Source organism: Hoplias malabaricus, chromosome 14 (assembly GCF_029633855.1).
Source record: "Hoplias malabaricus isolate fHopMal1 chromosome 14, fHopMal1.hap1, whole genome shotgun sequence".
In the NCBI taxonomy this organism is placed as follows: domain Eukaryota; kingdom Metazoa; phylum Chordata; class Actinopteri; order Characiformes; family Erythrinidae; genus Hoplias; species Hoplias malabaricus.
In genome coordinates, this window is record NC_089813.1 from 27,342,973 (window position 1) to 27,631,330 (window position 288,358).

The following is a 288,358-nucleotide window of genomic DNA, read 5'->3' on the forward strand; positions in this document are numbered from 1 at the left end:
TATTTTATTCTATCAAAAAAGGTTATACATATCTCTGAACGGTTATCATGTGCTAATCAGAACCATCTTTCTTAAGGGTTCTTCAGAGAGCTGTTTACAACAGCTTTTCCATTTGACCAGGCTAAGAACCATTTCTGCATTCAAATAGTTCTTTAAGTGTTTTTTAAGGTGTCTATGGAAATTCACAGAACTCCTGCCGGTACTAAATAAGCTCTATTTTGGGGTGCAATGATGCAATTTTGTTTACATTTTGCATAAACGTATTAAAAATACAGCCATTTCGGAGTTGAATTCACCTCCATACAGGTGGAAGCAGAGAGAAGCAGGTTGGGAGAGTGAGACAGAAAGAGACAGAGAGAGACGGAGAAACAGCAGGGGTCCATTTTAGACGGGCTCTGACAGGTGCAGTCACTCAAACAGCCGTCGCTGCACACACCCTGCAGTTAGGAGGGTGGAGAGCGGATCTGATGTGATTGCTGAATGACAGGTTGCCTCATATGAAAGATTTGAGGTGAAGAAAGGAGAAGTGGATCATACCCCCCCCCCCCCCTTTTTTTTTTAAACAGGGGAAGGGAGACTGTGATTTGATTAGTGAAGCATATCTTACTTAAAAGACGACTAACGGTAATATTGTCATTATTATATCTAAATGCTGAGCATAATACGATGTTTAAGTAGAAAAAAAAAGTAACTGGGCTAGTTTGATTTAGTACATGTTGTAATGTGAAGATAAGAAAGGACAGGGAGGGTCATATGTGATTAGCATGGATATCCTGAATAAACACGGTATGTTTTTATATCCTTTGCCAACACATCAAGACTAAGCAATATTACGTATGTTTAGTGCAAGTTTCTAGTCTATCCTTCCCATCATAATAACGACAATGTGATGAAGCTAACATGACTATTCTTAAATCAACATACACCCAAAAGCAGCTAACACGCCTGCTAGCTTTGTTTGGAAAAGACTCTTCTAGAGCAATGGGCCTGTACTCAACAGGTCTACAGCTTTTCCTCTGAGAGTTTGCACAGAATCAACCTGTGACAGGCTGCTATATAATGACATGGAGCATACATTTGCTAAAGAAACACAGCACACAACATACATGGGAGGGGAAAACACTTTCTAAGAATAGCACAATGACACTGAGAGCACAGGCAGTCATCTCACTGGGGAATCCACAAAACTGGGTGGTAAACATAGAATATATTAAAGCCTGTCTGGATGCGCCTCTCTTTTAATTAAAGTGTTTGAATATGAAGCCCCGCGGGCGAGTCAATACACCAGGGGCATTAAATGCAGGCACACAAAATATATAAGCACAGTCTCATTTGGAAGAAAATATCACTCAAAGAAAAAAACTTCATTTCAAAACCAGTTCTTTCCCATCTGCCATTCACTCACTTCCACCGCTGTCCTGATGGAGAGATAAGCAATAACTCTTGATTAAAAAAAGATGCAAAAATGCAAATAAATAATAACAGCCCAACAGTTTGGAGCACACACTACACTTTGCGCTTCTGGAATTTCTGAAGGCCTCTTTGAACTTTAGGCTTTGAAAAAATCAGCTTTTCTCTCTGTAGAGGAGGAACGTTCAGAGGACAGAATTTTTTTTAAGTCCTTTCATGGAGAAAGTCAAAACCTTTGACTGTAGGGAGGGACCTCTCTAACCGGACAGAGCTGTAACTGGCCTCGGTGGCCACTTTATATCAGAACATCACATAGCGGAGAGGCATATCTCGAGCCAGAGCCAAGATGGGCTGCAACATGTGTGTGGTGAACCGGCCGGAGGAACAGTACCGGATCATGTTCCAGGTGAGAGCAAACATGGTTCTCTATACCTCTTCATTGTTTTATTGTCTTCAGCCAGATTTTGCCAAATATATAATACATAATCAGAAACTATGTATGTCAGACTGAGGCTCATAAAAACGGCAGACAGTTTGAGGTGAGTGTGTGACAATTATACATGCCTCGAGTACAATGGCTTATTATTGCCATAAGCTTTATTTTTTTGTTCTAGTAAAAACTTGAGACACAAGTCATGTCTTAGCTGACTGATGGCATTCCCAGAGATTGAAGGAATTTTCACATGTTTCTCTTCACTGAAATCTTTCTTTAAAATGTTTCTTACTTAATAATGTGCAGGGAAATTAATATGAAATAATTTTACAATGTTGCCATTGCTGTTTCCATTTCCTCACCTATCATCAAACAAAAAATGATCAGTTTTTTTTATATTGAGTGTATGGAATCAGTTCAATTCAACACATACTTAACAAATGTAGCATATGATAAACAGATTCTCTAACTAAATCTACTTGGGTTATTTGGCTTTACTGTTTTGGGATATGAGATATGATACTCTTCCAGCTGTGACATGATTAAAAACACTCACTGCAAGCTCCACAATTTAGTGGAATGTTAAATGGAAAGGAATATGTTAAGAGGAATGTTAATGAGGTCAGTTAGGCAGGTGATACGTTGGTTGAAAATAAAAATTCCAGGAGTTCTGCCTAGACATGACATAGTGTCTAATATGGGAGTTCACATATGAGCCAGTCCATGGCCATAGTTCCTTTGAACAGTTGTATTTTTTCCCCTGAGTTTCTGACTAACATCTGCACTGATATTGGAAGCAAACAACATTCACTTATATTCAGTTCCCCTCCAGGATCTGTGTCTGGTGCCCCCCCACACCAAAAAAAAGAAAAACCTGTCTTTGTGGTAATATTACTATCATTCATTTTTGATCGCCATATGTCCCATGACGTCCCTGAATACCCATTGTACTCTTTATATCTTCTCAAGGATGATATGATAGCTAGGCTATAAATGGTATCACAATTTTAAGCATATATCCAGGCAATAAATGGGGCCACATTATATTACACAAGACATAATTCAAAACATTTATTTGAGTTTATATAAAAAAGTGATATTAATAGACAGCAGGGGATGGCAGAGGGATAGAGTGAGATAACAAGTTGTCTGCAATTCACACGGGGATGCCATCACTTCTGATTTACTGCCATGGCAGAGCTCACTGTGGGTAGACTTAGCAGAGGGCTAAAGCTGATATTTCTGGGTGGATAAAGCCTCGGCTTTTGTGCCAAAACAGGAGAAGCCATTGGTTTTAGTTGCTGACAAAGCAGCTTCAAAGTCCCATACAGATTGAGAGGGAAAAAAAATAAACCCTACATTTGAATATTTGAGATTTAAAACTATTCGGACACTCCGTGGCATCTTCTGTCAGTGAATTGTACGCTCTCATTTTTTTCTTTTCCCCCGAAAACTATCTACAGAAATCTACAAAGAGCAGAGCTCAGTCTGGAGCCACACCCTAATTCATGATTAAAAATAAAAATGTTGCAATAAGTGGGTGTGGCTCACACCCACAAACTGTGGAAATAGCTCAAATTATAAAAATTCATTTTTTGAACATCATGCAAATTATGTGTGATTCATCATTACTTAGGCCTATGAAAACTGTTCATGTTCAGCATACAACTAGTGAGTATGATTATGATTATTATTTATTATCCATGTTTTTTTCTTCAAGCTTATATGTCTATCATATACAATAACAACAATAATACTTCCTGTAAGTCCACATCAAATTGAACACATCTGGCAATTGTGCTTCACATGCCTTTAGGTCGACCTGAAATCAAAACTGGCCTTTTGTAGGTTCATGAATTTGCTCCTATTCAACATGACCCATGACATCATTCTAAAGACAACATTTTTATTTTGTTTTCTGTCTCTGAGACACATCAACTTGTACAACTGGTGGGTTACTATTTTAACCAAACACTTACTACTAATAAGCCCAAGCCTCGTCAAATTTGACACAAGATTTCGTTCTATGCATTGTTTATCTCCTGTGAAAGCCATTCGGACAATACTGTCACTGCTGGTGCTCAGAGATAGGACAAAAAGAGTTTCAAACACTTATTTATTGACATCCACCAATTACATCATTCATAATTTGGTGTAGGGCATAAAAACCCCAAACATAATTTATTTTAGCAAAAAGAAATAAACCCTGATATTTTCTAATATTACGAGTTTATGTTGTAAAAAGTGTCTTTGGAAAGGGTGTTGCTCGTGATTTAGTCGACCCGATAAGTCACAATTACAACCAGACTCATTTGTCCCCTTCAGGCAGAAACAGGGTCCTACTGCGGTGGTAATTATGAAGTTGTGTGTGGGTGTGATCATTTGCATGGATTTTTTTTAGCAGATAATCCATTAAACTGGCAACTTTTACCAGAGGAAACTATCTGTAATTAGTGCCACTTTTAGTAAATCTGATCCAAAAATTAAGAACTGAGAGGGACAATGTACAATAAATACAGCAGGCTTCAGTAAATAATGAACATGCTTGAATCCAGGCTTTCTTCTTTCTTTCTTTTATTTTAAGCAAAGGCCTTTTTCTTTTCCTCTTACCCACATAAAGTCTCTTTCCTTGAAGAGGCTCAAACTCTGCACATCCTCTCTCGTCTAAAATGTGCATTTTGAAAAGCTTACTGGAAGCAGGCTTTCTCACGTCACTTAAACAAATATTTCAGCAAGGCTCGAGTCGGCAGAGTTTTGTTCGGAGGGCGGCTTTGCTCTGATGTCACGGTAGAAGAGATCGAGCTGTATCTAATTTGAGAGGGATCTGCCTCTTGATCTCGCCAATCTCAGCGCAATTTCAAGGGTTTTTTTTTTACTTCTCCAGCTTCCCTCTCACTGCTTGAGGTGGCTTGGGCGATTTCAGCTCCCTAACTAGTTCTTAGACCCTGAAACACAAGCCCTCAGCATGGGAGCCCACTTAAAATGCTGCACACCGATGAGGGGAAAGAGCTTGGAGACCCCTTAACTCATGCCAACCGAGCGTCAAAAAGCACTTGGAGGCATCTCTGAGAAGCAAGAGGAACAGAGTTAACTACTGCATGTGGAACTACTTCATGTGTATGATATATATGGCTCTACGCTCTCTGAGGCGTGGTGGGGAATGATGAATGTTCTGAAGCTGCTATAGCCGAGAGCCAGTGTGTGTCTTTATCATGTGGGCTCCTTTCTTCCGTATTCCGTTGTGTGTCCAGTCACATTTCCGTTCCACTCCCAACGAGCACTAGGATAGTCGCATCAATTCCGTATGCATGTTCCTTCCACTTGATCAAGCATGAAGTGCAAATGCGAAGCCCAGAGCGACAAACCCAAAGTCCTTTTTCATGCGATAAATGCTGTAATCAATCAGTTTCATTGTATTCAAGTGGTAGACAGCAGAATCCGTCAACATACAACTGCACACTTCTCCATTTAGAATGGATGCAGACACCATGACAGTTCCTCTGTGAACAAGGAGACAGAGACATTTCTGCCTTTGCACTTTTTCATTTCCTTTCCTGGTATCCATCAATCACCCACACACACACACACACACAGACACACACTCCACTACATCACTCAGCCCTCTCCGCATCTTCTTCCTGTCTCTCTCTCTCTGTACACTTTGTAGAACCACTGCTTTGCTTGCCATGGCCTGCTACACAGTAATGAAGAACTCCACAAAAAGACATGTGAGTCTACTGGGAATCAGGCTTCTCTGTCAGTAGCATGGACCTCAGCATTAGAAATCCATGGCATAACATGACCTCACAGAGAAAGCTGACAAGTCGCAGTGGCCACATCTGAGCTCCGATCTCGTTCATTTCGCTGAGCCATTTCTTCACACTGATAAGCTAAGCTAATTGGTGCTAAGCTCAGAAGGCTTGTGATGAGGTTTAAACGAGCTCATCTGAGCTCAAATCCCTCCGAATGATGCAGAACACTGAGCTGGCTCCAAAATGCACCTCTAAACACACTGCTACTCTGCTAATCCGTCCTAGGGCCCACCCTTTCCATGTCTGCTGGGTTTCCCTGTGTCTCTTTTTCTCCTCTGTTCTCTTTCTCTCACGCTCACTCTCTCTTTTCCCCTCCCCAACAACAAATCCTGTCAAACGCGTCTCTATGGGATATGGTTGCCACGGCAACAGAGGTAATTAAACAAGACTTATACGCTTTCTCACCGTAGAGCTCAGAGAGAGAGAGGCACAGTAGAGAGGATCCATGCACTGCACACACACACACACACACATTTCCAGAATACTGATGGAAATGAGGACGTTCCACCCATGCGGAGAAATATTTACACTTGACTCCGCAGGAGGCCTTCCTCGAATGTTCCTCGACATGAAAGAAGCCGAAGATAAAACAGTCTGCCCCTACCTCACCCCCGTGAACCACAAAATAATAGAGAAACGGATTGGCACTGACATTTCGGTCACCAGTAACCTTTCCTTGTCTTCCCTCCTCTGTTTCCACCGCAACCTCCGACTGGCCCCTTGCAGCCAAGCTTCAAGTCCAGAACCACAGCCTTCAGCAGGTTCACGGCTCTCCAGTTCAGACTCGTTCCAAGAAACCACGGCATTAATGGAGGTTAAGGTTCAGTCCAGGCTAGGCCGAGACAGAGAGAGCGATAGAGAGAGGTAAAGACAAGATACAGAGAGATGATTGAAGCCACCAGGCAAGAGTAGAATTGGGTTCCTGTCCTCCCCAGCAAAGAAAGTGAAAAAGACAAATGGAAAAATGGAAAGATGAGTCACACCAAGAACAACAACAACAACAACAACAAAGAGAATTGAGTTACAAAAGAGAAAAATGACCTACTTAACCAAAGTGTGCCCAACCTTTATAAAAAGACATGCTTGACATTTCCAGTGCCACATTTAATTGGGTCAAGAAGACTGGAATGAGAGTGATAATAAAAATAGGGAGAATAAAATGGAGCAGCATTAGCTTTGATCACTAGAAAGCCAGTGTAAAAGCTGTCCAACAATTTTCTCTAAACAACCATCTGTCTATGTGATAACATAGCAACTAGTGTCTGCATTGACAAAGCCATTAAGGCATTAGCGCTGTGTCTCACAAATAAAGGTGTGCAGATGCTACTGGAAAGCCTTTAATTGGCACAGAACCTTTCTGTTGTGAGAATCCCAGAGGAAATTTATGTCACTGAATAGTTGCTCGCTATTCCTCAGGAGAATTAACAACAATGCTCCTAACATTTCTTAAAAGAAAAGGCATCAGATGAAGAAGGAAACATTACACACTTGTGGCCCAGATAAAAATGACTTATTAACATCATGAAAACTGAGAAGGGTCTTAGTGTTTGATGAGAAATAGTTGAGTTTGTGTCTGTTTGAGAGAAAACATGTTATTATCTTAGCACATCTGAGCCCTGAGATCTCAACTAAACCACAAGAGGAGCCACCGGTGCAATTCCTGGGTTCCTTTAATGAGTTGAAGGATCTACAGCGAATGTCTCATTTGTCTTTACATTTGATCTCATATACAACGAATTACAGAGATATAAAAGGAGACATAATATGTGAGGCATCTAGGAGTGAGGAGTGAAGAGCATAAATGCTGGTTTTTAGTCACTTTTGCATTCTTATGTTATTTCTCAGTTTTTATTTTCACTATATTTGCTTGGATTTTGTTTTGTTCTGTTAACCTAATCATTGTAAAGAACGGGTCCAGTGATAGACTGTCAGGATCACGGGGCGGACTGATGGAGGCGGACGCACTCGCTAAAACACAGTACTTTATTAACTAAATATAACAAAACAAAGATACTTTAACAGAAACAGAGCCAAGCAGGCTAAATTGGACACGGGGAGCTAAACAGGGCAAACGGGACAGACAGACTAAAGAGATAAGCAGACTACAAAACGAAACAACGACAGAGGAAATGAAACGACGACGTGGAAAACAATGACGGAGAAACTGCAGAGACAGGCAGACTTGATAACAGGGACCGAAACAGTACAAATGACCGACAAGAGGAAGTGATACAAGGGGACTTAAATACTTAACACAGTCGAGACGCACCTGAGACAGATAACGAGGTGGAGGAGGAAAGGCGGGACATAGGCGGAGACATGGACAACAACAAACAGAGCCATGTGCTGAGAGAGCACATGGCGGGGAAAACAGACCTGACAGGACGAGGGAGTGACAGAGACTCAGGTGAAGAGGCGGGACACTTGTTAACTATATAAGATGAAAAAATACTAGTTTAATCCCATGTTTTTAGAATTGAAGCAGATCACAGATAAAAAAAAAAAAAACGAAAAAAGACATGCCTGGGCTGGTAGGAACTCCAGATGCCCAAATTAATTTGCTAATGGACTGAATTTTTTTTTCCCATGATATGTCCAAGGAGCTCTCTCTCTCATACCTATATATTTATATATACCTATATATTTTGCATAGGGATAAGGCAAAAATGTAAACCATCTCTTTACCTGAATTTTCAGGGGACTATAAATACTAATGAAATAGTCCAAGAAACCCTATATTTTTTAACAATTTGTGTACTTCCACATAGCAATCAAGATTCCTGCACATATAGGCATAACAGTTATTTGGGTATAAAGCGCTTACAAACATTGTGAAAGACTCACTGTTCATGTTCAACCCACAACATTTATATTTTAATGAATATTTACATTTCTCATTACATTCATTGGTGTCTTTAGTGCACAGTTGGTATAGCCCACTTCTACACATCACACTCATTATTTTAAGTTTCTATTTCCGCTTATATATTTATTCAATATAAAATTAGGATCTCATTAAACAGTGTCACAGAAGAGTATACTGTGTATATGACAATAGAAGAAATGAATTATATTATTCTCCAGTGTGGATAGTGGGTGGGCTTCAGAGAGCCCACCTGAATGACAATGTTTATACGCGACAGAGGCTGCTTCATTAGAAATGCAATTATTCCACCGGGGCAAATACAAAGGCTGAAGGTTAACTGAGGTGTATTAGGAGATAAAGAGACATTCTTGATGTCTCCTGGTTCTGTGTTGATAAGCTGCCTTGTGTCACAGAACACTTTGGCCCTTTAATGCTAAGAATTTAAAATGAGTACCAACACAGTAAATGCATGTAGGAATCACAGCTCTACCCCGGTCATGTATATAATAACGTATAAAGCCGACTTCATATGAATGAGTCAAAGCCATATGAAACAGAACAAACACTTTCATTTTCTTGAGAACCTTTCTATTTATTAATGTGTTCTCTGGAGTAATGAAGCGCAATCCAATTCCACTTGGATGAGCTGGAGTGGTGTTTGTGATTCAAAGCAAATTAAATCAAATCTTCACAGAAATATTGGAAGCCAAGACAGAAGAGTAGATGTAATTAATACAACAAAGAGGGAAAGACTCCCTACTGATACCCTTAATTCAGAAGAAATGCTGCGACTATTTATTAACATACACGGATCGACCAAAACTTTAAAATGACCTCAATTTTTAAACATTGTCTATTTTATCAGCTCTACCCAAAAAAATATTATATATATATTATATACACACACACACATAACACACACATAACATTGATATGATGGTGGTGAATTGGTGCATGCGGCACTACTATGGAGTGGATCAGACACAGCAGTGCTCATGGAGATTTTAAACAACTTAGTGTTACTGTCGGACTGAGAATACTCCACCAACCAAAAATATCCAGCAAAACAATGTCCTGTGACCACTAATGACAACTAGGATGAGTTGGAGTGGTGTTTGTGGTCTAGAACTAATCAATCAACATAAGTAACTGACCTCACTAATGTTTCTGAAGATGAATGCATGCAAATCCTCAATGCGATGTTCAGTAATCTAGTGCAGAGAAGTCTCCACACAACCGAAGAAGCTGCTACTGCAGCAAATAGCAAAATACATATTAATACCTTTCATTTCAGAAGAAATGTTGGATTAATAAGTAAGAACAAGTGTAATATTATTTTTTTAAATGTGAATTAATATAACATTCTATTAACACTAAATTTATTGGTTATTTGAAATGTAGCATGACACATAAGTATTGCCTGGTGGAAGCTCATTTTTGAGCATAGAAAAGCACAAATGTTATATATTTCTCTGTATACATCCAACTGCTCCCACATTCCCAGACACAGAACTGCTGCAGTCTCCACAGAAACTAATGAGCGATATTAATCGCCCCACTTTGCTGTAATGTAAATGCAGCGTAACGTTCCAAAATCAATGTCCTGAATCACTCTCCAGATATATTTTAATAGACTTTTTCCTTATGGTAAAATAAGCATTTGCTACCAGCGCTGCCTATGGAGCCCTTCCTTCCTGAATACTATGCATTTAAAATTGTTCAGACATTTTCAGGTGCACCCATTACTTGCACCAATGTATAACTGTGAACAGCTTGAATGAACACCAAAGAAAAGCATTTACCAACAGAGTGCGATTCTCTCAACCAGCTGCATACAAGCATAAATCCATCATGCTCAATGCCAAGTGTTAGCTAGAGTGGTATAAACCCACTAAGCACTGAGCTGTGAAGAGTGAGAACCATCCCACCTCTGGGATAAGCTGGAGCTGGGGCTGGAGTGGTGATTCAGAGCTAATTATGTATTACCAGTGCCTGAATGCCATCAAAGCCAGACAGCAAGATCCATGTTCCACTGGTTCTAAGACCTAGTGTAAAATCTTGCCAGAAGTGTAGTTATCAGTGCAGGAAAGGGGAAAGACTCCCTATTAATACCTTTACTTTCCAAAGAAGTGATGCTATTTTTGGACATGCAGAGTACAAACCTTCCGGAAAAGTTGGAACATTGTGGAAAAAAGTCAATAAAAACAACAATCTAATATTTTAATATTCTTGATCTCTTAAAAGGCAGAAAGTGCGTATAAACACAGATTCTTGTCTGTACAATTAACAAAATGTCTGGAAACAGGGCTGGTTCATTAGAAATCTATACTGTGTCAATCCCTATGTCCTTCAGTGTATTTTTCTGCTTCAACAGAGCACCTGTGTACAAACCAGCTATTTCTAATCAAACCCACCCACCGGATCGATGATCCTCCATATATACAGTGGAAATAAATGGATTACCACCTCGTTTGGACAGTGAAAGGCACAGAGTCAAACTCGATGTGGGACTCAGATGAGCCCTGGTCTCTAGGGGTCAGTTATATTGAGGCTGAGCGGGTCCATAGGAATGAGGCCGAGGTCATGGCGGGCGTACACAGGATTAAGCTGTTATTGATTGAGTACTGCATTCCTGCAGTATAAATCGCCTGTTCATCTGAGCTATCTTCATCAGAGCCCCACAGGGCCATGGAGATGGGGGGCTGGTGGGCTGTAAGGTGGGGGTGGGGCTCTATCAACTGATGTGTATTCTATTCGTGCTCTTCTGCAGAAATCTAATGACTTGGCAGAAGGTCAATGTAGTGGAAAATTAAAGCCCAAAAATTAAATCATTATGAGAGTTGGGAGAGCCCGAGGATGTTTGGAACAATGCTGAAGACACTGCAGCTGCATTACAGCATTATGCTCAGTTCAGGCTTTAATCATGATCCGTTCAGCAGCAATTTCTGTTCAAGCAATCAAGACCCCGTATAATAATACTGCACCTTGTTGTACAAATGCTTCACAGATTTATTTATATCTGAAACATTAACACTGCTATCTCTCTATTTTTTTTAAACAGAAAGGCAACACAATGCGTCCAATTGATGCAGAAATAAAGGTTGAAGTATAAAATAATTTCCTTACTATGCTTTTAAATAGACAGGCTTTCAGTTATTCTAATCTGTTCTTGCTGTGAAAACTCATAACTCCATTTTCTCATCGTTACATTTATTTAAATATAATTATTATTTGTATTGGTTTTTTTTGCAATTTTCAAACACAGCCATAGCCATTTACATGGTGTGAAGACTTCATGACTAATGGATCAATAAAAATGCACCAAAATTATTACAGAAATTGACTGCTTGATCCCCATCAATGCCTCACTCATCTGAGACGGAGTCCAACAGAACACAATTTACTTTGCGCTCTTTGGGTGGCTAGGACAGCCCTACCTCTCCCCATCACTCAGCATCATATTAAACAATGTTGACATCTGTTAGCTGACATGACAGCAGTTAGTGTTCTCCTCACAGGTGTGTTGAGACATCCAGTGGCATTGCATTATTGACAGCTAGCGATGGCTAGCTCCTTGGCAGAGGAAGCATGTGCCGGTTATACAATTGGTGGAATAGGCAATATCTAAAATTAAAAAAAAGTCATGAACTTATTACCATGTTCCAGTTATGAGTTGTTGTACACCTGTTTTATGCATGTTTTAAAGCCTAATTTAGCCATATACTGAAACCAGAGCATGTCTTGTCTACTCAGTCCTTAGCATCTGTATCTCAATATAACTCTCCTACAACTCCAACAACTCATACCTTTTTCTTCCTTTTGCTTTTTCCCTTCCATAGCTTAAAGGCAGAAGAACATCTCCTCTATCCCAAGATAAGGACGGGCATCCTCACGATCCTTTGCTGCTGCAGGTGGTACGTAAGGGGCACAGGAGGAGAGCAGGCACTAGCACAGGCACCGCTAGGATCATGGCCATCACCGACTGTGTCGACAACTCCACACAAACAGACATCAGCTTCCAGAACTTTCTGGGTGTGGGCCGAGGGTCTGGCGCTGGCGGGAGCTCTCCAAAACATCCTCCATCTCCTCCACTGCCTCCTTTGGTAGAGCCATACCTACTGAATGAACTGTGAGTATCTCAGCTCAATACCAATAAATGCTTCTTTACTTGCCAACACTGCAGAGAAACTGTAGATTGATATTGATGTTATAGGAACTGTTCAGAAACTAAGCTCATTCTCAGAGTTTTCCTCTAAATGAAGTCGATAAGCTTAGACATTAACTAAAACACTAATGCAGCTAACAATAGACAGGACCAAGTCAGTGCAAATTACCCGCCTACAATAGAACACACTCGTCTCAAACTGCAACAAACATGCTCTGAATGTCTGCTGACTCTGCTGCGTGGAATAACAAAACCATTTAAAGCCCACGTTCACAACTGATATGAAAAACACTTTTTTTTTATAAAATTCACAAGATTCCTCGTCATTTGCTAGTTCTCCTGTTTGTTTGGATGCTCAAACCAGTCTAATGGTTACGAAGCCACTGTGTCAGTAAACGAGTAAAAAAACAAGCTAGCTCGGACCAGTATGCTAGGTTCTCTCTCTCTCTGCTCATGGCACCAAAAAGGCATCTGTCGTTCTTTTAGACAATGTAGAGAACTCCAAACATTCAAAAGCATGAACCGAGATATGGCTCTATTCCTGCTCCATAGGTGTGTAATTAAGGTGATTACTTAAGGTGGAAAAACCTCCAAATTTGGGAAACTGTATTGCCAAAATTGTTACAAAACTAAACAACTCAAGTTATAAATGAGGTTCTATGGCAGTTCAAACAGTGAATAAACACTTAAAGAAAATTTAAACACCAGTCTTATTGAAACAACTGTTTTCAAATTTACACCTTCCACCTTGTGGAGATCACAATTATAGACATCCTCTAAGTAGAATACTTTTTTTTGTGGAATTAAGTATATATCCAAAGTTCAAAAAAACCATTCAAAAAGATTAATAGCCATTAAAATAATTGTGTTCCAGGTCATGTTTGGGAATTATTGCTGTATAGCATACTGGTATCTACAGAAAAAAGTACAACAAAGTGGGATTTAATATGGCCGTCATTATCGTTTTCATTTATGTAAATGTTGTTTTATTATTTGTCCACTAGTGTGGAGCCACACCCAGGAGAATATAGGCACAGCAGATGTGTAATAATTCTGGAGGGAAAATGTTGTTCTGTGAATGCCTAATTCTGCTACTTATCCATTTTTTGGACAGTGTGAGCAACAAATGACATTATGTGGACTCAGGAGCTGTTCCTGTCACTTATCAGAAATTAGGCATCACAGCTTGCTGTCAGGTTTTCTACTGGCTCACATTTCCAAAGTTCATGTATCTGCAGAGTTAAAGTTCACCTTCACAAATCTGGCACAAATCAAAACTGACCTTACCAGAAATTAATTCCTTTTTGTGTTCATTCCTCCTTTGCCTTTCAAATCAACTGACTCCTCTAGAGGCAAATTTCACTTTCCATCTGTTTGTGGTGTATATAAGTATATTTGAGAAATAAGAGGTGTGTGATCATACACTTATGCAGGTTACAGGACACCAAATAAAATGAAGTTCCCTCCTAGATTACCCGCTGCACATAAGAACATACCTTTGGAGAGCGAGAGAGAGAGAGAGAGAGATTTGTTTTTCTATAATGTTAATTTACAATCAGAGTAGAAAACAGAACATTATATCAAACCATATTCTGATATTCACCTCTAAAAGTCCAAGCTATCTCTTCACAGCTGCACTCTGGATCATGACTGTGATGATCTTAATGACTACCTTGACGTTGCAAACCATGAGGTGGATCGACAGGATGAGCTGGAATATGAGGTTTGGATCCCAGCCCATGATTACAATTTCCAGCACACAAGCATCAGCTACACTATATATGTCAAAATGTCCATAACCTCCTTCTAAATAGTAAAAAACAGCCACCTTAAAGTGCCTCTATTGCTAACTGCACACATATAAACACACTGTTGGTGTAACAAAAATCAATTACCAAGAGAACGGGACATAATTGGACATTCAGGAACATCCAAAAGTACATTTCCCGATTCCAAGTATTGGCTAGAGGAGTATGTAGCCCCTAGTGTTTGGATGAGGAGCTGGAGTGACTCAGCTCTGTCCAACATGCCTGGGATCAGTTAAAGAATTAATCATTAAGTATCGGTACCTTACAGTACCTAAATTCTTTACTGCAGTCTTCCATGTCGAGTGTGCAGCCTCTGTTGAAAGGTTGTGGATGTTACTGTGGTTATCTCTACTCAATTTCAGAAAAGATGCTGGACATGGCTGTATACTCTTGGACTCTGTATCAGAGCTGCACACTTAGTTTGCTCTTTCCTCACTTGTATACAAGTATCAGCCAAACAAATAACCGTAAATTATAACTCTCACTAAAGCTTCCAACACTGCACCACACCGTAACGCCCCGTGTTCTATCAGCACGTGAGATTTAATTGCTTTTTCAGAAGTCCCCCTGCGGCAGTGTGTTTGATCTGTGCCCCGTGTGAGCTCCCTGTCTCTCTGTGTTAGGAAGTGGAGCTCTACAAGTCCAGTCAGCAGGACAAGCTGGGACTGACCGTGTGTTACCGCACCGATGAAGAGGACGACCAGGGGATATATGTAGGGGAGGTTAGTCAAAGTCTTCTGTAAGCATTTTGCATCAAAATGTAAATTGCAGGCATGTAATTATTTGACTGACACGTCAATTTATTTTGTAATCCCAGGTCAATCCCAACAGTATAGCAGCCAAAGATGGACGCATCCGAAAGGGAGACAGAATACTGCAGGTACAGGCTCTTTAAATACTGCCATAAAAAGGTGTCAAATGGGAGCATTTGATAATAAAATCAAATAAAAACAACAAATAAGGTTCATTTTTATGAACTTTCTATTAATTAAGTGCTTGAGTGTGAAGAACCTACAAAGTAAGTAGTAAAGCTCTATATCAACTATTTAAGAACTAAAACCTGTCCAAGGCTGGAAACCTTTAATAAAAAGACTGTGAAAATAAGTAAATAAATTAAACTTTTACAAAATGATCATTATATAGTTTATAATATGTTTTTTTTACTATATTAAATCACAAATATGCTTCAGTTAAGTGTATTCAGTTTGCACAAGAACGGCTGTAAATCCATAGCCTTTTCAGTATCTCTCAGTAGATCTCATGATCAGTTAGTTAGACTAGATGTTATCTTAGGAACAAAGCTCTTCATCAAGGTTTTTTATGGAAAAACTTTCCAAGTCCACTGTCCTTCCCATGTTTCCCAGATAAATGGAGTGGATGTCCAGAACAGGGAGGAGGCAGTGGCTATTCTTACCCGAGAAGACAGCATCAACTTCTCCCTTCTACTGGCCAGACCAGAGATAGAGGTGAATACAAGTACAAAGCTTAGATTTTGATGTTGATTAGATTAGCACACATACGTAAACATTGACACTCAAAATTTACACACATACAAACGCTCTTTCAAAGACACATGCATAGCTAATGCATCTAGTCCATCCCTAGTGACAACAGATCCTGAAATTAATGGCTTATTTTGCTGATGGAAGGGAAATGGACGGTTCACATCAGTCATGGCTGAATCATGTGATCACTCTTAGTGATGCCCGTCCAGGATTTGCGGCAGTTCCATTAACGCAATTCCACAAGGAGAGGAGGAAGAAAATCAGCGAGAGAGAGGGGGGAAAAAGCAGGTTTAGAAAACACTAGAGAGAGTACCATTAAAAAGGCATGAGAGGAGCACCAGCAGGGAGGGGAGGAGAGATTGATGGAGAGCAGATACAAAAAGATGCAATGGTAGGACACAATGAGGGAGAAAAAGGACTGAGGATTTATCCTCAGTCAGCCTTTTCCTGCAGTTTCAAGGGCACAAACGAGCATTCGTAAGGTTTAACATCAGAACATTTCTTTAAAATATGGTAGCACTGGGAACTAAAGCTAGTATAAAGGGCTCGGTTTCTAACACTAAATCCTTCAGGATATACTCATTCTAGAGGATTTATCATACACATAAAACTAACATGCTGTTCACTGTTAAAGCAAGCCATTTACAAAGAAAAAATGTTGTCAGTTACCATCGTCTTAGGACCACCCCAAGGCCATGGTAGAAAAACGGGTGTTAAAGTCAAAATCACATACGCTAGCAGCTCAATGAGTCCTCAGTGAAACACCCATAAAACAGAAACACAGCTATACCCTAATGAATAATACAGGGAACTTATTTGAAGTGAGGTGCTACATTACGAAAATCAGAAGAGCAAGCCTGTATCTCCAGTTTTTTTATCATCTTTGCCAAGACAAAAGAACAAGCGCCTAATGATGGGACAGGAGGGGGGCATAATGAAGGGAGTTGCCATTTCTGGAGAGGGAACAGGGCAGAGAGAGAGAGAGGGAAGGGAGACCGATAGAAAGAAAGTGGAAGAGAGGGAGGAGAAGGACACTGGGATTAAAGACTTACTAAATCAAGAGGAGTGGGAAAGGGGACACGGTGGGGTGGGTGAGTGAGTGGGTGGTTGGAGTTGCTAAGACATGTCACAGCCAGATAATGAAGATAATCAATGCTGCTTTCAATTCAGAAAAACTCGGGAAGGTACTGCAATCGATCCCCAGCTTAGCTGTCTCTCAATAGATATAATTCAACCAAATCCATGTTCGAGCGCTGGCATGCAAAGTGATGAACGCATGACAGCTAGATGATGTTAAGATTGGAAGAGATAATGTTGGATTGATAGTAAAATCCTCGTGATTCTACTTTGCAAGAAATGTAATATACAACACTATTCATGTCATTTTTTTTTACCTTCAGAGGACATGACTCCGCACATGCAGCACTGTATATTTACATTGCCATCTAGTGTTAAAATGTGTTAGAGCATGCACTCTCTCAAATACTGATGGTTTCTGATCTGTTGCCTGGAAACTGCCTTATAATCAGCTCTCTCTCTCTCTCTCACTCTCTCTCTCTCTCTCCTTTTGAAAACTATGGGACTACAAGACGGATACTCATATAGATCCTGAGGACCTGGATTGTGAGTTGCCTGTAGGCATGAGTGTGGACAGTCTGAACACCTCTCACTTGCCCAGTTTGTACCGTCTTCAACAGCAAAGAACCCATGAGAGCACACTACAGCGGGAGACCCCCAGGCTTAGCCTGGCCACCTTAAGTAACAGTCAGGAGCTGGACAGTGGCGTAGGCCGCACGGACGAAAGCACCAAGAATGAAGAATCATCAGAGCATGATTTACTCCTGGGTGATGAACAGACCAGTGCCTCCAACACTAACACCACCAACACCCCGCACAGCCTCCGCAAATTCAGGCCTGGCAGGAGCGGTGGAAATGGGGGAGATATACCATCTCCTCTGTTACACATCAGAGAGATCCACCTCAGCACGGATTCTCTGGACTGTGGGACTGCAGGGGCAGGATACCTACATGACCATGTGAGCTCCATGATGATGCCTGGCTTGACCGAGGAGGAGTGTGAGAGGTACCGGGAGCTGCTGGAGATCAAATGTCGTTATGAACGAAACATGAAGAATGGCACACTGGGCCAAAAGACTGAGGAAACAGAGAAGAAGAACGAAGAGGCGGAGGTGGAGAAGGATGGAGAGCAAGAGGCAGGTCTGGATGAGAACTGCAACGAGAGCCTGACTCCTCATGAGATGGCTCTTTTGGAGGAGGAGCTGCGACACCTCGAGTTCAAGTGCCGCAACATTCTGCGGGCACAGAAAATGCAGCAACTGAGAGAGCGCTGCTTGAAAGCATGGCTTCTGGAGGAGGAGGCTTCGGGGAGGGGGTCCTCGGACCTGCAGGTGTCTCCACTCCATGAGCTCTCGGATATCAAAGAACTCCCAGAGAGAGAGCGATCTGACAAGGACACCAGCAGTGCTTACAACACGGGGGGAGAGAGCTGCAGGAGCACACCCCTGGTGAGCGACCATCTCTCTCCTGTCACCCAGATGGAAGAGTCTTGTTCTCCTCTGCAAGTAAGGCACAGAGACCGACCCAGCTGGACTGAGAGGGGACGCGCCTGTCTCAGCTCCTCCTACTCACCCAATAGCTACAAGAAATTCCAGATGAACCCTAACATGAACCCTAAGTTTCGCTCTTTGTCTCGGGAAGGTACAGCTCATCCTCTGGCAGAAGGCGGAGCACAGTGCAGGAGCTCAAGAACCAACAGCATCCATGAAAGGACCGGAGGCCGCAGCGCAGAGTCAAGTCCTTACTTCACTCGACGGCATCATTCTAACCGACCCCAGCCTGAGCGCTATCACAGCTGCATGCAACTGGGCTCTTCCTTCTCAGAGAGTCATATGGACAGAATGGCAGAAGGAGAAAGTGAGGCACCTGTGGCCAGCAGTGGCCGCGCAAGCCCCATGAGCTTAGGGAGCAGCAGCCTCGGACCTGTACTTCACCCCAGCCCGGTGAAACACCCCCTTGACTTGCCTTTGCCGCTTCCTCCTGCCTCGCCACGCATGGAGTGGAAGGTGAAGATCCGCAGTGACGGTACCCGCTACGTGGCGAAGCGACCAGTCCGCGACCGCTTGCTGAAGGCCAGAGCTATGAAGATCCGAGAGGAACGCAGTGGCATGACCACAGACGATGACGCAGTGAGCGAAATGAAAATGGGCCGGTACTGGAGCAAAGAGGAGCGTAAACAGCAGCTGCTAAAGGCCCGTGAGCAACGCAGACGCCGCGAGTTTATGATGCAGTGCCGACTTGATTATCTCCGCGAACGGGGCCAGGACTCAGGGAAGGAAGGCCAACAGGAGATAGGACAAGCCCCAGGCAACATTCTGGAGCTGAGTCAGAAGAAAAGCTCAAGGAAGCGCAACCGGCGCATCTTGGACAACTGGATCACCATCCAAGAGTTACTAGCCCATGGATCCCGCTCTCCAGATGGGACCAGGGTATACAACCCTCTTCTCTCCGTCACTACAGTGTAAGAGACAGAAGCACAGAAAAATGAGAGAGGACAAATGAGAGAGTAACACTGAGAGAATGAGTAAACAGTGATGAAGGGTTTTTTCATCACTTAAAAAACGCTCAAACTCTACATAGCACATCATAAATACGTTTACAGCTTTCTTTACCGAGATTTTGATGGAACCTGAAGCACAATATACAATTACTGCAGCACAAAAAGGAGTACGCAAACAGAATGCACAAGTACAACAACAAAAAAAAAAAACCAGAAGACACCATCTACATTTTTCCCACATTATCCAAAGCGAACTCTAGAAATAAAGGAAACTCTGCTTTGACAAGTATCTCTGACACACATGAAGAGAACTGTAAAAAAGGGTCAACATACAAAGTCCAGCAACATCTATGAAGTCAATGTGCTCCACGCTTTACGTGTTGACCTCGATATAACCACATATTCATGTTATAATCATTTGAAAACACAACGCTAATACAATCAAGACACTGTTTAATGTTTAGCACAATTTTCCCACAACGGCACAGAAGGAAGTCTATGGACAGTGAGTGCACATTTAAGACATAGTGAGACTGATGAGATAACATGGTGCTAAATGTGCAAGGTGCTTCTCCACGATGGGCTTTTACCTGCTTCATATGTGTCTACTGTGCAACACAGTTTGAGAAAATAGGATCTGTACATTATGGACTATGTGAAGTAATGAAGAAAAAACCTTACCAAGGATGCCCATACACTGTTGTCATCGACTGCATACAGTACGTGTTACATGGAGCTGGAGTATGAGTTTGAAGAGGACGTGGAGGGTATTGACGGTGCTTGTCTGTGATCACTGAGTGATACACTGTATGGCCAAACAGTTGCAGACTGTTGATCCAACATTTCTTCTGATATGAAAGGAATAAATAAGGGAGTCAATGCCTCTTTGCTGTAGTAAAAGCTTCTGCTATTCTGGGAAGGCTTTACACGAAAATGCTTGAAAATTGCTGTAAGCCTGTGACTGCATTCAGCCACAAGAACATTAGTGATGTCAGCTACAGACACTGGGCGTTGTCTCTTGGTCACAAAAGCCTCTCGAACTCTATCTACTCTGCAATGAATTATATCCATCTAAATGACACTTGGCATTTTGCATAGTGACCTCATGGCAAACAATATTGAAACATTGCTGTGACGATTTGATGGTATTAACCCCAAATGAATTTGTGAGGCCAGGTACTGTTTTTGAATGTATCACATACACTACCCCAACTCATCTCAGTGTTATTTGATGGTGCTCGATCACAACTGAAAGCAGTTCACCTGCTCCACAGCCGAACGCCTGGGCCTTTAAACCATCCAGCGGACAGTTAGCATTGGTCACAGTGGCTTTAGGCTCATGTGCAGCTGCTCCACAATGCATTATTCTATTAGAAATATGTATTAATGAACATTAAATAAGGTGTGTGCATAATGTAATGCTCTTTGCAACGACAACAGGTGCAGTGTTTGCCTTTTGAATATTCTTCAGGATCAGATGCTAAAGGTGACAGAATTATAAAACAGACAATTCCTCGACAAACTGTAATGAATGAAAAAGCCTAATTTGTAAATGAATGTGAGTCTATGGAAAAAGTAACAGCTACTCTCTCATTCCTTTAAACCGCTCTTGCTCCACTGCTGTATACTTCCAAGACGACTTCTCCATCTTGTGGACACTTTTTCTGCATGATTTAAACAGCAAGAGCTATCACACATGAACAGAAATATTCTATGGTTTATATGGTTGTATATCCATTGCTCAGTATACGATGTATGTGATCAGAGTTTTGCTGTTTTTCATTGCTATTTATTTGTCGGTGTGTTAGTCATAAAGTAATTTCTATGGTTAAATTGTTGATTGATATCAGTGGTCCTATTTAAACAAGGCATAACCTGCATTAGATCTTACATGGTAATTTCAATGTACTGCTGAAACGGTTTCAACCTGAGACATTTTAGGGAAATAAAACCATTTTGTATGCTTAGTATAAACCAATGCGTCACTCTGCTTTTCCTCAGCATTGCACATCTGGCAGCTCATATCCGATGTAGAACCAAAATTGCCATTGTCTGTAAACGGACAAGTTTATGCACCCTAGACTGGGTCCCCAACACGAAGGCAATCTAGTTTAACAGACCAGTAGGTGTCAGTGTAATGCATGTTTCATAGCGAGAAGAAAACATACTGGAGAAAATAATGGATTGCTCCTTTAAGGTAAAAGAAGACACATTTGGCATTTAGTCACAGTAGGAAAACAAGAGCCTTTCCAACAGCAAGAACATATTTTTATAGAATAAGAGCAATAAATAATCACATATAATTTCTCAGAAGGAGGTTTTCATTGAAACCACATACATATATACAAATAAAACTTCATACAATTTCATCTCTTTAAATATAGTTACTGCTCTGACACACACACATACTGATACAACTTTACAGGTACATTTTGTTTCCCAAGGCCCTAAATTGTAAACAATAGCTGGTTCCCCCACCCCACCCCAGTGCCCAGCCAGTTATAGACACGTATAACACAGCCCATTCCAGAGTATTTATAATCAGCTAATATGTACATTCAGATTTATACAGCGTCATTCAGTTAAGTGCAGTAGAACATGCAACACATGGCACAGTGGCGCAAGACATCAGCATAGCCAATCAGAAGTAAGGATGCACACTTTCCAGAACTGCTAATTCTACGTTGATAAGTGTTGTTAGTCCTCTGTCCAGGCAATTTTTTTTGTGAGCTCTGTATCTTTCAAGCCTCATAACACTTAATGCAAGCACAAGAATGAAGCTTTTAGAGTCTGAGAAAGCAATCAAGCTCATTAGAGGACAAAGAGAGACAGGAGGAGCATTTTGTTTTGTGCTCGAAATTTAGATCACATGATGATGTCAAAAAAAAAAAGAAAATCATTAATTTCCCTTTTTTGTATGCACCTTTTTGAACTTTCCTCAGCCTTTGCTTATTTATCTTAACAGTCCTATAAAAGTAACTAACTGTACTGCATCCTGCATTAGGCAAATCCCACAGCGAATACTACATGTTGTAATATTTTAAATATGAAAATATCTCATTTATCTGAAGGTGTACTTGCTCTTTGTTGGTCCTAGTATTATTCAAATACATTTTAAAAGAAGGTAACAGTGTCTGGATGCAGGTGGAAGTGGTGACGAGGAGTTGAGGTTGGTCTGGGAGTGGTGATGAGGAGTTTGGGTGGGTCTGTGAGGAGTGTACAGTACTATACAAAAATCTTTCAAAATTTCATTTACTTCATTTCAGTCAAAACTACCATTAATGACCAGCAGGTCCTTCTTCAATGTGAGGAAAACCACATTCAAAAACTAAATAAATGATCACATGTTTTATATTTGACTTGCACACTATTTGTATTGGAAAGTAATGTGCAAGAATATTTTTCAACAACTGCAAGGTTATTGCAGAAGTTGAAAGGATTTCAGCTTTTCGTGGTCAAAGTAAACCTTATATAATTCAATGATGTTGACCCTATAGCTAATGTAAATACAACAAATCTTTCTTTAAAATCTTTCTTTAAAGAAAGATGACTGTAGACCTGGACGATAGCCAAAATTTATATCACAATATATTTCTTAATTTTGGTCAATACATTTTAATATCGATATGAACAATAAAAAAGCCACCAAAAAACTACCAAAAACTGAAAGCAATTTGACAACACCATCACAAACAAAAATTTCTTGGCTTTGTCAATATTAATATTAATATTTTTAAACTTATTTTAAGATTGAGGGCAGTGAACTGATGACAGCACCCTGTACTGAACGTCAGTCAGTGACAGATGCTGTAAATAATATAAATATTGAAATCATATCATTGTTATTGAAACATTTTATACAGTAATATACATTACTGTTGAATTATTGTCCAGCTGAGATTGTTCTAGTCTGTCATGATTTGCATGGTCGTTATGGCTGCCATTTTCCCTATATTTTTGAATACGTTTTTTTGTGCTCCAGTTTTGGAATATTTCTGGTTCACCGAATGGCTACGTCGACTGCAGATGAATAAATGAAAGGTACTTCGGCACAGTACTGTATTTGAACAAGCATATGTGTGGAAAATTAAAGGGGTGGGACATAATCTTGTATCGAGGCACTGCGCTGACTCTTTTTGTGCAAAAACCTATAAAACTTAAGCAGAAAAGTAAAAGCATCATACAAAAAAGATTCCACTGACAGCTTTCAAGTGCGAAATTTCTGAGCATGAGTGCACGGACGTACCGGCCATATTAGCATGCGTTCATACAGAAACAGGAGGGCACATATGCAGCTTGATGGAATAATTTCACATTCTTAAAAAGTGTGACTTGCTCAAGTAAGAGTGTATGGCTTCTGGCAATGAGTTTGGTGTGAAATACATCATTGTTTGTGTGTGTGTGTTTTTTTTTGTTTGTTTTTTTTTCAAGCTTACTGCAAAACAAGTTCCTGAAGTAGGTAGCCCAGGTAAAAGTCCTCAAAATTTGTCCATTTGTAATTTGCCCATGAAATCACACCATGTTAGTCTGGAAAAAAAAAAACCTCTTAGAAAACAAACCAGCACAGAAACGATATCCACTCGTATTAGTAGTAACGTTTACACCAAAAATATTAAGGATAATATCAGTAGTATTTGACATCATAATAGTAATAATGAAAATAAAAGACATTTAAACCATACCATGACTCGAACTGTACAATCAATGTTAAAGAGATGTCAGTAGAGATGTCAGTAGCTGTTCATGTTTTCATACATTTTATCCAACTGTATTCTGAAATTTTACATGAAAAAAGTCAGTGCCAATACAATAAACTCTGCAAGATTTTAACATTTTTAAACTCCCCTATAATTCTCTGAAGTATGTCCCTATATTAATTGTGTTATTAAGCTAAAATACAAAGGCGCTGCACTTCACCCAGTGCCACTGCGCCTTCACTGATCCTTAAACCTGACACTGGGCACTAAGGCTATGTTATTAATTGACAAATACATGTAATTAACTGTTCAGATGAACTTGTTAGAGCAGGTACTGCTTGAAAGAGTGCCAAAATTATAAATGATACATTTCTCTATTAAATCAAATTTACAAGACAATTTTTAAGTGTTAATCAAACCATAAAACAATTAATTCATCATTTTGTTTAGAATGAGAAAAATATTCTGTTTTTTACATCCTCATAAAGCTCAAACTCAGTCCAAAAGGCAGAGCAAAACATCTGTCTTTAAACTGTTGATATGAATCCACTGCATCTCCAATAAAAACAATCTGAGAATTCTACACTTCTGACAATTGAAAATCATCTATGGCTGGCTTATTGCAGATTTGAAACTATTGGATACAACTGCATTTTGTGTGTATGCTGTTCAATTCCTAAATATGTCCCCGTTTTAAATGCCACGTTAGACCCAAATACTGAAATACTGATGCCTCCTAAATGGCTCTCTCCTATAGTTTCTTTCCACAAAAAAAGTCTTATCATAAAAAAATGCTTTCAAATGAGTAGAAGTATGCAGTAAGATTCAAAGTGCATGACTGGCTTCTTTAAAGCTGTAGTCCAAGGTTGAGAGCCTTTTTGAATGTGGAGGAATGTGTCAGAATTGCCTAGACCTGGAATGATTGTCATTTGAGAACCAAAAAAAAAATAAAATAAATAAAGATCTACAAAAATGAAGTGAATAGGATTTCACTGAAATCTCAGTCCTCAGGTGAAGTTCAAGCTTTTTCAAAACCCCTGCTCCACCTACAAGTTCTGCTCTCCTGTCCTCAGCCCAGCTAAAGAGCAGGGAGCAGCTCCACAGCACAGGCTTGCACTGCACTGGTAGTGCTGGGTGAGCTAAATTTGCGAGTCTGTGTCTCACATTGTTTTGTACCAACCTTTCACATATCTCCACCTTTGGCAACACACTGCTTGCAGCTAGCTCATATTAACACACCCAGCTTCAGTCAGCCTCTCAGAAAAGGGCCGTATCGGCTCGGCTTGCAACACCAATCTATTTGATTCGTGTTGATGAATTTGATTTCAAAACTTTTGAGTACTGGTATGGATCAACAATGTTGTATGCGTTGAGCATCCTGGGTGTAGACTGACCACTCTGATTGATGGCCAGCTGCTCTACATATGAGGGAAGCGGATGTGGAAGTAGCAGAGTCGGAGCACAGTGTGCTTCCGCTTGCGTGGGATTTGGCGCCTGCAGCTCCTTCGAGGCCCCCTGGCCCTCACACCACCGTGCTGATGCGGTTGATGGGCTTGGATTTGGAGCTGCCGATCGTGCTGGTGTTGGCCCCGCCCCCTGCGCCTCCTCCCCCTCCTCCTACCGTCCCTGGGACGCTCACTTGCGGGGGTGCAGGGGCCGGGTGTGGTGGGGGTGGCAGCAGAGGTGAGAGCGGTGTAAGAGGGGTGAGGGGGGAGGTAGGCGGGGGTAAAGGCGAGTGCGGCGGCGGTGGCGGGATGGACGATAGGGGCGGGTAGAGCGGGGGGCCGTAGAGCATCCCGGTCGCGGCCTGAGACACGTGTCGGGCCGTGATGGCTGAGGGGGCCTGTGGGGGTGGGGCGAAAATGAAGTGCTGGGGCTGGACTTGCTGGTGGTGGTGGTGGTGGTGGTGCAACAGCGGATGGGCGTGCATAGGATGGCTGTGGATATGAGAGTGAACGTGGGAGTGGCCGTGAGGGTGTGGCTGTGAGTGTGAGAGAGTGAGCGGGAGTTTGCCGGTGGGGCCGGGCACGCGAGCGAGGTTGGGGTGGGGGTGGTAGAAGCTGAAAGAAGGCGTCACGGGGGAGTGAGGAGAGTGAGGGGACAGAGGCGGAGGGGTACAGCCCATGCTGGAATGGCGGCCTTGGGACAGCTGCTGGGAGAGCTGGACGTGTGAGGGTCCGGAGGGGCCGCGGCGGGGCAGGGAGCCACGATGGATGGTGTGCTGATGGTGCACTGGGGGCTGGTGAGCGGGTGGTAAAGGCTGCACTTGGTAGCGGTGGTGGTGGTACGGAGGTGGAGGCTGGCTGATGCTGTGCCCAACGCTGTTGTGGCAGTACTGGGCGTGCAGTGCTTGGATCTTGGACGGCCCTCCGTCTGACTGGCTGAGAGCGGAGGGGGAGGGTGGAGGTGGACCCCCAGTAGTGGGTGGGGGCACCGGGGCAGGGTAGGGTGGCCCTGGGGGGACGAGGGGAGCGGGAGGCTGCTTGGCTCTCTTGCTGCCGAACAGCGAGCCTAGGAATGAGCCGGAGCTGCTCCCTCCAGAACCGCTCCCCGTCCCCCCACCTCCGCCTGCGGGGAGCGGGACCGACCCGACTCCCATCCCACCCCCACCCCCGACTCCCATCCCACCCCCACCCCCGACCACCATCCCACCCCCACCCCCGACCCCCATCCCAACTCCCACGTTCCCAGAAGTGTTGTGAAACTGCCCCGGCCCACCCCCCACCCCTACTCCGGGGCTCAGGATGGGGCGGTGAGGCCGGTAATCCTCCAGCCCATAGCAGCCGGGGAGAGCGCCCCCCATGGGCAGACGCTGATGAGGCCGTGGGCTGTTAATGATGGAGCCCTGAACAACACACAAAGGCAGACCAGGAAAAAATGGTCACTTAAATGCAGTCACATTTTTGAAATTGTAGTAGAAGTTGAAAGGAACAAGGACAAAGTATGTACGCATGCTTACAACTGCTTTTCAAAAGTTTGGAATTATTGTGTGTTAAATAATAATTCATACAAATCTGTTGAATAAATTAAAGGATCTGATTTCATAATAAGTGAAAAGGAATTTGACTTATTATGAATTAAGAATCTATAAAGGCTTCTGTGGTCTAGTTTAGAATATATCCATCAATATGGTGACTCCAAACCTTTGAGGAATAGCATGTTATTGTATATACAACTTCTTTTTAAAATCAATATCTAGAAAAACAACTTACAATGCAATAACCTTAACAGCCTCAGCACTAATCACATTATGAAGAGGGTTTGAAAATGGCTTCAGGACGGTGGGCATGCCGTGGAGCTCAAGTTTCTTTGTATATACAACAAGGACATCTGTGAGTGGCAACACTGAGAGAAAGATGACTTCATAGCAGGATGGACACATATTTAGTGAGGGCACACTGATGAGGCATGCAGGGGCATGACACAGCATTCAATTTGAATGGAGAAACTGGTGGAATAATAATAATAATAAAAAATTGTTTGGGACCCTGTATAAAACTTACTTCAATGGTACTGTCCAAAGAGCCGACGCTGTTTCTGCGGCCACGCTTCCCTGCACCCAACCAAGCACAGTGAATATTCAAAAAGGCCCATAAATTACATGTATTCATGTCTACTGACACTGGAAGTCATCAGCATCTGTCCTGTTGCATATGTTGTTATATCAGGTTCTTCCCGTGATGGTAAAGGTGTTAATAGGATAAAAAACGTAGGTAGTATAAATCTATAAATATTTTATATAAATATAATTTTATATATAAATGATAAATATAAAAATGTCAATATTTTATTTGTATCCACATTGTTTTAAACGACTCCTGCCATTTACAGGCCATTGTGTCATTTTAATTAAACTGTGCACACATTGTTTCATTTAATTTCATTTGTCCCAATAATTTACAAACTATTCTCATCTCTTCTTTAAAGTGAATGCATACAATATATTCCAAGAAGTCCATCTAAAAAATACTAGTTCAATTTAAAAATGGAAATGCTTACGTTATACTCAAGTTCTTTTTTATACTATTTCACAACAGTGTCCTAAAAGTAAAATATATTTACTTGAGTACAAATACTGGGTCTAGGCTACGCTATTCCCGTGTGGTTAAAACCAGCAACTAGGGGAATCATTTGTTTTATAAACAACTAGAGCTGTTGATGTTGTTTCATTTTTCAGCTGCTCTCAGTAGATTCTGAACATTTTTTTTATAACTTTTCTTCCTTTTTTTTAATCCAGAGGATGCTCTCATAATCCAACTCTCCCATTTTACTCAGGAATGAGACCCACACCAGGAGCAAACAAGCGCAACACCAGTGGCTGGCAAACCAACATGGGGCGAGCACACTGAATTCAACAGAGACAGTGAAGCTTGTACCAAGGCCCTTATGGTCCTGGATCTTTGAGGCAGTGAAGCCTTTACACAACTAGTGTGCTGCCTTATTTACCCCTTAACAGCTGAGAGTTATAACTCTCATTTTTGCTGAGAAATGCTACATGTAATATTATAGTGTAGTTATGTTATTGTTATTGTGTATTAAATAAAAATATGTATTGGTCATTACCAGGTATGACACCCATGATTTTCTCTCCTCCTAGTTCTCAGTACAGTAAACAGATTAACAAAGTAGGCATCTTCTGAGACTCCTCAATGCTCTGGTCAAAAGTGAACCACTAGGGGGCAGAGCAGGGCATACTTTCACTCTGCAGCACCTGAAAAGGCTCAGACTACTAGCTGCATTTTATGCAGAAAACTGTCAAAGAGTTTCAGGAAGCACTGCATTTCCTTTCATTTCTTAAACTTTAAACACGCAAACTCATTCAAACATCTGACTGTGTGTGTGTATGAGAGAGAGAGAGAGAGAGAGAGAGAGAGAGAGAGAGAGAGAGTGTGAGTGAGTGAGTGTGTGTCTGGGGGCTTTTGTCTCTCCCTGAGAAGCTTGTTTCTCTTTATTAAAACCAATTGTTGCTTATTCTCATATGTTAAGGATACCTCTGGTCCAGGTACACAGCTTGTCTGATTTCTAAGTGCAAATAATTTAAAACACTCACCGGAAGCAACAAACACGAATATGTGCAAATGTTTGTGCACAATTTTGTTACATTTGCTATATGCTGTTTGTTTACCAATGCATTTTAAAATGTATTAAATGAAGCAAATAAGCAGAAATAGTGAATTAAATTGTGTAGACGTGTGTCCTCTGTGGACGATTTATATTGTTTATTGCTTAGAAAATCAGAACATGTCACGTGGCCGGGGACAGCTACAATGCAATATTTGTTTTGCATCAAAAATGTCAGGTATAAATGTGCAGAAGTGTGTGTGATGTTTTTTGAGCGTACTTTTGTGTGTGTGAGGGTGTACATTACCTGTCTCTGAGAGGTCTCTGAGTGATGAGCTGAGCGCTGTGCGCTTGAGCCCCTCACTCGTGGCGTATGTGTCATCGAGGCTGGTTCTACTCAGAGTTCCATTCACAGCTTCACTCTTCATGCCATCTACACCACCACTACCATCTCCACTCAGCAAACCAGGACGCATCACTCCTTTCTGCTTCTCCAGTTCCGCTACACACAAAGAGAGAGAGAGAGAGAGAGAGAAAGAGAGAGAGAGAGAGAGAGATCCATTATTTCAAAAGTTTGTGGACAACTGCTCTTCCAACATGTCTTTTGGAATGAAAGGAATAATATGTAGTTTGTAACACTTTGCTGCAGTAATCTGTTGAAATGTATCTGTGGGAATTTGATGAACTTCAGCAGGAGCATTACTGAGTAGGGTTGTCACGATACCAGGAATTTGGTAGTCAGTACCATTACCAATAAAACTGTAGGATTCTTGATACCAATTCCTATACGACGTCAAAATAACAAAATAAATACATAAACCAATAAAACAATTTTCAACAGGACAATCATTCCAATTTTCTAAAGACTATTAAATGTATTTGTATTTTTCTGTAGTTTATTTTCCATGTTTTTTCCATATTTTAATAAACTAGAAGCCCTGCTGCACGAAAGTATTTGAGAGTGTTACGTGCTCTTTAAATGTTGTTTTATGTAAACAATGCCTAACTGACTCAGTGTAACTACAGAATTACTTTACACAGTTTAACTCTTCATCATCTTAACTCAATCCCTCCAAGGTGCTTTATTACAAATAATAAGTAATAAAATTATACAGGGTATAGTCCTTAACCTTACCATGTTTCTGGTTTTATTACTGATAGGGAGACTGCTAGCCGCTAAGCTGTTAGCTCTAAGGCTAAACCAACTCCATATATACTGTGATGATACACACCATACTGCCTTTCATGTTCTTTATGAATGCCCTCAGAAGGATGTAGGGAACGAGAAGTGGGGAAGGTAATATTAGGGCTTGGTTTATGGTGGGATTGGGAAAGCCTTTATTCACCTCTTGGATGATAGATAATGCTCTGCCCATGCAATTTGACATACACCAAGCTCAACAAACCCAACAACAAACAATCCACCCAAAACACACAAGCAATACCAGAAAACCACCCCAAACAGTCAAAGCCCCCCATGAGTCTCAGCCCAGTCCAGTGTCCAGCAGCTGTAACATTACTCCACTGCTGTTATAACAGAGTTAAAATATAAGTATTATTACATTAAAAAAATTACACAAAGCTATTATTATTATTAAAGTGGCCTACTTTGGTATAGGGCAGCTGTATTGGGACGTCTCCTCTCCTTTTCTTCCTCATAAAACTCCTCCCCCTTCCCTGCCTCTCCCCTTTTTACTCTACTCTTTTATGTCTAATATGGAGAGGTAGGTATCAGGCGTAACCCAAAATGTATCTTTCATAATCATATATCTCATATATCAATTATTTTAAGTCGCCAAATTATTTTATATACATCATGAGTCCATTATTGTGTGTGTGTGTTGCCCTGTGAAGGACTGGCGCCCCCTACAGGGTGTATTCCCGCCTTGCACCCAATGATTCCTGGTAGGCTCTGGACCCACCACGACCCTGAACTGGATAAGCGGTTACAGATAATGAATGAATGAATGAATGAATGAATGAATGAGTCCATTATTAATCATTATCTTGAGATTTCCTGATGATGATGTGTCTTATGACAAATATGCCCATTTTCATATTGCTATTGGCACAAAGCATGCTCGATGCACTATGCTAAGAATCTAATTCTGATCTTTTGCGTATTTGTATATTCATGTAAAATCACAGAGGAGATACGAGGGGAGAAGAGATACACACTGCCTATCTAATACTAAAAGGCTGTTTATTTCTGTTGTCAGGATAAAATCTCAAAGGAGGAAAAAAATACACAATGCAGAGTCTCTATTTATCCGTAACAACCGGTTACACTGTGACCACACAAGTTATGCACACTCTATTAACCACGAGTCTGTGTGCAGCACTCTATGTTCAGCAGCTTTCAGTTAAACGCCATATGTATGCTTAATTTTTTTAATTATTTGTCAGATAATGAGATAAGTATAGCTCATTACTATCATTACTAACAGAGGAATCACTGTCATTCTTTTGTTACTCTACCTTTGATATCATAGAAAACAAGTACTGTCACATTTTCAGAACTGTGGTATCAATGTGGTAATGAAGCATTGGTTCTTATGACATCCCTATTACTGAGGTTAAATATTGTTATTGGGTGAAAAAACAAAGGAAAACAGATAGAGTGATGAAGAGTTTCAGAGATGTGAGAGAGAAACAGGCACAAGGAAAGAAGGAGAGGATAGAATGCAAAAGAGAAAGTGAGTGGGGGAGAGGAATGTGATCACATGTGACAGATCCTATGCATATAGTCAGTAAACATTATTCACTGCTGCTTTCTTTTCCTTTGTTGTTCAGGAAGGTTTAGCTGGTGAATGTAAATTTGCAATATTCACGACGCCAGAGCTGTAAGAGCAATGCACAATATTCAGCTTCAGTATAAGACCTAGCACTGACAACTCAAAGAACTAAAATCAAGTGCAAACAAGCGTTGCATCAGTTTTTACAGGGAATGTTAAGCAGAGGTTTCCAGCAATAATGATGAGAAGCTCTTTAATCTCGGATCTGACGTGTGGTGCAGAAGAAGAGAGGAGAACACTCACACTCCACACGGTATTTCTCCATATCCTGCACCTCAGCGATGCTCTCTCTCAGGTCACTTACGAAGCGCGTGCGGTCCTGCTGACTAGGCGCTGTGAACACGATCAGGACTTTACGCTCTCCTCCGGGAATCGCTGAGGTTAACCGGATACCATGAGGGTAATCTGGGAAAGAGAAACAGTGAGAAAGTGAGACAAAGAGTGCTGTATTTCTTTGTACAAATTTATAGATAAAATATTCCTGTTTTATTGTTAAAATCTGACCTTATCTTTCAACCACTTATTTAATAAGATGCTCAACATTTGGTTTGGACTCATTTATGTTTTTCTCATTTTAACCATAACTGTGAGATCAACTTTAATTCAGTCTCAGTATCCAAAGGGGCTTGCCAATACAAACTGGCAAGCGTTGTGAATTATAATTCATTACAGCCATGCTGTTTTCATGTTACTGTACATTACGATGAACTAACCGACCATATAATAACAACATATGATGAACTGGGTGTCTTTCTCGCTCGTCTGTCTTCAGCAAATATACACGGCCAGGCCGAGAGCGAGCGGCTAAATGTCACAGCGGAGCGCTGAGCCAGAATGGAGTGGTAGTATAAATAAAGAAGGAGGGCCAGATGGAGAGACAGATGGAGGGACGAATATACTTACAGGAGTTTTGGAACATGTGAACCTGCATCTCCACCAGGGGAAAGGACTGTCTGAAACTGTACGTCACAGACGTCTTCTTCTTCTGGAATATCTTTGTGACCTGTACACACACAGAAGAGGTGTAGGTAGGTGTGTATAGGTGTGTGTGGCAGTGCAGGTAGGTAGGTGTGTGTGTCTGTCTGTGTGGTGAAAGAGTGCTCGGCCAATTTAAATAGTTCTCCTTCATATTATGAAACAGCATAGAATGCCACCAGGTGGCCTAGATTTATCGGAGATACTGTAATAATCCTGTAATCTCACGTGAATTGCACTGTATACAAAAATAATAAATAATCACCTTCAAAAACATAGCTTAATATGTTTGTGGTGCTGAAAATGTCCTTCAAATAGTGCTGTCACGATGCCAAATTTCGGTACGATACCTGCCTAAATATTTTGATAATGAAGTAATTTACAAGTAAAATACAAGCTGAGCGCGGTCGGCAAAAACGCTGGTATCTGCTTATTAAGTGTGACGCCACACATGACATTTCACCATTTCTGGGTTCAATCGCGCCTTCGACCCTATAAGTGTTTACTGTTTGAATAAAGCTGAATGCCTCAATTAATTTCGTGTTCTGAGTTCAGAAAATTCAACATAAAAGGAAGCAAATGTGTCTTTGGCAGCACTTATTGCATATTCGCAGCTTATTCTGATTGGTGTGAGCTGCAGTGTGGACCAACTGTGCTGTTTCCGGAAGCAAACACGCAGCGGAGAGAGCTGTTCTAACAAGTTGTGCTACCAGTGATTCTTTTATATAAAAAGTAGCTAGGCTTTGTACAGAAAGTCGCTGGTGCTGGTCTGGTTTTCTGATTTTTAAATAACTCGCTAGAAGGTCTGAAAAGTTGTTAAAACTAGCGGCAAAATCATTAAGGGTGGGAGAGGAGACATAGCGATGCGGTACTCATTGGAAATACTGCTCTTATTTTAAAACACTGCTTCGTAAAAGTACTGGTACTCATTATTATATGTGGTATTGTATTGTTTTTAATGACAAAGTACTGAGATACTTTTCTAGTATCGGTATACAGTGCAACACTACCTTCAAGTTTTTCCATTACTTTCATCAAAAGAGATTCTTGCACAAGCTTAATTTTAATTGCTAGTTGACGTTATACAGAATTCTATATGAGCTTGTATACGGTCATGTATGTAAACATGCAGCATTTAAAGAGAGATCTTCTGGACAGTTTACTAGAAGCACCTGCATTATTATTTACTATGTTGATCTACCATTTACCTGAATGCTGCACTTGAAATAAATGTATGTAGTTCTTCTAATGCGTGTCAATGTGTTTATGATTACAGTTGTGTATCTGTGCACAGTGTTAAGTTGCAATGTCTCTGTTACTGTGCTGTGAAATATTTGCTGTCTAATACTGTGCACTGTGAGCTAGTGTGTAACTAAAAACAGACACTTTGTATGTGCAAACATACTTAGCCAATAAAGCTTGATTATGATCCATCTTGGTGGTGTATAGTCCTGTTGCACATCTGTGTTAACCATTTTCTAGGTATCTATCAGTGGTCAGATTTTGACCTCAGGAGCACTCTTCCATGGCTATGTTAGAGGCTATGGCTCTCTCCTCACTGTTCCTCATAAACTGTATCAGCATCACACATACTAACATGCCACTATCGAGTCAGTTCCACTGCTGGGTCGAGGTTAGTTCACCACCCAAACAAAATCAGATCAATAACAATCCTGAGGTCAGAAACTGACCAGTGTTCAGTGTTGAATACAGTAGTGGGTTGCAAAATATGGGCCACTGAGTCTAAATGCACACCAATAATAGTGGTTCTGTGAAGTAGGTGAAGACCAGATTTTGACCCAAGAATAAATCTGATGGTGAATCTATATTGTCCTTATTAGGCTACTGCTGATGAGTCTGAATGTTTAACTGTTAATGTTTAATGTCCATGAAGTTCACGGCAGAAAACACACACCATTTATGACAATGTTGGCTAGATAACCAAGAACCCACACTTCAACCTTATTGAATATATTTGGGATTGACAGCAAGAAGCAAAAAAAATCCAATCAACTTCTAAGACTGAACTTGTGTGAAAATGTACCTGCACATTTCTTGCAGGAAACTGAAAGCAAATATCCTGAAACAAAAGTAAGAAATGCCTGACTGAAAAAGAGGACTGTACACTGGCAAGGCAAGGTAAGGTAAGGCAAGTTTTTTTATAGAGCACCTTTCATACACAGTCCAACTGTGTTCCCTAAATGTACAATATATCTCCAGAAGGTAAAAATCTACAATTTATATAGAATATGGTACACATCTGTTCCCTAACAAAAAGTACGCTTCAGGGTACTACCACAGTGACATGAAAAAGCACCACCCTGGTAACAGTTTCTCTGAGAGTGTAGTGGAGTGTAGTATGAAGTTTCTTACCACCAGCAGATCATTAAAGAGGAAAACTTCTCTCTGGTGAACCCCACTCCTCTGGGGCCGGTTAGGGTCAGGAACCTCGTACAGCTGGCAACAACAAACCAGCCGGCGGTGGGGCAGGGAAAGCACCTGTACACAGATTTAAACAAACAGAACAATGATGCTCACAGCAATTACTACACTGTAAATAAATCAGTGCTTTATTAATGCATTAACAAAGCTTTTCAGAAAACTAAGGCTGGTTCAAACAGCATTTTAGAGGCTTTCAATACACAGTCTTTCTGAAAAAGAACCAGAACTAACAAAAGACTTTGAAACTGCACAAGAGAAAAAATGTAAAAGCGCAATAAATCCACTTCCCAAACAATAACAATCTTGTTTAGAGAGTCGTTTAGGCTGGAACATTTGAGGACTGAAACATAACTCTGAAATTCAAAGCGAAACTTATTTTACAGTATAAAATGTATTATTGTTGTAACATATCGCCAGTCATACCTCCTGTCTTTTTATTTTCTTGTTTACTTTTCTTTGTACCCTTGACCATGAGGTTTTTCTTTATATTCTGTGTCTCCACTCTAGTCCTGCCATTCTATTATCGTTCTAATCCATGTGACTTAACCCCTCTTACCCCAGGTCTTCCTACTTATCTCTGTTTTAGTATTCCCTTGTCAGGACAGTGATTTCTCAACCTGTGCCTACAACTCTATAAATGTCACACAGCTGAAAAACAAAATCAACAGCAAGCAACTTATTCTATATAGAAAATTATTATCTTTTTTCCCACATTTTATCACATATAGTTTTACTTACAGGTTTCTTGCCCACTATCACTCTCTCCACAGCTTGTACTTGTGATACATGATCATCATTTGTCCTCAGCTCCCACTTTTGAATGCGCTGGTAGATTCCTACCAACAGGTCCCTTGGAATGTCCTGCCCATTGTCCACTCCTGGTACAAACAAACACACAGAAGGTGAGAAAGGGAAAGAGAGATCGGTGGAATCAGTGAACACATGTCAGGGAATAAACACTTCAGCAGAAACAAAACTCTACACAACTCAAATCTGCGAAGCATTAGCACCTCTTAAGTTCTTGATGAAGTCTTCCAGCTTCATCTTCCTCTCAGGTTTAACGTTAGGGCTGTACATATCGGTGTTGAGGAGGATGATGGCAAAGGCCAGGATGAAGATGGTGTCTGGGTTCTGGAACTGTCGTACTAGCACAGGGTTACACACACAGTATCTCTGACTGAGAAAGAGAGAAAAATAGACAGAATTAACGAACCACCACCGTGTCTTTAAAAATAACACGTTTCTAGAGAATAGTGCGAAAATAGAGCAAACACAGAGGAAACATACAGAGCCCTATCAGAGTGTACCTGAAGGCCTCCACCAGTCTCTCCACTTTCTGAGCTTCTCCCTGGACTTTAATCTGAGCCTGGAACTTGCGCAGAGCATCATCCAAATCCATGCCAGAGAAGTCCATCTCATCCAGGACACAGCTGAAAAGCACAACGTTTATGACATTAATGACCAGCCGACTCATAGACCACACCTCAGTATGGCTGAATATGTTCAAGAGAAACACAAAAGGTAACCAATGTCTGAACTTGTATTATATATTGACTAATATTCCAGAAAACTGAAAGCAAATGTTCTGAAAAATAATGTAAATTAAGGCTACACTGTACATCATGGAGGTTGCACTTAATGTGGAGTCATCAATGTCACCAGCATTTCTTTCTGTTGTATAATATACTTCAATTATTTTCACTTTTATATTTTTAAAATAAGCTGTGAAACTGCCAAAGTACAGAAAAAAAACCTTTTCATCAATTTGTGTTCATGTGCAGATAAAGAGTGGAAACAAACACAAGTCTGTACAGTGCAGCTTTGGTTTTAACAATATGTCATTTTTGGAATTTTTTATTGGTCTTTCAATGTGAAGTAAACACTAAATATAAAGGGAAATGTGAAATACTGAATTATAGAACAAAATAAAAATAACAAAAAAATTATTTTAAATGGACAAAATAATTAAAAGGAGGTCTATATCTAAAAGCTTCATCTGTTTACCCTACATTTACTAAGACTACAATACACAAACGTCTACCTAGGATTTGCCAGTTTTTTGGGGGTTTTTTTTAATTCCTTGTTCCCACAGTTCTGTTACGTGGAGTGTATTACAGCCCACGCTGTAAACAATCCTCCAGCTTATCCTGCGTCCTGCTGCCTCTGGATCTACAGCTCCAAAAGCCTGCACACTAACCACTGTGTGTGTGTCCTGAGGCTAGCCATCAACCTCAGTATGACCCTATTTGGCCAGTGTGACTCTAGCAACCCCATATGAGCCTGGCATCACTCACTCCAGCACGTCTTTGTTGAATTGCTTCTGCCTGTTGCCCAGGAATTCCCCGATCATCTGCCGGCTCAGGCCTTTCCTCTCCAGGATAAAGCGAGCTATGCCCACTGGGGTGTCTGACACAAAGCCCCTCTCTATCAGGTACTGGATACCCTTCTCTGGCTTCCTGAGGGGGTGTGGGAGAGAGTGAGAGGATGAGAGAGAAAGAGAGAGAGAGAAAAAATGTGTTGCAGTGATGTGTTGTGAATCACTTTCAATCACTTTCACTCTAGCCGTACCCTCATGCCGTTGTAATATTACTGAACTGAATTGCGCGTCTCGCACTGAATGGAATTGAACGCCTGAGGGCACAAACACTGCCAGCTGGGTTTGTATATTTGTCTCGTATTTCATATAGCTCCAGCTCTTATCCCATCTCTTTCTGTCTATCTCTCCATTTAGCCTCGGACAGCTTGTTTTTTTTCTTTATTTTTTTCATTACTGTTCAGCTTTTCATCTCCAAATGCTTCTGGCTGCTTACACATCACAGACATTCCCTTCCTGGAGCGCTCTGAGCATCTGTAAGACCAGCAATTTCATTAAAAAACAAAATGACTTAATCCTTCATAATATATCAGTTGTTATTGGTGAAATATTAATCAGTGTATTACTGCAGCTGTTGGGTTTTTCCTGGCCTGTACTTAATGTATCAATGCTGATTCGCTGAAGAGACTAATACAGAAATTATAGTGGGTGTAATTTATAACTAGGGCCTGACAGTGGAATAACAGAGTGCAGCTAAACATAGGGGCAGTACAGATGCATTAAACCATCTGAAATTATGCAGAAAGATCATTCCAGTGGGCAGAAAGTGTCAAATGGGCAAGAAACCGCCACACAGACAGGTGCTCATTCATTACAATGTCAATACAGAGTCAGCATGGTGTGCGAAATCTTGACACTCCCATTTTGTCTTTGTAAGACAGAACTATGGATGGAAATAAGCAAGATAGATGTAATTTGTAACCCCAACCTCTATACAGTCTAATATCAAATGCACAATACATGATTTGCCATCATTTTCCTGTTGACAGACTGACCTTTAGAAACTCTAAAAAATGAGAGTGTGAGAAAAATCAGGGACGGACTCATGTAGTGTGTACTCCACAAAGGCTATTACGAAGGTGAAGGAACCTCCAGTTCGCTATCTCCATCTATGAGGGCCAAAGGTATAGTTTAAATGTAGGCCCACTGCCTGTTCAGCCAAGAATACTTTAACTGTGATCACCAATCTCTTGTACGGTTAAAATACACATAATTTTAAATGGTTCAGAGCTTGCATTCATGCACCTTGTATTTGTTTTTACAAGCTATTTAATATAATGGTGCACTCCACCACACTAGAAATGAAAGGGATTCTCTCTGTCAAAGCTAAAACATGACTGGCTTCTTAATGCTTCCTTTACCTAAAGAGTGCCAGAGCATGATTAGGACTGAATGATATCATTATTTCTTTTCGGCCCCCCCCTCCCGCCTCAAAACTGCAGTTTTCTATTTAAATGGCATCCGATGTTATTCAGCCTGCTCTATGGAGCATCACCTGCTTCATTCAGAGACTACAATTTCTATGTGAAACCACTGTGCTCCACTAACAGAATGCATTTGTCATGTAGGGTGATCTTGGCTTTACTTGTTGAAGAGGTTGAGGCCGATGCGGTACTGCCTCCTCTGCACCACATCGTTGTTGAAGGCGGGCGAGTCCCAGCTGTGGCGGCTCTCCCGCTGGTACGTCTGCTTGCCGAGTGCAGGGAGGGGCTCTCGGAGGCTGTCCCGAGACGAGGAGCCCGAGCTGCAGTTGATGGTTTCATTGGAGTTTGTCGTGGAGTTGAGTGAGTCGTTGTCTCCGTCAGACTGCTCCATGCCTGTAGAGGGAAGCGGAGCGGACGAGGAAGAGGACAACGGGGTCAATGGGGGAGGCTGGGTGGGCGAGGGCGAAGTAGGCTCTGGGTAGTGGGGTCCTGGGTGATGGTGTAAGTGAGGGGGCAGGGGGTGGTGATGGTGGTGGTGGTGTAGTGGGTGGTGCTGGAGGGGATGATGTGGATGTGGGTGTGGATGTGGATGTGGGTGTGGGTGCTGGTGGTGCAGGAGGATGGCGTGGTGTGGGAGGTGTGTGGGTAGGGGTGATGGTACGGGACGTCCCAATGGCCGGGTTTGGCCCTGGGCAGTGCAGGCGCTTGCTGAGCGGGCGGCTGGGTTGTGTTTGAGGGTTCCTTGTGGCGAACCTGAACTTCCACCTCCTCCTGGGCCTACAATTCCTCCTCCTCCTACTCCTCCGGACTCCTGCTCGTACATCAGCTGCCTGCTAAGTGAGCCTCTGTCTGAGCGGTCGCTCATGTCCACTGAGCTGTCACTGGGTGGTTCGATGGTCAGTACAGGTAGGTGTGGGCCGCGGAGCCGGTAATCTCTGCACTCAGTGCAGGGTGTACTGCGTCTGCTGTTGTTACTAGTGCCCCCCTCTGTGTCTCGGCTGTCCTCTCTGCCCCCTGGGCCACCTCCGCCACCCCAGTATTCAGTATCAGTGCTGCTGGGAGCGCGCTCGATGGACAGGGGTGATGAGGGAACACCGTCATCCATGTAGAGTGTCACATCACTGTAGGAGGTGGCCGTGCTGTCCTCATGCATTCCCCCTAGCATGGTGGGACCACTCCGCTCCTGTTCACCCCCACCCCCGCCACGACGGGACTGGGGCTTGCTGCTCCACACGCACTCGCCAAAATCCTCAGCCTCACCCACGCCATCACCACTGCCTTCCTGAGAGTCTCCTCGGCCAGACCGACAAGTCAGAGCGTCATCCATGGAGTCAGCCAGGGATGTGACCTGAGGGATGAAAACACAAACAGGTAAAGCAGTGTTCACAGCGCTGGAGTTGCCCTGCCCTGCTTATTTTAGAGTTTGGGGTTGTCTTTCCTTCCCTCCTCCTTTTTTTCATATTTTTAACCACATGAAAAGTTTGTGGTTCAAGTGAAATCTTGCTGAAATTCCACATTCAGAAACATCTCCATTAATAACCAAACAACTATTTTCTCCCTCTGTACAAGCCTATTGGTCAGAGATTAAATTAATTATTAGGTGTACAAAAAAGTGTAACATATTGCATTTTGGTATTTTTATGGTAACTGTTGCGTAGTATTAAATATTATTAAATAGTATTAATATGCTACATTCCCTAACACTGAAATCACCATCTTTCAATCATCTAAACAAAAACTCCAACATCCTTTTGGATACTGTAATATCCCCAAGAACAGAACAAATCGATAAACATGCTTTTGCAGTGCTCTTTTTCTTGATGGAACTTACAATGAACACAGTGATGAATACATTCTTCTCAAATTTAGGTTATATTTTGTTGAATGCAAAGACCATAGTAATTTTTACTACTACAAAACATATACTACAACAAAAGAGTGGGAGAATGTTTGAGTTTTAGATTACAATTATACATATAATAAACACTTTTTACACCTAATACATCAAATCAGAATGTGCCACATTCACCAGCTGTAATAACCTTACCACTGCATTTGTGACCACTGACACTTATTTCTAGATTTCAGAGCCTAACCCAATGTTTGTGTAATAAACCCAGAGCTTTACTGCCACTGTAAGTTCTGATAATAAAAAAAATAACCCTAATCTACAATTACAAAAACACAAATTGTTTGGAAGATAGAATTCAAGTAGTTGTTGTGATGTCCTGTCAATCCTGTTAGTTTCAACACCACCAAGATCATCCTTAACTGGGGGTAACATCTAAAAATGCAACATATTCAAGGCCTAAGTTTTCAATCCAAGAACTTTTAAGGAACATTGACCTTGTAACAAATGCAGAAACAAGCATTCAGGGTGGAAAGTACCATCAAAGATGCAGATAATTTTATTTTTTCATTGTGTGGTATTTTATTTATGCTTTCAGCTAACATTATGTTTGCATCCATGAACAGAATATATGGACTCCCATCTGTAACTACATTAATTCAAGGATATAGTAGAGCAACAGTAATAACTTCTGACATCTAAAGGCTTAGAAAGTCTTTTCTGAGTTGAAGTAGGTGATTTTTGTGAGGTAATGCAGACTGTGGAGAAGGAAGTATTCTCTTTTCACTCTGCACCTCAATTTTCAACGTGACATTAAAATGTTCAAGTGCCTCACTCAGCATCGCCATTGATTCTGCTCACTTCACCACACTGCACAGGCTTCACATCCACTCCCAGCAGCAGCACACAAACCCTCAGCTTTCTATCATTATCTTAGAAGAGGGTCGTAGCCTGCTAGCCATACTATTCTTTTATATATTGTTAACTTGTTCATTACCTAATCCTCATTTTGTATCCAGCCTCTCCAATTGGTTCCCTGAGACACTCACAAAGGAAACATATACCGTATTTTCCGCACTATAAGGCGCACCTAAAAAACTCAAATGATCTCAAAAGCCGACAGTGCGCCTTATAATCCGGTGCGCCTTATATATGGAACAATATTGAGCCAGGTCTCGCAACTACGGTAAGCAGCCGCCTACTTCATTTTCTTCCGCGCGCGGTGCATGCTGGATACATACCGGTATATATATTTCATTTCCATTTGTTTTTTATGTAAAGACCCCAAAATGGCTCCTATTAAGAGACACGCATATGACGCAGAGTTTAAACTCAAGGCGATCCGTCACGCAGAAGAACACGGGAATAGAGGAATAACTTAGTAAAGTGAGCTTTACGCGTTTATTTTGTGTGTTGTGTGATTTTAACGTTTGAGCAACGTTGAGTTATTGATATATTGTTATCGCTTTGCATTTCGAGTGTTACTATATTGTGATTATTATTATTATTGAATCGAGGAAAAGTCCCCCCCCCCACTATGTGGGGTATATTAACATTGCACTACATGTTTTACCTTAAACTACGCTGGGTTGTAATCTATTAATAAAGTTGAACTGACCTATCTGACTGTTTTGTTGACATTCCCTTTAGCGCAGCTCCATCTAATTGATGCATAACGTAACCCCCAGCCTCTACTGTAGCGTCTATTGTGTGCGCCTTATAATCCGGTGCGCCTTATAGTGCGGAAAATACGGTAGTGGTCATGGTAATAACTGTGGTCTGAATATGTTTATGTTGTGTTTACAGTTAACAAACATGCTCATGTGCTGAAAAAGATTGATTTGTGGCTTTTATCACAATACAGTAAGCTATACTAAATATTTTTATCGTTTACACATATTGATTCACCTCCATCTTTATGAGGCTTTGATCAGCCAGCCCTCTGAGTTTTTATTGGATTGCTGAAGATTACTGCACTGTAATAGCACTGGTGTTGAAAGCTGCAGTCATGTTTCTAAATATTGTGATTGCTGAATGTTTTACTCGCTATAAAATTGAACTTGTAGTGTTTGCCTTTAATGTAAACAGGTGTCATGCCCAACAGAACTTTACATCCTTCACAAATTTGTACTCAAGCCAAGTGAGTCTCTTAGTGGCCACACTGTAACACTGGACATGGATCTGACTGGCACTAATATTTGGAACAATTATCAGTTTATCCTCTTGTCCCCATTAATTCATTCATTCTTCTTATGCAACTGTTCAGGGCTGCTCTGGGTCGGGGTAAACTCAGTCATTAGGCGCAAAGCAGTGCACTGATACATCAAAGGGCATGATGCATCCATACAGTCACACATATTCACTGCCTCCATAACACAATTAACATAAATTGGTAATCAAAATTACTACAGACGCAGCCAATGTGGTTGGTGCCAAGAGAATAAGTGCTTCAATTCCAAATCCATTTTTTCTGCATTTTTCACAGTTTTTTTCTAGAGAGAGTATACATTTTTTAATTATGTTACAGAAATAGGCGAACACCACATTTGGAGTCTTGCCCAAATGTATTTTTTGTTTACCCATATGCTTATGCAGGTTTAAAACCAAAGTCAAAACAGTCATTCTTCATTTACACACAACCACTTTCCAACCTCTTTTTGTCTTGTGCAATTAAACATCCTGCTTTTATTAATGGTAACATTCATGAGATTATTAAAAAAAACAAAAAACAACACATTCTGAAGATGTTTCGTCATGATTTGCTAGCTCTCCAGTCTGTTTGCATGCTGGATCCCAGTCTAATGTGTTTATGAAGACCCAGGATGGGTAAAAATAAACCATAATGTCTCGGACCGCTAGGCTTTTTCTCTCTGCTCACGGCAGTAAAATGGCATTCAGAGGATTTTAGACAATGACAAGACCTCCAAATGTTGCAAAGTATAAACTGAGATGAGGATATTGCACTATTCCTCCTCCATAGGTCAGTAATATTTTATTATTTTTGCTGTAGATGGAACTGACTCTAAATATAGCAAAGAACTAACTGCATGAAAGTGAGCTAACAGACAAAGTGCTACAACTACACAACTCGAGTAACAAATGTGTTTCTGTGGTAATTTAAACAGTGAATTAAAACTCGCAGAGAACTTAAACTTTAGCCACGCATAAACAACAGCAGATTTTTCCCCCTAAAAACATACTGTTTCACCTTAAAAAACACAGCTTCTGTACGTAAACAAACCAGAGAACAATGACTTTTGGAGGTGTTTTCTGTTCTATTTTGCAGGTATTTTTACAGTGAGCAGTACAGTGAAAACCAAGAATTTGGCAGGATTGCACCCTGACAATATACCAGAGACTGTTATTTGGATAAACTGTCATATTTTAACAATATTGATCTGACCACAAAAAATTGATCTGACCAAAAAAATTGATCAGACCACAAACAGTAGGAGTGCTGATCCTGCATTACCTCCGCCAACCACATATTTGGGTGACAGTAAAAGTGCGTAAACCGGTGAATCTTTCCCAAATTATGAATACTAAATTAAAATTGATCACAAATAAACAAATAAATATATTTACAAAAGTAATTACAGGTACAATACAGAACACATCCCTTAGTGTCCAAATATATTTCAGTTTTTTAGGGAACAGAAGGGAACCCTATAATTTTGTATATATCTTTACAACCTAACAGACCTGCTTTTACGAAAACAGAATTTAGCAAAAGATTTAACATTATTTAAAACTTTGCCTTATGGTTTACATTGTTTTTTTGTTTTTTTTTTACCTTTTACAGCACACAACTTATTACTGCAGCCTATCACACAGCACAATCCAGCTGTTTCATCAAAAAAAGGACAAATAAATAAAATTTCTCTGAGTTGACAAACTTAGAATGACCTGCAGAATATCTCCAGATTTACTGTGAAAACAAATCAGAATCTAAATTATTCAACCCCTTCATGACAAGCATTTTCAGTACTTGATAGAGCACACCTTTGCTGTTATGACCTACTGAAATGAGTTGCATAGCCTGAATAGTTTTAATTCATTTCTCATGGTCAATATCCTCCAGTTCATTAATATTCTTGGGTTTGCATGCAGCAACCACATTTTTAAATCTCCACCAAAAGTTCTCTGTGGGGTTTAAGTCAGGCAACAGTGACAACCACTCCAGAATCTTCCAGGACTACTTCAGGAACCACCTTGGTAGATTTGGAGCAGTTTGGGTTTGGAAGTTCGAATAGTGCCTAACTTTCAGCTTCCTCACAGAAGGCATGGAGACCTTCAGCAATTATTATGAACCTTACTCTATTTTTACCATATACTCAATTATTATGCTCAAACTGAAACCTCAGGGCTTGCTGCCTCCAAATCCTGAAGCAGGTCTTTGCAGTCACTCAAGGATTTTTGATCACATGCCTCCTTAGGAATTTGTGGGGTGGCTACTGCAGTGTAGCCAGTATTTCACTAATTTTGAACTTGGAAACTATGCTTCCAACAATATCTCTAGGAACATTGAGTATCTTTCCTACACTTTTGTACATTTCTCCTTGTTTGTGCAAAGCAACAATTTCTTCTTTTAACTTTCAGGGTAACTCTCTCAAAATAGCCATATATCCAACATGCAATCAAACAGCAGAGTCAGCTTTTCTCAAGTACAACTGATGCAATGAATGAAGCCCTTGATTAAGTTTCATTGGGGGTGCTTGTGACCACACCTGATTCCCAAATGTGTGCTATTATGAAGGATTAATTTCAGGGGATTGAAAAATTCAAACACACCAGCAGTCAATACAAGTGGCATTTTTTATTGAATTTGGAGAAACTACTTGTCATGTCAGTTGTGTTGAGCTATTTATATTGTTCTTATTTGATTGGTTTATTGCAAATTTTAATAATAAATATTTGCAATGAGTGTTCAATAATTTTATACTCTATATTTTACAATTGTAACTCTATATGAACCCTAGAATGGCAGAGGATTCTGAATTATTAATTGATTGTAATTCCGGGGTTGCGGTAGGTCCAGAGCCTACTCGGAATCACTGGGGGCTAGGCAGGAACATGCCCTGGATGTAGTGTCAGTCCATGTATTATCAATTACTGCTTAAAAATAAACAAATAAATAAACACACACACACACACACACATAAATATATATATATATATATATATATATATATATATATATATATATATATATATATATATATATAAGGGACAAGCAGCCATCTGTGATATGGGGCCCTTTCAAATTCATTTACCATTCTTTAGACATGTCAATCAATCAAGCACCAGACACTGTTTGCATGCAGTAATTACTGCTCATTATGACAAATATTACACTTGAAACATGTATCTAAGCGTTTTTCTGTGGCATTATGTCAGCAGCTCACAAATCATACTAAATAGGAAACAGCTTTAATTTGAGTTTATTCTAGGTTAATCTATATTCCGATTAATCAGTACCACACACAGTGCTTACTTGTTTGTTGAAGGCATCATCTGCATGTGCATACTCCTCATGGTCAGATGGGCAGTGTGAGGGTGACCCTGCATCCTGTTCAGTATCAGCCTGCCCCAGCTGGCCAGCCATGCCCAAGGCAGAGGAGTGGAGAGAGGGGTAGCGCTGCTGCTGCTGCTGTTGTTGCTGCGGTGTCTGAGGCTGTACCTGAACGTCAGACATAGAAAATATTTTCAGAATGTGTTAAGTGTTTTATCATGCTAATACTGTATAGACTTTTATAACATAATGATCTGAGCCCATTATGTGTCTTACAAAACGACAAAAACCTCTGACTTCTGACAGGTGCTTTAGAATAGAGCAAAGAATACTTGTTGCTTATTTGATTTTCAGCTGAATCTGTCATCAACACTTGGCATATAAGGGCTTGTGGGTCTAATACACTCAAAGCAGAAATGCGTCAATATAATTCACATAAATCAATATAATTGTTTGCTTGCAGTTAATACATGCTTAGACACTTAGAAATTTAACATTGCAAACTCAAACGTGGGTGGCAGGCACACGTAAGACCGGTAGAGATAGGTGTTAGAGGATTTGTAGCCAAATGGGCCACATCCCTGCTTGTGCAGTTCAGCATCAGGGGCCGGAAACTAAGGGCAGCAGTGAAGGAGTTATCAGAAATAGCTGAATGGTCTAGTCAGTGATTTCGGATAAGAAGAGCACAGGTTAATTTAGGAAATGCACTGTAGAGGTGCTACTGTGATTGTTGGTGATGTAGCATGTAAAGTTCACATGGGACTGGTGGCACTGAGCATGAATTAACGGTTCCAGTGGGGCTAGGTACAGCCTTAGGCACCAGCGAGGCCAGTGTGGATTTACAGTTGTTGATAGTAAAGGGTAAGGTAGGACTGTAAAGTTGGCTTGGAATGGGGTGGGTCTGTAACACCAGACTTCACTGTTGAGCCTTCTGGAGGTGTTGTGGGCCTTAATTCAGCAAAACACCAACGAGAGAAAGTGCCTGCTTGATGACTCCCCTGATAGCAAGGAGACGGCAGACCACTGTTGGTCCACTGAGGGAAAAGTTGGAGGTCCACTAGTGTTTTGCGCAGCGTTTTGGACAAAATGACACATTTTAGCACTTTTCCATTCACAGTCCAATTTACATTTTTTTCCCTTCATTAGGTTCTTTTGTTATCCTTTATAAATACGATTAGTAAATAATTTTAATCCAGCACAGCGGCAACATTTTTATCATAATATTTTTATATCAGGGTAATACTCATTATTATATCTCTCATAGTTGTTGATAATATTTGTATTAGTTTGTTTTCCAGAATTAAATTCTCTGTGAATTTAAAGTCTGTTTAAGGAGATTAAAAATTTGTTATATCCTGTACAGGACAGTAATCTGAGTGGTCCAATGTTGGACCAGCAGCGGTCCACAGTCAGTGGTGTGCCAGACATTTTATACCAGTGGAGCGATATATACTCTCTATCTGGGTCCTGTGAAGTGCTAGTGATACAGTGGGTAGTTTGGGTACTCATGGGCTGAGCTCAATGAGTAACCACAGTTGTTATGGAAAGTCGGTTGCTGATCAGATCATAAACTGCCACAGCAACCTTAGTGTTGAGTTGTAGGATTCAACAGGAATTTTGGTGGCTGCAGGTAGGAACAGTGTTGTGGGCCCTATGTGAAGCTCTAATGAATTGGCATAGGATATTTTACATTTTATCTTGTGTATGATTATAATTACAAAAACAAAAGCAGCATCAAAATGTAATAAGAAGCATGAACTGGCCGAGATGGGACTGCTTTACACCTAACTCAAACTGATTCACACAGCCAAACTGTTACTCACCATTGAAGCACACAATAGAATTGTTGTTGTAGCTGTTTATGATTAATTATTTATATGACAATTCACTGTCAGCCTAGATTTCATGACTTTGACAGGCCAACAGTCAACACTACAAAACAACAAATGCTGTTGACTAGCTTCTATAAGCATGCAAACATCACGCTCATTACACATTTTGCTGTCAGCAAAGGACTTCTGCAGTGACATGAATGGTACTGGGATAGACATTGTCGCCTCTCACTACTTAAGATCATGGGGCTGAACAGACTACACAGACTGGGAGCCACATGTGCTACACTATTTGTGCCAGATTACACTAAGATGGGTGGAGACATAAGTCTGGCTAATCACAAATTTCATTTACGGATGTTTACATGTATGTGCAGGAATGAATTATCTCAGTATTAATTAGTGGTAGTGTCCCAAGGTATGTTGTTAAGATGTCATTCTTTGTTTAAAATGTAAACACACTGACCTTGTCTTACAAGTGAATCAACTTACGAATGTTCTGAGGTACGAGTGGTTGCTCGGTCGATTTTTTTGCTTTGAGATGCGAGCGGAGATCTGAGTTTCGAGCAGTTTTCTGTCTCCAGTGAGCCGTTGGCTATAGGTCTGTGTTGCTTTTTCACAGAATACGCACACATATTGTTACCAGCAGTCCCGTAAACTATGGTATTGTCCCATATTTGGACAATAAAAGATGCGTTCCATTTTGAACCGATATGGGACGCATTTTGTTACTTTTTCTTTTTTTTGAGGTCACACATTTATGCTTGAGGCAGAAACACAGCTTTCTCTCAGTCGGAGCGAGGGCCAGATTGTGCATGGCGCCTAAACAGAACACGATTTTCATTGGTCTTCACCGTTATTTAGCCAATCAACAGCCAGGGTTATCTGTCCATCATTCAGTGTGCAGCCAATAGAGTCACAGTCCCTCCTACAGCACTTTGTTTTGTGGCGGCATCAAGAGCAGCAGGTCAGAGCTGAAACACTGAGAACTACAGGTAACTATAGATAAAACTAATGTTATCTTAGCTCCTTGTGCTCCTTTCTGCTATGAGGCAATTACCCCAGACCCCCCTGGTTAAAGCTTAGCTTCCCTTATTATTAAACTCTAGTGACGGCTCTGTCTTGTCGTGCAAGAATCTTAGTCGTATCGCAGTTTTTATTATAGCATTGTAGCATTAACGGTGTTGCATGTAAATTAAGCGATAGAGCACGAATGGAAAACTCCCCCAACCTCCTTCGCCAAAATCTTTGTCTGATCTTCAAGGCCAATAAAACCAGGTTATTTCTTTACACTCTCTTTTATTATGTACTATTATTTTTTTATACATTATTTGTTATTTATAATGTAAATTTTCTTATTTAAAACATGTAACAAAAAAAGCTGGTGTGGTTTTGGGAGGGGGGCTGGAACGGATTAATAGTTTTTCAACTCATTTTATTGGGGAATTTTAATTTGATATATGAGCAAATTGAGTTACGAGCTTGGTCACAGAATGAATAAAACTCTTAAAGCAAGGTCTTACTGTATCATTTTTTCAGTTGCTATCCAAAATGACCAATGAACCTACACATGAGTTTTTATATAATGTTATATAATGGAAAACTGATATTGGTAAAGTACTGCTAAATCTATGAGGACTCATTTTTTTGTGAGTGTGATGGAGTGAGGAGAAAACTACAACATGCCGGGCAGAGGGCAACCAGGTCCAGGATTAAGAACCAATGTGAAGTAGCTCTCAGTGGCGTTAAACTTGGAAGAACGTTCCAAATATCATTGAGTTATTTAGTATGAAGAATTTTAAAAACTAAGAATGACTCCATATATTTTAATGATTTAATGCTGGCAGCAGAAAAATATTCTCAATAGTCTCTTCTAATTATAAACTGCTTCTTCAGAGACATGTGAAACCAGCCATCATATATTTTGGGGTAAGTGAGGTAAGCAGGTTAGCACTGTACCTGTGGCTGACGCTCGTCAAATGAGTACTGCATGCGCATATTAGAAAGAATGATGCGTCGAGTCATGCGGCTTTCCGAGGCAGAACTGCGCAGCCTCTGGAAGTTCTTGTTCATGCGGTACTGCCGGAATGCCGTCTGGATGGTGCGTGCTGCACGCCTGCTCAGGAGGGAACCGCCATATTTTCTCTCCAACATCTCCACCTGAAAGAGAGAAAAAGTCTTATTCACTCAAAACTTACAAATACTCTCAGTGTTCAGATGTTTGTGGACACATTTTATAATCAGTGAATTCAGGTACTTTCAGATGTACTCAGTGGAGACACAAATGCTTCATTAAGTATGCAAATTTCCTGAAGCAGCTGCACACCACGCCATTGTCAAGTGTCAGATAGAGGTGTTTACAGAACCCAGCACTGGGCAATGGAGCATCGAGGAGCTGTGTTCTGTAGAGAGGTGGAGCACCAGGCAATACCTTTGGAATGATGTGGAATGTAATCAAGTCCCACACATCTCTCTGATCTCACCAGTTCTCTTATTGCAAGTGCAACAATATGCCATCATCTAGTGTAAAGCAATCCCAGAAAAGACGTTACTGTAGCAAAGGTGGACAAACTCCTCATTAAAGGAACACTATGTAATAGTTTCCTGCCACGGTCCAAAAACACACGTTGCCCTGTGAAGGACTGGTGCCCCCTACAGGGTGTATTCCTGTCTTGTGCCCAATGATTCCAGGTAGGCTCTGGACCCACCCTGATCTGGATAAGTGGTTACAGATAATGAATGAATGAATGAATTTTTTTTCCCAACTCTTAATTAGGAAGAAAACCCAGCCCCCCATCAAACACTGAGATGATTCAGTCATATGCATAATGCTCTGGTATCCAAATGCTGAAATGAGACAGTAATAACACAATGAAAATGAATTATCTGTTAATCTCCACATTATGTCACAAGCTACCCTCTGTCTACCAGATGATCTACAACATTTTGTGGCCTGTTACAATACGCATTTATTGTATTGATTTTCCCATAATACCTTGCTGCATTTGTTCTACACATAATCAGGACTGATGGAAGGAGGTTTGGCATAATGCCTAACAGACAAACTCTCCACATTACTGCAGCAGGACAGGATGAACACAGGAGACATTAACGGATTCTCTGTTACATGGTGCTATGTTTATATGAGCTGTATGGACTGGACCGGTTTAGATAACATTAATGTGTCAGTCCATCCTCTGCCTACAAATGCATTCTCTTCATCCATATGTAGAAACCTTTACAAAGATGGGGGTCCCGTAGGTTATTAAATATTCTTAGCTACAGCATTCTGACAGAACATATACCAGAGCCAAAAGTGAGGCAGAAACACGTGCAGATTTCTTCAGCTCAGGAGCAGTAGTAAAGATGATGCACTGTTTATCTAGTTGTATTCATTTTGGTCATGTGCTTAGCTGAATGTTTGTTATTGTTTTCTACATTTACTTAATTTAACACTTTCATGTGATCCAATAACAGCAGTTAAGTTATTCCTGGTAACATACTGAAAGCGTGCAAGGAGAGACGAGGAACGAGGAAGAACTGTGGCATTTTCTAAATAAAACACACAATTACCCATTACATAAAACAACATCTAAATAAATACACAACATAAAAGAAATTACATGACAAAAGAGCAAAGAGACAATTAGGCATATGATATGAAATATAAAGAGGTGAGAAAAAAATACTACTATTTAATAGAGAACAACTACTTTAATTGAGAAGTACTATTAGATAAAATATATGAAATCTATGGTATTGTAATATGACTAAATGTGGTACAGCAACAAATATTTTAATTATTTAATTATTTTACACTTTACAAGGTAAACAAACTCCACTCTTGAAACTTCTGACGCTGTTTTTCACCATGTCTTGTTTATTTTCTCCTTTGCGCCATACTTGCGCAAATAATTGTAGGTAACTAAGGCCCATGAAGGCTGCATTTCTAGGCTGTGCACGAAGGACACTTCACATGGGAAGAGCCTTCTATGATGTAGCCATTGAGAAATGCAGCCTAGGCTTTGGAATGCAGCTAATAAGGAACACCTGGGGCTGGTCATATGACAGGAGTGGGTCTTTGTCACGTGAAAAGCAGAGACAAAGACAAGTGTGAGTAAACTATTCAGACCACATGCGGATGACGAACAGAAGGAAACCAAGGAGGAAAACAGAACCAGAGAGATGAGACCAAGACTCAGGAGACAGGGGCAACTCTGACACAAACGTCCTTTCCTGCTCTGATGATTAATTTGTTTTCAGTCACAGGAAAGTGTGCTGAAGTATACTGCTTCCTTCCAACAAACCTTTTAAAATGTGTGCCATGAATATTTATGGAGATATCAAACTCAAAGCTATAGCTAGCATAGATCTTAAATGAGGTTGGATGGGGAGTGAAGTTATTTTATTACATCTTGTGTCATTAGAATGCATGAATTAGAATTCATTTAGCTGGAAAAGATAATGGCATTTTTAGTCTCAGTGAGAGGAATTAGGTCACCCATTAGGTTTAAAGGGAAAGTGTTCTCATGTTAAATTCATTCATGAATTCAATACACTGATTGATTCACTACTGGCACCATACTTACTTTATTAAACTGACTTAAATGTGGCCAGAAGTGACCAATCCACTCTGGATACTGATTCTTAGAGAAAATTAATCTAAAATTGTTTAGTTGAGTTGTTACAAAATATGTTACACATTCAAATTCTCACTTTGTGTATCTCTTCACAGTAAATTCACCTCTATTAGTGTTAACTTAACATTGAGGGTGTTAAATTATTACACTAATAGTGTTAATTTAACACTATTAGTTTTGAATTAACACTGGTGAATGTACTGTATTGAAGGGATTGAATGTTCTACTGTATATACAAACAATAATTATGAATAATTATCATATTATAGATACACTTGTCTGTTTAAGGAGAAGAAACGAGAAAAGTGTCAAAAGCAAGAACTACCTGGCTGCAGATTGGAGCTTCATGCTACACAGTAAATAAATGACCTCCTCAAGCATGATACTGATGCAATTGTATTGAAGGTTTCTTAAAATAAGTATTAACAAATAGGACATCTGGAATAAATAATTTCACTGACTGTACTTAGCCAAGAACATGCAAATGTACTCAACATTTTTGAAAACACCACATTCTTTGCATTCTTTCTTGTCCTTAATGTTAGTTCACGGTGGCCTATATTCCTTGATTTCATTTATGAGGTGAAAAAAAAATTAAATCAATCTAATAGCATTATTCAAATTATTTATTTGGTGTTTACATGCAGCCTAGAGTGTGTGTCATGTGTTTCCCGTTTAGTTTGTCTGCAGCCAGACTCCACTCTAAAAAAGCTATATTGTGTCAAAATAAAAGAATTCATTGCAGAATGTAAGAATAAAAGCCCTTAACTCTGGTGCCTCACACCTACTATTTATTTATTTATTTGTTTAAATCTGTGTAATACAATAATTTAAACTGTCAGATTTTGGGGTAATTGCAAAATAATAATGTGATAGTAAAGACGTCTACAGCTATCAGTAGGATTAAATAATAAAAACATGGTGACATTTGAATGTGTTTAATTAAATAGTCATAATTAGGACACAAAAGTTGATGCAAATCACAGTAGCACTCATTTGTAATGCATTACCTATTTGTAAGTATGTGAGAAAGAGTGCAATTCTTAATCATAAATTGAAAATGAGTGAAAATGTGAGTGAATGAATATTCATGAATGAATGGGTGAGTGAGTTAGCGTGCGACAAGCCATTTACAAGAAATGCTTTGAATCAATAATATATATTATTTTCTCTAATTATACCCCAAGCAAAATACACATATAATAAATATATATATATATATATATATATATATATATATATATATTTTTTTTTTTTTAATCTGGATTAAATCAATATTGTACTATGTTTCTTTATAATTTAGGTATCAGATATGATATTTAATATTTTGCACATTCCTAATAAATTACACACGCACAGTATAATATGATGTGTGTATAAAGGTAGTGTATTGGAATCAGTGCAAAGGCAATGCCTACTCTGCATATTTATGAGTAGCTGATAATTATGGCATTATATTCATTTATCAATTTATGTTAATTAACCCACAAACCTCAATGTGTTGCTACTGTTTACTAACAAAACCCATGTGGTTTTGTTCACAAAGTAGACACTGTGGTATTATATATAATGACAATGGCTTGTCAAGACATTTTCATACTCGTCAAGAATGGAGATCTTAAATTTATGATATGTTGCCCACCCATGCACCCATACACATTCCCTTTCACACACCTTCTTGTCCTGTAGGTCTGTGGAGAGCTCATAGCTGTCTGAGAGCGCTTTGCAGCGCTTGTTCTCCTCCTCTTCCTGCTTACGGAGAGCCAGGCTGGCAGGTTGGAGGCGAGAGCGCTGAGCCCAGGCCAGGCTGGCAGGGCTTGGGGGGGCCACAGGAGGACCCTGGGTGGCTGCAGGAACTCCAGTAGGCTTCCCGTAGCGCTCCGACCCACCCAGGTATGGGCCCTGATTGCAGGAGCTGTCCGAAAAACTGCTTGTATCCCCACACTGTGGATCACCCTCCACACTGAGAGAGAGAGAGAGAGAGAGAGAGAGAGAGAGAGAGAGTGAGCGCATGTCCTTTTAATTCTCAAGCTCTTCTATTGAATATACACGTTGAAACACCTGTTTTGTAAACCTTGTTGAAATATTTCCTGCTTGAAGGTCACTGAAACTCATTAGCAGAGAAATTCACCTACAAATCTGCTGTAATGACCAAAGTGCAACAACTGTAAAATTATATTTTAATTCACTGTAAAATTACAAAAAAATGTAAGAAAAAAAAAGCCAGAGAGGTAACACAAGGTTATCATCTGTCAACAAAGTCACCATGTTGCCAACAAGACATGGAAAAAAAAATCCAAACACTGCTAACACAGACGAAACATACTGTGTAAACAACATTAGCATTCCAACACAACATTAGCCCCACGTGTGGCCCAGCCTGGACCTAGCCATCTGGCCTAGATACAGATGATCTGCAGAGGAACCTAAGGAACTAGAGGAGAACGTATGGAACATAAGAGAGGATGGAGAAAAGAGAGAGAGAGAGAGAGAGAGAGAGAGAGAGAGAGAGAGAGAGAGAGAGAGCAAGAACAAGCATAAGACAGGGAGGAGGGAGGTGGAAAAGAGAAGACGGTGTAAAAAAAAAAAAAAAAAGCCATGTGCACCACTCTGTCATGTGAGAGAAGCCAGGAACCATGGGTAGCGACAGCTTTGCAGCTTTGAGTCACCAGATGATGAGTCAGAGAAAAAGAAAGCATAGGGGGGAGAGGGAAAGAAAGAGAGAGAGGGAGAGAGAGATACTATGGACAAAGGAGTGCAGAGCCAAGCTGCTGTACCTCCTCTGCACTCTGCATTAGTTATAATAATACAGTTTGAATGATTCATTGCTAACAACACAATCTGCTCGATATCTCTGACGGTCTTTAGAAATCAATTTACTTGTCACAACAAAACAGAATAACACAAGGATCTATGAGGAACTGCAGATGGAATGAGATTGTAGGAATACATTTCGTTATATTCTGACATTTTTTAAAAAATACAGCAATATCTAAGATACAACTAAGAAACCACTACAAAACTTATTTATCACTCCAGCAAAAGAAACTGTTTTTGGACTCCAGCAGCACTGCTTTGTCTGATCCATTTGTATATATATAAATACATACAAAATTAGACATAGCGTGTCTGAAACCTAAACAATGGAATGTCCATTCCTACTGAACATATGCCTGCTTTGTCCAACTTTAAGTGATTTATGATGATTTTTTTTTTCAAAGGATATCAATATCAAGTTCAGTCCTCTCTTCATTGAAAGGGATAGGAGCCTGTTCTTGTAAGAGTGGATTTAACTGCCCACAGGCACTGCCAAAGATAGTCACAAGGGTTTCCTTTAAGTATTTTATTCATACTCACATGTAGGCTCTGGCTCTACGTGGGAGTTTCCTCTTCCGGTGGAACCACATTCTTCAGGACACACACGCACACATTCACACAGAATTCCAGTTATCTCTCTGTTAGGTCTGTGTCTTGCATGGTAGAAATCGCAGGTCCCAGTGTGCTCTTTAGTCATTCTTGAGTCAGCAGGATCGTGCTGGCGAAGCGCTCTATGACCCAGTAGGCTTCCTGCAAATTAGTGCACTATATTCTCTGGTTCTGACACTATGTAAGTAATAAGCTGTAGTACTACACATCTCAACACACAACCATCCATCCTGCACTTTTTCATTCTCTCTCTCTCTGAGTATAACAAACGTCTCTTCACAACATGGGGCTGGTAACCACCAACATAGCAGCACAGCATTAGCAACCACACAATGCGCCCAGCAGCGACAACAAACAGTGCATTAAAAGAAGCCCTTATCTGACAGGAACGTGCAAAAACTTTAACAGAAGCTGACGTCTACAGCTATATTTACCCTTCTTCTATGATTTCATGTCTTCATGTTGAAGTGTATTGAATTACCATAGACCTGCACATGAAGTAGCACACAAACACTTCTGCTTCTCACACACTCACAAACACAGAAGGCTATATATAGGTGTATATACATACACACCACAAAATAACCAGACTTTATATGGGGCTTTAAAACAAACACACATAAATGTATGCAATCTTTCAAAAATATATGTAGATTTATTCTCTAAATTGGAAATATAATATCATAGATGTTAATAACTGCAGTGTTATCTTCTTATCCATCCAATCTTAACAAAATAATATTTCTACATACCATTCTTATTCAAATTCTGGTGTTGCATTCTTAAACTTACATACACTATATGTCCAGGAGCTCAAAAACACTACTGATAATTAGTACATTAACTTGAACTTGCACGCATTGTGGCCACAGACTGTCAACTATAAACACACAGCTCATATGATCTCCATAGAGACCATGAACTACAGTGAGACACGCTGAAGCAGAAGCACATGAGCCTAACATTAGCAGGTTCAATGTTAATCATTAGAAAGAGAGGTAATGATCCAAACATCCATGGGATGTAAAGCATTCATTCATTCATTAATTACCTGAAACCGCTAATCCAATTCAGGGTCGCGGTGGGTCCGGAGTCACTGGGCGCAAGGCGGGAACACACCCTGGAGGGGAATCAGTCCCTCACAGGGCAAAACACACTCAAACCTAGGGACACTTTTTGAGTCGCTTTCCCTGGTTTTATGATTGATTTCACATGGACTGTATCTGAGTTATCCATCCCAGCAATATTACATTTAAAAGTAAAGTGCTCTGATTTGGTCTACTGGAGTATAAAATTAAACTGCAAATATAAACAGTAAAGTTTAAAGAGTATTAGGCAAAGAGTGCTCATATTAGTTTGTGGGTTTTGTGTGTGTGTGTGTGTGTGGATCCATTAACCTACGATACAAAAACAAGTCCAGATTGGTTGTACTCCAACCAATCATAGTGGGTGGGTGTATTTGTGTGTATGATGCATGAACTTGAATATTTTCCCACTGCCTCCTTCCCATAGGGCATCACACACACACACACACACACAGCCAACAGCACACTTTACTACAGCACTGAAAACACACTTCCTCAAGCAGTTTGTTGTATTATCTATTGTATGAGAGTGCAGCTAAGTGACGATCAGAGAGAACAGACGTCACAATACATTTAAGAGCAGCTTTCCTAAACTGTAATTATACCGTTTCCTATGGCTGCCTCTAAAAAGCAGTACAAAAGGCAGGTGTAGCCTACAATTACTCGACATTGAGTGTGTGTGTGTGTGTGAGAACATAATAATGTAGCTATATTTTACTGCAAAAAGCATTTCAAATGAGTAAAAGCATGTGTGCATTTGGGCTGACTACGGTTACACATTTCTAGAAATTTTCAAAGTTGGTAAATTGACCGTGGGAATTAATGGAAATTAATGTGAATAAAACATGAATATTCAAAGCTAAAGGTGAGAAACTTACATATAGTTGGTAAAAAAAAATACACTGAAGCATAATCTTTAATAATCTAAAATAATTAGATATGATACCAAAACAGTCAAATAGCAAAGCTGCTCCTCAATCCCATGCACATGGCACATCACACACTGAAGACCTACTGAGACCACACCCCCTGCACTGTTCATTCCTCCATCACATGTACAGCATATGTTCAGATGATTTTTAGAAACCTGACACTCACCATTAAAGCACATATTTGTATAAAAGGACTACCTTTATTGACAGTAATAGCACTGAAAAATTTAAGCAACTATTAAATCAAGGCATAATCTCACAGTTTACTATCTGCTATCTGGTAAATTAGAAAAGCTGAATGAGCAATTTCATTTAAGAGACTAGTTTACCAAAGCTAGCGCTAGCAAAGGCTAGCTCCCTATATATTTCTTTTGCCTCAATGGGTTTCTGTAACCAAGAATGAATACTTATTAATTATTATTTAACAATTTGAAGATGCCTTTAGTGTTTAAGCTTTAGTGCGTTTACACTTTGTCATTTTATTTAACAGAAGAATGCTACATGCATCAACTATGACATCACAGGTGTCATTGTTATTATTTGCATCATTATGCTTGCATGTCTGCTGTTGGCAAAAAAATGTTACATTGATGATAGTATATGATATAGTTCCTTTAAATTATCCAATATATATCCTATTAATTCCAATAAATTCCCATAAATTCCCAACATTCCCAAAATGTCCATGGAAAGATTACATTTCTGAATATTTCCAAAGATCCCAAGCTAAAATTCCCATGGAAAGTTACCAGTAATTTACTGGAAATGTATCTGAAATTTTCCACCCCTTTGCAACCCTAGGGCTGACTCATATACAACACCCCTTCTTACATGAAGCATGCCAAGACGAAGTACCTTGCATTAAATTTATTTCTGTGGTCCATTTTCCATCCAGCTCCATGGGTAAGAGCATGGAGAAGTCCAAAAACAAAATTCATCTGCCACTTTAACTTAGCCAGTCACTTTGTTCCCCTTCATCACAGCAGTCTGTAAGAGAACCGCTTTAATCTTCACCACACAACCCAGCTCTCAGCAACTACAATGAATTGAAAGTGATGCATTGAAATGCTGAAATGAAGCAGAAAATCTGGACACAACCCGGACCAAAAACACAAATAATATATATATATATTACAATACTACGATTCTTAATTCAAATGTTCTACTATGGTGACAGTCCACCTTACATGGTGCAGCAGATACATTCTGGTGCATAAGCGATATTTAGGTTTATTTAACTTAAACCAAAACTGCCATTTTTACCATTTACTGTCAAATATTTTTGTTAGTTATAATTTCAGTTCTGGGGTGGCACGGTGGTGCAGCAGGTAGTGTCACAGTCACACATCTCCAGGGACCTCCGATTTCCTCCCATGGTCCAAAACACACATTGGTAGGTGAATTGGTGACTCAGAAGTGTCCACAGGTGTGAGTGTGTGTCGCCCTGTGAATGACTGTCGCCCCCTCCAGGGTGTATTCCTGCCTTGCGCCCAGTGATTCCAGGTGGGCTCCGGACCCACCGTGAACCTGAACTGGATAAGCGGTTACAGATAATGAATGAATGAATAATTTCAGTTCATCCATTATTGAAAGTTCAGTGATTCTTCAATACCTCATTGTGTTTAATAATTCCATATTACAGCTTTTCATAGGTTTAATTTTTTTAAACAGGCTTATACTTTTATACTTTATTCAGCCTGTATGTGGCTCAAATTGTGCAGGTGAAAAATGTAGGTTGGCCAGAGGATGTATGATGTCCAGTTCCCTGTTTGAGGCTGTTTTAAGTACAAATGCACCAGTTAACTATGTATTTTTGTATATATTGAAACAGGATGATTCATACTTGGCCTCCGTATAAAAATCTAAGGTTTTCCCTTAACATCAGAAGTGGCATAGGTAGCATCAGAAGATTGTTTTGTAATAATCTCAGACCAGTTTTTTGGAGATGTTATGACAGTCAACATAAAATTCAGAACCCGAACCTGAGCCACTTCTTCCTATTGAGAAGATTATAAGTTGACAGCAGGTCATACTTAACAGCTAGACAATACTGGACAACTGATTTATTCATCAAGTCCTAATAAAGTTAATTCTGGTATTTTGTCAGTCCTAATTCCTAAGCACAACACTTCTGTGTACGACTGGCCATCAGTACAATGAACTGGACTTTCACTCTGAGCTACAGTGAGGAGCAGGCTTGTGTCACTCTAAACATCCACCCAACAGACAGTCACTAAAGTCAACTACAACTATAAATTAATTTAATACTTCAGTGAAGATGTTTAATACAGGCTTTAACCTGTCACTTACTCTGAAGGATAGAGTCCTTTAAAGCATAACGTCATTATAATTACACTAAACTGTTACTGACCTCAACAGAGGAATCAAATGGCTGTTCTCCTCCTGATGGACCGAGATGAGAGTCAGAGTTCAATTGTAACACAGCACAGAATGTAAGGGTGAGAGAAAGAGGAAAGGCAGGGAAAAGAGAAAGGGATAGATAGAGTAGTCATTTTCACAAGGACACAACCGGTCAGCGGTGGCTATAATTAATGATCCTGTGTGATTAATTGAACGAGGGTTAATTAAAAGCTCTGCTCAGACTGCAGCCGAGGTTAGTGTCCAGGATGTCTGGCAGAGATACCACGGCTCTTTAACCCATTACGTGTACAATAGTGTCTGCAAGCCTAGGGAAGTGTGAAATCCGTATTATAGACCTGTTCAGAGTTGGAAGAATCATCTTTCAAACCACAATCTCAAACTGAAATTTTATTAATTTACACTTACCTTTATGGCATATAGCAGACACTCTTACCCAGACTGACTTATATAAGTGCTCTGTGTTTGGTCAAGTTTGTATTCCAGTTAGTACATATAGGTTACAGTCCAAAATACACTTCAGCTTGAGACACTGCCAGAGCAAGGCCAGTGCTGACACCTAGAAAGTAAAATTAGAATTAACACAGCTCAAGCGTGATCACAAACAATCCGTGTTCTCACCTAGAAAGAAGATAAAGAGTTAAGTACAGAATAAGTGCAAACACAACGAGCTTCAACAAATACTTAGTGCTCAGTTTTGTAGTTTGGTAAGAGACAGGTCTTCAGTCTGCGTTTGAAGACTGTGAGAGGGTCTGCTGTCCACACGGTCAGTGGGAGTTCATTCACCATTTGGGAGCCAGGACAGCTGATGCATCGCGGTTTAAGTGAAAACATTTTTGGAAAAAAAAGTGTTTTGTTTAATACGTGTGGCAAGGTACAACAGGTAGCGTCGCAGTGACAAACAGCTTCAGGGTCCAGGGGTTGTGCTTTTAATCTCTGCCTTGGGTTACTGTTTGCAGTTTTTTGCTTGTGTCTGCATCCAAAAACACATGCTGGTGGGTGGGCTGGCCATGCAAATGTGTGCATATATGTAGTTCTGTTGCACTGTCTGCAATACGGTTATACCATGCGCTACTGAACAGCCAACCACAACAAAGGGCAAGAACCATCACCACCACAGTGTATACGTTTTCCCTTTCATTGAATGTTCTTTCTTGTTTTACACTTGTGGTCTCTGTGTGTGTGTGTGTGTGTGTGTGTGTGATGAATGTTAAATAAATTTGTTTTAAAAAAATCATAAAAAGGTTAGGAGTGTAATTTTTCCCAGCTGTTGGCATCTGAACAGCTGAGTGTCAGCCTTCGTTTTATAAAAGGGACACAAATTCTGTACCAGAATTTGCTGTGAAACAGGGAGATCGGAAAATTGAGATCTCATCTAGCTACCTATAATCCAGCTATCGAAGCCCAACTGCCTCCACCAGCACCGAGTCATGGAGCAGCCTTGAAAGGAACATTTCAGGACGATTCCATGGGAAAATTAGTAGTGTAGCACTGGAATCAGTTAAAAAACAGCATGAGAAATTCTTTCACTGAAGCAGCCTGTCAGGAACTCAACCAAGGTGAAATGTCTGACAAGAGAAAGTGAGAGAAGGGGACTTAAATACAAAACACAGACGAGACGCACCTGAGACAGACAACGAGGGGGCAGGGTAACAAATGAGACACAGACGAGGAGGCGGAACAAAGGCGGGACTAGGGCAACAACAAACAGAGCCATGTGCTGAGAGAGCACATGGCAGGGAAAAAAGACATGACAGGATGAGGGTGTGACACAGCCCTACATACAATGGTGTGAAAAAGGGTAGGCTCCTTTGTGATTTCTTATTTTTGTGCACGTTTATCACTCTTAAATGTTTCAGATCATCAAACAAATTTAAATATTAGTCAAAGACAACACAAGTAAACACAAAATGCGGTTTTTAAATGAAGGTTTTTACTATTAAGGGATAAAAAAAAATCCAGACCTACATGTGTATATGCATACAGGTGAGTGTGTGAGTGACTGTGATGGACTAGCACCCTGCCCAGTGTGTGTTCCTGGACCCACTGCAATCCTGAACAGGATGATGCATTTACAGAAAATTAATGAATTAATTAATGAACAATTAGGAGCATTAGTGTTAATGTCTTAACAATGTGGGGTTTCTTATGCCATTAACTTATTTCCGTATTGAACCATCCACATAGGTGAACTGAAGCCAGAGGTCCTCTGATGAAGCTACCAGAGAGTCGGGCTACATAGCTAACACTTAGTTCTAGTATCTACAAGGTGACCTTAAGCTTATGATCAGAGAGAGAGAGAGAGAGAGAGAGAGAGAGAATGTTTGAAAGTGTATGAGACAAGAGGTCCTAATTACAGATTTCTAAAATCCAATGGAAGTGAAAAATAGGCCAATCCCATTGTCAACAGCACAGAAATAAAAATCAATTTCTGGGGGCACTTGAAAAGTCTTTACAAAACACTGCATTTAATGCTCCACAGAACCAAGAACTGAATCCTCAGAAGAGTCCTCTGTTAGTCAGCTGGTTCAGTGAGTTCCTAACCCTACAACAGCTCATTAACACCATCTTATATCAGCACTCTTCTAGAGACAATCTAAAAATATAGCACCTTTCTAAACACAGCAAGAGCTGTTATTTGCAGCAACAAGACAAAAACTCAAAGTAAATTAGACACTTACTGAGGGGTACAAGGAGGATATGAATCATCACAGTAATCCTCTTTGTGTCAGACACAAAGCTGAGGTCAATAAACACTAGACTATATACAGCGGTGCTTAAAAGTGTGTGAAACCTTTCAAATTTTCTTTATTTCTACATAAATATGACCTCAAACACCATCAGATTATGGCTTATCCTGTTTTGACCATTCTGTTGGTCAAATGACTTCTGTGTTTAGGCTTGTTGTCATGCTCTTTAACCCACATATTTCTGAGAGTATCTTCATGCACCAAGGTCCTGACATTCTCCTTCAGTAGTCACTTCAGAGTATAATTCAGAGTTCATTGTTCCATCAAATAATAGCTAGTTAGTCCTTGCCCATATGGAGCAAAACAGGGCCAACACATTATACCACCACCACCACCACATTTCACAGTAAGGATGAGATTCTAACGCTGGAATGCACTGGTTTCCTTTCCCCAGAAATCATTTAAAAGCTGTAATATCTGACATTATACGCATTGATATAGCAGTAAACAACTAATTTCAGGATAAAGACACACTGAAGTAAAGGTGTCCTGAGCAGAGAATGAAGTCACACCCACTGTGTTTGTGTTATTCTTTGCTTTTTCCCGTTTTCATAGCAGGTCCGGCACACAGCGTTTGTCCAAATATTCACTCTCTGTATTTTCTGAGATGGAGGACACTAAGAGCGTTTTCACACCTGAAAGTCTGGACCAGTTTTTGTTTCACTGTGTACATCTGATCCAGTAGGTTCTGGGTTCACACTTTAATTCAGCGAGTGCATTAAAAAAACTTTGTGTTAAAAGTTTGTTAATTTACCAGATTCTAATTCACATTTTTGGATAAACCTTAAATGGATGAACTCATTGCATTGTCTGATTAATGCTGCATCCCCCGACCACCCCTGACTGCTCTTTACCTTGTGGAGAATTGAATACACTTCTGATAATAATGCAGTATTTTATACCCAACTCAGTATGCAGTTTATGAGAAAGCAGAAGTAACACAGTGGGAATTGCATTTGTACATGTTACTTATTATTAATTTTTACTACAGCAACACACAACACATTTTTATCTGAACCAATACCATCTTTTTGGTTCTGATCAAATTTAGGTCCTTTGGTCCGGACCTTGGTCTGGTGCATCTTTCACGCGTACTATTTTGTTTTGGACCAAACAAAGTAGATATGAAAGCTCCCTAAGAGCTGCTGAAGGCTTCCAACACGGCTCTGAACTTGTGTTTCTTCTACTCTACGAGTAAGTACATGAATGAATGGCTGGAGTAGGTAGGATTTGCTCTTGTTGTGCTCCACTGTGCTTGTATGATCAATGAGAATGGAGGCATGGCTGAATATGAAATGTTTCCTTTTTGTCTGAGATTCTGGTGCTCTATCATGACTGGCAGAACGTCATTAACTGCACCTTTAAACATTCTAAAAACATTCTACTTTGGTCCAGCCACTGAAATGGGCAGATAAGGGCTGAATGATGAACATGTTTTCATTTTATGAATAGCATTTTGGAATAGTGTGATTATAATGATCTCCAACATTCAAAATTCAAAATTGTTGTAACTAATAAGCTTTGGAATTAAACCTAATAACACAATACTCATGAACTCCTGAATGTTTACCATATTTAAATCTCTCTATTTACCAGTTCAATTCATTGTGATGCTCCGCTGAGCTGTAGTACAGAGAATAGAACCTCTGTTGTTGCTACTTCAAGTTCAGCACCACAGAAACTAATGCACAACTTTTGGAGGAGGGTAGGAAATAATTTCTCTTTCCCTGTGATTACAAGACTTTGCTGTAAAAGTGGTTTACACTGTTACTCTAGGGGGAGCCCAGGAGTAAAAATACCAAATCTTACTTAGTGTTCTTTTAAGGCAGTTCTTGCAAGCAAAGGTAAAAGAGCATGATAATAGAACATAATTACACGTCAGGATCATGCAAATTGCATAGTGTATAATTTTGTTGCTGTTATTAATGATGTAGAGACAAATATTTACATAATTATTATCAATAATATTATTGTCATCATTTAATGTAAAGCATGGGCTTTTATAACATAATAATTAGTCGTCGTATTAAAAGTGTGTGTGTGTGTGTGTGTGTGTGAGTGAGAGAGAGAGTGAGAGAGATTAATCAATAGTAGCAGAGGCCTTGCTGAATTCGATCCTCGGCTAGCTCAGCGTAAATCTATACACCAATTAATTTGTGTGAGTGGCACCTCACACAGCAACCCACAAACACAAAATCAACCTTCTACTGCATACAGCACTACGGGCCACTTACACAGCTGCTCTCCGGACTAGCCACCTTACTCCTGAGGTCTTTCCAAACCCCAGCAGCCGAATCACATCAAGTGCATCGATAGACAATCAGTGTAATAGACAACTAGTCTGTTTACATGCTGCAAACAGGTCTAATGTGTTTACAAAGCCTCAGCGTCTGTAAATGACTAAAAAAACAACCATTTCCATCCGTTATGCTAGGCTGTCTCCCTCTCACTCTTTCTCTCTGTCCTCATGGCATCTGGAGTATTTTTAGACAAAGAGAACTCCTTCTAAGGGAATGTTGAAAAGCACAAACCTAGACCAGAATATTGCTCTATTCCTGCTATGCGTAGACATTCCCTTCAAGAATATATATATATATATATATATATCCTTAAATTATTTATGTTTAATATAACTATTTTATATATTGATTTTATGGTTAACCACACACACACACACATATACACACAGGTGCTGGTCATAAAATTAGGAAATCAAGAAAACGTTGATTTATTTCAGTAATTCCATTCAAAAAGTGAAACTTATATATTATACTCATTCATTACATACACAGACTGATATATTTCAAGTGTTTATTTCTTATAATTATATATATATATATATATAAAATCCCCCAAAAATTGTAGATTTTCCCTTCAAGAATGTATATATAAGCTATTTTATATATTTATTAGATTTTATTATGGCATGACTAGCCACAGACACAGCGGGCCAGTTTACTGGTGAATTACAGAGTGGCAAAGACCTCCCAAAGATCACAAATAGGGGTTAAGACACTCTCCTGTGGTGTAGTGAAAGAATGCATCACACTCTGCCAGTCTTGACAAAAAAATAGCTGATTTTAGGGAAAATAAAGGAAAATACCACCCCACCCCCTTCGCTCTCTCTCTCTCTCTCTTTCTCATCCCACTGGAAAGCCTCAGGGCACATGTTTGTCTGGCTGGAGACTCCAATTTTTGAGTACATGCTTTAATCAGTCTCCCTCTGCGATTGTGTGAGCATTTCAAAAAACATACTTGCATATGTCAACGTAACTGTGAGCACGTCAAATTTTCAAATGGCTGACGCATGCATATGTTAGTATGTCTGCTGTCAGTGTGATACGGCTAACAGCAACATTCTTTAAAGGGACAATGTCCTATTTTTCTCTTTTATATTTAACCCCTCTGCTCACCTATGTTATGTATTATTATGTAAAACATTCAAGATTAATTTTTGGATTATTGTTGGGATTATTTTTATTATTATTATTATTATTATTAAGTTTTATATAGTGGACTTATGCACACAGCACCTGTGAATAACCTAATTTTCATTCATTCATTCAATGTCTGCTATTGCTTATCCAATTCAGGGTCGCGGTGGGTCCGGAGCCTACCCAGAATCACTGGGTGCACAATGGGAACACACCCTGGAGGGGTCGCAAGAAGACACACACTCCCACACACTCGCATCTGTGGACAATTTTGAGTCACCAATCCACCTGAAAATGTGAGTTTTTGGCCTGTTGGAGGAAACCAGAGCACCTGGAGGAAACCCATGTAGACACGGGGAGAACACACCAAACTCCTCACAGACGGTCACCTGGAGTGGGGCTTGAACCCACAACCCCTGGACCATGAAGCTGTGTGACAGCGACACTACTTTATTTGTTTTTGTCTCTTACAATTTCATGACAGACTCTCCTGTGACAACAAGGCGTATCTTGCAAATGAATTACCATTTACACTGAGGACTGAATTAGAGTTCTGTTTTAGGAGGCTTTTTAGTAAAATAAGAAAGTCAAAGAGTGCTTTTTTTCAGATCCCATCAATATGGTGAACTATGAAAGACTGTGATTTATATGGTAATAGCAGTGATGGTGGAAATGGTGGCAATGGTGGAGGCTCCTAGACCTACTTCGGTCAGTGCTGGCAGTCATGGTGGGAGTGGATTTGGAGGCTTGGAGCGACGGCTTTGGGCACAGGCACCAAATGGAGGCCCTTAGGGGCCCCAGAACTGGCACAACCTTGCTCTGATGAATGGAGCAGTCGCCCTGAGAGTGGATGATGCACTGCAGTGTCCATGAATGGATGTGTATGTGTGTAAGAGAATGTGTGTGTGTGTGTGTGTGTGTGTGTGTTTGTGTGTGTATGTATGTATTATGCTTGAAATAGGGCTGGCTTGAGTAACTGAAGTACATGATTATCTTGGTTCTATGTGAAGCTACTGTGAAGCTACTAATGTTTCTTTACCTTCTAAGAAAAGCACAGAGCTCAATGATAGGGCCAAAATATATATCACAATATATTTCTTAACTTCAGTCAATACGATATAATTCTTAAATTGATATGAACAATAAAAAAGCCACAGAAAATCTGCCAAGAACTGAAAGCAACATGACAACACCATCAAACAACTACATCTTGGCTTTGTCAATATTAATATTTTTGAACAAATTTTAAAATTGATGGCACTGCCCTGTAATGAACGTCAGACAGTGACTGATGCTGTAAATGATATAAATGGAAATATTGGACATGTGTATAAAATCACATCATTGTTATTGAAACATTTTATATTGTGATATATATTGATATTGAATTATTGCCCAGCCCTTGAAAAGCATAAGATGTTCTGGAGCAGAAACCCATGAATTTTATTTCACCATTATTTGTGCCAAGTAACGTTCTATACCCCTAAGATGAGATGAAGTGCCGTTTGAGGTCCTGAATCTTTTAATACCCTTAATTTTAGAAGAAATACTGGCTGAACACTCCACAAACTTTGCCACAGAGTGTGCAGAAGGCTACATCAGTTTTGGTCTGACTATTTATATATATAACAGCTGCTAATCTGATATATTCTGAACTGCATTTACAAACAAGCATTGATATTATGTGAATATAATTTGAGCTGGATATTATTTGAGTATTTTATTTTCAGAAAGTGCATTCTGGTCGTCCCTGATACGTATGTGTTGCATATTTAACAGTGTGTTTGTGTGAAAGTGTGTGTATATTTACGTGTATGTCTGTAGGCTATTGTGAAAGTGGCCGTTTTAATAAAGAAACTGACTCCGTAATCACGCTGAGACCCATATGGTTTCAGCTGATGCTTAAAAAAAGAACTGTAACCTCTCTGAGTCATCCGTGTTTAATTGAGTATATTTTGAGACTCTGCGTTTGTCTGTGTGTGTGTGTGTGATATCACATTATGCGGAGTGAGACAGTGGGGTGTTGTGCAGACTCACTGCTCTATCACAGGTAAAGCAGAGAGACAGCGCGTGAAAGCGTCACTGGGACATATTTTAAAGCGGAGAAGCAGCACGCGCACCACCGTGTGAAACATTTTATGATGCAAATCACCATGAACACTGCACTGTAATCCTGACTGAGGGGGCAATGATGATACAATATCATTATTGAGGTAAACATTTAATTTCCTATCTTCCACTACATTTTACATAGCACAGTATCAACTCTGTCAATACCTCACCCTTAAATTAGGGAGAGAGTGATGGTGCTTTTTCTTTTCCAGTGCTTTTTCTTTTTCCAGAAACATTTTCGCCGAATACAGGCCGTGTTGCTAAATGTTACATAAGCATATCCCGATACTCAGTAGGTTTAAACAGGATATACATTTTAGGCTGCATAATAGCCATTTTCTGTCACACTGATCTTGTGTTTCCAGCATGTACTTGTTTAACGTACTATGTACTTGCTAAACGTTAATAATATGTTGTTAACTAACTTGATACTAATCTTCAAACATTTTTTCCTTTCTTGACACACTATAACTTTTAAGATACTTCAAATTCAATTTATTTTTGTATTAATCTGTAAACTTCTAATGCTTGAAAATGGCCCTCTCTTAAAACATATCATACGCTACGTTAGTGTCATGGCTAAGCATTTCTGCTTGTGTTCTCAAACAGGCAAATTCAATCAGCCAAGTCATAGGTCTGGGCAATTAATCGAAAAAATAAATTAAAACCAACATTCAGAACTTCTCACTGACGTAATGCTGTCTATATCAATTTTTTTAAAATTCTGTCATGTCCCCACTGTGTGTTTATGTACTGTCCCTTTTAAACCACACTATCACACTGTAGTCACAAGATTCTGCCCCTATCTGCCACATGGAAGCAACATGGAGGAGAACTTAAACACTGAGGCTGACCGATCGACTCGAGCAGTTCGTACCAATGAAAGATACAGTGTCTGTTGTTGGGACATGTTTTGTTTTGACTTTAATTAAGATGACACTGAACAAAAAGAATCACATGTAAACACTGACAAAAAAAAAAAAATAAACAAAACAGTTTCAACGACCAAGGCACAATCACCCACCAAATATCCTTAAAGCGCTCAAAAAACAAGAGAGGATCAATATCCCAGCTTTAATACTGGAGCTTAATGGTGTCACTGAATTATCAGGGTAAAAATACAAAAACCAAATAATCGTTCATTAATCTTAATCATGGGCGGCACGATGGTGCAGTAGATAGCGTTGCAGTCACACAGCTCCAGGGACCTGGAGGTTGTGGGTTTGAGTCCCGTTCCGGGTGACCGTCTGTGAGGAGTTTGGTGTGTTCTTCCTATGTGGGTTTTTTCCGAGTGCTCCGGTTTCCTCCCACGATCCAAAAACACACATTGGTAGGTGGATTGGTGACTCAAAAGTGTCCATAGGTGTGAATGTGTGTGTGTGTGTGTATATATATATGTCACCCTGGGAAGGACCGGGTAGGCCCTCGACCCACCGCGACCCTGAACTGGATAAGCAGTTACAGACAATGAGTGAATAATCATAATCATGGTAAAATGTACAAACAACCGTAACATTGATTTGCGCTCATATCGCCCAGCACTACAGTCATAATTTGCACCAAATTAATGACAATAAGTAGTAATGATCATATGGTGCTATATTTATTTCAGACCAATGTTCACTAAAGAGAGGCCTTGCCAGGAGAACATTTTAGCAACTGGTCCTCCATGAATATCATCTGAATATCATGGCTGAGTTTGTCCAATCTGTGTCATTTCACATTAAGCACTACGTAACACTGCCTTACTGCCTGTGTCCTTACAAACAGGCAATAAGTCCAATATAGCTGTCTAAAGCTGGCTTAAAAACTCTTAACACGTTTGGAAAATAAAGAGCACCTCACACTTAACCTCAATCTTCAACTAAATTTCTTGTTTTTTTTCTTTTTATCATGACCCTAGATGACAAGCTGTGAACAGAAACTCAAAATACAAAAAAAAAAAAATAACTATCATCTAATGCAAACCAACCTGAAAATGTACCAGAACGGTTGTGTACACTGTCAGAAAATTTGTCACTGTGGTGGTACATTTTGCTCTCTCTGTGGTGGTACCCTCAATGGTCCATATTGTACCTTTAATTAGGGAACATTATTGTACCTTATTTTATTATAATTGTAGATTTTAAAATTGTGTTGATTTCATACACCCCATTTCATCTCCAGGACTTTTATTATGTTTTTTATGTGACACAGTTCTATAATAAATAAAGATTACAAACTTGTATCTCTCCTTCTGGACCTTTGTATCTTTAAGGAACAAAACCGGATTTTAAACACTGTTGTACTTTTAAAGGTACATTTACACTGCTCGTACCTTTAGTAACCAATAATGTACCTCTATCATACCTTTTTTCCTGAGAGTGTATAACATTCTATTTTGTAGCAAGAACCAGCAAAGCATTTTAGCCTGATGTCAAAATAAGGCGAGATTCTTTGAGAACCAAAATAATTTGAGGATGAATAGCCAGGATCCAAAGCAAGAAATCAAAGCCAAAAAGAGCCCTGTCACTTAAAACATCTTTTGAAAACAAATATTTCTGTATTTTACCATCCAGTTTGAACTGTCGTTCCTAATCAATTTCCCTACATGTCACAGTCCAAAAAACTCCCGGCTTGAGTTTTGTTCCAATCAATTTTTCCTAAGTGGGATTAAGTGTATCACAGCAAGTGAACAACTGACTGATACATCAACATAATACGAAACATCCGAGCGTGGTCTTCTAATGCAAACAAAATTTTCCAAAGTGTTTTTCAATATTTTTTTATTACACATATGGATAAAATAAATGGGGCAAAATTCCATTTGACTTTTAGCATTGTCAAATAACCCCTTATTATTGCTACAAAGCAAACATATTCACAGCCCTCTCCACCAACAAATGTGTTTTTGTTACATGATACCAATCTCAGGTTTAAAACATTTGATGATTTAAATTTCATAGGTTGTGAATAATGAATATAAAAAGAAAATAACTTAAGAAGCAAATTTGTGTGCATTACTTACTTGTCTTTTAGTCATTTAACATCTTTATTAAATACAAACCAAATATATATACTTACTGTTTACAATCAGCACAGCAAAAGAAATTCCAATTATTTAAGAATTTTTGAGCATTTCTTATGACAACAGGGAACAAACAGCAACTGCGGGTAATCTATTACTAGACTTTGAAACACAGCTAATATTAATAATTAATAATACACGATTAGTAACATACATAAAATGAAGTGCCAAGCTGATATGGAATTGTGAAGTGGCTGCTTTGAAGTTCTGCTAATTAAGGCACTTAGTCACAAAGTGAGTTGAGCATTTGCCAATATTCTATCAAGACATTTCTTTTCACCTTTTTCCTTTGTCTGAGCTCCGTAACAGGCCACTATATGAATCCTTCCCTCAATAATGTCACTCTCACACTACAGAACACATATCTTTGCAGTCAATAACATCATTGATGGATGCTCTTTACAGAGAGTCAGATCAATGATCTCAGCTCAGCAAAAAAGTCAGGCCTTACTGCTCCCTTACAGCTCTTCGTGTAGATTTTTTCCCCGTTATCATAATCTATGTTCTAATCAGTCAATCAGTACAAACTGTGTTTATTAGTTGGAAAAACTACTTGAAAAATATACAGTGCACTTAAAACTACAAAAAACATCTTCAAATTCTTGCTATATAGCTCTAAAGCAGATGAAGTAGTTTTACAAGATGTATTTTAGTCAGAATTGAGCTGACTGAGGACTGGAACAATGCAAGAGTGACAAAGTTATAGTAAGTAAATCCAAAAAGCAAGAAAAATACATCGAAGGCATTTGTAAAAATATAGGAAGATGAACGTAATGCAGGGAACTTAATGTATAAATATATACTACAGTATGCAAAAAACTTAAGAACAAAGCAAGAGGCACCCTTGGAAACATGGATACGGATTACACGAAAAATGTCTACAGCCACATCAGAAGCAACAGTTTTCAGCAAGTCTGGAATATCCCACCTACGGACACTTGAGTCGCCAATTCACCTACCAACGTGTCTTTTTGGACTGTGGGAGGAAACAGGAGCACCCGGAGGAAACCCATGCGGACACGGGGAGAACACACCAACTCCTCACAGACAGTCACCCGGAGCGGGAATCGAACCCACAACCTCCAGGCCCCTGGAGCTGTGTGACTGCAACACTACCTGCTGCACCACTGTGCCTCCCGAAGGGTCAACAATACATTTTACAATTTTAACCACACAAATCAAACACTTGTTTCAGAAAAGTAGAGGAGATTCAGTACCACTGTAGAATAAGACTACACATATAAATGGTCTATGGTTTACAACCTGTTTATTAATAAGTTTGTAAAGACAATAAAAGACATTGATAATCATTTATTAACACACAGATAGTCAGTGTAACATTGACCTGTTATATGCCAAATAGTGAACCCACAGCCATCTGCACTGTTAAATCTCAGATCTTGCCAAATACTGACTTTAATTTGTCTTTTTCATCAGTCAACATTACGTTCATCTGCTTCAGCACATATTTGTTAATACATTCAAGTATCGGTTTAATCAAATACCCACAGATTGTATGTGTTTTTAGACATTAATGGAAATGCAGTGCATACCTTAAACTATGACATGACTAAATTCCCATTCTCAGGACCTTATCCTTGGCATTTTCAATAAGTTTTCTGACACATTTTTCACTATTAGACAAAAAAGGTCATTGTTGCCACATCTGTCTCTGAGTTCAAAATTATTTTAATGATCTTTAAGGTGTTTACAACCTAATTAATAAACATGTAATATACAGATTTAAACCGTTTGTAAACCTTAATAAGTGTAGTCTTATTTTTAAGTGGTACCAAAAATTCTGGTTTAAAAATCATCATAAAAGGTTGTGCTATCATATTTTGCCATATCACCCACTCCTAATCCTGGCACATTCTCAGAAAGCAGCCTTACATCTGTCTAAGTCCAGCCTCGCTTTCAAAAGCGCAAAGATTGGTGTATCAGTGTCTGGCAAAGAGCTGACAGTGCATGTGAATCTCTGAGAGGGTAGAAAGGAGAACTGGAGAAAGATAAGGCAAGGGAGAGAGAGAGAGAGAGAGAGAGAGAGAGAGAGAGAGAGAGAGAAGAAAAGTTCAGTGGTGTTTTGCAAATAGTCATCCACACTGCAAGATGACAGTGAAGCTGACACCACACATAAAATGATGGTGGAGATTGTAAATAGTGACAGGAGAGAAGAGAGAGAGAGAGAAAGAAATTAGAGTAAGGCAAGGGATGAGGAAGAGAGAGGTGGGTGTGGCCTCATTCCAATACACAAGGTCCAGAGGAGTGCCGCTATTGGCTGCAGCTCATGAAGGGCAGACAGGTGGACAGGGCAGAATGAGCGGGGGATGCTTCATGCCGAGAGAAGGAGTGAAAGAGTGAAAGAGAACCAGAAAAATAAGAAGCACGTGCCAGAGGCCGGAAAAAAGGCCTGAACAGCATTTTTGCCATGACAAAGGGTCCATTTCTATTCAAATTTGAGAAACGGCATATTTATGCAAATGAGGAGATCTAAAACTGGAAACAATTCGCTTCATTTAAGCTTCTGTGGCACATGGCTGATGACAGTTGGTATTGGGAAATCATTTAGATGCATTTGCCCGTGTTTAAGAGGAGAATACCCATTAAAGGGCCCTGTGTGTCATCTCCGTGTGTAAATTCTGCTGTCTACAGAATGAAAGAACTGCACATGAGTCTAAAGTCATCATGCCCAATGCCTAGAGTCAGTTAGAGGGGCACAAAGCCCCCAGCATTGGGATCTGACACACAAACCAAACTAGAACGAGTGGGAAGGGCATCTGCGATCTAGAACCAACTTTCCAACATCAGAACCTGCCCACACCAATTCTTAGAGACGGCAACAAAGTGGGGAAAATTCCATAATGATTCCCTTGTTTTTGGAAAAGCACATTTTGGAAGCAAGTCTACAAACATTTAACTTGTAATAAATGTCTTCCCGTTCAGCTGTTGAGCTCCCTGGTGCATAAAGGGACCTCTGGGAGGAAAAAAAACTACAACAATAAATCAGAATGTGGCCCCTTTATCTAGAACATTAACAGCACCTGCCCATTGGCTTCTATTCCCTCTACTTTCATGAGTATTTTAAGGGGACATATTATACCACATTTCCACATTACAAGTTCCAAGTTTACAGTTCTCTGGGGTCAAAACACAACAAGGATCAAACAACACAGCACTTTACTTATCAAGTTTTCAGCGACTGTTCCTTTAAACGAGAATGAGTCAGGGATCGCTTCAATCTGAGTGCACAGCAGTGAGGAGCGAGGGAGTAGAACCTCTGGTTTTTCTTTCTTCTGCAGTACTCTTATTTCTCCACACAGGTTGTGTTTATTTAGCTCTGATTAACCTTTGTCTTTGCGCTGTCAAAAACAAACGCCTGTCCAGTTCTGCTGCTGAAGATGCTAAGACAAGGAGGTGAGACATTATTAACGTCTCTTCACATGACAAACCAAAAAACACAAAATCAGAATATTAGCCAATGTTTTCTGACATTGGAAGCCCATAAATGCCAAGTGGGTTGTTTTTATTTCAGTTTGTGAATTGTAAGCTCCAGATCCCCAAAATACCGTACTAATGCTCCAAAAAACCATTTTGTTGATAGCATGTCCCCTTAAATTTACTATCTGTGGGAACTGGTCCTAAGCTACAAATGCTGAAGGTGAAAGATAAGTTTGAAAAACAGTAATACTTTAATAAAGGAGAGCGATATACTGAAATAGAGAGGAGCTCAAATGTGCAAATGGCCTAGCAAACTGAATCACCACATTGTCCTCTGCAGCCTTTAGAAACAGCACAGAGCTGCACTGGCATCCAACCGAAAACCCACACTGAGAGCATGCAGACAGACTTGGCAGCAAAGGCACAGTCCCGCTGCCCACATCTGTACCAGAGAAGAGAGAGGGAGTGAAAAGTAGATGAGAGGAGAGAGGGAGGCATAGAGAAATAGAAATAGAGGAACGCTTGCAATCCAGTTAAGCAACCACAAAAATACTCTTTATAGCTTTGCCTTTATGAACAATCTCACCACAATTGGGGTCAGTTCTATTTCAAATCAGAAGATTAAAGAGATTAAACCAAACCTGCTGTCCGACATTCCCTCACTTCTGTGCCCTGTCCTTATAATCACTGCATGAATCCAGTTCATGAACTTGGTTAGAAGAACTTCATTCTCATTCTCAGCAGACACCATGCCGGGAACTGGCTGAATTGGGCTCGATCTTATCTCCACCACATGCTGCAACTCACAGAATCGGCCGTGATTAAGGCAAGAACTTCATGAAAATTGAAAGTCATTCCGTTTTTAACCTTACTGGAGATATGTGGGGCTTTAATATTGTTATTGGAAATATGTAGCTCTGGGGACAACTATAAATATAAGCATGTGGCTTCAAAGATTTTTCAAAACTCTGTAATTGTAATTATAGGGTTCAAATGTAAACATCATTCCAAATGAGACCCACATTTCTAAAGAAATTTTTCGGAGCCATAATTGTTAAATATAGCTAAAGGTTAAAGCTAAAGTTCTGAAAATCCAATTCGATTGAATCATTGATTTGCTCCAGATGAGATCTGTTTGAAACCTTTCCACAATCGCATATTTTTCAGTCTAATACACAACGTATCTCTGCCTTTCATACATCTCCATACATTTCTACAGACCTTATGGTGTATGATTTTCTTTAATTACTTCTTCCTCAGGCCACCGTGGTCTCAACAAATGATAGTGATATTGCAACACTACAACTATAAATAGCATCAAATTTTACCATCACAAAAAAAAAAAAACAGGTTGCAGTAGATACCTGTCCAAAAAGCCTCTCTGTATTCATGCCAGTCAGACCCACCACTCTGGCCAAACACTGCAAATGCAAACCCAGTGAATCAAGCAAGGTTTCATCTAGCATACAAGTCAGGTTCCTTTATAAACTTCATTTGGTTCTACTTTAACTACCACATGATTAGTGCAGTGATACTGTACACATCACAGGGTACCAACGGTCTGTGGTAGCACAAGCAGACCAGCTACTCACCCATAACAGCAAAGTACTTGTTTTAATTATCAGCTATTTTTTTTTCTGAGATCTAGTGTTGTTTGCTGATTAGTGGCACTGTTGATGTTTGCCAGCAAGGTACAAATTACACTGGAAGGGGCTAATGTGAGTTCAGGATGTGGCTAATAATGTATCACGTCCATAATGAAGCTTCCTTCAGCTGTGTCTTAGGGACAACAAATTTATAATATATGTTACAAATCTCTGCAAACCTCCTCAGTTACACATGGATCTATGATATTTAGCTCTAGAAAAGTAATGCTTTTCCAGCACTGTTTAATGGTGAACAGTGCCCATTGACCTGCTCTATCCTGTAGTTAAGTAAGTACATATATGTTTAGAATTTGTGTTTCTTCAGGGTGAAAATATTCCCTCTACAAGCCATTTCTGCTTCACATTTTCAATAATAAACTGAGTAATACGCTGCTTCTTTCAGTCAATAAAAGCAATGACAATCAGATTGTATTTGTGCTGTATTCTATGTTAAATGACACAGAGATAATAAAAGCAGCCCAATGAAATAAATTACTTTTAAACAAAATAAATGTAAACAAATACATTTTAAAACAGTTTGCATGCAACTGTGGCAGAAAGTATGTTGTAAAGAAGAGGAGTTACGTCCCCATACTTACCACACAGTGGAGGGTGCGCAAAGAAGAGGCTTACATTTCCTGACTCAGCCATACACACAATCTCTATATGTGATAGGACGCAAGTGAGCCACAAGCCAGTCATGGCATCAAAATATTTTGTATTCCACACTAAAATCAGTTGTTTTTACAGTCATGGCAAATCTCAAAAATAATCACAGTGTGGAACAGTGCATTAAGAATATGACACCTTCCATTATAAATCATTAAGTTGCTGCAGGATGCAGTTCTAGAGCATGAGATGACAAGATAGACCTCCAAAGCCTGTATCATAAATTGGAAGCAGACCAATCTCTCTCTCTCACTCGCTACCTTCTCAGTTGTTTGATCTCAAATTCACATGAAATCATTTAAGCATATTCAGTGGACCCCCTACGAGGAAGAGGAGGCAGAGTCAGAGAGTGAGAGAAAGAAAGAAACAGAGTGAGAGAGGGAGAGAGAGGAAACAGAGGAATAACAGCAAAAGATAGAATGGCAAAGAACAGTAAGTGAAAGAGGAAAAAAGAGAGAGCGAACAAAAGAGGAGAGGGAGTGAGAGGCTCTTGACATAAAGCATGGCCTGCTTTATGTCAAGCTAAAAGTGACAGCACGACAAAACAGCAGATATGAGGACGTGATACATTAGGAAACGTCACGTGTCTCTAACTGCATTACATCATGTGGCACCAAACTTCTCCATCATAGCATCCTGATTCGCACAGATGGCCGATAGGCAGATATAAACTAGCCTAGCGATAAAAAACACGGTCGCTTCACTGCCCAAAGGGTTCCAGTGTGATTCCATCATTACTCACCATGCACTCATGCTTCCATTGCAAAATTCAACAGGGCTGAGATCATGACCTCGTGACCCTGAAGCTCCTCCAGCAAAAAAAAAAAAATCAAGTGGGGGATACAGCCTGACCGAGGACACTCCACACAAGCCATCTCCCTCAACAGCTGCACAAGACTCCAGCAGAGAGCGTAACTGCTGCCAATCTATGATCTGTTCCCCATTATTATTACTCAGAATTCTGTTCTGCTTCCACTGCAAGGTCCACAAGGCAGATACACAGATGATGACCACTCTATAGTTCTTCCAGGAAAAATCCATCCAGTGGAGTGTGGCTACTCTATTCACAGTATCACCCTCGAAAACCACACAAGAGCCCAGCAGGAAGTAGCTTATGATGATTATAGGCAGCTGACCAGAGAAACCCAAGAACAAACTGCTGGCATTCTCTCACTTGGATGATCTGTGGTCCACAAATCATAACCATTATTATACCTCAAAACTAAGTCATGCGTCCACTAGCTGAGTTAAAGCAACAGTATGTATTAATTTTACCTTAAAATGACAGCTTCAAAAGCATTGTGATGCTACACTGACCTGTCACAGAGGGAATAGAGCTTCTGCTTCTGCTACTCCAGGCTCAGCACTGCAGTTACGGCACTACATAACTTTTGGAGGAGGGTTAGAATCTCCCCCTCACCCTTGATTTCAAGACAGTGCTTTAAAAGTGAATTACATACTATAACAGTACGGTAATAACTGTTGGTAAAAAATACCAAATCTTACCTAGTGTTGCTTTAACTAGTTCAGCAGAAGATTACTCTTATTTCCACAGTTTTTCGATGATCAATCCAGCCAGTGAAGGATGCAGTAAACACATCCCATTCCCAGAGTCCAGCAGCCAGTCTGATTATTTTGGGCAACTGATTAGAAAAGGCCAAGGGCTTGCTCACATTAACCACTAACATTCTCTGGTCAGCTGTGTGCAATCATTACGCAATATTTAGTCAGGCTTCCACTGAACGGATTCACCACAAAAAAAAAAAAAAAAAAAAAAAACTGTTCAATGACTAGCCCTCCAGCCCCGCTAGCAAAAACCTTCCAGTGATGTACACAGCTAGAACATCAACACAGCAAATGTCAATCATCACCACCAAAGCCCAGCTGGAAATTTCAGAACTGTTGGCGTTCTTAGGTCAGATTTACAGTATATTATCATTGCTAAGTATTTATTGATTATTTCAATGCTAAAATCATGCTAAAAATACTGACTTTCTTGGTCATGTAAAATGGAGTCACCAAAAACAAGAGGATGACCATCCTTTCAAAAAACAAAGCTAGTGTACTACATGACAAATCTGAGATCACACAACGCACCCCACCTATACACCAAAGCCAAAACCAGCTTTGTACTGATGTCACTATTTTGTCATCATCGTGTCAGTACTTTTATGGACCAGTAGTTTCAGTTCATGGGTTAACCAGTCAATGAATGACCCAATTAGTCTTTAAAAAGAAAAGAAAAGATAAAAAAATAAAACCCTGCCAATGTATATGGACGATATATTAATGAAACATGCTTCTCATAAAGAACCAGCTCTCTTAATAGAAATGCTCACCACCTGACCATAACCATCGCTCCATTTGGCCCGGTGAACCCATCCACTGTGCTGAATTGCCCTACAGTTAATGAGTTCAAATGAAAATTATATTTACCACACAATTATTTAAAAAAAATCTAGATTTTCACCTCATACAATAGCAACAAACCACACACCAAAGAATATTAGCACACACAACTGCTGGTTTTCTCTGGCCACCTGCCCGGAACCAGCATCTCATTCTCTGCTGGACTCCGTTACAGTGGGCTGGGCACTACTGAGCCCATACAGTTTCTCTTGGTTTGCCGTGTGCTACACAAACAGCAACATCACTGTCACTGCCCTCAGCTCTGCATTCAGCAGCTCATGCTTAATATACAGCACTTATGTATTGCTTAACACACACTTAAAAGCCTAGGGCGTTCATTCAAGTCTAACTGGACCCAAAGGACCAATGTAAGACTTCAGTCAAGCCAGGAAGGGCTAATTAAACACCGGGGACGACGCTGTGCGACGGCTCACTTGACCTGAACGAGTTTCCCAAACCAAGCCTCAACTGTAAAGCGCGGTAAATGTCAACAACGTCACACATAGGAGCGCATCGTCGAGTCTTACCAGTAGACGAGCTTGTTGTGGAGGATGGCGGGAGTCTTATCGGACGCGCAGTTGATGCACCACATCTCTGCTGCCGTTCACAAGAGCTAAAAGAGCCGCAAAGCTTTAGTAAACATCGCTAAAGGAGAGTGAAAAGGCACGACCCGGCCGTTAGCCAAGAGAGACAGGAGAGGACGTGTGAAAACACCGTCGAGCCACCTCACTCCTTTCCATCTCTCTCTCTCTCTCTCTCTCTCTCTCTCTCTCTCCCTGCACCTTCCTCCTACTCCTCCTCCTCCTCTCTTTGAATCTCCACCGCGGTAAAAGTCTGAGGGAGGAGAAAACAACTCAGCACTGGAGATCAACCCACTCCTCTCGGGCTCTTTTGCTACTCTGCCCCTCTAGGTTAACGCTGTGATGTTTATATTGTTTTAGGGAGGTCAATTCATCGCATGTCATGTGACTTCAGGCCGTGAGTCACGTTCAGGCGTGTTGTGGTGAAGCGGATGGTGCCATGGCGGTGCTGAAAACAAACTGGCGGTTATTGTGGCTCATTTATTAGCATGTCCTCTTCTAAAACACACACCAAATTTGTATTACTATCTTTTTGGGTCATGTCCATCGACGTCTGTCGATTATTGTAGATAAATGTGGCAGCTAATTACAAAACCCCATTTTCCTAAATTATGGGACGCTTTACAATATGTAAATAAACACAAAATGCGATGATGTGCAAGTAATTAAAACCCACAATGATGTGCAAGTAATTGAATATAGTACACAGGCAAAACTTTAAATCTTTGAAAAATACTGATGCCAGAAAAATGTTCCAGAAAGTTGGAACAGAGGCATGTTTACCATTGCGTTGCATCACCTCTTCTTTCAACAACATTCTGCGATTGTTTGGGAACCGAGAAGACCAATTGCTGTAGTTTTAAAAGTGAAACATTTAACTGATCTTGTTAAAGGATTTCACCTTCTCAACAGTTCAGCGTCTACGTTATAGAGTTTTTGTTTCATAATGTGCTGATTGTTTTAAATGGGTGACAGATCTGGATTAGTTTAGCACCTGGACTCATTTACAAAGGAGCCATGTTGTAATCCATGCAGAATATGGACTGGCCTTGCCTTACTCAAATATTCAAGGACTTCCCTGAAAAATAAGCTCTCTGGATGGCAGCAGGATGCTCCAAACTTGTATATATCTTTCCTCATTAATGGTGTCTTCACAGACATGTAAGTCACCTATGCCCTGTGCAATAATGCATCCCCATATCATCACTGATGCTGTCTTTTGAATGTGTGTTTATAACAAGACAGATAGCCCTCACTCTTTAGTCCAGAAGATCCATGATTTCCAAAAGTAATTAAAATTTTTGATTTGTTGGACAACAGGGCACTTTTCCACTTCACCTCAATCCATCTTGCCCAGAGAAAGTGTCAGCTTTTCTGGATTCTGATTATATACGGTTTCCTCTTTGTATTTGTAACTTGCATTTGTGGATGCACCAGCAAACTCCGTTCACAGACAGTGGTTTTGGATATTGTTTGTGAGCCCATGCAGTGACTTCCACTACAGAAACATTAAGTCTGTTTCAATTGAGTTCCACTTGAGGGCCTGAAAACCAGTCATCCCATACTCCTATTGGGCCTTGTCCCTTGCATAGTTATTTATCTGGATTCTTTGATATCTGGATATACTTTTCTATTTTAAGTTGAGAAAGATAATTTTTTAATTTTGCTCATTTTCAGTGATGAACCCCTACATTTTCTGAAAGACACGGCCACCCTGAGGTGCTGCTTTTGTCACTGACTTGTTGCCAGTTAAACAAATTTTTCTTTTATGGCATCACAGTTTTACAAGTGTATTTTTTGCCCTATCCCAAAGATTTTGGAATGTAGCATCAGTTTCAAAAGTAGGATATATTTTTTAAAAGAACTATCAAAATTTGAACTGCATTGTTTTTATTTACATTTTGCAGAGCATCCTAACTTTTCTGGGAATGGGGTTAGTATATGTGTAGGTATAATGAGATATTCATTAATCACAACATGGGAGATGAGTGCCATTTTGTGTCCCAAGTTTCTAGCACTTATGTATTTGTTACACATAAATAATGCATAATGTAATAAATTACAATACATTAATGACATTAATAATGGTTCATACAAATTCTCAAGACTTTTTTTTTGTTGCAATGTATAAAAAGTACATATATTACTTCTAATTTTGTTTTCATTCTCAATATCGCAAGCTGCTTTTTGACACCATCGGGTTCTAAAAAGAGCTATACAAGGAATTTGGCTTGACTTCACTAAATATTCACATTATATTTGTATTAATATGTTAAAGGAACTTTATAAAATTCAGCAGAAAATCTGTTAAAGTTTGAACTCGGCAGCAGGGCAAACATGTCCCTCCATTCAGCGCTCCTTCAGACACTCAGTTTTGTGTTGTTTCTTGGTCTGAGTCACTTTACTTCCCGTTGGAAGAGTCAGGCCTGGGTACAAACACTTGACTTGCAAATCATGAGGAAAAATTCAATGATATATAGCACCTTTAATTCATGTAACATCTAATCATTCAGTGATGATCAAGTTTTCAACATGCCAAAATGTCCATGTGTTGCTGCTAGTACACTAGAAGATTTATACATGAGTGAAATAATCAGTTTACATCAGGGCTGAACATTTCTGCTTTAAAACAGCAGTGTTCTAAAGACATGCTCAAACAGGAAAATTCAGATTCCCATCTATTTGCAGAGTAGGGTTTTGCAGCTGCAGGCAAGCAGCAGAGGGTATTCATGGAGGAAGAGGCAGGGTAGTTGCGTATTCATAGTCTCGCATACGGAACTGTGATGGTTCAGATTTACAACTAAACCACTTTATGGTATTAGGGGATTTAATGTCTCGGAAACAACTTCTTAATCTGTAATTCTAATGAATAGATACGTTTTAAGAGTTTACAATGAACAAATAAAGGGGGACTTTCTGGAATATCACAGTAATCTGCATCATCCAGGATCATGGGAAAAAGAAAAGAAAACTATTCTGGAGTTTTTAAACACTGTGTCCACTCATGCTCCACTCGCGTCCACTTAGTTGTGTCTATTAGACACTGAATTCGTTGGTCCACCTTGTAGAGTCAGACACAGAGGCTCATCTGTGGACGCAAAGCTTGTGTTGGTCATCCTCTAGTCCCTCACCTGTGGTCACTAGATGCTGTTCACTGGTTATCTTTGGTTGGTTGACTATTCTCAGTCCAGCGGTGGCATTGAGAAGTTTAAAATGTCCAGTAGCAGTGCTGTGTCTCGTACAAGCCCATCACACACTAACACACCACCACAGCCTCAGTGTCACTGCAGCGCTGAGAACGATCCACCAGCCAAATCATAGCGGCTCTGTGGTGGACCTGATCATTGCAGAACAGGGTGAAAGAAGGCAAAGAAGGAATACAGAGCAACAGAAAGACTACAGTCTGTAGATGTAGAACTACACGGCACTCCACCAAGTGGAGCTGAGAGAATGGACAGTGGTAAAAAAAAAAAAAAAAAGACTCTAGCTAAACTGTTCTCAAAACAAAACCATATGCATGTTTTCTTGTCATTCTCGAGACACATGGGTCCTCACACATTGCTTAATACATGTCATAAGCACACACACACTCACAAAATTAATTAATGTGTTTCTCAATGGCGTTTTGCCAATGCACTTAGTCCAATGAGGCATATTCAGACTGCATCCCTTCCAGCAGGGACACAAGCAGAATGACTGACTCTCCTCCACACTCCACCATTCTCATTATGACAATGGCCAAGAGGACGAGTCAGCCTCCATTTTTCATCAGGAACACATGGAAGAGTTTTTCTTTCTTCTCTCTCTCTCTCTCTCTCTCTCTCGCTCTCTCTCTCACCCTCCCTCCCTCCCCGTGGCCTTAGGACAGCTCTATAATTCATTATCTTCTGTATTAGCTGCCATGTTGATGACTCCTCCCCATGTTTGTCATCTGTCTCTTTCTGAAACATTCTCTCAGTGGTGTTCTCTAAGGCCTAAAGCCCTGTGGCAGCTCCAGCTCCGAGTCCATGTTTCTAAGCTGCTAACTGGCAAGTGCCATAAACCCTGGTTGTTGACCAATGATGACTTGTGTCTACTGTACATTATTATTTTATTATGTGTCCTACATAACACACTGTGATATAAGGTGTACTGAAGACATTAAATGTTAGCAGTCACTTGACTCTTTTGACTCTTACAGACACCAAAACACATAGTTCCTTTCCCCATAGTAAATAACTGAGTCAGCAGGTTTCTCCACATGCACCATGTCATATCAAACCACTTGCTATGCTTTTTTTTTTTTTTTTTTTTTTATCTCAGCAAAATTACATAATGCAAAAAAGCATTTAAAGATTTCTTTTGTTTTTTTTTTCCCCCTTAAACCTCATTCTTAAAGCCAGATAAATATTTAGGACGGTTTATGCTTTATTTTTACAGTGTATCAACATTCCACAGTTCACCCACAGGCTCCTCAAACATTAGCACAGTTCCAATGACTAAATATTAAACATGTGTAACTAGGTCAATTGGAAAATCAACAAAACACTGGATTAAAAGCACTGTATAATCGAGGCCAAATGTGGTTATGCAGTTTTTTCAGATACTGGTGAAGACATTAGTGCAGATTAAGACAGAAGGGCTGCTGCTTGGTTTGACACTGGAATACAATGTGTGTGATGCGAGATCAATCGAGAGAGTGGATTGTTAAAAGAGTGGGTTTAAGGAGTGAGGGAAGGCAAAAAGAGAAGAGGAGAAGGAATGCAAGCTATGAATAATGGAGTGGGCCACTTTCTGCCGTCCCCTCCTATTTATTTCACCGATTCCTAACATTTATAATTCATCCTTCAGCAATGCTGTCCCTTTCTTCCCCCAGTTTGTGGCTGTCCATTGTAATCCAGTTTACCTTTGGCTTTGCTCTTGTATTCTTATTCTGCCTCTCTCTCTCTCTCTCTCTCTCTCTATTTTTTCCTACTGTCATTGTATCTTTCATCATATCCTTGTCTCCCCTCCTATCACTATCACTCTATCTGTCCCTCCTCCTTCCTCCCTATGTTGTCACTCTCTTCTAATCAAGTTAGACCAGAAGAGGAGGAGGTGGAGGAGGACGAGAGGAGAGCGAGGGAGGGGAGGGTTGCTTAGTGACGGTTGCCGAGAGACGGCTGTGGGAGGGGTGCAGCAAAGCCAGAGTCTAGAGTGGCGTTGCCGTGGCGACTGAGGTTTCACAGTGTCTTATTGGATTTGTCGCAAGATGGGAGGGCTCAGAGGGCCTCTGTGGGCTTCTGCAGCTCATTACCATGTGCATTCGCACACACTCACGTGAACACATACACACACACACAAACATAGACACACCCACATGCACTCGTACGCATGAACACACACTCCACCCCCTACATATGTAAAGATGCAAAGCCTGACCGACACACTCTATGTGCACATGCACAGAATTGTATATTAAAGTTAAGTTAAATTAAGTATTTATTTCTTTTTTAATTTTTTGACTGACTTTTGATGAATTCGGGATTTTTTCTTTCTTATCTACTGTATCAAATCAAGCTAAAAAAATCGTGGAGATAAGAAATACTGGAATAAAATATTATATTCAGTTTCATAACAGCTTTCACAACTGATGAGATATTGCAGAATTTTATTACAGCCTCCACCGATGTTGGCGCAGTGGTCTAAGGCATTTTCTGTCATTTCAATATCGCAGGTTCAAACCATGGTGAGGCCAAGATAACACAACTGTCCTCTCTCTCTCTGGATGGACAGCATGGCCCTTTTCTCCTCTTATCACTAGCCGGTGTGGGCATATGTTAGCTGGCACAACACATCTCCACACCTTCCCCTCCAAGCATGTGGGGCTGTCTGGAGGTGATGTGTCACCAGCATTTCAAAACAAAGTGGTGATTGGGTTCACATGTTTTCAGAAAGCATGTTCTGGGCCTCACCCTCCGTGGGTGGTAGCAAGGTGTGATTAGGAAAGTCCGAGCTAACGTGCAACTGGCAACTGGCAAAAAATATGCTTTTATCATTAGAACGCCAACAAATCCTCAATGAAATGTAGTGTAAAGGTCACCAAGAAGCGTAGAGTCTCCAGTTAAGGGGGATAAACTTCTATCAATGCTCTTAATATTGGGAAGAATTACAGGTAAGTCATTCTCCACTAAAGTATGGCCAAAGTTTATCTATATTCTGCTCATCTTTACTGTTTAGGGGTGTTATATTATGATAAATTGATTTTTTTAGTGCATTTGGATATTCATCTGGAGTGGTTACCAACCCACAAACTCTGAAACAAGATCAGGCAGCGTATTGTGTATTGTGATAAAAAGAGCCGTTCTGATTTTGCTCCCCTCCTGACGTCAACTTGTCCCCCTCCAGTAATATGTGTGGTATTGTATCCATGTTTATGAGTTTCTTCTAAGTTACTTGTCATTGTTGTGCGCTCATTGTAGTGGCGAGCAGTGGCTTGTTATCATTATATTACATATATTGTCACATATATATTTCATTATTGACCCTGTAGAACTGTGCTAACTAATGAAAAAGTGGAATATTTTGTCTCCTTTAAGACTCCAGTATAAAAGCCCCAGTTATCAGTTTTATTTCTGCATTCAAATTATGATGACAATTATAGAAGCAAAGGTTTTAAAAACTTTCCATTATTTACAAAGTGTTCTGCAGGACCATGGCCCTGAAAATGATTAAGAGGATATGAAGATGAAGATGTTCTTTATGAAGAGCGCAAATGGCATAGAGGAACTGTCCAAGGTGCTGAAGAAAACCACCATTAATATCAGTCATCAAGTGTTAGATGTCCACATTTTCACACATAATCACACTGCAGTCTAATAAAAGAGATAGAGTGTCTATTAGAAAGTGCATAGGAACAACAAGAAATCATGCTAATATGTTAAATGGAAGGTGAAGGGAATAGCTCCTGCAATAAAATCCTGACATTCTAATAACAGATGAAAGCTAATTTGGAGGTTGTAAGGTTAATAGCATGCTGTTTTCTTCGTGGTCATGAAGGAAATCAGACTCAGGAAATGAGTAGCTCATAATTGCATGCTTTTTACTCACTAGAATAATATCCCATGCTTTTAGTTAGCCACAAACCAGGCGGTGGCTCCATTCTCATTCAAATTATTAAGATATTATTAAGATAATTATGAAGAGAATAATGCTCAGCTAATGCTCAACAAGTCAACAAACCATTATTTCAGAAAAGACTGTTCAGGCTAGTGTATGTGTGTGTGTGTCAGTTGAATGCATTTGTTTGAATTAAAACTTTTCACTTTGACCCTCAAGTGTGATTGAGTATGTAACCATCTGTTTATTATTTGTTTTGAAGTAATCAAAGTAAAGAAGGTCCTACAGGATGTTTAAAATTGGTATGTGTGTGTGTGTATGTGTGTGTGTGTGCACTCAGCTAATAATAAGCTGGTTGACTATACAGAGCAGTGACACTTGAGTCTGCTGCTCTGAAGCTCATCAAGCAGGTTTAATCAAAAGGGATTATTTCAACTGAAGAAGCATTTGCTGAGTAAACAGTCTGTCTGCAGAGCTCAGCTCCACACTGCAGATGTGTGACTGCAGGGATAAGGAGCACATTCTCCCTCAGTGCCAGCTCGTGGACATGCCACAAATATAAAGGACCCAACACACACACACCATGTTGATTTCATCAGCATGTATCAGTCAAGCATAAGTAAAATTAGAAAGCACTTCATGAGTGAAGCTAAAGAAGATATGTTTAAAATTAGCAACAGTGTTGTCAGGGAAATCACTAACTACATTTCTATGAGTATGTTACACTTATTTCCATGGTAACACTACATCTGTTTCCATGGTTACACTAAACTCACTTCGGTGGTTACACTACACCTATTTGCATGGTTGTGATACTCCCAATACTCCCATTTCTATGGTTATATTACTCATGTTTCTGTGGGTAGAGTGTGTATTTCTGGGAGTTTGCTACACATATATCTATGGTAACACTATACATGTTTCTATGACTACACAGAACTCTTTTATGTGGTTACACTACACACATTTCTGTCAGTACACTGCATCTGCTACGATGTTTATTCTACATCCATGTGTGTTTAGTCTACTTATTTCTATGGCAACGCTATACACATTTCTGTGGCTACACTACACTCTACAAATTTTAGCCACTTACTCCTTGTAAAAACACACAATGCTTGCATGCTACAATGCTGAAGGCAAGCACAGCTCATTACACTTGGAGGAGAACACTCCCCACTGTTGTTATGTCAGAAAACAGAAACTCATTCTGGCTAACACACAGGAGAGGGAAGTCCATAAACAACCAATTATAGAACAAGGACCATTCTCCTCTTGGGATTCTGGCCAAGGATTCCTGAGGTATGAGTATGTAACCATCTATTTATTATTTGTTTTGAAGTTATATGAATGAATATATATATATATATATATATATATATAAATGTGTTGATTCGTTCATTCATTAGTTTATTTATTGGTTCAATTACCCAGGTTTCTCCCCAATATTTCCATTGCCAGTTCTACACATTACCTAAGACTCCCACAGGCAAACATAATACCACCAGGCTGGGAAGGTGAGGGAAAGTATATGCTTCCTTAGAGAGAGCTGAAGCCAAATGCTATTAATAAATCTCAACACACTTGAAGGACAACACTAAACGCTCAATTACTGTGTTAGCTAAAAGTTTCTGGGTCTAACATCAAGCTAAAATCAAATTGAGTAATGGAAAAGAGGGAGGACCATGTTACCCACCCAGAGATCTCCCAATGACAGGCCCAGCACACAGACAGAGGATATTTGTATTATTTGAAAGTAATTTTCATATGTAAGTTTTTTTCTATGGCACATAATAACCTAGTTACACTATTGTTACACTACAGCTATTCCCACAATTACATTAAACCCATCTCCATGGTTACACTGCACCTATCCCCATAACGACGCAACTAGGAATGCGTTCTAAGATGATAAGTATCTATCACATGCTGAATGCTATAACAGAAGAAATGAAAAGGGATTTATTTATTTATTTATTTATTTATTTATTTATAAACTGTTAAACTAGGGTTAACATCACAGTGCCTGGGGGTAATCTGTGAATACCAAGCAACATGAGCCAATGTCTAGAGTCGAGAGTCATGGCCTGGCTGTATACTGTCCTTGTAAGCAATTCTGCAATAAGACATTCTTATATTCTCAGGAGATGAATACTGCACTAAGAGCTGAAGCCTTGGCTAATTTAAGTGCTCATAACTCTCTTCATTTGATACACCTGGAGCCAAAAAAGAAAAGCAGGGGCTTTTTTTTTAAATAAGTATTTGAAAGATTGCTGATGTAAGCCCATCTACCCCTGCTCTTCATATAAACCTATTGATTAAGATATAAAAGTTCTGTTCTGGGTTGTTTTAATCAAATGACCTTAAACGGAACGTAAAAAATAGCCTTTGCTAAAAAGCTCTGGAATCACCAGCATATTTTGCCCTAATGCGACAACTTCCATTGGGTTCTGAGAAATATCTGACTGCTGCCTCATACTTCAACAGACGCAGAAAAGACTTTAACTGAACAATTAGATCTACAACATTCTACATTTTTGACATAACTGAACAGATCTTTTTTTTCCATCTGAAATAATCCAACCCCTTCATTCAGCCCTCCTTCTAAAGTCACTCCTCCAAAACACATACTTAGATGTACAATTCCTGAATACAGCTAGAGGTGTCCCTGACACACAGTGAGACAAAGAAAGACAAAGAACATTATAGAGTAAGAAAAGCACTACGTCCTTTTCTGTTTCTGCCTTTCTTTACTTTATTTGTTTAGCAGTGCAAACTGTTGAAGGTATCAGTGTAAATGCACAGTTCTTCATTCATTTTAATGTTGTTTTATTTATATTACTTTGGTGATAGCCAGAGAGGGATGGGTTCCCCTATGTGTGTCTTGATTCCTTTCAGGGTAACTTCCTCTTGTTCTTAGGGAGTTTTTTCCTGCCACTGTCCCCTCTCCGAGGCTCTACAAGACTCACCAAGATTGTAAAATGCTCTCTATGAAACAACTGAAATACTGTGCAAAAGGTAGGTTTAGTATTCATTCATTCATTGTCTGTTACCACTTATTCAGTTCAGGGTCACGGTGGGTTCAGAGCCCACCCAGAATCACTGGGCAGCACACACCTAGAGACACTTTGAGTCACCAATCCATGTGTGTTTTTGGACAATTGAAGGAAACGCATGCGGACACAGGGAGAACACACCAAACTCCTCACAGACAGTCATCCGGAGTGGGACTCGAACCCACAACCTCCAGGTTCCTGGAGCAGTGTGACTGCGACACTACCTGCTGCGCCACCGTGCCGCTTACTATTGTATTATTTATTTCCTCTTCATAGGTTATCTCTTTATTCTACTTTTGTGTACTTACTGCCACTTTAACTATTCCATTCGTCCAGATTATCAACAAATTGTGGCCCTCCCAATAAATATATAAATAAAATAAAATAAAATGAATTAAAAAGCCATAAAAGCTGTTCACAAAGGTCTACCTGACATTTTGTTCCTCTTCAAAGAGGAAAAAAAACATCAAAAAAAGAGGAGTCAAACTAGCAGCTAAGCACCCACCTCCGCTGCCAGGCGAATCTGTCTCTTATGTGCTTCTAAACTGGTTATGAGAAATATCACAGAGGAGCACAGAAATAATACAATTCACCTGCATAAAGGAGAAGTCAAATGTAAGTGAAACTTTCCAGAACTAGAGCTGGAAAGAAGATGAAACGGGACCCCCCTGAAAACAGTGTAAAGGCATTCAAAACACTTCCTACAAACCTGGAAATTCCTCAGGTATTTCTGTCCATCCTTCTGTGAAGCTCAGTTCTATGAGGAAAGGATGAGTAGATGCCAGAAAACGTAATAAACAATATAGAAGACAACTTGCACCAAAACATTGAAACTGGACAACTTCAATGTGCACCACAGCAAAAAGACTGAAAAAGAGAGGATGGACGCAGTAAATAGAGAAAATGCTGATATTATTTAGTTGTTTAGGCTTCTGTGTAAGTTCCAGGAAAATGACTAGTAAAATGAAAATAACTAATGTCAATTTTGATGGACATTAAAAAAAAGTGGTCTCTGGTTACGGAACTGTAATATCCAAATCATTTGAGGCTGGTTCTAAGTATCCATTCATCATGAAATGGTCCCACTGTGTAAATGTCAGATCCCAGTAAAATGGTTATATTATGACAGTGGTGAGGTTTAATAAAAGTGAGGTTTAAAGCAGAAAAGAATCATATTCCACTCTGAGCCTTAGCCTGGAACATGAGTCACACTGAAATGGCTGCTGTCACACACACTCTGTTTGTTCAACGCAGCAGCAGGAAACTTCTAACAGCAGCAGCCGTGGTCAGCTCTCCTGAGTGTGTCCAGTTCATTTGAGTAAACAGAGCCCAGCGCAGCTGTGCAGCAAGAGGACAGGCTTCCTCTCAGCTCTATAACAAACTCCCTTCAAACAGATCCTTCACCGAAGTAGAGCACTGCTAGTGCTTTCATAGAGGCCCATTCACTGTGGTCAAGTTTTCTTTGTGAACTCTTTAGTACCAAGGCAAAAAAAAAATAATAGTAATAAATAAAATAAATAAATAAATAAAAGTGGTGGTCCTACTTAACTACTGAAATACAGGGTGAATGGGGTCTAACAAAGTATGCGGTGCCACACGCGGTCTGTACAACTACACTGATCACATAAAAGGCAAGTAGACTTCCAAGGAGGAAGCTTTAATATTTTGGCTGATCAGTGTCTATATATGATAACATATATTATATATGTATTTTATTGTCAGATTAGAAAAATACAAAATCAATAACGGTCACTTACAGGCACTTAGTCATCTCTGGCCTAATTTGAATGTACTTTTATATTAGAAATTCTGCAGTGCATCCAGCAACAAAGGTAGGATCACATTTCTCATAGTGATAGAAAACACAGCAGCCCAACACAAGCTCCTTTTCCACATGCTATGTTTTACTGAATGGACATGTGTGCTTCTTAACTGCTCTGGAGGTGTATGAAATAACACCCAATTCATTAATTCATTCATTTATTCATTATCAGTAACCGCTTATCCAATTCAGGGTCGCGGTGGGTCCAGAGCCTACCTGGAATCATTGGGCGCAAGGCAGTAATACACCCTGGAGAGGGCACCAGTCCTTCACAGGGCAACACACACACACACACACACACACATTCACTCACACCTACAGACACCTTTGAGTCACCAATCCACCTACCAACGTGTGTTTTTGGACTATGGGAGGAAACTGGAGCACCCGGAGGAAACCCACGCGGACACCACACCAACTCCTCACAGACAGTCACCCGGAGTGGAACTCGAACCCACAACCTCCAGGTCCCTGGAGCTGTGTGACTGCGACACTACCTGCTGCGCCACCATGCCGCCCCTTAACTAACACAAATAACGTGTAAAAATATGAATAACATAATTATAAAGATTGTTATTTTAATGGTGCAGCAGGTAGTGTCGCAGTCACACAGCCCCAGGGACCTGGAGGTTGTGGGTTCGAGTCCCACTCCGGGTGACTGTCTGTGAGGAGTTGGTGTGTTCTCCCCGTGTCCACGTGGGTTTCCTCCGGGTGCTCCAGTTTCCTCCCACAGTCCAAAAACACACGTTGGTAGGTGGATTGGTGACTCAAAGGTGTCCGTAGGTGTGAGTGTGTAAGTGAATGTGTGAGTGTGTGTCGCCCTGTGAAAGACGAGCGCCCCCTACAGGGTGTGTTCCCGCCTTGTGCCCAATGATTCCGGGTAGGCTCCGGTCCCACAGCCACCCTGAATTTATAAGCGGTTAGACAATGAATGAATGAATTAATGCTATTTTAGCAGAAGCATAAGCACAAGTCCTCTATTTGTTGTTTTTGGTTCAGCTGCCTGGCTGCTGGAGGTCACCCTGACTCTGGTTGGATTTGGGATGAGCAAACTGTTAAAAGTGAGTAATGCACTTTTAAGCATGTAGGATAAATGCATCATAATCACAGTAAATCTGCCTTTAAGAGAGCCAACCACAATTCTTACACCACTGACACTGTGAAGAGTATCTGGACTGGGTCCAGCTCGATCAGATTCAATCCACAGTTGCAGCAATTCATTAGTAAATTAACTTTGTGATGGGAATATATTTGGGAAATGGAGCCAAATGGAGGCATCATGTGGTTGCACTCCAAACTTTATAGCCCTTAGCATCCCACATTAGACTCAATGGCTTTTAGTGGCCACCTGCTATGTTCACTGAACACAAGCAAGTGATGTGCCACAGTTCTCAGCTGGAATTACAAGGGAATTAGTCCCGAGGACGGAAAGAAATGGATTTAATGATTCCTGACAACAAAATATATCTGACACAGATTAAGCCTGATTCTTTAAATCACAAAGTACAGATATATTCCTCTGTAAACGTGTCCTACTGAGAGTTTTACCTTGAAGTTCATAGCATTACAGTAGCCTAAGAATTAGGCCTAGTCAGTGTAACTGGAATTGCAAAAGGCCTCAATACACAAATGAGCCACTAATAACATGCACTATAAATGAGGATGATTACTACCCAAACCCACCTCAGCTGCCTTGCAAACGTCTTATTCATTCGCACCTAAACTAGACATAAAATATATTCCTGAGGAGATAAGATAATCCACATGTATCAGGAAGGATTGTGTCTCACGGTCTGCAGTTTGTACAAATCCAATTACATTCATAAATACATGTTTTTGGTTCATACCATAATTTTTATGTGAAAATTAATACATTTGTTTAAATTTACATTGCATATATTGTAAAGTCAAAGTCTGGAATTTAAAATGTATTTGTAGAATCTGAATTTGTGGATCAAGTCACTCTCACTGCAGACCGTGAGACACATTGGGATGTATTCATTTGTGAACAGTGAAACTTATTTGTGTGTTTAATTTCTGAATTAACATTTACGCATTTGTAAAGTATTTTGACACTAATCACTCTCCATTAAGTAGAGCCAGTTGCAGTTAATTGAAGGTATTCATTTCAGACGTCCCAAGTTTCCCAAACTCATTTCAGGGAAGTACCCCTGGAGCCGGACCTAGATTCCGGGAGATTTTATCTGACTTGTGGGCATCAGGGAGCTGCATATAATATGCGGGACTTGGGATATCGGCCATCTTCTTATGGTGTTTGTGTTGATCTTTGTTTGACCTTGCTGTGCTGCTACAGCTGGTTGTTATATTCATTTTTATATTTTAAATCCAGGCTTTTTTTTTTTTTTTTTACTTTTTGCCACTTATTTCTGTTCACCTTTTGGACATAAATCAAACTGTATTTAAGTTCACCTTTTACAAATTTTGGACATTCCACTTTCTTTCCTTTTTTCTTTTTTTTTCATTAGCCTCCCAAAAAGGACACCCAGCAAATTCACCAGTGTTACATCAACACTATTATTATTGTCAGTGTAATAGTTTAACACTGGTGAATTTGCTGTGCAGTTAGTGGTGCAGAATACTCTTTTAAGGTGATGTTCACAATTTAAATCTAAAAACAATACTTATAAAATTCTGTTTCATCACTGTTTGCTAGCTCTACAGTCTGTTTGCATGTTGGAAACCAGTCTAATGTGTTTACAAAACCCCAGTTCCAGTAAATGGGTAAAACAAACTAGTCTCTCTCCCTCTCTCTCTCTCTCTCTCTCTCTCTCTCTCTCTCTCTCTCTCATGAACTGAGATGAGGACATTGGAGGGTAATACTTAGTGATGGGAATTTCGGCTTTTTGGGGAGCCGGCTCTTTCGGCTCCTAAATGGCTCTTTGTTTTACCACTTATTTCCTCTGGTACAGAACAATATTACCTACATTTTACATGACTATATGGACAAATTATTTTTGTTCAATATTAAAAATAATAAATAGTATTGCAATGGCCAATTGTTTTTATGGCTGTCTTGTAATAACTCACTGATTGCACTCACACATTCAATTGTATGAATTACTGGATTTTTATTTAAACACCTTGATAAAAAATCACTTTGAAACTCTAAAATATAGCCAATGGAACCCAAAAGGTAGGTATTACAAAATAGCTTATTAAATTATATAATCATCCATTTCTGGGTAATAAAATAAACAAATACTCTGCAAAGTTCAAAACAGCAGCATTCAACTTTAGTGATTAAAACAACCACAACTGTCAACAAACATTTAACTGATTTAACATTTTCTTCAACTATTTTTTGGAAGGCAGATTGGCATTCAGGAAAACCAAGTGTCTCAGCTTGGAGGGTTGGAGCTTTCTTGTTGTTCTCTGATTGGTTGAATGACAAGCCTTAGAAAAAAATGGCTCGGTCTTAGACGGGAACCGACTCTCATCGTTCACTACAAGAGCCGGCTCTTTGAACCGGTTCGTTCGCGACCGACACATCACTAGTAATACTGACTTATCTTTGCTAGGTCAGATCACCTAAGTTAGAACTGACTGTAAATTTGGGAGAGCACTGGGTGAATGTAAGCACAAACTGAAAGTGGAGCTTTTGAATGTAAACAAACAAGTGAGAGCAGCAGTTCCCCAGTATAGTAGCTAGATGTTGCATTTAATTAGCCATCAAAATGGACACTTGTTCCATCAAATGGTTATCTTACACAGGTATATACATAACTGTTGTTGTATTAAACTATGAGCATGTTATTTTATTAATTGTACAATTCAATATTATAAACATGTGCTTATACTAGAGTATGTCCGGACTGTAGCGATTGTCTGAATACAGTGTGTACAGCGTGACAGTCCTGTCCATCACAGTGTCACTACTCCAGCGGCAGCTTCATGTAAAGATGAGTCAGCCACAGCTGCTTTGATGTGTGTTTGGCTAATCTAGCGTTTAACTCCCTTTCATGATTACCACCCTGACAGCCACCGCCTAACCAGCCACATTAATCTTTCACAATGTCACTCCCGCCGAAACATATTAACAAATTAACCATTCATAAATTCATTCGCTGCGTGGAGCTTTAAGCTCAGAGTGCCCACGCTGCTCAGAACTGCAGAGGAAAAGCGACCATGTAGTGTCACCCTCATCAATTATCACACTCATTGAAGGAGTCCACTGATGAGCTGACGAATCTCCATATGCTTTTGTGTGTCTAATTAATGATTCATAGAGTCAGTGGACAGTCAGAGAAATATAACGCCCAGTACTGAAAAGTAACCCAAACACTGAAACTGTTTATGAGAAACACCATCCTTCCACTAGTCACTCATCTTTTAATAAAACACACCTATACCATATTGCCAAAAGTATTCACACATCCATCCAAATCAGTGAATTCAGGTGTTCCACTGTTGAAGCTGTTATAGCTGCAAATGGTGGGCCAACATCATATTAAACCCTATGGATTAAGAATGGGATGTCACTCAAGTTCATATGCATGCAAAGGCAGACGAGCGAATACTTTTGGCAACCTAGTGTATCATATAGGTGCATTCTGTGGGTGTACAGTCATGGCCTCTGTTATTGCATAATTTGTCACTATGAATATGAGTTCAGAATCTGCAATGGATGGTATGAACTTTTATCCTGGGCCGCTCTATAATCAGTTCAAACCCCAGTGATGCCTCAGCTAGCCTAGGCTGGGAGTTTTAGCTAATAAAATTGACCTTGCTCTCTGGGTGGCACACCCTTCTATGCTCATGGTGCTAGCAAGCATACGAGTATCAGCAGATATGACAGTTGGCTTTCAGCTCAAGTGTATTAAAGGAAAATTAGGTAGTAGTTTTACCTTAAAATCACAGTAAAAAATATTGTTATCCTCCACTCACCTGTAGTATTGAGAACAAAGCCTCTGTTGTTGCTACTCTGTGTTCAGCGCTGCAGAAACTGCACCTATGCACTGAAATGAAACCACCTCCCCCACTCCCCCTTGATTTCAGGACAGGATGTGAAAGTGAATTACATTCTGCAACTGTAGAGGGAGCCCAGGAAAATACTAAATCTTACCTAGTGTTTCTTTAAAATGTTCAGTGCTGTTGAATTAGAGGCCGTTTGAAAAGGTTGGCTTGTGTTTCTCAGATAAGCACATTCTCATCAGCCAGTTAAATGCCCTGGCTGTGTATTAGAGAACTGCAGTTCCACCTATAACATCATTAACTAAGCAGTTGCCTCTTACTTTCAGTTTCATGGGTTTGAAGTAGTGGGGTCAATAGATAAAAAAAAATGTAATTACATAAATCATAACGACGTGCAACGCTGTGTTTACATTACCTAATAACACTGCTTATACGGCACTAGGCTCTGTAAAATGAGTGAATTATAGGTGGACTAATTTAATCAAATGATTACTTTCCATTAAAAAAAAAACATAAAGAACACATAAAGTGTCCAGATTAATCACGTTAAAGAGTTAAAGTTGACAGCACTTTGAATACTCACTCACTCATGCACACTGTTTCTCAACCCTGGTCCTGGAGGCACCTTTATTGCTTTCCCTTCTCTGTGTGTTAAAGCAGGGAACCCCCTAAAATATGCAAGGCAGGGTGTCTCCAGGACCAGGCTTAAGAAACAGCACTAACGCTTAACAAAATACTCACCCCAACTCTAACACCCACAGTTTGAAAACCACAGAACAAAATCATTCTCAGTAGGAGAAACTTACTCTGCTGATTTTTTGGTTTAAACCAACAAGAAAAAATATCACAACTCTGGTAAAACTTAAATAGCCTTATTATTGCTCATTAAGAGCAGTAAATCAGTAAGTTCCATTTTTTCCAGTAAATATCAGATAATAAGAGCCATATTTATTTAGCTCATGTGTTATGAGTTTTAATTAAAAGAATCTTATGGAAACCAATAGATAAAAAATAAATCTGCTTCTGGCCAAATTGGGCTGCAAGATATAATACTCAGAACTATCTTTTAGAAGTTTTTTAAACACGCACTTACATGGCTTTTCAGTTGAAACACTTATAACACTGTAACGGTGGTTTTACATGTACTGTGCTACTGGGCATGTGTGCTGGAGTGGCACTTCTCTGTGTGGGATGGTGAGCTAGCTGTAGCATGGCCACCGGTCTGAGGTGCCTATCCTTAGTTATCCAGGCAGTAATGGTGAAATGCGACAGTGACTTTGTGCCATGAAACACATCTTCTAACCTGCACGTGTTTGGAGTGTGGCCTGTGTGTATGCCCCCAGAGAAAGCAGGAACCAGGGTACTTTCCCTGCTAGCTCATCTGGTCAACGGTGGTCCTGTGGTGGTCTTTTGTCCAATGATACGATGCGGCAGAGAAACAAGGTAGAGAAAATGAGTGATAAACTTTGCAGCGACAGATGGATTCCAGTCAGTGATTATAACCATACAAAGCCCACGTGAGGTGTCTGGCAATATGGTATAAGTATCGGAATGTCTTAATAACTCATGATACGCTTTGGCCCCTACTCCCTACATCTGTTTATTTTGCCAACATTGTAACAAGAACCAGTTACATCACCTTTCCTTTTAATTGCTTATTTAAATTGATTAGGAACAGAGGATACAAATTGTTGTATAGAAGATGGATCTGGACTCCACACTGTTCAGTCATGAACATGCACTCTGTGTCTACAAAGCCACACTGTGAGTAGGCTCCGGACCCACTGCGACCTTGAACTGGATAAGCATTTTCAGACAATGACTGAATGAATGAAATTATAATGTAGAAAGAACAACATATATTTTCAAGAGGAAGGTGTTGAACATGGCACACAAAGAGTTATTTGGTATGTTATGGGTTTTACACAAGTAGATAGCTATTTGAAAATGATAGAAAACGAGTAATGCTAGCTCTAGTGCGTTTACAAAGTGTAGTGAAGGCAGCATAACCGGCTTTAGCTCAGCACAGCTCTAAAGTCCCTAAAGAGCCTGGAGTTGACAGCTTGTGGGAGCCACTGACGGGACAAATCCAGTCACTAAATCCTGCACAAGCACCAGTACAATGACGAAACACAGTTAACATTCAAGGGTATGGATTTGTTTGGATTTTGTCATTAACTCGTGTTGCTGTGTGCACAATATGGCTTTAGGTTGTGATTATGTTACTAGGCAGGCAGACTGATTATTCAGGCAGTACATAGAAAAAGGTAATAAAATGAAACAATAAAAACAGATTTTATTGTATAACTAAACATGCTGCATGGCCTATCATATATACAAATGTGCACCTTGTATAAGTGCCATAGAAACCCATTAAAAGAATATATGATGCTCTGAAGGAGCTGCAAATAAACCTAAGGTCACCATGTTCAGTATCTTCTACAAGAGCAAACTGAAGCTTTAGGGGGCAAATATGGTCCACATTTTGGTAGATCTTAAAGGCACTCTAGTCAGATTTACCAAGTATGTTCCTGTATTATTGTAGTTCCCTTACCTAGCCACCAGAGGTCATACACACTGAATACTGAAGAATTCACTAGTGCAGTCGCCAAGCAGGCAAACCACAACAATAGACAGCCATAGTGGTTGGGCCTGCCATTTTTCAACCAGGTTTCCTCAGACACAGGATTCACTAGTGCTTATGCTGTTGTGAATTAACAGTTTGTAAATTATGTTCTTCATATCTTATAGCCAATTCATACTAGGTAGAGAATGAAATAAATCATCTAGTGCATATATATAAACATGCTACACATGCAACATAGGCAAAAAAAGATACTAAACTACAAAGGCTCTTAAAACAACAGTGGGCTAAAATTTCCTAAAAGATGTTGTGTTCTAGTCTTGGCCTACAAATAAATTTTTTACACCATTTATATTAGATATTTTAATATTTAAGAGCATGACCTCTCGCTCTGTTACTCTGTCTCTCCCTCTCTCACTCGTTTGTCAATTTCCTTTTTGCACCCATCCCCCCTTTCACTCCTCCCGCTTCCCAGACGAGACAGAAGAAGTGTCCAAAAGGTCCCTCTAGATTTCAGAGCCTGTCACTGTATTTCTCTGTGTATCGTTTTATCATTCTCTCTCTCTCTCTCTCTCTCTCTCTCTCTCTCTCTCGCTTGCTCGCTCTAGTTTCCCTCACCCCTCCACACACCCCTCCCTTGCTTTTCTCACCTCCAAACAGGAGAAGTGTAGAAAACCCATGTATTATAAACCCATTATTGACATATTCTTCTCCTCCTCAGCCCACACGCCCTGTCAAACGGCCTCATTTACAAGAGCTTCCTTTACTGAGGGGCTGAATATCTTCTATAACTGAGTCTTTCTAAACCTTAACATACACCATCAGAGTTTTCATACCCAAGCAAAGCAAAAGGACAAAAAAAAGAAAAAAAAAAGAAAAAGCATCCAGTTTGCCCCCCCCCCCCCCATCACCCCCTCACCCCCCAGCTCACAGCACTAACTCCAGCAGGCCTACAGCTGCACACTGGTCCAAAACTGGTAAATTATTAAGAGTTGTTTCACTCCAGCACATTACACTTCATTTCATTCGGGCCCGATGGGTTCAGCCTTTATTTTTAAAGCAACATTAACATAAGGCTGGCCTCAGTGAAGCTACAAAAACAGAAAACATTATCCTATATTGCAAACATTCCATAATAATATTGTACACTGAAATGAACCTACAAGAATACGGTATAATAACGCAGCCAATAGCAAAAGCTGCAAAAGGGGATTCTTAATATCAGTGAAATCCTTTCCTACAGAGTACCATCATAATATTCTTGAAAGCATTTACAATGGGTTTTCCATTATAAACAAACCTTTATTCAGAATATGAACAATACATACATGCAGAACTTTGCTGAATGTTCACGGTTCTAAACAGAACCACTGCCTTTACTAAAGAACCTGCTAAATACCTGAATACAACCTTACATCATCATACATTAAAGTCAAGAATGTTTCTTTTTCTTTTAAATTTACCATTTCAGTGATACGATGTTAAGTTATGGCAGCAGTGATATAGGTTGAGGTGATAATAAAGTATCAGATATAATGATCTGATTTAGAGCCCTGAGTCAGACATAAAGTACAGCCAGTCCTAGTTTAAACTTTAGTGCTTTGGCGATTCACCGATGCAAGGAAATGGGCCTTAAAGGAAGCTGTGGTTAAAAGTCATTAAAAACGTGCTAAAGGCTTTAATAACTGTGGCTAATTCGCATGGTTCTATAAGCCAAAAAGCTGCTATCCTGCTCTGTGTTATGCAAATGAAGTACAAACTTATCCAGTCAAAACAATGTGCTATAAAATCATTCTATATCTACCATTATGACCAATGAACATGCTCAGAAAGTTGTTTGAGTGAAGATAAAGGACACTTTGGTCTTCTAAATGTTCAAAAATCTAACATGAATGTAATAAGTATAATATTATTACTAATAATACTAAAGCTTATGTTTCTTTCATACTCAACACAGCTTTACACATGCATCATACCCAACAACAACAAAAATATAACAGCTGATAATATACTATAATATAAGGATATATGTACAGGGCACAGTGTGGCACACACAGAGAGAGAGAGAGAGAGAGAGAGAGATTAGATATTGAATGAATGGAATCTTACCGTTGCACAGCCCAGACAAATGTCCCACTCAGTCTGAAGAGAACGAAGAAATAAACCAAACCCTCTCTTCCCTCCACATCTCTCTCTCTCTCTCTCTCTCTCTCTCTCTCTCTCTCTCTCTCTTACTCCCTCATTCTGGCTCCTTCACTCTGTCACTCTCTCTGAAGATATGCATGGCTGCCTTTTCGAGAAGTCCTCACCACTCTTCTGTGCACACACTCACACACATGCATGCACACAGATGTGTGAATGAGCTCGTGCTGGGAGGTGTGTGCGTTTGAGCATGTGTGGAGAAACTGCAGAAATGCACAGAGCAGGTGTCCTATGCTGACAAACCACAATCCAGATAAATAGACACAGTGCTCATAAATCTGTGCCTGGAATCACGTGACTGGCCGTATTTCCTTTGCATTCTGGAAATGGGCCCAGTCTGAATATGCATGATCATACAGAGTCAGACTCATGTTCTAATGTTTGCATGTAATGTGTTTAAAAGGCTGTGATAAAAAGACTCTGCTTCATTGTGAATCGTTTAATTTGTACAGGATGTCACACTCAGGTTTAAAACACAGTATGCACAAACACACATCCACATTCATCCTAATAGATTTTAAGAAAACATCAGGCCCACACTACAAATATCCTAGAATAGTGAAATATTAAAATGAGCATCTAACCAATCATTGAATGGGGTTGTGTGTACTTTCATCATCCTGACCAGTTACAGATACTCCACATAATGTCCACATAATCCAACAAACAAAATAACAGCTGGACAGTCTTTCAGTTGACACTACTCTATTTCATTGAGGTACCTATCTAAGTTGTTGTAGTTCAGCTTCTTGGCCACCAGAGACTGCACCTCCCTTATCTGACCAATGCACTACTCAAGGTGACCTCCAGCGTCCAAGCACACGATCCACAACAGACAACTGAGCCATTCTGCTTGTAATTAAACAGGTTTTGTCTGCCATAGAATTCACTTATTCACAATTCACATTGAATAAATTTGCTTTAACCCTCTGAGGTCTATGAACCCGCACACACATCAAGTTTGATTTTTCAGTGTTTTATTAACATATTTCCAAATGTGTCACCGAAACACTTCAAGATTTAGAGTCCACAGACTATAAACAACACTTTAGCACCAATTTTTCATGAGCTGACCTCAAAGACCTAAGCCTTTGTCTATGTACACAAAAGGCCTTTTCTCTCAAATATTATTCACAAATTTGTCTAAATCTGTGTTAATGAGCACTTAGCCGAACTCCTTAGCCGAGATAATCCATCCACCTCACAGGTGTGGCATATCATGATGCTGATTGGACAACATGATTATTGCACAGGTGTACCTTAGCCTGGCCACAATAAAAGGCCACTCTAAAATGTGCAGTTTTAACACACAGCACAATGACACAGATGATGCAAGTTGATGCACCAGAGCTGTTGCCCTTGTATTGAATGTTCATTTCTCTACCATAAGCTATCTCCAAAGGTGTTTCAGAGAATGTGGCACTACATCCGACTGGCCTCACAACTGCAGACCACGTGTAACCACACCAGCCCAGGACCTCCACATCCAGCATCTTCACCTCTAAGATTGTCTGTGCATAACCAAAGTATATCTGCACAAACAGTCAGAAACAGTCTTGGGGAAGCTTATCTACATGCTCGTCGTCCTCATCGGGATCTCCACCTGACTGCATCAAATGCTCACATTCAATGGCATATGGCATGTTGGAGAAGTGTTCTCTTCATGGATGAATCCCGGTTTTCACTGTACAGGGCAGACAGCAAACTGTATGGCATCCTGCTGGTAAGCGGTTTGCTAATGTCAACACTGTGAATCGCATGTCTCATGGAGGCTCGAGGAATCGAGGGTTATGGTATGGGCAGGCATATCTTATGGACAACGAACACAGGTGCATTTAATTGATGCCATTTTGAATGCACAGAGATACCGCGACGAGATCCTGAGCCATTCTTCCATGTCCATTGCCTCATGTTGCAGCATGATAATGCATGGCCCCATATTGTGAGGATGTGTGAGCCATTCTGCTTGTAATTAAACAGGTTTTGTCTGCCATAGAATTCACTCATTGAATAAATTTGCTTTAACCCTCTGAGGTCTATGAACCCGCACACACATCAAGTTTGATTTTTCAGTGTTTTATTAACATATTTCCAAATGTGTCACCGAAACACTTCAAGATTTAGAGTCCACAGACTATAAACAACACTTTAGCACCAATTTTTCATGAGCTGACCTCAAAGACCTAAGCCTTTGTCTATGTACACAAAAGGCCTTTTCTCTCAAATATTATTCACAAATTTGTCTAAATCTGTGTTAATGAGCACTTAGCCGAACTCCTTAGCCGAGATAATCCATCCACCTCACAGGTGTGGCATATCATGATGCTGATTGGACAACATGATTATTGCACAGGTGTACCTTAGGATGTGTGAACAATTCCTGGATGCTGAAAGCCTCCCAGTTCTTGCAAGGCCAGCATACTCAGCAGTTAATTACCAATTTCGATTGGCCTTTTATTGTGGGCAGGCTAAGGCACACTTGTGCAATAATCGTGCTGTTTAATCAGCATCATGATATGCCACACCTGTGGCAACTGTGTTAACTTGGCAAAGGAGAAGTGCTCACTAACACATATTTAGACAAATTTGTGAACAAAATTTGAGGAAAAAAGGCCTTTTGTGTACATAGAAAAAGTCTTAGATCTTTGAGGTCAACACATGAAAAATGGGAGCAAAAACAATTAATATTCCTCAGAATTGTTCTGACATTATTGTCAGAATTATTCAGAGATTATTCTCAGAATTCTAAATTTATTCTAGGAATCTTTTTTTCTGTACTGTGGCCCTAATACTGTCATAATACTGTCTTTTAATAAAGAACCCTTGTAGAATCATTTTTAAAAGTGTGACCTTTCAATTCTATCTCATCATGAGAATGTAAGTGACCCAAAGTGAGTTAGGAGACTCAGAAAGCAACTTAGATACACAATGTCCATGTTCATTTGCTTCTCAAGATGTTTAATAACTGGATACGTGAGTCTGTCTAAAGTTAGTGTGAAACTGACTAATGTTCACTCCTGGGTAAAAGCATGTTTTCACAAGAGATGACATTTTTCTAAAAATTGACATCAATGTTTTAGGACCAAATTATCTCTTTTCACAGCACTCTACATCAAATGGGTCTTCATTAAAGAGAGATCTGAGATTGTTCTGAATAATTTGATATAAAATATATGGGGACCATGTGCATTTAAAGACAAAGAAGGTATGCTAAAATGAAAATAATACCCTCAGACCCCATAGGGTTAATTATGTTTTTTATGTTTTGCAGTTACATTGTAATAGTTACAGAAATGAAATAAAATCGTCTTGTGCTCTTTAATATGATACATTCTCTATTGAAAACCAGAGTTCAATATTTTTTCTTTTTTTGTTCATATTGTTCTGTGAGAAGAAATGAACAAATGCCTTTATTCTCCCTCTATCCCCCTTTAATTGCTGCAGAAATAATTAGCTCCATTTAGGAAAAGATTATCGGTGTCGTCAGAACACTTCAAGGAACTGGCTTATAACTCACTAATTCACCCACTCACATATATTTACATATATACTCACTCATACACGTTCACATATATACTCACTCACACGTTCACATATATACTCACTCATACACGTTCACATATATACTCACTCACACGTTCCCATATATACTCACTCATACACGTTCACATATATACTCACTCATACACGTTCACATATATACTCACTCATACACGTTCACATATATACTCACTCACACGTTCACATATATACTCACTCACACGTTCACATATATACTCACTCATACACGTTCACAGATATACTCACTCATACACGTTCACAGATATACTCACTCATACACGTTCACAGATATACTCACTCATACACGTTCACATATATACTCACTCACACGTTCACATATATACTCACTCATACACGTTCACATATATACTCACTCATACACGTTCACATATATACTCACTCACACGTTCACATATATACTCACTCACACGTTCACATATATACTCACTCACACGTTCACATATATACTCACTCATACACGTTCATATATATACTCACATGTTCACAGATATACTCACTCATACATGTTCACATATATAGTCACTCATACACGTTCACATATATACTCACTCATACACGTTCACATATATACTTACTCATACACGTTCACATATATACTCATTCTCACATTCACATATAGATTCACTCATACACGTTCATATATATACTCACATGTTCACATATATACTCACTCATACATGTTCATATATATATATACTCACATGTTCACATATATACTCACTCACACGTTCACATACATACTCATTCATACACGTTCACATATATAATCACTCACACGTTCACATATATACTCACTCATACACGTTCACATATATACTCACTCATACACGTTCACATATATACTCACCCACGTTCACATATATACTCACTCATACACGTTCACATATATACTCACTCACATGTTCACATATATACTCACTCATAGACGTCCACATATATACTCACCCACGTTCACATATATACTCACTCATACACGTTCACATATATACTCACTCACACGTTCACATATATACTCACACGTTCACATATATACTCACTCACATGTTCACATATATACTCACTCATACACGTTCACATATATAGTCACTCATACACGTTCACATATATACTCACTCACACGTTCACATACATAATCACTCATACACGTTCACATATATACTCACTCACCCACGTTCACATATATACTCACTCATACACGTTCACATATATACTCACTAACATGTTCACATATATACTCACTCATACACGTTCACATATATACTCACTCACACGTTCACATATATACTCACTCACATGTTCACATATATAGTCACTCATACACGTTCACATATATACTCACTCACACGTTCACATATATACTCACTCACACGTTCACATATATACTCACTAACATGTTCACATATATAGTCACTCATACACGTTCACATATATACTCACTCACACATTCACATATATACTCTTTCACATGTTCACATATATACTCACTCATACACGTTCACATATATACTCACTCACACGTTCACATATATACTCACTCACACATTCACATATATACTCATTCACATGTTCACATATATACTCACTCATACACGTTCACATATATACTCACTCACACGTTCACATATATACTCACTCATACATGCCCACATACATGCTCACAACTGTCAGGAATCACGGAGCGGACTGACTGAGGCGGACGCATTCGCTAAAGCACAGTATATTTAATAAAGAAGAATAATAACAAAACAAAGAGACTTTAACATAACGAAAACAAACAGGGAGCCAAACAGGTTAAACGGGACACGAGGAGCAAATCAGGGCAAACGGGACAGACAGACTAAAGAACGAGACGACAGGAAATGAAACGACAACGTGGAAACTTACAGAGACAGACCGGATAACACGACTGACATGACAAAGAACGAGAGAACATGAGAACTATAGAACAATGACCAACAAACAGGAAGTGTAGGAAGGGGACTTAAATACAAGACACTGACGAGACGCACCTGAGACAGATAACGAGAAGGACGGGTTAACAGATGACAGACGAGGAGGCGGGACAAAGGCGGAGACTAGAACATAAACAAAACAGAGCCATGTGCAAATAAAGCACATGGCGGGGACAACAGACTGACAGGACGAAGGCGTGACAGATGCCCCCCCCAAGAACGCGCAACTCCCGGGCGCGTACTCCTAAACCCCCCAGGAGCTGGCACAGGAGAGGGCACGGAAAACAAGACAGACTAAGACAAGACAAGGAACCAAGTGAGACAGGACTCAGGACAGGACGGGAACAGACACAGGAGCTGGGGACACGACAGGACCGAATATATGAGACGGGACATGGGACATGACAGGAGACTGACAAAGGGGAGCCACAAGAGACGAGAACGGACTGGACAGGACAGGAGTGGACACATGGGACTTGACAGGGTTTTTGACATTGGACATGACACTGGATGGAAACAGGGACTGGACAGAAGACGGGACAGGTGACAGGACTTGGTGCTGGGACTGGACGGGAGCAGAGACTGGTGACAAGACACTGGACAGGATAGGAACGTTAGACTGGACAGGGGTATGTGACTGGACCGAAGGCAGGACAGGTGACATGACACTAGACTGAAACGGAGACGGGACTGGAGACTGGACAGGGGATTGAAAGGGAAACTGGACCGGAGACAAGACAGGTGACTGGACATTGGACGGATGCGGGAACTGGACGTGAGACAAGACAGAGGGTTGAAACAGGGACTGGACAGGACTGACAGGGGACTGGACAGGAGACAAGACAGAGGGTTGAAACAGAGACTGGACCGGAGACGGGACAGGGGTTTGAGACAGAGACTGGACTGGAGACAAGACGGGTGACTGGACGTTGGACAGATACGGAGACTGGACATGACTAACAGGGGACTGAACCGGGGGTTGAAACATAGACTGGACAGGGCTGATAGGGGACTGGACAGGACTTGGCAGGGGCACAGGTACAAGAATATTTACAGGGACTGACACCAACACAGTGACCGGGACCGGGACAGACACAAAGGCAGACACGGGTACAGGGACAAGGACAGAGAGGGGAACCAGGACAGGGACAGACAAGGGAACCAAAGTAACAGGTGGATGCCCAGGACTGGCTAATGTCTGTGGGGTAGTCTGAGGAACCAGCCTGGGCACAGTTCTGGGGATCGGCCCTGAAGTCCTTCGGGCCGACCTACGGACATGGACAGGGGAGGCCGTAGCCACAGTCACGGGGACAGGAGAGGCCGTAGCCACAGTCTCGGACACAGGAGCGGCGGGTGCCGCCGTAGTCTCGGACACAGGAGCGGCGGGTGCCGCCGTAGTCTCGGACACAGGAGCGGCGGGTGCCGCCGTAGTCTCGGACACAGGAGCGGCGGGTGCCGCCGTAGTCTCGGACACAGGAGCGGCGGGTGCCGCCGTAGTCTCGGACACAGGAGCGGCGGGTGCCGCCGTAGTCTCGGACACAGGAGCGGCGGGTGCCGCCGTAGTCTCGGACACAGGAGCGGCGGGTGCCGCCATCACGGGGACTGAAGCGGCGGGTGCCGCCATCACGGGGACTGGAGCGGCGGGTGCCGCCATCACTGAGACAGGGGAACCTGCGACGTCGTCCTCGGAGGCCGGGGAACCTGCGACGTCGTCCTCGGAGGCCGGGGAACCTGCAGCGACGTCGTCCTCGGAGGCCGGGGAACCTGCAGCGACGTCGTCCTCGGAGGCCGGGGAACCTGCAGCGACGTCGTCCTCGGAGGCCGGGGAACCTGCAGCGACGTCGTCCTCGGAGGCCGGGGAACCTGCAGCGACGTCGTCCTCGGAGGCCGGGGAACCTGCAGCGACGTCGTCCTCGGAGGCAGGGGAACCTGCAGCGACGTCGTCCTCGGAGGCAGGGGAACCTGCAGCGACGTCGTCCTCGGAGGCAGGGGAACCTGCAGCGACGTCGTCCTCGGAGGCAGGGGAACCTGCAGCGACGTCGTCCTCGGAGGCAGGGGAACCTGCAGCGACGTCGTCCTCGGAGGCAGGGGAACCTGCAGCGACGTCGTCCTCGGAGGCAGGGGAACCTGCAGCGACGTCGTCCTCGGAGGCAGGGGAACCTGCAGCGACGTCGTCCTCGGAGGCAGGGGAACCTGCAGCGACGTCGTCCCTGAAGACAGGAGAGGCGCGCGTCGCGCTCACGAAGACAGGAGAGGCGCGCGCCGCGCTCTCGAGGACAGGGGTTTGTGCTGCTCGCCTGGCTCGCGCTGGAGCTGTAAAGGGTTTAGGGGGTTTCACAGGCGCACCCATTAGATCACCTCGAGGTGCGCCCCTGTTAGCCTCAGGCCTCAGAGGTACGGAGGTGAGGCTAACAGCCCCTACCCTTAACGCCCCCCCAAAAATTTCCCCGGACCTAAGGGGGTAATCCACCATCGAGGGGGGAACTTCAGCACGCTTCTTCCGCCGGCTCCTTCGACTCCCGCTGGCGCAACTACTCGATTCACGAGTCGACTCCTCAGGTTTAGGAATCGGAATAGCGCCAGGCAGGAGCTGGAGCCGGCAACTCCCGCTGTAGCAGTCCTTCTGTCCATAATTCGGCTCTTCTGAAGTCCTAGAGGCTACCATTGCACGAATTATGGACGCTTGGACTTCTCCTAGTCTCCGAAAGTAACTGTCTGTGCTAGCTGCGTCCTGGTGGTTGGTCATTCTGTCAGGAATCACGGAGCGGACTGACTGAGGCGGACGCATTCGCTAAAGCACAGTATATTTAATAAAGAAGAATAATAACAAAACAAAGAGACTTTAACATAACGAAAACAAACAGGGAGCCAAACAGGTTAAACGGGACACGAGGAGCAAATCAGGGCAAACGGGACAGACAGACTAAAGAACGAGACGACAGGAAATGAAACGACAACGTGGAAACTTACAGAGACAGACCGGATAACACGACTGACATGACAAAGAACGAGAGAACATGAGAACTATAGAACAATGACCAACAAACAGGAAGTGTAGGAAGGGGACTTAAATACAAGACACTGACGAGACGCACCTGAGACAGATAACGAGAAGGACGGGTTAACAGATGACAGACGAGGAGGCGGGACAAAGGCGGAGACTAGAACATAAACAAAACAGAGCCATGTGCAAATAAAGCACATGGCGGGGACAACAGACTGACAGGACGAAGGCGTGACAACAACATACATACATAAATACATCACTCAAAAGTTGCTACTTTTCACATACTCCCTCAGGTTTAGCAACAATAATAATGGGTTTCTCTCCTGCTTCGCTTCTTTCGTATCACTAGTGTCAGATGCTTTATTTGGCCAAATTTTGTTTGAGAATACCTGACCATTTAACACTTGTTCTGAAATGAAGGAGTTTAATATGTACCTTGTTGTCCTTTGTTGAAGCTTTTAATCTAGTTGGAAGGCTTTACACTGGATATTAAAACATTCCTATGAGAATTTGATGGCATTCAAACAGAAGAACATAAGTTATTATCAGGTACAGATCTTGGATTATTTAGTTCTGTATCACAATCATTACATATTGAATGTTGCTCCATCACACTAGAAAGCAGTGCATTGGGAGCTTTATACCCCTCTGGCCCAAGTTTGGTGTTGAGCATGGTGATATTAAGACTAGAGAGTTCAAGTGTGTAGTGTTTTATTTCATGCTTATTTTTTGTGACTGGACTTATTTGCTTCATGGGGGCAAATGTCCAGAAGCAACCAAGTAAACAACATTTGCCATGAGCTGCATTTGAAATTGATGGATGTTTGTTTACAGTACTTGGTCCTGTAAGGCCCCTAGCTCCTTAAAAAGAACAACTAATAATTTTCTCCAATGAATCCAAACTCACGATATGAAACAACTGTTATACTGACATCTACTGGCCTGGATGTGTCAGAGACCTTTTCTGAACCTATTTTAAAGTGTACAAATCGCACCCCCCTTTCCACAAGTTAGCACAGTTCCCAGACTATGAGTGAAAAATCTGTGAAATGCTTTGATCAAAATACCACAAGGATCAAATAACACAACACTATTCTCACTCTGTCTAAGCAGCTCTGTTCATAACCATTGGATTCAGGGTCTCTTCCTTTATATAAGATTGAGCCAAAGCTCAATTCAGCGTGTGGATTAAGAAAAAGACCTGGAAAAAGGACAATTCTTAAGTGCATGGACTGTATGTAGAAGCCACACAAAGTCAGAATGACATGTTGTAATCTACGTTTATTGACTTAGGCAGCTCAAAACGATACTGACGGGAGTGTCTTTTTTCCTAAGTTTTGGGTTAGTGTGTACCCCAGATCCATGAATTGTTTTGCTAAAAACATTCTTCAAAGGTTCCTTTAATAGCAAAATTGTACAAATAATAAATACAAATTTTCATTGTTAGGGTGGCACGGTGGAGCTGCAGGTAGTGTCGCAGTCACTTGCTGTGGGTTTAAGGCTGTGGGTTCAAGTCCCGCTCCGGGTGACTGTCTGTGAGGAGTGTGGTGTGTCCGCGTGGCTTTCCTGTTGGTACGTGGATTGGTGACTAAAAAGTGTTCATAGGTGTGAGTGAATGTGTGTCTGTGTGTGTGTTTGTCGCCCTGTGAAGGACTGCTGCCCACTCCAGGGTGTATTCCCGCCTTGCGCCCAATGAGGCTACGGACCCACCGCGACCCTAAACTGGACAAGTGGTTACAGATAATAAATGAACAAATGAATGAACATTGTTTTAATACTTTTGATGGCAGAAATGACACAATCCATAGTTTATAGGCAACACAAGAGAGGCAGTATGTCATACATTTTGTGACTTAGTTTGTGCTGCCTCTTCTCTGATCAATTTTCTTGGTATGGGTCCCCCTTGTTTGTCTTGGTGCCTCCTAAGGTTTCTTCCTCCAGATATGAGGGAGTTTTTCCTTGCTACTGTCTCCTTTGGCTTGCTCACATGGTGTTATTATTATTTTTATTTTGTGTCTGTTTCAAAAAGAAGATTTCTGACACCATAAGGTTATAAAAAGCTCTACACTCTCATAAATAAATCATTCACTGTCTATATTAATTGTATATTGTTGTGTAGAATTTGTGTTGATTTCATACACCTGAAAATGAGGGCTTTCAGTCATTTTCTAAATGCAGAGAAACTACTCATAATACTCATAGTACAAATACTGTCTCTGGCATTTGATTGCATAATATAAGATGCAACATCTAAAGGTTAATTGGAAAAATTCTGGAGTTTCCCTTCAACCAGTGAGTAGCAGTGCCACATGTGCTGTAAACAGAGTGATAAGTGTAAGTCACTGCGAGGTCAGTACCTTAGATGAAACTGGACAAGGGACAAGGGCCAGGGTCAGGGACGGGGCCAGGTTTTAAGAGGCAGGTGGACAGGTCGATCAAGGCTAACAGTTTCTGGGATCAATATTCCATTTTGACACATCATCATGGAGAATAGCCATAGGTCATTCATGTAGTAGCCTCAAATGTTCAATTGTGTGGTGACTCCTTGAGGCTGTTATTAAAAAGCATTTGCTTGATGGATTGGCTGCAGTCATGTTTATAATAGACAGGGAATTTGAAACAGCCTGCTGAGGGACATAAACATTCGTCACATCGAAAGATAATAAGGGTTTTCTGTAGCAATACCATACACACACACTCGCGCCCACAAACACACACCATAATATTCTCTCTGGCTTCTGTCATTCACTTTGAGCTGTACACACTACTCACCACAGGATGACTACGGATTCTCTCTGCAGGAATACAGCAGAGTGCAGCCTGTGGGCTTATGCTTGGTTCACTTTTCATAATCCTGTATATTTTGAATGCATAAACATGAGCCTGCAGCTTTACGCAGCTCTTTTTTCATCCTTGAAGATGCAAGTTGTGTAAAAAATCTAAAACAAATATTTTCAGTGTTGTAGCCTCAGATAAACATAAATTCGGCATCTCTGCCAGACAGCCATGAAAAATGCTGGAGAAAAGCCCATACAAGAAAAGGTGACAGCACACTCAACACAGCAAGGGTGCAGTCAAATCTCTATACCACTCATTCATTCATTCATGTTCTGTAATTGCTTCATCATATTCAGTGTGAAAATGGATTCTGTGCATAAAATGAAGCATTGAACACTAAATAGCAGCACAACCTGGTCAGTGTTCAGTCCATCAAAGAGCATCACACATTCACCCAGTCAGTCACAAGCTCACAGTTGAGGACAATTCTGCTTAATCCTGTAATGATGTGTTTTTGAACTGTGGGAGAATACTCCTCCGGTGCACCTAGAGGAAACCCACCAAACCCACACCAAATTCCTCACAGATTGTGACCTGGAGCAAGCATCGAACCCAAGACCTTAAGAACAAACATCACGACCATTCTGTCCCTCAATACACAATTGAATAGTGTGTCAAAATTTGAATCTCTATCACCAATCTGCAGAGGCTCTTGTCCAGGAAATATCAGTTACATATTTTTTTTTTTTAGAAAACTCACTCAGTAAACAAATACCTAGTTGCATTAATGTGATTATATTAATCAGAATATCTGAAAAAGATCTGTGTATAGGGCAGAAAAAACACTGTTAGGTGGTTCATCAGCTGTGTGTCATTGTTTCTTCAAAGGTTTCTACAAGGGGCACTAAACAAGAGATTCATATTCAAATCAAATATGCAGAAGACAAACAAAGCCTAATGATTTGTGAAGCCTTACTCCATCCAAAAACACAATTTCCTGTTCGATACACAGAATACAATAATAAGAGAGAAGAAGTATCTTTCTGTTAGCACACCAATGTCATTTGGGCACAGTTTCAAATCTCAAAACAAACAAAAATGACAGAATTAAAAGATATAACTGAAAAATAATGGACTATTTCGTCTTAATTGGCCAACCATGCCCTGATGTCAAGGATATTGATGTAGCCCATATAAAAAGTGATTTTGTTTATTGTTTGATATTTTGTGGTGTACGGTTTAGTTTCTGTCTCAGTTTGGCTTAAATTTCTGTTTCAGTCAAAGCTTATTTTATATGGAAAAAAAGGATGAAGACACCACAGCATTATTCATTCATCGATTGTCTGTAACCAGTTCAGGGTCGCCAGTTAGGGAGCCTAACAGAAATCACCACGTGCAGGGGGGGGGCACCAGTCCTTCACAGGCCACACACACCTCCCCTATGGACGTGTTGCAAATCCACCTACCAACATGTGTTTTTGGACCGTGGGAGGAAACCAGATCACCCGGAGGAAACCCACAGGGACACAGGGAGAACACACCAAACTCCTCACAGACAGTCACCCGGAGCGGGAATCGATCCCACAACCTCCAGGTCCCTGGAGCTCTATAACTGCGACACTACCTGCTGCACCACCCTGCCGCCCCCACAGTACCATATTGAATCAAACATTGCCATTAACACCCATGTGCCATTAATAAACAGACAGGCAGATGGCATCTCCAAATGAAATTGGAGAGAAGTGACTTCAAACTCTCAGAGCTACGTGTTTCCAGTGGCAGGTTGGGGAGAGGATTGCCTGGAGGGGCAGTAAATTGAGATGAGTTTAGTTTCACTGGATCAGAGTCAGATACATATAGCCTCAGCAAACATTACAATGGGGGAGAAAAACAGATCTATTAAAGGGGATGTATTATGAAAATATCACTGTTTTCTGTGCATGTGCACATTACACTGAGGATCTGGAGCTCCCACCAACCCACAAACTGTGAAGTAAAACAACTCAATCAGTTGTTGTTGACCTGCCTTAGTCTGAAAACATGGGATTAAATTAGTGTTTGTGATTTTGTGCTGCTTCTTACGTAGAATTACGTAGAACTGTCCCACTCCTTGTCTCCGGACACACTGTGACCCTGAACAGGATAACTGGTTACATGTCACAGACATTTCAGTAAAACCCCAAGGAACTGTGTTAACTTAATATGTCCTCAGCAATGTAATATGCTCCACTTAACACATTTTAAACACTCATATATATTAAAGTGTTACTCGTTTTAAAATTAAGGTTACTCAACTAGTTGTGGCTTGAACATGGCTTGAATCAAGGGAGATAAAAACAATGAAGAGGAGTAAATTTTAGCTTAAAAAATGTTAAGCCCTCTTGCCCATATTTACAGAGCAATTACATGATAAGATGTATTTTATTAAATTGTCAAAATAACCTGTTTATTGCGGTCGGTCCTACCTCTGCAAAACCCCCTCTGATTCAGCTCTGCTATAGGCATAGATGACATGTCATAGTCCCAAAGTATGATGATACTCCCATTCTGTTAATCACTCAACAAATGTTACCGCCCCCGATGATGCCCACCCGTGCCATGCTCATAAATATGAGAAGCATACGAGCCTAGAGCGAGGTACTGTTTCCACCTGAAGTGCCGTTCCCAATTTTAAGCATATTTTAAAATTGAACTGGGGTGGAGTTAGCTGAAACCAGAGGGGTGCAGTTACTTTTTTTAAGAACAATGCATTCAGATGTTCTTTAGGGAACATAATACAAACTGCTGCCAGCAAAACTGCACATTTAAAGCAGTCTTTTACAAACCCAATATTACCTGGTGCAATGCTAAGCACCAGTTAGAGGGAAATAAAGCTCTCCGGCTTTAGGCGATGGAGCAGAGGGACTGTGTGCACAAAAACAATAGAGCACCACCAGAAACGAGTTGACACAAGTTGCAGTGCCATTTGTAATCCTGAAATACTCATCCAACACTAGATACAAATCTGATCAATGTGCTCATGTCTGAATCCAACCAAATTCATACAGCAATGTAAGAAAACATCTAGTGTAAAGTCTTCAAAGAAGAGCAGAAGAAATTACCGCCAGATTCATTTTCAGATGTGTTTATGTCTAGATGTCATCATATTTTATGTTTGAAACTACAGGGGTTAGACAATGAAATTGAAACACCTGTCATTTTAGTGTGGGAGGTTTCATGGCTAAATTGGACCAGCCTGGTGGCCAATCTTCATTAATTGCACATTGCACCAGTAAGACCATGTGCATCCAGTGGTTCAAACATTGTATCCTGAATGTGGTGCTGTGTATCAGGATGACAATGCACCAATACACACAGCAAGACTGGTGAAAGATTGGTTTGATGAACAAGAAAGTGAAGTTGAACATCTCCCATGGCCTGCACAGTCACCAGATCTAAATATTATTTAGCCACTTTGGGGTGTTTTGGAGGAGCGAGTCAGGAAACGTTTTCCTCCACCAGCATCACGTAGTGACCTGGCCACTATCCTGCAAGAAGAATGGCTTAAAATCCCTCTGACCACTGTGCAGGACTTGTATATGTCATTCCCAAGACGTATTGACGCTGTATTGGCCGCAAAAGGAGGCCCTACACCATACTAATAAATTATTGTGGTCTAAAACCAGGTGTTTCAGTTTCATTTTCCAACCCCTATAAGTGTTCAAGTGACTTCCACCAAAAGCAATCAGTATTACTTTTAAGGCTACGTATGTAAGTTATGTAGTTAATGAGAAATATGATCATCTATAATTGCTTAGAGTTCCTTAAAATAGAACAAAAATCAAGAACCACAAGGCAGACAGAAAATGGAAGAAGCTAAACCCCTGGTTTGGTCATCTACTGAGCCCTGATGCTGACATCCATTCTTAATGAAAGTAACCTGTGGCAACAAGATCAAATCCTCTTTTAACACTTTGTAAGGTCAAGGACAAACATTACCTTCCTTGGACACAAAAATATAATCTCATAGGAAACAGAATTGAACAATCTTAATACCACACCTCACTAAGTTGTGGCCACAAATTATTTATCTTATTTCCACACTTTACTAAGTCATACTTACAACTTAACTATCAGAATCTAATTTCACCCATGCTCTTAGTATCTTTAATTTGGCAACCATATTGGACCAGATTTTATATTAATTTTAAATTTTTAAGAGCACTGTATATGATTCTAGTGAACGACTAGTGATGAAATGTTAACTCAACAGCAAAACAAACACACCCCTCCTTTCAGTGCACCTTCAGAAGCGCTGCCCCAAATGCATGTTTCCCCTCCCCCTCTGCTTCTACATCCTCTGCATGAACATGAATTCTCCATGCGGCTGATTGACTGAAATAGTGTTATGCTTCTTGAGCACTGCTCACATACGAACTACAGAAAAAGTCCAGAGTATTAGGTCTGAAGATGTTTCTGGAATGGTCCTTTCACACAAGTAGCAAACAGATTTCTGTGTCAGATGCATCCTGGCAGTGGGAAATGTTCCGCATTCTTCAGGCATGGGGAAGTCCCTGTGCAGTGTGTGCTGGACATACTCTGGGATATTAGCGGCTCCATTCGCACATGCGCTCACTCTGACTTTACACGGAGTCTCTACTCGTGAGCTAGTGGGATAAAGTCAGTGTAAAATGCAGGACAAATGTTGCAGGTGTTTACGTTTCCACATACAGCTTCTTCGATTAAACTACGGAGACGTTCTGTGTTACTTTGCATACATAGCCGAAGTATGAATACCAGACTTACTTTCAGCATGCAAACATATTGGAGCGGTAGTGAACTGTTAGGAAACTTCAGCTGATTTTCACAAAAAGCATATTTGATGGAAATCATACAAATGGTCTTTAATATTAATTGAGTCCTGTTTCTCATTCCAACACCAGACTTTTATTTTGTTTTTCTTTTTAAAATCCTTCAAGGTACACAAGACCACAGTAACATTAACACTCTGTATCTTAAGCAAACAAATATTTACCTGTAGATATATGTTTTCTCTTCATTAAAAGTAATAGGAGCTAGGTGTTGTAAATTTTGGCCATACATTGCTTTTATTAGGAAGTGATGTCCCCAGTAGCTGGATTGACTTCCTCCACATGCTTGTATGCCACGATCTGGCTCAATGCGGTCAGGACAAGTTTCTGGACACATGCACCATAGAGGAAACATATTGTAACATCTCCCCTTTTCTGAGAACTGCTCTGAGAACTGCCCTGCTCTCATGTCAGCCAGCTGACAACCAGCAGGGTTCCTTAGTATTCCACACCAACAAGTACAGGGACATCACTGTGCGAGTGGAGTGGCTAAGACGTGCCCAGTGAGACCCTGCCATATCTGTCAAATTCTGTTACCTCTGGATATTCTGCCCATCACTCTGCCCCTCTGTCTACTGCTGTGCCTCAGCGCAGACCTCTCTGCTGTTTCTGAGTTCTACGACTTTTGTACTTTTGGACTCTCTGGTCCGCAGCTTGCCCTTTTAAGAATGGTCCTGCAAGAATTAGATGTGATCTCTGCACAGATTAAGATCTGCATTAGGACTGAAACATACATCATTTTTATTTCAGTCACAAATTTTAAGATTTTCAGGAGCTGAAATTGGTATTATAGCCTACATCATTAGTAAGGCTGTAATACGTTTTAAGCTGTGGAAGTCAACCCATTAACACACATTCAAGGAACTACTTGAAGATGATTACTACCAAGAGGCAACCAAACTCCTATTGTGTCTCATCCACAATTATTGACACCCCTGATCACATGAGTAAAAAGGGTTATAAGAATCTTCAAAAGCATTTTTTGGATAAAGTAAATTTGGAAATCCAAATTTTGTCATTTTATGGTAACAGCTGCGTAGTATTTAAAATGCCAAGTGTCATATGATTAAAAGAAAAAAAAAACTTAAAATGACATATTCATGTTATGTTCACAATCACTAACATCAAACTCACCACCTTTAAATCATCTCAACCAAAGCTCACTTTAATATACAATATTACCCACAATAAGAGAACAAATAAATACACATGATTTGCAGTCATTATTCCTTGATGGAACTTATACTCAAATGGTATTTTTCTTTAATAAAATGAAAGCTGTGATTTTTAACACTACTCATACGTTACCATAAAATAACAAAGTGGGGGAATGTTTACATTTTTAACAACAATTATATGTGACACAAACAAACAAACAAACAAACAAACAAACAAATATATAGCTTTAATACTTATTTGTACACCTAATACATTTCACACCAAATAATTAATCAAAATCAGACATTTAAATGAAATAGATTTATTCTGAAATAATTATTTGTAGCAAAACGACAATTATTGGCACCCTCCTCTGGCCGATAAAGCAGCACTTGTTGTTCTCCAAGAACATCTTATGAGGCTGGAGAATGCAAAGCAGGGAATCTGAGATCATTCATGTCTAGAGAATCTCTCATCCAAGGTCTTAAGTCCTCTTTTGTGCACTCTGCTAGGTAGCCTGATGATGTTCCCAGGGCCTTTGGGGTTAAAACAGCAACATAACCTCACATACACTCCACTTAACTGTGGGAATCAGCTTTTTTCAGTGAAGTTAGATGACAGGAGTGTTTCTCTTCGTATGCTTTCCATAAAATCTACCTGCTAGTAAGGCCCATGCCTGTGAGTTATGGAGAGAAATTAATGCCAAATTGAAAAGCAATCGCTGCAATAGGACAATGTGAAATGCAATCCACCCACGTCATTGCTTTTCCAAACATGAAAAATACGTCCCAAAATTAAAAGCAAAGCCGCTGTTACATTGTTTTCACATTATTTGACCTCTTTACTGAAAAACAATTGTAATTGCATTTTAAAAATTACATGCTGAATTAGTGCCAAAATTGAATACAGTCACCTCAAAATGTAATCAGTACACAACTGTATTGCTTTACATTGTGAAGCACTTCAAAAATAAACATCACATTGTAATGCAGTTCACGTGAGATTACTTTTAAACACAGACATGTGGAAAACGTGCCATAACGAAAAACAAATATTCAGTACATTGATTTAATGTCGCTCTGTCTCTTACCAGGAAAAAAAACTACACGTGTTGATTTCCATTTAAATAATAAAATGCTGGATTCATGTCAGAATTGAACACAAATCACCTAAAAATGCAATCAGCTCAACTATATTGTACTCCACTGTGTGGCGCAGTGATCGTGCCAAAGCAAAATGCAAATCAGGGAATGCATTTCAGCTGAAAGCCGTGCTGTATTCGTTCCACATTTGCAAAGCAATCACTATCCAATCACATTCCTCTACCGAATTTGGGCGTGGTTCTTCAAGGGTTCCTTAATAAAGACTGTGATTCATGGAGGCCAGGGGCATAACCACGGCTGGGCCTGGGCGGGCCAATCAGCCTCAACTAATAACGTGTGCAAGTTCACCTTCACGGATACACTCATTTCTGACGGTTCCATTCAGAGTTGGAGCATTTTAAAACGGTTGTGACAGATTATTTGTTTGAGGCGCGCTGCTCTCCCTCAGCTAGACACGCTTCTTGGCCATCACTTTTATTAAGCCAAAGAGCAGACAGAGTTGACTCTCCTTTATTCAGTGCTGTGGCCAATGGAACCTCAGTCCCTCCTACAGGGCTTTGTTTTGCGGCAGCATCAGTAGAAGTCATCAGTTCAGATTGTAAAAGTACAAAAGTATATACCTTCAAATGTACTTAAGTATCAAAAGTAAAAGTAGCATGATTTATTATGTTTCAAATGTTGTATTATAATTTTTGTAACAAGACTCATCAACGCATTGTAGGTGAAAATAATCTAGTGTCAATACTCTTGGTTCACAGGTCTTTTAATAGAATGTCATTAATTAGTCTGACACTGATGAACGCAACAGAAATGACCAAAGATTTATTACAATGAATGTTATGTTAACTGTCACATACACTCAATGTGTTTCCCCTCCAAACCAGCAGAGGTTGCTGTCTGGTATTAAGCCCATTCTGCCTCAAACCTACACTAACAAACCAAAACCTAGGCCGGAGCCTGACTTGCATCTCTCCAGAAATATTACTAACTACACATTGCATCGACGCAGACCACAATGAGTGTGACTGGCCTGCAGTCAGACAAACATGGATCAAGTTGAACCAGGGAAGTCCAAAAATATAAATTCCTTCATGCTACAGAGACTGCAGACAGCAGTCTTTCCTCAGGCATTGTTTTGGACATCACAGATTTATTAAAAGGTTTAACAAAGGAAAAACATGGATGTCTCAGGAGACGTTTTTGTCAGTAGTCACTGTTGACAAATATGCACAAAAGTTAAAATAAAAATTCTGCCATTCTTATTACTTGCTTTTAGGCGAAGAAATTTGAGGTTCGCTTGTTTTAGCGCCCTGACTGTATCTATCCTTTTCCTGGCAACGGTGGTGCATGGACAGATGTGTGGAGCCGGGAGATTTCTTCAGACATGTTACCGTTTTATCCACACAAAAACCAAAAGGAATGTCAGATTTTTATAATATAGTGGAGGAAAAAGTAGGATATTTGACTTTGAAATGTAGTTGAGTTGAAGTAAAAAGTCACCAAAAATGGAAATACTTCAATAAAGTACAAATACACAAAAAAAGTACTTAAGTACAGTAACGAATTACATTTACTTCATTACTGTCCACCACTGATATTCTGATATGAAATATGTGGGAATCAATTGCATTTAAAGGCAACATTTTGATGATAGGTAATGAGCCAGCTCATTTGTATTATATCTATAATTGTGTGTATAAAATATTTCAGAGCTGGTTTCAGAGCTATCTGTGTTATAACTGATTTTGGGGGGGTCTAGTCTTGCAAATAAACAATCAATCAGCTACTAATAGCCGGTCGGTTATTGGTCAAAATAACTTTAAACTGAACTTTTCAGGACAGAGCCACTTCAGGCCCAGGATTTACAACCACGTTTAGACACACACACACACGTATATATATATATATATATATATATATATATATATATATATATATATATATATATCAGTCAGCCATCTTGCACAGTGTGGGAAAGGCAGTGGTGTAATTTTGTTGAAGAGTCAACTCCTTTTTTATCTGAATCATTGGAGCTTTTATTCAGTCATCATCAACATCATAACCAGCATCATTAACATTCTTATATAGTTCAATAAATTATATTCTTTAATAGTTTGATGTTATATCATAGCCAATATCATTCATGTAATATACAGATATCAATGAATGTTCCACCTCCTTAGTTGGCAGGAGAAAGAGTGTCTTTGTATATACAGCATTGCAGAGAGAAAGAGAGAGAGAAGGGTGGGGTGGAGGGGAAGATAAAAATAGTAAAGAAGGGCTCTGTCATCGTTTCATTCCCTTGGTGAGAATGTGCTAAATACAGCATTGAGCAGCTCCGGCTCAGTCAGCCTCAGGAATCCACCATTCATCTCGGAATTAGCTGTAGAGGCTCTTGGAATTCACATCGTATGTTTTAGCAGCGCGCTGGCAAGATTCCCCATATCACGGGAAGCCTGACAGAAACAGAACTGAGAGCATGAAATCTGTAGGGGCTCCCCATCATTTTCGAGGCGTGTAGGGAGGGGGCGGGTTTTCTTTTTTTCATGCATCAAGCCCCACCTTCTGCCCAAGAATTGGCTCTCAGTTCAAAAGCAGTCCATCCCTTGGCTACTAGCCTAATCAAACAAAGAAATAAACTAACTAACTAACAAACAGCCATCCCTGAAGAAAAGCCATAGTAAAGTAAATAATACTGAATCTTTATTGGTAGGTTGCTTGTAAGTGTGAACTTTCTAGCCAATTCTAGTGCAAGTTGCATGTAGGTCAGTCAATCAATCAAGCGATCAATCAATAAATAAATATGATCCCCCCCAAGAAAAGTAGGCAACTAATTTACTAATTTGTATAAAAACTTGACAGAACAATTATCATTAAACTGCTTCTGTGTACAAACTACTAGCCAACCCTAGCATGAGCAGCAAGATAACGCTATCCAAAATAAAACCAAGTCAAAGAAATGAATCACAAATTGAAGTGTTTCTGTCAGCAGAAAGTGCTATTATGCCAATTTATACAAAAGCGAGACTAAACCCTTTAAGGATTGTTGGGGCCTAGTCTCAAAGACTTCAGCAGAGATGTTCAAATATACCATAAAAGAAAACGAGCTAAGAATACACTACAGAAAAAACAAGAAGTCACAATAATGAAAGAGTCATTAGCAATGAGTCTTAAGAACATGCATGCAGAGCTGGAGAAACTCGCACTGTAGTATTTTTTTTAATGTCATTTACATTAGGCTAATCGTTTTGTGCAACAATGCCATTACCTGTATCACATGGCATCATAGAGAGCCCTCCTCTCTGCAGTGTGCACACCTGTTTAGGAGATATTTTTTAACAGAATCACTCCTCATCCATACGATTATATTTTTTTTGTAAAAGTTGCTGTTCTGTTGCAATAATGAAAATATTCTGAGCACTACTTCCAGTGTTTGTGTGAGGGAGTGACAGAGAGAGGGCTTGAATATATAGTAATCAGAGGTGCATTTCTCAGGAAAATGTACTGTTCCCTTCACCCCATTCCTCCTTAGACTATGACATCAGACCAACTGTTCCACTAATGAACTGACATCATCAGCAATCTGCTGTTTTAATATGCACAGACACTTTAGGGTTTGATCAGAGGGAAATGCATAGCAATGACAAAAATGGTTTGATTTAAAACGATGCTGAACGCCACCTTTATGCTGTAATTTGTATACCTGAGGTGTAGTAAGCATTTTAATATAAGCTTTAGATATTACTTGTATACCAGGATAATTTAGTAAATAGTGTAATTCAGAAGATGGATTCCTCTAAAGATCAGTTTTTAAAAAAGCACCAAGTCCAGTAAGATCTAATTCCTCAACCCTGTATAAAGGTAATGGAGGAGACATATATCACTAGGCCTAAATGCTAATCTAATCATGTTTATAATTGTGTTCTTCTCCATGGTCTTCCCCATGATCAAAATAGTGTCCTGCACTGTATTATATTCTCTAAATCCTGTACAATAGCACATACACTATAAGTCTCATTTGGATGATATGGTAAGGGAAAGTGATGTGGGGCACATGGTTCAGAATTTGCCTACAGAAGAACATCTAGTGAAATACATGCTCAGAAATGACCAGCAGATGAGGCCAAAATCTCAGTGTGTGCAGAACGTCAAGAAGCTAAGAGGACAAAAGGAGGTAGACATAATAAGGATGGTGAATTCAGAAGTTGTACATTCAAATATGGCTTTAGGAAGGTTCCAATTACACCTGACCTGTGGCCGACCTGATACAGTGCACTACATATTAGTAGTGCAAAATATTGACCCTTTCCTCACTTGTAGACTCTTGAAGTTTTGTTGAAAGTGAAGCTAATGGGCCAGTATCTCTTTTCCTGCTGAGAGAAAGGAGGCAAATACTGAAACTAAAGTAAAGCACATAACGCACACATTCATTTTTTTTTCTACACACTTGGTGAGAGCAACACAAGACAGCACAACACAGACGACAGTGTAGCTTCACAGTGATTTGGCAGACAATGCAAGTGTTGTCCAAAGAGCAGAATCACAGAAATTATGGATAAAAAGCAGAAAGAGTATCAACAAGAGGAGGGGAGGAGGTGGAGGATAAGGGCTCATCTCCTTTGTTGCGTTTCTTCAGCTCATCCACCACTCTGGTGCTCATCCAGCTTCTGACATTTTGGGATTATATTTGTTCTTCCTCTTTCTTCTCCCTGTTCCTAACTTTCTTAAGCACAAAGAAGGTATCTGTCCATGTCAGAGAGGTGGAAGGGATGCAGGTGACATGCTAGTGCAAAGGAAGGATTTTTAATTATTTGTTTGTAAATCTGTTTTTTACATGTTCAGTTCAGCCAGTTTTAGAGTCAATATGCTGAGCGTTTAACTGGCAAGTTCAGATGCACAGTTTGAGATCCAGCATCCTGTGGACAAGCATTCACGCCACTGTGTCTTGGTGGAAGTAGGCGAGACTAGAGCAAAGGGGATGGACCATGGGGCGCTGGTTACCTAGAGGAGGGGCTACTGCATTCAGAGGCGGGGCAACAGAACTGATGGGCGATGTCATCGTCTTCCTCTTCTCTATGGACAGGAGCACAAAGCAGAGAAAGGCAGAGAGAGAGAGAGAGAGAGAGAGAGAGACAGTTTCAAGCACATAAAGAGGATGAATGAGAAAATATGGTAACAGGGAAAGAGAGAGGATGTCGTAGATGAATGCATGGATAAAGTAAATATGTGCCCACCCACTCTTGGCCTAAAATACCCAATTTGGCATCCTTGTTAAACAAATTAAGATGTATCTTTACTCAATGGACTTTAATTTAACATTTGATTCATATTTGGACATTAAAGTATTCAGGCCTACATTACAAAACAGTAATGTATTCTTTGACCTCAATATTTACAACAAAGCTGTATTATGCCTTAGGTCCACCAGGTGGCAGACTTACCTAAGACATCGTTAGTTAACTTTATCCACTGGCTTCCCCCAACCCTTCCAATAGCTTAGTCTGACCAAAACTCCAACCAAGTGGAAATGGATTCTAATGCATGCACTAACAAAATGCTAACTAAAAGAATGTGTCATACATGTATATAGCCATTTTTAAATGCTTTATGTAAATGTGTCTAACCCAAACAAGCCTGATTTGTAAATAATGCCTCACATTTTCTTAATCTAAAAATGATAAATATGCATTTTTATAAATCATTGTTTTAATAATAGACCACATAGAACTGCTCAGTGTGGAAGTGGGCAGATGGTGGAGTGAGAGAGAGAGAAAAATGATGACTGTGTGGGTCATGCAGTGACAATGTGTGGGAGAATTCAGAGTGGGTTGGAGAGAGAGAGAGAGAAGGAGTGAGAGTGTGAAGAGCATGAGTGCATGTGGGGGAGCAAGGAGTATCGTGTCCGTTGTGGTCTACATCTCTGTGTGTGATTCATGCCTGATGAGGTGGGAGGAACGCTGTGCTAACAGGCGATATGAGGATGTGTGAGTGTGCGTGTGTCAATCATTCTGCAAAACTAATTTTGACCAGAATTATTTCGGTTTGGATGAAGTAATTGCACACCCGGGGACTGGGAAGGCAGGAATAATTGAAGTAATTGAAAACCGTAAGTGTTCATTCAGCTTCTGTATGTAGTTCACCTCTGCATCTTCATAGAATTACAGTAATGAAACAAAAACTCAATGACATTTTGGATCTTGAAAAATCTGAGCAGAAAATTACAGTGTCATACATGTAGACTTATCTCAGACATTAAATATTTCTATTTAGCCTGTGTGTGTGTGTATGAGAGAGAGGGAAAGGAGAGTGAAGACTGAGAGGGAGAGAGGAGAATGAGAGAGTGAGAGGGATATAGAAGAGTGTGAAGTAAAGGAGAGTGAGAAAGAGAGTGAGAGAAAGAGAGAGGTGGAAGAGGGGCCATGCCTGTGTGCCTTGTCTGAGACCGAGTGGCCTATTGTGACATCATCAATGGCAGTTAGAAACTGAATCTCTGAACATTCTGCCATTATATTCTATGGGACATTTTCCATTTGTAAACTTAAATCCACAAATGCATAGCACGTCCCTCACTGCTGGGATTTTCTAAACACAGAATGAACTGAGTATGTATGTTAAACAGTTTGAGTTGTATTAACTACAGAATATTAGTATGAGGCATTAAAGTAGAGTGCTTTGCAGGCACTATAATTAGAGTCTGGGATAACAGATCATGCTGCTTTTCTTTATTACAATTAACATATTATCAAATATTGTTTGAAATATCTAAATATCTGTCAAATGTTGGTCTTTTAGTTCATTTTACTTTTATGAAGAACAATTTAACCAAAACCATGATTCCAAAATCACAGTGCATACTTTTTTTCCTTGGCATCTGTGGCCATAATGGATAAGTTAAACAGAACTTTGACATAATGAGCAGTCAGCCAAAAAATACTACTGAACTGGACTATGTTTTGCATCAGACACATAAAAGAATAATAATTACCTGAAAAACTTTTAAAAATCTTAAAAAATCTGAACATTTCTAATTTGAGCACTTATCCGCTTTGTGCTAAGCTTGTCCAACTGGGCAGTAATGAAAAAGGCATTTGTAGGTTTAAAATCTAAAATTCATAAGTTCAATAAATAAAGCTAAATAAAAGCAAACCTATTACCAATATTTATTATTCAGTATTATTCAGTAATTGCAATTCAGCAGGCTAAGGCACAGAATACAAATTAAAGTCCTCACTTGAGAATTATAAAGATTTTAAGATTTAAAATCCGTTTTACTTCTTTATACATTCGCTGCTTGCAGGTTTTTGTTACAAGTTTATTATACTTTGTTCAAATTCAGAAACTGACACATATATAGAATCAGTACAATAAGCAGTTTTCTAATAATGTTTTCAGTAAAAATATCTGTACCTGTCCACACTATTTCATGTCAGTTAAGGTTACATAGGACGTTTTCCTCTCTTTCTTCAGTGAGAAAGTATTTAAGTGAGTATTTGAGAGTGTAATTAATTTAACGAGTAAGAAGGTGAGGGTAAGAAGCAAGAGTTGAAAGGTGAGTGGAGAGGTGGGGTGCAGGATTGGAGAAGGTGGGGGGTAGGGGTGGGGGCTGGTTTTGGAAGGGGGCTTCTGGCCCTTACCTTGCCTGCTCCGGATGCCGGGCAGGGGGGAGGGCGCATGGTGGCTTGGGCAGAAGAAGCCGCGCGGGGCAGCAGTACTGGTGATGGGTCGAGTGGCTGTTTGCGGTCAGACTGGTGTGGAGAGAGGTAGTAGTAGTAGCAGGAGAAGTAGCAGTAGTGGTGGTGGTAGGATTGGTACAAGTAGTAGTACAGGTGGAATAGGGTGGTGACCTGACAGAGAGAGAGAGAGAGAGAGAGAGAGAGAGAGAGAGAGAGAGAGAGAGAGAGAGAGAGAGAGAGAAAGGGGAGAGAGAGAGGGAGAGAGAGAGAGAGAGAGAGAGAGAGAAGGAGGGGAAGATAGAGATAGATACAGGGAGAGAGCAAGAGAGAGAAAGAGAGAGAGAAAAAAAGAGAGAAAAAAGTCAAGAAAGAAACAAAAGGATACAGACAACAAAGACAGCCACATGCATACAGTACAAACACTATAGCAGCAGCAGTTGAAGCACAGTTAGGCAGCATTATGTATAGTTATATGGCATGTCTATGTAGCGATACATAGACATTAACGTTTTATCTATTGCTTTATGAAGTTATACAAGCATGTATATCAATATCAAGCCAAAGCAGTATTGTTACGTAAAGCTATGCAGGACTGTAGTTAGTTGTGTTAAATTAGAATAAAGTAATATTCTATACACAGTTTATATAAAATGGACAAAACCTTGACTACTTTTTATTCAGCACTGTACCTCATATAATTTTATCTTTTATAGCTATGAATGAGTAAAAAAAAGAAAAAAGAAAGAAAATCACTGTTCATAATAAGAGCAGCATAGAAGTGCTAAAAAAGTGCTAGTACCTAAGGATGAATTAAATCATTTAAAAATACAAGTGATATGTCAACAATGGATGGCAGTATAGGTTATTAACAGATTTGCTAAACAAATGAATGAACTATTTCTTGTGAAACACATTTCAACGGCATATCTCTGTACACTTCCACACTGTCAAAAGGCTTACTTTAGACAGAGGCACATAAATATGTGAATAGAACTACAGTAGTAGCATTAATGAAGAACAAAAAAACAAAACATGTTAACAGATCATAACGGTCTAATATAGATGTTAGCCAAGGTTTAAATTAAATGGAATAATTAAATATTTATTTACACTTTAGAAAACAGTAATTACACTGGACACACCTCCATGCATTTGAGTTATAGATAATGCACAAAAGCATATTAGAAATAACTAATAACTTAATAGTCAATATCTTATACTACACAGAAGCAACTATATTGTTGGAGGAATTAAATTCAATCGCTTTAATTAAATGATAATTAAAAAGCATTGCTTTTGTGGGTATTGATATTATGACGAAAAAAAAACCTGACATTGGTCACACAAAATAATTTGTCCATCACTGACTAATGAACACTGGCTTTTTCATAATGGACACTACTGCTAATGCCCGTTGTCTATGTTTGTACGAATACCTAATTAAAAGAGAGACCTATGTTCTAAATGTTTGCAACATGTTTGCTAAGTGCACATACTTCCTTCATCATCCTCTTTCTTCTTCAAAAGAGAACCATACATTTTGGGGCAGCCTCCACTACAGGCCAATAGAGATCTAATCTGTCAGGTTTACACTGAACATGTACATATCAAATACAGCAAGAGCACTCAGCGGCATCAACAGCTAAAGCAGACACAAAGACACACAGCGGGAGGGGGAGAGGAGCAGGAAGGGAATGCCAACTTAAACCTGGGACATAAGCAACAGAAAAATCAACTCAAAAGAAAGAGAATTGGAAGGGGAGAAAAGAGGGCAAGAACAAGAGGAGAGAGCAAGAGCAAGAGAGGGAAAGGAGGGGTGAATGAATGATGTGATCTGGATGGGCAGAAAAGAGAAGGAAAGATGCAGGGGCAAGAAATGGGACTTTAAAAGGAGTGTGTCCATGTGCTGGCTGTAGACTGCAGAAGAGGGATGTCTTCAGTTCAGCTTGTGGTGGAAAGGGGCAGGCTTCACATGAATACACGAAGGGTTCTACATCAATCTAACTGCCCATTGGCCAAAATCTTCTCTCTCTAGTAGTTTATTTTTAAAACCATTTGCCACAGGACTTGGATTCACCTTCCTCTTGACTCTGTGCCATCCAGCATCAATTCGTCATCCATCAGTTCATTGTGTTATGCTGGTATTTGTGATGTCTTGGTCTTGAGAGATATTACTCATGTTGCTAATGCTTAACATCTGATCATGTAAAAACTTCAGCAGGAAAAGTTTATTGTAAACGACTCTTAATGAAGATATGATTGCCTAATAAAAATACATGGTGAAATGTTTTTTTTTTATTCTGGTTCTTGGTTGAAATACAATCTGCTGCAATTAGGTTTTCCAAACAAGCTTTCCCTCTAAAGTCCCCTACCATACCTACTTTTCATGCACCTTTTACATGAGGAGTATAAACCTTAACACATTCAAAAAAAGAACATTTTGAATTTACATAATTTATTAATTTCATGCAACCTCTTTGATATATAAAAAAATAATTAGTTCAAAGTGTAATTCTCTTAGAGAAGAGAAAACAGAATATTAATACACCATACATGCAGTTTTGTTAGACTATTGCATGACTGCAAAGACTCTCACCATCTTTATGAAATTGCCACCTTAATTTGGAGGAACCATCTTCAGCAAAATGTATCCTGTTCATTAAGCTTACTATTTGTTTTCTTTTTTTATATATATAATGTAACTAATGTAGTTTAACTTCACAACTTGACTATATAATAGTAACCTGTCTAAACAGTAATGTCTAAATGGCTGCCAATGTTCTTTTTACTGCATTTGTTCTTCATACAGGCTTCCTGAAGCTACATGATCACTAGGAGTTTTCTGGGGAGATGGTTTTTTTTGCATGATACATGAAACTAGTGACAGCTTGTTCTCCTGTGCACCAATGCCCTTACTTTGATCTGAATCTTCACATGGCCTTGATTTGAATTTGAAATTAAACACAGTGTGTTTCCATCATCATTTATCTCAGATTTCATCATGTTTGTTCTCTGTGGTTTTCTGCTGAACAATATGCTAGAAATGGGCAAAATGAAAAAATAAAATCAACATTTAAGTACATTTTTACAGTGCATTATATGTATTTGCTGCAATGAATGGAACAATACCCCATGTCTCTAAAATGGTAACTTTACAGGAAAATTAAAAATCTTCCTTAAATCTAAATGCGAGATAAAAACAAAATAATTGTGAACAATTTCCGCTGGCTCACTTATAAAACTCTTTGTAATGACACAATGCAGAAGTCTTATTCACAGTATGCTCAGAAAAGCTTATTGAGACTTAATTTATTGTGATAAGGATATCGCACCATAATACTGCCCAGTCAATATAAAACCATCATGTACAGCAGACAATAATACTAATACATTCCCAAATTGAGGTATGTTTGATTACAATACTCAAACAAAAAAAGTAATCTGATTTGCAATGATGAACAGTTTCAGTGGCCTCGGAGTGATGTAAGTCCACAGAAAGAGGATTACCCATGAAAGACAGTCAGATTTCACATTTTACTATGAAGACAAACGTGATTTCAAAAGGCATTGCTGCATTCAGTGAATGCATTTCTTCCCACAAGTGCTGCCTTTTGAATACAGGTTTTGTTAGCAAAAGGTGACGCCCCACCACTCTTACACACATACACACACAAGCACACAAACACTTAACATTTAGATGTAAGCTGAAATATAGAGCTAATCAGTCCAAGAACTAAGAATGACTGCAGCAGCTTGTATAAATGTCTGCGCCTGTATAATAATGACCATGTCCAAGCTTTATAACTGCTGGTATGTGGGTGTATACATGTGCACACCCTCTCCTTCTCTTTCACACGCTTTCTCTGTCACATTATCAATCCTTTCCTTATCCCTCTGTAATTTTCAGACATTATTTCCTGCATACTATTCCTCCTTGGAAAAATTCCTGTCCATTTTTCTCTCCCCAAAATCCTTTTCCTTCCCTTTCTCTCCATCTCTCTGTCGCCCACACTGTTCTTCACGTAAACGCACTTGTGATAACTCTCCACGTTCCCACAGCAACCATTCTCTAGCTGAAACCCCGGAGAGGGAGAGGCAGAACCAGAGAGGCAAGAAGGAAGAGAAGAGAATGGGAGGAAGTACAAAAGTGGAGAAAGCAAGACGGACATAAGAAAAAGGAAAGGCAGTGAGGAGAATCTGGCAGAAACAAGACTGAAGTGTAGAAGGTTGATTCTGTGTCACTTTAAATGGACATCAACCCTGAACAGGAAGAAGAGGTCACAGAGAATTAATGTATGAATAAAGAAATGAATGAATAAATGATCTAACCTATTTTCACCTGTGGAATCATCACCACAGACAAAAGGGACTTGTTTGGGCCGTGTGAGTGGACCTGATGCTGTGCCCTCCAACTTAGCTACGTCTTGTCAATCTGATTTCACTCCAGCCCACAGCTTCTTTATTGGCTAGACACAATGTCAAACCACGTTGCGTGAAAATGTCACCATGGTTCAGTTGGCTTGCCAATTTTACTTGGCCAAATTTAGTCAGTGATATTACGTCTGGAAGCATTCATCTATCATTTTATCTCTGACGGGACCTCTCTGTCATTTCGTATTCATACAACACATATGCCTGTCACTTATGGTGGAATCAAATAGACAGGACCGCATAAAGGCATGCATAAACTCGTGAAAGCTGCGTCAAATTCATTGTGGAATTCGTTCAGCTTGAGGCCACCTACATTAGTAGGGTGAAAATGAGCATTCAGTTGTGTTCTACAGAAGATTCTGTGAGGTTTCTACAAATATACTAATAGTAACATCCTGATATGTAAGACAGCTGTGCTAGTAGTACCATTATAGAGTGTATAAAACACAGCTGTTAATTATAAGTCAGTTTATAATGCCATTGTCACAATTCTGGCATATTTTGTTCTCGTTGTGGGTAACACCCACTGTTCTTCAAGTGCCACAATTAGCACAACACCTAATGTGACATGCATCAACACAGCAAAATCTGTAGCAAGATTTTAAACAACAGTAAGTTGCTGTGGTTAAGAGCTCCTGTCTAATGCCATAAATCTGAATGTACTGACTGGTAATTAGCTGAACTCATTTTGATTTTACATAAATAAGATCCAACTTAAAGCACAATTTGAAAATATACTAAGGCCAGTGCTGTATGATATTGACAAAATAATATCTTGCAATTACTTGCTATGTAAAACCATTGCAATATAATATACAACATATTAAAACCAAGCTCATGAACACTTAAAGGTAACTTCTAATGTGGGAAAACATTGTTCTCTGGTTTGTTTACGTTCAGATGCTTTTAAACAGTTTGTTTGAATGGCTGAATTTTAACTTGTATGTACATTTTTATTCAATATTTGAACTTAGTTTCTTATCACTGTTGGTCTGTGTTTACTTTCATGCAGTTAGCTCCCTCCTGAATATAGAGTTGGTTTCATCTACAGCAAAAAATAAATCAAAATTACCCACCTATGGAGCAGGAATAGAACAATTTCTTCATCTTGGTTCATGATTTCCAACGTTTGGAGTCCATTTGTTGTATAAAAACCTCCAAAATGTCGTTTTTCTACCGTGAGCAGAGACAAAGCCTAGCATACCAGACAGAGGCCCTTTGTTTTTTTTTATACTTATTTACAGGGGATTCATAAACACATTAGATGGGTTTCCAGCACACAAAAAAATTGGAGAGCTAGCAAATGGTGAGGAAATGTCCTCAGAATTACTTGATTACTGAAGTACTTAAATAAAAATTCAACATAAACTTTTAACACCAACATTTACAAATGATCAGCACCCATGAACAACGTAAACCTAGTCATTCTTGCATTCTAGTTCTAGACCTGTTAGTAATTTTAAATCATCCATCAGCAAAATTTGGCCATAAAAATTCATAATCAGTACAGCTCTAATCACAACACTCATTTTTAACCTTTCAGTTTGGACAGAATGCTCATATGAAAATTTAAGATCTGCCATTTGTCATACAGCTTATTTATGTATGGCACTCTGGGAAATCAGCATTGCTTTTTAATATGCATAGCCCTATATTCTCCAGTCTTGTAAGACAACAGCAGTACATGTCCTCCTTGCTCCAACATACCTGCCAGCTCAGCAGCTAATGATCATGATAATGACCTTTCATTAGGTGAATCAGCCATGTTTGAGCTGGGAGTACACCACATTCCCTCTCCAGCAGTAGATCTTGAGGTTTCTTCAGATAATAAGCAAATCAGAAATACCCCAAGGAATGTCACTGTGATGAGCCATATGCTTAGTCATTTTTCTCATAGTGGCTTCAGCTTGAAGGACAATTCACTTGCGCACTGACATACCTAAATTTAATCCAGCTACCATGGCACTTTTTGTATCAACTGTATGTTAAGGCAAAACTTAATTGACTAGTTTATGGATGTTTTTACCTTTTATGCTTTTTAAATGTCACATTTAACCCAAGATGACATATTGAATACATAACTTACATTGCATTTTGTAATATTTTAATGCAGAATAAGTTATTAGAATTTATAATTACATGAGAAATGAGTTAAGGTTAACTCTAGCTCCACATAATCTTTATTACGGGGAATTATTAGTGCCAAATTGATAAAACAAAACAAAAAACACCCAGAAAGCAGTCACGTATGAGCATAATCTGTGGCACTTGTGGCACTTACGGCTCAGTTATGGCACTGGCAAGTTTTTTGTGGGCCAGACGTGGGCCAAATGTCATGAGCAAGGCTTGAATTGGGTTATGGCACGTGTTGTGCGTTCCAGACTTTACGATTTGTGACTTGAGTTGAGGCAGCTGGACTGACCCTGAGTCAATGCCATCATTTACATCCAAATGTGGGCCATAAGGGAACTGCAGATGTGCCACATTTGGGCCATATTTGTTGCTATTTGTGCACTGGAAAATCATTAAATGCAATGCACACAATGCAATGCTTTTCCATTGTAACATGCAGAATATCTGTCAAAATGAAAATCAGTTTTCAAAAACCAGAATTGTTTTCACATCACTTGGCCTCTTTACTGAAAAAATTAAAACGGAGTAAATACACCTAGAAATGTTGCATTCCACCTTGAGGTACATCAAACATAAACACCTCATTCAAATGTAATGCACATTTACAGTTAAAAAACTGACATGCAGTATACGTTGCAAAATGTAAAGTAAAACATCCATTACATTGAATTAATGAGGCTCAAGCTCTACACAGAAAAACGATGTGTGTGGACATGAATTTAAAGAATGAAATGCTGAATTCATGACCAACTTGAACACAAACCATCTTAAAATTCAATCAGCTCAGCTGCATTCACACTTGTATTCACTTGTGTGTCGCTGTGGATGTATCAAAACATAACACAACCCATATGACTGTGTTCTGTCAAGGAGTTGTCCAGAAAATATGCCACAATGAAATGTAATCACTGTCCAAACGAAATCCTCTACTGAATCACCACAGCTTGTGCGAGTTTCCCTAAAATCCACTGAAGTGTGGGAAATGCAGAAATTGTATTTGGAATACAGTGCCCTTACATTAAAAATGATCAAGGTGAGCATGGCTTAGCAAAAAAGTACATTTCAATAAAATTACACAGAATAACCAATAATAAAGCTTTGGCTCTGAAAAGCTTGATCTGAATAATAATAATGCATCAACCAAGCTACTAGGAAATGGCATAAATAGCTTTGCTACATTAATTCATATTACCGCTCATTAAAAAATTACAAATACCGGCCGTCTGTGTGTGGTATCAGCCAATACAAGATGTTCATTATTATTTCCGGCCCACTCTGCATCTCTAAGGTACACTGAACCTGTATTGATTGTGCAGCAATATAGCTTACATCACAGTACAGTTACATCATGTAATAACAGCTGTTGAACGGCATCTAGATCTCTCTCTGTACTTTCACACATCAACACACTGCATATCTCTCCCTCCACTGCTTCACTGCTTGGGCCTGGGGCAGAATGATGCATTGTGGTGGGATGACTGCAGGTGCCTGCGTGCTGCAGTGTGCAGAAGGAAGGGTGTGGGGTAGGCCCACAGCAAAGCCCCTCCGCCCTGAGCTATTTTTTCGCCCTTGTGGCCCAGTGGGGATCCAGTACACGTGCTCAAGCTCTCCTCTGTGCCCCTGCCTTCAGTTAAGTAGTGATCAAGGTTGCATTAGGTTGCTTTGGTGATTTCATTAATCACGACTAAAGTTTACAGTCCAAACAGTGCCAGAAAATATTTTCATTGTACTTTGGGAAGAGGACAATTCAATTTGCATATGAATACTGGTTTGAGTATGTGTGAAGCAAGGATGAAAACAGATCGGCGAAGCCTAATTATTGTGAATTGTGGCATCATTGTGTCCTTGTCCATAACTATGAGGTCCAGCCTTGTCCTTCTCCCATGTATGGCACTGCAGGGAGTAATGTAGTGGACAAACAAGTTGTCCTAGGGATGAGAGAGATGAACACATAATTGTATCTGTGCTCACTTTCCTAATCTCTGACACACAGACACAAGCAGAGAGAGAGAGAGATAGATAGAGAGAGAGAGAGAGAGAGAGAGAGAGCGAGAGAGAGAGAGAGAGAAAGAAAGAGAAATAGGTAGATAAAGTGAGAGACCGTGAAATAGAGAAGGGAGAGACCATGAGAGAGAGAGAGAGAGAGAGAGAGAGAGAGAGAGAGTGGGAAAACAAGGTATGTGTGCAACTTTTTTTAGCAATGCGGTTCATCTACAGGCGTTGCCATGACAACCCATCATTTATCCTTCAGCTCCATGGTTCATTTTCATCCAAAGGAGCCGTCATAAAGATGTTACAGAGCAAAGCTGCCCAACACTAAACATTTTACTCTTTTACAAAACCCCTGCACTAAACACCACAGAAGGCACAACAAATAATAAAATAAAAAAACCTCTTGCATAGACCTGACACCACATGTCCAGCGTAGTATTTCCAGGGTATGACTGGCTTTTTAATTAAGCACTGAACTTAAGAAATACATCCAGCCTCAAAACATCTTTTTTTTTATCCTGACACCCCTCCCCACCCGTCCCCTAAAACATAACTATAAGGCTGTATAATTACTAACGTGTCATGTCAAAACTGCACAGGCAAATGTGGCCCTCGGCCATACAAATATATAAACATATTCTTACCGGGCATTGATCTCTAGAGCAACAGCTAATAGGGAGACTCATAAGTGACGCACATGCTTAGATGATGTCTTGATAATTTATGTAAGTCCTACTCTTTCAGGCTTTTGGTGCAAGATTCTTGGAATCCCTCAATATCCATGACCTTTAGTGTGCCAGACCGCTCATTATTCTAGTCAAGATGAAGGCACTCCAGTGAAAAAAAGGTAATAAGTCATTATAATCATTGACATGTCCCCTATGCATTCATTTTGGCCTAGATATAATAAGCCACTGCAACACCGCTAGGAGTAGTGGCCTAGTCCATTTTAACATGGGCGAGTGCAAGGCTGCATATATCTTTATTCAGCAAAGAGGAAGACTGAAGATCCCATCTGTGAAGGGAGAAAATGAGGAAAAAGAGAACTGAAAGAATGGGTACAGACCTGTCTCTGTTGATGTCTCCATCTGGTCTATAGATCCAACAGGATGTGGGATGATAAGGAAAAGAGTGAGAGACAGAGAGTGGAAAGAAACAGACAAACATAGAGACAAATGCAGGGAGAAATGTCAATAAATGTAATAATGACACAATTAAACATATATACACCAGCATCTATAATGTGTCCTTAAATGCCTGTGAATATGCAGTTCCAATTGAACACATCTAATATGGAGATCATTAAAATGCATAATTTAGTGACAATAACTGTCATTGTAAGGCATACCCACATTTAGCTGTGGAATATGGTTACATTTACTAATAACTAGAAATGAGGAATAATATGAATGTTATAATCAATTACATACATTAGAATACCACTACGCCCCACGATTATGCATTTGGGTTTATTCCCAGCTAACACAACATTTTCAAGTGTAAACAAATAAACTGTTCAATATATGAATCCTCCATGTAATACATAACATATACTGTAAATGAAAATGCATGGAACCGCCAACAGGAGGTCAGTGGTTGAAATCACTCTCTCACTGTATGACCATGGAAAAACTAACATTTGCAACAATAAAGAAGCCATGTCATTTGTGGGAGATCTGGTAACAGTTTTTATCAGTTTTTGGAAAAGGTGTCATTTAGGAATTTGTCTTAAATAACTTATAGTAAATACTGCAATTCTGTTTGATACGGATGCCTCTGTTAACATCACATGAATTTTTGTAGATCGCTGCATATATTATTTCATCTGTACATGTATATGTGCATGTATTTGTAATGCATGCCTATTTGTGATGTTTTGTTTGAAAAGTAAATTTAAAAAGTAAAAGAATTGGGGAATAGGATTAAGCACATTAAATATACACATGAAGCTCCCATGAGCACCATGAATTTGATACAATACAAAAAGTAGAAAAAAACATAGTTTGTAATTATAATTTGTAATAGATTTATTATCTATATTGTTAGCTTTTGAATGTCTCATATAATGGGTTCCATGGACAAATTGGAATTAATTGTTTAATACATGAATTTACTACTTAAAATTGTGCTGACAAGTTGTAATCTGTCAAAACATCATAAAAATGTCAAAGGTGATCAATAAATAGAAAAATGCTCTGTCACTACAATCTCAACAGCCACAGGGCAAGCTTCATAAAGTGGTTAAATCATTACAAAGTTTTAAAGCCCTGGTTTCCTTGCTAGCAGAATACATTAGTAGAACTTCCATCCATCCATTATCTGTAACCGCTTATCCAATTTAGGGTCGCGGTGGGTCCAGAGCCTACCTGGAATCATCGGGCGCAAGGCGGGAATACACCCTGGAGGGGACGCCAGTCCTTCACAGGGCAACACAGACACAAACACTTTTGAGTCGCCAATCCACATACCAATGTGTGTTTTTGGATTGTGGGAGGAAACTGGAGCACCCAGAAGAAACCCACGCAGACACGGGGAGAACACACCAACTCTTCACAGATAGTCACCCAGAGCGGGAATCGAACCCACAACCTCCAGGCCCCTGGAGCTGTGTGACTACGACACTACCTGCTGCGCCACCGTGCCGCCCTGTGTTATATATTATGAACAATATTTGTGCTTCTTTTTTCATTCACTCACACACTCACACCTACGGACACTTTTGAGTCGCCAATCCACCTGCAACGTGTGTTTTTGGCCTGTGGGAGGAAACCGGAGCATCCGGAGGAAACCCACGCTGACACGGGGAGAACACACCAACTCCTCACAGACAGTCACCCGGAGCGGGAATCGAACCCACAACCTCCAGGTTCCTGGAGCTGTGTGGCTGCGACACCGTGCTGCTTAGTAGAACTTAAGAAAACAAATATCAAAGAGGACTGCAGTCATTTATGAGATAGAATTAGTTCTATACTGAACTAACAAAATTAAACAACCAAAGTAATTTTTTAGGATCAATAAATGTAATTTATAAAAGCATGTGCAACATATAATTTATTTAAATGTCACCTGCCATTTATTTTAGTAATGACCATTAGACTTAGATTCACATTTGCATTATACCAATAAATAAATAAATAGCCAAAGATAAACAAGTAAAACAATGCATAAGCAAAAAGAAAAGTTTGGGTGCTTACTCAAGATGATACTTATTTCCATTCTGATGAGCACTCAGAAGCTCACTGAAGTATTTTTAATGGCATATTAAGTCCTGATATATGTTAAGCTAATGGCTTATCATGATTGTACCCCCATCACTCACATCTTCTGACACACCTTGTATTACTCACTGGCTTCTATCCATGACAGTAATTGCCACTTTCGGGGGACAAATGTAATTAAAACAGTCAACGCTAATTATTCTGAGGAATAATTCTACCTCAGGCCCTCTCCCACACAGAGTGGTAACGTTGTACTCCCTCATTTGCAGCGACAGTGATGCAGTTAAAACAAAAGCCTTCAAAATGCCTACACTAGTGATATCACAGCCAACACCTAGTTACATTTAAAAAGCTACATATGCAATGAATCCCCTCTGGCATTAATTTCTCTTAGAAATAAATGTCTGATCAGAAATGTATGCAAGTGTGCCCTAAATATGTGCACAACTCCTCAACAGGTTTACTGTCAAAGTCTGTTAGTATGAATAAAAATGATGAAATTTGTAGTGTTCTTTATTAATTATGTTGAATGAAAATGTATTTTTTTTTGTTTAACATGTCCACCCCAAACGCGTTGCTTGTTTTATATACATTAAGCCTTTAGAATCTTTAGCCTCTTGATACGGAAAAATAAATAAATAAAAAATAATAAAATAAATAAAAATAAAAAGAAGCTACGATTCTTTTTCTTCGTAAGAGCCAACATCAACGCTAACACTGGAGCTTGTTCAAGGAACTGACTAGGCCTTTCAGCAAAGTTTAAAGAAGCAATTTAATTGATGACATGCATTAACATTTACACAAGAACACACTAATAAAAGTGCCATAGCGTGCTGTTTAATGTGACTATTTTATCAAGATAAAATCTATTTTATTAAGCTAGCATCTATTTTAAGAAAAGCAATAGAAGAGCCAACTTAGTTTACTTAGTACTAATCGTTTACTAACTGATCTTAACATTGTTGTGGGACAGTTTTTTAATGTTAGACATTATTAGAATGTGTATTAGTAAATACACAGAGAACTAGAAAAGGTTTAGTTTACATTAAAACCAGTATACTCTTCAATTGAAAAAATGTATCTCCATTTTTGTCGATTTTTCGTTTACTACATCAATTTTACACACAGCTGTCCTTCATATTGTGTGAAAATTTCATGATGAATGAACCAATAGAAATGCTCCAAAATCTGAATAAAATGGAATAAAACCTTTTTGCATTCATTTCCACTAAAATTTAAGATGTATTTTTCTTCTCCTGTATAGTTACTCTTTTGGGAGAAAAATGTTTTTAATTGGACAGCTATGATATGTCTAAAAAAGGAAAAGAAAGAAAGAAAGAAAGAAAGAAAGAAAGAAAGAAAGAAAGAAAGAAAGAAAGAAAGAAAGAAAATGAATGGATAAATGAAAGATCTCACAAGAGGAGTGGATGATGTACATGTCTCCTATGAGTCAAATGCAAATCAGAAGAAAGGATTGCATGGTGGCGTACCATCTGCTCAGAACAGAGGGCAGGATGGAGGATGAAGAGAGGGGCAAAGGGGGAAAAAAACAGGAGAAAAAGAACTGCCAAATATACTGCATTTTATCAATCAGCAGCAGAATTAATACAATTTGAAAACATTTCTGATCAAGGACAAATGTCAAATATGTGTTCAAATGCCTTTCAGTCAGCACATAGGACATACTAACATCCTGTTATGGTCATTTGCTTTCCTTTGTTATCAGCCAAAGCTAAAGCTAGCAGTTCTGCAGCCATTGCAACAGATGTTGAGCACACCGGTGCACAGCAGGAGCCAAGGCTTTGCTGTCTTTTGTGTCTGAGTAGTTGGCTACACACAGCTTTAGCAAAGAGATATCAATCTGTGCAACTTACTACAGCCTACCGAAATGATTCCCAGTTTTCTGAAACATATGCTTCAATAAGTCATCAGCTGCTGGGATACAGGGATGCAGGTCGGAAGAGCCTCACAGTCATTTTAAGCGCAGTCATTTACAAATGCTACATTGTTTTTCTTTAAAATGACCCTTTAAAGTACAATTTATTCAGCATAAAATGTAGTGGATCACTACCCACCTCTGATTAACCTAATAGAAATTAAGTCCCAGGAAAGAGGCAGGGGGTGAAATCTCTTTTCTTCAACTTTTTCAATGTATTAGAACAAAAAAAAACTATTAATAAATTGTCTGATGCAAATTGAATATAAGAAGGATTGGCGCCTCATCCAGGGTGTGTTCCTGCCTTGCGCCAAATGATTCCAGGTAGGCTCCGGACCCACCGCGACCCTGAACTGTATAAGCGGTTACAAAGAATGAATGAATGAATGAAAATGAAATATCAATACCATTAAAAATAACACTGAGGGCCTGTTGCCTTTATTTGTCCTTTCTCTGCTGTAGTAGTATCCTCCAATCTTCCTGAATAATTTCACATTGGTCTTTAGAGTTGCGAATAATTATCTTTATATCTATTAATATTGATCCCTGTTAAATTTTTTTTACATTTTTTCCTTTTGCCCAGCCGATTATTTCAGGGTAATTATTTCAAGTCTTTTAATCTACTGCAAAAACTCACCGTAGGACAAAATAAGTGCCTTCAGACAATCTACCAAATAAACAAAACAACAAATTTACAAAGGTACACACAACTCTTCATTGAGTTCCACATTTTCAAAAATGTTTTTTTTAATAACTGCACCACTGGACTGTGAGAAACTTTAGAGGAGTGATATGTTTCTCAGTACTAAAGCTGTCAACAAGGTTAAGTGCTATTCACGATTAGAAAGAATGTAAAACAGTTATTTTCATAAGGTCAGGGTTGAAAAAAGCAAACCCATCCATTATGTTGGATGTACCACCAGAGAACAAGAGGAAAGCATTTCATTTAGCGGATGCATTTTACCTACTCCTAATCTGAAAAAAAGAAAAAGAGAGGGAAATAAGAGAAACAAACAGAGGGAGTTTAGGTTGAATAAACTGCTCTTTCTATTTCCCTTGACCTTTCTGGCATTCTCTTACACACTTGCATTCTCTCTCTCTCACTCTCTCCCACTCTTTCTCCGTGCTCATCTCTCCCACACAGGCCCGATCCACAATCTGACACTGCGCTGCATATTAATCACAAACTCTCTCCTACACAACCACTGTCGTCCTACATACCAAACCAATCTTCACAAAATGGCCCCACAGTTCTCCTCGCTGACTCGAATGGCAAAAGTCAAAGCTTCATTCTTAGTCGTCAGCCTTTGGCCTCAAAATACACTCAAATGGCACAAATCAAGTGGATGCTACAGGCCGCTGTCATCATATGAACACTGGAGAGCTTTCCTTAAACCTGATTTACAATAGTATGAGTAGCTGTCAAACACCTAAAAAGACTTGCTGTCTTCTGGTAACAGTTTCTCTCTCTCTCTCTCTCTCTCTCTTTCTCTCCGTGTCTATTAAGAGAGAATGTTGACACAGCACATGCTGAAAGACAGATATTGACAGACTTGAAGCTTGGTCTGTTGACCAAGTAGTCTGCGGTGGTCAAGAATGATGGACAGCACTCAGGAAACCTGAACTGGCCAGGTTACTCTAAAAAAATAGTTTGGATTTTATTTTACAGCACTTAAGCTTTCTGAAGTGGTATAATTAGTGATATACTGCTGTAACTGATGATTTTTTGCTTTAAACAAGCAAGTGACAGCCTGTTTATTATTTTGATTTTCGCTGATCTGTGTTGCTCTTTTATTGCATAAGTAGGAGGAGCTAAGTGCATATTTGAAATTTAATGTTATATCAATATTAATAGCTAAATAGTTCTACATCAAACTTGTGCTAAGTATCCAAATGTCTCCTATATTTGTGTAATATAATGTTATATATTTAAATGGAAATGTGTTTGTGAGTTTCATGTTTTCACTTATCTAGCACAGTGAAGCTATATAAATCAACCAAAAAAACTGGATCATTGGCAGATTTGGTTATAAAACATTCTACATTTCTGTATTTTATTCACTGCAGAAATTTATGATCACCATCTATAATGCTAAACACTGAGCTCTTCATCCAGTTTCAGCATGCTGTTTGATTGGTCTTACAATGGAGTGTTATAGGCAATATTAAGTTAGCGGTTTCACGTATGCAGTTTACTGGAACACTTTTTTTGTTTTGCTCATGAGGGTTCTCCTAGTGCAATTAATTTTTACAGCACTCTACTGCCATCAGTGCAGAGGGGGAGGGAGGAATGGTTTCTTACCCACCTCCAAATTTTATATAGTGCAGTTTCTGCAGTGCTGAGCCCAGAGTAGCTAACACAGAGGCTCTGCCTATTAAGGTGAGTGAAGCTTCACACCAACTTCAAAGTTGTAATTTAAAGTAAAAATATTACGTAGTGTACCTTTAATGATTTGTTGCTCATGACAATACCGCGTAAAGAAGTTTCAAAGCAAGAAAATATTATGAAACATTCATTAATCATTCTATCTTTTTCAAAAACAGAGCTAACCTAAATAAGAGAGTAACAATTAGGATTTTGGATACAAATCATAAAGTAAAATAATGTGGGTGAGGTTTGTATATGCAGCATTATTAACAGAAAAAAAAATCCAACAACATTGACTGTATGTGGAAAGCAGGGAAAAATATAAAGAAAAGTTTTTCTAATAAATATTATCATCATAGACTTGGCGTCATCTCAACTCATCAATAACCTAGCATGACCTCATCACAGATTCCACTAATCCATACTCCACTGGTCCCCTAGTTATCATTTGACACCTTTGAGCAAATCCCCCTGCAGCAGAAAGTGCCTTTATTCAGATGTGGACACAGGTGAGCTCTGCTGGGCTTATGTAATTGCCAGGCTCTTCGGCATGGCCAGCTGCCTGTGCACTGTGCCGGAAAGAGCCGTGTTTTGACAGACTGTTGCCCCCAATTTTATGGGCTTTAAAAGTTAGACAGTTGGAGAACTCTAGTGGTGGTAAACTCAGAACAATCCAATGCATTGGCTGGTCCCTACAGCATAATTTGGAGTAAGATTTGGTGTAAGCATGAAAGAAAACAAATATAATTTTGACATTAAACGTGTGTAGACAATTTAAATCACAAATCAATGTTTATAAGCCTGGCTGTGCATACACTGCTTATTATAAATGTTTGTTACATAACTCTATATTTAGCATTTAGCAAAGTCTCTCACACACACACATACATACACACACACACACACACACACACACACACACACATACACCTTACTAGCCTCCATTGAGGCTCAGCACAACAATCTTCCTGACAGTCACCCAAATAGGCAGTATTTGGAGACAGACACACTGGCTGTGCTAATATCCACAGCTATGCAGCAGAACAGCCTGCAGTATTTTACTCACTGTCTTTGCAGAGTGGTGGCCATGCTGGTGCTGGAACCATCTCTCTCGCGCTCTCGCTCCCTCTCCTTCTCCCGCTCCTTGTCTCTTTCCGTAGGGTTGGAGCCAGTTGACAGGCCGCGGCTGAGGCGGGTGTGTGCATTGACATTGGTGTTGACGTTTGGGCGGCGGTCTCTGGGTGGGATGGGCGGTGGAGGTGGTGGAGGGGCAGGAGCAGGGATGGGGTTGTGGATGGGTCCACTGTTGTGGCTCTGGATGGGGTAGACTGTGGCAGAAGTGGACGGTGGTGGGGGAGGCTGGCTGTGGTGGTGATGGCTGTGAGCCTGTCCAGAGGTTGAATTGGCCAGTGGTGGAGGGGGTGGGGGTGGACAGGGCTGCCGGTCCAGCCGCAGATCCTTGTTCTCCTGACTGAGGCGGTCAAGCTGAACCTCCAGCTCCTCAATGCGCCGTCGCTGGGTCTCCAGCAGCTTCTGCTGGCTCTCGATGATGTTGTTGAGTTCCAGCAAGTACTCTACCGCCCTGTTTGGGCTCTCCGGACTACTACCCTGGCCGCCGTCCATGGTTTCTGGACTGACAGGTAGGCGGAGGGGTTACAGGGTCACCCCAAAGATGGGAGCTCTCCCCCCCACGTGATACAGGTGGGGGGGAGAGAGAGGTCTAAGTGAGACTGTTGGAGAGCAAGCAGCAGGATTAGCACAGTTTTTCACTCTCTCTATGAAATACCTTGAAATCAAGCCTAATTTCTTTGAGTCAAAGGATTGAGTCGTTTTGATCATCCATGTCACAAATTTCCATTCACAGTTCTAAGATGGATAGGTGTCAGGCCTGAGTCAGCAAATTCTCAGTCTTTTTTCAGTTTCACCATCATGCAGCTGCTTAGTGGAGGCATTTGTGGAGAAGGAACACATAGTTCCAGTGGAATTCAGCGATTCAACGCCAGCAAGAAAGAAAAAAAATGACATCTGTCCTCCCATGTTCTTTCCCCCTGACACGAAAACCGCAACATATTCATAAGTCTCTCAAACTCAAAGCAACCCTCTTAAGTCAGAAAAGCAAAGGGGGGATACCGCAGAAACCTCTGCAAACAAATATTCAGGAAGAAGTGGCAAACGAAAGATTATCTTAATGTAGGACTATCTGCATCTCCAGCACATACTGATTTCTCTTCTTTACCCCCTTTCCTTTACCCAACACAAAGCTTAATGTCAAATGTCGCAGCACTGAAGATGCCTCCTCGCTACAGTGCATTCATGACTCATAGCAGAGAGAACTGGATGGGAGACATTTTCTTGCTGAGCCATTCCCCAGAGAGGTGACCAAAGAAGGGAAGGTGAGAGATTGGTGGGGAGAAAGTTGAACCTTTAAATCCTCTGCAATACTAAATTAGCTGCTGGACAATGTGCTAGGAGATGGTTTTGAGGAACAAACCCAGCTCTGCTGTTCTCTCCCTCATAAGCAGCCCATCATTCACACAAGCCATTAATACTGCTCTTCTTCTTCATCCGTGTCTTCAAAGCATGGACCGTTACTGACAATAATCATCTCGTTTCCCACGCCCAGTGCATTGCAGCTCCTTGCGCAACGCTAAACTGACTATAGTCGGACACTCCTTTTCTGTCTATTTTCTCTGTCTCTCCTACTGTTCACCTGGCGCCATAAATATCTCCTTGAGCCTCAGTGGAGCTCTGCAGCGTCGCAATCTCTCTTCCAGCTGTTCATTCTGTTCGTGTTGAACGACGCTGAAGAATGGTAGCGTAACGGTGCCTCATACACCGGCGCTTTAGAAGCGTAACGGTTATTTCTTACCTCAGAGTCTCCTTGCTTTAGCCCACGTAGCTCGAGTGCTCCTCAAACGGTAAACGGATAACCTATTCTTTCTGTTCTCCATTTCCACGGTAGCTCCACGCCTTCGTATCGCGGTAAGAAAGGCTGTGGGATATGATTTATCGATCCAGTCTTCAGTCCTAGAGCCGCAGTTCCTCGTCACGCGCAACGCGGAGCAACAGGGAGAAATCCGTCCCTTGCCAAACGGCCGTTTTTGGTTTGTAATTGCCTTGTGTTTAATAAGTACCCTCTCGATATTTACTGCTCAAACCGTCGCTTGAGTGCTCTCTGAACGCCTAGTCCCGACGCACAACGTTCACACGAAAAAAAAAAAACACGCCACAGTTATATTAGAATTTCTGACCAAAAACAAGCCTAAGTTAAAACTTATCACCTTAAACTGTGTCCATCCGCCCCCTGCTCAGAGCCGAGTCAGAGATGAACGTGGACGAATGGAAGAGATGTTCCCTCTTCCTGTCACTCTAACACAGCCGGTGTTTAAAGGGCTGACCTGCGCTCGGTTTGACCCTCTGAGCGGAGCGGTGGGCGGTTTATTTTGGTAGGGTCTCTCTCCTCCTCTTCGCCATTGGGTTTCACTGCAGTGTCCACAGGCGCCAGATGTTTCTCTCTCTCTGTCTCTCTCTCACTCACTCTCTCTCTCTCTGTACTCCCTTAGCGGATAAGCCCCCGGTGTGCGGAGCCTAGAGAGTGTGACTCAGACTCGGAGGAGATAAAGTGTTGTTTCCTCACGGTGGGAGCGCTGACGTTGTTACGGCCGCGCCGCGCTAGAGGAACATGCCGAGGAAACCGTGCACCGGGCCGCCGCCATGTTGGCTCCAGAAAAACGCTGGAACCGTCAGTAATGAAGCTCCGCGCATAGAGCCGCAATGAGCACAGTAACCTACCTCTCTCTCTCTCTCTCTCTCTCTCTCTCTCTCTCTCTCTCTCTCTCTCTCTCTCAGATGTGAGATGTGTGGTGCATTGACTGCAGAAAGCGCAGGCAACAATTTGTATTTCTCACTTTGTTATAGTAGCTACTTTTTCATTTGTTCACTAATGTGATTTTAAACTTACAAGTGCAACTCAATAAATTAGAATATCATCAAAAACGTAAGTTATTTCAGTAATACAGTTCAAAAAGTAAAACTCATATAGACACATTACAAACAGAGCAATATATTTCAAGCATTTATTTAAATTAATGTCGATGATTATGGTTTACAGCCAATGAAAACCCAAAAGTTATTATCTCAGAAAATTTGAATAGTCAACACAAAACACCTGCAAAGGTTTCATAAGCCTTAAAATAGTCCCTTAGTATGGTTTGGTAGACTACACAATCATGGGGAATACTGCTGACTTGACAGATTTCCAGAAGGATGCCAATGAAACACTTCTGCTGTATCCAAGCATATTAATGGAAAGTTGAGTGGAACAGGCCATTCAAAAATTTTGGGGAGATTCACAGGTAGTGAACTGCTGTGGGTGTGCTTCAAGAGCCACCACTCACAGACGTATCCAGGACATGGGCTACAACTGTCGCATTCCTTGACCCAGAGACAATGCCAGAAGCCTCTTACCTGGGCCAAGGACTGGACTGGACTGTTGCTCATTGGTCCAAAGTCTTGTTTTCAGATGAAAGTAAATTTTGCATTTCATTTGGAAATCAAGGTCCCAGACTCTGGAGGAAGAGTGAAGAGGTACACAATCCAAGCTGCTTGAGGTCTAGAGTGAAGCTTTCACATTCAGTGAAGGTCTGGGGAGCCATGTTATATGCCACTGTGTTATATCAAGTCCACGGTCAGTCCAGCTGTTTACCAGGGCATTTAAGAGCACTTCATGCTTCCCTCTGCGGATAAGCTTTATGGAGATGCAGATTTCATTTTTCAGCAGAACTTGGCAGCTGTCCACACTGCCAAAAGTACCAATAAATGGTGTAATAACCACAGCATCACTGTGCTTGATTGGCCAGCAAACTCGCCTGACTCAAACCCCATAGAGAATGTATGGGATATTGTCAAGAGGAAGATGCGAGACACCTGACCCAACAATGCAGACGAGTTGATGGCTGCTATCAAAGCAACATGGTCTTCTATAACATCTCAGCATTGCAACAGGCTGTTTGCCTCCATGCCACGCCACATTGATGCAGTAATTCATGAAAAGGGAGCCCCAACCAAGCTTTGAACGCATGTACTGTACATACTTTACAGTAGGCCAACATTTCTGTATTACATTTTTTTAATTGGTCTTATATAAATTTATATACATTTTCTGAGATAATGACTTTTGGATTTTTATTGCTGTTATAAATAAACACTTGAAATAGATCACTCTGTAATGAATCTATATATAAGTTAAACTTTTTGAATTGAATTACTGAAATAAATTAACTTTTTGATTATATTCTAATTTATTGAGATGCTCTTGTAGATCATTTTTGTCTCTGCATATTCAAGTGTTAAAATATGAACAGGGTCATTCTGAGTTGTTTAAAATGCTGCATTGGTGAGGAAGTTAAAGATTTAATGAATTTAAATAATTCTGTGCAACACAAACAGCCATTTTAAATTCTGTTCAAAATGGCAACTGAATCTATATGAGTTATCTTGTTGATAATTAGGGTTCAATCACTCTAGTGTGTAGAATCTTATTGCATTTGTTCAGATTTTCTTATTCTCCTAAACAAATAAATCTGCAAAAGAAACCGTAACAGCTACATACAGGTGTTGGCCAGAAAATTAAAATATCAAGAAAAAGTTTATTTCAGTAATTCTGTCACGCCTTCGTCCTGTCAGTCTGTTGTCCCCGCCATGTGCTTTATTCGCACATGTCTATGTTTTGTTTATATCCTTGTCTCCGCCCTCGTCCCGCCTCCTCGTCCGTGTCATGTGTTAGCCCGTCCTCGTTATCTGTCCAGGTGTGTCTCGTTTGTGTCTGTATTTAAGCCCTCTTGTGTCACGTCCTGTTTGTCGTTCAGTCACATTCTCATTTCACATTTCTTCCATGTCTAGTCAGTCGTGTTTTCTGTCTGTCTCCGAAGTTTCCTCTGTCGTCGTTTCGCTTTGTTGTCCGTCTGTCCCCGTTTACCCTGTTTATTTCTTAGTGTGTAGTTTAGTCTGTTTTCCTTATGTTTAAAGTCTGTTTTGTTATTTTCAGTTAAAATAAACGTATACCGTGTTTTAGCGAGTGCGTCCGCCTCCCTCAATCCACCCCTCGCTCCTGACAAATTCCATGCACAAAGTGAAATTTGTGTAGTATATTCATTCATTACACACACAGACTGATATATTTCAAGGGTTTTCATTTGTTATCAATTAAAATAATCAAATTAAATTAAATAAACACTTGAAATATATCAGTTTGTGTGTAATGAATAAGTATAATATACAAGGTTCACTTTTTGAATGGAATTACTGAAATAAATTAACTTTTTCTTAGTATTCTAATTACACCTAGCACTGTAATAGCTAGGTAGCTGTTTCTGAGCATACGAATGTCGGATAAAGCTGCTTAAGTGGGAAATTATGAACGTCACGATACACACAAAATTGTTAACGTCATTGGCCAATCAGATTTCAGCAGCTGTTTGACAGGCTTAATGTTGGCCAGTTGTCATGAACTTTGAAGGGTATGTTCATGGAGGCACTTCCTATGTACCTACAAAATTTCATGTTGATAGTCATTAGGGGGCGCAATTCAGATTTGTAACATGAAAATATGGAATATCTCAGCAAGATATTCAAGATACAGCAAATTTAACATATTGAGATGGAATTTAAATTAAAATATACATTGGAGAATGTCTCACAACATTGCAATTACATATGTTGTCAAAAAGTGCATGTTTTTTTTCTCATTGGTCAGTTATGTGAAAAGTTATGTGAGATTTTTGAACTAGTCTGTGGATTTTTAAGCAATAGACAAATAATTGGTTTTGCTGCAATCTTCAGAGTTTTGAGGTAAATAATTATCCAAAAAAGATACCTTTGGACATGCTGTTGTTGCAAGATGTCGATGAATCCAAGTGGACGGAGCTTTATACATTCTTTCGCCTGTAACTCAAACAAATTATGTCCATTTGAAACCAACTTTGGTAGATGTAAATACGTGTATACCCCAAGGATGCATGTCAAATTTGAACAAAATCCACCTGCAGGGGGAGCTACAATTGGTTAATAAATAGTTGCATGAGTTTTTGTGTGTTATAGCCCCACCTAGGGTTGCAGTTGCACCACAATTTAATCATGTCATCTAATACATGTTTCGATCAAGCCTACGAAATTTTGTAATATTTGGGTAAAGTGTTCCTGAGTTACAGCTATATTTTTGTGTGCTTTGTTGAATACACCCTCCACCCATTATTGGGAGGGACCTAGAAGCCACACAATAATAAATGTTCAACATTTTATTGATAATTATCAAAGTTCAGATCCTTAGGATTCTGATAAAACCACATATGTCCATATTTGATAAAGATCCAGAAAGTAGTTATATTCAAATATATGTGTGTATGCATTTCTAAGCTGCATGCCTATAATTAATTCTCTACCTACATCTTGTGGGTGAATTAAATATTTGGATGGAGCCTATGAACATTTGTACTATTTATGGAAAGCTACTGCCCTCTTGTCCCATAGGTCCAGGGTTCAAACCCCTTGCTGGATCACAAAAAAAAAAAAAATGTGATCCAGAATGCCTTGGCAACCTTGTACACAGAGGCTGTTACAAATGTGTGTTAAACTGAAAAGGAAGCATTTTAACGTTCATAATAATAGTGCAAAATCTTGTTCAATAAATAATAAGTTTAAAACAAAACGTGTGAGAAAATCTTAATGAATATTGTGGCACAAGCTATTAGTGCTTGACCTTGGAACCAGAAGACCTGGATTTGAATCCATTGGCTGATTAGTTTTATGTGTTTCATGTTTGATTGCATATTGATCCCAATTCAAATGGTGTAAAGAAAGCACAAAAGGCCTCGTGCCACAAATGGAGTAACCTGTTTTTTCTTTGTAACTTAACCGCCTAGGTTCAAGCCCACCTGCTGATTAAGTTGGTGAAGTGACCAGCTTTAGCTTACGGCTATATTTATAAAATTGTGGTCAGTTGGGAAAATTGCTATTTAGGTATTTTACAAATATATTTGTAAAAGAGTCATATTTTAACTTATGTGAAAGTAGCCTTTTTCACTTGGTTCCCATCACATCACATAAGGAAACTCTTATTTTGTCACTTTAGAATCTTTCTTCAGCCTAAATCAAATCACTTTGAATGCCACTCAGCATCACTGAATGTTCACTAAATAAGTTGGAATCCTGGTAATGTGACAGGGAAAACAACTTTTATTATTAGGGTTCCCCTGCTATAATGGATATTTTTAGTAGAGATAATAAAATTAGCCTATATGTCGTACTTAGGAATGAAAACCTCATCATCATCATCATCATCATCTGCCTTTTCGCTTAATCCATTGAGGGTCACAGTGGCAACAGGGCGAGTAAAGAAACCCAGGAATATTTGTCCCCCCAACTTCCACCATCTCCTACTGGCGTTCACAGGCCAGCTGGGAGATATAATCCCTCCAGCCTGTCCTATGTCTAACCTGGGGCCTCCTTCCAGTTTGACGTGCCTGGTATACCTCCAGTGGGAGACATCCAGGAGGCATATTCATCAGATGCCTGAACCACCTCTACTGGCTCCTCTTAACTCAAAGGAGCAGCGAATGAACTCATTTTGGCACTTGTATCCACAATCTTGTTCTTTCTGTCAATACCCAGAGCTAATTACCATAGATGACAGTTGGTACATAGACTGACTGATAGATTGAGAGCTGTGCTTTATGGCTCAACCCTCTCTTCACCGTGATGGTCCGGTACAGTGACCACATTACTGCAGACGCTGCACCTAACCTACGGTCAACCTCACTTTCCCTTTTCCCTTCACTCATGAACAAGATCCCGAGATAATTGAACTCCTTCACTGGGTTCTCACCCCCTACCTGAAAGGAGCATGCCATCTGTTTCCAGGAGATAACCATGGCCTCAGACTTGAAGGTGCTGATCCACATACCGACTGCTTCACATTCAGCTGCAAGTTGTTCAAGTGAACACTCTGTACTGGCCTCTGTACGAAGAAGCCAGAAGAACAACATAGTTGGCAAATAGCAGAGACGCCACCTCCTGAACCCCTCGATGGAAGCCTTCCTGTCCCAGGCTGCACCTCGCCACTCTGTCCATGAATATCAGGACTTGACACAAGGCACAGTTCACCGGAGAGACCCTGGCACCTCATGCTCACAAAGCACCTCCCACAGAATCTCTGGGGGAACATGGTCATACACCTTCTCCAAATCCACAAAGCATGTGTAGAGTGGAGTAGGAAACTCCCACTACCCCTCAATCATCTGTGAAAAAGTAAAGAGTTGGTCCATAGTTCCACAGCCCGGATGATGACCGTTGACTATTTGTTTGTAATGTTTTCTTAACAGAACATGCACATGTAGTGTTGCCAACCATCCCATAACATATGGAATTGTCCCATGTTTGGACACAGGATGTGTTCCGTTTTGAACCTGTAAAGGATGTGTTCTTATTTTTGAGGTCACACTGTTATGGCAATGTTTTGAGACAGAAACATGTCTCTCTCAGCTGGAACAAAGGGCAGATTTCCCACAGCTCCTAAATAGAGAACGCACTTTTCATTGGTCCACCTTTATTTAGCCAATCAGCAGGCAGAGTAATCTGTCCATCAGTCAGTGCTGCACAGTCCCTCCTACAGGGGGTTGTTTTGCAGCGGTGCTTAGGTCAGTGCTGAAACACTGGGAATTACAGCTCTACTTTCAGATAGAACTAATGATAGCACTATGTCCTGGAGAAACTACATTTAATTCTCTCTCAACACACCTCTAATGTATTTTTGAATCAAAAAATCACATTAGATTATTCCATATAGATTAACAATAACCTTAACAAGCTGTTATTAGAGTGTAAGACAAATAAATATGAGTACTAACTGAGTAATTCATACTATGACATTTTGTCTAGATATATGTAATGAGGACGAGACTGTCTTTTTAACACTTAGACAAATAAGATTCTTTCACTTAAGATTATATTGTAATTAAGTAATGAACAAATTAAAGTCATTGTTATTTTAAATTGGTAATACAGTATTAGCAAAATACATGGAGAGATTCTGCTTTGCCATTTGCCACTGACAGTCCTGATGGCAGTTGGCTTAATAACTGTCTGACAACAAAAATGTTTTATCTGAATTACTATAGTCGAAAAGGATTTACAAGTGCTAACCGGTCCCCTGGCCTCTGCGTTCATTATTTTGATTTTAGAAAGTTGGCAACTCTATGCACACAGTGTATGCGTAATAAGTTTCCTGATGGTGAGTGTCATTTCAAGAAAGAAATAAAGAAAAAACATTAATTGAATGCCTGTTACAATCTTTAGTTAACCACACTGAAAAGCTACTGATGCACTAGTTGAAACAGCATTATGCTAGCAGAGGAAACCTGAAACTTGCTCAGATTTGGCCCCTGAAGATATGTTTGATTGGAATAGTACACTTCATCAGAAAGTCTTTCACTTATGTCTGTGAGAACTTGTGTTTTCCCTGTGTCTCCATATGGGTTCTCATCAGGTGCTTTGGTTTCATTCCACAGTCCATAAAACATGTTCTTAGGTGAATCAGTTGTGCGAAATTCTTGACAGGTGTGAGTGTGTGATGCCCTGTGATGGACTGGCACCTTTTCAGGGTGAACTTCTGTGTCGTGCCCAATACATCCAGGCAGGTGCTGGACCTTGCAGCCCTGATCAGGACAAAGCAGTTACAGAAGATAAATGAATGCAGGATTTTATCACGTAATATGGACTTTCTTCTCCCCTCGTCACAAGCACAATGCTTGCTACCATGGGCATCTCTTAACTAACATAGCAGATTTGTGTCATTAGCTCCAGTGTGTTAGCAGACGTTTAAAAAAAAAGCAATACTTGGCTTCCCAGAGGAGATATTTGCTTGCCCTTAAACTCACAAATTGGTGGCATTGCATTGCTTTGGTGAAGTCCTAATTAATGTATTAGCATAATTAGATGTATTAGCAACAACTATGCTGAATTGGGAGAAAATTATATATAATAATAATAATAATATTAAAATATTAGCAAAGCTAGTTATGTTCATTGACCCATATCATTCATCCATCCATCCACCCACAGCTTATCTGGGTCTGGGTCGGAGTAGAGAAACCCAGACCTCCCTCTCCCTAGCCACTTCTTCCAGCTCTTCCGGGGGATACCGAGGCGTTCCCAGGCCTGTCTGTTAGGAGCTTGGTTTCATCTCCTAATATTTGCTTAGATTTTCTCCAGGTGATTTATTTTCCTCCCTCGGTCCAAAAACACATGCTGGTATATGGATTATCTATTTGAATGTGTGAGTAAATGTGTGAGCATGTTATACTGTAATGAGCAGGCTCTGGAACAACCACGACCCTCAACAGGAGGAAATGGTAACTGAAAATGAAGGAATGAATTCAATGAATTGCTTTCTTAGGTCAAGAATCTAGTGTTCCATGACATCAGCGTTTTAAAACAAAATGTTTTAGTATTTTCAAACAATATGCCTTAGTGTCTCCCATGAGCAGTGTGTGGGAGAAAAGGAGTCTGCTTAATGTGGATACTAATCACTGTGTTGTTTAATCACCTCCAGTTTCTCTATTTTGTGCCTGCTGAATAAAAGAGGTTATGTAATGTGTCAGCTTTCTCCTGCTGAAGTGCAGATACAGTGATACAGGAATGTGTTGCCTGTGTGTGATGGAATTATTTGGGATGTGGAGCATGTATTAATCTTCACACTGTTCTGCCTCTGTGGTTTATTAGGGCATAATAGGGCTCCCTCTCTCCAGCTGCTTTCCCCTTCATGCTTAACACAAATGTGTGTGTGTCTGTATCCAAGGGGAAGACAAATTGTGTACACTTTGCCTTTCACTGAGAGTACTGATACCCAGTGTATGTTTATGTAATAGCGTGAATATGGAGCAGAACAGACAGAATGGAGAGGAGGAGAGATACAGATGAAGAGCAATACATTTCTAACGCTCCCACACACCACCTTAATTATTCAGCAACAACAAAATCATTCTTCTCAATGCATTTTAATGCTCTTATTCAAGAATTGCTCATCTGTCTGTCTATATGTATATCTGTCCAACTATATGTGTTTTCTTTCTGTTTATTAATCCATACTTATCTATGTATGTCTAGCTGTCTGTCTCTGAATAACAAGCACTCATTGTTTGTACATTTTAATTATTTATCATTTATTTGTTTTGGTCAAATTGGCCAATTTGGTTTTCTTGGTTTGTTTTCTTGGTTATTTCTGTATTTCTACACCCAGAAAGACTATCACTGTGGTGGTACACTTAAGGGTACGTTTAGTTCAGGAACATTACTGTACTATATTCAATATTATTTGTAGGTTTGTAAGTTGGAGTGATTTCATATGCCGCACTTCAACTCCACAACTTATATTTTTTGTTTTATTTTACAAAAATGTTTACACATATTAACATTTTCTTGTGTAGAAAAGAATAAACTGTACCTTTAAGATACACAATTGGACTTTAAAACCACCATTGTTCCATTTATGGTACATTTATTCTGTTTGTACATTTAGTGACAATAATGTACCTGTACAGTACCCAATTTATTTATGAGAGTGTATGTTTTCTTCTCTATTTCTATCAGTCTATCTAGTTAGATTATTTTACATTTTTCATCTCCCTTTTAACTATATTTCTTGTTTTCTTTTTTACAGTCTTTCTCTCTCATCTCTGTTTGCTTGTTTGTGTGTGTGAACTGGTTGCATTTATCTCTTTCTTACTGTCTCTGAAGCACTGACACTAATAACGGGCAGGAGTGCAATGCCATTGGGAATCGGCGGGACCACTGTGAAGATGTTTTGCTCCAAAGCTGCTGTCATCTTTCAACTTCTTCCTCCCACTATTGTGTCTCTGTGGGGAAACGAGTGTGCTTGTTCTCTCACTCTCTCAGTCTACCTCCCCCACTTTAAGCACTGTAGGAACACTTCCTTGCCTTTAACTATACATTCATGACAAGAAAAACTGATGGGGAGCCACATGAACATTTGATGTCTATTCTAAAAGTCCTTAACTGCTCTATATTTGCTCAAGACTTTTGGAAGCTTAATGGGTCCTGGCATGTTTGTTGAGCTCTACATTGATAGCATTTATGTGCAGGGAATAGAAAGGGGGCCAGTGCAGAAGCAGAAGAGAAATTACAGCAGAAAAAGAAAAGGAATGTTTAAGTATCCGGCAAGTGAATACCTGCAGTAAAACAAAGCAGCCAGTATGGCGGGTTTCTGAAATAAAAAAAAAGCTCTTGGATCACCTCCAATGGTGGGTTAAATATAATTTAATATTTAAGTAGAATACTTACATATTTGTACTTTCAAGACTTTCAAAATGCAACACTTTTTACTAGTTCATATTTATGAGTAAAGTAATCTACTTACAATCTCCTTTTTTTAAGATTTAGGGTTAGGGTTAGGGTTAGGGTTTAGGGTTAGGTAGTTAGAATTTTTAATTAGACCAGAAGAATACAAAAAGATAAGTAGGATGAGATGCTCCACTGCAAATTCTCCAAATTCCTATATATTTAAATTGTGCTACGAATATAGATGGTGAAATGCACAAATCCATCTCAATCTTTCTTTGAAGAGCAGTGTTTTTAAACATCTCAGTCATTTTTGCCAGACCGCCTACCGGGCCGGCTTAGATGCATTTTCACTTACTGACTGACTGACTCCTAATGTTGAAACACAAATGCGTGAGTAGGAACTGTTAGTTCAGCCGTATTTCACAGGGAAAACTTAAGCTGACACTACTACATTACTGTTGTTGTTAGATCAGCCATCTTTCACATTCCAGTTTGTGAACTAAATTTGGAAACTTTCTGCGTGTTTCCACTGACATAAACTGGTTCACAAACCAGAAAAATTTGTTCCCAACTGGAACCTAAAAACAGTAGGTTATTCAGCATGAACCATGGCTGAATAATAGTAAATAAATCAGGAACACGCTCGGTTTGTGTGTGTTTCTGGGGCTGTGTTTGGTACGAGACCATGTGTGTTAGGCTCGGCATTGGTTAGTTCACAAGCTCAGCAGGACGGCTCGGAACTCAGCAACATTTACACACATATTAGAGGAGAACTGCTGAATTTGTCTTATTTTGCGTGAGTGTGTGTCTTTGAGGTGGGGAGACATTTTGTGACAATAGTGTGTTAATAAAACTCCATATAGCTGCGCACAGCCACCTCAAACTTCATGTGTTTTACTCTAATCAGTTACATCCAATAAATAAGTAATTGTAATTCTTAAAATCAACAAAATGTCTTTGGTCTTATTTGTTCTTTGGTGGTAGATTGTCTAGTATTTATCTTTGAATAAAATGAACAAGAAAACACTAATGCCAGTGTTATATATTCATTCATCATATATATTCATATTCATTCATTATCTGTAACCGCTTATCCAATTCAGGGTCCAGAGCCTACCTGGAATCATCAGACGCAAGGTGGGAATACACCCTGGAGGGGGCGCCAGTCCTTCACAGGGCAACACACACGAACACTTTTGAGTCGCCAATCCACATACCAATGTGTGTTTTTGGACTGTGGGAGGAAACTGGAGCACCCGGAAGAAACCCACGCAGACACGGGGAGAACACACCAACTCCTCACAGATAGTCACCCAGAGCGGGAATCGAACCCACAACCTCCAGGCCCCTGGAGCTGTGTGACTACGACACTACCTGCTGCGCCACCGTGCCACCCTGTGTTATATATTATGAACAATATTACTTGCCCTCCATATTTTCTGTACACAATCACATAATAAAACCACATGCAAACAAAGATATCGATACGAAGCACCAAAGCTTCTCCAGACATTCCAGTGACAAGAGTATGTATTTTGGGATTTCCTGTTTTTGAAATGCCAGAAAAACCTCTGTGACAATGGCTATATGACTAATGGCGGTCCGGCAAAATTAGGCTTTCCTAGTTTCTCTTTGCTCTCATCTCACTGCTTTTTAAGGGCAGTACAGTGGTGCAACAGGTAGCGTCTTTGTCACACAGCTCCAGTGTCCTGAGGTTTGTGTGTTCAAGCCCCATTCTGGTTGACTGTCTGTGTGAAGTTTGGTGTGTTCTCCCCGTGTCCGTGTGGGTTTCCTCCAGGTGCTCCAGTTTCCTCCCATGGTCCAAAAACACATGTTGGTTGGTGGATTGGCGACTCAAAAGCGTCCGTAGGTTTGAGTGAATGTGTGTTGTCCTGTGAAGGTCTGCTGCAACCTCCAGGTGTATTCCTGCCTTGCACGCAGTGATTCTGTGTAGGCGTGTAGTCTGTGACCCTGAACTGGATAAACGCTTACAGACAATGAATGAATGAATGAATAATTTTTTTTTGACACATTTGTTCGCAAAGTAATAAGCCTCAGCCCATTTGTGCTCCTAAAGGACAAGGCTTTTCCTTGATGCTGTTTTTGTACCAAATGAAAAGTAACTTTAGAAATTACTGCTTTTTTTCACCCAACAGCTTTTTTTTTTATTTAGTGATGTAAGAATTTAACAGATTAACAGGCATGTGTGAATCGACATATAATTACAAGTTGACAGAAAAATAGTCTACAATGCAGTTATTTGTGCTTGACACTATCCCAGAGATAGCTCACCTCCATCTTGTGAGGGGATTACTGAAGATGTAATAATAACACATAAAGATGACACTTGTGCAGTCTTGAGCTGATTACAGTGTCTCTGAGTGACACACACTCTCCTCATCTCATCTAGAGTAGCCGCCAGGGCACTGAATAAAAAGGTCAACATGACATTTCCCTGCTGCTTGACTCCCACTGCTTATCTCATCTAGATACAGGGGGAAAAAATGAAAGCACCCACAACGGGCCAGCTGCTACGCTTAAATTAGATGATTAAAGAAAACAATAGACTGCAGTAAGTAGAATGAATGTGAGGATACCAAATCCCTCATCAGTGCAGAGTACAATGAATGTGAGAATACACAATCCCTCCAGCAGTGCCCAATGCAGAACCAACATGATAAAAAATTAATCCCACCACTATAATAAGAAATGAATGTCAACCACTTGAGGTACTGGAAACCTTCAGGAAATCATATTAGTTATTAGTAGTGGTAGAAATATTTAATTTGAGGTCAGCAGTCTCTAGAACTAATCTCCTGTATATAACCTGCAAAGCTTTTCAGCCATCAAGGAAGTCAAAGTAACAGCCATCAAGGAAGAAAAGGTCGCTAAACAAGCTGTCTAATTTGATAATCCATACAGGGGAATGTATGAGGAAAGTGTACATTATAAATGTAAAGTGTTTTCCAAAGATGTTGAACAAAAAATGGCAGAATAACAGCTAGTGGAAACTTAAAACATGTCCCAAAATTTTCCAACAAAAGTTGTCAACCCTAACAATTAAAAAAAAATTATTTAAAGACACTCTACAATTAAACTTGACCTTATTGAACTATATTACTCATACTTATCATACATTATCATACCATACCTACTTTAAAACAAAATACTTATTTTTCTGTAATTCATGATTGAAGCATCTAGTGAATTTTGGTATATGGACATGCACTAATGGACAGCGAATTGTACTATAATGATTTAATCGTACTGCCACAAAAGTACAAATTTATACTTTATGTCACATTTGCTTTTGACATTGCTTCTGTAGATTAATGCCATGTTTCTTGATCATAAGACACTGGTTTAGAGCCAAAAAGAATAAACATGAACTGCTCTGTCTTTCCATCATTAAAAGATCAAAGGTTTTTAAAAGGTTTTATCTTTAGGCATGCTGGCTTCACACTCATGTCATCCTTGCGCTAACTGCGCTAAGTAGCTAACTGACCATCAACTGAACTCAGTTGGACTGATGATCAGTTTGATTGGCTGAACTGATTGAAGCTATTGCTGTACTAACTGGATTAGCTGTGCCTGTTGTCCATGGTCATGACTCTCAGAAAATATAATGAAGTCATATAATAATAATAATAATGAATAACTTCATGAAGGTTATTTACTCTACTTAAGTCATTATAAACTGGTCACGGATCCAAGATCTGGACCAAGTCCTCCAATTGGTCATGCTCAATGTAGTTGAGTCAAATTTATGAGTGGCCAATGGATCCCTCCATCCATACAGGAGGTTGAATGAATGTGTAAAAATGCTATGAATGTTGCCATTATTGATGTTGATTTATTAAAGCTAGCGTGGGTGATTTGTCTTACATTTTTTTAATTTCTCAAAAACTCTTAACATCCTGATAGCAGCCAGTAAGTTTAATGATCTAATGACATAAAGAAAGAAATGTGTTATGTATATAAGCAAAAAATATCAAAAAGTGTAAATATTTCATCCAACCATTTCTTTTGGACTGAAATACATAGATACATACATACTAGCACCCCTGAGCGCTGGAAAATGGCACAGAAACAGACGACGGCATGCACTGATAAACAACTAAAGAATGAGAAACGAAAGGAAGTTTCAGAAATGGTATTCAATATAAAAAGAAGTTTGATTAAGGCAGAGGACAAACCAGAGTAAATATCGGTGGAGCTTTCCAATGGTGGAAGACTCTAAGAGCACAGAAGTGATGCAGAGGAAGATAATTTTTCTAGTAGACTGGTAATTATATAATTTATCATCAACTTATCATTTTATGTATGTGGGATTTGTGTGTACAAAGAATAGCTGTTTCTTTGTAATGCCATCAGCTAATTATCTGGCTGTGTTCGTAACGAGTGTTGGTTGGTGGTATTTATCTTATGTTATATATTGCACATTCGCTAAATGAAGTTTATGACAAATGAAATATGCTGCAGCCCCCCTAAAACACATCTAACAACGTCCATGTTCATAGGTATGACAAAGATTATTCTCTCTGTGCATACATTCATGTGTAAGCTGAGGGAGTGGCCTTGGAAAGAGGGCTGAAAGTATGGGCTAAAACATTTTTGTAGCATTTCTTTCCAAGCCCACCCTACAAAATCAACAAAACCTAGCTTTGAGGCAGTTTTTGTCTGAAACATACTAGTTGACAGAAGATGTTCATGTGGTATATGTAAGAGATAACACTGAGGAATGTGGACTGAGTTTAGTAGTTTACTTAGCGTCTACCAGTTTTGGTTAGTTTTACTTAAAAGGAATAAAGTTGTGAAATGAAAATTTCAAACCACCTGATTTCATTATTCTCCTATGCAACACTATGTAAGAAACAGAGCAACAGTTGCAGAATGTAATTCACTTTTACAGCACTGTTGGGAATTCAAGTCATTCAGTGTGATCAAAAGCCATCACTCAGTGGGACTGACATGCAAAACTTCCAATCACGTATCAATGATTTATGCAGTTCTTGCCTGAGGTTTCCTGCCTGGCACCAAATAATTACATAATGCATTTTCTGCAGTGCTGAGTCCAAAGCAACAACAGAGGCAGAGGCTTATTCTCCTTATTGCAAATCAATGGATCATCACAATGGTTTGGAAGATGGAATGTTAGGTTTAATACGTTACATAGTGTCGCTTTATTCCAATAAAATAAATACTACTTGAAAGCAGCACTATTCTTTTTTGTTTTTTCTTTTAAAGCTTTGTAGATTACAGGCTAAATCTCATGGACACAACACGTCCCATTTAGAAGTGGCTAGTGTGTAATTGGGCCAAAGGAGATTGATAGAACAAAAAACAATTTGAAACTATTCCTTCGTAATCAGGCTTTAAAAGGGAGTGAAATGTAGATGGTCCATGTCCACCCACTCGTTTTAGAGTTAGCATGGCAAAGCACAGAGAGTGTAATTAGCGAGTGCAATTAGCAACAGCAAGAGGCAGAGGATTGTGCAGTGTTCCCCAGAGCAGCTCTACACACATAGCTGACAAAGTGCAGCTTATGTGTGATCATCATTGCTACAAATGTTTTTTGATGTATGCTAATAGCGCGGCTTGGCTATGTGAAACTGGAGGGGCGTTAGGGAGTTTGTGTGTGTTGAGGGGTGGCATAAGAAAGTACAGAGAACCAGTGTAGTGAGAGTTAAGCATCGTGTGTTATGTCCTGCATGCTTATTGGAAAAGGAGCGTGTCAAGTGCATTCATCCAGATTACCTTTACTGAACTTGTGAACCATGCTGAACCATCAGATTTCAGGTCAGTGAATGGGTGGGTATGTGTGTGTGTGATGTTTGGCTAAGGAATGTGAGAAGTATCTTCATAGTGAGGAGAATCTGATGCCTCACTGCAGTAACGTGCTAATGTGTGGGAGGAAGATTGTATATTGCCTGTGTAGGAGTAGAACATCTCCCAAGCTGTTCATCTTTGTGTGTGTGTGTGTGTGTGCGCGAGACTACAAAATTAAACAGATTCCGCCTCTGAATCAAATTATACGGCCTTGAAATTCAGAATGCAGTGTCTAGATGATGCTGATAAGAAACCTTGTGCTAGAATTTCTCACTGTTTGATTCCTGACAAGCTTCATTTGTAAGGAACAGGCCTATGTCCTTTTAATTTTAACTGAATCAAGAACTTACAATACCTACCACTGCAAAAAGGTTAAAGTACCAATTATTAATTTTCCTAGGATATATTTCTGAGGAGACAATGAACTGGGGGAAAAATATGTTTAAAGAAATGTTTTAAAATTTGCAAATCAAATAAGCTTTTGGCCACACTTATCTAACTCAACACCACTGAATGTTTGGAAGTATTTGGATTGTGAAAAGCAGGCACAAACAATTCATTTGAATCAGTTTAATCATCACTTTATTTCAGTAACTGCATGTCATTATTTAATTATTCATAATTCAAAACTCCCTGTTGATGCATTCAAAAACAATACAATAATCTTCATACATATCAAGAGCAAAGAATAAAAACCTGTACATCTGTATTATTAAGTGTCGTGTGGACAGCTATGTACATGCCCTCGGGCAGAGTCAAAGTTCCCGCTGTTGACCACAGCGTCAGAACGATGGCTACTTGTTCGGCTTCAAGTCTGGAGGAGAGAATCCGAGACCTGATTTTAAAAAGAAAGGAAAGAAAAAACCCAAAACGAAACAAACCAAACTGCCTACTTTTTTTCCTGTCTACCTGAAGCAGGAGAAAGAAAATAAAGGAGAGGGCAGTGGTTAGAAAGGAAGCTGTGGAACTTTGGAGCAAACATAGTTTTGTATAACGTTGGCTGGGGTTACAGTTATGGCCGTGGTCTGGAATACACAAGAAAGCGTTCACCCAAAGAGAAGTGCCCATCTGTACTCCTCCAGTGAATACTGAAAGCTCTGTCTTGCTTAAAGAACACTTTGCTCTGTACTTTATGTTCTTTTTTGTCTGGTTCCATTTCAAGAACAGCAGACTGGGAGCGGTGCGCTAAATCAAGCATGCAAGCGTGTTAGCAATCATGCTAAAGTTGCTGCCTCCAGCCACAGGCCCCTCACATCTTCAGAAAAAACCTGTTTTACGACACCATCTCAACTCAAAACGTGGCTGTGGATTCTTCCTTAATCTCTCAGTATGCCCTCTCCTTTGGTCAGCTTTCTCCTAGCTGTCCAGTTCTTCTTGCTACTTTGTTAACCACTACATGTCTTCTCTATGTACAGTCTAATTTGTAATAACATGAAAACAACCGCTGTAGAAACATCTTGGCACTGTTTCATTCTCTTTTTTTCTTCTTTTTTGAAACATATAAACCTCTTCCATATCCTGTACAATGGCTGACTCCTTACAAGGCGAATGTAACATATTCAAGTTGAAATTCAAAGCTGAACCTTGCCTTTCATGTTTTGACGTTTCAAGTGTTGAGACTTACAAAAAAAATTGTACAAGAACAAAAGGCCTTTCCTCACTCTTTTCTGCAAAGGGAAAAGTGGATGACATCATTACTTAGCATTTCAATAGCGCATTTGCACTGTGAGTAGGTTGACCTCATAAGTTACAGTATCAAAACATTGCATCTCGTAATAATACACTGATTGGCTCATATTATGGCTCGTTCTTATATGACTTTTTTTTTTTAACTACACTCTAAAGGACTACATGCTGCAGATATATAGCTACAGCACTGAAGAAAATCCAATGAGATAAGAAAAATGTTTTCAAATTGTTTAGCTGGCATGCTATTCAAAAATGTATATTTTGAACACCATATGGCACTGATTGGACTGTAGGTGACCCCTGGTTTATTCTAGATCAGCTGTTTGGAAGTGAAAAAAGGGGCAAAAGTAAAGACCTTTAGTCTGCTAACTTACAGGATACTGTCTGATACAAAAAGCACTAGATAGCAACCATGCAATCAGTTTTTTGTTTGTTTACAGGGGCAACAGGGCCATTACAAAGCATTGCATCAACCACTAACATTTCAATAATTTTAATTAGTCATGTCATGAAATCCATTAAAAACAAAAATAAAAAAAAAGAAAGAAAAAGGTTTTCCCTTTCTTTAAGGAGATTTTCAAACATGCAATAATTTTCTTTTCAGGTTTTTAAAATTTTTCATAAAAGCCATTTCACAATATAATATTTTTTTATTTTTATTTTTTTATTTATTTATATTTTTTTGTAGTGCCATACTATGCTAATAAGTTATGGCTGAGTACCAGGATATTGTGGGAAGGATATAATTTCTGTGCTACATATAGAATCTCTGATATGTCGGTGGCTGATACGTCAGGATAAGGGTTCGTTACATACTTTTCTGTTATAATATCTATAGACTATTTTGGGAGTTCTCTGTATGTACAATAGTCTCACCTTACATGAAAGATCTGCTACAGTGAAGGCATTGAGCTACAGTTACTTTCTTTGAAATGACAAAAATAGAAAAAAATTAAAACAAAATCTTTACAATGCTTTTCCCAGATCTGTACAAATCACTTTGAAGCATTTCCCCATTTTTTGCCCTTTTTTTTTAGTTTATCAAATACAAAGTCAACATTTACACGCAGGCTGGCTAAGGGCGCCATCGGGACTGTGAATTCTAGCTGAAGGTCTGCTGTGTTAAAACTGTTAGAATACACTTTAAAATACACACTTTTGTAAGTGCTTAAGACTGCAGGTTATTACATATGCTGACATGGCACAACCTGCATAAGCATTTATTAAAGTGTTATTAATAGCTTTGAATGCACCACACCAGTTCCAACAAAATTTGGGAACGTTATGTTAAATGCTAGAAAAAACAGAAAGCAACGAGGAAACTCACTGAAACTACAAAAAGGTTTTTGATGTTATTCCTCATCAACTAAATATTATGTCCCAATACAGGGTGAAATCCCTGCAATCACTCATTGCATTTAAGCTTGGATTCCCAAGTTCCAAAAAAATAAAGTGGATCCTGGGTGCTACCTCTTCCTAAAGTGTGTTTTCTTCACCTGCTTAAATGGTTTAGGTTCCTAGGCTAAAATAGCCCCTGTAATACCTTTTGATAATATTCAACAATAAATATATTGTCCTTGTATTGTTTTTGTATAAATTCAGGGCAAAGCGCATTTAAAAATCACTGTTTTTATTTGCATTTTACCTACTGTCCCAGCTTTTTTTGGAATTGGGTTTGCATTATATAAGTACGATCTACCATTTTCCAGATACTGCTCTGTTGTGAATTGCTTGAGTAAAGCTATGCTGTGTAGACTTAAACAGAAGAAGAGGGTGATGGCCTCTTATTGCTTAAACAGTTGGAGGTAAAGAGAGATGCATAAGCTGGTGTTGCAATACGTCTGATACACTACACGTCCAAAAATATCCAGACACCTCTTGAGTGAGCGTGGCTGTTTTAAGGCGGATTCATTGCTGACATACTATTCACTTGTGCAAGCAAATTCATTGACCGAGAGAATGGGACTTGCCTGGATCACCCACACAGGAGTCCAAAATTACCATGCCCAATGCCAGTGATAGCTAGAGGGGTATAAACACTTCAGCAGTGGGTTGTGGAGAAATATAATTGCTGGAACTTATGGAGCATCATCCAAAAGCTCTGGCTGGGATGAATTAGAAAGTCATACGTGATCCTAACTAAGTGTCTAATGGCAACTAACTGTGACGGTTAGAGCCAGGAAGAAAAAGGGGAAAAAATAAAAAATAAAATAAAAATACAAAACAAAAAAAAACCAGAGGAAGACTAATAATGTTACTTTCTTTTAGTGACTCTAGTAGTAGATTTGCATTAACCAAATGGCAATTCACGTGATTACAATTTTTATTTTACCTTTTTAGATTAAATATTTGAAGTTTTGAAGCTTGTAACGGACATATTTTATTAACAGTGTCTGTTAATAAAATAATTATTATTATTTTATTCAGTGTCTGTATATGTTTGGACATATAGTGTATTTAAGGACTTCATAAATAGTCTTCCCTTTTAAGTATTAGTTCCATGCCAGTTACATTCAAGCAACTTGCCTGCGCTTTAAAAGTACACAATATTACCTTATCTAGGCCTCAGTAGAAAAACGCCACCAGAATTTTGACCAGTAAGTCTTACAAAATGCATAGAAGACCAGTATCAAAATGCCCTTTTTTTCATTTGTCTTGTTTTATCTCATGAAATGAGAAATCCACATGAAGCTAGAGATTTAGTGGTAGGCGTGGCGACAGCAATCTTGATGCGCATTGGAGGTGGGCTGAACAAGATGGGCTCTTATTGGCTGTTGTTTTCTTTATAGAAATGTGCTAGGATTCTGAAATGATGCTGAAATACTAGGTTCTCAACTCAAACACATATCATAAGCATGGTATAGGAAAATTAAACAAAAGCTCTGGGGTCCTGATTTCACTCAGACAACTCTAGGGAAGTCCATTGTATTTTTCATGTAAAGGAATATCGCATGAGGCACTTGTAATGACTCGCTGACTGTTTGCAGAATGTGCGCAGTATTTCTTTATTATTTATTTTTTTATTCCTCCATCTTGTGTACTGAGTCTTGCAAAGATTAATAGTTCAAGAGGCAGAAGAATGCTTAATTGCACACTCTCTACTTTGCTACTCTGTTCTTTTCTTGGTTTGTGTATATTTTCTTTCTCATGTATCATCTATATATATATATATATATATATTTATATTTTTTGGTAAACACCGGCTAAAGAAGCAGAAGGCACCTGGAGAAGTCTGAGATGGCTCACTAGCCTTGTAATAAAACAGTTCTTTCACCTTCCTTTCCCCAGCATGGACAGCTAGACCACCACACACGGCAGGGGAGAGGGTTTTTTTTGTTTTGTTTTTTTTGTTTTTGTTTTTTTTTTTTTTTTTACAGTCTGGTCATAGAAAGAAAGCAGCTAATCAAAAAAGAAAATCCTTCAAAAAAGAAAAGCCTTAAATAAATCTGTTTTTTTTTTCATAGAATCTAAATGTATTTGTAAGAAAATAAATGAAAAAGAAAAAATCTAAAGCATTGAAATGATTTGGAAAAAAAAATAATTGATACATGCTATGAACAACACTATGAACACATACATGTACAAACTTGCCTTGCAGTTTTAGCAACCAAAATAGAAGCCATCTCATTTAATGGCAACATGCTTTCCTTCCTTTACCTGTCGTGGCCACTAGGTGGCAATAAAACAACATCTGGAACTGGCCTTGACTGGAGACATGCGCAGTGGTTGGATATAGTGGCTCTGCATATTCTGTTGATGGGCTTTGTTCTACGATGAGAAGGGGCTGGTGAGGATGGCGGTGATGTGTATAGAGTGAGAAAGAGAGAATTCCTCAGAACCACAGCCCTCCTTCACGTCGACTCAATCTGTTTCCTTCTAGAACCTGAGAGAGTTTGTTGGGGCTGGGGACGAGCCAGGGCCCAGGGGAAAGGCTGGGGCTGTTGGGGTTCTCCTGGAGGTCACTGGGGTTTAGGGACCACCGCGCACCAGCCAAAGAGACACTGGCTGCTGACACACTGACTTCAGAGAAGCTGAACAATGACTCGGCATCAGACAGGCTACTATTATCATCCAAAGGCATGAGAAAGGAGAAGGGTGCTCTCTGAGGGACCCCGATCACATCTTCTGTGAACTCGTTTTCAGTAATGTTACCATTTTCTCTTTTTCCCACCTTTTTTCTCTCCCTCCTTTCATGTTTCCCTCTTGACTCTGGCCGGTCAGTGGTGCTATTTCTGTTTTCTCGCCTTCCCTCCTTTTTTCTCCTGCTCATATCCAGCTGGTCAGTGGCGATATGGCCGTTTTCTGTATTTCCCTCCTTTTTTCGCTCCCGTCTTTCATCCCTCCCCTCTCTGTCTCTTGATTCTGTTAGGTCCGCTTTCTCTTCCTTTAAATGCAAACTTTTTCGCTCTTCTCTTTCGTCTCTTTCAACACTTCTGCCCCTTCCTTTGCTCCTTCTGTCCCCTGAACTCCTCCCCTTCTCCCTCTGTCCCCTCTGCTCTGCCTCCTCCTCCTCCATCTGAGCTTTTTTGGTTGAACTCTGTGTTTGTCTCTCTCTCTTTCTCCCTGAGTGGGATCTGGGTGTGACACTGGCTGACTCGGCTCCGCCCCTCTCAATGTCAGGAACACCTCTTCTCTCCTCCTTCTCCACCTCTGTCCCTCCTCGGCTGCCGCCTCCTTTCCTCCACCCTTCTCTCCTCTCTGCTCCTCGGTCATCCTCCTTCGGGATGCTCTTGGTCAGAGAGAAAGCTACTGAAGCCACACCCGGCTCCTCGGAACAGAGGGAGGAGGGGGAGGCTGCTCCGCCTTCATGGTCTGAGAGAGAGAGAGAGAGAGAGAGAGAGAGAGAGAGAGAGATGGGTTTTGATATGGCTGTAGAAAACTTGCTTCATGCTTCTTTCCTAGTTTGACTTACAAACCACATGTGCTTCCAGCCTGAAGCCCAGCTCCTAATGGCCTTTCGTTTAAATACGTCTGTCACATAGCAGCTTCCATAGATCCAATACTTTTGGCATGTATTATTTAACACTTAAGTATGAATACAAGGACAGCTATGTTCCACCAAAACACACCATCAATGCTCTTAATATCAGTTATGTAGAAAACATAATGAGAAATCAGCAGACTAACAAAAGCAGATGCCAAAATAAAATCTACATCTCCACATTGTACAACCTAAGGCTTAAATGTGTCAGAAAGGGCTCCCTATTCACTGTTTCCTATATTACTCCCTGTACAGGAAGCGATTATAAGGAACTGAATTCAGGAGGAATGTCCACTAGTGTATATGGGTTGTAAGCTACCTTTCTGTGGTGCATTTTGGGATTGTTTGAGTCTACTGAAAATTGTATGCTATGTTTTAGGACACTACTGCAAAACGGCAGAACTCCACAATAGTGCACTATAGAATAGGGTTGGGTGGTATAATGATGATACCGTATACTGTGGTATATAAAAATGTGGACGGTATCTCAAAATGAGGGCAGTATTTATGACGTGTGTGTTGTGTCAAACTTCTGTTCTGTGTCCTTAAAAGTCAGCTAAAATGTTCATGTGCCTTTAAGAGAGCCACAGGGAGGGGGCGCTGCGGGAGCTCAATGACTGCTGATGTCACAGTCTGAAAACGGGTGGAGAAAAGCACAAGCCCAGTAGCCCACTGCAGTTGTAAGTTTAGCGCTGAGTTTCGGTTAAAAGAGTGAGGAAGAAAGCTGTAAACAGACAAAATTCTCAGAAAATATATATGGCTTTATCCTCTAAATATGTCTGTTTTGAGCCTCAGTTTGCTGACAAATCTGCTGTGGTATGTTAAACAAGTGCCTGTTAGCGCCAGCTGTGCTTCTAAACAGTGTACACCGTCTTATCTCGCTTGTTTTTTTTTTTTGTACTTTTCTGTTCCTTCAGCCCCAGTTGCTGAAATTTGCTCTCTGAGCGGGCACTGTCGGAATGTGTTTAGCTAAATTCACTCAAATTTGTGCTCACAGATATAAGGCCCAGCGCAGCCTGACAGAGCACCCCCTCCCCACGGTAATACCATCCATCCATCCATCCATTATCTGTAACCGCTTATCCAATTTAGGGTCGCGGGGGGTCCAGAGCCTACCTGGAATCATTGGGCGCAAGGCGGGAATACTCCCTGGAGGGGGCGCCAGTCCTTCACAGGGCAACACAGACACATTCACACCTACGGACACTTTCGAGTCACCAATCCACCTGCAACGTGTGTTTTTGGACTGTGGGAGGAAACCAGAGCACCCAGAGGAAACCCACGCGGAGAACACACCAACTCCTCACAGACAGTCACCCGGAGCGGGAATCGAACCCACAACCTCCAGGCCCCTGGAGCTGTGTGACTACGACACTACCTGCTGCGCCACCGTGCCACCCCACGGTAATACCGTATACCGAGATAATATTTTGAGACGGTATGACGGTATGAAAAATGTGGATACCGCCCATCCCTACAATAGAATAGGGAACATTTTCAGACAGCGCAGAACAGTTGGTACCACTGGCTGGATTTACATTAAACATATGAAACATTCATTGCATGGAACGTGCAGCCACAGTTGCTCACCCTGGATATTTAGATATGTTTAAACTGAATTACAGAAGTTTACATATACATTATATATATATAAATATTACATTGTATATTTAATATATTAATATAGCCATAAAAAAGAATGCATTTTTTAAGCAACAAGAAATTCATTCTTCATGTCTACCGGACGTCTACGATTTGTAGACACTACACTATAGATTACATACTTGTTGTAATTGGACACACGAGCTTTGTTATATGGAGAATGAAGGGCCTAATGTAGCTAAAGCATATGAGCTACACTTCCACACTATTCAAAAGTGGAAGAATCATCTGTTAAATTATGCAATGATCAACAATTCGATTCCATTTTTTGATAGATGATAGAAAAAAAATGAAATTGGTGCTCCCTCTTCACTTAGATTGGATGCATAAATGAACCAGCCCACACAAAAAAACTGTTAAAATTGACATAATGCATTTCACTCAAACTAAAATAAGTGACTCTCAAAAATAAATAAATAAAATGGCAATGACAAGATGAAGATTAAGGGTCATCTCCAGCAGTCATGCAGAGACCAAAAGCAGGGAGAAAATGATTGTGGCAAAACCCATTGGTGCAAATGCAAACAAACTGAAAAGAAAGAAAGGGAAAACTAACAGGAACGGCTACCAACCGCGTGTTTTCTGTCCGGCCGATGACATAGAAGCAAGGCTCACCCTGCTTGGAGTTGGTCATGCAGAGCGATAAGCTGGAAAGCTCCACTGAGAGACACAGAGAGAGACAGAGAAAAAGAGAGCGAGAGACAGAGAGAGGCCAGCAAAGTGGAGGATTGTGAGAAACATAGGGGGTAAAACAGAGGAGGGAGAAGAAAAAAAATCCCAAAGCAGAGTTAGGAAAAGGTGAATAGAAAGTTCACCATTGCAGTGAAAGTAAACAGAGAGATTCCCCACCAGATACAAGACCAAGGAAAGCTTATAAAAAGCAAAGCTAATCAGTCAGCTGTAAATAAAGACTGCCCACGTGCTGTCAGTCCCTCTCTGCTCACCATAGTCCGGTACATAGCCGTTTCCTTTCTTCAGGACTAGGTGGATGAGGTGTCCTCCTTTACGGATCTGTTCCACGGCCTGACTGTGGGTCATTCCTGACGTACTGTCCCCGTTAATCTCCACCAGCTGATCGCTCACCTGAGCACCAGGAAACACAGCTCTGCATTACTCAACCTTCCCCCTTTGGGGCACTATACAGCACTGTTGGTTTACTATATTCAAACAGCTGGTAGAAATATAAATTAATACAAATAAAAGCAAACATTAATATAGCAAATATCACAATGTGATGACAATCATTCTACAGGTCACTGTGTAGTACAAACCAGATTCCAAAAAAAAGTTGTGACACTAAAATTGTGAATAAAAACTGAATGCAATGATGTGGAGATGGCAAATGTCAATATTTTATTCATAATAGAACATAGATGACAGATCAAAAGTTTAATTTGAGTAAATGTAACATTTTAAAGGAAAATGTGTTGATTCAAAATTTCACAGTGTCAACAAATCCCAAAAAAGTTGGGACAATTAGCAATAAGTGGCTGGAAAAAGGAAATTGAGCATATAACGAACAGCTGGAAGACCAATTAACACTAATTAGGTCAATTGACAACATGATTGGGTATAAAAAGAGCTTCTCAGAGTGTCAGTGTCTCTCTGAAGCCAAGATGGTAAGAGGATCACCAATTCCACCATTGTTGCACAGAAAGTGCAGCAATATCAGAATGGTGTTACCCAGTGTAAAATAGCAAAGACTTTTAAGTTATCATGTATGTATGTATCTTTACACTTATATAGCGCCTTTCTAGACACCAAAGGGCGCTTTACAATCCACACTGCTCAAAACACTCAATCCACACACTCACTGGCGAGAAGAGGCAGCCAAACGCGCATAGCATACTCTCGACCAGGAACGACCGTCCACCTGGAAGACTGCATCGAGCACTAGGGTTTAACCCAGGACAGAGCGCCAATCCATATCTGGGCTCACACACATTCATTCACATACACACTCATTCACTCACACACCAGGACAGTTATTAGAGAAGCCAATTCACCTACCCTCCATGTTTTTGGACTGTGGGAGGAAACCCACGCAGACACGGGGAGAACATGGAAACTCCACCCAGATGGGACTTGAACCCAAGATCCCAGTGCTGGGAGGCGAATGTGCTAACCACTAAGCCACCATGCCGCCAAATCATGCAACCGTGCATAACATCATCAAAAGATTCAGAGAATCTGGAACAATTGCTGTGCGTAAGGGTCAAGGCTGTAAAACTCTACTGGATGCTCGCGATCTCCAGGCCCTTAAACATCACTGCACCTCAAACAGGAATGCCACTGTCAAGGAAATAACAGAATGGGCTCAGGAATACTTCCAGAAAGCATTGTCAGTGAACACAATCCACCGTGCCATCCGCCGTTGCCAGCTGAAACTCTACAGTGCAAAGAGGAAGCCATTTCTACGCAAACTCCACAAGCTCAGACTCCCGTTCTGCACTGGGCCAGGGGTCAGGGGTCTTTTAAAATGGAGTGTGGCAAAATGGAAGACTGTTCTGTGGTCAGATGAGTCACGATTTGAAGTTCTTCATGGAACACTGGGACGCCATGTCATCCGGACCAGAGGGACAATGGATAACCCAAGTTGTTATCAACGCTCCGTTCAGAAGCCTGCATCACTGATGGTATGGGGTTGCATGAGTGCTTGTGGCATGGAAAGCTTGCATGTCTGGAAAGGCACCATTAATGCAGAGAACTATGTTCAGGTTCTAGAACAACATATGCTCCCATCTAGACGTCATCACTTTCAGGGAAGACCCTGCATTTTTCAACAAGATAATGCCAGACCACATTCTGCAGCAATCACAACATCATGGCTACGTAGGAGAAGGATCCGGGGACTGAAATGGCCAGCCTGCAGTCCAGATCTTTTACCTATAGAGAACATTCGGCGCATCATAAAGAGGAAGGTGGAACAAAGAAGGCCCAAGACGATTGAACAGTTAAGAGGCCTGTATTAGACATGAATGGGAGAGCATTCCTATTTCTATACTCCTCTGTCCCCAGACATCTGTTGAGTGTTGTAAGAAGGGGGGGATGCCACACAGTGTTAAAAAATGGCCTTGTCCCAACTTTGTTTGTTGACGCCATGAAATTTTGAAACAACATATTTTTCCCTTAAAATTATACATTCTGTCAGTTTAAACTTTTGATCTGTGATTTGTGTTCTATTCTGAATAAAAGATTAGATGTTGGCACCTCCACATCATTGCATTCCGGTTTTATTCACAATTTGTTTAGTGTCCCAACTTTTTTGGAATCCGGTTTGTATATAATGTTATATTTATCATGTTAACAGTAACATTGTCATATCGCCCACCATAGTGTAAACTAACCTGTATTTTCTGACTGCGAGATGCTGGGCCCCCTTCCATCAAACCCAACACATACAGACCCATGTTGTACTCACTCCCTCCTCTCAAACTGAAGCCAAAACCTGTAGGACCTCTCTCTAAATCTACACTGTAATACCGAGGATCCTGAGAGAGAGACCAGAGAGATGGATGAGAAAGAGTGATGCTAGGTAGCAAAACAAATCTAATCTTCATATTTGAAGCCTTGTGAATACCACGTAGTATAGATGTTATGCTGTTGTTTGTACATTAAAATACTTTACACAAATAACCCACCTTTTGTTTGGATTTAGGTCCTTTTTTTAACCTGCTGTCCGGATCAAAATCTGTGTATTCTGAGAGGTTGGAAGGATCTGATGAAGAAGGAAAATGACTTATAATCCCTTACAAAATCAAAACATACATCACTGGAGCCCTCTAGAGGGCACAGTGTTGTACAGAATGTTGCAAAGATTATTTAAAAAATTTATCTAGGAAAAGAGAGTACATATAAGAGTTGTGCACTGCAATTAGTAGCTCTTCAATATACAAAATAGGTTGAATAGGTAAAATGCAGCCTCAAACAGACTGAATTGTTCCTGTACATTTTGTCAGGTATGTGTACATTAAAAAAACTTCAGAAACCATTACTTATGTTCAGTTGTGTAAACATATAACGTTCAATGATATTTTGAGTAGTTTCTGATGCTAATAGGGTTTACTTCTACACAAATATACAGGCACTTGATTTTAAAAAATATACTGAAGTTTTGATGAGAGAATGCATTCTGAATACCCATCCCTGTCTCTTGTGAATTAGGGTGTACATACTGGTGTTGGACCGTGGGATGATGGTGAGCCGCAGTGTGTTCCCCGCTCTCCGCAGAATCTGAGCCAGCTCTCTGTGAGGCAGGGTCACCACAGACCTACCCTCTACCGCCTCCAGCTGGTCCCCATGCTGAATTTGACCACTCCGAGCTGCAGGACTGCCCCTCCGCACCGTCACAAACCTGTGAGAGAACAGTGATGAGGCTGGGTGGGGGGTGGAGAGGGGGGAGAGAGGAAGAAGAGAAACATTAAAATCAGAAATCTTTCTAATTGGTTAACATATGCATCACTATATATCTGTGGTCAACATATCGTTGCTGTCCAATGAAAAACATTTATCTCCATTTTCGTTAATTTTTAGTTTGCCACATTATTTATATAGACCAGCTGTCCTTCAAATTTTGTAAATATTTCATGATGAATGAACCAAATTTATGTGGTATAAAATCTCTCTACATTTTCTTCCGTTACAAGCCCAAAGTGGAGTTTTCTTCTCCCGTAAAGCTGCTATTTTGGAGACACATGAATTTCATTGGACAATCACATTATGTTAGATTATGGTAGTGCTACACAGCAAATTCTTTACCCAACACATGCAGTCAGTTTCAAAGTCAAATATGCACAAATGTTCCTTTTAGCATACATTGTTACTACTTTGTTTTCTACTCAAGCCACAGTACTTGGCTAAACAACTGTTTATTCAACATTCCTTCAGAACTGAAGGTTATTAATAGGTAGTTTGTCCCTTTTGCTGAGGTAACAGCTTCTACTCTTCTGAAAAGGCTTTTTGTCCTAGACTGGCTGTTGCTGTGAGAATTTGATGGCTTTGAGCTATGAGAATACAGATGAGGTCAGGTAACAATGTCAGATGATTAGTTGCATTGTGCTTCAACATTGCAGCACACGGCAAAACACCAGGGGGCTTGTGTTGCGTTCCATTTGATGTCAGCGTTTCTGAGTTCTGAGAATGCTACCCACAAGTCCCACAAGAAAATTGGGGGGGGGGGATCCCCAACAAGCCGGAGATCAAAATCCAAGGTGGCTGCATGCACGTCAACAATATGTAAAAGTAGTTTCTCAATAAATCAGTTGTACATACAGTGTTTCCATGGTGTTTGTATCTATTGCTAATAATGCTAACAGAGAGTAAGCTAACCAGGAAAACATGGGGCATTGGGTTTTCTGAATGCCTAACTAGACCATGCTCAACTTGGGTTTGACATCATTTCCAGCTCTGACTTCAGACTTACGAGGTAAATGGAAAGCAGCATTATACGTTTCTAGCTGATGCCTGGCATTGAGCATTGTACCTTAAAGACGAATCTACGGCTCCAGTGTGTCCCTTTCTCTAATTCTTTTTTTATAGCCATTATGCACAACTAAAGGTCTGTATCAGCAATGGGTGATATTAAGACAAATTAGCTGCTATGTAAGAGGTATCTACAAATCTGTAGATATAGACTATCATTATGTATGGAATACTGCACAGAATGTCAAAAGCTAACTTTTATTATACCTAACAATGGCAAGGCAAAACTATGGTGGTGAAAGAATCATGGTGTTCACAAGCTTCAGTTACTGGTCAGCTAAATTTGCATTGTAGCTCCAATGTGAAATGAAGACACCAAACATGTTGACTGACTCCATTTGGAACAGGAAACCCCCAACTGGGACTTAAACCTGGAACCCTCACATTAACAACCTGATGTTCTACCAAATGGCATATCCAGGCCCTGTTTCAGCTTCATTGTTTGTCATTGGAGGGACTGCTAATGACAGTCAGAATTAACAAAGCAAAGCTGACTAATGTTTTCCTTCATTGAAAATAAAATCTGTGGCAATTCACAATGCCCCAAGATATGTAAATGGTAGCGTACATGGCTCCGGATCAGAAAAAATTGAAATTGTGCACCTTCATGTTGCTGAACTATTCCTTTAAAGAAAAAAAAGTCTGTCTCTTGCTATGAGGACACGCATGCATAATCAGGGCATATATTAGTCAAGTGCAGTCCAAAATAGTCCCCTCAGCCTCAAAAAGGCGACACATAGCGACAGCTCTGCTAATAATTGATGACTGATTTAATAATTGAATGTGGCTCGCATGTCCGACGCTGACGTGAAGCGAAGCTCACGCTTCACAGCAGCCGGGTTTCACACTCGCTTCTGCTCAAAAACACACACATCTCCTGTTGGGCTGGAGACCAGCTGTGTGTGTGTTGGTGTGTGGGGTCAGGGCTGTAGGGCTTGGTCTTGCTTGTAACGTGATGCTGCTTCTGTGGCGAACGCTGGCGTGAGACCAGAGTCAAAATGCAACCCAATCCAGCTTCTGAGGGAAAACAAGTGGGAGCTATTGAAAAAAAAATGACCATGTTTTGGACAGGCGTGGCTTTATCACTCCATCACTTTCCCCTCTACTGTTTCAGTCGAACAAAAGCTCAATGTGGCGGTAAATAGCGACCTAAAAATGAATGAAAGGGGAAACTGCAAATTATAACAAAGACACACAGACTAACTTTCAGATGTAAACAACCCTTGCACACATATACATGTCCCAAATTCCACAGATGTGCACAACAGGACAGAACTAGAATAAAGGCTTTAACTCTTTTTTTTACCAGTAGCCTCAGTGCAATTTCAGCCTGTTTTGGAAGTGGTCCCTCCGTTGAAGTGTGCAGTTTTAGTGGATTATTCACCTATGTAGGGAAATTATCCATCCATCCATCCATCCATTATCTGTAACCGCTTATCCAATTTAGGGTCGCGGGGGTCCAGAGCCTACCTGGAATCATCGGGCGCAAGGCGGGAATACACCCTGGAGGGGGCGCCAGTCCTTCACAGGGCAACACAGACACACACACATTCACTCACACCTAAGGACACTTTCGAGTCGCCAATCCACCTGCAACGTGTGTTTTTGGACTGTGGGAGGAAACTGGAGCACCCGGAGGAAACCCACGCGGACACGGGGAGAACACACCAACTCCTCACAGACAGTCACCCGGAGCGGGAATCGAACCCACAGCCTCCAGGCCCCTGGAGCTGTGTGACTGCGACACTACCTGCTGCACCATCGTGCCGCCCTTTAGGGAAATTATTAAGACTATATTTTATGGTTATGTCATTTCACAAATTGTTTTTATGGATCCACTGGAAGGTGGTGGCCATTTAAGTGGTTTGAACAGGCCTAAAAAAACCTATTGAATATTAACTAAATAAATTATGTTTTGTATTGTATTATGGTGTGATATACTGCAATAGAATAAGAAAAAAGTCAAATGCCCACCTGTGTGAGGCAGTATGGTATTTGTGTATGCATGTACTGTCCATTACAATTAGTTTGTATTGATTGGGTGTGTTTGTGTCTGCAGGGTAATATTTCCAGTGCAACAGTGGGAAAACCTCCGATACACAAGGCTGCAGACCAATTCTTCTGCTCCAGTAAGATGCAAATCAAAGGCAAGCGACCAAAGCTAACACAAACAGACACACACAGAAAAACACATCCCCAGCAGGGGGAATCTAAGTAAAAATTTTCTGTAGACAAATAGGCCAACAATCTCTGGACTGAATTCATAAACAGCAAACGCAGAGTAATTGCATGACCCTGATCAGACCGTTCTCTCTCTCTCTCTCTCTCTCTCTCTCTCTCTCTCTTTCAAGAATCAAACACAGGCTTCAATCAGAACTCTAGTGGGGGATACAACTTCCATATACCAAAAATAGCAAAGGGTTCAGAGAAATAGCACAAAACAATTATGAGAAAGTTGAATACAGTGAATTGTGTCTCCACTCACACTCACATCCAGGTGACTTGTGACTTGGCACAGACTTCCATGAAGTGACTTGTGAAAATCTGACACACAGCAAACCAGTGTCCCAAATCACATAAACAGGCATTCTCAATGAAGACGTGGAAGTGGTTAGATCAGGTTGCTTATATATAAAGCACATGTCATAAGTGCTATATTGAAATTAAGAGGTGATTTAGCCCAATGTGTTCTGCATAATTATGCTTCAAATGGTGTACGTGTCCCAGAGGCATCGACTAAAATTGGTGATCAAATGATCTAAGACTTTAACACTTTAAATCAAAAGTTCTGCGGTATTGGACTGAACAGTAACCCCTCACTTCAGGTGGGCTTAGAGAGATCAGAATATGCCTTTAAACCTCCGTGGCCTTTTGAGAACAGCCCCCTGAATTCCCCAGCTGCAGACTGAATGTGTGAAAGGCTGGATGTGGCACACTGCTCTCACATAGACGGCGGAATTAGAGCATTCACACATTTACTGAGCGCTGCTACAAACAGAATACTTAAACATCTAGCAAGCAGACACATTCTCCAGAGAGGCCTAGTGGCAATTTGCTGCCAATAAAAAGTACATGAGTGGGAAAGACAGCCATTTCAGAGTTTCACAGAGAAGATGCACGCCACTCTACACTTTCTCCTTTCTATCCATTTCTCTGAGAATATAGAACGTGCACAGTGTATGTGCATTAATCATGCACAAAAACACACACACACACACACACACATGCACATCAGAAGTACAAGTGCAGAGGCAGATGGGGGCATTATTTTTTCATTGTGTTGGAGAAGTTCTCTCTCTTAAGTATCCACCCATCTCCTGCTGGAAACTCTGAGAATCACCCTAAGGACCCGACAGTGTCCACAGACTATTTTCTGGGCTTTCAAAAGGAGCAGTTTCTTTCTTCTATTCTTTATGTTATTGGCTTTTTGAAGAGTGTGATAAAAGGATTTGATGTTATGATAATAAAGACAGCTTATCCTTAAATAAAAAGGTTAAATGCACAAACATTTACTACCATACTTAGCAAAACTTAGAGAGCGGAGGAACCATTGAATTCATTCTTTGTCTTTAAGCGCTTATCCAGTTCAGGGTCGCGGTGGGTCCTGAGTCTACCCTGAATTGGGCGCAAGGTGGGAATACACCCTGGAGGGGCGCTAGTCCCTCGCCGGGCAATGCACACCAACACATTCACTCACACCTATGGACATTTTTGAGTCACCAATCCACCTACCAACGTGTGTTTTTGGACTGTGGGAGGAAACCAGAGCCCCCAGAGGTAACCCACACAGACACAGGGAGAACACACCAAACTCGTCACAATCAGTCACACGGAACGGGTCCCTGGAGCTGTGTGACTGCGACACTACCTGCTGCACAAGCATCTATCAGCATTCACTCAAGTACAGTACATAAAATGTACATATAGATGTACATGTAAATGTACCTTTAAAGGTTTAGAGGCCAGCTGTGTGCCCTAAAGGTACATTACATTCTTTTCTCCAGAAGAAGAGGTGAATATTTCATTATAGAATTGTGCAAAATAAAACAATCATATGTTAAAACCAACCTGAATACTCTGAAAAGTTAGTGGTGTGACCAAAGTAGTACAAATTAATTATCTGAATAACCCAATGGACCCATCAGAACAAATCAAACACCCAGGTGTGCCATCACAGCCACAACATAAATCAGAGACCTAGACTTTATTTTATAGAAAACAAGCAAATCCACTCACAATGAGATATTATCCCCAAATCATTCATCCCTGTACAATGTTTTAATAGAGGCAACACACAGAGCATGAGTGAGTCAGAAGAGTTCAGTGCAATTCAGTTCAAAGCCCAGGTGAGCATGTGTGTTCTGTTGTGTGTGAAGTGTGTTGGAGCAGAAGAAATCCGTCACTCAGTGAGGGGTGTTCCCCGTCCGCCTGCTGCACTGTCTAACTAAGTGCTGGCGATTACAGAGGTAGACCAAAAAGCTGCATTATTCATCTTGTCCTCTATTATTAATACAAATGATCATACATTATTCACATCATGTCAAATACCATTGTTAATAAGTCGATCATTCAGTGGAGCGGGTTCCGTTAGTCTGTTTTTGTAGTGTACACAATTTAAACAACGTTAAGCAAGAATAAAAGCAGAGGATTCTTTTAAAAGAAACTCATGAATGCTTTCACTTCAATGCGAATATTAATATGAAATGGACAGATAACAAGAGTGATAATGCAGGGACGAACAGAGGGACACAGCTGGAGCCTCCGTTCGCAGCTGCCCTGCTTTTTCACACAAACAGAGAGAGAGAGAGAGAGAGAGAGAGATTAGACTCAGAGATTAGTCACTGCAGTAAGTCAGCACTTCAGCCCATAGCTTATGTTATATAAATTATCAAACATTTCCCAAAGAAACAAAACGTTTAAAGAGCAACAGAGAAGGTTCTCCAGTGAATATGTAGAGTGCAATACTCTGTAAACTTTGCTCAAGGCAGGGCAAATTCTTTATGGAATTCATTTTGTGTATGGGTGCATTGTCATGCTGAAACAGGAAAAGGACTTCCCCAAACAACGGCCACAAAATGGAAGCACGCATTTCTCTATCAAAGTTTTTCAAATACAGACCTTTAATCCACCTTTCCGTACTGGATTTTGTAATCATTGATAGGTATGACATTAGGTGGCTGATCAGTTAACAACTAGTGATTACAGAATCCAGGTCTGGAAACTGTTTAAAGCACCAGAATTTAAATGGCTCTATACTTCACTTTATATACAACCGCCACCACACTTTACGTTTAACATTGATAAAGGTACTTCGGCATCTGCCACCCTCAGAATCGTCTGTAAGATCTCAGTTTTGTGTGTGGCTACTCGTAATCATACTTCAGTGAGCTCTTCAGTACATTCCACTGCCTATGTTTGTTTAAGGAGATATGGCTGCAGGGTTAAATTTACACAGCTGTTGGTGAAACAGCTGTAACCACTAATTAGAAGGGGTGTCCACATATGTTGGGGCTCAGAATGCAGATTAAGATGTCATAAAAGGATGCTGCATGACAGGCATTACCTTCAATAATAATAATAATAATAATAATAACCCAGAGAAGGAAGATCACGATTTGTTGTTGTTAATATATTTTGTTGTACATCACTTAAAAATTTGTTAAAAACATCCGAACGGAGCCTTTACGCATAGCTAGTTACTTTCAGCACTTGTTTCAAAGACTAAAGAAAAGTGATCTGGTACTTATAAACCCACACACCATTAAAGAAAACCAGCTGGTATGTTTTGTGTTTCTGATTTTGTGCTGCAAATTGCGTAGAATGCAGAGACTTTAGAATGATCCCGCCTTCCTGTCTGTGTATCACCAATCACAACGCTGGAGCTACATTTATGGAAGAGCACAAATGTCCTGTTAAAAATAAACACAGAGAAATAAATGTAATGTGCCAAGTGGAAATGACTAAACACCACAATATTCTGCTCCTTGCTACTCAAACAATTATTAAAAATTATAATAAATTCTTAGTTAATTTTATTTATTTAGATACATTATTGCATTTGAGGCTGTTTGTTGTATTGCAGCCATCTTGTATTCTCCATATTAATGCCTATCATTTGTAATTCAGTCAATTTAATACTTATTTATTTCAGTGCTCTAATCCTATGTTTTGTTGTGTATGGTTTCACATGTCAGTGCCAAATGAAAATTCCAGTGTTATATCTCTTTCATGAATAAAGAAGCAAATTATATGTCCAAAGTTTGTGGACACCTCCTCATCCAACATTTCTCCTACTGTATTTTATGCTTTTTTTACAAAATGTACACTGTCCACAGTGGAAGCACCTTGCTGAACTGATGTATTAAAGAGGGTGTTCTAGTGCTACATTCCTAATTTTCCCACGAAACCATCCTGAACTCACACTTTCATTACCTTTATATAACAGCCCTATGGCTGTCACGGTGAAAGAATTTCCCGTACTGTGTTTTAACAGGTTTTAAAACTCCAATATGCGATATTACCGCGCCACATTATTGAATTCATCCTGATTCTAGTGCTACATTCCTAATTTTCCCAGGGAACCGTCCTGAACTCTTCCTTTTCAGGCTGCTCCATGACTCAGTGCTGGTGGAGGCAGTTGAGCCTATAGGTAGCTAGATGAGATCTCAAATTTCCCTGTTTCACAGCAACCTTTCTGGTACATACTTTGCATATTGCCTCATCTGAATTGCCTGGCTCCCCTTATCATGTGGTTGAAAGGTGAAACTGTCGCATTTGGTTTTGTGACTATGTTTGCTGCCATTGTGTCCATTTTATAAAATGAAGGTTGACATCTCAGTTGGGAAAAATTACACTCCTAACCTTTTTACGACTTTTTAAACAAATTTATTTAACATTCATCACACACCACAGATGTAGAACAAGAAAGAACATGCAATGAAAGGGAAAACATGTATACACTACGGTGGTCACGTTTCTTGCCATTTGTTGCGGTTGGCTGGTCAATAGCACGGTACTGCTGTATTGCAGTTACTGCGACAGCCCTAAAAAGCCCAAACACAAACACACATCAATTGTAACAGAAGCTCAATGCTCTAGAAATGCAAACTAAAACAAACTCCTTCAGAAGTAAAGGACAATAGAGGGAGGTTTCTGTGCTCCTCTAAAACAATGCTCAGATGTTTTTCATGGCTTTCCATCAAGAGTCTTCAAACAGCTCCTGTCGTGCAGTGCTTCCGGACGTTAATGAGAACTCTGTCATGCATGGATCCACTGCCACTGAGCTGATGAATAACTAGACATATCAAACAGGTGTTTTTTTTTTTTTTTTTTTTTTTTTACGAACACTACGGTGTTCTATAGGTGTGGATCGGGTCAGCGTGGTGTGTGGTAAATGCGAGTTACACATTAATGAACCACAGTCACTTCAGGTCAGGACTTAAAGCAACTGGAGGATCTTAGAGTTGCAATAGATCCTACAGAAGTCTGAATGAGGAAAGGTAATACAACAACACATACAAACACCCACACGCTCACAGCTACAGCTGGATGCAAGGTTTGGTAAAGCCTGGGTCAAATAAAGTTTTTCACTAAGAAAATCAACATAGCTTATGTTGTTGGTGATCAAATGATCTAAGACTTTAAATCAAAAGCTCTGCGGTATTGGACTGAACAGTAACCCCTCACTTCAGGTGGGCTTAGAGAGATCAGAATGTTGTTAAAAAAATATACAATAGAAAATGTGTTATAAATTTACACAGGTCACAACTTTAATATTAAATTCTGCAATAAACGGTAACTGTAAATTAAAAAGGAGCTAAAGTGTGTTCTCTGTAGAGAATTTTTAAATTTATTTTCTCTTAGAAAATCAACAGTGTCTGGGGCACTCTAACATTTGCACTGGCTTGATTGAGATGTACAAATCACATTCAGAAAATACTGTAAGTTTAGTAATGTACGTTTTTCTAATAAAAAATAAACAAACTACTACGTTTTTATGCCGTTTAGATTCAGAAATACAGACACTTCAAATTGGGTGTGGCCAACGAGTGCTAGAACACTACTCTGAAGCTGTTTTGTTATTGTTTTTTTTTCCTGCCCATATCTGGAATGCATTTACATTTAACACCATCAGTGCAAAGTCTTGTATCCCCGAAACTGAAATTTTTTCATTTGCAAACTAAAATTAAAGATAATTTTTAATTAAACAGTCCATTTGAATTAAAATTCTGATTTACACAGGTGATTGCCGATGTGTGAATGTGCGGGTGTGCCTGTTCTGTGTTGCCTGAGCTGCCTTTCAGTGCCCTTCCCTTCTGTTAGTAGGATCCCTTTTGATATTCTAATAGCTTCTTCAAGCAGGAGTCAGCACGAAAGAAAAGCCCATAAACACTTTTATCTCCCTCCCTGGACTCGTTCATCCTGTAGATTAAAACAGGCATCTGTTTAGAACATCACAGACACGAGAGGTTTCAAAGAACCAGTCTGTAGTATTCCACCACAGAAGAAAACATAAAAGTTCCTTACTGAATCTCACTCACACACACATAGCTGCATCACTCCTACAAATTAAAAAGCATCAGTGTGTACTTGCATAGTACTCTCTTATGTAAAGTTGTGCAAAAAAAACAATTGGGCACATATGAGATATATGCTATTTATGGGACTAGGCAAGCTTTAACAGCAGTAACAGTGCTGTGTGGAGATTAATGTTATTTATTTGTTCATAAATTGGTTACATTTCGTACTGAATATAACTATACTTGTTAAAACTTTTTTTTTGAAGTCTAACTGAATCTTTACCAATGAGTTGTTGAATGAAGGCCTTTATGAGATACATAAACAAGTCACTGCGCATTTCAAACTGCTGCTAACACCAAGTTTTAAACCGCATGAAATTAACTCTCTGCTGTTTGTTGAAAAACATATCATCTGTTATTTTAAAAACATGATGTGCTTAATATGACAAGGAACAAGAGGGTTAACTTTTACATCCAAATTACAGTGCTTCAGAGACACTGCACCACTTCTCACCCTTATTCTGTCATCCTATAATCCTAAAGGAAATGAAAAAGCAGGGGACAAATCTTTAATGAAGCATGATAATGAGCTAAACAAACAAAGCCTCCCTCAGAGGCCTCACCATTATGTGACTAACAAGCACCAAATACCACAACCATTCCAGTTACCAAACAGTGGAACCTAATCACACATTTGACCTACTAGCCTCAACTGCAGAGCTCGAACTCACACAGACACACACACACACAGACACACACACACACACACACACACACGTGTATTTCTCATAGCCCCTGGGGAAATAGAAACAGAAAATGTAATCTTATGTTTAATATTTCACCAAATGCAGCTTTTCTTCCCCAGGGTATGAACTCATCATCTGTAAACATATGGAGACATGAAAAATGCAATCGTATAATACTACACAACTGAGACCACTTCAAGAATCGCTCCCAGTCCTGTGCTTTAACACATATCACAGTAGATAACTTCAGCAGAGCTTTTGCAGATCTGAAACACCAAGCTGGCGTTTACATAGTTTCATGTATTATAATATACGATATTTTAGTACTTTTATGTATATTGCGCCCAATGATTCCAGGTAGGCTGTGGACCCACCGCGACCCTGAACTGGATAAGCGTTTACAGATAATGAATGAATAGTGTTGCACCGATACCGATTCGGTTTCGGCACTTAAACACAGTATCGGAATCGGCTACAGAGAGCACCGATACCATAGGTGTGTTGGAAATGGCCCCTTACTCACTATTCCCTACATGTAGTACACATTTGTGGGACACTACAATTCGATCCGCTAGATGCAGATCGAATTTAAAGTTGGGGCAGATTATAAACAGACTGGGTATTTCACACTACACGACTGTTTTAGTTGATTTTTATGGAGAGTGGAAACATTTCATACACACTACACGACTGGAGATAACGCACTACACAAACCCAAACTCCCCAATCAAACACAGAACTCGCGTTTCCTAGGAGACAGATAAATACGGACAGACAAGTCGCTGCGGTTATTGTTTGCGCTGCTGTGTGTGTAAACCCACAAATGTGGATGGGAAAACATAGTCAGCGCGGTCTGTACACAACGCAGCGGGCGCTAGAGATTAGTAGAATAACACATAGTTCCACCTTAAATGGTTCAGAAATACAAGCGGTACCCGGAGCTGCGCCATTTAAGGTGAAATAGAAAATTAGAATAAAGGTGGAATAAAACCTGTAACAGCGTGTTTTGTGGCTATGTCCTACAAGTAATACTCGTTATTTGGTCGTTATTTAATACTTGTTATATTAGGTTGTGTGTGTTTACCTAGATGTAGTTTTACAACAGGAAACACAGTGACAGTTGATAAAATGAGTCAAAACAGCACCAGATATTCCTCCGCAGCAGGAATCAGAGAAGGTCTCCACTGTCAGGAGGACTGTCCTTGGTTCATCGCTAGTTTTTAACACACACCATTTCCTCAAAGCGCAATTATTTTTACATGTAGGAAGTTCATGTACTGTGCTGTTAGTTTAGAAGGCTTTGATTCGTAATACATTCACAAGTGAAAGGAACTGCACCAGAGTTCGTATAGAAGCGAACAGAGACCACCTGAGCAGGTCTGCACCTGAACGTGAACGTGAACGTTCAAACTTACTGTAACTAACTGCACTAACAAAGCAATTGCACCAGGGTTCATTTTAATCAAATAATAAAAAAAAAATATTCAAAATAAAATGATTTTTTTGCCCCCTCCAGGGTGTATTCCCACCTTGCGCCCAATGATTCCAGGTAGGCTCTGGACCCACCGCGACCCTGAACTGGATAAGTGCTTACAGATAATGAATGAATGAAAATGATTTTTTTCTCTTCTATGAAGTTATCTTCACGACAAATCAGATGAGCAAATGCTATGATGAAATTTTACATTTTTATTTTAACAACTGAAAATTTTTGTAAAGAAATATATAGAATTCAATCAAAAGACGAGTTTAGACAATGACCAATGTGTCTTTTTTGTTCTGGTACTATTTTAGTATGAAGCATTGTGATACACTTCATATATTATACTTAATATAAAATTGTGGTATCATGAATTTTACTGTATTACAGCCATCACTGGTCACTCAGTGGGAAAACTTGGACAGACAATGTAACAGACAATCACACACAAGATATTCCCAAGTCTGTAACCACATGTTCTCTTCAGATGACATCATCTATGAGCACATACTCTTGATAAGGATTAAGATGTGTGTCTAATGTCTGACTGACAGCCTGTGGAAGTGATACAGGCATTATGTGGGAAGTGGATTTTATACTATATTAAATAGGACACACACTTTCCCCCCACATAATGTAATCTAAGTATTTTCTTTCCTACGGCATCCATCCATATTTGAACTCTACCAAACAAAAACAAAAAAAAAACACAAGGTGTTTAAATTTGAGACTTCAACTAAATGTGCAATGGGCCGTAAAACTTTGGCCCTCTTCTGTCAATGATTTACCCGTCAAAAACATACAAGGCTACAAGCTTGTACTCTACCAAATTCTACATGAAGCAAAGTCAAAAAGTAACCACAACAAAGGAATTTCACTCAGTGCACAGTAGTATTTTCCTGCAAATGCAGTAAAACCAAGAAAATGCACAAAACAACATTTGATGACGGTAAAAATCAAAACCTAACGTTTCTTTTTTGTGTTTGTTTTACACCAGCTGCTCATGAGAGTGTGAGAGTGGTTCAGTGAGTGAACCAATGGAATGCCTGAAGCTGCATCTAAAAATATTATCCAAAGAAAATCTTCTAAATTCACTACTAATTTATAGTCATTAAACTTCAATATAAAAGATAAACATATCAGAAGATTAACAAGTTGTTCTGATTTTAAATAAAATGACAACATTTTCTTTAGCACTCATTAAAACCTGTCACAGTTCCTGTCCCTTCTGCTACAAAGAACTATTCCCCATTAAACCACTCTGAATGACTTAAAGGCAACATATGATGAAGAAATCACATTTTAGACTGGATTACTTGATGAGAATCATGAATGGAGAAGACAGAGAACCAACAGAAACTGGCCAAAAACCAGTGTTTCTGCTCCTTGCACCTCACCCCTGGGTACCTCCCATTTGGAGCAAAGAGGACCTCATTGCACTGAAACCAGTCGTTCTGAACAGGGCTGTTTAGACAAGGTACTGCGTTGTTGGATCCTTGTATTATTTTGAACAAAGCAAGTCATAGTTTTGAAACTTTTGGAAAAATTGGTATAACATTTCCACTTTAAATGTGAGAAATTATCTGCAAAAAAGTACAATAAAGTGTTGTTTTACTCATTTCTCTCATAAGCTAAGTGGCCAAAGGTTTACGGACCCCTGCTCATCTAATGTGTGTCCTCCTCTGCTGCAGTCACAGCTTCGACTCCTCTGCGAAGGCTTTACGCTAGACTTTGGAACACTGCATCTGTGGGGATTTGCATTCAACCACAGAAACATTAATTAATCAAGTACTGATGGTGGATTATTACAGCAGATCAACAAGACACTCCACCAAGGCTCACATCAAAAGGTTTATACCCCATAGTGTTGACATTTAACATAGAACATGGTGCTCTTAAACTCCTGCAGCTACGTTAGAATGCCCCACTTCATTTTATGCTTTCCTGTGTAGTAGCTGTGTGTGCACAACTGATGCACAATTTTATTGATAAAGGATGCACTTTAAAGTATCTGTATTCTGCACAAGATTGGACAGGGATTCTGTAAGTATTCTACACAAGGAGGTTAAGGGATTCTTTAAACAATGGTGAAATATATCTATATTTAAGCATTTTCCATTTTACTGAGAGTGCTTTTTACAGACTGAGTAAAGTGTATGTCAGTCAGGGGGGCTTCGTATCATTAATGTGGACTGATGAGAAGCCTAGGGTCCGATGTAGTACGGAGGCAAAGAATTAGGCCATTCATGCCTGCCGCTCACCAAGAGGCAGCTGGAAATATTTCAGGCATTTCAGAGTCCAGGTTGGCTAAAGCACAGAGCCGCTGTGCTGGATAATTAGAGCCGGATCCAAATCAAAGCCACACAGATCTCCATAACTACCCCACAGTGCCTCACGACTTCATACACTGCACAATACGCCCTTTCTCTCTTCCGACACTCTCTCCCAGACACACTTCTCGCTCTCTCTCTCTCTTGCACACACTGATTGTCCTCGTGCAATCCAGTGCACACTGTACACCCCATACTTCAAAACACACACCTCTACTCGGGCAAACAAGACAGAAACCACAGAATGAATCCATCTGAGACCAAATACCTCCGAAATATTAACTAAACCAACTGGCAAAGCATCTAAAGCTATTAAAAAATCATTAGGCTGCAAAAGTGGATAAAAGTGATGTAGTTACGTTTGGAGTCCTTCACAGACTTCATAGCAGACTGGAGCCGCTCCAACATGTTGATCTGATGAGTCAAGTCAAATCCGAGAGGAGATGTAAGAGAGAAGCTGACTAATTATTTAAAACTTTAGAAAATGTATAGGAAAAGAATGGTAAAGAACTTCCAGTGAAGCCGTTTCTCTGAGAGCACAGAGGCAGCCAACTCCTGCACTGACAGAGTGACACTGAAAAACAGAGCGAGGGGGAGTGGGTGAAAAGGAGAGAGGGAGGGAGGAAGAGAGGGAGGGAGGAGGTAGAATGCGAGGGAAATCATGACAGGGAATATCTGTATGTGGTGCATCTGTTTATATTCAATTTAAAAAAAGAGAATAAGGGGGAGATTTAGTATTAGTCTGAATCCTTTCAGAAGGGAATCAGCATGTGAACAGGGGTTTAACTACAAGTGTGTACACAGCACTGAGCAAAAACCAGAGAACACAAAAATGTCTTTTCATTTACAGCCAACCAGTGCCAATCAAGTGCAAATGCCTTAAGAACAAAGTATAAAACAAAACAAATGCATTTATTACAGCTTTCATTCTTCTTGAGAAACTTTTTTAAAGATTTTTTAAAGAAATCTACAGGATTATATTCCACTCCTCCAAGATTCATTGCGCTTCTTGCTCATCACTATCCAAAATACACTGAAAGATTTGTTACAACAACTACAGGTTCTTTGCTTAATTAGTTTAAATTTTGATTAGTGTCATACTATATATACATACATTTGAGTGATGAAGACTAAAAAAAGAAAATGACAGTAAAAAAAAGTAATGAAAAAAACATGAGTGTCTGTGCATGTGAGAGGGAGAGAGCGAGAGAGAGAGTTGAGAATGACTGTGTGTCAGCAGAAGTGCGTTTCATTATTTCATCACATGGCGGGAAATAGGGGATGCTTTACAATTTAGTCACTATTAGTAAAGTAATCACAATAAACTGCTCTGTTTACGTAATAAGCTTTGTGTAAAGCCGGTGGGTTATGACTGTTAAAAATGCCTTAATGCAGATGACCGAACCAAATGTGATTTGAAATGAAAATGCAGGCCGCACTGATTGCTGTATCTCGCGTCACAATATCAAATTCGCCACATGACCTTGAGGAGAATGATGGAAAACTTGCATAACAACAACTTAACCTTTAGAGGAGTGATGTCAAAGCACATGATGTCAAAGCCTAGAGATACCCCGATGCTTCCATATGATGGAGCTCCCTTTATCAGAGCACTGAGAAATGTGACCTCTGCATATACGCTGTCGTTAAACGTTCCAGTGTTCGTCCATGTGCTCCCTCATGAATCATGATTAGATTGCTAATTAAGCTTTATTTCCGAGCGCTGGCTAGTTGCACAATCGCATGACTCATAACAGCTGCATGTTTTGAGAACAATGATAAAGCCCTTCTGTTTTACTGTGAGAATAAAACCATTTGAGAAAGAGGGGGATTTACTGTTTGTTTGGGTCTGTCCAGGCCCAAACGTCTGAAATAAAGCAGGATTAGGGTGTTATTCAGGGCTACTCCCCACTAAGCCTGGTTCAAATTCACTGCTCTATGAAGGCAATCAACAGGCTCCTTTCTGCTGAATGGCTTTAGCTTTGATAGAAATTATCCCAATCTAATCTATGCAGCAAATTCCTCCTTGTTTTCCATTTCTAAATGCAGATAGAGGTCAAGAACGAAGCTGAATTGCACAAGAGAGATGGGAATAAAAAAAAAAAACAGAACAAAACAGCATACCAAAAATGCCATCAGTAATGTAGTCTTGGGTCAATCTCAATGGCCCAAATCAGTCAACAAAGTACAGTAGCACTGACGGGTTACTTGGTACATTAACACAATCTTTGAGCAAAACATCTTCCAAGTGCTCAGGAGGCTGAGGAATTTAGTTTTTCAACCGACATTTACTGTTGTTGACAAAAGTCTGGTCTAATTCTTGTCGTATCCAAGTCCCTATGTGAAAAGTACACTTTGATTACATCACTGAGGATGAACAACAGAGGTGTGAGCACTCAAGGCAACATTAAGACCCATTCTACTCAAGCACAGTTTTATTTATTGCTAAATAAAATAGTTATATTGAAAAGATTTTCAAAGCTGATTAATATTAAATGGTGAGATCTCTTCTGGAATTCAATATGTTTATGACCCTATATAAATTAAAATAAAGTATTATTCATACTTTATAAACACACACAAATGCGCACTCAAAAGATATAACATTATTTCTCTCTTCCCGTTTCTACATTCACTCTACAGGTACATTCTGTCCACTACGGTGCTTCTGGAGATTTTAAACACTGTGTCCACTCATTGTCCACTCCATTATACATGCTGAATTGTTGGTCCACCTTGTAGATGCAAAGTCAGAGACAGTAGCTCAACCCTTGCTGCACAGTTTGTACTGTTCATCCTTTATGAGTGGTCGCTGGATGCTGAACACAGGATATTGCTGGCTGGATATTTTTGGCTGCTTAACTGTTCTTAGTCCAGCAATTACACTGAGGGTTTTAAAAACTCTAGCAGCACTGCTGTGTCTGATCCACTCATACCAAAATGATTCATCAGTCTAACAAAACCTGTTCTGTGCTGGTCTGGTCGGAATCCTGACAGCTGAAGAACAGGGTGAAAGGGGACAAACAAAGTATGCAGAGCAACAAATGGACTACAGTCTGTAACTGTAGAACTACAAAGTGCTCCTGTGTGGTCAGTGGAGCTAAGAGAATGGACAGTCAGTGTAGAAACAAGGAGGTGGTCATAATGTTATGGCTGGTCAGCGCATATATAAATATAACATCCAACTGCAACATGAGTTGGCTTCAGCTGAGATCAACATAAATAAGCCAATTGTGTGCTTTAAGCCAAATCTGTCTGATAGTGGTCATGAATCCCTAAAACATGTACTCACATCCATTCTTCATATCCTGGGAGGCAATAACAAACCCAAAGCCCTCTCCTGGTCTTCTCCTCAGCTCCACCTCTAGGTTTTTGGGCGGGGCCACTCCTCTACCATCCACTGGGGCTTTGGACACTGCTCCCAGGGCAGAGTCTGATGTGCGAGACCCCTGCGTAGGCACATCCTCCACCCCCATCCAGTCTCTGGGCTCCATGGTTAGGGTCACTGGTACTGAGTCCAGAAAGCTAGTGCTCTGGACTAATGCAAGGGGCTCACCAGAGGGAGATTGTGGGGAGAGGGTGCTCTGGCTGGTTGTAGGGCCGTCTGAAGAAGGGGACGTCAAGTCTGGGGGAGCTTGGGGAGGAGGGACGGTCTTGTAGTAGTTCGGGGAGACGGGCGAGACGACAGATCCTACAGAAGAGAGGCCAGTAATGGGCATGATTATGAGAACACTCATTAGCACTCATCTTTCTGAAGACACTACACAGGGAGGGAGATGAAGTCCAACACTTCATAACACTGCAAACATATATATATTTATATATTTCAACAATAGCCAGCCAATTCTACCAGAATAAGCAGTCTTCAAGACATAATTAATTATATTAAAGGGTATATATTGTCATACATCTTGCTTACCTCCTCTGTAAACCAGTAAGACCACCTCCCCCTGTCTGGTATGCTCCTGCAGCACTCTCTGCACCTGAAAGCAGTATATACCAACATCAAATAACCCACCAGAACCAAATTACTCTTCATAAAGTAACTTAAGAGTACCTACAAAAACTATTTTCTATTTTTCACCTCAGATTAAATATGTCTTGGTTACCTTGAGGTACATTTCAGTCAATTTAACTAGCGTGTTAGCTGGTTATCAGTGGCCTGTTTACACCTGGCATTAATGTGCATTTTGCATTCGGATACTATATGGATATATTTTAACTGGATTCTGTTTACACTTATAATTAAAATGCATCCCCAACCTGAGCAGATAAAATAGGATTTTAATTTACTGAGTTAACAAGTACACAAATGCGTACATCATTTCCATTTTACTTCATCTAACAGGCTGTAAACATGGTTTCTCACCTGCTACTTAGTGTATTACATGTGCTCAAACCTCTGGAATAAATGTTTAAAAACAGGCAGTGAATCATCTGCACTGGGGGAGGAAAAGGCTGTGCTTTGCAGCCTCTGCAATTCCCTGAAGTGGTCAGCACCAGTCCAGAGGAATTTTTGGACACAACAGAGAACTTAAGATGGGAAAATATTGTGTCCAGTTTTACTGACACAGAAATCCTCTTTCCTTCGTGTACAAAATGGACATTCAAGATAATCTGTGAACAAAATCTTCCTCTCGACCAACACCTTTCCGATTGCGCATTCTGTTTACACAGAATAAAGACCACACCCAAAGTAGGTAGGGCAAGGAATGGGAAATGAGAAGTACTTGGGCTGGAGTTCTATGTGGCTTCTGCTGGTGAATACTGATGGTGGATTGCTGTCAGCAAGCTTTTCATGTTACCTGTGCGAAACTGAGACTCTGCACATCTGCACCGTTGATCTTGATGATGGCGTCCCCAGGTTGGAGGGAGGGGCACTGCCGGCGGTCCCAAACCCTCTTGACCAAAGCTAACTGTCCACCTGGGCCGCCTGCAGTCACACTGAAGCCCATTCCCCCTCCTTCACTCCTGCCCAGAGCCACAGGCAGCAGCTCACCCCCTGTACCGGCTGCAGACGAGCTGCTAGGAGACCCCAGACCACTTGGAGCAGGACGAGGGGGATTATTGGCTGGACAGCCATTAAAGCCACAGGGTGGATGTTCTGTTGGAGGGGGGACTGCGAGTGAGGTCTGGGGCATGAGAGGCCGCTGGCTGCTGGGGGCTCCAGGGTGGGCAGCCGCAGGGCCTACCTCAGGCTGAGGGAGGGGCAGAGTACCACTGGAGAGGTCACTTTCGGAAGACTTGGAGCTCTGGTGGGCCAGAGAGGGGGTCGGGAGCGTGTTGTTGTTGTAGGTGCGGATCAGGGAGGCTCTGGTTTAGCAAGAGGAAAGAAGAGACAGAGGAGAGAAAGAATCCAAAAAAAGAATAACGAAAAAATAAATATGTAGGATTAGTAAGTAAAGAAATCACACATTATAAATATATTCATTCATTCATATTCATATAAATTCATTATTCATATTGTTCCATTGACCTTTTCATAACTGTGCTGAGACTGATATATGAAACTACTATGAACAACGAAGTGCATTTTGAAACTTGACTCAATTTAAATAAATAAAAGTGTGCAAGTATGTTACCTGCGTGTGACGGCAGAGCTGACTTCAGTGTCACTGTGGCTGGAGCTCAGTCTCTTGGTCCGTGTTGGGGGCGGGTTTGGGAATACACCCACCAGCCCTACAGCCGCGCCTGCTGGGGTTCCATTGGTGATTGGGTAGGAAGGCGGAGCCGCTGCATTGCCATTAGCATCCAGGGCCTCCTTCTGCAAGCGGGGGTAGAAGCCGTTGTGAAGGGACACTGTGCGATTTAGGTTGGACAGTCCCTCTGTGGCTGGAGGCTGAGTTTGGGTCGAGCCTGGAGCCGGGTCAGAGGGAGTGGACAGACTAGTCTTTGGGCAGCCGTCGGGATTGTAAAGCATGGGGTAACCTCTCCTCAGCACCACATCCACACTGTGGCCCATAGGCACAGATTTCAGCATCTCCACCACCTCCTTATGAGACATTCCCAGCACACATGTTTCATTAATGTACACCAGGATGTCCGCTGACACAGATGGACAGAGAGAGAGAGAGATAGAGAAAATTAGTAGTGTAACTATAAATTCTATTGAAAGTGGTGATTCAACAGCATCAGTAATTAAATAATACATATGGTTATAACTGACAGTAATAATATTCTATCATGTATGTAAACATATATTTTTAATTATTATTTAAGTTTTTTTGTTATGGTTCCTTGTCACAATAAATATACTGAGAATGCAATGTTGGACATACTGAATCTAACCCCATCCATCCAGTCTAAAAGCCAGTGAGTTATAGCTGGGTCCAACAAAAGCTGTTTTTGACTGAATGATGATTTTTTTATATGTTTATACAGGTGTTGTTTTATGTTTGTTTTATTTATGGGTTTCGCTGTACTGCAGCCCAAATTTACCCAGTGTTGTCCTGTCAGTTGCTCTCCAGTGTACTGATACATACACAACAGTCATTGCTGCCATTAACCTAAAATAAAAGTTTTCAAGCGTTCCCTTACAATTATTTTATTAAGTGAGCTGAGGGATTGTGAAATGACCCCTAAAAAGGGATCGAACTGTGGAAAATAATCCCTGACGGAGAACAACAATGTGAAAAATAAAATCAGTGTGTGTGTGTGTGTGTGTGTGTGTGTGTGTATTAATACAGCACACGTGAGCAGGCAGCAGTACGTGTTGAGGATAGAGAGATTAAAACTCCAACCCATGAGGATTAAGAACAGATCAGCAGATTCAAACCATGAGACTCTACCAATCACATCTGTATAATCCATTCAGAGAGAGAGAGAGAGAGAGAGAGAGAACAGATAGACAGAGTGAATGAGAGTGAGAAAGAGAGGGGGTAAGGGAGCAGACTATTTCAGACAAAACGATGACCAGAGCCTAGCAGAGGAGATGAGAGTGAGAAGTGAAACAGAGAGGAAATGGCATGATAAGAAGAGAGATAAGAGGTTACAGAACAGGGAGAGCAAGCAACCTGATTTGAAACGATTCATTTTTTATCCATCTCTCAGTCTCACTCCATTCTTTTCATTTTTTCTGTATCCTTTCTCTTTCTACCGTGCATGCTGATAAGAAAACAGCACTGAACGCTGATAAGAATCAAATACAGGCTGGTTTTCTTTTTCTATTTCTCTCTGTCATTCCACAGAGAAAGATAATACATTATCATCTGATGCTCACATTCTTACATTGAGTGTACATTTGCACGCACGACAAAGTTAATATTTTAAAGCCATTAAATTATTATATCTGCAATTTAATATTTTAAACAATGACTGCCAACATTATCATCACCTCACGAATTGCTCCGGTTCCAACACCAACTAAACTTCAGTGTCTGTTAAAGGAGACAAACCTATGGAGAGACATTAGTCTAAAAAATACTTTACAAATGTGAAAAATGTTAATCCACAAATTGAACACAAGCCACAAATATGTTTGTTTAAATTTACATTGCATATATTTGTAAAGTCGAAGTCTCGAAATTAAAATGTTTTTGTCAATTGTTGAATCTGCGTTTGTGGATCAAGTCACTCGCGTGTTTTCCGTGACGTGCATTTGTTCGTTTCCTCTCACGTGTTTTTGGATTTTGAGACTTTCCTTTCGCATTTCACCCGACCCAAATACAAATGCAGCCTGATCCACAAATGTGGCCAGCAGGCGAACGAGCTACCGCTGGGTGGCACTGTTGTTTTAGGACGTGTGGGGCCAACCTAAATGGAGACGCATTTGTGCAACATTTTACTGTGGAGGTTTGAACAAAATGCCGCCCGAGCCGCTGAATTCAGCTTCATATCACAGACAGTGAGGAGCGGGGATCACGGGGGAACACTTTTGAAGGTGCCCTAAATGTAACTACGTTAAAGTCCAGCGGAACGCCCTGAATTTCGCTACAGACTAGGTTTGTCAAATAAAATATTTGGACGGATACAGAATGCGTCCCTGTATTTTTGAGATTGGACTGTTAAAACGGGTGATTTTGTTTCAGACAGAGGCACTCCCTCAGCCGATGTGAGGGGCAGATACCCTACAGCCCCTAAACAGAATATGCGCTTCTTATTGGTCATCACTTTTATTTAGCCAATCCGCAGCCAGAGTTAGCTGTCTATCATTTACTTCGGCAGCCAATGGAGTCACAGTCCCGCCTACAGGAGGTTGTTTTGCTGTAAAAGGAAATTCTCCCGCGAGAGGAAATGAACAAGTACACATCACAAGTGACTTGATCCACAAATTCAGATTCTACATTTTACAAATAAATTTTTAATTCCAGACTTTACAAATATATGCAATGTAAATTTAAACAAATGTATTAATTTTCACATAAAATTATGTTATATCTATGAAAACCAAAAATATGTATTTATGAACGTAACTGGATTTGTACAAAGTGCGACCGTGAGACACAGATTGTGATGTATTTATTTGTGAATAGTGAAACATATTTGTGAATTTGTAGATTAATATTTACGCATTTGTAAAGTATTTTGAGACCAACCTCTCTCCATACAAAACATTCACCCTGTGTGACAAGAGAAATTGATTTTTGTTTAGTGTATTTAGCTTTATTTATCATTAAGTTATTGTAAATAATTGAACATTTTCAGCTTTCTGATTAAATTTTATAATTTAACGGGACGGACAGTTGGACCAGTGTTACTCTTCTCAGATTGACTTTGAGTCCACCTTTTCAAATACAGTAATCCATACTACGTCTGATTGCTTTTTTCACACCGCCCTCTGGTGGTCAGTCTTGATTTTAAAATCTGGATCTAAACCACACCCCCCACACCTTCCAATTACCTATGACTCCCTGAATCACAGGGAGTATGCTTTATCTGAGACACGAGAGGCCAACTCATCTATCTGACAGAGCGAGAGTACAAGAAACAGAGACAGTGAGATGCCTATTCAGTATATTATGCCTGATCAAGCAAAAATGAACACAGCTCAGCATCCATTCCAACAGTGTCAGTGTATATACTACAGCTTTAATTGAGCCTGGAATGTTGGGTTGAGTATAAAAACCTTCCCTCTATTTTCTGCCTGTTAGAATTGAAAGCTGTGGAACATTCCTGTTATAGCCAAAGAAAATCAGGGAATTTTTCAAGTAAATGAATAATCAGATCAACGAGACTGACTTTAGTACCTGTGTTGAGGGCAGGGGGTCCTCCAGGAGTGACACTGTACACCTGCAAGAACTCTCTGGGTCGACTGCCCCCTACGATGTTGAAGCCAAAGCCCCGTGGCCCTTTGGACAGACGTGTGTGTATGGAATAGCCCTTTAGTTCAGACGGCTGGTCTGTGAATGGAGGCACTAAGAAAACGAACACACACACACACACACACAAGACAGTGAGCTGTCATGTTAGCAGATGGTATGCTTAATTCAGCGATTCATATTAATGTCCAGAGACCTGCTGCCCTGTCTGTGCTTACTGCCTTCAGGGGGGCACAGTCCAAAGGCAAATCTATAACTTTAGCGCCCTCTGCTGGTTAATAATATGTTGTACTTAATCACCTCACAGCAAGAGCATTACAGCTCCGTTCAGCACATTCCAGCACAGTTTAACAATTATTCTGCTTAAATACTCCTACGAAATCTGGCAATCACAAACCAGAACTGAATTGCACTGATTTACAACATGAATAACCCTTAATCCTAAATAAAAACTAACTTTACACATTTTGTTTAATATTTTAATAATACTTTTTAATTGTGAAGCATCTTCAACTTTGTGAAGTACTGTACAGAAACTGAATGTATTACCAATATTTACAAATTAGGCAAACTATCTCGTCTTATTATTACTTTTGTTGCTAATATTATTATATTTATGTATTTCATGATGAGTATGCCAACAGAAAATTTTGAAATAACTTGGAATTAAACTTCTCTATACTCATTTGCATTAAATGTTCAGAATGACTTCGTATCTCCTGTAAAGTTACTATTGTGTGGTATTAGTAGGGCTGTCCCGAATACCATTTTTTGGGATTCAGAGCTTCTGCTGGGATATTCGGCAAATATTCAAATACGGAGAGAGTGTCAAATACTGGGGTATATTGTCATTAATAAAATCCGATTCCAACCCCTGCTTTAATATCCCTCTCTCCAGGCTGTACCTTGGCTCAAAGCACGACTTCGTTCGCTAACCTGCTAACTAGCGCACTAACTAAGAGCACAGAGTATATACAATTTAACCAGTTTGAGTGGAGGTGCTTCGTTGCAAGTGTGTTGTTTTAGTATGGTACGCTATTTAGGTTTCATTAGCACAAAGACTTTTATGTTGATGAGCCTGAATATGGGTGGAGTGGGGAGAGCACTTTTTACAGCTGGAGCATCAATAATCACATTTATCCAAAAATATCCTAATCACAAAATTAGAAACCCAATACATACCCAATGAACAAATATCTGAATACCCGAATATTTGGGACTAGCCCTATTGTTCAGACAATCAGCTCCAAGCGCCCGCTGTAAAATTAAAACTGCACTTTGTCTCCCAGCAAGGCGCTGGTCACTGAGTCGTTCACCTACTCATGCGCTACACGGTGCCACTAAGAGCCTGGAGTGTACACAAATAAACCAGAGCTTCTTGGAGATGTTCTAATTTGAGGTGTAAAGCTGACAAAATTAACTGTAGCTTTGCCATGTAAGTGGGTTGCTGTAGCATGTTAGGCTGTTTTAGGCTTCGTTCATGAGTTGTATGCTGACAAGGCTAAATACTTGTGGAATATTCGGGGCCAGCCCTAGTATTTAGTGTGAATTCAAGTAAATCACTGTCAAAGTAAAGACTCAAGAGAGGAGGAGGAAAGGGGAAGGCTCAGATGGCAGAGAAAGTCAAGCATAAAGCAGAGAGAGTAAACCACTCTCTGGGATTTCGTTAACGTCTGTGAGGATTGACTGACTGACCGATTGATTGATTGATTTTAGGGAAAGTTTTGATTAGACACTCATCACAGGGTATACATGCGAACGCTCTGAGGGCAGGGGGTTCATACTCACACTCCGTCTTGCTGACCACCTCCTTGCTGTGTGTCCGAGGGTCCAGCCAGCTTGTCGTCTTTGAGTTATGACTGAAAATAAGCAGACACTGAAAGTTTTCCCCTCACTTTATCTTTATAACTTTATAACTCACACTGTGAATCAATCATTTTAGATTCAATTTTATCATCGGCAGAGCTGTATATATGCAATATTCCATCCAGATGCATAGATTAATTTGCATGATTGATTAATCAACCTCACTTTGCAATGTTACAACTGATTACAATAACATGTACTGAAATATTAAAAATTAAATTGGATGATGATCGTTGTGCTCCACCTGTTTTAAAATTACTATAGTGAAATACAGATTTACACAGATAATAACAAGTTAGATAAATGGCACATTTCTATTAAATCTGAGATTTATATCAGTGTTATATAAAGACTTCAGTTGTTCTCACATATAAATTCCAGTGGTATATGTTCACGTGACTCTCCTGACTGTGTTCCATAAATATCACAGTCAACAGTGTGTCATGTGTAAGACTCATTGCTTCTGGGAAAACAAAATAACATGCCCTTAACCGTCTCTCTCTCTCTCTCTCTGTTTCCCTCTCTGTCCTCTCTCTCTCCTGTCTTCCACTGTCTTCAGCTCTGACTCACTCGATGTAGTAGGGTTCTCCTGAGTCACTGAATGCCATCTCCCAGTTTTCCGGCAGTGCCACCCCACGAGCGCCGTTCTCCAATGCCAGACCCCCATCGCGAGTCCCACCCGAGTCCCAGGTCTGATTGGGGGACACAATGGTGGTGGGTGGGGCGCTGCTGGCCCCTGCTGATCCCGCTGAGAAAGAAGAAGAAACAACGTCCAGATAACACAGCCTCAGACACGACCTCTAGGACAGTCTTACGCAACAGCACCACATCAGCCAAAGGTCTTGGCACCCAGTGCTACTTTACACTTTAAATTCAGGGCTCCTCTCCAGAAGTATTACTCAATCAGTGGCTCTTATATAACATCATGTTACAAAAAAAACATTATTATCACAGTAATGTTAAAAGGCATTCTAGGACACATCTTACTGAGCCCATATGTCTCTAACTTCTTCCACTTTGACACTACAGTCCATAAACTCAACAGTGAAACATCTGAGAAATATGAACTATGAAATTCTATACAGACACCGTTTGCTTTGGATAACGGTATGGATTATTTAGGTCTGTGCTTTTTATTTCCACATTAAGTCAGTATCATTAATATAAACATTCCCACGGCCCATGAAAAAATTCCTTACTTCCAATAAAAATCGCCAGAGAAACAGCAAAATAGGAGATATGCATCTGCAATATATATATAAAAGGGTTCAGGGTAATTTTAACCAGGTTAGATTATTGATAGCTCATTATTTATGATCTTGATTAAACTCATTTAAATATCACACAATGGGAAGTTACAATAACAAAATGTAAACAATGTTGCATTAACTGAAGTCTAGATGCTTGAAATATGTTAAAGTATTTAGGCGAAAGATCTAGCTCCCTGGTACGATGACCACAAACATACACTAAAACAGGCTGCTCAAACAATAAGTGATGAGTAAAAAACTGCCAATACACTGAACTAGAATGTTTCTCAACAAGCCAACTACAAACATACCTTAACTAAAGCCAAATCACAGTATATTTCATGCCTAATAGAAAACAGAAAAGCAACCTTAGGTTAATTTAACACTGTGTCTAAACTTACTGATGGCAGTAAAGAATCCAACTCCATTATTCTTTCTGGTTTTAGTCACAATGAATTTATATTTTTCTAACCACCAAACCACACCTGTCCTTATTAATGAAGGCTTCAGTAGTCCTGAGGTGCATTCCAAGTACTTTAACCTAGTCAATGAAAATTACTTTCTTAATTTAATTAGTTAATCAAGGTCATCTTCATGTAAACTGCTTGATACACTGGAAAATCTGGTAGGTATTCAGGATGTGCCTTCTCTTGGTCCATCCATCCATCCAGTATCCACTGATTATCCGAGTCCGGGTCACGGGGGAAGCAGTCCGATTAAAGAAACCCAGACCTCCCTTTCCCCAGCCACTGCTTCAGCTTGGTCCTTTACTTTTCACACTCACACATGTCAGCAAAAACAAACAATGTCGTCTATCTAAAAAATTAAAAGACAGTCTAAAAAAATTTAAGACTGGATGACATACAACATTCTCCTGCTAAATTCAGACAAAAAGAGGTCTTACTACTTTGTCCCAATACTGAGAAACATGCGCTTGCTATTGCTGCCAATAATCTAAATAAGTTCTCAGTAATACCCAGTACCACCATTAAGGGTTGTTTTCAACTCAACCCTTCTATTTGATGACCACATATTCAACACAGTCAAATCCACCCTCATCCATTGACATAACATTGACAAAGTTCCATTATATATATATATATATATATATATATATATATATATATATATATATATATATATATATATATATATATATATAACACAACATTTATAATTTGTGTGTGTTATACCTGAGAGACCTGAGTCTTCCTCACTGTTGTCCCCCTCCTCAACAGCCTTTTCCAGGTTACTGAGGGACTTGCTGCGTGTGCGGAAGTTCCTCAACAGGTTGCGGTGCTCTTGGTAAGTGATAGGGGGGCTGTCGGGTCCAATGTGGACCGGCCTCGGTGTTCCATAGTAGTTCCCTATAAATGAAAGCAGTTGCAATAAAACCATTTAACAGACAGTTATCATTGTCAATTCATTTGTGGAATTCCAATCAGTCATAATATTGTGGTTCCCTGCTTGTTTCTACACTCAGTGTCTCAGCTCCTCTGACCATACAGGAGCATTTTGTATTTCTACATTTACAGAGAGTATCCATCTGTTGCTCTACATCAGGGGTGTCCAAATATTTTTCAAAAGGGGCCCAATGGAATCATATCAAAATTCTTAAGGGCCAGTCTCTCTTTCCAAGTATATTATTCTTAAAATTATTTATAACAGTGTATTCAAAATAAGAAAAACACAAATTTACAAAACAGTATATATTTCTGAGTTTCATTTTAGAGCATTAACTGCTGCAGGATATCAAAAGAGTGTAAAATAGTGTTTTTGTTTTTTTGTTTTTTTGCTGCAGCCATCACCAAATGTTGTTCTGTGAATTACTTTGCTGATCCAGAGAAATGAATGGTGTTTAGCTTAGTTCATTAACACAGTGATGCAATATCCTACACATCAATGCACTGCTGCCACCATCAGGTGAAAGATAAACCTGCCTAGTACCAGCAGGCCACTAATGATGTATTCTTAAAAGAGATGCAGTGGGCTGCCCGGGGGCTGGATTTTGGACACCCCTGCTCTACATCATACCACAGACCATTTGTTTAGACTTTTATATTATAGGGAAAATCTGCCATTGTGGGGAAACAGTTCTCTCCGGTTGTTTTCATTCAGAAGCTCGTCTTTTAAAGTGTAACAGTGTGTTTGAGGGAAAAAAAGAAACTGTTGTTTGTATGTTGCTGAAGTTTAACTTGTCTGTAAGTTTTTACTCACTGTTTAAATTACCACAGAAACTCATTTGTAATTCGAGTTATTTTGTTTTGTAGCACCTTCAGTAATGCACTTAGTCGTCTCGCAAGTTTGGAAACATTTCCACATTAATTGATCTGAAACAGCAAAATCAGTAAATATATCTCCCAACGGAGCAGAAAGAGAGTAATATTCTTATCTCAATCCATGCAACATTTGGGGTTCTCTACATTGCCGTTGACTGGAGAGCTAGCAATCAGTGATCTTCTGAATTTTATATAAAAATAATTGTTTTTTGATTACATTCATAATGTAATTGTAATTGTTTGATATAGAACTGGGTGGCACGGTGGTGCAGCAGGTCGTGTCGCAGTCACACAGCTCCAGGGACCTGGAGGTTGTGGGTTCGATTCCCGCTCCGGGTGGCTGTCTGTGAGGAGTTATGCGTGTTCTCCCCGTGTCCGCGTGGGTTTCCTCCGGGTGCTCCGGTTTCCTCCCACAGTCCAAAAACACACGTTGCAGGTGGATTGGCGACTCAAAAGTGTCCGTAGGTGTGAATGTGTGTGTGTGTCTGTGTTGCCCTGTGAAGGACTGGCGCCCCCTCCAGGGTGTATTCCTGCCTTGCGCCCAATGATTCCAGGTAGGCTCTGGACCCACTGCGACCCTGAACTGGATAAGTGGTTACAGATAATGAATGACATAGAACTCTTCACTATAGTTAATATCCTGAATAATTTTTGTCAGACTTTTCTCTATAGCAGAGCAATGTAAATGCCTGCTTAAACTTTAGAGATTAGCATTAGAGAATTTTTATAACCAATGGTATATAAGCATCTACTAAATGTGACAGTCCCAAAAGCTCCAGAGGAAGAAAATCCTCAATGATACTTTTAAAAGAATGTTATAAATTCACCCTTATGTTCCAAATACGTCAGATTCTTTCTCAGCGTTTTGTGCAGTCAAATGAGGTAAAACGCTCAACTTTATACTCTGCTGTCACTGTCTCTGGCCTAGATAACGCAATACTTTCAACCTATTTAAAAAGCTTAATCAGTATGCTTATGAATCTATTAAATGATATAATGTTCAAGGCAACTGACTGCAATCAGATGAAAAGCGTTAGGGAAAGCTCCAGCAAAGCTCTGGCGACTGTATATGAGCTCAGCACAGAAGAGCATGGCATGCTATAGGACTGAACATTCATAAAACTGCTGGCTTTAATTACGGCTTATAGGTAAAGCCCACCAGAGATGAGCTTTTTTCTGTATTAAGCAGAAAAATACAGGGCTGAGTGAACTAGCTTCAGCTTCCATCCTGTTTCAGAGGGATATTTAACTGCATGGTGGCCTTGTTTACAGCAGTGAGAATGAGAGACAGCAAGAGAAGAGGAGAAGGCGAGAGAGAGAGAGAGAGAGAGAGAGAGAGAGAGAGAGAGAGAGAGGAAATGGAGAACTGAATCAGGGATTATAGAGAAAATCCTCTTTTCTCCTGTGAGGAGTGATAAAAAAAATAGGAGCAGTTTAGCCTTTCAGTATGGACTTCATTGCCAGGGGAACTGGTTTACCACCCTCGCATTGGACTAGAGACAAAACGCAGAGTTTTAACAACTTATCCTTAAATACTGGTGAATGAGGATATATACCACATGAAATTTGACTTCCCCAACCCACTTTACTGCATGCATCACCATCATTTTAACCTTTATTTATTCACTAGAGGGACCCTGGGGAATCTGAGCAGATAGGTAAACTCTAATGTCATGCTTTTGCCCTCTAGGGTTAAGTGCAAAGCCAAAGAGCACTATTGTTTTCCTCTTTAAAAGGGCAAAAAAAAAACTCATAAAGCTTGACATTCTATATATTTACCAAAAGATAGCAAGGATGCATTCTTTCAACTGAGAAATAAAATTTCAGTTATTAGGTACACTACACTGTTAGGACCTTAGGTTTTCTATCAGAACACTGCCCAGAGCATCACCCTCTCTGCACCTACTTGTCCCTTTCCCATAATCCACACATACCCACATACACATGTAAAAGAAAACAGAACTCATTGGTCAAGCCTTCTACCATCGCTCTACATTCCACTTCTTACACTCCCAAACCCATTGTAGGCAGTACAAATGATAGACCAAGGCCAACATAAACATTCTGACCACTCTGTGGCCACAGAGCACCATGCTTGACTGACAGCAATGCACTTTGTTTTGTGACTCCTTGACTCCATCTGTAACAATTACTATACATTTCTGTAACGTTAGCCATAATCACCTTTCTGTGGGTTCCATGCTCACAGGATAGACTTATTTGCCCTTACACCTATCAGAACCTTGACTCTGCAACAACCCCTCGCCGATTCATGGTTTGTCCCTTCTTTTGATTATTAACTTTAATTATTAATTATCGTTACACTTATATATCGCCTTTCTAGATAACCAAGGATGCTTTACAATCCACATTGCTCAGAATGCTCAGAACACTCAATCCACACACACACTGGCGAGAAGCGGCAGCCAAACACGCACAGAAAACAAACAAACAAACAAACAAACAGCGTACTCTCAACCAGGAACGACCGTCCACCTGGAGGTCTGCATCGGGCACTAGGATTTCACCCAGTACAGAGAGCCAATCCATATCTGGGCACACACACATTCACTCACACACATGCACACTCATTAACTCACAATCCAGAACAATAATTAGAGAATCCAATTTACCTACCCTCCATGTTTTTTGGACTGTGGTAGAAAACCAGATTTTGATGACTGTTGGTAGGTATTCCACACTGATTACTGAGAACACCTAACACGTCTTGCTGTTTATGCCCATATCTATCATTTGACAATATGGCCAATGGCTGTCCCTTGTCTGTCCATTGTTCCGTGTTAAAGAGACTCACGTCTTCACACCTGTCAATTTCCCCTAACATCCAACAATTTGACTACAATAAGCAACTGTTGGCCTGTAGACTAATATGTCCCAGACATGATTATACAACATTGTACTGAGATAATCAGTAATAGTCACCTAACTGGGGGTGGTTTTAATGTTTTTGCACAATGGTGTATGTGTGTCAAAGTTTATCATTTGTGTGTACAATAAAGGTGCTACACTAGGTTTATTGAGCGATCCCATAGAAGAACCCATTTTGTATTCATAAAGAAACATTTTTCTTTAAGAAATGCGTGTGTGAAGAACCTTTTAAAAATGTAAAAATCCAACACTTAAGGGTCCTAAGGGTCTTTACCAGTGGCGGATGCTGGTCTTTCAAGGAGGGGAAGCTCAATTTCAGCCTGCATCATAAAATGTGTCTGTTTATTTATACGTAAATTCTACCCTCCATTCCTTTTCAAGAAAATGATCTGTGACCCTGTCGTACCAACAAGGCGTCTTTTCCAGGGACTTGACTAGTGTCCTCTCAATGGCCAGCAGAGCTAGGCTGCTTAAACGGCCCTGGCTCATGTGAAGTGTGTCCGTCTGTGAGTGCTTTGTGACGGTGGAGGGGCTCAGCAGCACCCGCTGGACAGAAACTGCAATTGAAGTCAGAAAGAGTGATAGAAGTCAGTCTCCAAACACAAGCAGCTACAAAAAACCCACCAGATATAGAAGTTTGATTTGTCGCTAGTTGTTTTTAACAAAGAAAATGCCGCTAAGAGAACTTACAAAGTCTCCGGTTAAACTCAGAACAGAATGAAAATGTAATGGATCTTTACACCAAAGGATCGCTGATTTGCTCATTTCGCTGTCAATCAAAAAGGGATTCAGCCTCAGACAGATCATCCAATCATCATGCAGAAGCTGAGTGTCCGGGCCAGCCGAGGCCAGCCCACTGCCCCATAGACCCACAGAGACGCTGAGCGTCCGATGGGCGGGACAAAGCCCAGCATTTCTCCAATGGCTCGTCTCATTTCGCTGCTTCGCTATTGAACTCTGTGGACGCTCAGTGTCCACACCGTTTAAAGCACCGTGAAGGGAATGATTGAGAGGAAAGCCGCGTCTTTACCAGTGACAAGAAGCTGATTCTGAACAAAAGTTAATCGTGTTGTAGTGCATATTCATTCACTGACATGTACACGCAACAGTATATATTTGATCACTTATTTTTTGACATGTTAGGGGAAGCTGAGCTTCCCTTGCAGTCCTAGAGCAATCGCCTCTGGTCTTTACCCATTTAAACATATCAACAAAAATAGTCCTTTATGGAACCAAATTATTCTTCTATGGCATTTCTCCAAGTGTATGGTCTAACAATGGAAAAAGACTACCACAGCACTCCTGCTGACAAGATCTTTTTTTTTTTTTTTTTGAAGATCGTTACTGGCACATCAGTCTCATCACAGATTCTTGTTTACATGGCATTAAAAAAAAAAGCTTTTCTGGAAATGAGGATTGTACACATTTGGCATTTCTAATATCTCACAGCAAATCTTCATACAGTGTCACTGTCACACAGCTCCAGGGGTTTTGGGTTAGAGCCCTACTCCGGGTGACTGTCCATGAGGAGTTTGGTGTGTTCTGTGTGGGTTTCCGCCTAACCCTCTGGTTTCCTCCCATGGTCCAAAAACACACATTGTTAGGTGGATTGGCTACTGAAAAGTGTCCATAGGTGTGAGTATGTGTGTGAATGTGTGTTATCCTGTGAAGAAATGGTGCATAGACCCCTTCAGGGTGTTTTCCTGCCTTGTGCTCAGTGATTCCAGGTAGGAACCAGACCCACTGCGACCCTGAACTGGATAAACGGTTACAGACAATGAATGAATGAATGAAAATCTTATACAAAAATAAATAAATACACTCTCTCTCTCTCTCTCACACACACACACACACACACACACACACACACACGGTAAATGTATCTAAAAACAGTTTAATACCATTAATCTCAGCAGTAAATGTGCTTCTGCCACTATACACACTAAACAACATTACAATAAATCACAGAAGAGGAAATCCCATTCAGTCGTCAGCGATGCCTCAAGAGTCCAAGGGCACATGGTTAACCTCTAACTATGTAAGATTGCCTTCCCTCTTCCCCATCACTCAACACAATTCTAACTAACCTGGATGTTTTATAACTTATGTAAACAGAACTAGACTATAAGCGTTCTCCTCTAAGTGTGTTGAGCTGAATAAATTGAGGAGAAAACTTATAAAAGTAAAATAAACTGAATTATTTTTCTACATTTGTTCAAATTCATTAACAGCACCAGCCAAGCCAGGTACTGGATGAAAAGTACAAATAACAATATTCTACAACAAGCACACGTTATGGAAACACTTCAGTAAAACACTGCCATAGAGTCAGCTCTCCATAGGTTCTACATCTGCAGAATGAAATATGTAAAATCTTACACTGCAGCTTTAAAATATTCTAAAAATAAATCCAGAAAGCTCCTAAAAGCTCAACTTGATTTTACACTGAATCAAAAACTATGCAGAATCCACATGTATGCATACCCTGCTGTAGCCTCAGGCCATTTCACAAACCCTCAGTCTCTCTCCAGCACTCACTTTAGTATTTTTCACTGTCTCTCAATTGAACAATTCCCTAAACTATTACATTATAACTATTTACACATCATTTGGGGTATTCGGTAATTAACAGTAATCTATATATGATTTAAAGTACATTGCAGGATGTGCATACGCTATATGTAAACACTACCCCATATTATATAGGGGACTTTGTACTATGTGGTGGGGGAAGGTCTTTGTACCAATCCCTGCAGATACAGACAGCCGACTCCATAAAATCGCTGCTTCATGTATTATTAGTGTTTTTTCCAATGTTTTGGAGCAAATCTTATTGCCCAAACACTTATTGAAACAGCTTTTGTTTTTGCTGAGAAAAGTAAATGAGAAAAGCATTTTCTTAGGTGCCCAAGACTCCTGTGTAGATTTAATGAAGCTTTATTTGAAAGCAGCACCTGCTGTATTATGGGCCTTTTTGTGTTGTTTTAGCTGATAATGTTGGAATTTAGTCTATGCTAACATAGCATTTCCAGTGTGATACGACTGGCAGATTTTTGGAGCTGGCACCAAGTTAACATGGAGCCTTGGCAGGAAATAGACTCTTGCAGTGCGTGCACACACACATACACACATACACACAGATCTGCAAATAATGTTGAGCTTTGCAGATAGCAAACTGAACTCAATATCACATAAAAGCTGTGGCCTGTTTTGGATTCTGCCTTACAACAGCACAAAAATAGTTTTTCATCATCATGCTTAAACAAATGCTGCTTAATTAACTGCAAATCTCCAAAACAAAGTCACTCTAACATCTATTTAAATAACCAGGTCAAGAAAGCCTGTCGATATTTTCTGCACACAGTTTTAATTAACACTAGGTGTATTGACAATGTTTATTATGCTTTTACACAGCTATGTTTATCCTGACCTTTGAACTTGCCACTCTCCAGGAGAGCCCCGGACTCCTCTAGGGAGAAGAACTCCTCAATGGATACGAAGTTGTAGTCCACTCCTGAGATCTCCCCATCCCGCGGCTGCCTGGTGGTACCTGGGATACACACAACAAAATAAATACAGAATATCTTAAAATCTATTGTATATTGAGAAGAGGCATGGTCATGAGCACTGTCCTCCTCCCTTAGTCCACCAACTGCCAGGGATGGCTGCCAGCTCTTTTCAGGTGTGTGCTACCTGCCCCTAGTGCACTAGTACTTGTTTTTGTTCACTGGCACCAATGGGGTAAATGCATAAGACATTTTTTTTAAATGTACAGTGATGTTTTGTTCACGTTTCATTACTGATATTTAAAGGTTACATATATCTACAGCTAAATATCCCAGATTACATTAAGTATTCAGTTGATTTTCTAAGTGAAAATAGGCTAATGTACCCTCTACAGGGATCAAACAAACATATTAAAATTCTCCTGTAAACATTTCTGCATGATTTTTATTTATTGGCTGTGTTTAAAATATTGTGAAGAAAAGAAATACAATATTAAGTATTGCATGTAACTAAAGATGGAACATTATAAAGATGAGAAATGTGCTTCATTTGGTGAAGGCAAATTTAGAACACACTCCAACCAAACACAGAATTATTCTCAGGGTTCAGAGGTTCAGTGAGTATGTGATCTAACCTGGCAGGGATGAGATTACCAGTATCTGTCACAGGTTTGATTCACAAATGAAAGTTTGCATGGCCAGACAGGATTTCACTGAAGCAGATTATCCACCTGACGCCTGGCTCAGAGGAAGCTGCTGTGTTACTAAGGCGTGACTCTCCTGTGCTTTAGCTGACATTGTCAAACGCTGAGCAAAAGAAGAGTAAATAAGATGTCAGAGCAACACTCGGCTTCATGTATGCGTCTCTTTCTCAGTTACTGCTACCTTCATTTATTTTTTTGTTTAAGAACAAATAAAGATATGAGAGAAAAGACATTTTCACTGTGGCATAATTTTTAAAAAAGTATACAATAATTGAGCAGGGTTAAACATTATCTGTTCATATGTTACATTATGTACATACAATGCAGAATATTTTTATAATATACGAGTAGAAGTAGGAAGATAAGAAAAAAATGTGTAAAGAAGGTATGGGAGTGGAGCATTAAAAAAAGAATAAAGTGGATAAAAAAAAGGGTCATTAACAAGAGCAGCACTTTTCAGATACTCAGAGCTCACAAGTTCAGTTTTGTTACTCATTACTTCATAAAAATGAATAAAAGAATACATTTTTAAAAGCCCAGCAATACAAATATAAGTCAAATTGACAATTTTTTCTAAATGACTATTGAACTCCATTTGTCTGAAAGCCTCAGTTTCTTATTGCAGGAGAGAGCAGCAGTAACGTTTAAGAAAGGACAACAAATCACTACTGATCACTGCAGATGTACAATTTTGTTCATTAAGATGTAAACAATCACATAAACCTTATACCACAATGGACATGAACCTACAAAAGCATCTATAAAATGTTTGTTTCCACAAGCATCAGTTTTCACAAATGCTGCGTTAGTCCATTTCAAACTATAAAGAAATGCTAATTGGAATAAAACATTTGAGAGGAATGTTTCATTGCTGGAATAGGCCTTTTTTTCTGTAGACTTATGTCAGATGTTATTAAAAGCCTATAAGCCAACTGTGAACTGTAAACATGTTTTTTATTTTTGCTTGAATATATTTTGTATTTTAAATCCTGATAAGTACAATGTGTATATTTAGTAGTCTGTGTGCGTGTGTGTGTGTGTGTGAGAGAGAGAGTGAGGGAGAGGGAGAGAGAGAGAGAGACTTACACATAGGTTTTTTATACTGATACTAATTCCAGTACTAGCCCCTTATTTTAAGTCATCATTTCTTTTTCTATTTTTTTTATTACTTTCTATAAAATTTAATTAACAACAGAAACATGGGTGTACATTAAACTGGAAATGAGCATTAAAAGTGAATATATTTACTAACTGCAGATTAATTAACATTACTCAGACACTGATAGCATGTAGAAGGAATGTAAGACAGCTGATACCAAGGCTACAGTTTAGAACAAGCAGTCAGACTGGTTAGTGAAGGTTAAGACTCACTTCTTCTGGTACTGAATGTCACACAAAGTTTTTCAACTGATAATATGCATAGTTTTAGAAGAAGTAGAAATGTATAACAGTAAGAAATGTAAAACAGTAAAAAAAAAACAGTAAACAGTAACTTTATTCATTATATTATATTATATATTATTCTAACCTATTTTGGACTATAGAAGAAGAAGAAAAAGAAGAAGAAGAAGAAGAAGAAAAACAACAACAAAAGAAACTGAGATATAAGGTTATGCTCTTCAGCAACAATACAATGCTAACTGTGGTAGGTAGTCATTCATTTTTGTATAGAGAACAGCATTCAGAAACGTTTTCCTTCTATTTATGTTTTTATGAAATATAACTGGTGCTGGTGGTAGTGTAAAAACAATCACACTGAGGTGATTTGAGATAAAACAATAGGGTGTGTGGGTTTTGATGCAAAGCAGTTTTGTATAAATGGCCAAATCCATTAGGAGCGATACATAAATTCATAGCAAAGTCAGCTGGGATAAAAGAACCCCTATACCAATACATTTCTGCGATTTTCTGTGCTTAATTGCATTAAATGTATTCGCAAATTCCACTGGAGAGTTTGCTGTATTAATTATATTAGTGTGTTGTGCTGGTAGCTCAGTGATGCTGATGTTGGCGTGTGGAATAAACACTTGCTGGTTGTGATGTATTCAGAGAAGCACTGAGGAACCTCATCATATTGGGGTGACGTTTACTGACAGTTGCCATAGCAGCGGCTTATGTTGGTCATCTTGCCAGATACTCTGAACTTTTGCCTCAGAATGAGATTTGAGGATTTAAACTTTAAAAGGCTTCATGCTTTCAGGCTTCACATTGTGTCAAAGCATGAAGACTTTGATGTTAGGCCTGTATTCATGAAAGAAAATAGAACGCCTGTGGTTCACACGTGATTTTGTGTGTGCTCGTTTGTATGTGTGAGAGAGAGAGAGAGAGAGAGAGAGAGAGAAAGAGAGAGAGAGCGAGTGAGAGAGAGAGAGAGAGAGAGAGAGAGAGAGAGAGAGAGAGAGAGAGAGAGAAAGAGAGAGAGAGAGAGATATGTTGGGAAAATGTGTCAGACAATGAATGTGTGAATGTGTATGCTTGACAATAAACGCATATGTTGGATGAATGTGCCTTTACTGCTCATTCCATCAGGAACTGAATGATGGACTCTAATGCAATCCCACATTAGAATTAGCCCAGAGGTGCCATTCACACATTACAGGGCCAAAAGGTTGTAGACACTCACTTGCCTAGTGTTTCTTCTGACATTACGGGTTTGAGTAGGATGTCTGCCACCCATTTCCTGCAATAAAAGCATCTACTCTTGTGGGAAGGGAATACATTAGACACAAACATTTCTTTAAGGATTTGGCAGCATTCAGCAATTTATAATTATTTGGGAAAGTCAGGTATTGGTTTTGAATTTTGAGTCATGATTGGACCCAAAAAGGTACTGAGTGGAGATCCTTTATTTCAAGTTCAATGCTTAAACTGTAATATTTTTATGTACATTTTTAAATGTCTGAATCTGAAGGGGTTGTACAAAAGAAATGTACACCTTTTTTGTTTTTCAGTTTCCTGCTAAACATTTTTCTAAAGAGATTTCACTTAAGGGCAAAATTCAGTTAAAATGTTTTATGCAAGTTGCCACTGCTCTAATGCTGACTGGTGGCTGTGTTTGAATTGGAAATTAGAACTAGAAAGCGAGGCCATAATGAGTCTAGATGGTGTGAGAGCGGAGCATAAAAAAATTAAAGAGAATAAAAAAAGGTCCATACGCAGGTTAAATCTTAAAAGGTGCTTTTTCAAATAAAAATGTATTATTATTATTATAAATTGTACTCATTATTTTATAAAAATGAATGGAAGAATAACTATGTTTAAAAAGGCCAAACAAAACAAATGTAACACCTAAAGTGCCTAAATGTCAATTTGACACTAACACTAACACTCAGTAGCTTACAACAGCTGCAAGAAAGTTTAAGGAATGCATGATTATGTAAAAATTACTGCTGATCACTCTTGTAAGGATATAGACAAAGCCATAAAACTTTTAAATCAATGGAAACAAACCTACAAAACAACTATGAGTTCTTACAAAAGCTTCTTTACCCAATTTAAGCTTATAAAAGCTGCTTGTTGGAATAAGACACCAGATTATTGTTGAAATATGTATTTATAGACGTGTATGTTTATGTCAGTTGTCTTGGAACACATATGAAGCAACACGTAGTAAAATGTACACATTATTTTTTTGCTTTGATTAAGAGTAGTGTAGTTTAAAAATGTATCACTCACAGGGCACTGCACGGAGGTAAAGGTTCTCTCGTATGACCTGCTGGAGTTGGCTGTCCATGGATCCAGGTGTGAAGCACTTGCTTAAATATAACCTCAGGTCCTTGCACAGCGTAGAGCCTGAAAGAGATTTAAGAGTTATAGAGTAACTACTGTAATCACCACATTACACTCTAACTGGTACCATGTGCACACTCTAAATCTCACTTGAAAACTAGTTCAGAGCTAATATTCTACTATGTTCTGCAAATGCCGCTAAAATAGCATCCATGTGCATCTTTGCAAAAGTCAATGGCATCCACTAGTGACATTAAAAAACCATTCACATGCAAATAAAGTACCATAGCAAGTATGCCTCATTGGCCTACATAAACAGAGACTAGAAATGGAGGATAAGCAAATTCTTTAGTACATCAGCAACCAAAAGTTTATTATTTTTTCACACACTAAATTTAGTATCTACTTTGTTCATGTCAAAGTTCATTTTAAAATTATTGTTTACTGAAATAATTATTTCAGGTTCAATTCACAATATCAGATTTCAATGGGTCAAAATGTTGCACACACTAAGCCAACTGTCTCTTTAAACAGTCTGAGAGAAGCAGAAATTACTGTGAAGACTTTTAGAAGCCAACTAACAAATTAATAATTAGTCATGACACCTAATGGGCCTAAATTTACAAACGTTTCTGACAGAAATTAGACTAGTATTGGAAAATCCTAATCTCCACTTCTGTTTAAGTGCAGTCAGGTTGATATTATTCTACATGCTACAAGCACAAAGAGTAAACATCAACTTAATGTTGTGCTTGAAGTGTTTTTCTCTATAACTAAATCCATCTGTATCTAATTCCTGGAGTAAGCAGGGTCCTGGATATATTCGTTTTACTGGAGAGTCTAGTTTAAAATGAACTACAATTTCAATATACATTTAATCATCATTATGAATGCTGTCGTCTGATATTAAGTCTGTAACTGTGAACGTGTGGTCTTGGATTGAAAAAAAGAATGTAAGCGTAGGCTATTTACGTAGGCTACTGCTGCAAATCAAAATAAAGAGTTGTACAGGGTTAAAAGTGCTATTAAACCACAGATATAATTTACATCACATCATATTAAATGCATATTAAATGAGTAACAGTCAAATCTGAAGAGTTAAACTGAGGTCTCAATGGATATATGAGAAACGCAAAGTTAGTACATGTTTCAATCCTATGTTTCAAGCAAAAAAACAAAAAACAAAAAACAAAACAAAACAAAAAAACTAGAAACTGGAATTAACCCAATCCTCCAAGACTCTAATCCTCCAAATCTAGTCTTGCATATGCAGTAGATTAGGCTGAGACTAGGGGAAATTTCTAGGGGTGCATACACAAACACTGCAAGAATGAAAACTGACTGACAAACCTCAGCCATGTTGTAAAATATATTTCCCAATTTTTTTATGATTATTATTTATTTATTATTTTTTTTAAGTAAAAGACTCAAATAGAAGCATTTATGCCACTTTCATTGGCATGTCAATGGCTTTCATACATTCATTCCAGTAAACGTCACTGTCCCTTTACTAACAGTGACAGAGTGAGAAGCTGTAGCAAAAGCTCTCAGGGTCTGCCACAGAAGCTGTGGGAAAAGGCCGATGACACAGCGTAACGGCACATGGTGTGAAGAAAGCAGAAAGCGAGCCACGGCTCTGTTTGACTCCGCCACCCAGCAAGGGAAACCTCCAGCGTCTCTCTCATCATCGATTTCCTCCGCTTTCAAACTGCCTCTTTCGCCAGCACTAATTCCCTCAGTACCTGCTCCCTTTTCACTGCAAAAGAGAGTACAGGAGCCGGCAAAAAGGCCTCAAGGACTCGCATGAATAGCAGGACAAAGGAGTATTAGCCTCTGATCTATTCATTTTTTAAAGTGCTTTATGAGCTGGAGTGACGGCCGGCTGCTGTATATTGATGGCGGTGGTGTGCCGGGCCCTGAGCATGTGTATGGGAGGGGTGTCCCGCTGGAGTGGGTTGTCCCGCTGAAGAGGAAAGCGAGGGGCTCCTTGGCTTCTCTGACGCCGATCAATCCTGCTGGACGTGAGTGGGGAGCTCCAGAAAGGTTAAGTAATGGAGTGTGCCCATCACATCCACTTAACGGCAGCCAAGCAAGGAGACAGAAAAAAAAGGAGGAGGGAGCAGAGCTGAGATACAAATTCTACACAGAAGTAGCTGAATGGGTCAGGGTTAGATGTGTTGTTAACTCAGTAGTGAAGGAAATACTTGGGTAAACATGTGTAACAGCCAGGGCCATTACAGCCAATGTAGTTTGCATACAAAATGCTTTTGAACAGTTTATATTTAGTTTGCCTACGTCTGTATCCATGGGATAAGATGAGCCATTCTAATTTTGTGCTGATTTTTACAGGGTGCAGAGACTTAAGAATCCTCTTCTGAGACTTTGAAATCACAGCGCTGGACTCACATTTATATAAGATATAAATATAAAACATATGGCAAAAACAAAAACGAAGAAGAAAGAGAACCAAGCAGAAATGGCTAAAAAGGGGCTAGAAGATGACCAACACAACTTGTGCAGCAACAGATGAGCTGCTGTTTCTGACTTTAAATCTACAAGGTGGACCAACGAGGTAGGTGTGTCTACTAGAGTGAACACTAGTTCACTACTACTTTTAAACACTACTAGAGTGTTTAAAAACTCCAGCATCACTGCTGTGTCTGATCCACTTGTGCCAGCACAACACATTAACACTCCACCACCACGTCTGTGTCACTGCAGCACTGAGAATGACCTACTACCCAAATAATACATGCTCTGTTGTGGTCCAGTAGGGGTACTGACCATTAAGGACCATGGTGAAATGTGGATAAGAACGTATGCAGAATAACTAATGGACTACAATCTGTAATTGTAGAGTTACAACGTGATTTTGTTTGGTCTGTGGAGATAATAAAATGGACAATGACTGTAGATACAAAGTAAGAGTTCCTAATCTAGTGATCATTCAGTGTATAATGGCAGAAGTGACTGGCTATTTAGCACTATGTATTCATAATCATATTACAGCACTTTTTTACAGGTGAGGGTGAAGCATTCAACTACAGTGCAAGTGTACAATGTCTCTGAATATTTCAGTAGGAGGGAAAACTGTGCAGTCTACATTATATTTTTGACTACATTCTATTGATCTATTGTGACGATAAACACATTAAATATTCAGCACTTCATATTCCATGAAATCCATTTATTGATGCAAATGTCATTTAAACAAACAAGAAAACTATGGCATATAAAGCAACTGAACTGAAATCACATTGGCTTCACTACATTGAAGTGACTTCTCAATCAAATTATTATAGAATTGTTACAAAATGATAATGCAATTAATAAAAAAAATTAAATTGGGTTCTACAGCATTTTGGGCTATGGCCATTTGGTAAGTGCTCTATCTGCACAGCAGGGAAATAAACAGACTCAGGCTGACACACCAGATATTCAGCTGTGCAGCACCTGATTCAGCGAACAGAATTCACAGGAATAAAGCCATAAACTGTGTGGTCAGTACCTGGTGAGACAGTTTTGATGCGGATGGGTTGAGGACACGAGTTCAGAACACCTCTGACGTCCCCCAGGGTCATCCCGAGGACAGGCGTTCCACCAATCTCTAAGATGATGTCACCCACAGTGGCTCCACCCCCAGGGGCTGCTGTGACAAATGGAAACTCGCCGTAGTCAGCTCCACCCCCAATGGCCACACCCAGTTCTCCAGAGGTTCCGCCCAGAGGGACGAAGCTCTCCTGTACTTTGGAGCGCCAGTGTAGCTTCTTCACCGTAGCTTTAGACATGGTGCCAACGCTGAGAGAAGAGAGAAGTCAAAACAGCAGGTTCTTAATAGCTTTAACTTTTGAGCACACCCAAGTAAAATAAAGTGTTTTGTATTGTCAGTTCTCAATATAAGTTTATAATGTGGAACAAAATGTCATCATTAAAAATGACTTAACTGTAAATACACAGCAGTGTGTATGGTGTACAGAATGCAAAATACCCACACCATGATAAAACACACATGATGTTTATACTCTGTAGATGGGCATCTGCAAATGTTTCTTTAGATGTTAACACAGCTTTTGAATGGAGCAAAAAATAGCAAATCTGTCCAGACAGACTGGAGTAAAAGTGTTCCACAGCAGCATTTTAAATAATTTAACGAGTGTAAAATGCAGGTGTGCAGTGATCTACTGCAGAGTCTGCTGTGGATGTAGAAATGTTTAGTTTAGTCCAGGAGGGACTGCAGTGCATCCAGTAAGTTCTGTAATACTGGCCACAACCTAAACAAAAGGTTATTATATACGGAGATAGCTTGATACTACTTCATAACATCAATAATAATGACACCCTAAGTATCATCCAGTACTGAAAATCCAACTTGTAAAACTACATTTTTAAAACACTCAATAGTATGCATGTAACATTAGCACCGGGCCAATATTAGAACTGTGACTTGATGTTAGATATTTTTCCACATTTAAATCAAGGAGACAAATATTCATGAAATGTAAAAACTGAAGCTTAGCATTGTGGGTTAATATAAGGGTTACAAATACAAATGCAAATCAAATATCAACTTGCAGTGTCAGACAAATCTAAATGTCTGTTTAGTGAATATGTTTTTCTGAGCAATAACTCACAGGATCATATCAGTAACCTTTCTAATATTACAGCGCTTAATATACAATACAGGGAGCATAAATGACCAGAAAGGATTGTAAACAAGGAGTAACTTATAACACCTCTAAATTCACTGATTAAAACAAGGTCAATATGTTCAAGTTCCATGTATGTACTTAAATTGGTACTAGAATTTAGCAACTGCAAACAACCTATTTGTATTAACACACTGTTTGCCCATTATGTGCAAGTCAAACAAACATTGCCAATGACAGACACACATTACTAGGCATCTGTAAATGCTGTAAGGACTTAACATTCAGCCGACCATTTGCTAATCCCACTCTGGCCATTTTTCGTCTCAGAGGCCTGCAGCCAAACGTGGCCATCTTAGACAAGAAGATGCAGACAACAAACATGCAAACATACAAGGAAGCAGGAAAGACCACGTACTAGACTTGCTCCATCTATTGAAAACCACAGGGGCTGTGGTTAAAGCTTCTGCCTTCTGTGCAGAATACTTTGGTTCAAAAACCTGGTTTGGATACGTACAAACCAATAAATAGGAGCACATTATTCTGGTTTGATTCCCTTCTTAGGCAAAGCACCGATAATGTTATCAGCTGATGTGAGACGCAGTAACCATGTCTGTATATCCTGTACATTTTAATACATAACTGACAAGAAACTTAAAAAAAAGAAAGTTAAAAAACAAAATTGCATTTTACAACAATATTACACACACACATACATGCATACATACATATACATATATATAAATATATATACACACACACACACACACATATACACATACACACACACACACACATATATACACACACTTTTTCTTTTTTTAAAACACAATCTTTTCAGACAAACTATAGTCTTTGGGTATTGACCATTATATTACAAAATGGTTACAGGCGCGATCACTGAATAATCATTTAGCAATTACTAGGAAACTAATATCTAATTTATGGGCAACAATTATATTACCATTATTATTATTTATAATAATAGCATTAATTGTAACCCTTATTATTATTCACATAACACTTTGTAAAATGTTACCTTATAAAAATATGGCAACACCATATATTTCACTGTGAATACATTATTGCCATTACATATTTGTGGCTTTTCATTATTTGTGAAATTACATTTATCTAAGGTATGCATGTACAATGGAAACCACTACTCTGTGGTGCTCTGTGTAATAACACATGATGATTGGGCTCTTTAAGGATAATCACATTTAATTAGGGAAAATAACTCCATTACATTACATTGCAGTTATATTTTCTAACATTACACTTTAAATCATACACCTTGTACAGACTCCAGACATTTTAATTTCATATTTCATATTTAAAAAACATGCCAATTTTAAGGCACACAATTAGAATTTAAGACCATAGTGTGTACCTGAAAGTGCACATTAATATTATCTTTAAATCTACAAACATTAATGTAACTGTACATTTCCCTTTTTTCCTGAGAATGTAGCAGCTGCTGCAAAAATTAACTGACACAATTTGAGTGATCCAAATTCAAATATTTAGGGTGACATATACTTAATACTGCAAGATTGAAATACAAATTAAGTCCAGAGAATTTAACCATGACTTGTGTAATCTATGAGAGATAAGAAATATTGAGCAAATATTCAATTAAGTCAAGCTTTATGTATCCTTTAATTCTATAAATAAGCTGTTTGGGAGCTATTTATGTGAGGAAGCTTATTCCTTCATACATTTGTAGCAACTCTAACAGCAAAATGTTCTGTGTCCCTGCGGCATTCTCTGGGCTAAATACATAATAAGAGTCTCCAAATTGAAACAAAACAAGCAAACAGATGGTCAAAACGCAGCGGGAGGTAACTGAGTCTGCAAACATGATTTTCCTGTATTCATTAAAAATGCATGAAACCTATTTCAGGTGTAAACTATTGTTCTATAGACATTTTAAATGCCTTCTTCATCCATAATGTCTGAACTGGTATCCTATTTGTGTACAATGGTAAATGGAGGACAGCAAGAATCACTAGGGATGCGCTGCCAAATAACATGTAGCATTTGCCTGCTTTGGGACTTGGAACACACATACGTGTGCGCTCTCACACACACACACACACACACAGGCGCACTGTTGTCGTGCCTAACCATACAGTAAGGCTGCGCGATTCTTAGATCATCACATCGTTCCCACCCACTCCATATTTTTTCAATCTGAATTTTAAGAAGCTGCTCATATTTTTAAGAAACCAACAAACAAATTAGTAAATAAAACCATGCTATTCAAGAAATGTTCAAACTCACCTGTAAAATCATTTGAGCTGAGAGTTATGTAAACACACACACACACGATAGCGACAGCACAGAGCAAAGAGCAAAGGTTAAGTACTAGATGCTTAAACCTTTCTTGATAAGTACTGTAGGAAGGGTCTGGCCTGTACAGGGACCTGCAGGGGGGGAAATACACTACATTAACTGGTCAGCAGCAGGTCAGCTTCAGGTTTACTGGCCATTTATCCAGAGAGAGAGAGAGAGTCTAATAACAGATCATTAGCTTCTCAGTGGGCACACAATTTTGATGTGACGTTGTGTCATTCTTTTTGGTTGGATTCTGGTCGCAACATCACATAACCCAAACACAACCAATTTTCAACATTAAAAAGTTATGCGAGATTTTGTTTGTAAAAATCACATCAATATAACGTTGAAATGTGACTTGAATTTGTCGACATTTTTAGCAGTATGTTTAATTTTTGTTGGGGTCACTATATATTATAATTATAACCCAAAACAGTGTTTCTCTAAATATACTTTATTCTCAGAATTATTCCGAAATTATTCTCAGAAGTCTGAATTTATTATCGGAATCTTATTATTATTACTATTATTATTATTATTATTATTATTATTATTATTATTATTATTGTTTTTAATGCCATGGCCCTAAAACTCTGCTGTAAACAGAGAGGATTCATTTATTTAGTTTGTTATAAACAGATCAACTATAACAATAAAACCACTCCAGGTGATGTAACAACACCTGACAGCAAATCTGAACCACCTCATAATGTAACTGCACTTAAAACCAGTGGGGACGTTATTTGGAATGTGTTTGTAAATATTTTCATGTAATAAATGCAGTAATATTCTCATTTAATCTCACGCTGTGTATTTTTGTGTATTGGTGCTGCACTTTCACATATTTGCTATGATTATGACTGGGTATGTATTTTTTTTAAGCTTTTTTGTTCTTTAGATCTTGTCTATTTGACATTTTTATGTTTACAGGTGATCTTGGGACTACAGACGTCTGGTGTGAAACATTAAATACAAGGCACAAATTATGACTGAAGTATGGTACAGAAACATGTTATTAAAATGACACAACTAAGATGTCAAAATGACCTAAAATTAACTTGGTAAACAACTACTGTGCAAACATCACATGGATTTCCTTGTTTCACTACACTATCAAATTAATAAATTCCACCTAATCAAAGGTCATCTTATAAAGTGTGGCAATTATTAAGAATACAAGAAAAAAAATTACAAAATTACAAAAAAAAGCTTTTAACTGCTTCTGGTTGATGGGGCCATTTCAAAAAGCACTGCATATGATAGTAGGGCTTGGCTGTATTGGTTGTTTTATTTTCATGAAGACAAACACCCTTTCAGAAAGGAGACCAACTTGGCGTGGTGGAATATAGAGAGAAGCTGTCCTCCTATACCAGCACGGCACAATGAGAGTATCATTAGGAAGTGGGGAATATAGCTCATTATTTCCATACTGTGACATAGCTTGGGTACTTCAGTACAGATCTATGTCATCTGGCTCTGCAGCAGAGCTGAACCTGAGGGGCGCTGCAGAAGTGGAACTGCACAATTCTGGAACGTTTTTTAAACTATGTGTTATCAAATTTTAAGCAAGAACGCTTTTATTCACCTGTTAATGAAAAATAGGTCTTAGTGTCTAAGGTTGTTAAAACCAAATTGAAGCTTCTTGCAAATAATATAGAGTTGAAGAAATTTGACTCTGTTAGTGTTAGTACACTCATTCATTGACTAGTCCCATAGTAAGTTCCCAGCTCTACGCACTAAAATATATTCCCCAAACAAAAGCAAAAGCAAACAGAGGCGTGAGCATTTCAGACATGGTGTCAAAGTCCACTTGCTCTGTCACTTTACATTTGCACCTGAATTTAACACAGCCAAAGGCCCCACAGACTCTATAAAAATATTCCTCAAAAACAGAGATATATCCACCTGGGAATGTGTCTGCCTCTCTTGCAGACATTTTGCGATGTTGCTCTGAGGTGCAAGGCATTACTAAAATATAACCTCTCTTTAAATTTGTATCTGGTTCTTGTCTGGCGGCTTGTTCAGCGAAGATCTGCTCGGGCGATGACTCTTTTAATGTTCCCACACACACGCAGGTCTGTGGAGAAAAGTCTGACAACGTTCTCTTTCGTCTTGTGGGACTTTAGCAAAAGAACCAGCTAACATGTCTCACTAGTTAAGTATTCTGCCATGAAGCTGCTTGTAATCCTTCTGGAAAAACTTCCTCATTATATCTGCATAGCCTTCCTGAGATCTAAAAACCCTGTCCTTAATTTCACCCCATTTTTCGCCTTATTAAAATCTACTGGCACCTTCATCTTTACCTATGTATGCTGCATCTCAGTAGATTGCTAAAATCTTGGGAATAATTGATTAACTCTTTTGGGTAAAAAAAAAAACAAAAACAGCCAAACAGCCTTTTTGTAACAAGGCTCAAACTTGTGATCAACAAAAACAAAGCCTACCTGTCTTTGTGTTGTTGTTTGATTTTTTTAAAGTAGTAACAGCTATGACAAGATGACTTTAGACATGTGTAGTCACTCAGACACATTTAGTCATTGGAATAACTTTGATGTGCTGTGACTGCACATCAAAGACATTCCTAGCAAAGTCTTTTCATCAGCATCTACTAACACATGTCCAGAAGCACCCAGATCCCATTCAAATAGTGAATTAATTTCTTCGAAATGCACCCATTCCTGACACAAGTGTTCAATAACAAAAACAGCTTATGTAATCAATCATTCATTCATTGGGTTGTGTTGAGCCTTAAGACTATGCAGAAGCATCAGGCTCAAGGCAGGAACACACCCTGGACGGGGAGCAGTCCATCACAGGGCATCACACAATCACACCTATGGACAATTTCACACAGCCAATGGAGCTACCAACATGTGGTTTTTGGATTTTAGGAGGAATCCTAAGCACCAGGAGAACACACCAGTCTCCTTAGAGACAGTGACCCAAGACAGGGTTTAAACACACACCCCCAGAACCCTGGAGCTGTGTAGCAACGACACTACTTGTTCTGACAGTGTGCTGCCCAGCTTGTAATATTCTCCATAGAAAGTCACTTTGAATCCCCCCAGCATTTGGCAGTGGAGCAGTGGGAGTACATTTTCTAGAGCAATATCCCAACATCAGGATGAGTTTATATATCATTAATTTTCTGTAAACGCTTATCCAGTTAAGGGTCGCGGTGTGTCCGGAGCCTACCCGGAGTCACAGGGCACAAGGCAAGAACACACCTTGGAGGGGGCGGCAGTCCTTTGCACAGTGACACACACTCACACACACAAACCTATAGACATTTTATTTTTTTATTTATTTATTTTTTTTAATGAGTCTGCAATCCACCTACCAACATGTGTATTTGGACTGTGGCAGGAAACCAGAGCACACAGAGTACATTCACGCTGATACAGGGAGAACACACCAAATTCCTCACAGACAGTCACCCAGAGTGGGGCTCAAACCCACAACCCCAGGACCTAGGAGCTGTGTGACAGCAACACTACCGACTGCGACATTGTGCCACCCTAGTTTGTAGTGCACTGTTCATTTCCATACTAGTTTTAATATGCCCTTGTCCATATTTGGCCAATCGATGTGCCCTTAGTGGAATTCCATTTCCAATCCCATACCAACCTTTATAGCCAAACAATTACATTTTTACATATGTAAATCTACTTACAATGGCCTTTATTCATCAAATTTGCATAATACGAGTGTGTTTACACATTCTCTGAAGAGATGAGAATGGGAAATATGTAAACCTTTTAGCCAATGCAAAATTTCACCACTCCTTCACAGTTACAGAGAGGTCTGCAGCCCCTTCTACAATGGCTTCTACGACTTTTCCTCCCACATTATTCTGAATATCTGGACCTCTCAACAGAAGGTAATCAAGGATGGATCTGCCTTGGGTGCTAAGCATCTTTCTCTGGTATACTGTTACAGAGAATAAATCTGTAAATATATCCGGTTATCACATGCATAATAAAATATTACTACAGCACTGCATAATATCTGCACTATGTCTATAGTCAATTTTACACTGCCTTACTGGAGTTATGGTGCAGTTAGTGTACGTTGAAATCATTCCATGCAAAAGAGGCATCCTGCAGCATTTCTAATAAATTCCTATTACATACTATAAGAAAAAAATGCATAAAGTTAAGAAACATCTCCTCCATGCTAGAGCTGTGCAATATGGCCAAAAATGTTATCATGATAAGTTTTTCTGTATTGATCGATCTCAATCTTTATCACAATATTGAAATTTTGTTGCACTGTGACGAAGGACATCTTCTAAAAATGTATTCTGGATACACAAAATGTAAATTCCTATACAATACACGGTTACGCGGCTCGGGACTGAGGAGGATAGGTGTTAGGATAGGATAAGTGCTTACAGTATGTTATTTACGTACAGTATGTACATATGTTCCGAATTCCACCGAAAATCGGTCTACGACGCGACGTAGGAATGGATCAATGTCGTAAGTCAAGGACCCCCCGGTATGTATTATATAAATATATACATACATACACACACATACATTACTCAAATTCACAAAGAAATATTTCACTGAACAGTAACATTTTACCACATAAAAGTAAATGATATCTATGTATTGTGTCATGAAAACATTCTTAGGGCATTACCACTTCAAGCGTTTAAAGAAGCAGAAAGAGTAAAAAGATAGATTAAGAGAAGTTTAACATAATAAATAGATAAATAAATAAATAAACACTCCCAAGTGCTGAACTGTAAACACATTGCACTTAACCCATTAGAAGGCTAAGAACAGTGCTTATAACAGTCTGTAACCATTTATCCAGTTCAAGGTCACAGTAGGTCCAGTGCCTACACAGAATCACTGGGCGCAAGTTGAGAACAGTTCCACACTTGGGAGTGTTTATTTATTGCCTGTGTTTATTTAAGAGAAGCAGCCTGATCAATGGTGTCGGATCCAATTCAAAATTCGCGAGTGGAGCAAATAATTTAGTGTGAGGAAAACATTTCCCAGAAGGGAAATATACTTGGTCACGGTGGCGCAGCAGGTAGCGTCGCAGTCACACAGCTCCAGAGACCTGAGGTTGGGGGTTTGAGTCCTGCTCCAGGTGACGTTCTGCTAGGAGTTTGGTGTCTTTTTGTGCATTGAAATGAGAGATAAATTACTGTTCTGAGCTGCATGTTGGCAAAAAAACATGACTTTTGAAAAACTGAATGCAGTTTAGATGAATGAATATACCCAATTATAAAAACCTGACCTCATTGATTTCACTAGAACCTGTTTGCAGATGCCTACAAACTACTGAACATAAGATATACTCCACTAAAATTCCATAGACATATCTTGCGACCACTGAAGACAACGCAACAAGGAACATTCTTCTTTACAGGCTTTAACTTCACCTAAAGACTTTAAGACCACAGTACAGATTTCCACAGTTGGAGACTCTTTTCGTGTTGCATCGATATCTGGTTTTGGCACAGCTCTGCTGCTCCAGCCTTCATTAGCTCTGAGCTGCGTGGCCTGCTAGAGATGAAATGCGGAAAGAAGATCAATCCTGCAGGGGCCTTCAGGTGAGACGATAGATGGGCTCCAATCGAGCTGGGCTTTAATTGAAAAGCGAAGGTCCAGGCGGCAACAGGCCAGAGGGTGGACAGAACAGCAGGACAGTCACTTTAAGGGTGTTTGGGGGGGGGGGGGGGGGGGTTTGAATAGGGCGCTGGACTCAAGCCCTGCTGACGGATGATGAAAACAAGCCACACAACAACTTAACGAGGACACCTGATGAGGACAACCCTAGCGTTTGATTACAGCTTACACACTGAGAGCAGGCTTAATAAGATTCTTCCATCATTGAGAATTCTAAACAAGTATCCAATTAGATTATCTGTGGCCTGTTTGTCGGCAAAAGGAGGGTGATAAAAATTATTCATTTGGGAACATGAACATAGATTTTAGCTTCACTGTGCAAATATGTTACGAAAGCTTTCCTCAGACACTGGCGGTTATGCTGATATGACTTCGTTATCACGATCACATCAAAGGCAAGCAGCTCTTCCTGCTCCCAATATCTGTCCTCACTTGAACTGAGCCGACAGATGATAGTATCTGACAGATAGTATCTCTCAGCATAGCCCTCAAATCTACAATTTAAATCTCAGAAAAAGTTTTTCTTTTTAACATGCAGTTAATATTCTGTATTATCCCATTTTGAGAATATCCATGACGTTTTCTCCTCTTTAAAAAGACTTGTGTTGCAACTAATTCAGCAGCCATGTTAAAAGAGATTATAGGGTAAGATACCACAAATTTTGATTGAGAGGCTCCTCAGTCTATTAGTTAATAATCTCCTACTTTTGGTTCTTTCTCCTATTCTTTTTTTTTTTTTTTTTGGGGGGGGGGGTCGGTATTTTTAATTATTTGAAGTGGTTCTTACCTAATTATCATCATGCCATCACACACACACACACACACACACACACACACACACACACACACACACAATTATCCTTGATCGCCAATGGTTGGGCAATGCATTATAACACAATTCATCACAATACGGAGATGATAATGGGCATCACAGAAATTAGGAAATAACGTGACCTCAACATAATCGTCCCTTTTATAAATAACTCCTTGAGGCTATTTCATTGTATGAACAGCAGCAGTCCCAGACGTAATGAAAAGCTCCGACCCCTGCCTTCGAGGAAGAACATTCTCAAAGGCAAATATGTCTGGAAACAGAAAGTAGCAACCTCAATGCTTTGCTGCCTGTTCTGTCTCGCAAGTCAGTGCCTTGGAAGGCAGAGTTCTGGCATGAAGCACCTGTAATTAAATCAAGATTAGGACATGCAAAACACACTTTGAAGGTAGAAATACATCACAATGTTGCCAGGATACCAATATGTTAATGTTCTCTAGACAGAAAATTTGCTATTTTTGTCAAAAAACAGCCAAAAATTCTGGGTGCACAATATCACTGCTATTCCTTCTGTCATTTCTATCTGACAAATGCTGCTGACCATGTTGACACAGAGCATTATTGTAGTGTAGTAACTTTAGCTGTAGGGCTAAAAACTAATTTAGGGTGAGTATCTGCAATGGTGCAGTCTGAATTTAAAACCAAAAAGATGAAGAGGATCTAGCTTCAATTTTCATTGCTAAAGGTATAGTTATTTATTGGTGGTGGTAGGAGTGTTTGGTTGCATCTTATTGGTCTAACTCTGGTAAATATATACTAAATGTCCTTTAAAAAAATTTAACAATATAGTTAATGATAAAGTAAGCTATCATTAAAACTGCAGCTCTGGTAACTGCAACTCCTTCAAATTTCATTTTCAATATAAAATTATTCCATTTTCAGCCTTAGCAGCAGAAAGCATTTTAAACATACATTTGATTCAGAAATAACTTGGCACCTTCCTCCCTCAGAATACTGCCTCAGTAGTCAGCATTTATGACATTTTAGACACAGCCTTTCTGATGACAGCCTTTGCAGCCTTGTTTTCCCAATCCAGTACAAGAGCTCAAGACATAATCAGGTGCATTGATGTTTTTATTGCAAAGAACATGAGGCTATTTTCTGCTGTCAATAACAAAGAATTCCAGCTTTTACTCAACACACCGGAGCCCAAGAACCACATTCAGTCACACCCACACTTCATTCATTCATAGTCATTTTAGCAATCTGTCCCAGCACTGTACAATGAAGCAAAAGCAAATATGAGGCAAACTCTGACAGCGGTACCTTGTTCATTAACACTTGAATGGTGTTATTTGTCAGTGAAAGTAAGGGTGGGGTGTGAAATATGATATAAATATTATTCCATGTCCGCCATAATGGAAAAATGTATTACATTTTGATTACATGTTAACCTAAGAAAAAATTAGACCTGTATAACTGCAGGCTGTGCACATTGATTTCACACATACACATACATATATATATTTATATATATATATATATATATATATATATATATATATATATTTTATAAATGTAGCACTATTGGTGAGTTTTATCCATTCTTTTTTTGATCGATAACATGACCTTGGGTATGTGAAAGTGGCAATAATAAGGTAAAATTATTATTACTATTATTTTGATTGTGTCTGCTCCAGCTTAGCAAACCCCAGAAAGATGAAACATATACTGTATATTGTATAATGTCTTCTACAGCCCTCTATGTGACAAGAGATGGTGAAATGGTGAACATTTACAGGCATACAACAGGACACAGCACAGTAGACATGCTCAACCACTGTCTAGAAAGTTGGTTTTGTCCTCATCAATATGATAGTATCTCTTGAGAACATATCTTAAAAACACTCTGCAGCAACGCAGTGCGGCTTACTGGTGTGTGAAGCAGTTCAGGTAGAGCGGCTTGGCATTCTATGCAGGACCATTAAAGCATTCTGAGGGCCAGGGCGCCAGAAGCTGTTTTCACTTTTCCCCACATCAGCAGCAAAGCACCTCCGCTGATAAGAAAAAGGATGGCAAAATTGCTTTATTAATGCTTTTTGTAAATATCCAATGCTTGTAACCACTGTAATCTGTACACAGAACACTCTTGATAGTTCAGTACAAGAGAAAAGAGCGGTTTGCCTTGTGACTGAATGTACAGGGCATTTGCCATCTAATTAACCTCTTTTCAGTTGTCCGTCCTCATCATTTTCATTAGCCCAGAGCCAGTTCAGAGCGCGCACACACTAACAGCGGTTCTGCTATGTGATTTCAGCTGTTGCTTTGGGTGTAGATGCTGCACAGAACCATTTCAACTGTGAGAACAAGTGCTCTGCTTTAGCTAAACTTGGTGTGTATCCTACTAACACATCTCCACATTACCTGCACACATGCTCATGCATATGAATAGACCACAAAGCTGCACCTGCAGAGGACTATTTACATAATGATGCTATTGGCTCTGACTTAGTGGCACATTCAGCATTGTAACCTTCATGCTAGTGGGTTTATGGCTGATACGGCTGAATGAAGCATGCAAGAGGAGAGGAGAGAGAGATGAGAAGGGAGGAAAAGAAAAGGGGAAAGTGATAGATGTATTGGGTGACATAAGAGGAAAAGAAAGGAGAGGAGAATCACTGAAACAAGTAAAAAGAGTAAAGGAAGAAAATGCTGGAAAGAAAGAAGGAAGAGAAGGGAAGAAAGTAAAGGAGAAGAAAAAGGAGAGAAGAAGGAAGAGAAGTGATAACAAAAGAGAGGCTAAGATGGTTTCAGACAGGAAATAAAATGAAAAGAGATGAGAAAAGAGAGGGGAAAGAAAGAGATATAGGAATAAAGGAAAAACAGAAAACAAAGAAGTAAAGAAGTAAAAGCAGACCTGTAATAACAGGAAAAGTTGCACTCTAAGGCTATAAGCTTAGACGAAGAGAGAGAGAGAGAGAGAGAGAGAGAGAGAGAGAGAGAGAGAAAGATGCAGCATTACTGCACCCTATGTAAACATCAGAGTGAATGTGTGTGTGTGTCTGAGTTTGAGCTATAGGTTCTTGAATTAATGCTGAGCACACTGTTACAGTTATGAAGGACTCTGCTGCTGAAAGACATTGCTGCTGAAAGACATTGCTGCTCTTTTCACTGACTCAGTCTCTCTCCAGAAACATCTCTAAACCACTAGAAGAGTCACCTCACCTCTGACTCTTCACAGCAGGAGCTCACTATAATCGACAAAATACACTCTCACATGAATGAACAGCTGAGGTTTGTTATAGTAGCAGAGCGTTTAGAGGTGCTGCGAAGGCTAAATGTTTATAACGTGTCAAGGCCTGCAATGGGGATTACTTACATCATGTGTATAACTCGGGGGAGTGCCACAGAACAACGTAGAGCGCAGCTTACATCAGATATCATCAGGCTATCAATTAGACCAAGCCCCAATTGAAAACAATGGGAAGGGAGAGAAATACATGAAGCAGCTTCAGGAAACTCAAGAAATACAGTGCTCTAATAACTATGTATGTATGTTAATCCTTCTACAGACACAGAGTTACACCAAAACCTTCCCATATGAACCAACGCTGGATTGATGCAGTGAGTCCTTGCTGCTGGGGCAAAGCAAAGAAAACCAAAGCAAAAGGCACTGTCCTTGTATGTATCGTCCATGTGGCCGGCAGCTTTTATTCATTTTGGACAGCACATATTGACCACATTTACCCAAAACCATTCCATCTGACCGTTTGTAAAAGCATTGTACTTATGTCTTTAGCAGGGAGTCCTTGCTGCTGAAGCAAAGGAAAGTGAAGCAAAGGCAAGGCTCGGTCCCAGTATGCGCTACCTCATGCTGTTATTCATTTTCAGACAGCACACATTTTTTTAAAGAAAAAAAAAAACTATAACATTTGACCATTTGAACCAGCACTGTACTCATGTATTGAGTCTTCACTGCTGAAAAGCAAAGGCAAATAACAGTCCGACTATATGCCACCATACTGCCCCTGCAACCTGCTGTTATTATTCATATTCATTTTGGACAGTGTACATTTAAACCCAAACCACCCCATTTCAACCAGCACCCTAATCACTTCTTACTGTCGAATCAAAGCAATGCACTGTCCCAGGGAGCCCTGTCCATAGCCTTCTGCTATTGTTGTCCAAGACCTGCATTTTCCCCTTTTGCCTCCTCTTCAACACATCATGTGCTTTAGGTTCAGGCTCAAAAAAGGAAACGACCAATTTCTGTCTCTCACTCAGCCACTCACAACAGCAGCAGAAGAAAGACAGAGTGGGCAGAATGTGTGCCAGTAAAGACACACAGGGAGAAAAGGGAGCCAGTGGGGCGAACACAATGCCCATGCACTCTCCCACATAAAGACACAACTGACTGGAGCTAAATTCCGCAGAGGTTTTCATTTCTTAGGAGGCTGAAGTTGGCTACTTATTCGATTTTTTCCAGTCCACCTTACACGGTGCAGCAGCAGTTTAACGCTCCATTCTGCCGAAACTGCCGCACCATTTAAGGTGGAGCGGAAAATTCGCATAAGAACCTAAGAAGCCAACTTCAGCTTCATTTTATGAAAGCCACGAGGAGCTCGGAACTGAACGGAATTGAACCTGTAACGTGTGGACGAATGCGACATACAGCTTTAGCCTGGGAGAAAAAATAAAGACAAAGTGGACAAAAGCGCACAGATGAGCGAACACATGGTCAAAATGACACATACCTTCATAATTCCAGCCTCCCACCCCCTCCTTCGACACCTTATAATCCTGACAACAGTGGCTGGTGCTGCGGGGCGTTTGGTTAGAGCTCCACCGCTCCAGATGAGGTGGAGGAGGAAGAGGAGGAGGAGAAGGAGGAGGTGAGGATACAGACGGCCATGCCTGCAAAGCGAGGCGCTACTCTCCCCTTTCTCTCTTTCTCTCTCTCTCACACACACACAGTTCCATAATCACGTTGCGCTCAGCATTACAGAACCGCTCCACTCCTCCTTCTCCTTCCCTTCCCGTCCTCCTCTCTCACTCTCTCCCTCACTCCCTCACAGGCCACAGGAGCGGAGATAACGAACCGATGATAAGAGCAGAGGAGGGGAGGGGGAAGAGGCGGGGCTGAGAGCAAGGATGGGCAGGGCCATTCACAGAGAAGGACCGCCTACTGGCCACCCCATTGGTCGGCGGTGGCCTGCGGGAACGCGCGCGCGAGAGAGAACACGAACCCGCCATGAGTCCTCAGCGCGAGCACGAGCCTCCGCCTGTCCGCTTTCATTAGAGGAAGCGGCTAACCTTTACGGGCTAGTGTTGTGTTCTCGGCAGAAAAATAAAATAATAAATGTTTAAAATTGGAGTAAATTCTATACTATAATAGACGTTTAATAGACATTTAGAGCCCCAACCTTTAGCGAAAAAAACGTTATTTTTTTATCTCGTTAACATATGTCCATGTGTTTAGAAGATGTATCCATACAGAAATAAGCAGTCAATACCATGGCTGAGCATTTAAGCTTTGAAACCAAAAATTTCCTGAACAGTCTCAAAGGGCAAATTCAGACAGCCCATGTCCCTAATATCATGAATCTAAGGAACCAATCCTGTCACTTAGCAGGGTGGAGTTTTCATGCTACAGGCAAGGGGTGAAGGGCTGGATGAAAACGAAGGGAGATGGGGACTAATTGCATAGTAATAGATCCATAATTACTAGATTACAAATTTTTCACCATATACAACATTTTCTCCATATTACCTCAATAATACTGAAGCTATGTGTGTTTTTCAGTTTTTCAGAGAGTTTGATTGCATTAAGCCACAAACTATTAGTGAGGACAGATGCTGATATTTCTATTTATTTATACTTATTTCTTAATCACAATCTCTATTCCAGTGGATTCCAAATATGATGGAACACACCTCATCACTCCAGAGAACAAAACTGCGCTACAGTCCAGTGCTTAGCCATTTTATCACCCTCTAGTCGACAGTTGCCATTGAGCATGGCGACCTAAAGCATGTGTGGAACTTCTACCATTTCATTTAATGATTTACACTGGAGATGAATGTGAATTATTTCACTGAATATGAGGTGCCTACACTGTGTGTAAATAATCTTTGTATAAGATTATGAAGTTGAACAGAAGTAAAATATGGGCTATTTCTGTTACAGGGTAAAATAAACCAATTAAAATAATGAAATACATAAATTATATCCCATCCTATATGCCAGTGCATCCTTATGTAATTCAAGAATAATTATAATCATTTCTAATCTACAAGTAAAGTATGCATTGTTGTATTACCTATGTTTACTTATGTATCTTCTATATTTTGTGCTGTCTAATGGCACTATCCCAAGGAAGAATATCAAAGCAGTGCAGTATGCCTTTCTTAAGGTATGTCCTATATATAAGCAGAGCCTATATGCTATACTGTAATAGAGTATAAATATTGGTCTTAAGCTGTAGTCCCCTCAGTATGGAATTTATTATTAATGGAGTCAATATAGCGTAGGCTGGTGGCACTTCGCTAGTGTTCCTCACTGCAGCACTGTTCTCTGTTCCATTGCCCCAGTGGCTCAGGTTCAGCTGACATCAGCATACACTCTTCACAACTAACGATGACGTTGTGCTCTAGTAACACGCACACACACACACACACACACACACACACAGACACACACACACAGACAGCTTCACCTTACTTCACTTTCACACCAGACACAGGATAAATTCCACACACCTGATGCACTGTTAAAATGCTCAGGCTAACAGTAGAGAGAACATTGGGAACAGCACTGCAGTGGTGCAATGACAAAAGGAGAAAATCCTAAATGATGGCATGCTCCCAGAATCGTTTTGAAAAGAAAAAAGACAAGTAGCATCGATAGCTGCTGCGCACGCTTTATCCATGTGCGCCATCCTGTTGCCAAGGAAACTGAGGGGTATCCTGGATACAGCATCCAGGGGCATGGAACCAGCAAGCCATCATCTGAATCATTTTCAACAAGCATGATGCACTATTAAACGCCATCAGCCCTAGAGACGACGTCCCATTGAACCAAAAAGAGGTTGGCACTATTTATAGACTAATTTTGGGCTTGTAATGAGTAAAGGAAGCCAACTGCCACTGTGGTGTTTTATCTGTGCATGGTACATTCTCACAACATGGATTCAGTTCATAGCAAGCATCATTTATCACACAATGACTGGGACATTAAAGGGAAGTACAGTCACTTTATTACAGAGATGACAAGTCTGTGGCAGGCTGTGTGTGTGTGTGTGTGTGTGTGTGTGTCGTAATCAAGATTGTACACTGCTCACTGATAAGATAAAAATCATGGGGTAACACTAGGGCAATGTTTATTATGACGCCTACATAATTCTTTATGATAACTTATATAAACCTACATAAACCTTCATAAAAGCTTTGTCCAACAAACATAATTTGCTTTTATCTTTAAACTGACATAACATATATGTCAGCTGATGCTGATTTGTTTCTGACACTGGGTTGTGTTGTGAGAAATTTATGGGTGAAATGCCATTGTTCTTTTCAGCAAATGACTTTGTAGCAAAGTGGAAAATACAGTGACATAATACTGATAATCTGACCTGAGAAGGGCAACAGAAAATGTTTTCCTTGTTCTGCCTGACTTGGCAAGCTATGTCAAATTATCAGCATTATGTCAGAAGAAAAACAGGGCTACAAAGTCACATGATGTAAATGTTATTTCACCTTGACAGCAAAGTTGGCAAAGACAAATAAATACTTTAAGACAAGCCTGTTGGGATAAGTATTTATAAATTTTGGTCTGAATGGAAGTCTGTGTCAGCTTATGTAGGTGCCACATAGCCTTAGGAACACTGCCCTACGGTAAAGATTTCACAAGATAAGTACTGAATATATCATGTAAAACCGGATTCCAAAAAAGTTGGGACACTAAAAAAAACTGAATGCAATGATGTGGAGATGGCAAATGTCAATATTTTATTCATAATAGAACATAGATGACAGATAAAAAGTTTAATCTGGGTAAATGTAACATTTTAAAGGAAAAATATGTGATTCAAAATTTCACAGTGTCAATAAATCCCAAAAATGTTGGGACAACTAGCAATAAGTGGCTGGAAAAAGGAAATTGAGCATATAACGAACAACTGGAAGACCAATTAACACTAATTAGTTCAATTGACAACATGATTGGGTATAAAAAAAAATTTCTCAAAATGTCAGTGTCTCTCTGAAGCCAAGATGGTAAGAGGATCACCAATTCCACCATTGTTGCGCAGAAAGATAGTGCAGCAATACCAGAATGGTGTTACCCAGCGTAAAATAGCAAAGAGTTTAAGTTATCATCATCAACGGTGCATAACATCATCAAAAGATTCAGAGAATCTGGAACAATTGCTGTGCGTAAGGGTCAAGGCCGTAACACTCTACTGGATGCTCGTGATCTCCGGGCCCTTAAACGTCACTGCACCTCAAACAGGAATGCCACTGTCAAGGAAATAACAGAATGGGCTCAGGAATACTTCCAGAAAGCATTGTCAGTGAACACAATCCGCCGTTGCCAGCTGAAACTCTACAGTGCAAAGAGGAAGCCATTTCTAAGCAAGCTCCACAAGCTCAGACTCCCGTTCTGCACTGGGCCAGGGGTCAGGGGTCTTTTAAAATGGATGTGGCAAAATGGAAGACTGTTCTGTGGTCAGATGAGTCACGATTTGAAGTTCTTTATGGAACACTGGGACGCCATGTCATCCGGACCAGAGAGGACAAGGATAACCCAAGTTGTTATCAACGCTCCGCCTGCATCACTGATGGTATGGTTGGATGGATGGTATGGCATGAGTGCTTGTGGCATGGGCGGCTTTCATGTCTGGAAAGGCACCATTAATGCAGAGAACCATGTTCAGGTTCTAGAACAACATATGCTCCCATCTAGACGTCACCACTTTCAGGGAAGACACTGCATTTTTCAACAAGATAATGCCAGACCACATTCTGCAGCAATCACAACATCATGGCTACATAGGAGAAGGATCCGGGAACTGAAATGGCCAGCCTGCAGTCCAGATCTTTCACCTATAGAGAACATTCGGCGCATCATAAAGAGGAAGGTGGAACAAAGAAGGCCCAAGACGATTGAACAGTTAGAGGCCTGTATTAGACATGAATGGGAGAGCATTCCTATTTCTAAACTTGAGAAGCTGGTCTCCTCTGTCCCCAGACGTCTGTTGAGTGTTGTAAGAAGGGGGGATGCCACACAGTGGTAAAAAATGGCCTTGTCCCAACTTTTTTGGGATTTGTTGATGCCATGAAATTTTGAAACAACATATTTTTCTCTATTCTGAATAAAATATTAGATATTGGCACCTCAACATCATTGCATTCAATTTTTATTCACAATTTGTTTAGTGTCCCAACTTTTTTGGAATCTGGTGTATATATATATATATATATATATATATATATATATATATTATAATACATGCAATACATTATATGTGTTACATGTAATATAAAATGTTATAAAACAGCATACACCACTATAAACATATTTAAAGTGAAACAACTGTGGACTGGGAAAAACTATAACTTGTGAGGACAAGGTTATTTAGAAACCCATTAATTCCATTAGATCTATTAAGATCATATGCCAGTGACACTTAATAAAATATCACTTAATAATTAGCTTTAGCTTATCAAATTGCCATTGCTATAATAATGCTAATTTCTCCTATGGGATATTCAATGTTGTGATAGCAACAATTATATTCACCTTTCTACACTGAATTTAAAAAACAAACCCTCTAATGTTTCTAAGATACTGGTATTGGTAAAATTGGTATTTTTAATATATGATGATAATAATTAAACACAGGAGATGGCACTAATCCAATAGCCAATTGGATATCAATAATGTGATTCAATCGTGTATTAAATCTAAATAGCACACGGTAACATTGTCAGGTGATGTTTTTAGTTGTGGATTTCTTCCCATTCAGTAAATTTACCTAAAATTTACAATGAATTTTCATTCATTGTTTGTAATCGCTTCAGGGTTGCGGTGGGTCCGGAGCCTACCCAGAATCACTGTGCGCAAGGCAGGGACACACCCAGAAGGGGGCACCAGTCCTTCACAGGGCGACACAAACTTACACCTATGGACACTTTTGAGTCACCAATCCACATACCAATGTATGTTTTTGGATTGTGGGAGGAAATCGGAGCACCCGGAGGAAAACCACACGGACGCAGGGAGAACACACCTCACAGACAGTCACCCAGAGCTGGAACCCACAACTTCCAAAGTGATACTCAAGGACAATGAACAATAATAGAGAGGCTTGTTAGCCTGAGAACCTCTCATTGTATGAGGCCAGTTATAAATATTAACAGATTAACCACTCTCTTAACAAAACCGGGGTATGATTGTCACATACATTTCTAACATTTCACATAGGGTTCCATCTTTGCTGTGTATTCTCAATGGTCCATGCAAGTAATATGCAAGTAAGGTGTCTCGTTAGTTAGAGTTTAGCTTTAGTCATGGTGCCTACAGCTAGAGAGAGAGAGAGAGAGAGAGAGAGAGAGAGAGAGAGGGAGGGAGAGATCAGTCACAAGAGAGCAACAAAAGAAACCTGAAAGAGCTTTTGTGGAACATGTAATAAAAATGGAAACAAGACATAGTATTAAGAATAGTATCTAATTCACCTGACTTGGCATTACAGGATATGTATATGTACAGATAAATAAACAAATAGACACTTTTTTTAATCTTATTTTCTCTAAAAATATACAGATCAACATGTCTTACAAGCAGTGTGTGATGTCATCCCCTCAAGAAAAAAAAAAATCTGTCACACTAGATTAGACCACAAGAGGGCGGTATATACTCATCACGCCTATAGACATTGCTGAGGACAACAACACAAAGAACATGAACATTACATCATAACATTGAGATTGACAGCCACCATTCACACCTCATATACCTATCTTTTTATTATTATTAAACTACCATGATTATTTCCATTATTTTTCAGATACCCTATATGCCCAATTTTTGTAGACACCTCTTCTAACAAGTGATTTCCACTACTTTAATGAGCACCCATGATATATAAGGAATAATTCACCATCAGAATATGACTTCACTGCTGTTTATTTGCCAGGTGAGTGTGTCTAAACGTTTGTGGCAATATACTGAAGCCAAGCTTAAGCGTCCTTACTCTATTTAGCACCATTGAGGATTGTAATGGGAGTTTCATTTGTCCGTACCATTGTCCATTCACTAACAATATAACAATGACTTGTGAAATATGTGTGAACAGTAGATTGGAAAATGGCATTCACCAGCTTCACAGCTGAATGAAGGTTGTCAAGTATCTGAGCTAACAGCGAGTGTGGATGGACTAACTGTAGGGATGCTTATCTAATTAGTTCTCTTATCTTTTGAGAAGCAAATTTCTTTTTAAAAAAGCCTCAGTTATCCTTGTATTTTACATTACAAGTGTATTTTATAAGTGACATTGTATCTTTATGTACCAAAAATGCATTGTCACATGACCATTTAAACCTCGTTTTGAAGTTTTGAACATGGCTGTGTTTGTTGCTGTGCCTTTAAGACTGATATATGTAAATGAACGCTGTTCTGATTGACTGCTCTGTACTGTGCCTTGTTCCAAAAGCAGCCCAGGGGCTAACAAATTCTGAGATGAAACAATACACTCAAAGCAGGCTATTTCCACAGCTTAGTTTCAACATATATGCTGTGAAAATAGACTATAGACAATGATTACATGCAAAATTGTTTTACATAAAAGACTCAAGGAGGGTTTTTTAAGCATTAAACTGAATATTTAATTAAACTGAACCTAATGATATGAAATGTTAGCCTTGGTCTAATTGCTTTGTATCAGATTGAGTACTGAACACATTGTTCATGAATTCCTCATAATCATAATCGCATGAATATATTTGGTCAATTAAAGCATCCTCCTAAGGTAAATACAAGGTTATTCTATTTAAAAAGTGTCCCAGATCTGCTCTCCCTCTGTTAAATTCACGTTTGAAATAAAATGACCCTCACATTCAGCTGATGCTTGATGCAGGCATTGACTTCAGCAGAAAATCCGGGGATTACAGGGACTTAATATGCAGATTTGCAGCTGCATGGCACGAGCATGTCAGGAGGAAATCATTAACAGACAAAAGCTGTGGATTGTAATGTAGCTCAAGTGCATATAGGTAACACTTTCCTTTAGGACAACTTGCCTCTTGCATGATGTGAAAGCTGTGCTGTCAAATGGATGCTGTGCCCAGACTTTGATGTAGATTTGTAATGGCTGTCTGTTGATTTTCATCGGCTCTTCTGCTTCTGTCATGTATGAAGAGAAATGACTGATTGCCTGTCATTTAAGCCCTTTAATAGTTTACCATCATTCCACTAGACCATATAAAAGGAAACTCATCTTTCCACACCTTACTGGAACTGAAGTTTGCTTTAGTACACACTGTTAAAATGCCAAAAGATTTGGGGTTAAGGTTACTGTTACAGGGTTACAGTTTGTATCTCTTACTTGGAGCTGTCTCCAGCCTGTACACAAATGTCATATGTATGGAGGCTGACATGTATATGGTGAATGTAACAAACACAATGCAAGTTTATTAACTGGAAATTCAGAAAAATAATTAAAAAATGCTACAAAACCTGTCGCAATACACAAGAAGTGAACTACAACATAATGGAATATTTACTTTGCCATAAGGGTACTCTTAGTTATCGAATATATGTTAATTTTTAGGGTCCTCTGGAAAAAGTCTGTTGTGTTGTGGGTCACTTCTGATATGTTGTTATTGGATTTGCATCCTTTCAGAAATTGAATTCGTGTATAGACTGGCATCCTGTTTGTTAAATGAAACGCATATGAAGTCATTGTATTTAATGTGTTTTATGATTTTGGAGCTTGTTTTTATTATGCAGTGGATTGGCCTTTCTTGATCAAAGTATATATATGTGCACTTCAGGGATAATGATCTATTTTACAGATCCTTTTAGGCAAAAACATTCAGTATAATATTCCAAAATATCACGATATCCGATAGACTGATAAAGAATTAATTTCAAGAATTCACGCTTCATTACAACCAGTAAAAGCAAATCCAAAAAACAGCCCATTCAAATCACAAAAAAAGGAACTTCAGGGTGAAAAAAAATGGTAAATGTAAAACGTTCTATAGTATATGAATAATTTTATATCATTAGGCGCTTTTATTCACTGACATTTTAATTAGTGGACTATATGGACACACAGGTGATTTTTTTTCTCACCTGAATTCAGACAAGCCACGCTTACATGGCTCTGATTGGCCTGTGCTTTACGTTTACCGGCAGTTTGCCAGCCCACAACACAGACACCAGCCAATCAGAGCACAGAATGTGGGACTTTACTGCCCAATCACGGTGAAGTAGGTGGGACGTGTCTGAATGCGGGTGGGAATGGTTTAAGGCGGGAAAGGCATCATATACTCACGAGCCGTTTTGCGCGCGAGTAAACGCGTCCTCAGCTGTGAGTGGCTTCACCAGCTCAACATTTTTTGTCGACGCCGCCTCTCTCCATCCCTCCCTTTAATAAGTTACCAGGCCGCCTTTCCCTTTAAACGACTCGTTTTTCCCCTCTATAATCCCGAATAGATGGTTTAAACGGCGGACACAGACCCAGAGCGATAACGGACACGGAGCTCGGTCATGTTTATCCGGCGGTGACAGCTTCTGTCCTCGACGCCGTTCAAACTTGTGGCGTTTCCTTTCGGACAACTGTCCGCGCCTCGGGGACGCGCCCGGCTCTGAGGCACATTTCCTGAAGGATTAATTCCCTTCACATCGATTCAAGATGATAAACCATTAGGAAGTGACCTTTACCTCAGGACACCGCCAACGACTGACAATAAAATCGGCATTTTAGGAGTCCGAGCGTTTTCTTTTTCACTTAGAACTTCCGAGAGATTTCAGAGAGATGTGGTTCACAAGTGTCTGTGAGGAAAGGGGGCGGTGAGCATCATGGACCTTGTTCCAACGACCTGAACGTGAGAGCTTAACCTCCGACATGTATGAGGAGAACCGAAAAAGTAAGTAGCTAGAACGTTCTCTCTCTCCCCTCCATCCCTGCCCTCACAACCATTTTAACTTTAGAGGAGTGGGCCAAATAGTGATATATCTCACCACGGTACTTTTTAACATCAGTATTCTGGGCATTCAACAAACCCCACCCAACCCTCTTTTAGAAGTAAATGAATGTTTAAAATGGCAGTATATTCCAGGCAGGTCAGGTGGTGTCATTCTCCAGGCCCATGGTTATATCAGACAACAGCAGCACAGTATAGAAGACTTCTGATAAAGACAGTCTGAAATGAATGTAGTGATAGGTTTTACAGTAATATACTGTATGTATACACTAATACACTGGACAACACACGGGTCACCCAGTACTGTCCATGGAAACTGAGCTATGAAATGTACATATTTTTAACCATTTTTGTAATTTCACAATAATATGCACCAGTTCTGCACCAGTTCTGCACCACTCATTCACACTGAAGTAATAAGTGTTTCACCGTAAACTTCATTTTGAATAAGAGGCAACCAGAAACAGAACAGAGGAGATGATATACACTCTATCCATCTTTAAAGCACACAAGCATGTTTAAGAGACACATAAAGTTTAAAAAAATAACTGATAATTTCTGCATAAAAAGCCAAATCTGACAGAATTTATGATGATAAACTTAAGTCATATTGCTCACCTCTAAATGAAATGCTTGTTGCTTATAATTTTATTTAAAAAATATTTGCCCAAATCTTTTGGTTAAGTTCTTAAAATCCTGAATCATGTGGTAATTTTCAAGTGGAAACCTCATTTCAGGGCTGGCTAATTATAGGGGCCAAGAAATGTTCAACATAGTAATTATAATGAGAGATGAAGGTTATATGCCGCAAGCTCTGTTGGAAATGATGGAGTCTTTTCCCTCTCCAGTCACGTCCTATGGGCCAGATGTTGCTTTGCCAGAATCCACATTGTGCATATTTATCTTTTTTCAGTTTCAGGTTATGACTTACAATTGATGTGGGTGTCATCAAACTATCTTGTTTTAAAGAATTAATGGTGTCAGTCTTAGCTTAGTCCATTACAAGACTTTCCTGTCTCAGGCTATAAAATGTCCTGGTATCTATACCACAGCATTTATCACTAGATAAATGAATACTAATGCCATCAGTAAGTAACATTGAGAGACTTGATCTACAGAATGTCAGTGCTTTATTAATAGACACTGTTCTTCCAAATGTAATGCGATTTACATCAGATCCTTGTGTGAAACATGGGAAAAAATTAATGTTGTTATATATTCTTTAAAATGCATTTAAGACTCAGTATACTTCGACTTTCACCTTCTAGTTGTTAACTATTCATGCAATCGTAATTGCATTTCAGAATTAGTGGATTGAGATCACAAGCTTGTTGCTCATAAGGTTTTTAGTCCAGCAGAAATGTATCTGTAGACATGTGAATTCAGATCTATACCTTTTCCTGTATTACCTTTTGTTTTAATGTATGAATTCCTGATTTCAGATATTCAGATGAGACACATAATTAGCATGATTAGCAATCTAATGTCATTAAGTTGATGGTCTCCGTGAGCTCCTTGTCAGCAAAAAAGGATTTGTGATAATCATTTTGTTAACAATTATGTTGTCCTCATTAAATCTCACCTGCCAACATCTGCCAATCTACTCACTTCTCCTACTGTAACCGACATGACTCATATATAGTCTAATTTTCTCTGTATGCCCTTCTCTATGGTTGACCGTATGACTAAGGCATCAAAGCGTACTCAGTTAAGAGCCAGAATTATGCCTGAGTGAAAGATATTTTAGTATGCTCAAAATTAGCTGATATAAGGTTTCTTATTGGTGTGATATTGTCTAGGTCTGTCACAATAAGTACATTATCACAATATCATACAATATATGGACCTTTCCGCAATAATTTTTGCTGACCTCAATATTGTCTACCTGGGTTTGTTTACTTACGAATAAACGTCACCAATATTTTAGTCAGTGGCACTGTACAATGTGAACCTGGATAAGTTGGTATAACTCAAAATCATTAAGGCAATCTGTTTCCATAATATTATTAAATTCATAAACTGAAATGTCAGAAGTATGTATACACATTTACTTTAAGTGTCTACAACTTAATTTAATGCTTAATACAACTCATAAAATACTGTTAAGTACTTTGAAGTGAATAAATTCATTCACTGTCTGTAAAACTCACGGACACTCTTACGTGGCCAGTCCATCTACCAACATGTGCTTTTGCACTGCGGGGGAACACACCAACCTCTTCAGGGCAGTGACCCGATGTGGGTTTCAAACCCACGACCCTAGAGCTATGTGACAGTGATTCTACCTGTTGCGCTACCACCACTTGCACTGAAAGAAACACATGAACCTCTCCAAATTCACTAAAAGCAGTGACCCCCAGAGCATCCACCATCTTAGATGAAAATTGCTGCAATGGTCTCTGCTAAATCAACATGACTCTGCTAAATCTAAAGTTTTACAATTTCACAAACTCAAAATATAGATATTTTTGAAAATAATTGAATTGTTTAATTAGGTGAAACTTTTTAATATATGAATTATATTATATATAAAATTATATAAATTAATTTGAACATTAGGGTTTACAGAATACTGTTCTCTGGTTTTCTCTGGTCTCTATTTTGGCATGACACATTTTTTTAGTTTTATTTTATAATGCTTGTTTTTTATAGTGTGTTGTTATTTTATTATTTTATAATTATACCAGTTTCATAAATGTTACTATATTGTAATTATAAAAAGTGTCTTAAATGTCTTAAAATGCCAGTAATATCGTTTATCGCAATTATTTCTGGCACAATATATCAAACACAAAAATGGCTATTGCGACAGTCAAAATATTGTCTGTTGAACGGTGATCTGCTGTAACAACTCACAATTAAGTGTTTAACATTTATAAATTTATAACATTTATAAAGCCTTTCTCTGCTCACTCAGCTTTTTACAGCAAGTGTTTCCGAGTACCAGCAACACAAAGACCTTCTGACAACTTCATTTAATGGCTGACAGATTAGCCGCCCAATTTCCATTTAAAACAGACCTCTATCAGACAGCCTGATAGCTAACCTCATGAACTTCCAACATGAGTTGATTTCTTTCTCCCTCCTGCTCATTTAGTGGCTTATTGAAATCCAGAGAGCATAATTCTATCTCTCCCTGATACGACTTTTCCTTAGTTTGGCTCAGACTGTAATAATGAAGTTATAATTAGTTATCTGTACAGTGCACTCACCCACACAGTCATTTTCTCTCTCTCTCTCTCTCTCTCTCTCTCTCTCTCTCTCTCTCTCTCTCTCTCTCTCTTTTCTTTCCCATTGTAAGTTAGCAGTGCTAGGCCAGCAGCTAGGCACGAGTCCACAGGTAATAGAGCGCTTGAAAACCTCTGGCCCACAATCCTATTCATTCACTCACACTCTCTCTGCTTTAGCTAGGAAGTAGGTCACAGCTGTCACAATATGGCTCGCCTCACCTACTGTAGGACTCTCGTCCTTATCAGAAGCAGCAGTTGATTAGAAAGCCCATCTTTACAAACTACCCAGTAACCATGAGGAGAAAAGTCTCCCATTTCTTTGGTTAGTGTTTAGCAGTGTATCCTGGTGCAAAAATAGGCAATCACTGCTTTAATATTTAGTACTGATTTGATTATTGAATATTTTATAATAAATGAGCAGTTGAAGTTAAAAAAAGACCCCCAAAATTACATTTATTAGTTCAACATTAAAAAATTACGCATCAGATTATAAAGTTTTGACAAAGACATGCTTTTGAAATTTCACATAAATAAGGCTGTCAATCCATCAAAATCTAGGCCTTATTTTAAGAGACTAAAATAATTGAAAGATATATACAAATAGTAATCGTGCTAAAAGACATGAGTTATTAATCTCAAATTAATTAAATGTTTGTGTGCAGTAGCGTGGGTGTAGTGATGTTTTATATTATTGGTTTAAAACTCTAAATAAAAAACCAGCAACAACCAAATACATACCATTGTATGTTTATGTTCAGATTTTCTCAGAACTGAAACTTTGCCTTTCTGATGTGAATATATTAAACAGACTCTTCTCAGGCAAGAATGATCATCTTGTTGCAAATCTAAACCTCTTCCCTCTCTCTGCTCTTTTCAGGCAACGGGTACTCCAAAGAGGCGGAGGAGGGTGGTGGAGAGGGGGATGAGGAAGAGGAGGAAGAGGCGGTTAGAGAGGGGGATGATGGGGAATGGGATGATGGGGGTAAGCCAAGAATAAACCGGACAGAAACGCTCAACTCCACCACAAGCTCCACTGGGACACAGAAGAAAAAAAGCCTGCATGCCAAGAAGCAGGTCCAAGGCTCCAACCAGGTGCAGCGTGCCCCACGAGCACTCTTCTGCCTTAAGTTGAACAACCCCATCCGTCGAGCTGCACTGTCTATCGTTGAGTGGAAGTATCCTCTACCAACCTTATCAGCTTTGCCACCACTATATTCTCACTTATATATTTCCTTGTGCTTAGAAATGGACAGAACATTGTTGACATTCCTCTCACTTACTATAAACTTGCTATAATAAATACACTAAATTAATTTTAAACAGATTATTTAATGCTGTTTTGAAACTGTTAAACTCTAATAATACAGAAAAAACAGACAATTTTAAGTAAGAAATTTCTCATATAATACAAATTAATTGAATAATACCATTGACTGTAGAATGAAAACATTCTTCAAAACAGGTTTCATATATTACAGGTGCATATCAGAGATCACATTTTCCTTTTTTTTAATTTTCAGTTAATAAATTACATGTTATCAGAGAAATTCCAGTTGGGGTTTTATTTTTCTTTGGAGTCATCATGAATTCTGTACAAAGTAATTCTAATACCTAATCCAATACTTTATTGTATATGTCTAATTTTGTAGAAATTGACTCTGTAGCAAAACAATTACCACAATTACACAATTACTTCTCAAACTAAGAGGCATTTTGGTATAACTTTCCACTCAGAAACCAGACCTCAACATCATGGACCATGTTTGGGTTTACTTGATTTGGAAGATTGAAGTCTTCCAAAAAGAATAGAAGTAATAAAGGTGATGGATGGCCAAAATAAATGCTTAAATATTATGTAAAATCAACTAGGCACAGTGGACAAGGGACCTCAAATTCCAGACCCTAACTTCACAGATTTTGTTTGGAATTACATGAATGCGAGAAGCAGAAAATGCAAGCTTTTAAATGTGAAACAGTGGATAATTAATTTTGCATGAAACTAAAAGAATGTCTCCCAAAAATGTATTGATGTAGGAATCAAGACAGTAGGACCACTGAAAGAATTGTATAGAAATTCCTGTTCAAAGACTAAAAATTACTAACTTGTTCATAATTAATATCATGGCTTTCAATTAAATAAATAAAGGCTGGCCTCTGAATTTTGCACATTAAATGAGCACTGACAGTCTTATTTAGCAGTCATTTTCAGTATTCTTTGATATTTTCTCTGATAAATTCTGGGAAGCACTTAAAATGCAACTATGGTCTCTGGTACTGTCTCCTGTTCCAGACAAAGATGCATTTGAGTCTTTGTAGACAATTTATCTGTCCTGAAAATTGAAGATGGAGGACTTGGTCACACTCAGATAAAAGCTAAATTGCAGTGTGATGGTGTTTTTACTCCCTTAAATTCTAGAAGCAAATACAGTAATCCCACACAAGACATAGTTTGCTCTTTGAGGATAAAAACTCACATGCTTAAAGCATTAAAGGCATACTGATCTAGGATCAGGTTTACTGGGCCAAATCTTGGCTTTGATTCTTAATAAAGCTACAAATCAAGTAGGTCACAAATCAACAGGTGGATTCCTGTTGTCTGAAATGTGAGTAAAGATTTATTGGTATTTCCATAATCTAACATCAACATCTAAACAACTCAACTGCCTCCTTGACTTTATTGTTCAGACCTTTTGACATCTTTATTCTTTTGGCTATCTTTGCTAACTGTGTGGCTCTGGGAGTGTCTAAGCCTTTTCCTGAAGATGACTCCAACGCTACTAACCATGACCTGGTGAGTACTAAAGAGAGTTGCGAGATAATTTAGAGGATACATTTTAATTAGCAAAACAGCTTTGCAGCCACACATCTTAATGGCTGACGAGGATTAACACAGAGTGGACAATTTCTATAGAGTTAGAGCAGATTATTATATTATTATAATTACAACTAAAACTGAAGTATGGAACTACAGATGTATGTAAATTCTACCTCTTGACTACCTTCCATTCCTGTTCACTGTGACAGACACTTAGGTTTAATGATGGGCAAAATGTCTACCTCATCCTTCTGTAATGGGAAGAATGGCAATTTATTTGATTGATGGTGTCTTAAATGGCATATAACGTGTTAGTTTAGAATTCTTAGTAGTCTGTAACCATTTGTCCAGTTATTTTCCACACATATATGTGTCATAATACAAAATACATTTAGGTTTTGGCTCTGTAAGTAGTGTAATAACAAACTAATAGTGAGAGAGAGAGAGTGAGGGGTATTTCCTTTCCAAATGCAGTGGTTTCATAATCGGTAATGTTGGGGGATTGCCGAGGACAATACACTGACCGAAATCCCGCTGACCCATTTGGGATGTGCTTTTGAGATCTCAGGTGTTGCAGGGTTAAATCCCATTCTGATTCTGCTTGTGTTGTTGTTTGTGTGTGTGAAAATATTTACAAATGCTGATATCTTTATCTGTTTGTGTGAGGTTTTTATATAACCTCAGCAGTAATTTACAGTAATTGAAACACAATGCACACTCATTGTAGCAGTATGAACACAATGAGGTTATGTGTTTGTCAAAGATTACTGCTCAAGTAACAAACAAGCAGTTTAAACAATGTGACTGTAGGTTATTTTGTCTTGGTGTGTCAGGGATCATGGGGCGGACTGACTGAGGCAGACGCACACGCTAAAGCACAAATAAACTTTATTACAAATAAGGAATAACGAAACAGACTGGGACTGGGAAACACACACAACAACACGACTTGACTAGGGGAATGAAACAAGTCAGAGAACAAGTACGAGAACAAATGACCGAGAAAAGGAAGTGAAGGAAGGGGACTTAAATACAAAACACAGACGAGACGCACCTGAGACAGATAACGAGGGGCAGGGTAACAAATGAGACAAACGAGGAGGCGGAACAAAGGCGGGACTAGGGAAACAACAAACAGAGCCATGTGCTGAGAACGAGCACATGGCCGGGAAAACAGACATGACATGGTGTGTGATAAAGACGGTTAAATTAAACGGTTGTGGAATTAGTTAAGAAACAAATAAAGCCATTATATGTAAAAATACATTCTTAAATTCCCCACTAAATGCTCATCTCTGACATCACAATTACATATTTAAAAATTATTTTCTAGAAAAAAAAATCCCAATTTTTTTAAAATGAGCATAGATGTAAATCTACACCTTTCCCTTCCTTAATGACTTCTATAGATCTATAAATGTAACTAAATGTATCTAAAACATGTATTTATAAATAAAAGATCTATATGTAATTAGTACCTGACTCATCCTCCACTCACTCCTACACTGTGACTTGGCAGGATTATTTCATTATGCTTATGGTGTAAAATGTTTCTGTTAGAGGCTTTGGAACACTGTGGTTTTAAAGTTGAAATTCTCAGCCATGATACTGACTACATATGTCCCTTATGATATTAATCCTAATATTCATTCCCTTGTAGGATATAAACAAATATACATTAACATGTTAGCAATCAAAAATAAACGTACAATTTTGTGTACACATCAGAGAGTGCATATACATATTCTGGTACAGAAAAATTTAGAAAATGCAGGAATTGTGGATACATTCACCAGAATTAGCACTGCATGTAAATACAGTGTACCTTTTTACACAGTTAAAAAAAAAGGCTGTTTTGAAAAATGTTTTGAACAATGAATTTGGAATATCATAAACAAATGCGATTTGGATGCATGTGAGCTTCAAAATAATAAAAAATAATAAAATTAGAAGCATTTTGACCCAAAGCTCAGGTAAATCATCAGCATTGGCTAATCTACTACATGTGGTGTGAAGTATAATGCACGTGTTATTTTTTAATGCAAATAGTAATTGATCTGCTACAGGAGTGTTTTTTTGTGCTTCTAAACATCTCTCAGATCTTAAATATTGTTTGTGGTGAGCTATGAATGGCTCTTTTTAAGACTCTGTACTGTTCAGTTGCAGTAGCCAGTGTTTTAAACACTCCTCAGTGCAGTTTGTTGGGAGTACTGAGCCATTTGAAATGAGCTAGAAAAAACCTGCCTGTATCATTCATGCTGCACTACATCAAAAAACAAACATTTTAACAGTCACAGTCGTTTGACCACATTTGAAGGACATGCTTCATGTTGTGGGAAGACAAGTAAGGGTCAGATCTGATGAACACTTTTGCCTCAAGTATAGAAAAAAAAACTTCAAAACTGATCAAAGACTGTAGTTATGAAAGAGTTGAAATGTACTTAATTCACACCTGTTTGTTTCATTTATCAAAAAATCACCTTAGAATATAAATGCATTAAGCCAAGAATAAGCATGGTCAGCATAAATAATTACGCATGTCAGGTGATAATGTAACAATTACAACAGGCCTATTATACAGTTTAACAACAAAAGTGATCAAATATGGATTTGACAAAACTGAACAACTCTTGGATGCCAGTACATTTAAAAAAAGAAATTTAAAAAATGAAAGAAAACAACTGACATTCTGTTTTTGATGTGAGTCTTAACTACATGTGTTTTCTTTTAATAATTTGATATAATTATTGACAATTAATTAAAATAATATTAATGATTTTGTGTTGCATACAACATTATATTTAAGCTGTACATATTAAACAGTATATAATCAGAAGTGCACAAAAGTAAAAAAAGAATAGCCATCAAAATGTTTAATATAATCCAGTCTAGGTTTGTATGACATGATTAAGTGTTAGTATTTTGGTGTCAAAAATCATACCACAAATTGTAATTTCAAACGCATAAATTATAGTATGTAAATTTTGTTTTGACGGTGAATGATTTAAATTGATGTTTCTGACACCAAAAGCAAGATAATTAGGATCCAAAGTGCCACATAATTATAAAATATTTATCTGTTTTCATGTATAGATTTCTGCTTCACTGCTGTGTTCATATCCAACACCACGTGACATTCTGGTAAATCCTGCTGTTTAGTCAGATGAATTTACATTATCCTACTTTCAGAATACACGCACACACACACACACACTAGGGAGGATCTCAAACTATAAGTGAGGTCATTCAGCCTGTCCAGTGAGTCATGTGACTTGGTAGAATTAAAACACCACAGATTTATCCCAGTCCTGCAAGACTGCTAAATTTATTTATTATTTTAATTTATTACATTGACAGGCCTGAACATGATAGTTTGTAGAGCTAAAGAAATGGCTTTCCTGCAGATGTTTCAGTCGAATACTTTAATCCTGTTGTGAAGCCAAGGCCATGAACATGCTCAGCCCCTCCATCACCTTTCCCCATACAGAATATAATCTCTCTGAGTGCTTCAAATTTGATCCAATAAAAAAAGCGGTTTAATCATTTCCCCTCCCTATCATCCTCTTGTTTCTGTAGCGCTCTTGTGAGCTGTTACTGTCAGGAAACATTACAGGTCGTTATGTCTCCTGCTTCTATAGCCACACTGGCAATTGTTTGATAGAGGTGTTACCAAACAGTGAGCAGTACTGGAGTTCTTAGAAAATACACACTGTGATTTATGAGATGATATTTTTAAAATGTATCACATCAGGCATAATGTAAAGTAAATAGAAATATTTTTTGCTCACTGACAGTTGACAGTTATTAAAGAGTTACTGAAACAAAAGCACCTGTATCAAAAATATATATAATAATTGCAGATATATATATCTTCTTTTTTTTTGGCAGATCAAGTCGAGGCACTAGGTTTTCCAATGTGTGATATCCTACATAATGTTACATTCATTGTATTTAACATAAATGAGAATAATCTTATAGGGATGGCTTTCGCAGGCATGGATTAAGCTTAGTCCTGGACTGTACAGCAGTTTGAATTATGATTTTCCATTGAAAGGAGGATATCGTCCAAGACTAAGCTTAATCCCTGTCTGGGAAACCAGCCCATAAATTTAAAGGAAGGCAAAATCCATCTATAAAAGAGTGTACATTGCTATAGCATATTTGTTTCTTTCTATATTAAAATATGTTGTGGTATTAGGGATGCTCTCATGTGTACTGTTACATCTCAAGTGACCAATCTTAAAGAAATACTGTACCCCATCAGGGGATTAATGAATCTGCATCTATTAAATGAATTGTCCGCTCTTTCTGAGGCTTCAGCAAACCTTGTAGGCTACAGAGAACGAATGTCTTATGTGGGCTCGGAAAGGTCACCAAGTAGCAAGTGAAGTAACAAGCACAGATCAAGAAGGGCCCAGGGTCACCATTGCTCAGTGGGGAAAAGTATAATTTAGCTTGTTTAAACAGCTCTCAACTAGAGCACATATCAACTCTGTGCTTCTGTTTATTGGACCATTCATTAAGGCAGTTACTCTTGTTAAAACTAACATCTTGCATGCAATCCAGCTTATGTTGGCCATTGTATAATCAGCATATGGACAGGAGCTTTCTGAATCCAAAGATGTTGTTTCTCCCAATATCATAGAAGCCTTTTTTATATACATGTCTGTTTCTGAAGAAGTATGTTTGTATATTCAAACTGATTTCAGGGCTTATACATTTCATCAGTAAAAATTAAAGCTACATGTAAATTATCCTTGCATATGTTTTTTTGGTCATTATGATAATTTGTAACACAAAGAAACATACTCAATGATAGTATTTTTTGAAGATAAATGCATAAAGAATATAAAAATAGATGAAATAAGCATTTTTAGACATGGGATTAAAATGTAAATACGTATTTTTTTATTTGGAAGACACATAGTTTTCTCCTTAAAAAACTGGCACTTTTTTGGACTGTGCCTGGGGGCATCTCTTGAGGCTGTCTCACTGTCTTGTATGCTGTGCCTGAACACTTGGTGGACCATGCAGCACATATTGTTGCATACTAAGGTGGAATTCCTCAGGGCTTGTGTGACAAAGAGAACAAGGCTAGACCTGATGTCACACTATCCAGGGTTTTTATTCAGAACTCTGGTCAGTGCCACCTCAGGTCTAGCCTTGTGCTTGTCCAATTAGAACAGCTTGTTTTTTTATAGAAGCTGTGTGTATGCAGATGAAAAAAAGAAAGGGACTGCATGCAGTGTTCCAAATTTGGAAGAAGCTGGGCATAAAAGCCAGCATCATTATCAGCATCAGAATTTCTGCTTGGAACATATAAAAACATTTGAAATGTATTGCAGTAATAATAAAGACTTTGGTACAAACATGGCTCACTGCCACTTGTAAAAGCATATACTGGTTTCCATCTTCTAAGTATAAAAAATAATGCTAATATTAATTGTGTTCCAAAGTCACAATGCAGCTAGTCATTTTGAATCCTTAGAAATTGCTAGCGTCTGGCAATAACAAAATGCCTAGTGTAATTTGATATCATTAAGTGACTATCTTACTGTGTAATGAAATATATAAGGTTCATTTGAAATGTAATAATTAAAAACTCTTGATGAGAAAATGATGTCTCAGCTCAGCTTTGCTTTAGTGCATTGTTGAACATTGTTGCTTGACATTTAGGAGTAGGTAAATTTTGTTGAGGTTTGAGGTGTGGGTTCACTGGGATTTTTCCTATTCAATAGACTCTTCTATGTTTCCAACATGTAAACAAGTATAAAGCTTAAACAGACTGTGTCCTTGAAGGCCTCATACTGTGTGATCCTTCTTTTCTTGGACCCTGCTAAGCCACATACAAGGTGCAGAAATCTAATACTGAGAGCACAAAGAATGGTTTTAAGAGTGAGAGGGAGAGAGAAAGATAGGGGTGGGAGGGTCAGGGGAGATTGTAACTGCCTGTTCGTTTGCCTGCTCTAAATGCTCTTGGTCCTGATAAGCAGCTTATTCTGCTTCCCCTCTCATTTCCCTCCCCCATCACTCCATCACTCATTTTCCCCCTCTCTCCGCCCCTTTGTCATGCACACTCCACCTCTGTTTGGATGCGTAAAGCCAAAACCCAGAGTCCAGGTGCAGAGGGGGAGGGATGTTGTTAATGAGTGTGTGTGTATTTGTGTGTATTCTGTCACTTCTTTCACTGGGCAAATTCATCATTATCTCCCCAACCCTTCAACGTTGACTCTCTTTGATGTTTCATCGTAGTAATACGATATAAATCATCTGCTATTGAAACTATGCATATGTGAGTAGACTTGCACAACTCTGAGGTGCAGGCTGACATTGTGTGCCAATCAGGCCTGAGAGAGAGAGAGAGAGAGAGAGAGAGAGAGAGAGAGAGAGCGCACAGGGGTTGATGATGACAGATTGATAATCCTTTGAAATGCTCACAAATTCCCTCCCCTATTTTAAAGTCCCATGGGTTGGCTCAAGAAAAGCCCTTTCTTTTTCTTTTCTTTCACATTTCTTTTTTCTCTTACACACTCTTTTTCTATCACTGCTTTAATAGACAGAGCTAAACAGTGCCCCAACAATCTAAACACAACAGGACAGTTCAGTCCCGGTCATTCATGCTCATGAATTCATGCACACATTCTTGCAAAAGAGCAGGTACATGAGTATAAACAAAAAAATGTGTCTGCATAAATACACATAGTCTGCTACAGGAGCGAGCATGAGTTTGCGCTTACACACTAGTGCAGAGTCCAGTGCAGAGCAGAGAATATATTAATAAGAGGCATCAGATAACTTTAAAAAATGATCTATTTTTGATCTATTTAATGAGTAATTCCTGGGGACAGCTAAGACATTTATTGTTTTTTTTTTTTATTTATTTTTTATTTTTTTGCTGTTACAGCACACTGAAACACTAATGAACACAAGTTGTTTATGGATAAATACAGTTACACTACAAAACATTGTTTAAACATATCAGTTTAAGAAAATATTACACACATCTTACAGTAGAAGTGTAAAGTGTGCTGCCCTGCAATGGACAGAAATCATATTCAGAGTGTGTTCCTGCTTTGCGTCCAGTGATTGTGTTTACCCACCACAAACCTGACCAAAAGGACTCAGTTACAGAAGAGGAATGATTCACACACTACCAATCACATCAATCAATTCTTCTCAGCAGGGGTGTCACTGTTTGACTCAAATTCTGACTTTGGCTCAGAGGCCTTTCAAACCATCGTTACATTAGCTCACTAATAAAACAATTGCTTGAATTTGGGGGCGTTTATTGTAAAAGGAAAGTAACTGGGGCCTGGTTTGCTGGTGCTTGATTTGATGCAACAAACCAGATTCAACAACTGCTCAAATATACGCTTTTCTTAAACGTTTATGGAAGCTTTATTAATTATATGATGAATAGGTTGTACATCATTCAATGTGGTCAAATCCTGTCATGTTTTAATGTATATTTCTTATAAAGTGTCTTTGTTTCTATAGTTCATATAGGTCAAAAACTAGTATCAACTGTCTAGAAAAACTGATTAATATGAATATTTAAATAGATTTTTTACACTTACAAATATATACTAAACATTCTTTAAACATTGCAATTTTACTATAGAGGTTTTCAGTGTGTTTTCAAATTGTGTTGCTGATGTTTTTTTTTTTGTTTGTTTGTTTGTTTGTTTTTGTCAACAGGAGCAAGTGGAGTATGTGTTTTTGATCATTTTCACTGTAGAAACTTTCCTGAAGATCCTAGCCTATGGACTGGTCATGCACCCAAGCTCCTACATCCGCAACGGCTGGAATTTGCTGGATTTTGTCATCGTAATTGTGGGGTATTGTGTCTTTGTGACTTGTATGTTAGACCTGATCACTTGTATGTTAATTGTTTTAACCTTATTATATATTTTATTCAAATTGTGTGGTACCCTGAGGTTGTTTTCCTCTTTAATCAACATTAGTCACTCACCTCTTTTGGCCCTGCTTTTATACTCTTACTTCTCATCCCTCTCACCATACCTCCTCCACATCTCTCGCCTTTCACTTGATCTTTAACTCCTGGATTATCTGGTCAATCCTCTCTCTGTGCCCCCCTCTCTCTCTCTCTCTCTCTCTCTCTCTCTCTCTCTCTCTCTCTCTCTCTCTCTCTCGCTCTCTCTCTCTTTCTCTCTCTCTCTCTCTCTCTTTTTTATGTTCTGTCCCGATTTGTCTCTTAATCTGACCTAGACAGACTTGGCTCTTGCCTCAGTTTTGTTACTTTGTGTGTGTGTGCGTGAGTGTGGGTGTGTGGGTGTTGTGTCTGTGGGTGTAGGATTGGTGTAATATTTTTATAGTCAATGTTTTGTAGTCAATGCCACATCAGCATTTTTTTCCTTTGCAATTTTGATAGCTGCAATTAACAAGTCTATGATATGGACAAGATCCATTCAGTATGTGATATGAACACTGTGACTGGGCACAATGTAAGACAGGTTGAACAATGCTGACCAAAACAGTTTTCTCCAGAAGCATTCAGAAAGGAAGAGTGAAAAAATTTAATTCAAGAATAGAATGTCATTGATTTAGTCCAAGAATGTGTTACTACCCCCACATTATTGCTTCACCAGTAGGGTAACATTAGGTAAATGTTCTGTATTATAAAGGGCATTTTGTAAACATGAGAAGAGTGTGTGCACTTTGATATTCAAGAGATTGATTTACTAATGGGACAAGCTGATCACTGAGAGCATATCAGTGTACACGAGACTGCTTCCACATGGCAGCTCAATCAGTTCTGCCTCATCTCTGCTCATTAGAAACCAAGCCCAGGGCTCTGCAAAGATTTATGAAAGTTTCTTTTGTGTAAGGCTTTTTAGAAGTAAAACAGAACTGAATTTAAAGTGAGGTTACAGATGACATATGAGCACCAGTACATTGCAAGATTTACCCTGACACATCCACAGTATGAGCTGCCAGTGGAAATAGTCGGTGTGCTTCTGGAACTTGCATATCTCTCATCTGAATTAATTTAAGTAACTCTGTTCAAGAAATAATAAAAGTTAAATGTACTCATACCAGTTTTTGCTGGACCTCCTGCTGGGCCGGCCTAGAAGAGGCATTATCTCTTACTGACTGACTGACTGAATGACTCCTAATTTTGAAACGCACATGCATGAGTAGGAACGTTATTTCACCTTCTGCATAGTTTAGCCATATTTCACAAGGCGGCTGCTACTTCACCATCTGTTGTTAGTTCATCCATGTTTCACATAGCGCTTTTTTTCACTAACGAGGAAACAGAAAGGTTCCAGTTCGTGAACTGAATTTGGAACCATTCAGCACGTTTCCACCAACATGAACTGGTTCCCGAACCAGAAAAATGAGTTCCTAGCTGGAACCAAAAAAGAATATGTTATTCAGCGCAGACCGTGGCTTTGTTCGTGAGCTTGTCGAGGTCCAGTACCACAAGAAAGAGCTCAGAGCCTCACACACAGCACAATCGCCCAGTGGAATTTGATGGGGTCATTTACAAAGTTTCATATAAATAAATAATAGGAAATTAAACAGGAACACACTCAGTTTGTGTGTGCTTCTGGGGCTGTGTTTGGCTCTGCATTAGTTATGTTATTCCACTGTTCTCAAGCTCAGCAAGATGGCTTGGAACTCTGCAACATTTACACACATATCTCATAGAGAGAGGAGGACTGCTGAAGTGTGTGTCTTTGCCTGAAATATTTAAAAAGGAAGTAGTAGGGAGACATTTTGTGGTGTTGGTGTGTTTATAAAACTCCATATAACTGCGCACTGCCTCCTTAAACTTGTTTTACTCTAACCTGTTACATTGAATATAATAAGTCTTTTTAATTCTTAAAATCAACAAAATGTTCTTGGTCTTCTTTGTTGTTTGGTGGTAGATCATCTAGTGTTTATTTTTAAGTAAAATTAACAAACGAAACACTGATGGCGTGTTATATATTATGAAAAAAATTTTGTTCTCCTTTTTTCATTTCTGCGTTTACTAGTCCCGCCCTCCATATTTTCTGTACAACACAATCACATAATAAAAACCAAATATAAACAGAGACATTGACATGAAGCACCAAAGCTTCTCCAGACCTTCCAATGACAAGGGAATGTATTTCGGGCTTTCCTGTTTTTGAAATGCCAGAAACACCTCTGTGACAATGGCTATATGACTAATGGCGGTCCTGCAAAATCAGGCTTGCCCAATTTTTTTCTTCTTGTTTTAGTTTTTCAGTACTAGCCCATGGCTGGAAATGAGCAATTGCTATTTTTAGGGAACCCCTGAGTAAAAAAATCAAAAAACAAAACTTTTGTTTTAAATGAGAAAATGTATGTTTTTTTATTAATTCATGTTGAGAACAGTTAAATAATTCAACATATTCATATTTTAATGTATGATTTTTAAATTCATTTTAAAAATTGTTTTTATTTCCGTTTTTAATGCATTGCCGGTGTGTTTTTATGTGCTGTACTCTGTGTCTGCATCAAAGTAATATCTACAGAGTTATTGTGCTTTACTTGTCCTTTTTTGTTGGAAACAAATATATATAATTCTAAATTATAAGTCAACATATACTACTTATACATTGTAGGTACAATTTTGTGAAAACGGTTGGACATCCCTGGTCAAATTGGCATATTCAGTTAGTTTTCTGAGAAAAAAAAGTTTATATAACATCTGAAAGGAATAAACTTGAACATAATACATTTCTACAAAATGTAATTTTTACTGAATTTATCATCTCAGTTGCTATGATTTGAAATGTTAAATAATTAATTTTTACAAAAAAAGAGAAGAATATGACTTTCCCATGTAAAGCCCAAGTAAATATGTCACCAAAATATGTTTGGAGAAAACTTAGAAGGGGTGAATGTTTGTACTTTGGTGTTGTGTGGCAGTAAATGTCACAGAAAATGTTATGGATATACTACCATATAACAACTAAAACCAAAAGCTAATGTACAGTTAGCAAAGAAACTAGAACGAAAAAACGGTGACAGTCTTCCAAAGGTATATGAGAATCAACTACTTATAAACACAGTATATCTTAAAACGTATTTTTAAAATATATCTACATATATTTGTAGATCTGAAACATGATTTACATGTAATAACTAGAACTTTAAAAAGAAAATGGGAAAAATATAAATCAAGGACAGGAAAAACTTCTTAAAAATCCAAAGCATTTGTTACTAAGATCTGCTTGAAACAATATCTAAGTGTGCACATGCTGTGTCGCATGTCTTATGTTTTTGCAGTATCCATTCAAATTCAGCATATAATAATAATAATAACAATAAGCATATAATATTTGCAGATTTCAGGGAAGTGCGCCTAATAAGCTGACAACTTGTGTGTGCTTCTTGTAGGTTGTTCAGTGTGGTGTTGGAAACTGCAACCCATAAACCTGGCGAAACACACCACGTGCCAGGTAAACCTGGGGGCCTGGACGTGAAAGCCCTCAGAGCCTTCAGAGTGTTGCGACCCCTTAGACTCGTCTCAGGGGTGCCCAGTGAGTCTGCTCATATCTCAGTAAATGAACCATGAATCAATAGATATTAAAAACATCAAACACTTAATCAGTTTAGCATTTAATCTTGATAGGAGGCAAATAATGTGCCTCTTGTGATAGTACTATGGGTAAATTTGGACTTTTCATTTGCAAAGTACATTTTAAGTAAAAGGCCATTTGACCTTGACAGTAATGATCTAGTGATTTGCTTGTAGCACCAGTGTTTTGTGCCCTTGCTATATTTCTGTCTCATTCTGTAACTGTATTACACTGTCATGACTAAGCTTGAATCATAATAATTCCAGCCTCTGGAGCTTTTAATGTCTTCAGAAGAGCATGAGTCATTGATGTAGCTCTAGTTCTATTATTGTATAGTAATTTGGGACAGCATAACAAAGAGAGAAAAGATTCATTTATATACATGTTAATTAAACTACGCAAGAAAATAATGGGCGGCATGGTGGCGCAGCAGGTAGTGTCGCAGTCACACAGCTCCAGGGACCTGGAGGTTGTGAGTTCAAGCCCGGGTGACTGTCTGTGAACACACTTTGGTAGGTGGATTGGCGACTCAAAAGTGTCCATAGGTGAACGTGTGACAGTTTGTTGCCCTGAGAAGGACTGGTGCCCCCTCCAGGGTGTATTCCCGCCTTGCGCCCAATGATTCCAGGTAGGCTCTGGACCCACCGCAACCCTGAATTGGATAAGTGGTTACAGATAACGAATGAAATAAAATAATGTACTCAGTTAATTTCATTAATCCTGAATTTAAACAATTAAATGGTTAAGTTTTGTAAGTGTGTGCATAGCCTGAATATTGTTCTAATTTTGTGTGTCTCACTTGCATGTGTGAATTAATCTCTCTATATCTTTGTGTAGGTTTGCAGATTGTTCTGAATTCCATAATGAAGGCTATGGTTCCTCTGTTGCATATCTCTTTGTTGGTCTTGTTTGTCATCATCATTTATGCTATAATTGGCCTGGAGTTGTTCATTGGTCGCATGCATAGGACATGCTACTACACCGGCACAGGTTTCTATTCGCAGACTCATACACACATATAGAAATGTAGGACATATTTTGTATAAATGTTGTATTCACACTGTACCATAATAATAATATACACAAGGGGAAAAATTATGAACAAATCAATTTTCAATATATTAGCACATTCACTTGTACATGTGAAGTGCCTACCAACCCACTAACTGGGTCGAAACATGACAACCCAGTTCATTTTTGTGGGCTGCCCAAGTCAGAAAACATGGGATAACAGGTTTTCTGATTTTGAGCTGCTCAGTATGTGAAGTGCAGAGACTTTAGAATTGTCTAGCATCCTTGTATGAGTATCTCAAATCACAGAAACGCTGGACCTGCATTTAAGGAAGCATGCAAACACGAGGCCCTATGTATCAAAGCAAACACAATGAGTGTGGACAAATAAGAGTACTTATGGAGCTAAATCACAGAAATGAATCTGAATTTTTTATACTTTTAATTTTGTTACATTTTTTATATTTGAAATATATTTATCTGAATTTTGTATGTTTCAGTATTTTCCATGAGAAGCCCAGAAGCTCTGTCCTAAATTTGTATTTTTGAAATCTGAATTTGAAAAATAGTAATTTATGTATTTGAATTTTAGACAGAAAATTTAGACAGGGGGAGAACAGAACTGTGTTGTTTGATCCTTGTGGTGTTTTGCCCAAAGCATGTGACAGACTTTTATTAGGACTCCAGAAAACTGTGTTAACTTGTAAGAATATCACTTTAAGCTATATCAGACCAGTAGTTGGAAATTAATACTAAACTAGTAATTAGACATTTGTTACAAGGGTCAAAATGCACAACTGATGTGGGGACGTGTTAATGATGTTTAAGAGTATAATGATATAATAATTGTTGATTCAGTAGAAGCTGTGCATATATAATATAACTGTCTCTGTTTCTCACTATTTCAGATGATTATGCAGATGATGAACCAGTGCCATGTGCGTTTGCTGGTCATGGACGTCAGTGCATTATTAACGGCTCTGAGTGCAGGGGGAGGTGGGACGGGCCAAATGGTGGCATTACTAACTTTGATAACTTCTTCTTTGCCATGTTGACTGTGTTCCAGTGCATCACTATGGAGGGCTGGACAGATGTTCTGTACTGGGTAAGACCTGACAACCTTCGACTTACTATATTACTTCATAGGGCTTTGTTCACTAGACAGCTGACGTTTGTTTTGGTATTTTACTTTTTAAATTTCAATATGTGTAAATGAACATTAGCCTTGTCTGAGTTATTTTGAGTGTATTCATATATATGTCTGTGCATCTATATTTTCTTTGTCCAGATGAATGATGCAATAGGCTTTGAGCTGCCTTGGGTATACTTTGTAAGCCTGGTCATCTTTGGATCCTTCTTTGTACTCAACCTTGTTTTGGGTGTGTTGAGTGGGTAAGTAGAACTATAATTGTCTGTGATTTTCTGTACATTCCTATGTCTGAACTTATAAATGTATATACACAGCAAATTCACCAGTGTTAATTCAACCTGATTAGTGTTAACATAACCCTGAGAGTGTTAATTTAACACTGGTGAATTTGCTGTGCATATATATGCACTCACAAGCACACACGCACATACAAACACACACACACACACACACACACACACACACACACACAGGGTGAGTCAAAAGTCACATGACACTCTTTTATCTGAGCACCCAAGCAAGTAATAGGTGAGGGGGCCTTTTAGGCTATGTCGACAACCTGTCCACCATCTTGATACCCACCATATTGGATCAGGGGCAAGTTTTTTTAATGGGAAGGTGGTCATGTAGTATGTCAAAAAAAGGAGAAGTGAAACATTAATGATGAAACTCATAATTAAAATGTTCTGTTTCTCTTTTCTTTTTTTAATCTCTCTGTTCCTATCCTCACAGGTTATAGTCTGCCAAGTGCATGTGTCCATGTGTGTTTGCTTGATTGACTGTCTAACAAGCCATGTGTGTGTGTGTGTGTGTGCGCACTTGTGTGCATTTGTGTGTTTGTGTCTGTCTGTGTGCAGTGAATTCTCTAAGGAGAGAGAGAAGGCAAAAGCACGTGGAGACTTCCAGAAACTGAGAGAGAAGCAGCAGCTGGAGGAGGATCTATGTGGCTACATGGACTGGATCACACAGGCTGAGGACATTGAAGAGTTTGATGAGGATGGAAACAGACGTGAGTGTTCTGAATCACTGGGATCACTTTTCTTCCTCTATTTCTCATTAACTATTAACCCCAGTGAGTCTAATATCATGTATTTTATTTTTTTGTATTTGTCTAAATATATTTATATCAATTTTGATGAAAATGTAGCAAAAATGTAAAGTATTGAGTGTGCACTCAATGATCACATTTTACCAAATCCAAATCTTAATGATTTTTTTCAGTATTGCAGCATTGGTTTAAAGTTTAGTGCCTGCTCCTGATTAATTTTTTGCTACAACTAATAATAATTTAATTCTGATGACAAAAACTGACAACCATTTCTCTAAATAAAAGTTATCAGTGCAAATAACGTTGTTCTTTCATTTGTAAAAAGATAGCTGTATAATTGTTCTTTCCTTTTTTATATACTTGTAGTAAACCTCATTTCATTGTCTCCACTTTCAGGTGTGACACTGCGTGACCTGGCAGATAAAAAGCGAGGGAAGTTTGGCTGGTTCAGCCACTCCAATGAAACTCATGGTATGGCCAATTGGAGGAAGCTGTACCAGCCCGTAGCTCTGCCTGTCTGCTAAATATAGCAGCCCTTGACTTTGTTTCATCTAATTGTACAAAATCACATCTGGGCCTGTGATTCTCAGTAAATGGCTTGACCCTATTTCAGATTGATTGCTTTTTTCTTTATATTTTCCCCTAAAAGTATGCTACTGTGCTGTTGCCAGGGGAAACTGGAATGTATGTCTTGGTCTTTCTTTTAATGTTTCTCATGATGTCTGTGTCTTTTTGTCTCACTCTCTCTCTCCCTCTTTCTCTTTCTCTCCCTATCTGTCTTTCTGTGTCTCTGCTTTTCTCTTTTTCTCTGTCTGCAGCAAGTCTTCCAGCTAGTGAAACAGCCTCAGAGAACACAGAAAATATAGAGGAAGAGCACACTGACTGTTGTGCTGCTTGCTGGTAAAATATACACCTCAATACACACAAACAAGACTTCACTTTGTAGCTATTACTACAATAATTTGTCATTTTTAAATTATCATGATTTTTATGCATCATACAAGATACAAATTACACTTTGCTAAACGCTGACTCCTTTGAGCATTTCTTCTCAATCTGGCAAACTTTGAAGCAGTGGAATTTTTTATGACACTGATAGCAAATTTACATCATCAAATTATTAGATATTTTTGGAGGTAACCATCAAAACATTTAAGCTAGGGAAATATACAGTGGCTGTCCAATTAAAGATGCGTATCTCCCAAAACAGTAACTTTACAAGATAAGAAAAAAAAACTTCTTAAATTTCAATGAAAAAGATTGTTTTTCATTTGTCATTATTCAATTTTGAAACATTTCTTTTGGTCTTCTATTTATCATGAAATTTTCACACAATGTAAAGGACAGCTGTTGTGTTTAAATTATGTGTTTTAAATGAAGTATTTTAATGTTACATGCTGCTGTCTGGAATCTATCATAGAATTTATATCACTAAAAGTAAACAGAGGGTGAAGACTACATATCACATTTAAAAAGTGAGCAGCCTTAGGAAACAGAAATCCATGTAAATGACAGTAAAATAAAGACCAGTGACATGGATTTCAAGGATAATATTTATTGGGTATACCACCCAAGTCTTGTTAATTATTTCCAGTTTTAAGTAAGCTAATGAACATACAGTGAAGAGGTTGTCACCTTTACTCAAAAATTCAACCAGTTTTTCTACTCACTGTGTTAGTTTAATGGACCAGTTAGTCATGTGACCTGTTTTGTTTGGTTCCAGCTATAATTTAACAACTATGTCACAGTTATTTAGGAAAGGGGTTTAGCAAAGGGTCAGTGTGGCTGATTTGATGTGTAGTTCACTCTTGTCCTTGCTGGTAGTCCTGCTGCAATATGTTATTATTTCCAATAAGTGCATTGCTGTTCACAGTGCATTTCTGTCTTTGTCGGGTGTTTGTCCTTTATCTCATTTTTCTGTGTTTTGTTGCATGTTATTTCTAATTGTCCTCAGTGCTCGCATAATGAAAAACCCTTGCTGGTGAGTAAGGCATAATTGTAAGAGTAATACAAATTGCCTTTTTATATGTAGTTTGTTAATGAAAAGATTTGTTTTTGTGTTTATATTGTCAGTCGCACATTCCGTCGCTGGAACCGTGGTGTTCGACGGACATGTCGAAAAGCAGTGAAATCCGTGACTTTTTATTGGCTGGTGCTGATTCTTGTATTTCTCAACACAGCCCTAAGTGCATCAGAGCACTACAACCAGCCAGACTGGCTCACAGATGTACAGGGTTCGTGGGTTGATTTTCCCTTCATCTGTCTTGTATCCTGTTATAGTCATTTTAAAGAAAGGGCCCAGATACACTAAGCCAAAATGGAAGGACTAGCACCAACTAAGGCCAATAGGAGATCAGCTGTGTCAGCTAACCACTGCCTTTTCTCTCCTATATAAATTTGCTTTATGGTACATTTATCTGTTTACATAACATTACAATACATGTTTTCATGAATTATTTGCTGACACATTAGCAGAATACAGATATTTACAGGCATTTAAAAATACAATAAGGTGTAAAAACTACAAACTTCTGGTATGTGTAATTAACCACACAGATACTGGATATTTTACAAAATATCACATGGATCACATCCTTTTTAGAGCACCCACCAGATGCATAACATTTGGTCAATTTTTTTATTGTGCACAAACCAGATGATTTCATAATTAGTATTCACTACTAGTATATATCAGTGGCAAAATACCTTTTACCAAATGCTGTTACCAGAAATCATGCATCTTGGCAATATCATGCCTGTTTTAAACATTTGAATTTTTTTAGTCACGCTGCATTTTAATCGTCTGTACAAAGCAAATTAAAAGGTGTGATGTTCGACAGTAGAATCAGTTACTGTGTAGTTTTAAATATATGAAATATTTCTGCATAAATACTATTGAGAATTTGCTGAAGTAACTCAGTCTTGTTTTCTGATGTGGTTATGTATACAAGCCCACTACATTTGAAAAGAAGAGTGTTGTCACTGTAGGTGAAACATCAGCTATGGTTTGATGAGCAAATTCAAAATCTATAAACAAAAAAAACTATCAGGTTTTAGGCTTGCCAGTGGTGTGACTATTCTGGCCTATCCCTGGACCGTAGAAAGTGCAAGGAAAAAGATTGCAACTGCAAGAAAGCTGCCTTTGAGTACATGCCTTGCACCATTCCCAATATCCAGCTTTTTATCGCAGCGACTCTACCAAACAGCGCATTTGACAGAGCTCTAGCTGAAAACCTGTTAAGCATTTCAACAACATGGGCACCAAACACTGCAGAACTTATACAAGAGCAAATGGGGGAAAAAAAACATGAAGATAGAATACAACTTTTGAAATTGTCAAGTGTTTTCTTAAATGGCTTGTCTGTTACATTAGAAAGCACATTTCTTACATTTGTAATTAAATGTTGAAAATAATTTAGTTGAAATATTTAATATAATTCTGATGAACCTAATTTTGTCCAAGTTCATGTTTATGAACACTTATTTTAAAAAGGAAATATGATGCGATTAATGGTGATTATTTTAATCATTGTGTTTATATTTATCCTCATAAGGAAATCATTTGACATATTAACATGCCTTACTTTAAAGAATAATCTGTATTGCCTTTCTGCTCACTTTTTCTTTTCCTCTCTCTCTGTAGAAATTGCCAACAAAGTCCTTCTCTCTCTATTTACGGTTGAAATGTTGCTAAAGATGTACAGTCTGGGGCTGAGAGTCTACTTTGTTGCTTTCTTCAACCGCTTTGACTGTTTCGTGGTGTGTGGAGGCATTCTGGAGACAGTGTTGGTGGAGATGGAGATCATGCCACCTCTTGGCATTTCAGTGCTGCGCTGTGTTCGGCTACTTAGGATTTTTAAAGTCACACGGTACATATTCTCCAAATAATTCTATACATACATATTCAATATGGAGCTGTGTGCAAATCTTACAATAAACTCTGAACTTGAATTGGGTCGTTTTTATCTTTATGTTATTGATCTATTATTACATTTTTTTTAATTGGTGCATTGTGTCATTTTCTTTCCATTGGCCCTTTTTGCATTCATAGCCATTGGACAGCTTTGTCCAATCTGGTGGCATCTCTGTTGAACTCCATGAAATCCATCGCATCTTTGTTGCTGCTGCTTTTCCTCTTTCTTATCATCTTTGCACTGCTGGGTATGCAGCTCTTTGGTGGCAAATTCAACTTTGATGAGACGCACACCAAGAGGAGCACTTTTGATTCTTTCCCTCAAGCACTACTTACCTGTTTCCAGGTCAGGAAAAGTCATGAGCATGTGAATGGTCATGTGTTTCTTCAAGAGTTCATGGGACTATATACTGTTTTTTTTTTTTTAATTCCCCCCCATATTTCAATAGTCATAAATAGCAATCAAATGCATTATTTTATGATTTTAAGACTTTAATAGTTTTGCTAATATAGTTTGTTATTTGTAAGTAACCCAGAGCAAAACTAAACAAAAATTAAATAAATAAAACTGACTGTAGTAAGCTAATTTGCAAATTTTGCTCAGATCTTAACAGGTGAGGATTGGAACATGGTGATGTATGATGGGATCATGGCATATGGAGGCCCAGTTTTCCCTGGTATGATCGTATGCCTGTATTTTGTGATCCTCTTCATATGTGGTAACTGTATCCTTTCATACACAAGCACAACGCACGTAGTCATATTGTGTTTTAGCATATAATAATTTTAAACATGGTATTGTTTGTATTTCAGTCAAAGAACACAGATCCACCACAAGTGTGTGAGTGTGTGTTGCCCTGCAATGGACTGGCACACTGTCCAGGGTTGGTTCCTGTGCCCAAATGCCCAGTGAATCCGGGTAGGCTCCGGACCCATCCCAACCCTGACATGCATAAGCGGTTACAGACAATGAATGAATGAATATCTCCTTACAGTGTCACCTCACAAGGGATTGGATATAATAGGCAGCAAGTGAACAGACAGTTCTTAAAGATTCTGTGAATCTTAGGAAAGGGCCTAATTATGAGAGCTAGAAACTTGTTTCAAAGCATCTTCAAAAAAGCATTTCTTGTAAGGTGTTCCCTGTCTAGTCGTTAGGTAAGTAGTTAATACCTGTCTACCCAATATATTGAAGCCAGATGCCTAAACGCCTTCTGAAGTTTTTTGGAGGCCATGCCACAACAGGTCGATGCTGTTCTAGAGAGAGTTGAGGAACCAACAAATTAGACAGGTCGTTTTGGCTGAGTTGTGTATGTGGGAATATAAAATAATTATTATTCAGTGGTATGTATGTTGGTAAAGTTAATTTTTTCACTTCTTTGGTCTATAGAGAAAGCTATGTTTGCATGTATCTCTGTGTCTGTTTTTGTGTTGGGACTTAGCAAAATTCCTTCAGACATCCTCCTAAATGTCTTCTTGGCTATTGCTGTGGACAATTTAGCTGGAGGAGACGGAGACAACAAAAAGAAAGAGTAAGGATACTGATAATTTGGTCTGCCACCCCAGTGTTGCATGAAGCAGTGCTTTGTCATAGAGATTTTTATTTCTTATTTGATTATTATTGATTTTTTTATTCAGTTAACCATGCATGTTCCTGTGAATTAAAAAAGTATGCAATGGACTTGAACAGATAACATTTAAATGCAGTGTGCTATTATAGATGTTCCTATAATCTGTTTGCAAAAAACTAGGTAAATACAACACAATGCATTAAGAACATTGCATTGTGAGTAATGGTCTCTTGCAACTAGTGCATACCTCTGCATTTACATTATTGTATACAGACAAAAGAAAGAAGGAGAGGAGGGTCAGGGAGAAGGAGAGAATGAAGAAGCAAAGGTAAGATTGGAACAATTGTCTGGATTGGTTCAGATCTCAGTAGTGCATGAGAATGAATGAGGTGCATTTTTGAGGTTTCCTCTTATGTTCTTGGGTGGACAGGTGGACATGGATGAGTATGAAGAAGAAGAAGAAGAGGAAGAGGAAGAAGAAGAGCATGATGATGGAGATGACGAAGGCAAAAAAATTGCTTTTGAAATGTAGTTTCATATTTAGCCCAGTGGTATCTGGAAGGTTTTGCAACTCACTCTTTCTCTCTCTCTCTCTCTCTCTCTCTCTCTCTCTCTCTCTATAAAAGCAGGAGGGACTCAGTTAAATGTAGCTGATTTTGCTCCACCTAAAGAAAAAGTTCTGCCCATTCCAGAAGGGAGTGCTTTCTTTTGTCTTAGCAAGACCAACCCGTAAGTTAGTGTGACACATATTCATGTACAAATTGCATATGTATACATATCTATAAATGCAAGGGTTGGACATCCCTGGTCAAACTGTATATTTTGTTGATAAATACTTTCTCTTAAATACTTAAAGGCTAAAGGCTATGAATAAACAAGTTCCCTGTAGTAAGTCTGTTAAAAGATCTCTTTTCAATCTACCTATCTCCCCCCATTTTTCTTTATGCAGAATAAGAGTTGGCTGTCATGCCCTGATCCATCACCACATCTTCACTAACCTGATCCTGCTCTTCATCATTCTCAGTAGTATATCATTAGCTGCTGAGGACCCAATCAGAGCACACTCCTCCAGGAACAATGTGAGTCAGTCAGATGTGAATGCACACACATAGCCTGTATCTCGCTCACACAGAATCAGAGCATATGAACTATGAGATATGTAATTTCACATACTATGCTATGCAATATATTTTTCCCAAAATATCCTTTTTTAGGTCATTCACTCAGTGAACATATATTGAACTCAAAGCAGTCTCTTAATCATATGGCTCAAAGAAATAAGGGCAGGTTTGGAGAGTTACTGCTGTACTTACAAAAAGGAAAACGTGCAAAGAAAAAACAATTAAATATTACACAAAAACACACTGTGTGCAATATATTGAAAGGTAACACGTCTGTTTACTTTAGTTTTCTCTTAGTACTGTTTTTCATGCAAGGATAACTTTTTCATTTCTTTTAAATTGATGAAGTGTTATTAATAACATTCTAATGAAGTATTCTAAATTCAGAGACAGAGGAAATTAACAATGTCCATTTTTGTATATATAGCAGGCTAAACACACACACACACACTCACACACACACACACACACACACACACACACACACACACACACACACACAAACACACTCATGCTGCAGCTGTAGGAATTGGCATGTTAGATGTAACTATTTATGCCAAGTGAGGAAGTGCCATACTGCACCATACAATCAGTCACCTCCAAGCATTTTCAGACAGAGAGGGTTGCCACGGTTTATTTATAGATGTCTTATCAAGTCTGCATATATATGTCTTTAAACCTCATATTTCTTTCCTTCTGACACTCTTTCAACCTCTCTCACTTTTTACAGTTTCTTGGCTATGCTGATTATGCCTTCACTTCCATTTTTACAGTGGAAATTCTTCTCAAGGTACATTCTTTCAAGTGATTATAATATGTAGATATTTGACCCCCACTTTCTGTTTCTTAACCTGCTTTCTCTACCCATAGATGACTGTCCATGGGGCATTCTTGCATAAGGGATCTTTCTGTAGGAACTGGTTTAATCTGTTGGACTTACTGGTTGTCAGTGTTTCTTTGGTTTCATTCTTCCTTCAGTGAGTCAAAATTACATTTCTCATATCATAGCATTTTGATATTTACAGCTCAACAATAAATGCGTTGATATTTGTAATTTAATGACCACCTCCTTGTTTCTACATTTACTGTCTAGTCTCTCAGCTTCACTGACCATACAGGAGCACTTTGCTGTTCTACAATTTTACGCTGTAGTCCATTTGTTGCATAAATTGTTAGCCCTCTTTCACCCTGTTCATCAGTATTCAGGACCACCCCCCCCCACCTGCTCCCCTCAGCGAGAGCAGGTGATGTTGGAGTTTTTAAATGCCGTGCCAACTCACTCTCCACTCCATTAGACCCACCTATCTTTTGTTGTCCACCTTATAGGTGTAAAGAATGTAGCTCATCTGTTGCTGCAGTTTCTGATGGTCATTCTCTGGTTATCTTTTCAGATATATGGCACTCAGTAGTTTTTCTTATAGTGGAAGAATGACAGACTGAAATATTTGTGGATTTTTCAGATCTTTCAGATCTTGTATGATACAGTATTTTTTAATGCTGGATTAAAGAAAAGCTAGAGGGTACTGGAGTGCCCTCTGGTGGACAAATAGATGCTGTGTTTACCTTCCTGTGATACACTTAAAAGTCATCTTTGTGATACCCTGATATATTACTGTGGAGGGTTTGTGCTTGCTATGCTAAATGAATTATGCTCATGATAATAGATTGCATAGAAGTATGTCTGTAATGATAGGATGTGCAGTATTACGAATAATATTATTAATACAGGTTATACTGCTAAATATTTTTGTTGTCATCATTTATACTTGCTTTTAATTACATGTACAAATCTGCAGATATGCCACTCTGGGAGCAGATTCTGTATCAGAAATATTTACATCTAACCCAGAGCATTAGAACACCTTTCTTTTGTTTGTTTGTTTGGTTTCAAATCCCTCCATCTCTCTACCACCCTTTCAGTTCGAGTGCAATCTCTGTTGTCAAGATCCTGAGAGTACTGCGAGTGCTCAGGCCTCTTCGAGCCATCAACAGAGCCAAGGGACTCAAGGTAGCACTTTGTCTATAAATATGCATGTGCATATGTGTTATTGCCATGTTGCTCTCTCTGATAATGGCATCTCTGCATGTTTCTCCAGCACGTGGTACAGTGTGTGTTTGTGGCTATCAGGACCATTGGGAATATCATGATTGTCACTGCTCTGCTTCAATTCATGTTTGCCTGCATTGGTGTCCAGCTCTTTAAGGTACCTTAAGCTTACTGCTCCCACTCTATATATTCTCCTACCTTCTACAGAATTCTCCTGCAGCAATTTCTTGATGTTAATATTCTATGGTCTGTTAGGCTACTCGAAAGAAATATAAAAAACACTTTCAACCCTCACTCAAAAACGTTCATGCCTTTAACAGTGAAAACAGCATCAAGCTTTATTTATATAGTGACACAGCAGTGCCCAAGAGTACTGAGTCTGCATGCTGATAGATTTTAATATGCCCAGTGTAGCCCTGCATGAGCCCCAAAAACAGACTTAAGGCGTTTAAGGAGATAAGCATTAAAGGTATGGCAACACTATATAATATTTATAATTTGATACCTAGGGATGGGCAGGGTAAAATAGAACAGGTAGTTCCACATTAAAAATATTACCAATACATTTAGTGCAGTGATTTTTATTCCGTGTTTGACATGACTTTTTACAGAAATTTCTCGCTCTCTTTTTAATAAATAACATATTGTTGATTAGAATTAGTATCGCTATCACTTTTCCAAGTAATACTGGTGTGACTGATTTGTACATCATACATACATGATGTATGATGTCTTCCACATCAGAGACTATTTGCAAATTTTCAAGACAGTAAGATATTAATTAGTGCAAGTAAAAATGCTACAGGTGAATGCAGAAATAAAATAAGAAAAGAGTTTAATATAAATATATGGACTAGTATAAATGTGTGTATGCTCATGAAAGCACATTGTGATATGATGTATCATCCTTATGATAAATATAGTTAAATGGCTTTTCTTAGACATCACCACCACCTCCAACAAAAATATGTTTAAAGCACAATACTGCAGACTTCATAAATTGGAAATATTATGTTTGCTTTTTCAGGGTAAATTTTATCGCTGCACAGATGAGGCCAAACACACCCCAGAACAGTGCAAGTAAGAAGTACAAATTTAGCCTGTTTATTTCTTATCTTATTATGTAGTATTTATATATTTTTGTCTTAGACTTTGCATTTGTGTATTTGTGATGCAGAGGCACATTTGTGGTGTATAAAGATGGTGATGTGAGTCACCCCATGGTGCGACAGCGTCTCTGGCTCAACAGCGATTTTAACTTTGACAATGTGCTGATGGGTATGATGGCATTGTTCACCGTGTCCACATTTGAGGGCTGGCCCGCGTAAGTTGCCTCCCCAGTTTAGTCTGATATAGGTCAATGGTCAAATTTGGCTCTGAACATAGTGTGCTTCCTTCCCTTGGTAATACATGTTTTTTTGTTTGTTTGTTTCTAAGGCTTCTGTATAAAGCCATTGATGCAAACGGGGAGAACCGTGGCCCTGTATATAACTATCGTGTGGAGATCTCCATCTTCTTCATTGTCTACATCATCATCATTGCCTTCTTTATGATGAACATCTTTGTGGGTTTTGTCATCATCACTTTCCGTGAGCAAGGGGAATCTGAATTCAAGAACTGTGAGCTTGACAAGAACCAGGTCAGAAAAGGAATGTTTGAAGAACCTCTGGCAATGTTTTCCCTTTCACAGTATTCTTTTGATACACCTTGATGTTCTTCAAAGGCTGATTCTGTGGGTTTTTTTCTACAGAGAAAATGTGTAGAATATGCTCTGAAAGCACAGCCATTGAAGCTGTATATCCCCAAGAACCCAGTGCAATATAAGTTCTGGTCAATGATTAACTCTACGGGGTTTGAGTACATTATGTTTGTGCTGATACTCCTCAATACAGTCACTTTGGCAGTACAGGTAAACTTTCTAAAATATTTACTATATATATATATATATACAAACATTATACATGTTACAATGATTTCTCTACCTGGTCTTGTCTCCTCAGCATTACGAACAGTCAAAACTCTTCAGTTACATCATGGACATCCTCAACATGGTCTTCACTGGTCTCTTCACTGTAGAAATGATTGTCAAACTACTTGCACTCAGACTCAGGGTTAATTTCATGTTTTATATCAGATTTTTTTATTATGCCTGTATCTTTATCCATGTATGAAATGTCTATATTTTTCATTCTTTCTGCTCTGTAATTCCCTATTTGACACTAGAATGTTTTTGCTCACAGCATTACTTTGTTGATGCCTGGAACTCCTTTGATGCCCTGATTGTAGTGGGTAGTGTGGTGGACATTGTAGTTACAGAGTTTAGTGTGAGTATCCCAATACTCAATGGTGGCCCAGTAAATACCATGTGCACAATACTTTCTAAAATGATACAGTTGTATGATGTTTCCATCAGTTCATCATATTTGTTTGTTTACTTCATATTTTGAGTAAGAGATTAGCATTAACTCAGTTTTTATATTTACTTTTATGGCTGCTCATCATATTTATCATTTTTTAAGGAGGGAGACAATTAAATACCCTTCATGGCAGTAGGGTTTCTGTAGAACATTTGTCCCTGCCTCTCCAACTTTTAACTTTGAAGTTTTTTCACCAGAGCTCCGAGGACAGTTCTCGAGTGTCAATCACGTTCTTCCGTCTGTTTCGTGTGATGCGATTGGTTAAGCTGCTTAGCAAAGGAGAAGGCATACGCACATTGCTTTGGACTTTTGTAAAATCCCTTCAGGTCAGAGGTTGTCATATACACTCTCAATTTCTCTCTTTATGCTAGCACACATGATTTGAAAAACCTTTTTTTTTTCTCTTGTCCCCAAGGCCCTTCCTTATGTAGCGCTGCTTATTGCTATGATCTTCTTCATTTATGCTGTGATTGGCATGCAGGTGAGTAGGGGATTACGAATTTAGATTGGTCTGAATAAACAAAGTAACATTTAATAAACATAGTCATCAATATATATTTTAAAGATCTGAATAATGTTTATCTGTTTGGCTTTCTCTATCACAGACATTTGGGAAAATTGCCATGCAGGACTACACACCAATCAACCGGAATAACAATTTCCAGACCTTCCCCCAAGCAGTGCTGCTGCTCTTCAGGTGAGAGAGAACACAATGAAGCACAGGCAGACTGTTGCAGGTCATAACTGGAATTTCTGGGTTGTGTTTTATACAGTACAACCGAGGTCAGCTTATATAGAATGACATTCATGTTGCAGTGGTCTTGAAAATGCTTCTTACTCTCATCATACTTGTTTGTGTCTGTAGGTGTGCCACAGGTGAAGCATGGCAAGAAATCATGTTGGCTAGTCTGCCAGGAAAGCGCTGTGACCCTGAGTCAGACTATGAGCCCGGCGAGGAATATACCTGTGGCAGCAACTTTGCCATTGTCTATTTCATCAGTTTCTTCATGCTTTGTGCTTTTCTGGTAAACTCATCTAACCCTTTTCACTTTCATGTGCATTTCACACCAATATAATGACTTTATTATATATACCTACTTAATGAGGAACATTCTGAAGCTTTATTTTTTGCATCACTTGTTAACCACATTTTTCCCAGTATTGTATTCAGCACAGTGCTGGACCCATACATGACCACTGCCCACCGGTTATTATATGGATGTTGAATGATTCTTAGGGCTTAGTAGTGACACAAAAACATGACATGTAAGTGTGTGTCCTGCCCAAAGTGCAATACCAGCGATGTTGCTAATTTTTAAACATAATTTAGTTATAAAGGTTTATGAGGACCATAACTAGTGATAAACTGGGAAAAGCCTGCTATTAAAGCAAAGTCTTTTTACATTAAAATTACAGTTTCAAAATGATTGTAATGACTCACTGATCTGTAATAGTGAGAATAGAGTCTCTGTCATTGCTACACGGGGTTCAGCATTCACTGTAGGACCTATACTATGCAGTTTTTGGTGGAGGGTAGGAAACCACCTCTCTCCTCCTCCCACTTGTTTTCTGGACAATGCTATAATAGTGAATTATGTGCAAACTACAGGAGGAGCCCAGGTGCAAACATTTTAAATTATGTAGATAAATAGATTGAGAACACTTTGTGATTGCCTATGACTTGCACCTGTTTGATAAGGGAACCTAATAAGTAGCCTGTAAGTGTATAAGAGAGTAAATAGTAAGAGTGCAACTGAATTTGTAATTGATGTTGGTTAGTTATTTTTTTAACAAATCTACTTACTATGAATGCCTTTCCTTGTTAACAGATTATCAACCTCTTTGTTGCTGTCATCATGGACAATTTTGACTATTTGACTCGGGATTGGTCAATTCTTGGACCACATCATCTTGATGAGTTCAAAAGGATCTGGTCCGAATATGATCCTGAGGCCAAGTACGAGGAACTTCACAGTCTTCATTTGTAATAATACTGTTTTCTTTCTGCCCTTCTGTATCTTTTTTATAACTGTTTTGGTTTGTTTTAATGGAGGGGTCACATAAAACATTTAGATGTGGTGGCTCTGCTCAGGAGGATCCAGCCTCCCCTGGGTTTTGGCAAGCTCTGTCCCCACCGTGTGGCCTGCAAGGTACTGTACATCTATATACACCACACATGAACGCATGTTAAAATACAACATAGTGAACATTTTTTCCTTTTTAGAACTTATAACACTTATAAAGACAAGTGTGATTTCTGTACAAAAAATTTGAGATTATACTTCCGAAAACTTAGATGTTAATTGCTATTGTTTATTCTTAGGATCCCACCAGTTTATTATGAATTTACCTTATTAATCAGTACAACCTTGTTCCAAATTTTAGTCATCCAGTTTGGCTGTCCTGCTGCAAACTTTCTAATATATTTTCTAGAATCTCTTTAGAACTCTCCCTTAGTGAGATTCATGTCAGAAATATTTTGCAGTGCACCTGAGATGTATTTTCAGCAACAAATTTTGGGCCACTTTTTGGAAGGATGCAGGTATATAACTTGTTGGGTTTAAGAATGGAACGTTGGAAAGGTTAAAGTGCAAACATTTACAATATTTGGATGGTCTCTGACACATATGCTCTAGGTTTGGCCTGAGATGTAGAATATTGTTCCTCAGAACTATAGTACTCAGTAACACACAAACAGAGTGACTTACTGACTCTCTCTCTCTCTCTCTCTCTCTCTCTCTCTCTCTCTCGCTTTCTCTCTGGCAGAGACTAGTTGCTATGAACATGCCTCTAAACACAGATGGCACAGTGACCTTCAATGCCACTCTTTTTGCCCTTGTCAGAACTGCCCTGAAGATTAAAACTGAAGGTTAGTATTATGGGTCTGAATGTATACATGCACACAGCAGCATCCATGACTCACACACTAGCAATATATGAATCACACAAGTTTTGCTTTGCAAATTATGTTTGACTTTGATATATGTGTGTTACAAAGAGTTTTCACAGTTGTAATCATAAGAATGTCCCCTTTATTAAATCGACAACATGGAAGTGCTGGACTAAGCTTTCTCAAAGAGTTTCTTAGCTGGACTTGAAGTACAAAATGAAGTCAAGTTACTTTGTTAATATCTGTTCTAATACACCTTAGAATATTGAGTCCTTCTGTGTGTTTTCAGGTCCCGCAGAGCAGGAAAATGAGGAGCTAAGGATCATCATTAAGAAGATCTGGAAGCGCATGAAGCCCAAAATACTTGATGAGGTTATTCCCCCAGTCAGTGGTGAGGAGAATTGATTTATATTTACTTAGCACTGAACTTAAGAAGTGTAACATGTCACATTTTCATAACATTGTGGAATCATTATTTTACTTCTGCTTCCCTTGTGTTTTTGTGGCATGATGTGCAGTAGCTAAATGACATGTTATTGCTGATGTTAAATCACATTTGAATAATTTTGATAGGCTGGTGTTTCCTGTAACCTATAGCTTTAATTGTTAAATTCTTAGCCCTGCATCTCTTTTCATCAAGGGCATAGAATAAGTACGAACGGAGGTGACGTGCCCACACCAATATCCAGCGATTATTGAATTGTCCCCACGAATAATTTGGGGTTGGATTCATTGGTCCCCACACAGCAAATTCTCCAGTGATAAATCAACACTATTAGTGTTAACTTAACACTGAGATTGTTAAATTATTACACTAACAGTGTTAATTTAACGCTAATAGTGTTGATTTAACATGGGTGAATTTACTGTGCAAGAATGTCAAGAGCAAATCTGCGCTATTGCTTTTCATCTTAACTGTCATACTTTTTTATTGTTCAAAATAATGGATACATCAAATTCCTTTAATAAATGAATAAGGAAATATTAGGTATAAGTCCCTTAGGTCTGAAATAGGTGATTTGTTGAGACCTGCTTGGAGTCTGGAGCTTGCTTCTTTAATTTGCAGCTAATAAGTATTTTTTTGTTTATCTGTTATGTTAACATTAAACATTGGGAAACAGTCTAATTGAAATAAATTGATTTGGTTAAAGGATTCTTTTAAAGATTAAAGATTAGTTTTTCAAAATGATTACTTAATTTCAGTTCCTCTCTCTCTCTCTCTCTCTCTCTCTCTCTCTCTCTCTCTCTCTCTCTCTGTCCCTCTCTCTCCTCTTTCAATCTGCTGTAGAAGAGGAGGTGACTGTGGGTAAATTCTATGCAACATTCCTGATTCAGGACTACTTCAGAAAGTTCCGTAAGAGGAAAGAGAAGGTGGGTCTGGGAGAACCAGACCCCAAAAATCCATCAGCTCTCCAGGTACATGTCTAACCCAGTGTGCTCCAAAGACTTTTTTTGCACCTAGATATATATTTAATTTTACATAGATGCAGGGATGGGCAACACGGTGTCGCAGTCGTTGGTGTGTTCTCCCCGTGTCCACGTGGGCTTCCTTCCGGTGCTTTGGTTTCCTCCCACAGTCCAAAAGCACACATTGCAGGTGGATTGGCGACTCAAATGTGTGAGTGTGTGTGTCTGTGTTGCCCTGTGAAGGACTGGCGCCCCCTCCAGGGTGTATTCCCGCCTTGCACCCAATGATTCCAGGTAGGCTCTGGACCCACCGCGACCCTGAATTGGATAAGCGTTTACAGATAATGGATGGATGGATGTATAGATGCAGGGATTCTTTGCATAATAAGCTTATGAAAATAATTATCACAAAAAGCAGCTTGGCTCCACAGATCATACAGTTATATCTAGCCATATTGCACTGCTGCTCTGCTAGTAAAAAGTAGGTATATATATATATATATATATATATATATATATATATATATATATATATATATATATATATATATATATATATATATACCTAACAAAGTAGGTATATATCCTAATAGTAGATGTTCTGGTTCACTTTGCTGAATAATGTCATGAAGGAAAAAGAGGTGTACTGAGAACTATATATATTACAAACAGTTTGGTTTAATTGTCAAAATTAGACAGCATTTAGCAGTTCAAATATGTGCCTCCATTATTACTTGTTTATAGCGTGATTGTGCAAAAATAAACTTTATGCAATGGATATACTTGGTCCATCAAGAAGATTATTCACATTAACATAAATAAACTATAATTAATCAATTAAAACATTTTGAAGTTTAGCTTCTTAGTGTTAGGTCTAACATGTACATGATATTTGATACAATTTTAGGATTAGCAAATTGGTTAATTAGCTAATATGTTTCCTAGCTGTCAATAATGAAGCAAAGCTCTTAGGTGAAGACAGACCTCAAGCTCAAATTTGTCCTCATAGCTGCAATTAAAATATTTCAGAACGAGGAGAAAATTAGAGCATTTGTTTTGTAATAGTAGCGATATGTCTCAGAAACATACATTTCTGCTTTATGTTATGTACATGCATTAGCCTCAGCTTAAGTATCTGTTCAGCCGAAGAGAAGATCATGTGGACTTGATTTTAGACTTAGAAGGAGGTGGGATAAGAAAACAGAAGAAACAAACAGAGGAGATAAAATCACGGATACATACTAGAAACATTATAAAGATATAGGAAAAGTTTTTTAGGATGCTACAAATATAACATCCTTACAGCAGTCTTTCAACATTATTAACAGAATCATACATTATTTTTATAGACAGCTTTTATCTAACACTTAGCTCATGATAGTAGCTAGAATAGTGCTATAACCTCATCGAAAGTAAACATATTTCTGAAGGGCTTTTTTGGATGACATACACAAAGATAACGAAAAGAGCTACACATTCTCTAGATGCTTACGCATGGATCTCATGGTGAGAAATGACCTACTTATCCAAAGGCAGCAAAAAAACACAAATATTTTTACACTACTGGCTGTTTTTTTTCTTCCCACAATCCAAAAACACATGCTGCTAGGTGAATTATTTGTGTGAAAATTTCCACAGATGTGAGTGACTAGGTGAGTATGTGATACTATGCAGTGGACCAGTGTCATGTCCAGGGTGTGTTCTTGCCTTGTGCATTGTAAATTGTTTATCCTTTATTTAATGTCATAATAAAGGCTGGAAGGGCAAAAATAGCCATCTTTAATAGACTTCTGCTATGCTTTTCTTAAGCCTTATGATATTGAGATGAGTGGGAATTTAATCTGATTTAGCAAATATTGATCTATTCTATGCAGGTGTATGTGTGTGGCTCCAAATGTATGAGTGTTGTATGCCGTTATCACGTGCAGCATATATACTGTGGCCCCCTCTTTTTCTCCGCTTGCATCTGTGTCAGGCAGGTCTGCGTACCCTGCAAGATCTGGGGCCAGAGATTCGACTGGCCATGAATGCAGATCTTGAGGAGGAGGAAGAGGGCCTAGAGGAAGAGCAAGAAGAGGCTGATGCACGTTATAAAGTATACTAGATGTTTTACTCAACATTCCTTATTTACTTGTCTTGACATTGACAGAAACAATGACTGAAAACAAATGATGAACACTGGTATTTAACTTAAAAAATTCAGACTAATGATAACACAAGATGCTCAAATTTTAAATTTCACTATATTTACATTTCACAGCAAATTGTCAATTGCATGTGAAAAATCTCATTTCAAGGCCCATGACGCATATTTTGCTTCAGTATATTTATACTGTGTCATTGATTTGTGATCTGTTTATTTTGTTTTACAAACAGTAGTCTGTTCTGACCAAACAAGCATTTTCTTCAAGATTACTTTGTCTTTGACTATGAGTTGCGTATTAAAATCATCGCTTACTTTGCTCCAAGCCAGTGAAACAAATGTTTTGGTCAAACTAATTAGCAGTTTTTAAAAACACACACTTAAAACAATGCCAAAGGCTTCTTCTTCTTCTTCCCAGTCATCCCATTCTTTTATTTCTACTCTACTAGAATGAGAAAGGTTATGCAGGTCATGCGGAGCACTCAGCCAAAGACCGTCGCACATCCTTAGCCTCTACACCAACTGGTACTTCAACTTCTGCGCCAGGAGAGGGTATCTCCAATGGGGGGCCATCCCGCAGGACCTCCCTAGCCAAAACACCCAATGGCAATAGTGTCCTGGAGCAAGAGAATTTTACAAGAGGAGAGAACATGCGCTCCTCTTTCCATTACCACAATAAGAATGGCGTGATTGAACAACCACCAAAGAGGTCAGTCAAGATAAACCCCTGAAATTAAATAAGAAAACAAAAAAGGCAACAAAAATAAAATGTTGCTCACTAAGAAATGCATCATTACGTTCACAGGAAAACACATATAGTCAAGACAAAAAGGCATTTTACAATTACAAACTGAAGATTAATTTAAAAATGACTGTACGTGAATATACATTTTTTTTTACTACAGCCCCAGTTACATTGAAGTTGGGATGTTGTATAAAACATAAATAAAACAGAATACGTTGATTTGAATACACTACAAAGAAAATATATTTACTGTTCAAACAGATAAACTTTATTGTTTTTTGCAAATATTCACTTATTTTGAATTTGAATTGATTTTTTGAATTGACATTTATAATTGTCCTGCTTGCAATAACTTGAAAAACCTGAAAAAGCAATAGCTTATTAGTTTAAAAAAATTCAGAATAAATAAAATAAAATAAAATAAAAATATGAACTGAACAATAGCATATTTATATAATGTACAGTTTGTTAATATAGTTGATTAAATTATGTATGTATAGTCAGAAATTCAGTCTATAATTTTGGGGAAGATTACGTTATTCTTATAAAAATAAACGTTGTATGTTTATAAATGTGCTTCAAGTCTTAATTGGCATTTGTTGTATGTTGTAAATTATTTATGCATAATTGGTAACCTATTTACAGCAATCTGATATAATTATGTCTTTGATCTTTCTGATGTGCTATAGGGCATCTTATTACCAATATCCAAGGTAAGGTTGTAATATAGTCCACAATGTGGCTAATTATTTAGATTTTTTTTTACTGATATATGATATTTGATTAAGGTTGGTGTTCTTTTTTAAGTTGTCCTCAAGTAATGTGTCCTTTATTCTCCTCAGGAGGGACTCCAGGGACCGCTTCAGTTCTCCTCTCTCACGCAGAATGGATGGAGAAGAGGGCTACCCAGGGGAGCAGAATTTCTACACCAGGGAAGATGATGAGGAAGCCATTGCATCCAGTGACAGGTTCTTATCTTGTCTTAGCTGCTCTGTATGCGTGTAAATCTAGTTACTATTTTGCAGAATTATCTTACACACAGCAGCATGAGCAAATGAAAAGCATCATGACAGCAGTGTGTAATCCTGTTCATGATCATGACGTTATACAATTATTCGTTGTATAAAAATGCAGTACTACATTGGCTAAATTGGCTGATAGTTTTCTTCTTATCTGACCATACTCAGAGCTCCACAGACGGACACAATTCAGGCTTAAATAAATACTGTCCTTTTGTTTATTTCCATTTTTCTCAAGCCAGCCAGTGACATTGCATTTGTTGCAATGCAAATATATGTTTGTTAAATGTGAAAATGTTAGAAATTCATTGCAACTAGCTTAAATATTTGTGATCATCCCGAATATTACAAAGCAGCAATTGTGTAATAATTGCAGTAGGCCTAGTCATGTAATAGTTTGATTTATTAAATGCTTTAAGTGGTCTAGCCAAACTTTATGAGGTTTTGAAGTCTGTTTATTTCTGGTTCATTGCCTTAGAGACTTATAAATTATCCTACTATTTCCTCAGACATGGCTATCCAGACGAGGGCCCTGTGTACCCTGGCCATAGAGAGCATGGCTATGATGGACATCTTGCGTATAATAGTCATTATGGCAATGGCTATGGGGAAGCCAGGAGGACAGCCAGGAGACGCCTGCTGCCTGCAACCCCCACTGGTACAATTAATAATACCTGCTTTCTCTATCTCCATTTGTCCAATCTTTCATTCAATCCTTGCTTAAAAAACAAACCACTGAAAATCATTACCCACTGATGAACAAAATTGTGAATTTTGTATAAGAATGTCACATACTCCTTTCTTCCTCTCTCAGGGCGGAAGCCATCTTTTAATATCCAGTGTTTAAGGAGGCAAGGCAGTAATGATGACCTCCCTATCCCAGGAACTTACCACCAGAATTCTCCACCTTGCAGAGCACGTTCACAGGTACCATTCCCTAAATGCTTTCACTGTACCAGCCATACATTAGATGTATATCTTGCAAACATTTGCTATGTTATGTTTGTAACAAAATAAACAATTTAAACACAGTTGCTGTTTGTCAGTTTATCCATTCATTCCTAGGTGTTTTATGAATATATTTTTAATATTACTGATTAAATAAGTAGGACACATGCATATAAAATCTCACTATTACAGATTGCACTAATGTTTTTAAAGCTCATTAATATATGAACCCCTCATTACAGTTTATTATTAATTATTTTTATTATTTTTCACTCAGCCATATGGTAGTTATGAGTCCCGTCGAAGCAGCACCCACTCCTCAATGGGTTCTACGGCCTCCTGGGCAAACCCGAGCCCCCGACGGGGCCGTCTGCTGTATGCCCCACTCATTCTGGTCGAGGATGATGGGGCAGCTGGTGCTGGTGGTGTGGGCATCTGGGACAAAAAGGCAGGAAGTGCCAATGTGCCTGTGGGAGACCGACCGGGCTGGTACTCAGGGCCCTCGGGTGGGCGAACAGCACAGCCTTACAGGGCATACACCACTCTGAGAGTACCTAGCCAACTCAGTCCACATTACAGCGAGAAGAGAGGTAGTGCTGACAGCCTGGTGGAGGCGGTAAGACAGCCTGCCTATTCTATTACCTACATTACACCCTACTTCACCTACATTAAAGCTCTTCTAAATGGAGGTACTTATCTGTTGGACTATTGATTGCTTGTACCACACTTTTTCAACTACCTATATGTTTTTTAAGTTATGCAGTTGACATCAGTGGTTTCTTTAGTCATGTGTCTCACCAGAAAAAAAAACGTACAGAACAGTAATCTGTTTTGATATAAATTCACTCAGTTACTCACAGTTATCAGGCTGAAGATTCTCCACAATGGGGCACCTGAGACCATAGAAATTTAATTATCTTCCAGGGTGCCCTCTGGCTGTTAGGTTGTTATTCTTCAGCAGAGTTAGGTACATTCATTGCTTCTTTTAAAAATGTAATAAATTAATTAACTTTAGCGTTTCACTTGAAGTCAACGCACTGGAAAACACATTGATATGTTGTATATGAGACTATTTATAATTGTACCGCCAGAACAATTTTTACCTTTGCAGGAGTAAATATAACTTTATATTATTAACTATTAACACATAACTCTCTGACTCACTACCTAATTGCATTACAGACATGCTATACAGTAATGACAATGTAATTTACACTGGCAGAACAGCACTTACCTTAGCATGGTTTAACCTTTAGCATGTCACTTTTTTATTGCTTTTTTGACTGAGAAGTATATGACAGCTGTTGTTAACGAATGTAGAAATGAGCGATATGTTAATATTATCTCATGTCATGGTAAATTACATCAGAATTAATGTTTCTTAGCATCTAGGTGATATCATGAGTAAAATGGTTTAGATGAGGTCCCAAATGTCTAATAGTTATTTCCTTGTTGTTGGGTGTTTTGTTCTTCACCTTTATAATCTATAAATGTTAGATTATATACCAAATGTCTAATCATGAGTCTTCTCTTTGCCTGTCCTCAGGTACTGATCTCAGAGGGCCTTGGCCTTTATGCTAAGGACCCCAAGTTTGTTGCCTTTGCTAAGCGGGAGATTGCAGACGCATGTCACATGACCATAGATGAAATGGAAAGTGCAGCCAGTGACCTACTGAGCCGGGGTAGTACAGGGAGCTCTGGTGGGGGCTTCCTCAACCACACAGACTTAGGACCCCTTTATAGTGACGAGGAGCCGGTCAGGGGCCGAGATGAGGATGAGCTTGCTGATGAAATGACATGTGTTACGTCTTTCTGAGTGAGAGATGGAATCGATGAATGAGAGGAAGGAGCAGCAATGTTACTGGTCAGAGAAAAAGCACAAAAGCTGCAATTTACAGAGGCAAGAATGGACAAAAGTCTCAAAATTTGACCATAGTTTTTGATAGTAATGAAAGAAGGGTTGCAAAGGGCTTTTTATGGGGATAGGTATTTAAATCGTTATTATCTTATTAGAGATGAACGTAAGAAAATATGTTGAGATTGTATTGATGTTTGGTTTTTGTGTTTTACATGAGAAAAAAAAATATTTGCATAAATATTTGCATAAATGGAAGAATCTGAGCAGTAGATACAGCAGTAATATTCTGTTACAATGCCTAAAATGCCTAAAACATTGATTTCATTGCACAGAGAATCTGAAATGGGTCATGATTCATTTGCTGTACCATATTTGCATCAAATAATGTACATTATATTTTACAAATAATGTACATTACAAGTTTAAAGGACTTGTTTTTTACTAAACATCTTGTTGAAAATAGTTTGTATGTGTAAATATGTTTTTATTTGATCATTTTTGTTTATTTGACCAAAAACTATATGACATATGTAAAGGGATTCTGCCCTATGAGATCTACAGTCTGCAATACTATGTAAAAGGAAAGAAAATCCTATACCTTGGTGCATTTCTTTTTCAGTGATCAGATTCCATAGTCCATGACTGAATATTTCTATTGTGTGTTTGTATTTTTTGTAGGATTTCTTAATAACCCCTTTACTCTGTAGGATTTCTGGCAAAAAATGCTCAATGTATGACCTGAAATATAGCTTACTACAAAAAACTACAAAAAACGAGCAAAGCACAGCTGTGTATTTTTGTTCATGTAACTTTTATTCAACAACAGTTTTATTTCTTTACACCTCTCAAACCTTGCTGATGTTCTGTGAATAGAGCCAAAGATTCAAGTTGGACCTGCTATGAATATGAATTGATTTCACAATTAATTATTTAAGGCATAGCTCAGTGGTGTCTTTTATTGAAACTAAAATGAATTACAAATGAAAATGTCAGATTTCTTAACTTTACTTAACTGTGCACCAACTGTGTTTTTATGCACCACCACTCTTTAAATATACATATATGTGTAAATAATTGTATTATAGTCCTATTCTGTACATGTGAGAGCTAAATGCATTTCTATGTGAGGGTGGGTCTTGTTTATTAAAATGAACACTTTGTAATCTGAAAAATAAAGATGAAGTGATCTTTGTTGCTTGCATTGCTGTGATATGCTAATCCTACTGCAGTTTCAAGTGGAGGCTTTGCTTCATCCACACTTCCAGCACTCCCTCACCCAATGAACCTCAGATGGCTTTGTTAGCCCAGCGGTTACAGCCTCCTCATAACAGAATCTCTAACACT

At 39.3% G+C, this 288,358-nt stretch overlaps 4 protein-coding genes across 7 annotated transcripts; 2 read left to right on the top strand and 2 right to left on the bottom strand.

The window, feature by feature from the left end:
• Positions 1-637: 637 nt before the first annotated feature.
• On the top strand, positions 638-21,531 carry pdzd4 (PDZ domain containing 4). Of its 2 annotated transcripts, XM_066643784.1 has the most exons (8): positions 638-1,816; positions 11,583-11,621; positions 12,361-12,650; positions 14,319-14,409; positions 15,118-15,216; positions 15,312-15,374; positions 15,859-15,960; positions 17,589-21,531. In XM_066643784.1, the coding sequence occupies exons 1-8, from the start codon at positions 1,757-1,759 to the stop codon at positions 19,539-19,541; spliced, it is 2,697 nt and encodes an 898-aa protein (XP_066499881.1). In that variant the 5' UTR covers positions 638-1,756; the 3' UTR covers positions 19,542-21,531. The 2 variants fall into 2 exon arrangements, with proteins under 2 accessions (XP_066499881.1, XP_066499882.1); XM_066643785.1 differs by lacking the exon at positions 11,583-11,621.
• Positions 21,532-21,837: 306 nt separating this feature from the next.
• Positions 21,838-148,675, bottom strand: LOC136665545 (IQ motif and SEC7 domain-containing protein 1). The gene is made up of 17 exons (XM_066643166.1): positions 146,026-148,675; positions 138,504-138,530; positions 54,852-55,140; positions 50,497-50,697; positions 46,688-46,873; positions 39,506-40,692; positions 37,841-38,002; positions 36,854-36,976; positions 36,557-36,723; positions 36,285-36,424; positions 35,478-35,603; positions 33,033-33,132; positions 32,373-32,534; positions 29,642-29,836; positions 27,777-27,826; positions 26,926-27,118; positions 21,838-26,841 (listed from the first exon to the last, which is right to left on the bottom strand). Exons 1-17 carry the CDS (start codon positions 146,580-146,582, stop codon positions 25,796-25,798), a joined length of 4,911 nt encoding a protein of 1,636 aa, XP_066499263.1. The 5' UTR covers positions 146,583-148,675; the 3' UTR covers positions 21,838-25,795.
• Positions 148,676-169,250: 20,575 nt separating this feature from the next.
• On the bottom strand, positions 169,251-234,962 carry magixa (MAGI family member, X-linked a). 3 transcript variants are annotated; one of them, XM_066644927.1, is made up of 17 exons: positions 234,670-234,962; positions 220,018-220,307; positions 216,456-216,572; positions 212,001-212,120; positions 204,596-204,769; positions 202,723-202,900; positions 202,075-202,145; positions 200,215-200,382; positions 196,612-197,074; positions 195,835-196,342; positions 194,949-195,012; positions 194,322-194,720; positions 176,649-176,849; positions 176,115-176,191; positions 175,821-175,964; positions 173,418-173,556; positions 169,251-170,642 (listed from the first exon to the last, which is right to left on the bottom strand). In XM_066644927.1, exons 2-17 carry the CDS (start codon positions 220,295-220,297, stop codon positions 169,663-169,665), a joined length of 4,083 nt encoding a protein of 1,360 aa, XP_066501024.1. In that variant the 5' UTR covers positions 220,298-220,307; positions 234,670-234,962; the 3' UTR covers positions 169,251-169,662. The 3 variants fall into 3 exon arrangements, with proteins under 3 accessions (XP_066501024.1, XP_066501025.1, XP_066501026.1); XM_066644928.1 differs by lacking the exon at positions 234,670-234,962 and adding an exon at positions 231,849-231,973; XM_066644929.1 differs by lacking the exon at positions 175,821-175,964.
• Positions 234,963-248,334: 13,372 nt separating this feature from the next.
• cacna1fb (calcium channel, voltage-dependent, L type, alpha 1F subunit) lies at positions 248,335-288,132 on the top strand. The gene is made up of 47 exons (XM_066643356.1): positions 248,335-248,528; positions 250,039-250,144; positions 257,867-258,006; positions 261,545-261,687; positions 262,564-262,716; positions 263,646-263,842; positions 264,026-264,129; positions 264,745-264,902; positions 265,332-265,406; positions 265,754-265,835; positions 266,890-266,916; positions 267,009-267,169; positions 268,579-268,804; positions 268,987-269,194; positions 269,453-269,573; positions 270,305-270,380; positions 270,693-270,747; positions 270,850-270,925; positions 271,049-271,148; positions 271,369-271,498; positions 272,271-272,330; positions 272,411-272,517; positions 273,461-273,548; positions 273,637-273,744; positions 274,615-274,667; positions 274,765-274,911; positions 275,025-275,226; positions 275,338-275,496; positions 275,588-275,698; positions 275,828-275,911; positions 276,202-276,330; positions 276,420-276,485; positions 276,610-276,701; positions 276,870-277,029; positions 277,834-277,961; positions 278,058-278,154; positions 278,771-278,873; positions 279,184-279,285; positions 280,183-280,310; positions 282,277-282,396; positions 282,894-283,153; positions 283,879-283,902; positions 284,032-284,157; positions 284,718-284,866; positions 285,023-285,135; positions 285,434-285,772; positions 286,703-288,132. The coding sequence occupies exons 3-47, from the start codon at positions 257,942-257,944 to the stop codon at positions 286,970-286,972; spliced, it is 5,682 nt and encodes a 1,893-aa protein (XP_066499453.1). The 5' UTR covers positions 248,335-248,528; positions 250,039-250,144; positions 257,867-257,941; the 3' UTR covers positions 286,973-288,132.
• The last annotated feature ends 226 nt before the right edge of the window (positions 288,133-288,358 follow it).

What these genes read in the sequence shown, in the direction of transcription:
- pdzd4 (XM_066643784.1), top strand. Translation starts at nt 1,757, where the DNA reads ATGGGCTGCAACATGTGTGTGGTGAACCGGCCGGAGGAACAGTACCGG. An exon ending in AGTACCGGATCATGTTCCAG is followed by an intron (nt 1,817 to 11,582) that starts GTGAGAGCAAAC and finishes TTTTTTAAACAG; the next exon opens with AAAGGCAACACAATGCGTCC. An exon ending in CCATACCTACTGAATGAACT is followed by an intron (nt 12,651 to 14,318) that starts GTGAGTATCTCA and finishes ATCTCTTCACAG; the next exon opens with CTGCACTCTGGATCATGACT.
- LOC136665545 (XM_066643166.1), bottom strand. Translation starts at nt 146,582, where the DNA reads ATGGACGGCGGCCAGGGTAGTAGTCCGGAGAGCCCAAACAGGGCGGTA. An exon ending in TTCAACAAAGACGTGCTGGA is followed by an intron (nt 36,977 to 37,840) that starts GTGAGTGATGCC and finishes TGTGCTTTTCAG; the next exon opens with CTGTGTCCTGGATGAGATGG. An exon ending in TCTTTAATGATCTGCTGGTG is followed by an intron (nt 33,133 to 35,477) that starts GTAAGAAACTTC and finishes GTGTGTGTACAG; the next exon opens with GTCACAAAGATATTCCAGAA.
- magixa (XM_066644927.1), bottom strand. Translation starts at nt 220,297, where the DNA reads ATGTCTAAAGCTACGGTGAAGAAGCTACACTGGCGCTCCAAAGTACAG. An exon ending in CCAGGATATGAAGAATGGAT is followed by an intron (nt 176,850 to 194,321) that starts GTGAGTACATGT and finishes CCCCCCACCCAG; the next exon opens with CCTCATCACTGTTCTCTCAC. An exon ending in GACCTAAATCCAAACAAAAG is followed by an intron (nt 175,965 to 176,114) that starts GTGGGTTATTTG and finishes TCTCTCTCTCAG; the next exon opens with GATCCTCGGTATTACAGTGT.
- cacna1fb (XM_066643356.1), top strand. Translation starts at nt 257,942, where the DNA reads ATGCACCCAAGCTCCTACATCCGCAACGGCTGGAATTTGCTGGATTTT. An exon ending in CAGTCACTTTGGCAGTACAG is followed by an intron (nt 275,497 to 275,587) that starts GTAAACTTTCTA and finishes TTGTCTCCTCAG; the next exon opens with CATTACGAACAGTCAAAACT. An exon ending in GCCATTGCATCCAGTGACAG is followed by an intron (nt 284,158 to 284,717) that starts GTTCTTATCTTG and finishes CTATTTCCTCAG; the next exon opens with ACATGGCTATCCAGACGAGG.